The 285,610-nt window shown below is 46.8% G+C and overlaps 4 protein-coding genes, 5 long non-coding RNA genes and 1 pseudogene across 13 annotated transcripts; 5 read left to right on the plus strand and 5 right to left on the minus strand.

Annotated features, from left to right (window-relative positions):
* Nucleotides 1-22,873: 22,873 nt before the first annotated feature.
* Nucleotides 22,874-165,321, plus strand: LOC309347177 (maestro heat-like repeat family member 5; the record flags this gene model as incomplete). The annotated part of the gene is made up of 16 exons (XM_081871515.1): nt 22,874-23,144; nt 157,829-157,896; nt 158,043-158,211; nt 161,450-161,591; nt 161,670-161,788; nt 161,902-162,051; nt 162,465-162,607; nt 162,761-162,875; nt 162,983-163,119; nt 163,305-163,424; nt 163,558-163,672; nt 163,940-164,074; nt 164,243-164,407; nt 164,701-164,859; nt 164,968-165,072; nt 165,190-165,321. The coding sequence occupies exons 1-16, from the start codon at nt 22,890-22,892 to the stop codon at nt 165,319-165,321; spliced, it is 2,229 nt and encodes a 742-aa protein (XP_081727641.1). The 5' UTR covers nt 22,874-22,889.
* PURB (purine rich element binding protein B) lies at nt 45,468-47,016 on the minus strand. The gene has a single exon (XM_081870060.1). It carries the CDS (start codon nt 46,729-46,731, stop codon nt 45,676-45,678), a length of 1,056 nt encoding a protein of 351 aa, XP_081726186.1. The 5' UTR covers nt 46,732-47,016; the 3' UTR covers nt 45,468-45,675.
* On the minus strand, nt 58,082-62,350 carry LOC309346410. Its single transcript, XR_014158623.1, has 3 exons — nt 62,008-62,350; nt 58,471-59,212; nt 58,082-58,357 (listed from the first exon to the last, which is right to left on the minus strand). It is a non-coding gene; the product is annotated as an uncharacterized lncRNA (long non-coding RNA).
* LOC309346371 (neuropeptide Y receptor type 1 pseudogene) lies at nt 77,649-86,860 on the minus strand (annotated as a pseudogene). Its single transcript, XR_014161684.1, has 2 exons — nt 86,528-86,860; nt 77,649-83,154 (listed from the first exon to the last, which is right to left on the minus strand). The product of XR_014161684.1 is annotated as a neuropeptide Y receptor type 1 pseudogene (transcript).
* On the minus strand, nt 111,536-135,774 carry LOC309346380 (E3 ubiquitin-protein ligase MARCHF5-like). Of its 2 annotated transcripts, none has more exons than XM_081870072.1 (6): nt 135,734-135,774; nt 128,491-128,687; nt 121,937-122,067; nt 121,105-121,288; nt 113,710-113,879; nt 111,536-112,031 (listed from the first exon to the last, which is right to left on the minus strand). In XM_081870072.1, exons 1-6 carry the CDS (start codon nt 135,757-135,759, stop codon nt 111,861-111,863), a joined length of 879 nt encoding a protein of 292 aa, XP_081726198.1. In that variant the 5' UTR covers nt 135,760-135,774; the 3' UTR covers nt 111,536-111,860. The 2 variants fall into 2 exon arrangements, with proteins under 2 accessions (XP_081726198.1, XP_081726197.1); XM_081870071.1 differs by lacking the exon at nt 135,734-135,774 and adding an exon at nt 132,085-132,140.
* On the plus strand, nt 135,901-139,755 carry LOC309346404. 2 transcript variants are annotated; one of them, XR_014158614.1, is made up of 3 exons: nt 135,901-137,186; nt 137,527-137,695; nt 138,597-139,755. It is a non-coding gene; the product is annotated as an uncharacterized lncRNA (long non-coding RNA). The 2 variants fall into 2 exon arrangements; XR_014158615.1 differs by having other exon boundaries at nt 137,527-137,610.
* Nucleotides 141,102-143,048, plus strand: LOC309346416. Its single transcript, XR_014158629.1, has 2 exons — nt 141,102-142,078; nt 142,120-143,048. It is a non-coding gene; the product is annotated as an uncharacterized lncRNA (long non-coding RNA).
* A 223-nt stretch (nt 165,322-165,544) lies between the features above and the next one.
* LOC309346648 lies at nt 165,545-166,359 on the plus strand. The gene is made up of 3 exons (XR_014158718.1): nt 165,545-165,596; nt 165,843-166,025; nt 166,115-166,359. It is a non-coding gene; the product is annotated as an uncharacterized lncRNA (long non-coding RNA).
* Nucleotides 166,360-168,575: 2,216 nt separating this feature from the next.
* On the plus strand, nt 168,576-217,188 carry LOC309346354 (maestro heat-like repeat family member 5). Of its 2 annotated transcripts, none has more exons than XM_081870019.1 (19): nt 168,576-168,597; nt 208,584-208,651; nt 208,798-208,966; nt 212,194-212,335; nt 212,414-212,532; nt 212,646-212,795; nt 213,209-213,351; nt 213,505-213,619; nt 213,727-213,863; nt 214,049-214,168; nt 214,302-214,416; nt 214,684-214,818; nt 214,987-215,151; nt 215,445-215,603; nt 215,712-215,816; nt 215,934-216,039; nt 216,278-216,340; nt 216,587-216,769; nt 216,859-217,188. In XM_081870019.1, exons 3-19 carry the CDS (start codon nt 208,877-208,879, stop codon nt 216,891-216,893), a joined length of 2,082 nt encoding a protein of 693 aa, XP_081726145.1. In that variant the 5' UTR covers nt 168,576-168,597; nt 208,584-208,651; nt 208,798-208,876; the 3' UTR covers nt 216,894-217,188. The 2 variants fall into 2 exon arrangements, with proteins under 2 accessions (XP_081726145.1, XP_081726144.1); XM_081870018.1 differs by lacking the exon at nt 168,576-168,597 and adding an exon at nt 202,588-202,608.
* Nucleotides 217,189-229,704: 12,516 nt separating this feature from the next.
* On the minus strand, nt 229,705-231,085 carry LOC309347216. Its single transcript, XR_014158880.1, has 2 exons — nt 230,467-231,085; nt 229,705-230,114 (listed from the first exon to the last, which is right to left on the minus strand). It is a non-coding gene; the product is annotated as an uncharacterized lncRNA (long non-coding RNA).
* Between the last annotated feature and the right edge of the window lie 54,525 nt (nt 231,086-285,610).

Consider the following 285,610-nt stretch of genomic DNA (forward strand, 5'->3'; position numbering starts at 1 on the left):
AATTGGATTATGAATAGGTGAGAATGTAAAGTTATAATGTATTAAGATAAATTATTAGGATAAAAACTAAAATGGAAAGGATTTGCTGAAATTGTTAATTGTACTAGAATACAAAAAAGGGAGGTGTGAGGAGGTCAGGGAAACAAGTAAATGAAAGACAAGACATTGAAAGATGGAAATGTTTTTAATTCTTTTTATTTATTTATTTTTTTCTTCTGTATTTCGTTATTTTTTCTTTTTATTCTTTTTTGCTTTTGTATCTTTGTGATGTTTTTGAAATTCTAATAAATATTATTAAAAAAAAGAAAGAAACTGAGAGCGAAACCAAAGTCACAGGAGATTCTGAAAGAGATAAAGTTGCATCAAGTACAATATACGAAAATGATGAACCAGGAAATAGAATGGAAAATTAAACAGATGAGACAAAAGACATTTGAATCGGCAAATAAATGTGGAAAACTGCTGGCTTGGCAAATGAAAAAAAAGACAGAAACTCAACACTATCACAAATTTGGAAGTAGAAGGAAAAAATATACAGGATCCAGTGGAGATTAGAAAGTGCTTTCAGAGGTACTTTAAACAACTATATACACAGGAAACCCAGAAACAAATGGACATTGATCGTTTTTTGAAAATAAATGGATTACAAAAAATCTCTCAAGAAAATAAACTAATGTTGAATTACAAAATAACGGAGCAAGAGATAGAAGGGGCCATTCAGAATATGCAATTGGGTAAATCTCCAGGACCCGACGGTTTGACTTCAAGATATTATAGATCATTGAAAGAATTGATAATACAGCCATTAAAGGAAGTGTGTAATGAAATATTGGAAGGGAAAAGGGCACCAGAGTCGTGGAAGGAAGCTTATATTACACTTATACCGAAAACAGAGTCTGAGAAGACACAGCTTAAGAATTACCGCCCCATATCTTTGCTTAATGTGGATTATAAAATTTTTGCAGATATTATGGCGAAAAGATTAAAGAAGGTACTAGTAGAAGAAATTCATAAAGATCAAGCGGGCTTTCTCCCGGGCAGACATTTGTCTGACAACACGAGGAACATTGACTTGACTATGCTACCACTCAGTGGATTTGTAACTGGCTGACTGACCGAACCCAAAGGGTGCTCATCAATGGTTCCTCTTCATCCTGGAGAAGAGTGACTAGCGGGGTGCCACAGGGTTCTGTCTTGGGCCCGGTCTTATTCAACATCTTTATCAACGACTTGGATGATGGACTCAAGGGCATCCTGATCAAATTTGCAGATGACACCAAACTGGGAGGGGTGGCTAACACCCCAGAGGACAGGATCACACTTCAAAACGACCTTGACAGATTAGGGACAAAAATGAGGGGCCAAGGAGGGTCATTTGGGGGAGTGAGAAAAGTCCCTATTTTCATCTGAGGAATGTTGGAGGGTCTGTGAATGTCCAAAACATCTGAAGCGCTCAGGTTGGCAAAGGCGGCCTTCCAAGCCCAACTCTTTTCATTTGAACTGCAAGGTTTCTGCGCAAACACTCTCATTTCTAAAAACAAACACAATTTTAAGAAAAAAACGTGAAGTTACATATCAAAAGTTCAATAACTTTTATACTTTAGGATAATAACCTAAAGGTTGTTGGGACAATAATTTAACGCAGTGGCAAAACAGGGGTTTCTAGCAGCAATTGGCGATACTAACATCATGGTGATATTCTACTGCTAATATAGCATCTTTCATGTGATACTGAGAGGGGGAAATCTGCATTAATGTTTAACCTTATGCCTTTGCTTCCAAATGTCAAGAGGTAGGGCAAATGCAATTTTGAATATTCCTGTATGTCCTACCTCAAATTGCAATTAGTATACAAGAAAAAAAAGGGGGGGGGGTGAAATTTTTTATTTCTCCCAATAAGACATACATATCTTGGACTCTATGGGTGGTATCCAATTATGTTTTGCTAACAGTAGACCTATTGAAACTAATGGACTGTGGAGCTGTGTCTCAATGACTCCATTCTGAGTATCAGTTGCATTAGATATAACCCTGTTGTCCTAAAGTGAAATAAAGAGACTCCATTTTTTATGATCACTCAGATTTTAATTTCAACCAGGGCTCAACCCCAGAAACTATTTTCAGTGCTGAGATGCAGACGTTTAATATTTGAATAAATGTAATAAGGTTCCTTCTTTTGGCGTGTGCAAAGGGTCTTTAAACCACAACTAGTTCTTGTACATCTGGGATCCGAGAGAAGGGTATTTAGGCCAGGGGTTCCCAGAATCCCCTCCCCCCACCCTAGAGCACTTGAACATTGCTGAGGATCTTGGCAGACCACTTCATGATTTTTCTGCCTGTTGTAGCAGCAGCTGTAATTCCACAGAATCCAGACTGTAATACAATAAACTACAACATTCTGGAGCTTCCTGCCTTTTGAGAGCAGGCAGGCATCTTCGCTGTTCTCTTTTTGGTACCTGCCTACCCAGATGTGTAGAATGTTGGTGTATGTTTTAAACTGGTTTCAGTTGCTGGTTTTTTTTTCTTTTAAATGTTTTAAAATATTGTTTTTGCTGTTTTTACTGCTAGTTTTATTGTTTTATTCTCTTTGTAAACCACTTTTAAAAAAACAATCAAACAGGGTATACTTTTTATTAAATAAATAAATAAGAAATAAAAGAAGCCACAAGAATACAATTAATAACCAAGATGAATGTTTAATACGCTGGATGTGCCATCTCCCATCTTAAACCACACATCCATGAACATGCCATGGACCACCTGAATGAAGCTTGTGGGCCACTGGTGGTTCGTGGACAACAGTTTGGAAACCCTGGCTATCAGAGGGAACCTTGCCATGAGGTCGGCATGCTGGTGGAGGAGAAAAGATAAGGAGAAGACTGTTACTCCCATTGTCCCTGACCATTGGCCACGCTGGCTGGGATTGATGGGAGTTGGAGTCCATCAGCATTTTGAGGGTCTCAGGCTTCCCCATCCCCAGGCACTTGAAGATGACGTCTTGACTTAGGCATCTTTGCAGCTTTCACTACCAGTCAGCCAGATCCAACTGGTTCCACCCCTTGAGTCAGGGGCCTGACAGCATGTATCCAAAAGTGAATGGGACAGACCTATCCCGTTATTCAGGTTGACCCATGACATTTTGGTGCCCCAGACACTAATCGCCCATCCAAGCAGTATGCCCCAGGAGCCCTCACAGCCATAGAGTTGCATTAAAGGGTTCTCTGTCATCTGGTAAGGGATTATTACCACCCTTGCTTGGAACATGTGTATCTGACACATGGAAACCTGGTTCCTTCATCCTCTTAATGTGCCCTCAAGAACAGTGGGAGATTGGGCAATTGAGCTGGTGCAAGGGAAACTGCTTCTCCCTGCAGCTCCTGGCTCTATTTCTGCCAATCAGGTGTACCAGTCAGGTGTACACAGATCTCCTCACCTTGGTTGCCAGCCCCTGTTGATGTGGCAGCTATAAACAGGCTGCATGGAACCTTGGCGAACAAATGGAGGTGCCTTGGCAACAGGCAATAAAATGAGGTTCTCAAGCAATATTTTGGTCACTTGTGCAGTTGGGTCATCTCAAGCTGTCCTGGAGATCCCATGGCTCAGCAGAGGAGGAACAACACACAGCCGACATCCCAAACCTGCAAGGGAGCAAATGGCTCCAAGCATTAAAGGAGAAGCAAGTGCCTTAGCCCAAGACTGGCCCCTGGGGTACGGAATTGAGCAAACAGTGGTGGAACGAAATGGGATTGAAAATGGGACTAAGGAAGCAGAAAAGGGGGAAGAATCTATAGATAACGCAGCCAGGTGTACCATTCAGGTGTTCCAGGGGAACTTCATGGGATTAGGTGGGCAATGCACAATACGTCCTAGAAAGAATTTGGAATTGTTTCAGAATGAAGAGGACTGTAAAAATTTAGATCACTGGGGTCAATTTAAAGGCCTCCTTACCATGATTCAGAGCAAATGTAACCTTTTGTTTTCATGAGTGGGGTGAGAAGAGGTTCTGGAGCAGAAAAAAGAGCTGGTCCTGAGGAGATCCAGCTGTGGAGGCAGGGCTGGATGAACCATGAAGCAAATTCAGCACCTGCTTAGGGCATCAAGGGAAGGGGGAACCATGGGCATTTTCCACTGCTGGATTTTAAACATTAATGTTTGCATATTGCTCAGATGAGCGTCCGTTTTCTCATCTGAAGTTTATTAAAAATCCCAACTGAACAACTGTGCAACAAAACAGGCTGGATGCATTATCTCTACAGTACTAAGTATAGAAGCAGATGTGTTATCTAAGATTAGTTTTGAGGATCTGATCAAAGAGTTTGCAATTAGAAAAAGTAGGAGAAGATTTTTCAGATATAAATAAAGTGGAAGGATACAAAAATAAAAATTATTTTCCAACTTTCAAAAAATAAAATTGTTTATATTTTGAATTAGAGATATATGGGGCACCCAAATCTTAAATGCTTAGCTCCTCCAAAGGTCTTAATCTGACCCTGTGTGGAGGGGGCCTCTGGGTGAACTCCCATAATGTCACCCACATTCTAAGCTCTCAGCTGTTTAAAACATGTATGTATTGTGGCAGGAGAAACACTGACAAGGACATGAATCTATGTGCACTCTATAGCTTTAAAAATAGGAGTGGGAAGTTTTTCTAAGCCACCTTGGAAGGGCAGCCTTCAGGGCGAAGAGGAGCATGGCAGGAGAGGATGGGAATCGAAGCAAAAGCATGGGGAGCAGAAGAGGCGACTTCTGAGGCCACATTCTGACATCTCTCCATCTAGGCAAGCAGAAAGCATTTTTAAAATTCAAGGACTCATTCTTGCCAGGCAAAAGTGGGTAAGGAGTGGGGGGCGGGTTGCCTGGGGAGCATCTCAAGAGCCTGGTAAAGAGGCCTGGAGGGTGTCCTCCCCATCACTGCCTTAAATGAGACCGTGGCCTACCCAGTAGTCGAGGGGAGAGGAGGGGCAAGGCTGATGGATGATCCAGGGTTTTGACCAGCTGGTATGCAATGCAGGTGGTCAGGCTGGATGAAGAACCAACTGCAACAACTGTCTTCACACTCAATTAGTTCAATACCTTCCAAATACTATTCCATACAACCCCTATAGATGACTAAAGGGCTCTCCAGACATGGTTTCTATTGTGCATTCAGAATGGTCTGGGGGTTTTTTTTTGGGGGGGGGGGTTATACAAGTTCCTGCTTTCAATGCTGCTTGTTCCCGCAGGTATTTTGGGACAGACATGCTGCTTTGTTTTCAGTCTATGCCTGTCCTGTAGCTTCTGGCTGAAATCCTATAATTTTCCACACCACAAATATTCCCAGAGGTGAGTGTTTCCATCCCACTTCTTTTGCACCATAGAACAAGGGTGCCCTTCCAAGCAGAAATAATTTGGTAGCATTACAGAAGCATCAGAGAACAACTAATAGGTGCCTAAAGAAGCCAGGGTGGCTATCTAAAGAACTTTTAACTGAGTTAAGATTAAAAAAGGATGTGTACAAAAAATGGAAAAGGGGGGAAACCACCAAAGAGGAATTCAAACAAATAGCCAGCACGTGTAGACACAAAGTCAGAAAAGCTAAAGCACAGAATGAACTCAGGCTTGCTAGAGAGGTTAAAAGCAACAAAAAAGGCTTTTATGGGTATGTTCGTAGCAAAAGGAAGAACAAAGAAACAGTGGGGTCACTCAGAGGAGAAGATGGTGAAATGCAAACAGGGGATACAGAAAGGGCTGAACTCCTCAATGCCTTCTTTGCCTCAGTCTTCTCCGATAAAGAAAACAATGCCCGACCTGAAGAATTTGGAGCAAATGATTCAGCAGAGGAAACACAGCCCAGAATAACTAAGGAGATAGTACAAGAATACTTGGCTAGCTTAGATGTATTCAAGTCTCCAGGGCCAGATGAACTGCATCCAAGAGTATTAAAAGAATTGGCAGATGTGATCTCAGAACCACTGGCAGTCATCTTTGAGAATTCCTGGAGAACAGGCGAAGTCCCGGCAGACTGGAGGAGGGCAAATGTTGTCCCTATTTTCCAAAAGGGGAAAAGAGAGGACCCAAATAATTACCACCCAGTCAGTCTGACATCAATACCAGGGAAGATTCTGGAGCAGATCATTAAGCAAACAGTCTGTGAGCACCTAGAAAGGAATACTGTGATCACCAATAGTCAGCATGGATTTCTGAAAAATAAGTCATGTCAGACTAACCTGATCTCGTTTTTTGACAGAATTACAAGCCTGGTAGATGAAGGGAACGCAGTGGATGTAGTCTACCTTGATTTCAGCAAGGCATTTGACAAGGTGCCCCATGATATTCTCGTAAAGAAGCTGGTAAAATGCGGACTTGACTATGCTTCCACTCAGTGGATTTGTAACTGGCTGACTGACCGAACCCAAAGGGTGCTCATCAATGGTTTGTGAGAGTTCAGAACTTAACTGGTTAAGTGTTCTGAGATGTGCGTCACTTTCTGACGTCAGCTTGGAAGCTGGGAGGAGTCTGGGAGGAGACGACTTTCTTGTTGTTCTCTCTGTGTGTCTTGAGAGAGACGGACATGTTTTTACCATGACTGCAAGCAGTGATGGACAAATGTTCCAATAAAGAGCTGTAAATAGACGAACCTGTCTGTGTATGCTTGCATGGAGAAAAGGAGAAAAAGACTGTTTTACACCGCTGTATGCTACTCTGCTAAGCCGTGGCTAAAGAGACAGCAGAATTTGTTGCGCAGCTAGAAAGGAAGCGTGCCGGACGCTGCAAATGACTGATTGGGATCGTAAAGCTATCAGAGGTCACGGCTCAACGGTCAAGCTCCAAAGATCGTTATCTCTGACAGGTTATGGAGGTCAGTAAACGCTCGTAAAACAGTCGGCTTTGAGCCACTGGAATGCTTTGAAGTCCGCACGGAAGCTAGCCGGAGGTTGGAAGCTGCATTCCGTGAGTCTAGCTTGATGCCGGAAAGCAGAGGAAGTTTTTGCCTGCTTCAGAGAGGCAAGAGAGCTGCTGAGAGACAGAGCTAAACGCTGGGAGCAGCTGAAATCGTCCTTCCACGGAAGGGAGAGCCGGAGCAGCTGGGCCATTTCTCCATGGACAGGAGCCGGAATCAGCTGGTACTGAGTAAGTACAGCTTGTGGGGCACCTTGGGAGAACGGGAGAAAATGGCAGAGAGCCAGGATATGCCGGTGGAGAAGCTCACTTTAAAAGGTTGGGCAACCTGGAGCAGAAGAGTAAGGGGCTGGTTCCTGGTCCATGGGCTTTGGGAAGGAAGCCAGAGGGAGCCAAAAGCACCACCCCTTAGCTGGGAAGATGGCCAGCAGAAATTGCAACAAGAGCTCGATATGCTCAGAGCATGCATTCATGCATCGCTGAAACCCCATTTGGAGGGTGTACAGTCAGCAAGGGCTGCCTGGGATGTGCTGAAGGGCTTGTGTGAAGCTTCAGCAGAAGGCCAGAGCCCTGGAGACGCTGGACTGGCAGGCCCATTTCCCGATGTATCGGCCTGTAGGAGCGCTGGTGAGCAGATCGGGGGGGCGAAGAGTTCCAAAGGCAAGTTTAAGAAACTTTCCACTGTTGCTGAAGCGGAGAGCAGCTTCAAGGGGGGCAAGGCTGGTGGGAGGCGCCGTTCCAGAAGAAGGAAGGCCAGGCCAGCTGGGAGGAGCCCCGGGCAGTGTTTTTCCACTGGAGTTCAACATCTGCGTCGTAGTTGCCCCCACCGGAGCACACAGCCGAGACAGGATGTTGTGAAGGACACTTCTCATGGGAACCAGGCGGGTTTCCATGGCAACAAGCCTGGCCAGGCAGGCAGGCGTGGGATTGAGTCCAGCCGTCGTGGTAAACAACAGGAAGAGTCTTATCAAGTCACTGCTAGCATGGCTTTGTTTGAAGACAGCTGTGCGGAGCTTAGCTTTGTCATCGACTCTGCAGCTAACCGCAACATGGTTCCAGAGACCCCTGCAGTCGAGATGTGGAATTGCACGGCAGTTCCAAAAGGACAGGGACAAGTTTATAAGTTTGCTAATGCCTATCTTTCTGTTTTGCAGGAAAGGATGGAGTTTTGTATTGTCCCAGAGGTGCATCACTGTTTGTTATCTGTACCTTATTTGTTGAAAAAAGGGTTTCAGGTTTGTTTCCAGGATGATGTCTGCACAATCTCCAAAGGGGAGAGGGTACTTGCCAAGGTTAAGAAGGGGCAGAATGATCTTTTCGTTCTTAAAACGTCTCTTGGGGGTGAGGGGAAGGTTGAGAGAGCACAGGCGCAGCGTGCTACAGTTCCCACTCATGTTCAATGTGCTTGTGCATGGCATCAGAGGACCAATCATAGTTCTCTAGAAGAACTGCAAGTGCTTCCTGAGGTTACCAGAGGGTGTAAAATTAGAGATTGTGGACGTGCCATTAATTGTGACACATGCAAGCAGGCGAAGAAGAAAGGGTGCAGTTACCCAAAGGTAGAACGGGTAACCACTAAACCTTTTCAGCTGGTACACATAGATCTGTTCAATTCTGTCAGGGAACAGAGTCTAGGGGGGGCCAGGTATCTGCTACCGTTTCAGGATGATTTTTCGCAGAGCACCTGGACTCACGGTCTCAAATCCAGGGAGGATGCAGCACAGCTGATCAAGAGCTGGATTGAGGGGGTGGAACTAAGGTTCTCCACCAAGGTGAAAGCAATCGTCAGTGACAGAAATGCTAGGTACACTGGTTCTGCTTTGCAGCAGTTCTTTCACAAGACAGGGATACGTTACACAGTTACTTCACCCAGTAAGAGGGGGGTGGCAGAGCTGAGGAGTGAAGCTCTGGTTAAGGCTGCACAGGTGATGCTGACAGAAGCTAGGTTACCTCCGAAGTTTTGGCTGGAGGCAATCCGTTGTGTGTCTTTCACCTGGAATCGTGTCTACAACTCACTGGTAGGTGACACACCGTACTCTTTGTTGAATGGCAGAAAACCCCAGGTTCACTTTCTGCGCAAGTTTGGATCTCCTGCGGTTGTCCCTGTGCCTAAGGCTTTGCAAGGGCCAGATGGAGCCAAAGTCCAGAAAATGATCTTCTGTGGGTATGAGCCAGACGCTCGTGCATGGAGATTTGCTTACCCGTCAGGTGATCAGAGTAAGGTGCTGATCAGTAAAAACGCTGAGTTCTTTGAGCAGGATGAAAGGCCAAAGATTTCTGCACAGCGTGATGTTCTTTCAGAATGTCTCTCTGATCCAGAGGACAGTTCTGTTGAGGAGGAAGAAGAGGCTGAGTCTGCTGATGACGACCAGGTCACTGACCAAGGTCAGGAGCAGGGTGGGGCGTCTCCACGAGTTGTTAGAAAAGGACAGCCCAAGAGTGAGCCTAGTTCTCCTGTGAGTGTAATGGAGAGGATTCGAAGACGCTTTAAGTCAGAGGGGGAATCCCGTGATGCAGAGGACACACCTGCTGGTGACAGTGAGCCAGAGGAAACACCAGAGTTTGTGCCCAGGCGATCCAGTCACACAACCAAGGGTATTCCACCTGAGAGGTACCAGTCCACAGGTGCGTGGGTAAGTTTCGCACAGTGCGATTCTGAGAGTTGTGAGGTGATTCCACAGATGCCAAACAGGTACGCCAAGGTAGGGCGCAAGGCATTGGGGAAGGGATTGATCTCACAGGGTGTTGCTGAAGATGTTACACAGGTCTTGTCAGAAAGCAACGCAAGGGGGTGTGTGAGAGTTCAGAACTTAACTGGTTAAGTGTTCTGAGATGTGCGTCACTTTCTGACGTCAGCTTGGAAGCTGGGAGGAGTCTGGGAGGAGACTGGACTTTCTTGTTGTTCTCTCTGTGTGTCTTGAGAGAGACGGACATGTTTTTACCATGACTGCAAGCAGTGATGGACAAATGTTCCAATAAAGAGCTGTAAATAGACGAACCTGTCTGTGTATGCTTGCATGGAGAAAAGGAGAAAAAGACTGTTTTACACCGCTGTATGCTACTCTGCTAAGCCGTGGCTAAAGAGACAGCAGAATTTGTTGCGCAGCTAGAAAGGAAGCGTGCCGGACGCTGCAAATGACTGATTGGGATCGTAAAGCTATCAGAGGCCACGGCTCAACGGTCAAGCTCCAAAGATCGTTATCTCTGACATGGTTCCTATTCATCCTGGAGAAGAGTGACTAGTGGGGTGCCACAGGGTTCTGTCTTGGGCCCGGTCTTATTCAACATCTTTATCAACGACTTGGATGATGGACTCAAGGGCATCCTGATCAAATTTGCAGATGACACCAAACTGGGAGGGGTGGCTAACACCCCAGAGGACAGGATCACTTTTCAAAACGACCTTGACAGATTAGAGAACTGGGCCAAAACAAACAAGATGAATTTTAACAGGGAGAAATGTAAAGTATTGCACTTGGGCAAAAAAAATGAGAGGCACAAATACAAGATGGGTGACACCTGGCTTGAGAGCAGTACATGTGAAAAGGATCTAGGAGTCTTGGTTGACCACAAACTTGACATGAGCCAACAGTGTGATGCGGCAGCTAAAAAAGCCAATGCAATTCTGGGCTGCATCAATAGGAGTATTGCATCTAGATCAAGGGAAGTAATAGTACCACTGTATTCTGCTCTGGTCAGACCTCACCTGGAGTACTGTGTCCAGTTCTGGGCACCACAGTTCAAGAAGGACACTGACAAACTGGAACGTGTCCAGAGGAGGGCAACCAAAATGGTCAAAGGCCTGGAAACGATGCCTTATGAGGAACGGCTAAGGGAGCTGGGCATGTTTATTTTTTATTTTTTTAATAAATATTTATTCAGATTTTTTAAAATACAAATGAAAAAACAATAAACAATATAACATATATCATGACATAGTTTCATAACTTCTTTGGACTCCCTCACGTCTCCCGCTCCCACTTTCATCACCGTAAGTTTTTGCCAGCAATTTATCATCTTGTTTACATTCTTGTATTCCACAAATTCAAAAAATAACCTAACACTTCTCCAAAAAGTTATTTTCTTCAATCTCACTTATCTTCCTAATTTCATCTAATTTAGTGGTGCCGAATTATTTATGATCTAGCATCCTTCTTAACATTCACCCAAATTACAGTATTTTTGTAAATAAATCTTAAATTTCTTCCAATCTTCTTCAACCTTCTCCTCTCCCAGGTCTCGGATTCTGCCAGTCATCTCAGCCAATTCCATATAGTCTATCAGTTGCATCTGTCATTCTTCCAGTGTGGGTAGATCTTGGGTTTTCCAATGCTTGGCGACGAGTATCCTTGCTGCCGTTGTTGCATACAGGGAAAAAGTTCTGTCCTTCTTTGTCACCCTCTGGCCGACAATACCCAGGAGGAAGGCCTCTGGTTTCTTGGGGAAGGTATACTTAAATACCTTTTTCAACTCATTATATATCATTTCCCAGAAAGCCTTCACTCTAGGGCACGTCCACCAGAGGTGAAAGAATGTTCCTTCATTTCCTTTACATTTCCAGCATTTGTTATCAGACAAATGGTATATTTTGGCAAGTTTAACTGGGGTCATGTACCATCTATATATCATTTTCATTACATTTTCCTTCAAAGCATTACATGCAGTGAAGTTCAACCCAGTGGTCCACAACCTTTCCCAATCCTCAAACATGATGTTATACCCAATGTCCTGTGCGGGAGCTGGGCATGTTTAGCCTGGAGAAGAGGAGGTTAAGGGATGATATGATAGCCATGTTCAAATATATAAAAGGATGTCACATAGAGGAGGGAGAAAGGTTGTTTTCTGCTGCTCCAGAGAAGCGGACACGGAGCAATGGTTCCAAACTACAAGAAAGAAGATTCCACCTAAACATTAGGAAGAACTTCCTGACAGTGAGAGCTGTTCGACAGTGGAATTTGCTGCCAAGGAGTGTGGTGGAGTCTCCTTCTTTGGAGGTCTTTAAGCAGAGGCTTGACGACCATATGTCAGGAGTGCTCTGATGGTGTTTCCTGCTTGGCAGGGGGTTGGACTCGATGGCCCTTGTGGTCTCTTCCAACTCTATGATTCTATGATTCTATGATTCTATGATTCTAATAAAGCAGAAGGATGTGCAGATGGTCCAATATAAATCCGCCACTAATGCACGATTAGTGCATCAATGACAAGTTGCACAATATATCCCCCCCAAAAAAACGTGCACACATGCCAGGGGGACCCTAACAACCCAATCCTTGTTCAGTTATCGTCCACAATAAAAACTCCTGCTATATGTCATGAGTTTGATTCCCATTAGCCATGTGAGTTGACCACCAGGTGGCAGCCTTTCTCCAAATATGACTCAACTGGGCACAGTATTTGTACTGTTTGTTCCCAAGCTCAGAAATCAACAGGCTGTCTCAAAAGGCTTCCAAAACTTACTTCCTGCCAACAGGCTCAAATCCCCCAGAATGAGCTGAAACCTGGCACCTGGGGCACGTTGGCAGGATACAGGTGGGGTGGGTGGGCTGAGGTGGGTGGGATTCTAGGAAGCTCAGCTATAATGCAGGAGGAGGAGAGCAAGCAAAAGAAGAGAGCGGCCCAGCTCAGAAGAGATTCTGGTTTGCTAGTAACAGGCTGTCAGCAATCCAGCAGTCTTGTTTCCTCCAAATGAAGCGGAAGGGAGTGGAAGGGAGCATACACGGTTCCCCTGCTACCCCAAGGGGTCCCCTCAACCATCCTGTAAGGTGGGACAGGCTAAAAGGAAATTGAGCCTGGCTCAAGGACAGCCAGTGAGCTCAGCATGGCTGAATGAGGACCTCAGCTCTCCCTGCTCCTATTCCAACCCTCTAACCAGTACACCACTCTGGATTTCCACCAGATTATCAGTTTGGAATCCTTGGCCCAGAGCTTCAGCATCATTTGAATTCCTGTTTGGGGAGAGGAATTCCTGCCTAGCCTCCTACTGTACCCCTCCTCTTCCAACTTGTACTCTTGCTTGCATGAGGCTTGCTATTCCCACAAGGAACTGCTGCCTCGCAGTCCAACTTAGCAGTGCACTGAGAAATACTGAAAACTCACACAAGAAGATTGCCAAAAGTCTCCTACGAAGACCATTTACCTGCAGTCACATGTAAGAATTCTCAGAAGGGTCACTTGATGCAACTCCCAGGTTCCGGCAGTAAAGTTTTTCCTGGGGCTTGGCTACTGCAGGCTGCAGTTGAGAATGAGAGCATTGTTTGAATGATCTCCCCATGAATTACACGCCCTGGACATGGTGGTAGTGGGGGTGCTGTCAGGGAGACCTCTTGGCTGAAGTTTTCTCCCTGTACTGCTAGTTTTCTATGGGCAAGGAGTCAGGGATTTTCTGAGAGACAGAGAGAGGGATGAACCTTGCAGCCTGAGCACTAAAGTCCAGGAAAATATCCACCATGTGATAGTGCCAAATGTAGAAATATTCATTTTGAATATTTCCTAGGGCAGAAAATGTATATTTTGCCTCCCAGCCAACCACAAGGTTTATGTGACAAGTGGGCAGTTCCTACTTTCAGGACTGATTCAGGCTGCAGAATTTGTTGCTGTTCACTGATGTTCAATGCCAAGGACACTTCAGTGCACTGTGTGTGCATACACATACCCCGCCCCCAATCCCAGTGTACTGGGTATTGAAATGCATTACGTGAGGCCTATGCTTTTAGTGGCTTTTAGCAGAACTTGAGAGCTTTTAAGTGCCTTTTATCCACTGTCTAATTTGGTTTGGCCCTTCCCCTGCTGTTTTATCTGCTGTTTCTATTTCCTATTTCATGTTATTGTTTTTCTTTTGTTATTACTGCATTTTATTGTGTTTTAATGTTCTGTATTGCAAATTGTATTGGGGCCTTTTCTGGAGCAAAAGGTGTGGGGTGTGTGTGTGTAATTGCTATAAAATGAAGTAAAACTGTGCAAAGTTCCAGTTCTGAAGATCTGCCTACCCCCAGAGAAGGGTCTGAAGATATCACAACCATCCGGTATGTCCAGAAACCTGTCACCTGCACATTAGGCCAGGCTCTGCCCCATTGCTTTCATAGAATTGTGTATTCCCCATTTATTTAAGGCACATTTCCCCCCATCTAAAGAATCATGGGAGCTGTGATTTCTTCAGGGGCTGGGGATTGTAGCTCTGTGAAGTGTAAAGTTCCCAGAAGTCTTTGTGGGCGGGGGGGGGGGGTCCCTTAAACCAAAGCTGTAGCTAGGGGAGGTAGCCAGGTGTTTTGCCCTCGGTGAAGTTGCCCGAGGGGCACCATTGAAGCTCCCCGCCTGTGGGTGGATGGATGCAAATGTTTCTTTGTTTGTTTTTGCCAAACAGCGTCTTTGTCCCGGGTAGTTTCGCCCCAGCTTAAATGTGCATAGTCTGAGTGTGTGAACCATGCTAAAGACAAAGCTATTCCCTGCCAGGCTGTACATATTTGCCTGGATTTGCATAGACAAGATTTGTCTGCAGAATTGGGGGAGGGGATGAGCCGCCCTTGTGGAATTCTGCTGCATTGGATGTCATCCCCAAAGCTCCCTAGATTCGGAACCAGAGAGGGTGGGGAGGGGTCTTACTGGAGATACTCGGCCATTCGTCAAAGTTACAAAACCATCTGGTTGTGCTGCAAGACCTCCTTTGTTTCCACATGTCATGTACAAAGGAACAGGAAGGCGCGCGCACGACAACCGCCACTTGGTGCTGTCCTTTTGAAAAGACCCCCAGGCTCCGCCAGGCGAGCAGAATCAGAGCTTATTGTCTTCCTCCCCCTTCTCCCCCAACCCACCCCCCGTTGATATGCTTGTCCACTGACCAAATTTTGCCCGCTGCTTTTCGGATTTCTTCTATCCGCTATAGCAATGTCGGTGAAGCGCTCTGCATTTTGTGGAGGATAAACTTAAAGATTATCAACATACAAAAGGCGGGTACGGCCTGCTGGAGGAATGCGGGGGGGGGGGCAGCTTTTTGGCCATCCAGGGTTGCATCGGACAGCCTCTCAAATGCAGAGCAGATTTCGCTTGCTAGAATTCCTGGCGGCGGCAGGTGAGTATCTGAAACCCCGTGACGACCCCGGCATTCAGACCTGTATTGATCAAGTCCATTAATCCTCTCTCTCCCCACCCCACCCCCGCGCTCCTTTTGGCGCATTCATTCATGGGGAAGGCTTGGAACAGATGGAAGTGCAGCCGAGGGCATCTGAGGACACAGGCTGGGAAGGGGCGGACAAGGAGCAGGCTGCCTCTGCCGTCTCCATGAAGCAGCGCAGCGCACGGAGGACGAGTGCTGCGCGTGTGCTGAGCATGCTCGATGCGGCGTCGGCTGAAGGACACAGCGGGGCAACGGGGAGCTCTTCTGTCTCCGCTGGCTTCCAGCAAGATGGCAAGCCCTGCAGCAGCAGCCATTTCAGGGAGCAGCGGGCCTGCGCTTTGTTCCACGCAGCGCGGCAGACAGCAGACCAGGCGCCATCTCGGGTTCTGCGAATGCACCAGTCACACGGGGCACAGCTCAGCTCCCTTCATGTCAAGGAGACCCATGCAGGAGAACTCCCCAGAGGATTGTCTCTTGCACAGCTCCCCTTCCTTTCAATGGGGGTTGAGCAGGAGAACTCCCCAGAGGATTGTGCCTGAGGATGGGAGAGAAATTTGGTTCAATTCACAGCTGCAGGAAGGGTGAGTGAGTGGTCTTGTGCTCTGCGCCTGTTTGGCATTCAGCTGGCCACGTGAGAGCAGGATGCTGGGCTAGGTGGGCCACTGGCCTGATCCAGTGGGCTCTTCTGATGCTCTTGTGCAATATGGCAGCTATCCTTGGATGTTTGCACTTCCCCAAATTTAATGCTGCCGTTCCCAAAACAAAACTAGTGTGCAAAAGTGCATATATTAAGGGAACGTGTGCCTTATAAATGTATGAGTGAAGATAAATTACCCAAATACACTCTACTGGGGAAAACTTCCTGCAGCAAATGCTCATATTAGGAGGAATGCGTACCAAAATGATGGTAAATTTTGGGGAGGCCTCTTTGCAGGCAGAGATTCACAATCTGATACAGAAATGTGGCAAACCGCAGTTAAAATTAGAAAAAGTGGGGGAAACAAATCAAATGTGATGAATTTGTCCATCCCTAATTGTGCCCTAACTTATTGAGAGGAAGGTTCTGCCTGGACGCTGAGGTCCAGCGCCGAGGGCCTTCTGGCGGTTCCCTCATTGCGAGAAGTAAAGTTACAGGGAACCAGGCAGAGGGCCTTCTCGGTAGTGGCGCCCGCCCTGTGGAACGCCCTTCCAGCAGATGTCAAAGCGATAAACAACTACCTGACATTCAGAAGACATCTTAAGGCAGCCCTGTTCAGGGAAGTTTTTAACGTGTGATATTTTATTGTATTTTTGCTTTCTATGGAAGCCGCCCAGAGTGGCTGGGGAGGCCCAGCCAGATGGGCGGGGTATAAATAATAAATTATTATTATTATTATCAGCTGGATTGTATCCAACATCAGTCCTACTCAGAGTAGACCCATTGAAATTGAAGGACATGGCTAACTTAGGCCCAATAATTTCAGTGGGGCTACTCTGAGTAAAAGTTAGTTTGACTCCACACCCTACATCTCTTGAGCCGGCACAGATGACAAACACTTATTCTGTCCTGGAGAGCAACAAAAAGCTGCTAGACAAAGACCCAATTCTGACTTGCAATCGTGATCCATAGCAGCTACCAGGACCAGCAATACCAACTCTCTGTGACCTTGAACAGCTGTTGGTGGCAATACTCTCACCGCCTGAGCCCACGAAAGAGCAATTCTCTTCCAAGAAGCACCTCTTTGCACACTCAGGAAAGTGCAAAGGCATGCATCTTTAAGTTGTCATGTGAACTGGAGGTTGCAGCTGTTTAAGAGGAATAGAGAAGTGGGGAGAAGAGAGAGACCAGCAGGTCAGTCTGGATGATGCCCTGGGCCCCTTCCAAGCCTAGTAGAAGAGACTGCTGACCCAGCCAAACCCAATGAGTACCGTTAGCTACAATCTCCAGAGAGGCTGCTCTGTTGCTTAGAGACAAAAGGTGCAGCCTCCCCCACACCTTACCTAGCTGGATGCCACTTCATCCAAAGAATGGAGACGCATAAGGCCCAGAAAAGCACTGGTGGGGGTGGGAATCCACATTCCACACTTATCATTTGCCCTGCACTTTTCTGGTCTGTGTCTGAGCACTTTTTCTTTCTTTTACCCTGCCACTTTCCTCAGGAAAGCCCACTCTTTAATGTTGAATCGGAGCAAATGGCAACTTGGGTTTTTCGTGGATTGCTGTTTGTTCGGATTCAGCAATAAAGAGACGGTTTTCTTGGGGAAAGTGCCAGAGGTTGGGGGGGGAGTGCTTGGACAGGAAGCTTTAAAGTGCAGAGCAAAGGTGTGGAGAAGCCCTGAGTTTTGACTGATGCTGGACTCTGGAGACACAGAGGCCTGCCTTGCTCTGGGCTGGATCCAAGCTGTGACTGCTAGGGCTTTCCCTGGAACCCTAATGAGGAGCAAGATCTGTTGGCATGTTAACACTGTGAGCCTTTGCTCAGGCTGTGTATATGTCTAAATGAAACCAGATATCCGAAAGACACCACAGTCTCCATTGAGCTGCCTTGCAAGGAAACCGATACAATGGTACCTCGAGTTACAAACGCCTCAGGTTACAAACGCTTCAGGTTACAAACTCCGCTAACCTGGAAGAGTTACCTCGAGTTGAGAACTTTGCCACAGGATGAGAACGGAAATTGTGCGCTGGTGGCGCAGCGGCAGCAAGAGGCCCCATTAGCAAAAGCACACCTCTAGTTAAGAACAGTTTCAGGTTAAGAACGGACCTCCAGAACGAATTAAGTTCGTAACTACAGGTACCACTGTACTTGGTAAGTGCAGGCAACCCTGGAGTCTCTTGCTGCTCAGAGATTGGGAGTGTGCCACTGTATGCAGGTGTGTATTTTTCCCTGTATAAGACACCCCCATGTATAAGACGACCCCTATTTTTTGAGCCTAAAATTAAGAAATAAATATTTTAAACACCAAACAGAACAACTTTGATATTTTATTAAATATTCAAAACACCGGTATATTTAGTACCGTATATTTAAACATCAAACAGAACAGCTTTACTGATATATTTAGTATCGTAATTACGGTAGGTAATTTTTTTTATTTTGGGGGGCTAGTCAGCATTATTATAACGTGCCGTATAAAAACTGGAGCAGCGGCAGCTGAGCTGGAATGAGAGCACGTCCCCGATGGCCGGGAACTGGTCAGCGCGGCAACGCAAGAATCATAGCTAAAGAACCCTTTAAGAGGGAATTTGTAGGCTGCAGAAGTCAAATTGCATTTTTCTGCTCCACTCTCAAACATCCAGAGGAGCCAACTGCACTCTGCCCCTTGGGCCTCCCCTCCGGCCGTAGGCGGCTGAGTGGGAGAGGCAGGCAGGCTCCGGGGGCCCCACGGTGCGCCCCGTCCCCAGGAGCGGCTCACTCGGCCCCAGGCGCCCGAGCGGATTCCTCTGCCGCTGGGAGGAGCTGCGCCTGCCGGAGCTGCCTGAGTGAGTGCGCTTGGGGAATAGCCAGGGGGCGGCTGAGGGAACCGGGTGGAAGGGACAATGTCCGGAGTGGGGGCTGCTGGGGGGGGGAGTACCAGACCAGGGTTGGTCGTGAGGCCAATAGTGAGGGGAGGCTGCGGGAAAAGAATATGGATGGTGGCATGTATTTATTTTTATACTTAATTGCAACGTTCCGTGTATAAGATGACCCCCAATTTTAAACTTTAAAAAATTGGGGGGAAATATCGTCTTATACATGGAAAAATATGGTATAAATAAATAAATAAATAAATAAATAAGCAAGCAAGCAAGCAAGACCCAGCAAGCATTCTTGGCCCTAATTCAGTTCCATTATGACTTTCTTCTGTAGCATTGCTTAGCAGGTTCTTTCAGAAGGTACGAAGATAAGAAGAGCCAGGTTGCTGGATCCGACCAAAGGTCCTCCTAGCACAGCATCTCTTCCTCACAGCCTGCGACCAGGTGCCCCACAAGCAGGGCTGAGCGCAGCAGCACCGCACAAACGTCTATTCGCCCCTGGAACCCATAGAGAAGAAGCTTCATGTTGCCCCTTTAACGTGGCATGCAGCTGACCCTCCGTCTCTCTCAAGCCTGTTCTTGATGGAGGTGCTCAGCCTCTCCTCCGTTCCCATTTAGGTCGGATGGCCATCAGTCATGGATGCTTTAGCCGAGATTCCTGCATTGCAAAGAGTTGGACTAGTTGACCCTCGGGGTTCCTTACAACTCTACAGTTCTATGATTCTTTGACCCCCCCCCACTGTTTTTAAGAGCACCACAGAGTTTAACAGAAGTATAGATGCCAGTTTATTAATAATACAACATCAATAATACATGTGAGCTCAACAGAGTTGGCTCAATGTTTCCAGCAACTCACCAGGATTTATCCTCCTGAGACGTGTAGCAAAAATTTCCACAGCTTAGAGAGAACGGAGCCGAGAGGATTTGTAAGATTCACAGGAAGCTCCTTGGTCTCAGGAGCAACTTGCATGACAACCCAGAGAAATGCACCTGGGCTCAGAGACCTGCACTGGGAGCCAGTTTGCCACTGGGCCTTAATAACTTGGGACCAGTTTACCTGTGAGATTGCTTTACCCCATATTTGCCCCCTTGATTGTGTCGACCTGCAGAACTGGCAGCGACGTGTGCCACACAATAATTGTTCCACCTTGGTAAGAAATCAGTCATTTAGTCGGCAGCAACACCCACACTGGATCTCCCTGCCTGTGGACAGCAGGAAGGCACCCTCCTGGCATTCTTTGTGGCCCCTCTGAAAACATTTTTGTTTAGGCAAGACTACACAGACATGAATAATGTTAACGTGTTTTAATTTATCATGTATTTAAATTGTTTTTGAATGTTTTCAATAGTTACTTTAAACTGTTATTACTGATAGCTTTATAGTTTTATTCTTTTTGTAAACTGCTTTGAGAGTGGTTTTTACAACCAAGTGGTATATAAATTTTATGAAATCAACAAAAGAACAATATAAAGTAAATCCCGCCCTTAACATTTGCACCCACACCCTGACTCTCTCCAGTATTCCTCACCATCACCAATTGTTATGGGGCAATTCACATGCCTAAACTGGAGGCGATGAAGACCCGGTTCTTCATTCTTCATTCAAACTCTGCTTAGAGCAAAGCAGGACTGTAATTGCTCCGCCGTGGCACAACATGCTGAAACCATAAAGCAAAGCCAGCCCAGGAGAACAAACAACCCAACATGTTTTAAAGGGGGTGCCAGTGAAGCAGGGGTGGAACTGGAGGTGTGGCCCCAAGATCGCTTCCAAGGCTGGAGATTTTCCTGAAGCACAAACGGAGCAATGGGACCCAAGGATATTTTAGAGGCTTCTTTCCCTTGCTCTTTTGAAATGAAATGGAAGCAGAATTCCACTGCCAATGACTTTTCTGCAAGGCACGAGAAAATCATACAGTGTATGATTTTAGAACCAGAACACTGTTGGCTCCTGCCAAAGTTTTGGCGCTTCATTTGAAAATTGGTGCTTGTCCTGTAACTTCCTGCTGACATCCTGAAACCATTTACCGCTTACACTGCAAATGTTCTAGCAGCAGGGCGGGGGTGCAAAAAAGACCCTTCAAAAGCCAATAATGCGGTCCCATTGGGGAAGCATTGCAGAGCAGCTAATAAAGTGGAGTGATGTGTGAATGATCCAGTATATATCCACCACTAATGCACGATTAGTGCTTCCTTCACATGTTGCACTGCTGCAGAATACACCCAGAAACCCCCCCACCAATCTTGAGGGACCCTGACTCAAAATGTACTGCAGTCCAGCATTCTGTTTCCTACAGTCAGGAGGGAAAGGGTGATTCTCACTGGTAGAGCATCTGCTTTGAACACAAAACACCCTGGGTTCAATCACTGATCTTTCCAGCTAGGATGTGGAACGCCCTCCTCTGCCCAGGACCCTAAGAAATGCTGCCAGTCTCCGCAGACAGCACTGAGCCAGGAGGCCCAACGGCCCGGCTGAAGTAGAAGGTGCCCTCCTGGTTACTTGCAAAGGCAGGGAGCACGTGCTTGTTCCAGAAAGACTCCCGTCTGACCCCCCGCCCCCCCCCCAGCCTCTATCACTCAGCAGCACAGTCCAGGAGTTAGCAAGCTTCTCCTGCTGAGGGCCACATTCCATCAGAACTATTCCTGAGGGCCACATGCCCGCTTCAGAGCGGGTGCTGAGCAGAGCCAAAGAACCCCCCAAACTCTTAAGAGCCTCCTGAGAGAATGAGAGAGAGTTGGCGGGGTGAGTTGAGGATCCGAACTGCCACCGCTCCCTTTGCAACTTGCTCCTTGTTACGTCCTGGCTCACTGTGGCCGCTCGCAGCTGCACCCTCTACGGATCTGTCCATCTTTCCAGACAGAGGCAGTGGAGGGACCCTTTTCAGCGGAGGGCCCTATGGGGGCCATAGGTGGGCGGGGCGGGGTAGAGCCCGGACACCTCCTTCTCTCCAGCCCCCGCCCAGGCAAGCAGAAAGCCGTGTTCAGAGAGCGCAAGAGACTCATCCCAGCCAGGCAAAAACATGCACGGTGTGCGCGTGCGCGTGCGCGTGCTAGCAGGTGAAGGTTGTGACTTGGGAAGTGTCCCAGGGGCCAGAAAGAGAGGGCCGGAGGGCCGGATTAGGGGCTTCCATCCCGGCTTCCTCTTTTCGACGCTTTTTTGGGGGGGCATGCGTGGATGGGGGAGGGAGGTGCCCTTTCTCTCTCCAAAGCCAGAGGGGGAGACGGGGAGCGGGCTGGCGCTACGGCCCGCCATGCCCCGGAAGGACGCCCGGAGGAGCCTCCCGGCCTGTGCGCTCCGCGCTGCGCTCCGCCTGGCGGCGGGTCTTACGTGCGCGCCGAGTGTCCTGGCGCGGCTGCCTGGTGCGCTGCGTCCCGGCGGGGCGGGGAGAGCGGCAGCAGCAGGAGGAGCTGAGCGCAGCACCAAGGCGGAAGGCACGTCCGCAAGCCGGAGCCGAGGAAGCCGGGCGAGTGCGCACGTTGGCCCCCTGGCTCCGCGCTGCCCACACGGACCGGCAGCAGCTCTCCGGGTATCTGGAGATGCCGGCGGGGACTGGACGCGGATAGCTTTTAAAGAAACTTCGACCGTGGGCAGACAGTCTGCCTCGTCTACCTGACAGGGCTGTTTTGAGGGTACAATACATACTTCCTTGAGCCCCTTGAGAGGAAGGCGCAGTGTAAGAGTCACTCCCTGTCATCGCCAACCAAAGGAAGACCAGGTGACCGGCATATGGGATGCAGTGCGCAGTCCCGGCTGCCTCGCCCCAAAAGTATGTTGCAGAGTTGGAAAAGGGCAGGCGAGGCGAGCGAGCGACTCCCCATGTAGAAAGGCGGCAGCATCGGGGGCTTTTCAGCTTAGAGAAAAGGCGAGTAGAGGCGGCAGGATAGAAATTTATGACCAGGTGAAAGTGGAGAGAGAAAGTTCTCTCCCCCCTCCTAACCCTGGAACTTGTGGATAATTATTATTATTATTATTATTATTTATACCCCGCCCTCCCCTGCCAAGGCCGGGCTCAGGGCAGCAATAATAAAAACAAGTTGAATGATTACAACTTAAAAACAAAATTAAAATACAACATTAGAATATTGAAACATTAAAATATTAAAATTTAGCCTCATCACAGGAGGAGAAAGGAAAAAGAAAGAGGGGGAGGGAATCAAATTGGCTCCAAGCCAAAGGCCAGGCGGAACAACTCTGTCTTACAGGCCCTGCGGAAAGAAATCAGATCCTGCAGGGCCCTGGTCTCATGAGGCAGAGCGTTCCACCAGGCCGGAGCCAGTGTTGAGAAGGCCCTGGCTCTGGTTGAGGCTAATCTAACTTCCTTAGGGCCCAGGACCTCTAGGGTGTTGCTATATATGGATGCTAAGGTCCTCCAGGGGCATATCCCGTAGGTACGAGGGTCCTAGGCCATGAAGGGCTTTAAAGGTCAAAAGCAGCACCTTAAATCTGACCCTGTACTCCACCGGGAGCCAGTGCAGCTGGAAAAGCACTGCGTGAATATGCTCCCATGGCAGAGACCCCGTGAGGAGCCTCACTGCAGCATTCTGCACCCGCTGGAGTTTCTGGGACAGCTTCAAGGGCAGCCCCGCGTAGAGCGAATTACAGTAGTCAAGCCTGGAGGTGACCATCGCATGGATCACTGTGGCCAGGATGGGGCGGGAAAGGTAAGGGACCAATTGCTTGATGCGGCGAAGGTGGAAAAATGTCGCCATGGCTGTTGCTGTAACCTGCGCCTCCATGGAGAGGGAGGCGTCAAGGATTACACCCAAACTCTTAACGGAAGGCAATGGCACTAATTGGGCCCCGCGAGAGAAGGGAGTTGGCCCCCCAACCCCATGTCATCCCAATCCAGCCATAGGACCTCTGTCTTTGGAGGATTTAGTTTCAATCGGCTCCCACGAAACCATCCAGCCACAGCTTCCAAGCATCTGGTCAGTGTGTTCGGGGCTGAATCGGTGTGGCCATCCATCAGCAGATAGAGCTGAGTGTCATCAGCATATTGGTGACAGCCCAGCCCAAAGCTCCGGATAATCTGGGCAAGGGACAACCAGGGAAGATTCGGGAGAGATGAGAGAAGTCCATCTGCATCGTCTCACTCGGGAATTGGCTTCCACAAGAGACTCAGGGGTTGCCACCAGCTTGGATGACTTAAAAAGAGGGTTGCAGAAATCCATGGAGGAAAAGGCTGTGGAATCCTGGATGGCTGCCGGCCCCCAGGGCTCGCTTCTGCCTCCTTGGCCAGAGGAGGAAACCGCAGAAAGAGAGAGGACTCTTGGCCTCGGGTCCCGCTGGCAGGATTCTCACAGGCAGCTGGTTGTTGGGAACAGAATGATGCACTCGATGGACCATTGGCCTGATCCAGCCAGGCTCTTCTTACGTTCTTAAGTTATAGGGGGGGGGGGAATCATCCTCCGTCTGAGACCCTGGACAGCTGCTTCCAGGCAGAACTGACAATATTGGGCTAGATCCGGGCGGCCAACACTTTATTGCACAGACTGAGGACTGCCTTCGTCCCGACGGTTGAGTGCCAGCAGTCAGCAGGGCCACCCACACTCTTGCAGGCCCCCCCCCCAGTGCAGGCCTGGCAAGGTAGTTTCCTCGTGGGTTGTGGTCTTGAGTACAAAATAGATCCTGGGGGCCAAAAGCAGAGCGGAGGGCGACCCCCCCTGCTTTGCTTGGGGTGCCTGATTGGCCAGGCGCTGGGATCGAGGGGCCGCTGCATCCATCTCCTGCTGCCCTGCCAGCGCCGAGCCGAGTCGCTTTGTGAGGCTGGGGTCTGATCTGAATGATATTTGAAAGTCCACCCCGAGGTGGGCCCCTTCCGTCTGACCCAGAAGGGTTTAGCCTTAGGTCACATCCGCACCGTACATGCAATGAACATTTATACCACTTTAAGAGCGATGGCTTACTCCCCACCCCACCCCACCCCCAAATCCTGGGGTCTGAGTCTGTAGTTTGGGTCCCCTAATATTCTTCTGGAGTAGTCAGGACTCCTATAGCGCTGCAAGAGTGCTATGTATGTACGGCGTGGAGGATGTGACCTTCGGTTCCCATTCGGATGCTCCGCCCTAGGTACCCAAATGTCTCTGGCCGGCGGCGGCCTCGCTTGTGAAACCTTCCCATCGCACGCCCGTTTCCCATTGATCCGCTATGTTGCAGAGAACAGCCAGCAGAGGCGGCGGCAGCAAAGCAAGCCGGCCTGCCGGGTTCATCTAAGGTAAGGCGAGGGGCGGTCCTGTTGCAAAGGAGGAGCCTGCGAGGCGAGCAAATCTCTCGCAGGCTGGCTGATGAATGTGACCGCGCTGGGTGCGTGTGTGTACTTCTTGGCAGGGAGACACGAGCGGGGAGGGGAGGGGAGAGGACCGCAGTGCGTAACCCCCGGATGGTGGGGTGGGAGGCTGGGGGGAGCTTCCTGCCTGCCTGCGCTGCCCAGCCTCGCCTAGTAACAGTGCCCCCCCGTCGCCCCCTCCCAGGCACTGCCTTGCTCACTCACCTCCCTCCTTCTTCTCCTGTGACAATGCATCAACCTTCCAGCATTTCACAGAGGAAAAGAGAGCCAAGCAGCTCTGCTTGTAACAGAAGGAGATAAGGAGAGGCCAAAGGAACATCTCGTTCAGGGCCTTGTTCTCCCTGAGGCCAACCAGATGCCCCACGTGCGAAGCTGGCAAGCGGGACCAAGAGTGCAAGAGAGCTCCCTTCCCTCGCGAGGGAATCCAGAGGTATCTCTGTAGCCACCGAGAGCGTTATTCACCATCGATTTGCCTAATTCTCTTCTACAGTAAAGCCATCCAAGTTGGTGGTGTTCACTGCTCTCCGTGGGAGCAAATTTCAGAGTTTCAACTATGCACAGGGTGAAGAAGAACTTTCTGGTGGCCTGTCCTGAACTGGCCCCCTGGTCAGTTCTGTGACCGCTGTCCCGGGGCACAATTATTTAGGGTACGCCAAGGTGCACCTGCAGCACAAAACTGGGCACCTTCATCTGCCCCGCCTGCAACAAAACGTCTCTCCCACGTCGGTCTCTACAGCCCCAGCAGGAGCTGCAACCTTCCCACAAAGGCACATTCCTTCATTTCCTCCTGAAACAACAAGACTCTTATGTCCTTACTGAGGTAGAGAGAGAGCGACACCACCTCCCGTTTGTCCTTCCTATAAAGTTTGTCCCCATATACCACCAATTCTCTCCATTCCTCCATGTTTCTGTTATGCCCACTATAGCTATGCTGTCTCTAATCCCAAACACTCTAGACAGGTGCTCAGCTAAAAGTTTATGCTTTGCGTTGAGTACTATATAAAACAAGGTAAAAGCTTGTTAATGTGTTTTTTAAAGTTTTGAAAAAACTTTAGCCCAAGAGGCTAAACTGTCCTGACCCTTTCAAACTCCTGCTTTCTGGCATTTGAGCCGCACACCCTGGTATGATTGGCTGCAGTCACAGCTGGGGAAAGCTAGTCATGCATACCAAGTGAAGGTGCTTTGGCTTACTAAGTCTCAAGCTAACAGGCAAGTTCAGCAGCAGGCAAAGCTGGGCTGACTCTTCTGCCCATTGACCGAATAAACCCCAAGCTTCCACATTAAATAAACCAATAAAAGCCAGCCAGGGTATGGGGTGTTTTCCAGTGTCTTGCTCATTTTGCCACATGTATGACAACTGCCCATAAATTGTGGGCGTGTGCGCGGAACCTCACCCTGATCCAGGAGCCAAGCTAGCTCACCTTTCCCACCCCTTGCAAAAGGTCCTCTCTCTGCCTCTTGTGCGTTCTGTTCACGATGGCTGCATAAAGACAGGGGGATGTAGCCAACCCTAGTCATACTCTGAAACAATGGAATTAATGGACACGACTTAGGGCCATTCATTCCAATGGGGCTGCTGTGAGCCAAAGAATCCTGGTAACTGTTGTTTACCCCTCACAGAGCTACAATCCCCAGCATACCTAACATGCCACAGTTACCAGAATTCTTTGGGTGAAAGCAATGTGTTTTAAATGTATGGTGTGTGCACAGCCTGACTCTGCATGGGAGCTGCAACAAAGTGTTGCAGTATATCATACCAGTTCAGGGCTACAGCTTTGCAGCCATGACCTCTTCTATCCCATTCGGTTCCCATTTCCCCCATTTTCATCCTCCCTCACAATTTAAGAAGGATGTTGACAAGCTTGAAGATGTGCAGAGGAGGAGGACCAAGATGATCAAAGGTCTGGAAACCAAGCCTGAAGAGGAGTGGTTGAAGAAGCCTGGGGAATAGAAGACTGAGAGGAGATATGATGGCCTTCTTCTTCCAAATTTTATTTATACTTTTCAGATATACGTATACATTTCACTGATTGTGCAATAATTTTAACATTTTAAAACTTGACTTCCTTCCCTCTATTTCTGCAGTTCCTTAAATTTATTTTTAATATCTTCTGCATATCCAGATTAACTTACTCATTTATTTATCTTCTTTAAATAGATACACTTATACACCTGCAGGTTATTACAATAATCCTGCCAGTGTTTTTATCTGTTTACAATTTATCTGTAAATATTCAATAAATGTGAGAAGAGAAGACTCCCTGGAAAAGACCCTGATGTTGGGAAAGATGGAGGGCACAAGGAGAAGGGGACAACAGAGGACGAGATGGTTGGACAGTGTTCTCAAAGATACCAGCATGAATTTGACCAAACTGCGGGAGGCAGTGGAAGACAGGAGGGCCTGGTGTGCTCTGGTCTATGGGGTCACAATGAGTCGGACGCGACTAAATGACTAAACAACATTCAATAAACCATTTCTGTTCTTTTATAAAAAGTTTATTATGTTGTTTTCTTATTCTTCCAGGAAGTTCCTCCATTTCTACATATTCCATAAGTCCCCTCCAACTCTACAATTCTATGATTCTATGAAACTTAGCATTCTGTGATCTCTGAATATGCTCAGTCCTCAGTGGGCCATTGGAAGGGGGATGCCTTCTTAGGTTTTTACCCTATATCCCTCCTCCCTGCCTCTTTTTGTATTTTTTGTATTTTTGTAATCTTTGGTTTTCCAGAGCATGATGCTACCCGCCTGCAGTTTCTCTGATGCCCTATTTTGGCTACAATCTGATCAGCACTTACCAGCTAAATTTGCTGTTAGAAGGAATGATATTTTAAAGCTGTCTGGGCAGGAATCTGAATTAGAAATTGTGATACAGTACTGTATCTAGAAAACAGTGGAGCATTTCAGAATATCAGAGTATATTGTAACTCAGGGAATTGAACTTCAAGTCGATGGGCCCCAAGGCAGCCCGGCAGCCCTTTTTCTTTGGCTCTGAAAACTCTCCCTCTGCCACACCCATCACTGGCTCTGATCTGCCCCCCCCCGCCCCCGCTTTTCCCTTTCAAGTCTGATAATGCCTTTGGCCTGTCCGCATGAACAGGGTTGTGTGAGTGGGCTTAGAAGCTAGCCTATGGTACCTACAGGTAGAAACTGTTAGTTGCTCCGCCCACTTTTGCCTCTTGCCCCGCCCCTATCTCTAGAAGCACAGCTGTCAACGTTTCCCCTTTTTAAAAGGGAAATTCCCTTATTCCAAATAGGATTCCTCGCAAGAAAAGGGGAAAGTTGACAGCCATGTCTAGAAGGCTGCCCAGAAGGGAATGTTGCCCTCAGTCTGCAAAAGGCTTCTTGCCCCTGCGGCAAGGGATCTTAGAGCGGCCAAATAAAGGACCTTCAAGGGAAACCTCTGAATCACAATTTATCAGGAAATTCAGTTTTTCACCTGTACTTGACTTTAGATGACATATTTTTACAACGCTACGTATGTTACCTAGCGTACCAATTCCAGGATGTGTGCATGTGTCAGTTTACGTTGATCGCCACTGTCCTCCTTGCATTTCACTTCCCTCTGACCTCACGCCTGGGCAGTTCCTGGCCATGCATAGAAGTGAGCATCGTTGCCGGCTTATGCTGTATCATAAATGTGCTGAAGCCTTCAGTTGTCATAAGACTCTTTGAGGTTATATGGAAAAGGCTGTGATGGTGGGGGAGGCAAGCCCAGCCAGCTGCAGTTTGCAGGGGACCTGAGGATTATGGCTGATGGCGAGTAGGGCTCCCCCACCCCCACCCCACAACAACCCACCAGCATTTAAAACAAAGGATCCTCGAACTCACATCAGATCTGGCCCGGGAGCAGAACAATCGCCCGGATAAACCGGGACACCGCCAGGGGAAGCTTCTTGGAGCAGCTTCCCTTGGCTGACGCAGCCGCGCGGTGCAGCGGGCGCGCCGCCGGCTCCCTTCCAGATATAACCTGCGCGCGCGGCTGCAGCCGACGCAGCGCCGAGCCCGCGGCTTCCCTCGCCCTTTGCGGGCCCGCGGGGCTCCCCTTCCTTGGCTGGAGGCTCGCCTTGGGGCGTCTTTCCCACCCGCCATTCCCAGCCTCTTAGGCGCTGGCTCCTCGGGGCCCCCGCACCAGCCCGTCGAGCCTGGCCGCTCTTCCACCCCAGGATTGCAGGGGCTGGACTGGACTGCCCTCGGAGTCCCTTCTCACGCCACAGTTCTATGGGATCAGCGGATTTAGGGCGCCCAGCTTCGGCACAGGATGCCACCGCTCGCTGAGGCCCCTCCCCGTTGCAGAGGTTCAGCGGAAAGTGCCCCACCTTCGGCGCTGGGGGGCCGGATGAGATGTTGCCGCTCTTCGCTCTGCCCTCTTCCAGCAAGTGGCTCCTTCAGAGCAGAGGCAGGTTGAGGGGAGAGCTGGGGGGGGGGCACGACTCTTATTTAGGATGGAGTGAGAGAAGCAGGGAGAGGGTGAATGTTGGCGTCACTCAGGGCAGTGTTGAAATCTGAGCCCCCAGGGTCTGCCCCTATTCAGAGCCCTGGCCAAGCTTCCCTAACCTGGTGCCCTGCAGCGTTTCTGGATTGCAAGGCCCATCAGTCGAAAAGAAGCGATTTTGGTCCTTACTGTCCAACTGAGTGTCTGGTGAGCTTTGCAGGATGCTGTAGGGGCAGGAGCAGCGGAGTCGCTCATGATTTGGGGCAGGTGGCAGGTGTTAACTACAGCTACAGCCCTGTGGACATGTATGCACTAGTAAATTTCATCAAATCCAGTGGCCATTTGCAGGGCCGGCAAGGTGAGGCAACTGCCTCGGGTGGCAGGATCCACAGGGGTGGCAGATCCCCATGTAGATCTTTACCCACCTCCTTTGTTCTTGATATAGATCTTCACTCACCCCTTTTCTCCTGACCATTAACTTCTGAACAAACAGGCACCAGATTAGGCTGCAGGTGGCAGGAACTGTGTAGTAACCTGGAGCTCTTTGCTCTGTGAAATGTCACTTTTTTGTGAAAAGGGCAATATGGATTTTCTGCCCCCCCCCCCCCCAGTTGCTAAGAGCCAAGGCAAGAAGAAAAGGAAGATACAGGCAGGTAGAAACTAAGGGATAGTGTGGCAATGCTTTTTTGCTGCAATTGGTGAAGCTCAGAAGCTATCGCAGACATTGCTCCTGGGGGAGAGGGAGGGCAGCTGGGAAAGAAGGAGATAGAGTCATAGAATGGTAGAGTTGGAAGGGACCCTGAGGATGATCTAGTCCAACCCCCTGCAATTCAGCTGCCCCATATGAGGATTGAGCCTGCAACCCTGGTATCATCAGCACCATGCTCTAATCGACTGAGCTATCCAGTGGTAGGGAGGAGCTATAGGAGCAGGTGTAGACTCATTTTTCAGTCCAAGGGCCACTATCACTTCTGAGAAACCTTTTGGGGGCCACATGCCAGTGGTGGGCAGGACTAGAGGCAAAAGTGGGAGGAGCTACACATGTGAATTTTACCTTTGTACAGCAGGCTAGTTTCTATGCAAACACATCCATCCTCTATCCAGCAAGCAAAAGGTGTGGTCAAAGTTCAAAGGCCTATTTCAGGCAGGCAAAAGCACATCAAGTCTGGCAAGGGGCTTAGAAGGTTGCACTCAGCCCCCAAGACAGATGTTCCCCACACCTCCTATAGAAGGCAAGTGACCATAAAAAGATAATTTTAAAAAGAAAGTCTAGGGGAATGGTGAGGGCATAGGGAAGGAAGAGAGGTACTGATAAATGTGGATCTGTAGAGATGTTGTTGTTCAGTCGTTTAGTCGTGTCTGACTCTTCGTGACCCCCTGGACCAGAGCACGCTAGGCACTCCTGTCTTCCACTGCCTCCCGCAGTTTGGTCAGACTCATGTTTGTAGCTTCGAGAACACTGTCCCACCATCTCGGCCTCTGTCGTCCCCTTCTCCTTGTGCCCTCCATCTTTCCCAACATCAGGGTCTTTTCCAGGGAGTCTTCTCTTCTCATGAGGTGGCCAAAGTATTGGAGCCTCAGTTTCACGATCTGTCCTTCCAGTGAGCACTCAGGGCTGATTTCCCTAAGAATGGATAGGTTTGTTCTCCTTGCAGTCCATGGGACTCTCAAGAGTCTCCTCCAGCACCAGAATTCAAAAGCATCAATTCTTCAGCGATCAGCCTTCTTTATGGTCCAGCCCTCACTTCCATACATCACTACTGGGAAAACCATAGCTTTAACTATACGGACCTTTGTAGGTAAGGTAATGTCTCTGCTTTTTGCAGAGATGAAGTAGTACTAAAATCCACAAACTGATTTGAAATAAAGCAAATATTTGGGTTTTAGGCCTCCCTTGGACTGATAAGTCATCAGAAATAGCCCAAGTAGAATGTTGGGAATGTAGCTAAAGCTTTTGACTAGGGGAAGCAAGCTAGGGATAGCTGGGGATGAGATGGGGCAGAGAGAGAAGCAGGGAGAAGAGCAAGGCTGCAATAAGCGGATGCTGCAGGCAGATGAGGAGGCAGTGTTGGCAAAACTCCACTGGGGAGCCCTTACTGGAGCTACGTGCAGCACACCCTGTTCAAACCATCCCTAATAGCCTCTTTTACAAGTACTGAAGCGATACAGTCCACCCCACTCCTGTTTTGTAAAGAAATCAATAAGATCCTCTTGCAGCAGGAAACCAAAACTGTCTGAAAAACCTTTGCCTCTGCAATACACCTCTTGGCACCTGGGCAAACCAGACCCCCCCCTACCTGTGCAGGCGGATATGAATAGCAGTAATGCTACACTGGTCAGAACAAACTGCTGCTCAGGAGCAGTGGAGCAAAGCAATTTTACACTCTCGATATCGTGTTCTTAAAGGGAAGCCCTTATTTAGACTGCAAAGCATCTTACTTCCCTTATTTCAAAATGTGGCTAAGGTGCCCCAGCTGTTTGTGGGCCACCCTGCTCATTCTAAGTGCAGCCCTCAGCTTCTGCTCCAAAGTCCAGTCCTGACAGCACCACTGCAAACTGGCCTCTTGCAGCTACTACTGTCACTGCAGACTCTGAAAACAAACCCAAAAATATCAAACCCCATTTCAAATTCCAGTCAAGATTATGCAAATCAATGAACTGTACTATCATGGGTTGAAATGCACAAACATGTACAAGTAGAGAGGCTCCACACTCAACTTGGTATTCTTGCAAGACTTGGAATCTTTATTGGAAAGTAGTACAATGTCAGGAATGGGTAATCAAGTTGTCTGTCTTCCACATGGAACAAAAATATTATAATTTTGCATTAAGGTGATTCTGCATCAAGACCCAAACTGCCAGAGTTGAGCAGTACAGTGGTACCTCTAGTTGCAAACGGGATCCATTCCGGAGGCCCGTTTGCAACATGAACAGAGCGCAACCTGCAGCGGTGCGCCTGCGCACACGCAGGTCGCAATTCGCTGCTTCTGCGCATGCATGTGACGTCATTTGGCACGTCTGCGCATGTGCGAGCGGCGAAACCCAGAAGTAACCCTTTCCAGTACTTCCAGGTCGCCGTGAGATGCAACCTGAAAAAACGTATCATGGAGCAAACGTAACACAAGGTATGATCTGTACTGCATTTAATATCTTGCATGTTTTGTTCTGCAAGTATACTATTTTTAATGAATTATTCTGGCACTGCTATACTGGGAAGCCCAGTGACCGTTGAAGGCCAGCTGAAAGCCACCCCTTTGAACCTGTGGTTGTACCTAGCATTGTCCCCCCACTTAAATAATCCACCATACAAGCTAGAAGCCTGCTCTTAAAAATAGTAGAAAGCAAGATACACCAGAAGCCTAATTTCACTTTGCATTTTTGTGTTCCTTCCTGCAGAATACACTTGCAATGGGATGTAAGTACTGTATAAGGAAATAGGACTGCACGACCAAGCCAGCCACGGCAGATCTGTGAGCAGCACATCACATATTCTATCAAGAGATAACAAAATACTTAATACAAAATATCAAAATACTTAATAAAAAGCATCTGCACTGCTGAAATATTCTATGGTGTTAGCAATACCAGTATTAACAAGGGTGTCCCACATGGCCTTAAAGTGGCACTGTGCCAAGTCAATGGTCCACAAGATCCATGTCTTGATCGTGGATGGAGGACTTGACCTGGCATGTGTAACGGAGACTTGGTTGGATGAGCCTGTTCTTGCCACTGCTTGTCTGCCAGCCTTCTCTTACACACAGCAACCCAGGTCATGTGGGCGGGGAAGGGGGTTACAGTGATGTTTAGAAAGACACTGTTTTCTGAATGCTTGTTGTGGAAGCTGGGCCATAGGGGCAGTACCGGATTCCTTTTGGTGTACCGACCTCCCCGCTGCACCAAGGATTCCCTGCCCGAGCTGCTTCAGGTCGTGGCGGATGTTCTCCTGGAGACACCTAGCTTGGTTGTCCTAGGGGATTTTAACATCCATGCCGACACGACCTTACAAGGGGCCGCTCGGGACTTCGTGGAAAGCATGGCCTCCATGGGGCTGTCCCTGAATAAGCCATGGACATGCCTTAGATCTGGTGTTCACCACTGTGGATGTGAGTGATCTGACACTAAGTTCCAGCATAACAAAAAAAGTACCATTGTCAGTACTTTTTGTCAGCCATGACAATGATATGATAGCCATGTTCAAATATATAAAAGGATGTCACAAAAAGGAGGGAGAAAGGTTGTTTTCTGCTGCTCCAGAGAAGCGGACACGGAGCAATGGATCCAAACTACAAGAAAGAAGATTCCACCTAAACATTAGGAAGAACTTCCTGACAGTAAGAGCTGTTCGACAGTGGAATTTGCTGCCAAGGAGTGTGGTGGAGTCTCCTTCTTTGGAGGTCTTTAACCAGAGGCTTGACAACCATATGTCAGGAGTGCTCTGATGGTGTTTCCTGCTTGGCAGGGGGTTGGACTCGATGGCCCTTGTGGTCTCTTCCAACTCTATGATTCTATGATCATTTCCTGGTGCATCTAGACTTCTCTGCAATCCTTCCCCTCCACAGGGAGGTGGGACCGATTTGGATGGTCCGCCCCACCACTTAATGGATCCAGATGGTTTCCAGAGGGTGGTAGGGGATGTCTTATCCCATGCTGGTGGCCTTTCAGCTGACGCCCTGGTGGCCCACTGGAATGCAGAGTTAACCAGGATTATCCACTGTTTGGCTCCAAAGCACCCTCTCCGATTACAAGGAGCTCAGATGGTTCCCTGGTATTCCCCAGGACAGAGGGTGATGAAACAATCGCTGAGACGGCTAGAGGGGTGGAAAACTTAGTTCAAATCGGACTGAACATGGGTTGGAGCTCAACATCGAGCCTACCAAGTGGTAATGGCAACAGTGAAGATGTTCTTCACCACCTCCATTGCACTTGCAAAAAACAGTTCCAGGAGACTTTTTCAGGTGGTTCATAGTTTAACAGAACCATGTTCACCATCAGGGTTCAGTAAGGACACCAAGATCTCCTACTGTGTTAGCAGGGTCAGGGTGGGAGAGTGCCAGCACTCTGTCCAGCTGCATGGGATCAGTTTCAACCTGTTACTTCCAAGGATGTGGACAGGCTGCTTGGGCAAGTGAAACCAACCACCTGTCTCCTTGATTCTTGCCCATCCTGGCTCATAAAAGCAAGCCAGGCAAGGCTGGGCAATGGGCTCCGTGGGGTGGTGAACGTGAGGGAGTCTTCCCAGACCCACTTAAAGAAACAGTTATTAAATCACTTTTTAAAAAACCATCTTTGGACCCGGACACTAAGGCCAGTTATCGCCCAGTCTCAAATCTTCCATTCCTGCACAAGGTGATTGAGTGGGTGGTTGCGGAACAACTCCAGGCGCACCTGAAGGGTGCTGACTACTTGAACCCCTTCCAGTCAGTTTTCAGGCCCCATCATAGGATTGAAACTGCCATGGCCACACCAGTTGATGATCTCCGGCAGGCTAGGGACAAAGGTGAAAGCTGTTTCCTAGTTCTGCAGTGGCCTTTGATACCATCGACCATGACCTCCTTCTGGACGTCTAGAGGAGCTGGGAGCACCGTTATACAGTGGTTCTGCTCCTTCCTCCTGGGCTCTCACTTGTGGAGTGTCTCAGGGTTCTGTCCTCTTCCCCATACTTTTTAACATTTATATGAAACTGCTGGGAGAGATCATTAGGGGGGGTCCGGGCTAAGCATTCACCAGTATGCAGAGGATACCCAGCTCTACCTCATTTAAACCAGTGAAGGCAGTGAACGTCCTGTGTGGGTATCTGGAGGCGATTGGGAGATGGATGGCAGTCAACAGATTGAGATTGAACCTCAACAAGACAGTACTGTTTCTGGTTCACAGGGGACAGGGAGGTGTGGGGCATTTCCTGGTCCTGAAAGGGGTAACAGTACTCCTGAAGGACCAGGTGCGCAGACTGGGAGTTATTTCGGACTCACAGCTGTCCATGGAGGCACAGGTCAATTCTATGTCCATCTGGTACGCCAGCTGAAACCCTACCTGCTTGTGCCATGTCTCACCAGAGTGGTACATGCCTGGCTATCTCCCACTTAAGACTACTGCAATGCACGCTACATGGGGTTACCTTTGAAGGTGACTCAGAAACTACAACTAAACCAGAATGCGGCAGCTAGACTGGTGACTGGGAGCTGCCATAGGGACCATATTACACTGGTCCTAAAAGATCTAAATTGGCTCCCAGTACGTTTCTAAGCACAATTCAGTGTTGGTGCTGACTGTTTTAAAGCCCTAAATGGCTTTGGCCCTGTATACCTGAAGGAGCGTCTCCACCACCATCATTTAGCCTGAGGTCCAGCTCCGAGGGCCTTCTGGCAGCTCCCTCACTGCAAGAAGTGAGGTTACAGGGAACCAGGCAGAGGGCCTCCTTGGTAGTGGAACCTGTCCTGTGGAACGCCCTCCCATCAGATGTCAAGAAAACAAACTATCTGACTTTTAGAGGACATCTGAAGGCAACCCTGTATTGGGAAGTTTTTTATGTCTAATGTTTTACTGTGTCTGATGTTTTAATTTGCTGGAAGCTGCCCAGAGTGGCTGGGGCAATCCAGTCAGATGGGCAGGGTACAAACTTTCAAATTGCGATTGAGCTAGTTTATAACATTTCTCCCTGAGATTGGTGCCAGATTCTTTCAGAAGCAGCATTCCACATGGCATATTTTGAACAATGCACCTATCTCCATGGTTATTTTAAGAGTTTTAAAAGGTTTTTCTAGTCATTTTGGCCTATAATCATAGATGGTTTACAAAATTAGTTTCAGCCAACAAGTTGGAAACTCCACTTTGCACATTGTGAGAAGCTTGTGCGGATCTCCCAGTTGTAGGCTTTCTTCCCGCAGGAGCTAACTAACAGTTAAGAGGCTACGTACTCCAGAGGGGTGGATTTTTGGGTTTAAATCCAAGCTCAGGGAGAGAATCACAAGCCTCAGTTCTATGGCTCTAAAGTGCTGTGAAACTGTCATCACACACACAACACACTACTCTCTCTTGGGGTGGCCAGATTACGATAATAAAAAGTAACAGCTTCTTTCTTTGGATGAATATTTTAATATTTGTATCATTCTAGTGAACATATGTATATGTTGTATTTTGTTCTTGAAAATTGCTCCAGGGTGCCTCTGGATGTGTGTAGTGATATACAAATAAAATAACCTAGCATTCACAGACAGCAGTTGGCAAAAGATGGTATCCTTATAGGAGTTCAAGCTTCTCCCGGCTCCCTTGCCCTCCCTGCCCCCACTCCAGGAATTCATCTTCAGTCCCTGAGATCCATCAGGATTGATAGAATCTTGCTTCTTGTTTGGTATACTTCCCTACTTGGATATTTCCCACTCATTCAAACAGGCAACGGTTTGCCACAGGCCCACCAACTCATGACAGATCTAACATTGCTCCAGGGTAATAAATGATTTTCAATTGCATCACAAAAAATACACTATTTCCCACTACATAAAAAACCCAGAGACAGAGGTACATGTTCATTCACTTTTCCGCATACTTTTATTTGTTACAAACATACATTTTTTTAAATATAGACTGTAAAACTCCATTTGCAAAAACCTGTTATGGTAAGGAGTGCTCAACTAGCACGAGGAGTTCTTAATGTCGTTTGGACTGGTTTGTTGTTGTTTTGCTAGTCAGCTAGTGGTAAATCCAGGACCTGCCTTTGTTTGACAGCAGCCTGTAGTGTCTGGCTGCATCTGCATTGCTCTTTAAAAGCAGTCCTGCCAGCCCCCCTCCCCAAAAGGGAAATCAGAATCTCAGCTTCAGCCAACAGGCAGCAAGACAAATAGGCAGCTCTTTGCCCTGGGACTGTAAATACTTTCCAGCGCTTTGCTTGATGGGTGAGAAAGGAACATTTCTGAATGGGTGGCTGCACTTTTAAAACATCTCTGTATGCTTGAAACTGCACCACGCAGCTGTTTGTGTTTGTTTTGCCAGTTAAAGTGCATTTAAATTTTTTTATATAAAAAAATAAACAAGAGGAATAAACTTTATTCTTTAATTAAGGTACTTAAAAGTGAACTTTTTGGTCTCTCAGCAGATATTCCTGAAATCAGATCTATTTTACTACAAATTAACGTCTAGCATTTATATAATATATTTATAGAGGGGTGTTTTTTTTAAATATATAGATATATATAGAGAGATAGATATAAAATTAGAGCTACTTTTGCATTTACTATCTAGCAGAGAAACATGTTTTTATAAATACATACACATGTACACAGACATTTCTTTCTATGTATACAATGTACAAACGTGTATATTTACATATGGGCTGATTACATCCATATATGATCAATTATCACTTACACAAGGTTTTCTCAACTTTATACCAAATTAAAATATTTGCTCACTACTGAAATTGTACATTCAGCCCAGCAAAACCTCCACTTCCCAAGGGCAGCGATTCTGCACCACCCTGCCCTTTCTTTATAATCCTGCATATCACTTTTGACAAATCTGCTAGCATCAAATTGAGCAACAGATACTGTAGTATCTGTAGTAAGCAATACCTCTAACTGGAAGAGGCAGCTGACTGCTGCATCCTCTGCTGGAAATGGACTTTGGCGGCTACGCCAGCAAGCACAGCAGCGGGGGCACTATCCATTCATTTCAATGGAAGACCTGTGCTTGCAAAATCCACCTGCAGTGCAAAGGTTAATTCAATGAGGCAAGGAGAAAGAGCAAGAGACTTGGAAACCAGATTATGAGTGTTCGTTCCACCAGCCTTGGCAAAACATGGAAGACTAGCAGCACCAACTGGTAACATAACATGTGGAAAAATAAGCTGCCTACAGTACGGGCTGCAATTGCTCAACATTTGCTTGACCTTCAAACATATCACCTCCTCAGAGAAGCTGCTTCACATAGGGTTTTGCCTGCCTTGAGCATCTGCTGCAACCTGTGCACTGCAGAAGATTCTACGGTATGTTTAAATACGGGCACTGATCAGACCTCTCACCAAGAAAGGTTATGTTCCAAAATGCCCTAACCTTCCTGTGCAGCTGGACATTGAGACAGCGGACAAAGTCTTCTCACTGAGGAACTTGATAGGCTTCTGTGGAACCACAGCATTCTTAGTAGCATGGAAATCACTGAATGCAGCTTCAGCAATCTATACTAACACATTTCCTCTTAATAATAGGCCAGCAAGGATGATGTGAAAGTGCTGGAGGGAAAGGTAGTATGGAGAGCTGCTCAGATTATTACCCAATGTTATTATTGGGCCAATGACCTGCCTTCTCCTAATGGGCCCCTCTCTACAAATGCTGGTAAGGTTAAAATATTCACAGCACATGTAAGCTAGGAGATAACTGGCTAACTTGTTTATCATGGTTCTTTACATTTGAGCATGCCTGAGTCAACAGCTCCAATTCTGAAGAGGGGCAGTGTGAAGAAACAACAAGATTAAGCTATATTCTTGTAAATCCCACATGCATTCAAATATGGGATTTTCTAACCAGATGGGCCTTTCAACACAGAAAAAGCAGGGCAGGAAATTAAACATATTGTCTTGGAAACTTGCCTGGGTTAAAATGGTGCACAGTGACTGCTGTTTTAAATTATGTCCTCTGCAAGTCTTAAAGAGTTTACCTTGGCTACACAAAGCAGTGATAGGCCAGGAGTGGGGGAAGCAGTGATAGGCCAGGAGTGGGGGAAGCAGCAGTAAGCTTTCCTGTACATTTACAATAGCTTTGACAAACTTGTACTTCTTTGCTGTGGGCCGCTTACTTTGTATGTATGTGTATATGTACCTATACACACACACAGCACATTATGAGATTAAGGCTACATAGCAGCTTATTACAAAATGGCTTTGACAAAGCACACTTAACCTTCCCTTCACGGAATTTAAGAGACAAAATTGTGTTGGTATTTCTATATTTCTAGTAGACATTGAAACCTTGAGCTCTCCCCCACTCTTCCCCTTGTCAGATTAAAAAAAAGAGGAGCTGGAGTGAGAAGGCTAGCAAAAAAAATGTCATGGTAACTACTGATTAGAAATCAGTTAGTAAACATCCTGGAACATTCTTCTTTCCTTAGGTGAGCATTTTTGGCAAGTTAATGATTCTCATGCTCAAAAAATTGGGCGATGGTAGAACAGTTATTCTCTAAAGACTCTGGGAACAGTCCCATAGACTTTAGTTGTGCTGCTCTGAAGTCTACAACTTAGTTCTCCTCTGTCAAATCAGATACGAGAAAATTTACACAACTGGCCTTAATTATACTGCTGCAAGTTGAATATGAGAGGCTGGGACCCAAAGAAACACTTTCACTGTGCCCAATGGAATAGTACATAGCCAGTGAAATTTTGGGCTATTCGCATCTGAAGAGATCCCCCATGCTACTAACTGCTTTTGAAGCTCCTCCTTAAGAACCACAAGACCAACCCCACCTCAAGCACACCCAGCTAGCAATTCAGTTCTTTAGATCCCAGCGACTGTGTTATTGCTTACTCCCTACAACTATGCAAAATACCTGTTGTTTGTGTGACTAGACCATAATGTTGGGATTTTATTTTATTAAAAAGGAAAATTTTACTCCACCATATACTCCACCAACCTCATTATATTAAGATGGAGTTAGTCTAACACCGCTGCAGATTAACGGTCATTCTACAGGTAGGAGAGGTAGCAGCTCATGGCCACATTCACAGGTTTGAATGTCTGCTTCCAATATTAAACTTCTCTGGAACCTTACACGAAACAGCTGTTATGCTTCAGCCACGTGCTTTCCTCTCACAATACCTCAATAAAGCAACCTGTCAGTCTTAATTCTTTTTAACTCTTCCTCTGTTGGCTAAAAACTACAAAGTGCAAAAGATGAGGTTCCTGAGAACCTGCAAGAGGGAGGAAGAAATCTTTTTTACTACAACCAGTCTTTCCTTACCTTAGCCAAACTCAATCAACCTAATAAATCAAACCCAAGTATGCAATTTTAAGAAGTAAATGCCACCTGACAATTAAGATGATCTGGCTAATGCTCAAGCACAACAAATTGCTACAGTAATTTTGCTGACACTGAATTACCATAAGCACCATTGCTGGACAAGAGGCAAGCTTTCTAAATACCTCTAGCACACCTGGAATCAGACTATCAAGAACATGGGGGAAGGAAGCTACCATGAAGAGTATGTACATCGCAAATTCATCAGTGAACAAATAATCAAGAAATACATAATAAGAGACCTGCCACTACCAGTTTGGCATTCAGAAAGACTGCAGAAGACTGGTCTGAGTGCAATAGCTCAAAGCATATAGGTCTAAACTGGTTTAATCATCATTCCCTCTCAGTGAGAGTCTACAAATCTCCCAGCACTCTCATCAAACTAATGTTTCTTTGAGGAAAGTCTTTATATTCTTCTGGTATAAAAAGATTCAGATTTGTAGCATAGGTAAGCTCTAAGCTAAGGTGGGTAATATTAAATTGCCTACACAATGTTTCCAGAAATAATTTTGAATAATGCATATTAAAAGTATCAGGGTCCATTAAGTTTTAAATATTTAGCCTCAAGTAGATTGGTAATCCCAATTACACTATCCCTTTAAAAAACTAAATTTGTTTCATAGCAAACATACTTCAATACATTTACCATTTTACCAAAGGAAGCATATCAACAACATGTTTACCAAGAACTACGTAGTATTAGAATAATTTTGAAGCCAAAAAGTGCCACTTTTAAAGGGAAAAACTAAGTTTTCCTCCCTTCCACTAAGTTAAGAGTCAAGGCCACAAGTTTATTTATTTTTAAATAATAACTGAATATCTGCTGAGAGATTAAATTGTGCATCAGATAAAGTACCATAATCTTTCTGTTAAAACATTGAGATATCCATGCATGTTTATGCACTGAACAGTTTTCCACCAAAATCACAAAACTGCTGCCCTCACAAGTGAAAAGTAGCCTGAGTTAGTCACTTTTCCAATGTCCCCTTTAATGACAGGAACAGATCACAAATCATCCTCAGCTATTCCAATACCTGAAGCGTGCAGTCAATGATGGGACCACTCAATATGAGGGCTTATTGTAACCTGCATCTTGTGCCCATTATCCTGAAAATTGTAAGCCAGGGCATGATAAGAATGTGTGTTTTTGGGGAGAGAAACTGAAGCAGAAGCTTGAATCTTAATTTATTTTTAAAAAGATCTGTGGTTGCAGAGCGGATTCCAGGGTAAGCAACAGTGACTGCTTTTTATTTGAGGAAAAAAGAAAAAGCATTCACTGTTAGGTCTGCAACCGCTCTGCAGCAGACAGCTATGGAAAGAAGAACAAGAACCCGTAACTAGATGTGAGCTAAAGATACGGGTGTTTATACCTGTATGCCTCAAATATTTACAATTTTTGGTGCTATACAAGATTTACATTTTGTTTTGTACAGCAGATGCATCACTCCAAGGACAGTAGAAGTCTAGAAATGTTGGATATGCAGAACTCCACAGGGAGGTTTGCCCATTTCCCCCTCACACAGAACCGACATTTTAAAGACAACAGTGTGATCCACAAGCCACATAACTCAACATACCTGAACGTGTGACAGCTAAACTCCAGTAAATTTATGGAATTGAGCTATTTTAAGCACAGATATGCCAGACGGCAGCTTGTAAACTGCACTGAGGTACTGTCAATGTTGCTGCAGAAAAATTCAAAGACACAATTTAACTGCAGCACCAAGAATGGGGAAGCCTTTACCCAAATTGACATTTAAGCACAAGAATATAAACAGGAATAACAAGATCATTCATCTGAGATATAATCCAGGCAGTACATTTTTTCCAACATGGCTGAATATCCCTATCACATGAACAGAAGCTACTCTGAACAGGGACAAGTCTGCCTACTTAGAATTTGCAGGGACCAATTGTTGAGACAAAACTACTAGGCTTAGAGAGCAGTGTGATTTTTCTTTTAAAGGCGCAGTTTGTACAAAGTGCACAAATGTGTGCAAGGGGGGGGTGAGATTTCTAACAGTTATCCCTACACCAAATAGGATTCATCTTTCATTAGAGGCCAATCAATGCTTCCAAGTGACCCTTAAACAATACAATATTTGCAATCTCCACTATTTTAATCACAGAAGTCCCAAATTTTACAACAGGGAGGAGAGGTTCAAAGCTCTACAGATGCCAGGCAAGCCCCCTTCCCTCACTCTCAGAGTCCTATGGATTTTCCTCCGTAAACCCCTGCACCTAACAAGGGCTTGTGCCACCAGACTAATTTTCCTATAGCATGAGGCTTGGCCGTTAACCTGCTATGGTGAGATAACCTCAGTATTACTCAAAACATTTAAAATCTTACCATTTATACTTAAGCTGGACACAAGCATGCCCAGTATTTTCACGGAGACTCTCCTACTGACACACTGCATTGTCACCACCTACATACCTTGGAGGGTCATGTGTCAATCTGTGTACCCAATATACAATGCTTTAACTGGTCTAATGACTACAGAATATTTTTTTCTGGTTGCCAAAACAACACCATATATGGCAGCATTCTTGGCATACAACTGATATATGCTTCTGTCTACTTCCACATACTTCCTAGACAGCTAATTATAGCATATGTAGCCACTGGCCAGGGACAGTCAAACCCTGTCACTACCACGTAATACAAAGGTAAGACTAGTTACTGCAATTCAGCCAAAAAAAAAAAAAAGAAAAAAAAAAATCTCCTGAAAAGGAGAGGTACTGCATTTTAATTGGCTCACAGCAGCTGAGCAACAAAAGGGGAAAAAAAACCCAATTACCACTGAAGCAACAAAACATTGTTGGTCTATACAAGTATTGTACATTGGTTTAAAATGAGTGAAGAGTTACAGCAATATACACCAAGCATCTGCAGCCTCAATTTTCATTGCTGCCTAGAGCTCTAATTAGTTAAGTAGAGTTTTCTGCAATCCTAGAGGGCTGTGGTATCCCAGTTAACCTGCTGAAACTTTTGTTGGTGAAAATTGTTCTCCGGAGCAAAGAACTACATACATTTGAACAAAAATACATAGGTAAATACAGCAGGACATTATTGAAAACAGCTGCCTTGGAGAGTACAAAATACAGTACGAGTATACGGATGTAATTAAAACATCAAGAAATACTATTGCTCCCATTACAATTCAGGAAACAAGTTCTTTGCGACGGAGAAAAATGGAAAGAAAGATTTCTTCAAAAATACAATAAAAATATCTACTGTGGACACTGGGAATAAAGAAATATCTTTGAAAATAAACAATTATATGTGTGGCTGAACATCTTGTGGTAAACTATTCTGACATTATTTGCAGATCTTTATAATAGCTATAGTAAAACCAATTAATTTTTCTAAAGAAAATTCCTGCAAATTTCCCCACTACAGTGACAACCGTGTGAAGAAATGCCTTTTATGTCTCCTTGCTTTCTAATAAATACAAAACAAAGATAGTATAGATAAGAGTAATACCAAAATAAGGTAATAAGGGTATGCAATAAATTAAAAAGGCAGCTCAAATAAAGGACAGGCATGCACAATTAAAAAAGATTGTAGAGGAAGGTTTACCTGCCTCTCTTAAGATGTTGCACAAATAATACCTGAAACTTTGTAGTGAACAGTACACTTCCATTCAATTCAAAGTTGCCAGTATAGAATGTATCTAAAAACACTTTTGGAGGGAATAGGTCTGACTTCATTTGTTTTAAAAAAATATCATTTTAGATTAAGAATCCATTCAAAATATAGATGAGGCAATTATTTGGGTGGAGACACCCAACTTTGTTTGGAAAGGACAGCTGGATAAATTGGCAGTAGCCAGTCTATAATAAAATGTGAAGATGGTAAAACGCTGCTAGGGAACGTTCAGTCACAGATCTTTTGTGGGGTTGTTTCTGCTCCTTTTTAGTGATGGATATCAAGCTCCAACTGGACATGCATTGCTCTGAACAATCCATCCCATCAATTCATTCTTGCCAACTCTGCTGTTAACATAATGTGAGGTACTGAGAAAATGGATAGTTCTCTTTTTGTTTAAAAAAAATCTTGTTAAAAGAATAACTGATGCTGGACTTCTGGACCTGAGGTTCTTGGTGTCTGTGTTCATGTCCACTAGTTTGCACGATGAAAGAAGCCTTCCGTTTTCCTACACGGTTCTTTTCACAGACCTGTAGCCACACAGTTCCTTTGCCAAATTACAATTTCAAGATTTTGCTTTTTAAAAACCCAGCTACAGATTTCACTTCTTTGACCAGATCATCTTTTGAAGTCAGCAGAAAGACAGCTCCAGTTTCCACCTCCTATTAAAGCTATTTGCTTTCACCTTATTTGGAGAGAAGGGGAAGAACTTTAGCGAGCAGCGACCAGTCCACTCTGCATGCCTTGTGCTTTATGCCTGTTTTTCTTTAATCTACCTGTTTGCAACCCCCATTAAAAAAAAAATGAAATACCATTTAAGATCTTTAGAACCTGCCAGCTTTAAAGTAATTCACTTATCAATTCCAGTTCAGGCACCTGGAGCTTAGCAATTTGCACCCCCAAAATAAAACAAACAATTCTGCAAAGGGGGGGGGGGGAGGAAAGACAACAATGGACATTGGTCCAGATACAGGCTCCCCCCACCCAATTATTTTGAGTTGGTTGCTTCTTTCCCCTGCCCACCTGCTATGTCCCCTTCCCCGAGCCATTTAAATCCCCATTTTCTGCTGGTCTAAGTCCATGATTGATCTCTACGACTTTCCCCATCGGGATCTGCACCCCCCTCAAAATAAGCCCCATGCCCCCACTGATTTGGACAGGGGTGGTAGCTTCTCCCCTTCCTTCAAACAATGCTCAGTGGCCTTTTATTCTCCAGAATGCTGGTTTCAAGAGTAGAGGGGCACCATCTCAGAAATGCAAGAGGGAAGGGAAGTGAAAGAGAGAGTCAAGATCCAAGTAACAACTCTCCCTCCCCTCCTCCCAAATAAAGCATCTCAGCCATTGGGTGGAGGAGCAGCCTCGGAAGGCAGGGCAGATTTAGATGGCAGAGACCCCCTTCTCTCCGCCATGGGCGGGCCAAGGTTGAGGTTAGCTGAGGCCACAAAGATTCCTCTCTGCAGGGGAGGCAATGATGTCGGGAAGCCCAACAGATGCTGCATCCCTGGGGAAAATAAAAGGCTCACAGAGCTAGAGATCAGGAGGGCGCTCCAGGGGTGGTGCCGGTCAGGGGTGTAGGCAGGTAATCTCCAAGCTTTCTCTCTCTCTCTCTCTCTCTCCCCCATGACAGAAGAATGCCTGTGAGGTGGGGAGGAAGCTTGGGGCCGGTTTCCCGCCCTGCTCCCCCCCGTCCCCTACTCCATGGCAACCTCCCCGCCGGAGCGGAAGGTGGCTGAGGCGAGGAGAAGGGGGTTGTCAGAAGCGAGGGGGCGACGGGGAGGAGGCGGCGGGGGGGGGGAGGAGGACGGGGGGGGGGGAGAGGCTCAGTCGTCGTCTACATCGTCTCCGTCGGAATCGTCTCCGGCTCCGCTGCCGCTCCCCGGCCCGGCCGGCCCGGCTCGTCGGTCGTACAGCTTGTCCCGCTGGCGCTCCTGGATGTCTCGCATCTCGTCGGCGTAGCGGCAGAAGGCGCCGCCGAACTTGGCCCAGGCCTTGTAGGGCACCGTGATGGCGTTGCGGTAGGAAGGCTTCACCTCGCTGACGCGCAGGAAGACGCCGTACTTGTTGCAGCCCACGTCGAAGAAGAAGCGCTTCGAGTCCACCGTGATGGAGGTGCCTTCGGGGAGCTCGCCGTACAGGCCGCCCCCGGGGCCCCCCCCGCCGGGGCCCCCGCCGCCGCCGCCCAGCTCGTCCTCGTCGGCGCCGTAGTCGTCGATCAGCTTGGCCAGCGCGTCGCGGAACTCGATCAGGCCCTGCGCCGGCAGCGCGATGGTCTGGCCGCTCTGCAGGCCCGGCGGGCCCCCGGGGAAGCCCGGCCCTCCGCCCCCGCCGCCGCCGCCGCCGCCCGGCCCGCGGTTGATGGTCTGGCGGATGCGCAGGAAGCGGCCGCGCTGGTTCTCCTTCAGGTCCAGGTAGTACTTGCGGTTCTCGCGCACCAGGAACTCGCTCTTGAGGGCCCGCCGGGGCCCCGCGCCGCCCCCGCCCCCGCCGTCCTCCCCGCCGCCGGGCGAGGCCTGCGCCAGCTGCTCGGGGCTGCTGGGCCCCAGCTGCGCGTAGTGCTCGATGAAGTCGCCCAGGTAGTCCCGGAACTCGGCGGCCACCGCCATGGAGAGCGTGAGGCGGCTCTTGGAGCCCCCCGCGCCCACCTCCGCGATCTTCAGGAAGCGGCCCTTGGCGTTCTGCTTCACGTCCAGGTAGAAGCGCTTGTTCTGGATGTCCAGGCGCTTCGAGGCCAGCTCCTGCGTCTCCTGCTCCGGGCCGGGGCCGCCCCCGCCCCGGTGTCCCTGGAAGCCGCCGCCGCCTCCTCCGCTGCCGCCGCCGCCTCCGCCGCTGCCGCTCCCGCTGCCCCCTCGCTCGCTCCCGCTGTCGCCATCCGCCATCTTCTCCTTCCTCGGGTTCCTTCTGCCGCCGTCAGGCCCAGCCTGCCTTCCGCCCGTCCGGCTCTCCGCCGCCTTCTCCTCCTCCTCCACACACGCACGCGCGCGCGCACACACACACACACACTCGCGCAGGCGCGCGCCTTCCTCGCCCGCCCGCCCGCCCGCTCTCTGCCTCTCTCTCTCTCTCCCTCTCCCGCTCTCCCTCACACGCACTTCGCTCCCTCAGGCCGCCTCCCCTTCCGCCGCCGCCTCCCGCCCCGCCTGCAGCGCCAATGCCCACTTCCGGGACGCGCGGACGGACGGAGTCCAGGGAGGATCCACAACCGGAAGTCAGCGGCTTTCCACGCTAAGCCCCGCCTCCCCCGAAGAAACCAGCGGGAGGGAGAGAAGGAGCGCGAAGCTTTTTCCGCCGCCTCTGGCGCCTGCGCACTCCCTCTCGCCCGCCCCCCCTCGCAGGCCTAAGAAGCGCAAGACCCCTTTTTTGTGGGGGGGGGGACAGAAAAGGCGGGACTTGCACGTAAGCATGTGCAGAGTTCCCTGCACTCTGGAGTCCGGCTCTCATAAAACATTGGGGGGGGGGCAGTTGAGCCCCAGCCTGCGCAACCCGTCACAAGATGTGGCGCACGCGCACCAGTGGAGCGGCAAAGCCCCTCAAGGGGGGGGGCACCGATGATCCTGCGCTCTGGCACTCGATCCCGGTGTCCCGTTGCGCCAGAAGCGGTTTAGTCCTGCTGGCCAGATGACCCGGAAAGCTGTCTGTGGACAACCGCCGGCTCCCTCAGCCTAGAAAGCGAGATGAGCGCCAGAACCCCAGAGTCGCCTTGGACTGGACTTAACCATCCAGGGGTCCTTTACTTTTACGCTTCAAATATTTTATGGGGGGCAAAGGGACCTGGGCCCCTAGCAGTTGGCTCCTGCGCTCTCAGCTAAATCAGAGAATGGCAGAGTTGGAAGGGACCACCTTTTAAATAAAACACAGAGCCAAGGAAATTCATGCAAGTCCAGCATTCAGGAGGGACCTGGCATTTATTTCAGCTGTACCACCGCTTAGAGGAGCATCAGAACAAAGGTTTTATAGGCACAGCACAAAAAGAGTCATTAGACATCAAACATTCTACATACATGGAAAAAGCTTACAAATCAAGAGAGAGGAAGAGACAGGGCTCCACCCTGGGATCAACTTCCTTGGGGTGTTCCAAAACATGTGGCTTACAACTTATCGGACGGTTGTCAAGGCAACCAGACCTTCAGTGGGGCTGTTGACAGTCCTTTCCCATATCTGGAATCTTTCAAGGAGATGTCCGTGCTAACTCACAACAGACAGAGGAAAAGATCCTGCCATTTGTACCACTTTCAGGGTCAGATAGGAGAGATGGAATGCAGCGTGGGAGGGAGGCAAGAGAGAGTCACAACATGCAGGAATCATTCATGGATGCATGCTAGCCAAAGGCTGAATGCAATTAATACTGGAAATCAAACAAATCTACACCCTGGGTCTCTAATTCTTATATTAGGACCCCCTAGGGTCATCTAGTCCAACCTCTGCAGAAATCTCAGCTAGATCATCCGTTACTGATGGCCATCAAATCTCTGCTTAAAAACAATCAAGAAAGAGTCCACGTCCACCCCAGGGAATCCAATCCTGATGTTTAATTGGAATCTCCTTTCTTCTAACTTGAATCCGTTGGTTCAGGTCCTATTCTCCAGAGGAGGAGAAAACAAACGTGCTCCCTCCTCCATGTGACAGCCCTTGAGCTATTTGAAGATATCAATCATATCTCCTCTCAGTCTCCTCTTTCCCAGGCTAAACATATCCACCTCCTTCAACCGTTCCTCATAAGGCTTGGTTTCCAGACCCTGGATCCTCTTGGTCGCCCTCCTCTGCCCACCTTCCAGCTTGTCAATACTATCCTTCTTAAACTGTGGCACCAAGGACTGGACACAGGACTCCAGGTGTGGTCTGACCAAATGTGCCCAAGGTTGCCACCTGAAGGGTGGTTTATTCCCACCCCTACCCCCCAATACCTTTTAAAAATGCTAGCTATCCTGGGTAGCAAACATTGGCTGGAAGCCAGAGGAAGAGGAAGGAAGAGGGGAAACAGCAGGTACAGTAGTGAAGCCATGGAGCTGTAGAAAGGAGCAGCCAAGAAAAGGGCAGGAGACAGGCTTCATGTGCCACTTAGGAACAGCAGGATCTGTCAGTTATTGGCATAAAAGAAAGGAAATTTGGAGGCTGGAGGTATGTTGACCGGAAAGGCAAGGGTACATAGACACGCCCGCTGCCCAAATGGCCAGATGCAGCCCCTAGCTCCCATTAGCCTTGGTCAGCCTGGCCAGTAGTCAGGATGATGGGAGCTGTATTCCAGCAACTCTAGAGGGGCGCATCCTTACGCTAAGTGATGCATAGAAGGGAAAGCAGCCAGGTGCAGATTCTCCTGTCCGGGCACTGCTGTAATAGTTGGAGGGAACCTACACAGGATGACATTTTCCCTCTGCAGCTCTTACAAGGTCTCTCAAGACCTGGAAAAGCCAAGGAGGCAGCAAACCCAGAAAGGAAGAAATTCAAACCAGTTAGTAGAATCTAACAAGCCAAATAAGGAGGCAAGGTTAAAATGAACCCTGGGCTATTCTTCCATCTCTAGGGCATAAGAGAAACCAGCATGGAGGTCTTGGAACCAGCCAGGTCTTGTGTGTATGTGTGTACAGGCAGGTTTTCATGATGGCTGCATCTGCATCCTTCCCCTATATTGAAGCTTAAGAAGCCATCTTCAGATATTCCCTTTTCCAAGACCTCGATTTTTAGATCTGCAGAATCAATTACTGAATAATATTTTTTCTTTGTGAAAATGAAGACTTGCTGGCAAGGAATTTGTTTCAGTTGTGCTCAGCTCAGAGAGAGGATTTAAGTGCTGGCTGGATAATGTAATTTGTGTTCCCAACACACAGTAAGATCACTTTCCCCAGCTGCCCTGCTTGCAGAGGGCAAAGCAGGTCATCGAGGGCTCTTCATTTGTGCCGCATCCTATTCCCAGCTTTCAAGGGTCGACAGGATTGTGACTAGTACTGTAAAAAGAGAGACATGACCCAGAGTGGCTGCCAATCTCCTTGTCTGGGAATGCTAACAGGTTGCATATCTTTGTTAGTTGAGGTGCTTAACAGGAACTGATATATTAATAATGTCCACGTTATAGGATTCAAAGGTCTTGGGAGACCTCTGCTGGTAAAATCATGAAATGGCAAATTTTTGTTTTTCAGAACCTCTCTGGATGGTCATTTTATTGCACGTTCATTATTATTTCTGCTCATGATGCTATTGGGGTAGTCACGTGACTCTACTTGTTTGTGCCTTCAAAAGTTTTGGGGTTGGTCACACTGCTTCCTTAACAATCAGTGTATATCCTGTATCTTCCTGAGGAAATCCCACAACTTTTTAATACCACAAATGTTTGTTCTCTATACTGTAGTTCCTTATAGTTGTTGCTCTATAGTGTTTCCAGACAGCACTAATTATTGTGTCACTATTATTGTGTCAAGAACACCCTAGTGGTTTATGAGAGGGGCTTCTCAATGAGAAGATCAATAATGGGGGACAATATTTCTTGAAGGAAAGCTTGCCCACCTCTGCATAAGCTCTCTTTCTACTACACGGCTGTGGGAGTGTTTGGTTATGTGCCACAGTGCACATGAACTGAGCTTGTACCGTAAATGATGTCTGAGAATCTTCTGTAAAAGTGGAAGGAGTCCTTGCTGAAAGCTGCAGAGTTTCTAGCAGACAAATTGATGTGAAAAATGGTTCCTAGAAGCTAGACAATTTGTGATAGTACTACAGTTAAGGCAGAAGGGCTGAACTTGGTGTATGGCTCATTCTCTCATCTTGGCTCATGGCTACTGGGGGGACGGGGCTGGCCAATAGTAGCATTAAGCTATGATAATATGCAATTTCCCAGCATTGGCTTTTGGACTACCACCCCTAACTGGGTTGCCAACTTCTTACTGACCTGTGCATTCATTCCATTATATCTAGCCATTCTCTGACACAGGTAAATCCAAGACAGGCTATAAAGAAATAGAGCAGAGGTAGCAGCCACTATTGTGTCCTCTAGGTGTTGAACTGCAGCTCCCATCATTCACAGCCAGCATGACTAATAGTTCAACAGAATTTGGAGGGCACCATGTTGGCTACCCCTGGTATGTATCAACAGCAAAGCAAATATTTGACAGCAGCCAAAGGCTGTAATACTGTAAGAATGTCATCACATAGGCCCCTTTGGAGGATTTGTAGTCCTGCATCATAGCCTTAGATTTGCAATGAAGTTATGGTGGGATGGGGAGCAAAGGTGAACACATGTTGCACAACAGCAGTGGCAGCAACTTGGGAGTGAGAAGGGAGAGAAAGTGGTGGATTAAAACAGTGACAGAAGTTTGAATTAAGCAGACATGGAGAAACACAGAGGGGGAAGGGCATGATTTTAAACAATGGCAAAGCAGATGTGGGAACCTCTGCCCTGTGGGCTGAATGTGGCTCTTGGAACATAGGAAGCCCCCATCCCTTACCCTGTTCTCTGCTCTTCTAGACTGCCTTAGCCTGGCTGCAGTGTTTCCTTGAACTATGACAGGGCTTCTTGCTTGCCTGGATGGTGAAAGGGTTTGTGGAAGTGGAGTAGAAACCTTGGACATTTGCGTGGCTTGAGCATAGAGTACTGATCAAAATTAAGAGTTGCATCTGTTGTTTTGCCCACTTTTGCCCCTAATGCTGACCAATGACCATCATTGGCTCTTGGCAGTCCAGAAAGTTATCATTGAGGAGACATGGCTGAAAAAGGGTTCCTGACTCAATATTAAAGGTACAGGACTTCTTCCCCCTTTTGCATCTGCTTATCCTAGCTGTATCCTACTTTTATGTATTTACTTTGAAATACATTCTGTTGAAATGTATTAAATTCCATTGAAATGAATGAGGATTATCTGGGAGAAATGCATATAGGACTGCAGCCCTAATAACTGCTCTGCTGGATAAATCTTAAATCATGCTAACCCCGAATTCTGTTTCTTCCAACAGCATCCATCCAGGAGCAGAGGATGCAGATGGGGCCTGCTGCCCATGGCTATTAACCCTGATACTGAACTGGAACCTCCCTGTTTAGAGGCATTCTTTCTCCTTGTGCCAAATCCAAGAACAAACAAAGGGTGGCCATCAGAATCATTCCTTGGCAATAAGATCTTACAGGTGCTCAACCAGCCACCATTGCAAACAGAACCAGACAAGATGGATCTTTGATCCAGGAAGGCAATCCTAATATCCTCTGTGCTCTGCATGTTTCAGACCAGGGCTATAATGGAATTATGAAACATCTGCAAATGAAGCTTTTTAAAAAAGGAAATCCTGCTAACAGAAAAAGCATCCCGCATTGTGGACTGCACCTTTCACTCAAATCTTCAAGTGGCAGCAATTGTGGTTGCTCCAGGAATCTGCTCCAGTGAGAGTGTGGATTGCATTGCATTCATTTGGTTATTCTATTGCTGTGATCATAGATGGGTTTTCCTCATTTTAAAAGGCTTGTTTCCCTCTCCTCCTTTATTTAGGTTTATTTTTTAATATTATATTTCCTGCTTGCTCCCTGTCAAACCCTTTCACCTAGTCTCCACTGCAGGCACATAACTCAACCTCCAGCTGCTGCTGTCTGCCTATGCTGGTCTGTAAGTGGATCCTTGTGGCATGAGCTCTTCAGTAGCTAACTGATCCTGGGGGGGGGGGCTGTGCAAAGCAGGGGGGGGGGGGAGCCACATGCCTACAGTTCTAAAGATAACTTCCTCTGGCCAAGAAGTGTGGTGTGGGGAGCTGGCTTCCTGCCTGCCTGGAGATTTAACCCATCAATAGCAGGATCCTACTAGTTCATCCTTTCATCCTGGTTCATGAAAAATTATGGGATTGTGACTTTTCAAAATGCGTACGTAGGAGCATGATGCAGATTTGGTAACTGGATTCAGGGACTGAGTTCTCTCTCTACAAAACTTACCTTTTCCAACCATCCAGAGTCTTAGTTTTACTAAGAGGAGACCCACTGAAATTAATGGATCTAACAGTCATGTTTATTAATTTCAGTGGGTCTGCTTTGAGGAGAAGTTTAAAGTGTGTTTATTGCAATGTGTAATTCAGTCCTGAGAATTGACTGGCCCAAGAATAATTATTCTCCATATTTTACTTCCATCTGTTTGCATTCAGGGCATCTGCTAAAAATTCCACATGACAGTGTTTGTGATACACTGCTTCTAAGGCAACCAGATTCAAAGAGTTAGTCTGAAGTTTCTCATCTTCAATTGCTTTTTAAAATATTATTTCAGCTATTTATTTTCACCAAAGGACCATTGCATGTGCATGCATATTTGGATCAATACCAAGGACCGAATCACACATTTTTCTGTAGCACCTCTCTCCTCACAGAAGATGGACTTAGACGAGGCAAAGTCATTTTAGGACTAGAAGACTCATAGGGTCATAGGGTCCCTCCAACTCTACAGTCATAGAATCATACAACCTCTGGTTGAAAAGCTCCAAGGAAGGAGAGTCCACAACCTCCTGAGGGAGACCATTCCACTGCCCAACAGCTATTACTGTCAGAAAGTTTTTCCTGATGTTTAGACACACTGGCACTCATTTGAAGGCAGGTCCTGGGTGCAGCCTGGCAGAATCTGGAGTTTATTTGAATTTTTCAGATACACTCTTCCCTCCTTCCCCATTTACAGATTATCCAACACACAATATTGTGGATTTATTGTTCAGATCTGTATGGATGGTATTGAACTAACAGCTGTGCCCTATCATTGAAACTTCTCAGGACTCTGTGACATATACAGTAGCTGGTCCTTAGAAATGTATTCCTTCATTTGTTGTTTGGCTCCCCCGCCTGCCCCCTTTGGGGTCAATGCAGCTTCCTGAACTTTTTGTTCACTTCTGATATGAATTTACAGTGGTACCTCGGGTTACATACGCTTCAGGTTACAGACTCTGCTAACCCAGAAATATTACCTCTGGTTAAGAACTTTGCTTCAAGATGAGAACAGAAATCACGCAGCGGCAGTGGGAGGCCCCATTAGCTAAAGTGGTGCTTCAGGTTAAGAACAGTTTCAGGTTAAGAACGGACCTCCAGAACGAATTAAGTACGTAACCAGAGGTACCACTGTACTTGCTGGGAACATTGGAGTGTAAGATATTTTGATGGCAGAGACACATTTCCGTCACCAGGGGTCCCCATTGAATCAGTTTTGGCCATTGTGATAATATCATCCCAAAGGATGGTGCAGCTTGGAAAGCAGTTTGTCTGCCTGCCTGTTCTCTGTAGAGTCAGACGCCTCTCAAGATACCATTGCCAAACGCCCAGGTGGGAGTGGTGGCCTTTGTCAACATTTGGTGTTCACTTTGCCCATTTTTTGGGTGCAATGAGTGCAAACTACATTGATTTGGATGCCTCCGAAGATATTGTCACCTAACTTGGCTCAAGGACTCCCGAGGTGAACGTCAAAAGACCATGTTGAATCAAGTGGCAGACCAAATCAAGCGTATTTAAACATTAGTTCCCACCTCCAAATTGATTGGGGTCCTGGCTTGGAGAAAGAGAGAGTGAGTGTGCTCGCATGCACACACACAAATTGCACTATCCATTTTAAAATCACAATATTTTTTGATGTCTTCTCATTTCTGGATAGTGCTGGGCACTTCCTGCTAGTTATGTATCTTCTTCTTCTTTCTTCTTCTTCTTTGGCAGTTACTTGCAGCCGAGTAAGATTGTCTTCCATAAACACGGTTTTAGCAGTGAGTCCGTAAGTGACTGTGGAGGCCAATTCATGTCCTTCCACAGTGGGGACGTAGGTTTCCGGGCGGAAGTTGATCACGGTGTGGATTTGCCAAGCATGCCTTCCTCTTAGCACGCTAGTTATGTATAAAAGGACTGTGACAGGTGCTCAAGGATTAGGCCTGCGTCTCAGATACAGAATATTGTCCCTCTGCACAAAACCACAATCCTCATGGTCCTTTGTAGGAGCCACAGCACTTAAAACTCAGCTTCAAACAAATTTTCAGACTGTTTTCTCCCTCTGACGTTGGCCTTGGGGGTACTGTTAGAGCCAATTCAAGTACGTTTTGCTACTGTTTCTGTCTCTATTTTACTTTCAGCTTTGCAGAAGGTTTTGAGAAAGAGGCAGCCGTCAGATTTAGGGCCTGCCTTTTGCTGCTTCAGACAAAGAACAAGGCTCCCACCACCAGCGTCATTCCACATGCTGAAACCAACTAGACTGCCAGTTGACTCTTACTTCAACACTGACAACAAAGCACTGGCAACAAAACGGATGGGCGACAAAAGGGTCTATCCCTATTGGTGGCTAAGAAACAAAGCGGGAAGATTTTTGAATCTTATTGTTAGAAAATCAATATACTCTATATGGGAATCTATTGAAAAATAAGACCCTGTGGTGGATATCACCACTAGAAGCGTTCTCAGTTAAAAAATTAAATATGGAAAAAGAATGAGCAACATATAGAGAGTTGCTGGCAGAGGAGGGAAATCAGTTGAAACTGAAGAACTATGAGAATATAAGGCATTTGTTACCTGATTGGCTCCAATATCATCAGCTAAATGACATTTTTAAAATGGATAAAGGAGTGGGATTTAGGAAAGAATCATAGAATCATAGAAGAGTTGGAAGAGACCACAAGGGCCATCGAGTCCAACCCCCTGCCAAGCACTCGCAAGATTACAAAAAGACTTGTTGGAAAATAACAAAAGGGTTCTGTCAAAAATATATAAAATGTTGCTGGAATGGGAGACGAGAGATGAAGTAAAATCTGTAATGATACATTGGGCAAAAGATGTGGGTCATAATATACAACTTGATTCATGGGAAAAGTTGTGGTATGTGGATTTAGGATTTACTGCTTGCTGTTCATTAAAAAAGAATTATATGAAAATGATGTACCAATGGTACTTAACTCCTACAAGACTTGCAAAAATATATAAGAAAATGTCTAATATGTGTTGGAAATGTAAGGATAATGAAGGTACATTTTATCATATGTGGTGGACCTGTAAATTAGCAAAAACCTTCTGGGAAATGATTTATAATGAGTTACAAAAATGTTTAAAATAACTTTTGTTAAAAAAAACCAGAGACTTTTCTATTAGGTATAACAGGAGAAGAATTACCGAAGGAGAAAAAAGTTTATTTATTTATGCGATGACAGCAGCAGGAATGTTGTACAGTATGCTCAGGGATGGAAGGAAGAACGAACCCCATCAAAAGAAGAATGGATATTGAAACTGATGGACTATGCTGAAATGGCAAAGATTAGACACCAAGAAGACGATAAATTTGAAAAAGAGTGGATTAACTTTATAGAATATATGAAGGAGCACTGCAAACCTCTAAAAAAAGTTAGCAGGATTGGAGTAGCACTTGTAATATAATTTGACAAAGGATTTTAAAAAGGAAATTTAATAGTTTGGTTTAAGGTATTTAGATGCAGAAAAGAGAAGAGATAATTATTGGAAACTGGGGAGGAGGGTGGGGGGAAGTCCAGGGGTTGGAAGAACCCCCATAAAGATACTGAGATGGTTTGTGGACTAATGCAAATAATAATGTATGTAAAAACCTTTAAAATAAAATTTATATATATAAAAAGAAACAAACCTGGAAGGGCAAACACTCATCAGCTGCTACTTCTTATAATCACCAGTCTCATTTAGATACCTATTTGGACATAAGGACTGCCTGTATTAATCTATAGTTTTATACTGGAATTGATGGAACATTTTTATTGATAATGTCACCTGCCAGTTTGCTTGGTGTCCCCCCTCTCTTGCATTTGGAAATAAACAATACAAGCAAAATGGAAAGACTGCCAGTGGAATTCCACCTGAGGTCCCAGCAGGCTTGCTTAGGGTCGGCCGTGTGGCACACAGAGCTCTGTCCTCCAGCACCACCACTGCTCCTCGCCTCCATCCAGCGCCTGATGCCTGTGGCAGCCACCAATTCTGCCTAATGGAAGGGCCGACCCAGCTGAGTTTTCTTCCAGAGTGATTTGCTGTTATCAGGGGATCTGTTGCTAAGCAATGCTCTGGGATTTATTTGTTTTTTAACCCACTGCAATTTAAACATACGTTGCAGGAGAGCACCAGTCTTCAGATTTACACTCATTAGTTTATTATCCCCAAATTAGGCTTGTATTTTTCTCATAGCATCTAATATTTCTCTGGTCAGAGGGTCCTTCGAGATGTTGTTTTTATTGCACATTCATCATGATTTGGGCTCATGATGTTTTTCGGGCTGTTACGCATCATCATGCTTTCAATGCCATTTGTGCCTGCAGAATATTTGGGGTTGTCATACTGCTTTGCTTCCCACTAGTGCATGTTCCATAACTTCCTGCTAAAAGCCTGTCACATGTCTGTTTAGGAGAAACCTGGAAACTGGGGGAGTGCAGCGGAATGGAGTATTCTGTGAGACTGCATGGTCTGCTGGCTGACTGGAACTCTGAGCAGGAGGGCTAAACATAGCAACATTTTCTTGCAGCCCCCACTTGTATTACTATAATATGGAATTTAAAAGAGAAATTATGAAAGATTGTTTTTATTAACCAACTAAACTTTTCTTTTTAAAATGTTTGATGGCCCACAGTGGAGAAGAGGATTCATACTCTCTGACCCAGTCCTGAGGTGGGCAGGAGAATTCAAATCTCTCTTGCTCCCACAGAATGTGACATGGAGCTGTGAAGAGCAGGGTGTTTGTGCCACGGTATCTGGTTCCCACAGAGTTGTATTAAGATGCAAGATGGAAACACCACAAAGTTTGCTGACATGAAGGACAGAGAATTTTGAATTTTTTAAGGGTGGCAGAGGGGCAAAGAGGCATAATCCCTGGAAGTATGCATTCTCTGATTCACACTTGGCTGAATACCACCTGTCGCAGATAAGTACTGTACTTTGCAGCCAAGGTCAGGATTACATCAGCATTACAGATGGATTTAAAGGGAAACACAGTTTAAATCTTGCACAGTCACAGCCCAGAAAGGGGAAGCAAGGCTTGGGTTAGGTCACAGTGCCAGTATCCCTCAGCTTGGATAAGGCCTTATCTACACAACACATTCTTTGATTGGGGAGCAGCATGAAGTGAGAACAGGAGGCTTCTGAGGTCCGACACCAAAGGGCTGGCAAGGGAGGTGAGTAAAGGACAACTGGAGCCAATTTTCTCATATCTGGTTCAACCTTCAGCAGTGATGCCCAAACCCTTTCTCCCATGGACCACTCAAAAATTGCTGAGGGTCGTGGTGGACGACTTAATGATTCATCAGCCTACTGTAGCAATGGTAATGCACTGTGTTATATGCTATATGATTTTTGTAATACAATTTGAGTCCCAAGAATTCAGATTGTAATACATGAGGTGCAATGTGTTTTTGACCCTTTTCAGGCCACTTCCTCCTGCCCATCACTTCTGGTCCATCCTGGAGCAGCTGTAGTTGTCGTTGCCACTGCCACCATTCACAACGACAGGCCTGGTTCTTCACAGACATGCTGCAGGCAGACCCCTGGTGGTCCATGGACAGCCGGCTGGGAACCCCTGATCTACAGCATCTCTGAAATGCAAAGAAGAAACAAATGTATCTCTTCAGCGGGTTTGCACATCAGCCTCCCTAATATTTCATACCAGGCCTGGATATTGGCTCTTACTTCCAATAAATGCACATACTTTCCTCAACAGGTTCTTTAAACATATTTCAGTTGAAAGAGGGGAAATAATGATGCACTGTTGCCATAGAGACAGCACTGTTTCTATGACAACCCCCTCTCCAGAGAAGATGCTCTTGTGGGTTCCATGGCAACCATGGGTCACCACCTTCAGGTAAACTGATATTTATACACTCATCCATAGCACAGGTAACACCCACGTCTGGTGGGCTGCATAGAAGCATTGCCATGGATACCCCTTCCGCAAACCATGGCAACATCTATCGCTACTCTCATGTAGAACAATAGAGCTGACTGCTAATCACAGTGACTAAGAAGAGTTGGTGAGATCAGCAAATTCCTCCACATTTCTGCTCTGACTGAGGCTGATTTGTGGTTGCTCCCCCCCCCCCTTTTGGCATGATTCTGACTCTGCTCCTTTGATTCTTTCTCCATTTTCATCTTGCTGCATTTGCAAAGTGGTCAGTGAGCAGCCTATTAAACAGTGCAATCCAAACCCAAGATCCTTTGTGTGGAGACAGTTTGGTGGATCCCATCCGGTGGATCTTGGTTGGATCCTATCTTCTATAAAGAATAATTAAACTGACCTCATTTTATAAGTGCTGAAGACTGGCATGGAAAGCAACATCAGCCCCTGAGGTTGGCAGGCCATGTTATACCTCTGGTTGGGCCCCTATAAATACCAGAGCACCTGTCAGGTCTTGGATTCAGTAAGCAGGCCCTGACAGAGGGCACATCCATACCTTTCTTTTTTTTTTTTTTTTTTTTTTTATTAGAAACATATAAAAAAGCACATACAGAAAAAGAAAAATTACATAATAGAAAAACATAACAGAAAACAATAAGAAAAAAGAAATTATACAGATAAGAAAACTTACACATACAAACAGTTAACTTCCAATTATCTCAGCTTTGGATTATAAATTCTACATATATCTTCTACAGTTATTTCCATTGCGTCTTTACATGTCATAGGAGTTAAGCAACGTCTACTGTTAAATTTTTAATTCCAAAATTGTTCTCAATATAGGTTAAGAATTTAGTCCAATCCTCTTTCTTCTTTACAGGATTATCCCGTCTAATATATTGTGTTAGTCTCGCAAGTTCTTGATATTGAAACAGTTTCACCTGCCACTCTCCAATTGTAGGGACTTCAGATGATTTCCATTTTTTTGCTATTAGAATTCTCGCTGCAGCGGTGGCATATTGGAAGAAGGTCTGGTCCGTCTTTTTTATTTCTTCCCCTATCAACCCTAGGAGGAGCGCCTCAGGTTTTTTGGGGAAGTTATACTTCAAAATTTTCTTTAACTCCTCATAGACCTGTCCCCAGAAACCCTTCACCTCCTCACATGTCCACCAAATGTGGATGAAGGTCCCTACTTTATCTTTACACCTCCAGCAGGTGTTATCTACTGTTCTGTACATTCTACTTAGTTTTGTCGGAGTCAGGTACCAGCGGTACATCATCTTATCTAGATTCTCTCGCAGAGCGGCGCACGCGGTAAATTTCATACCTTTCTTCCATAAATTTTCCCATTTATCATATTCTATCTCATATCCTAAGTCTTTATTCCATTTAATCATCACCTCTTTTACCACCTCCTCCTTATTTTCACTTTCCAGTAGTTGCCTATACATTTTGGAGAGTAGTTTATTATTGCACTCTAGTATCTCCACTTGGAATCTAGATTTATTTTCTCCCATACCTAGTCTCTTATGTTCACGCCATAGTGCATTAATTTGGTGCAGGTGAAACCAATCCTTAATTTTCTCTTTTAATTCGCCAAGCGGTCTTAACTTCCACCCTTCTTCTGACTTAACTAGGATATCCTCGTACGTCCATCTTTTACCTGTCATATTTAATTTCTTTATTTTAATGATGTCCACGGGTGAGAGCCACCAGGGGGTGCTTTGTTCGATCAATTTTTTCTTCTTATTCCAGACTTCTAAGAGTGGTCCTCTTATTATGTGGTTATAAAAGCCTCTATGGACTTTATCCTTCTCCTGCCAAAGATAGGCATGCCACCCGAATCTTAAATCAAATCCTTCCAAATCTAATAGATCAGTATCTTTCAAAGTGGCCCAATCTTTTATCCAGAGTAAACATGCTGCCTCATAATAAAGTCTTAAATTTGGTACTCCGAAACCACCTCTGTCCCTGGAGTCCATCAAGTATTTAAGTCTCACCCTAGGCTTTTTCCCTTGCCAAATGTATTTGGTCAGGATCCTTTGCCAATTTTTAAAGCAGGCAGAACCTTTAATAACTGGTAGGTTCTGGAACAAAAATAACAGTCTCGGGAGTATGCACATCTTTATCGAGGCCATCCTCCCCGTCCAGGATAAATTCAATCTATGCCAGGTGTCTATATCCCTCTTAATTTCTTTCCACAATTTATTATAGTTATCCTCCACCAGGTTAATATTCTTTGGGGATAACCAAACACCCAGATATTTCACTTTATTTACTACTGTAATATGCACCTTTTGTTCCATCTGTAATTTCTCCTGCTCAGTCATGTTCTTTATTAATATTTTAGTTTTTTCTCTATTTAACTTAAATCCAGACAGATTACCAAACTCTTCCAGGAGCTCTACCGCTCTGCTAGTACTTTCAACTGGGTTCTCCAAAGTTAGGACCAGGTCATCGGCATAGGCCTTTAGTTTGTATTCTTTCTCTCCAATTCTTAATCCCCTGATGTTCGAGGTTGCTCTTATTTTATTTGCTACTGTTTCTAATACCATGATAAACAGCAAGGGTGACAAGGGGCAACCCTGTCTTGTGCCTTTTCTAATTGGAAAGTATTTAGTCAAATAATTATTTAAAATCAGCCTAGCCTGTTGTTCTGTGTATATCGCCTTAATACCCTTCAGGTAGGGACCAACTATTCCTACCCTTTCAAGATTTTGTAGCATAAATTCCCAGGAAACACGGTCGAATGCTTTTTCTGCATCGATAAAAATGAGAGCCGCTGGTATGTCTGGTTTTGCCTCCAAGTACTCAATGGAGTCCAAAAGATGTCGGACGTTGTCCCTCAGCTGCCTTCCCGGGAGGAATCCTACTTGGTCTCTATGTATATATCTATTTAAGTGCTTTTTAAGCCTACTTGCCATTATATCTGCGAAGATCTTATAATCACAGTTCAGCAATGAAATTGGTCTGTAATTTTTTATGTCTACTTTTTCATTTTCGGTCTTAGGAATAAGCGTGATATACGCCTCCTTCCAGGAACCTGGAATCCTCCCCCCTTGGAAGATATTATTAATTACCTCCGTTAATATCGGGGCTAATAGATCTATCAGTTTTTTATAATATTTTGCGGGTAGGCCATCCGGTCCGGGGGTCTTTCCGTTCTTCATCCTATTAATGGCATCCCTGACCTCTTTTACTGAGACCTCTTTATTAAGTTGTACACAGTCCTCTTCTATAAAATATTTTCTTACTTCTTGATCCAAGTAGTTCGCTATTTCTATGCTACTCTCTTCCCCTTTTCCGTACAGCTTCTCAAAAAAATTAACAAACCTGCTTTCACATCCATACCTTTCAAGCCCCACGATGCCACGTCAGTCATGGCTTCCCCCAAAGAATTCTATACCCTCCAGGGACCCCGATTTTCCAGGGACGGTCCTGGAATTATGAAAGCCATCCCAGCTTCTGAGTTGATCCCAGATGTCCCTATTTCCCCCACCAGCACTCAGGGAGGAGGAGGAACTGGTGCTTGTCCTGAGCAACAGTGATGATGGCAGTGGCAGCTCTGGGGTCCAGGCAGAAGGCAGGGCCAGCCTGGCTGAGAAGAAAGAGGAGCTTTCTTATATTTCCCCTTTCTAAAATTCCTTTACTGATGTGTGTTTATCGTTTTGTAAATCTACCAAAGAATAGAAAAGAATAGAATAGAATAGAATAGAATAGAATAGAATAGAATAGAATAGAATAAGGATCAAGGGGTTTTATCAGAATGGTGGAGGGTGTTTGTGCTGTGTCCCATTGGTGTTGTGGTGGTGGATATGCTTGGGGGGAAGGGACACAAAAAATGGGGGGTTGAGAAGGGTCAGTTTGGGGGAGTGAGAAATGTCCCTCTTTTCATCTGAGGAATGTCGGGTATAGAATTCTGGGAGCTGAAGTTTGTTAAGGGCGCTGTACAGGATGGCCTGGGAATCCGATTCAGAGGCTGAACCAGAGGAATCCCAGCCTGCACAGGAGTCCCCACCTCCAGGGCCGGCTGAATTGGGGCAGGGCCTTGATTCTGAAGCACTTGCACCTGTGCCGGATCCTCAGGAGCAGGCCCCAGGTGGTTCCACTCTGGCTCCAGAGGTGGTTGAGGACTCAGTGCCTGCAGGTGAGTCTCCCCCTGGGCCCAGTAACCCTTCAGCCTCTCCTGAACTGCAGAGGCTCAGGGCAGAGAGGCGAAGGGAACTGGTTTCTCCCAGGAGGAGTGCTCACCTTAAGGCCAAGAGAGGCGGGTCTCCTAGGGGCCGGGACCACCCCTGGCCTCAGAACAGATAAAGGCCAGTCGGCCCGGTCCCAGGTTGTGGGAGCAACGTCGTTGATGAGCTGTTTTGGCCAGCACCCAGTCCGGTTCCCCCAGAGTTCCTGTCCTTGCCCGGCTGCTCGCTGTGGACCCCGCTTCGCCCGTGGAGGACTGTCTGCCGACCCTCGACTCAGGTCCTGGACCTCGCCCCACGGTAACCTCCCCCCTGGACCAGCACAGGCGCTGTGAGTTGTTAAAAACGCCCCTATTTGCCTTCCAGAGCTACAATTCTCAGAGTTCCCTGGGAAGAAGAATTTATTGTTAAACCGCTCTGGCATTGTAGCTCTCGGAGGGGAATTGGAGACTCCTAACAGCCCTCAGCACCTTTAACTACAATTCCCAGGATTCTTTGGGGGAAGCCTTGATGCTAGCGTCACTCACACCGGCAACTTGAAAGGGGCACAGTCTAGACTCGAGAGAGAGGTCTGCTCCCTCAGAGAGGACAGGGAAGTTACATTTACAGTGGTACCTCAGGTTACATACGCTTCAGGTTACATACACTTCAGGTTACAGACTCTGCTAACCCAGAAATAGTGCTTTAGGTTAAGAACTTTGCTTCAGGATGGGAACAGAAATCGTGTTCCAGCGGCGTGGCAGCAGCAGGAGGCCCCATTAGCTAAAGTGGTGCTTCAGGTTAAGAACAGTTTCAGGTTAAGAACGGACCTCCAGAACGAATTAAGTACTTAACCCGAGGTACCACTGTACAGTATTTCCAAAGAACCTCTTTAGGATCAGCGGGTGAATTAGCATCCTTTCATGGAGCCCTACAGTCCGAGGAAGGCTATAGTCCTGATGACAGGTGTGTGCTAACTTAAGGTAATGGCTGTGGCGTGCAGCTCATGCCTGCTGCCTTCCTTCCACCGAGCCCCATATTATGAATTTCCCCCAAACCCCAGGGCACTATCATAGAGCAGTTGCAATAATCCTACTTATGAGCTACTAGTTTATGGGCCTACGGGGTCTGTAATTGTGGTGTGGAGTAGAGGCCTCATTACTGTAAACATTGCTACAATTTAGTTGATGCTCTTGGCTTTGTTCCTGGGTAGTTATTAAACTAGCAGACAAACTGCTGCTTCCTTGACAGAGTGTTTTAAAAATGGGGTCATGCAATAATAGGCAAGGAGGATGGGCTATGGCTCCCTTTTGCGTAACTCATTTCCATGTCAAAGGTTTGTATTTGGTTCCCTGGATTTGTAAGGAAGAGGAGCAAACCTGTGAGAGGAGTCTCTTCCGATCATTCTGGCAGCAACAACAAAAGCAGCACAATCTGCAGATGTTTTATAAATCATTTTAAAATGACGGCCTAAAGGAGGATGACCAACCTTCTTGAGACAATAAAGGCACATAGGGCAGGGTGTTGAATTTACAAATTCATTTTTCAAATATATTTTTCATTATTATATATATATAATAACATGAGATATGCAACAAAATGTTGCAGTACACCATCATCCGCAAACAGGAGTGTTCCAGCTTTGATGCCTTCCTCAAAGCTAGTTTAACACAGTGATTCCCAAACTCCTGTCACAGACCACTTGAAAATGGCTGAGGCTCTTGGAGGACCACTTAATAATTCACACACACACACCGCATGTAATGTGCCGTGCTGGATGCTGTACGATTTTTTGTTTATTTTTTGTTTATTTCTTATATATTGTATTTTATTGTATTACAAATTGAATTCCATAGAATTCCAATTGTAATGCAGTTCAGTGCAATGCAATGCAATGCAATAGGCAAGAAAAATACAAGAAAAATCAGGTTAAAAACAGTTTCAGGTTAAGAATGGACCTCCAGAACGAAATAAGCTCTTAACCCAAGGTATCATTGCATTGTTGTTTTCTGCTAGCTAACACATGAGTGTTTAACCTTAGATCAAGTGATTAAGGCATTGAATGGCAAGTTGCCATTTTGAAGGGAGTTGCCTTTGGTTCTTTGTTCCCAGGCTCCATGGAATAAGGGCATGTAAATGGCTCTCTGGGAGCTCAACAGCCTGGGGGGCTGGAATGCAGGCAATGAAGCCTCTGTGTGTGTGTGTGTGTGTGAGAGAGAGAGAGAGAGAGAGAGAGAGAGCGAGAGAGAGAGAGAGAGAGCGCAAGAGCGCTATGTTTGTAAGCTCTGATAATAAGTTATTTTATTTCTGAGATGATGCTGAGCCTATGCTTGGATAAGCATATGTTATTTGGATGTATCTTTGATGTTTCTGTTATGTTTTGAAGAAAGTTCTTCAAGTAAAAAGTTGAACAATTGAATGGGTCTGGACAATGCTTCATTTCCAAAAGGAGTCAGTTTTCATGCATCCAGTCTCTTTAAACTGCAATATTAATATCTGCAATAGGAACTTGGCTCACAAAAAGGCTTTATCTAGCTACCGCACCAAATCAGCTAAAGCAACTACAGAATGTACTGTTTTCCTTTCCCCAGGCAGCTGTGCTGAGGAATGTTGACATTCCCAGCTTCCTTCAGCAAGGACACGTTCCAGTGGCTTAGGAGGCAGCTGCATCCCAAGACCTTGAGGGAAGGGGGCACCCTAGAGGAGCAAGATAGAAAGAAAGGGGGGTGATATTTGTGCAGTTTCTGCGGACTGAAAAGTGGTTGAGAATGTGTAGGTCAGCCTGTACAAAGAGTGAGGACCACTTGCAGAGCTGATGAGAGATCTGCTGGCAAGGACTGCAGCTCATGCCTTCCATGAGATGGTCCCAGGTTCAGTCACTGGCATCTCTTGGTAGGGCTGGGAATGTCCCTTGTCTGAAAACCAGGAGACAGTACTGAACTAGATGGACCAGTGTCTTTTTCTCTGGGGGACACAGGGGTACGCATACCCCTAAACATTTGTGAATCTCTGTACTTTTGTCCATTTACTGTATTTATTGCGCCTGATCTGAACTATAAAATGGTGTTTTTCATGAGTCAAAATGAGAGTACCCGTAAACATTTTTTTAGAAAAAAAAGCACTGTGAAGGACCAATGGTCTGACTCAGTAGGAGACAGCTTCCTATGTTCCTAACACCCCCACTCCACAATACCTTTGCCCCCAGATGTCAAATGCATCCATAGGGGCTGATAGGAGTCAGTGTGAGGAATGACGGACAGGCCTAGGCAAGCTGTTTAGCGGAGAGGGAGACAAGGTGAAGTGCCTCCTGCCTCCACTAGGGGCAGTGTGGATTAACGGAGGGGGAGGCACCTCACACAGCGGTTGAGGTCCCCCCCCCTTAAATGTGGCTGCAGCAAGGTTGAACAGAGAGGGGAAAGGAGCGTCACAGAGCCCTTTAGCAACCTGCTCTGTGAAGTGCAGGGGTAGCCATCAATTCCTACGAAAATGGCTGGGCTCTGAGGCTGTTGCTGCGTAACTTCAGCCCCCACTGGGCCACGTCCTCCTGGGCCCAAAGCCAAGCCAGCAGGAGCCCCCTCCCAGCCCACCTGGGGTTCACAGGCAGGCTCTGCAGAGAAGCTCCTCCCCATCCCAGCAGCCCCAAGATTGTCTGCAGTGGGGTTTAATGGAGGGGGGAAGAGGAGCTTCACGCAAGGGTTGAACACGCTGCTCTGGGAAGCCCCTTCTCTCTCTTTTAAATGAGGGAGGGGCTTGGGGCCAGCTTTGGGGGGAAAAGTGGGGGGCAGGAGGTGTCAAGCGGGTTGGCTGGCAAAAGGATAGGCAGGAGTAGCAAGTGGAGTTAGAATATAAATATATTCTAGAATACACAAAAATATAATGTTCTAGTATGGTGTAGTGGTTTGAGTGTCAAGTCTGCTGAGACCCAGGTTTAAGTTCCTGCTGAAAGTGGGTTTGTTGCCCTAGGACAGGGGTCAGCAACCTTTTTCAGCCATGGGCTGGTCCACCGTCCCTCAGACCTTGTGGGGGGCTGGACTATATTTTGGAAAAAAATAATGAACGAATTCCTATGCCCCACAAATAACCCAGAGATGCATTTTAAATAAAAGGACACATTCTACTCATGTAAAAACACGCTGATTCCTGGACCTTCCGTGGGCCGGATTTATAAGGTGATTGGGCCGCATCCGGCCCCCAGGCCTTAGTTTGCCTACCCCTGCCTAGGACAACAGAGCACTTTAACCAACTGCTGACTCTGACGCCCCCTCTGCATCAGAAGGGCTGTGATACTACCATAAACAGTTTGCTAAGGGTGCTTAGAGTTGTTAGGAGACTCCTATTCCCATCTCAGCACTACAATTTTCAGAGTTCCCTGGGAAGAATGATTAATTGTCAAGCCACTCTGGCAATTGTAGCTCTATGGGGAGAACAGGGGTCTCCTGACAACTCTCAGCGCTCTTAAAAACTACAGTTCCCAGGATTCTTTGTGATAAGCCATGGCTGTTTAAAGTGGTGTGATACTGCTTTAGATGTACCGTGCAGATTTCCAGTATGCACCTGAATCCCTCTTCCAAGACTCTGACAGTCTGGAGGTGCCCTGAGATAAAGTAGGAGAAGAAGCACTTTTTTTTAGCACGGCATTAATGCAAATAATTATTATTAACAGGTAAACAAGAGTTTACGACATATCTTATGAGTCTTGGTTGGTCTCTGGCAGCTGCAGAAAGTAGGCCTGGGGCAGAGGTCTGCAACCTTTAAGACAAAAAGAGCCACTTGGACCCGTTTCCAAAGGAAAAAAAAGTGGGAGCCGCAAAACTCGTCGTCATAAAAATAACTTTTTTGTCACTTTTAAAAATTATTTCTTTGTTTGACCCCTCAGAATTACTCCTCCTCATAGAAATAAACGTTAAATTAACAAGTTACCTTTTTGTGTGTGTGTGTGTTCTTCACTCCCCTTCAAAACAGTGACCGGCGTACATGCCCCCTTTCAATGCAGTGACCAGCGTACATGCCCCTTACAATGTAGCGGGCGGGCGGGCGGGAAGGTAACGTCGGGACGGTGCGTGACTAACGCACGCACCGCCCCCATGCGACATCACAGCCAGTACAGCGCCCGCCACAGTGGGGAGTGTCGGGGTGCACAATGCGCCTCCTCCCCTCGCTAGTATCCGCCCCGGAGCCGCGGCAAAGGTGTAAAAGAGCCACATGCGGCTCCGGAGCCGCGGGTTGCAGACCCCTGGCCTGGGGGCTTAGCCTTGTGCCAAAAGCTGAGAATGTCTTTTTGCTTGGAACAACCTTTGCACTTGGCACCTGGGACACCAGTCCTTGAGGAAGCGAAGCCCGGTCTCTCGCTTCCTCACCCCACTGCTGCTTTGCTGCCCTTCCTTCCTGCCTCCCTCAGCCAGCTGCTGTCTTGAGGAACACACATCTATCTTGTAAGGAAAGGAGCTGAGGAGGGTGCGTGAGGGTGTCACAGCTGAGCACAAGAGGAGACCACCTCCAGCGTCAGCAGCAGGCTCTTTACCTCATCAGCTCCAGGATTTGTGGCAGTGGCGGCAAAAACAAAGGCCCCTTCCTTCTCCTAAGCCACCTGCAACCCACATCCTGTCAGCTTCAAGGCCAGGGCAGCTGGCTGGGAGGAAGGACTTACTAGGCCAAAGTCAGGGTGACTCATCCACAGAAGCCAAAGACTTATGCTCCGAGCATGATTTTTCCTATGGCATTGTCTGCCTCTGAGGTTCAGAGACAAAGAAGCATGGTGGCCGTGATTTGGAAAGAAGAAGCTGGATGTGGAACAGGCTATGGAGCCAGGCAGGGAATGAGGAGGAATACTCTCAGTGCTATTTCTCTAGAAAGGAGGGGCTGTAACTCACCATGAATGTCTCCCTTGTTCTCACATAATGACAATGCCGCTGCCCCGACAGGTGTCAGAACTGAGTTCCAGTGAGTTCCAGCGGAAAAAAGCCCTGAATACTCTGATTGTGATCTTGTCACAAAGCAAGCCAGCGCTGCAGCTGGAGAATTTGACACCCCGTGTGGTGCTTTGGAGGTGCAAGCTGATGTGGAGATGGCATCAGATGAGGGAGGGGCGAAAATGAAGCTACTGATCTGGGGTCTGGATCTGATATGGGGCTTCAGGAAATGTTACCTAAGGATCCAGTCCCTGGGGGCATCTTCAAAAGAGATCCAATCGTGTCTGAGCTCCCACCAACCCAAACTTGCAAGTGTGCCATATTTCTTTTCTGCCACACTGCCCAGTGGCAAGAGTGTTCCATTCTTCATTTCTTAACTTTGCGGCATGAGTTTAATAAACAGTTCGTGTGCTGAGTGTTAGCTTGCCTCTGAGGCAAGCTCTGCCAATCTGCCTTTCTAATGATAAAGCCCTCTTGTTTCCAGGGCAAGGAAGAGCTGAGATTTTGATTTCTTGCAGGTGGTCTGTGGGGATTCTGCAGGCCAACTCTGCACATGCACCATAAACCCTCTGGCCAGCCTTCGGTCAGAGCAGACCATGCTATGTTAGATGGAAAAAACAGGTGCCTTATTATTATTTTTACTACTACTATTATTGCTTTTATTATTGCAAATGATTTATTAATCACCTTCTAAACCACCACTTGAAGGCAATTTGCACATCAGAGAATTGAAAACAGTAAAAAACAAAAACAAATCAATTTAAAACCACACTGAAGCCATGACCCATTTATCCACCTGGGAAACCCTGTGGGAACAAAAATGTCTTCAACTCTTTCCAGAAAATGCAGATATAATTATTATTTAGAGTGTTTGTACCTTGCTCTTCAGCCAAAAGGGCTCCCAGAGTGTCTTACACACAATCAGTTAAAACATAGATGGTCTTACAGTAAATAAAAAAAAGAGACACACAAGGGAAAAGGGATAGGGGGAGAAGAGGGAAAATCAAACTCGGGGACCAATTCTTAAGCAGTTGTTCTTTGTAAAGACTGGCTTGTATTGTTCAGGGGGAAGAGGTGCCAGATGGAGCTGGTCTTTTGGACAGAATGGCTGATGCCCCCAATGGCTGAGGGAGAAGAGGCCTGGCTCCCAGCCATGGAATTCCCCTGAAGTATAGCAATAGGAAGGCTGTTCCATAGGCTATACAGAATAACCTGCTCTAAAACTCACTTGATCCTTGGAAATGACCTTATTAGCACTGCCCCAATACTGAACTTGGCTAGCATACAATTTTGTGATGATACTTACTGAGCTAATAAGCCTTTAATCACAAGTTCAATTTCTGGCACCCTCCTTGAAGCTGACAATAATACTGAACGTGCCGGCCAACTGGAATCTTGCTTGATGGGCTGGTAGGATCAAAGGTCTGGCAACTGTTGGAACCCACTGCTCCAGATTGGCTTGGAATAATTCGGAAGTAATCCAGTCTTAGGCAGAGAGGCAACTCACCTTCTCCTGGTCTCTGCTTCTGTCGTTGGAGATCAGGGGTGATCTCAACAGACGGTCCTGTGCTCCCCTCTTCCAAGCCCTCTCTTTGAAGGGGTGTCTGTTCCAAGTGCAGTTTAAAGATAAAGAGGAGGGGGCAAGGGCTTGAAGTTGCTTGCTAAAAGGTTTCAGAATTGGCTGCTCTGTTTCTGTGTAGGTTTTTTTATTGTTTTTCTGCATCGTATTGCACTCTTGCTTCATAATAAATAATAATAAAATAATAAAATGTTATTTATATCCCCCCCTCCCCAGCCGAAGCTGGGCTCAGAGCGGCTAACAACAATAAAATGATACACATTCTAAAATCATTTCATTATAAAATGAATTCAAATCAGATTAATGGCAACCAACTGGGCTAGGGTTCTGTGAGGATTGCCAAAGGAGGGAGTCAGGCTGTGCCTTGGCCAAAGGCCTGGTGGAAGAGCTCTGTCTTGCAGGCCCTGCGGAAGGATGTCAGGTCCCGCAAGGCCCTAGTCTCTTGTGGCAGAGCGTTCCACCAGATCGGGGCCACAGCCGAAAAAGCCCTGGCTCTGGTTGAGGCCAGCCTAACCTCTCTGTGGCCTGGGACCTCCAAGATGTTTTTGTTTGAAGACCGTAAGTTGTTTGAAGACTGTAATATTGTATTATAGCCTTTCCATTTAATTGTTTGTATATGTACATGTTTTATTTGTTGTTTTGTGAACCACCTGGAGTATCTTCAGTATTAAGTGGTATATAAATATATGAAATTAAACAATTAAATAAATAATGGAGGGGCAGGAGGGGAGAAAGGGCCTTTGAGGGAGCAGTAGATGTCTCCTCCTTCTTGTCTGCTCTCCAGCAGCCCCTACGAGCTGCCCGAGGGAGGAAGCCGGCAGCAGCATTTCAAGGCCCTTGTAGCAGCAACAGCAGCAGCAGCCACCACTGCCATCGCTCAGAACAAGCACCGGCTCCTCCTCCTCCCTGAGCTCAGTGGTGGCAGCACTGGTGGGGGAAAGAGGGACATTCCTGGATCAAATCAGAAGCTGGGGTGCTTTTTGTAATCCCAGGACTGTCCCTGGAAAACAGAGGCACTCAGAGGATATGCAGTTGTAGCCCTCTGACTTCTACTCAGAGTAGACCCATTGAAATTAATTGACCTCAGTTTGTTGTTTGTTGTTTAGTCGTTCAGTCGTGTCCGCCTCTTCGTGACCCCCTGGACCAGAGCACGCCAGGCACTCCTGTCTTCCACTGCCTCCCACAGTTTGGTCAGACTCACGTTTGTAGCTTTGAGAACACTGTCCAACCATCTCGACCTCTGTCGTTCCCTTCTCCTTGCACCCTCCATCTTTCCCAGCATCAGGGTCTTTTCCAGGGAGTCTTCTCTTCTCATGAGGTGGCCAAAGTACTGGAGCCTCAGCTTCATGATCTCAGTTCAGAGATGACCTCAGTTAGCCAGTTCTATTAATTTCAGTGGGAGGAATGCAACATTGCACTGAGGCAATTGTTTCACCAGGGCAAGCATTTTGGCTTGCCAGATGGAACAACCCCACTCTGCCATCCCCTGCACTGTTCCGGGGGTTCTTAAACATGGCCCTAGCCCATTCGGGGGGCACATGGTGGGGAGGAGAGGACCAGAGAATCATATAATTGTAGAGTTGGAAGGGACCACGAGAATCATTTAGTCCAACCGCCTGCAATGCAGTAATCTTTTTGCCCTTCAGTACCAGGAAAGAGGTCCAAGGACTGAGCATGGACAGTCCACAGTTGCTCAGTAACTTAGGTCCCATCTCCTCAAATGTCCAGTTTGAGTAGGGTTGCCACTTGTCTCTAGAAAAACGGGATTGTCCCTTTTTTGGACAAAAGAGTCCCCTGTCCCAAGAAGAAACCAAGAATAAAATAAAAGTTACTAATTGATCCTAAAGAAAGAGGAGGCTTCTCCTTGCTTGCTTTGAAGTTATATTATAAAGATTTACTAGATTTGGAAGGTCATGGTAACAGGTTTGGGTGGCACACATATTTATGGTATGATAAAACGAAAGCACATAAAGGATTCCTGAACCACTTGGTAAGAAAATCAATCTACGAGGTATGAGATAGATATAAAAACTTACCAGAACGCAGAACACCATGGTGGCTCTCTCCATTGGAAGCAATTTCAGTTAAAAAATTAAATATGAGAGGGAATTGGACCAGATTTGTTAATAGAGGCAGAAGACCAACTAAAATTGAGGAAATTTGAAGATGTAAGAGCGTTATTAACGGAGTGGTTACAGTATCACCAATTAAATGATGTTTTTAAGGTAGACAAAAAAATGGTTTTGATACAGTGAGATCGAGGTTTGAAATAGATCTGTTTGAAAATAATAGTGTTATAAAAAATGTACAAATTACTTTTGGAACGGTATACAAAAGATGAAGAAGTTAAGGCAGTGAGGATACATTGGGCTAGAGATTTTGGGTATAATATCCAACTTTCATCTTGGGAAAAGTTATGGAAAGAGGAAATAAAATTTACTGCATGCTGTTTGTTGAAAGAAAACTATATGAAAATGATGTATCATTGGTATCTAACACTGAGTAAAATTGCAAAAATGTACAAAACGAGTTCAAATCTGTGTTGGAAATGCAAAGGGAAGGGAGATACTTTTTATCATATGCGGTGGACATGTACACTGGTAAAGGCTTTCTGGGAAATGATATATAATAAATTAAAGAAAATATTTAAAAATACATTTGTTAATAAACCAGAAGACTTTTTGTAGGTATAATAGGTGAAGAGATACCAAGAGAGGACAAAAGACTTTTTATGTATGCAACGACGGCAGGGAGAATGCTACTAGCCCAGAGATGGAAAGAAGGAGAAGTACCAACAAAAGAAGAATGGCAGACGAAACTGATGGAGTAGGCAGAGATGGCGAAACAGACGGGGAAGATCTGAAACCAGGAAGATCAAGTATTTTTTATTTTTTTTAAAAAAAATATTTATTAAGCTTTTACAGAAATAAGAACACATAACAACAACACAGATGAAAAAAAACAAACATAGTCAAAAATACAGAAAAATAAAAAGTACAGAAAAATAAAATTACACCAATCTAAAAAGAAAAATAAAAACTCCAATTTTAAAGTTCATACCTAGTTAACCTTCTTTCTTGACTTCCTCACGCCTCCCTTTTTTGTGTTCCTCTTTACCCAATCAGATACAGCAAATCCTTACCCTCTTTTAGAACTCATTTCTAATTATTAGAATCATTCTATTATGTCTCCGATCTTCCTCCTTGTATTTTAAACACCTTTAACATATTGTTTTACTTTTGACATAATATAACTTTAGTCTTTTACCCTTTACCATTACATTTTTACATACTTTTTCAACCTATATCACTAGTGCCATATTATTGTCATATCCAACATCATTTTAACATTCATAAACTTTGCAGTATTTCTGCAGATAATCTTTGAACTTCTTCCAGTCCTCTTCCACCAATTCTTCTCCCAGGTCTCGGATTCTGCCAGTCATTTCTGCCATCTCCATATAGTCTATTACTTTCATCTGCCATTCTTCCAAGGTGGGCAAATCTTGTGTCTTCCAATACTTTGCGATAAGTATCCTTGCTGCTGTTGTTGCATACATAAAAAACGTTCTATCTTTCTTTAACACCAATTGGCTGACTATGCCCAAGAGAAAGGCCTCTGGTTTCTTAAGGAAGGTATATTTAAATACCTTTTTCAGTTCATTATATATCATCTCCCAGAAAGCCTTAATCTTTGGGCACGTCCACCAGAGGTGAAAGAATGTACCCTCAGTTTCTTTACATTTCCAACATTTGTTATCAGGCAAATGATAAATTTTAGCAAGCTTGACTGGGGTCATGTACCACCTATAAATCATTTTCATAATATTCTCTTTTAGGGCATTACATGCCGTAAATTTCATACCGGTGGTCCACAACTTTTCCCAGTCAGCAAACATAATGTTGTGACCAATGTCCTGTGCCCATTTAACCATAGCTGATTTAACTGTTTCATCCTGTGTATTCCATTTTAACAGCAAGTTATACATTCTTGATAATATCTTAGTTTTGGGTTCTAGTAGTTCTGTTTCCAATTTTGATTTTTCCACCTGGAAGCCAATTTTTTTGTCCGAATTATATGCCTCTCTTATTTGATAATAATGAAGCCAATCTCGCACTTTATCTTTTATTTTCTCAAATCTCTGCAGTTTCAATTTGTCTCCTTCTTGTTCTAATATCTCCCAATATTTCGGCCATTTGGCCTCCATATTGAGTCTTTTCAAAGCCTTTGCTTCCATGGGTGACAACCACCTTGGGGTCTTATTTTCCAGTAAATCTTTGTATCTTATCCAGACATTAAATAATGCTTTCCTGACAATATGGTGTTTGAAAGTTTTGTGCGCTTTAACCTTGTCGGACCACAAATATGCATGCCATCCAAAAGCATTGTTAAAACCTTCCAAATCCAATATGTCAGTGTTCTCAAGAAGCAGCCAGTCTTTCAGCCAGCAAAAGGCAGCTGATTCATAATAAAGTTTAAAGTCTGGCAGGGCAAACCCCCCTCTTTCCTTTGCATCAGTTAATATTTTAAATTTTATTCTAGGCTTTTTGCCCTGCCAGACAAATCTAGAGATATCTCTCTGCCACTTCTTGAAACAATCTATCTTGTCCACAATCTGCAAAGTTTGAAACAAAAATAACATTTTTGGCAATACATTCATCTTTATAACTGCAATTCGACCCAACAAGGAAAGCTTCAATTTAGACCATATTTCTAAGTCTTTTTTTAACTTCTGACCAACATTTCTCATAATTGTCCTTAAATAAATTCAAGTTTTTAGCTATTTCACTTTCTTAACTAGGGTCAAACCAGTCTCATTCTGAAACCTTTCTTTTTCGATCTGTGTTAAATTTTTCTCTAAAACCTTAGTTTTTGACTTGTTCAATTTGAATCCTGCCACATGACCAAATTCTTGAATCAGCTCTAATACCCTTTTCGTACTAGATTCTGGCTCCTGTAATGTCAAAACTAGGTCATCTGCAAAAGCTTTCAATTTATATTGTTTGGCTCCGACCTGAATTCCTTTAATCAGACGGTCCCTTCTAATCATATTCAGTAGCACCTCCAGGACTGAAATAAATAGTAATGGAGAGATAGGGCAACCCTGTTGTGTTCCTTTTTCTATCTTAAATTCTTCAGTCACCACATTGTTAACTATCAATTTGGCTTTTTGTTCTGAATAAATTGCACTTTATTCACCCCCACGGAAAGAGCGATCGACTCACAGCACCGCACCAACCCCGTTTCGCTCCGGAACCCCTTGCGAGGTCCCTTCACCGATTCGGGGGGTGCTAATGGTGCCCGCTGAGTCCCACGGTCGCAGGCTTCTTCTGTCTGCAATTTTTTCACAAGGGTCTCTGCTTCGCCGTAGCGGACGACCCGTTTCCACGGAGCTTCCCCTTCTAGTTCAGAAGGAGACTGCCATTGCCGTTGGTGCCGCCTCCGGAAGTCTCGATCAAGTATTTTTTAAAGACTGGAGTAAATTCTTAATTTATTTAAAAGACCACTGTAAACAGTTACAATCATTGGCAGGGATGTAATGACACTTGTATAGCGGTATAGAAATGAAATAAATAATAATAATAATGTGGAACTGACTGTGGTAACTAGGGATATATAATAGATGGATAATGGTAAAAGATGCAGAAAATTTAATCTTAAATATGGAATCCATGAAGGGAGGGAAGGAGGTCCGAAGGTTCAAAAGAACCTTTTATTTTAATGTTTGAAATGGTTAAAGTTAAAATGTATACAATTGTGTAAAACCAATAAAAATATTATTAATAAAAGAGTCCCCAGTCCCATTTGGATTTCAAACGGGATGCCTGCCTGCCCCCCCCCCCCGTATTTAAACTCCTCCTCCTCAAAACTGCATGGGCAGAGGGTGGCTGGGGGGAGAGTGAGAGTTTGTGCAGGCAGGGCAGAGGGTGGGTCCAGTTTATTGGTTAGTGTTATAAGAAAAAACAGGTCCTTTATCCCTTATGGGGTATCCAAGATCTCATATAGAGTCCTTATGCAAGTTCTCTATTAGTAGGAGAAAATAACAGAGGCCAACCAGAGAATATTGAGAAGCAAAGCAGCTAATAAGTCTGATCTTTATTGAACTGTTGCAACAGAATCCCCCCACTCCCCCCACGCAGGGAGGGAGAAGAACCTAGAACAATGGTGTGCAAGCTCTTATACAGACTTTTGAAATTGCCTCCCCTGTAGCTCAAGACCACCACCCAAAACATAATATATACGTAACAGAAAGAGGGGGTCCCCAGCAGAAATAAATCACAGGGGGAGGTCTGCAGCAGAAAACCTGTCAATGGTCAATCATTGCTATATCTGGGCAGCCTGGTCATTCTTTGTTGTTGTTTAGTCATTTAGTCGTGTCCACCTCTTCGTGACCCCCTGGGCCAGAGCACGCCAGGCACTCCTGTCTTCCACTGCCTCCCGCAGTTTGGTCAGACTCATGCTGGTAGCTTCGAGAACACTGTCCAAGCCAGGTCACAGGCTCACCCTTAAGACAGGATTTGTGAGCAATGGGGAGAACATTTGAGGTTACTGGAAGAGTCAAAATGGCTTCAGGATTGTTCTCCTTTACTATTTCAGACACATGGCTTATATACTTATGTATGTGTTTGCCACGTACATTTTTATGAACGTTTATTTTATATATATAAGACCTTAGAATTCCTATAACAGTTGATGTTGCCCACCACCTCTCTTCTCCTCACTCTCTGTCACTGTCCTTACAACTGCTGTATTATCCTCCCCAATCCCAAGAGAAGCCCTTTCCTCCTTGACACCAGTGGGCATGAGAGGGTGGCAGCTGGCCCAAAATGGCGGCTGCATTACTGTAGGTGCGGCTGACAAGCGACAATAGAAAGAAGGGGGAAGGAGCAACCTCCTTTGCCTCCCTCGCCCTCTCCTTCCTCACCCCCCATTGGTGCATCTCTTCAGCCACCACTGCCGCCGCCAGTCCAGCATGGTGTGGGTCTGCCACCACTTGGACTCCTCCGCCACCCGGACCTGACCTTCCCTCCTCTTTGGTGCTGGAGTCTCTTCTGACACCAGCTTGGGAGAGAGGCTTCAGCTGTGGCTCAAGCCCCCTGTGGGAGCCGTCCCATGTTGACTGCTGGCCCCGGCCCACCTACGTGACGAGGGAGGCAGCAGGCCAAATGCGAGGAACCCCCCTCCACAAAGGGGGGCTGGTGTCATGAGAGTGTGCGTGTGCCCCTCAATCCCCACCCTCCGACCTGTCCCATAAGTTTGAGTGCTCCTTGGCACACCCTGCCCAAGCCCACACACCAAAGGAGAGACACAACGAGGCCAAAGAAAAGACAGTTGGGATTTTGTAACTGCAGCATGTTTTATTCTTTCCTAGCAGGGTTTTTTTTTGGGGGGGGGCATATAATACAACCAGTTTTATGGCACATACCCCCTCCCTGGAATATAATTGGATTACTGTTATTATAGTTCAAGCAAAATAGAAGAAGTCTATTTCACAGACCAAATGAGCCTCTGCACAGTTAAAGGGCACATCTACACTGCAGAGCCAAACTGCTTCAGAAGTCAGAACTTTGCTTCATTGGAGGCTGGGAACTGTAGCTACCAGCACTCTCACAAAACTACAGATCCCAGGATTCTTTGAGGGTGGAGGGAGGATCTTGATGATTAAACTGATATAGAACTATCAGATTTGCTGTGTGGTCTGACAGTTTGCATGGGGATATCTTTTTAACTGACTGTGACATAAATATACTCTCCTAGTTAGTTTCAAGGAGAAAAACACTTGTTGTATAAAAAAGAGGCTAGCAATGTTTTTCTAGCCCTTCTGTTGCAAAGAAAAATGTCCCTTGCTGTCCTGCCTGCTTGCCCTAAAACAACCATCTTGTGGCCAGAGAGCCAAACTCTCACCTAAACATCTTCAGCCAACTATAGTTTCCAAGATTCTTCAGGATGAAGCCAAGACAGTTAAATGGTTTAGAAAGGATATAAAATTGTAGTGTAGCCACTATATTTCTGAGGAATTCTGGGTCAGAAAAAGGCTGGCCTCCACTGCCAGTTAGGGACGGTTTCTACCTCACCCCAGTGATTTTGAACTTGGCATCAAACCTGGAGGAGTTTCAATAAAGAACCTTAACTTTTACCCTGCTTTAGTGAGTCCCTGTTCCTGTCAGTTCCTGCCAGGCTTAGAGGGAGACCACAGATCTCCTCCTTCCCCAGGCTGGTGCCCTCCAGATGTTTCAAGCTGCAACTTCCATCTGCTGTGTTGGCAAAGGGGCAGCTGGGAGTTGAAGTCCAAGACGTCCGCACCAGGTTGTGGAGGGCCAGTCTACATCAGGTTTTTTCTCTCCACATGTTCTGGTTCACTGGAGAAAAGCATATCTGAACATGGGCAAAGTTTTTTCCTGTCCTCAGTAAGCAAGCTTGCTCACAGGCAGCTAACCCAGGAACATGGACGCACACCTTGCTTTTCATGTGCAGCCTCAAGTTTATTTAAAGGACATTGCTCATGTATTAGGTAAAGGAAGTGGCAGGAAAACAGACTTTCTTCTTCTCACAAAGTAGATCCATGCCTATGCAGTTAAATAAAGTACATGTTTCAAAACTGGTTGAAAACACAAGCACTGTTTGCCCGCAAGTTCCTAGATCTAGGAGTCAGCAGACATCACCATATTAAGAGATCAGGCATTAGGATACATTCAGCTGATGTTGAAAGGTTGGAAGAACACAGTTAGCTTAGACAAATAGAATGTTTGCTCTATGCTTGTAAATATCAGAGTGTGTCCAACTAACTTTTGCTCAGAGTGGACCCATTGAAATCAATCTACCTAAGTTAGCCATGACTGTGAATCTCAAAAAATTGACTCTATGGCTAGCATTAGATACGACCTTGTATGTCTTTCCTATGAATGTTATGAAAAAATCCTCTGGCTCGATCTGTGCATCCCAAACATCGCAGCATTTTTGCCAGGGCATGAGACTCAGTTAATAAATGGTCTAGAAATGGACCAGGGTAGGGAGTGAGATAGCTCAAAGCTATCTCCATAAAAGTTAGCCCCAGGAAGTCTAGTGGAATTTTACGTGTGAAAAAAATTGTGAAATGTCTTAGTCACCTTCTGAAGGTTTAGTCTGAGGTCCAGATTTTTATTTTTATTTTTACAACAGTAACATATTTGCTAGCAATAACACTTTCTTTTGCATTATGGATTTTCTGATCAGAGTGAAAACCCAGAAATGTCCCACGTCAAATCAGTCTTCGTTAAAGCCACAAACCAAAATGGAAAAATGTTCTAGACTGCAGTAGTCCATGAAACTTTATGCCATAATAATAATATTTTTTAGCTTTTGAGGTGCCACAAGACACTTCACGGTTTTTACTGATTGAAAACATAATGTTAAGGAAAGCATGGCAGAAAGATCAGTTACAACTAATTTATGAAACAGAACAACAGCGCTCACACTGGTCAGGAATTCTGGGTGATGTTGAAAGAAATGTGAGCCAATGTAGAAGATGATTAAAAAGTGACTCCTCACTAATACAAGGAAATGCCATCTTTACTATTTTCTTTTTAATTCATTGTTACAATCATGCACTCAAACCTAATGGCATTTTTAAACACACACACACACATGCACACTTGTGCCATTTGGTTTTGGCCCAGGTGATGACCTGCTTGCCAAAAGCGTTGTGCCTCCAAATGTTTGGGGCTGAGACTGCCACTATCCTGACTATTGGTCATGCTGCCTGGGAATTATGGGACTCTCTGTTTCTTACAAGATGGCAACTTTTTCTTTATCCTGATGAGGGAAACTGATTACATCCTCATGTGACTGACATTTGCTCAGGCCATCTGATGAAAAGGTCCCTCTGAAGGCCAGCTCCTGTCCATTCCTGATTTAAATATTAAGGCTAAAATGATAATACCGTTCTGAAGAGTCTCCCTGTGTTAGAAAAAAAGGGGACACTAAGCTACACATCACTGTCCTCAGCTGGATTATGCAGTGCCAGCACTCATTGACTCATCCTTTTAATGCAGTGCATTTTGCATCCAGAGAGTTTTAGGAATGAAGTATTTCTCACCCCCTTCTCCCCAGTAAATGTGCAATAAATGAGAATTGCTGATCATATACGGTAGTTCCAATAGGCAAATGAAGGCAGAGCTCTCAAAGCCAAAACCCTTCAAGCTCCAAGTCTTAATACACATTCCAAACTCATAAGTCCTTTATATTAAATGGACTAATTTTCATGGAAATAAAAGGGCAGAACCAATCAGAACAATATATCATCTTTCTCAGTTTCTATTATGGAAACACTTGCTTTATTATTATTCAAAAGAAAGAGAGAAGATCAAACAATGTTTCAATTGATGCAATTATATTGACAGGACATGATAGCAAGTTTTTGAGTGGGGCAAAACATTTCTTCAGGTGGGGAAATGCAGACTAAACCATCCAGGATGGGGAAGAGGAAGGCCCTTAAAGTTTTCTGCCTTGGCCGCTGGGATGACTGGGAGGCTCTCTCAAAATCTTGATGTATTACCCAGACACTTCATACTAAGGATTTCAGCTGAACCAGTTTGGATCTTACCAGTTCTATTTTTTAAAGCTCTTCTTCAACCAGGATAATTCCATTTGCATGGAGATGGAGACTCACTTAGGGCATCGTTTTTCCAGGTTCCTACCTTCAAAAAATGCTTTTCAAGGGACACGTCTAGCGTGGATTCCCAGAGCACTGCATACGTTTCTGGAACACAGGACATCAGCCCATTGGCTCATCCAGCTCTGTGCTGCCTATATTGACTGGCAGTGGTGGGTCTCCATGATGTGAGACAGGAGTCTCCTTCCAGTCCAGCCTGGAGATTGAACCTGGGACCTTCTGCATGCAAAGCAGATGCTCTACCACCGAGCTTCGGTCCTTGTACCAGGGAACACATTTAGTTCATGGAGGACAATGACCAGGCCTGTCAAGCCCAAGTTGGTCCATCTGAATGGAGAATACAACCTAGGACACACCCAATGTTCTCCTGAAGTTCAGTCTAGCACAAAAAACTGCTAGGGTGCTGGGGAAGCTTTCTTTCGGGAAATGTTTCTTTGCCATGATCAATCTTCTCTTTGAAGGACCATTTGTGAAGATCTGCTTCTAAGTTGCCCAATGCTGATGAATGCAACTCTTAACAGAGTTGGATGATTTATTTAGGGGCCCTTGGATCTTCTTGAGAGGCTAACCAGACAGTAAGTTGCTTTGTTATTGTCCCAGGACTCACAGTTTCCATCCGTTTTAGTGGAGTACAACCATATTCTCAAGGAAGTTTTCAAAGCTCCAAATGTTAAGATGGGTTAAGGATCAAAGAGAATAACTGATGAGCAAGCTTGGATTTGAACTCAAGACACACTGTTCCCCAATCCTCTGGGTCATTCCCTCCCCACCTCAGTACATGTTCTTTGTACCCCAGATAATTGCAGATGATCCCTGATACAAGTTTGGTATGAGATGGGTTGGGGGGTGGGGTAACCAGAGAATTGGAAATATGCAGACAGCGGAGATACTTCCAGCTTGGCTCAGCTGAGAAAGGGACTGGTTGCTGTTGGAAGGCACTGCATGGGATCTTGGCAGTCATGCGTGGTTACTGGTGCCAGCCCCGCTATGGAGCGAGGCCTTGGAGATCTCCGTGCTGACTGTGGAAAGGGGGAAGCTTTCATACTTGTCCTTCTCACTGCTGCAGCTGCAGCGATACAGCAATGCCTTGACTTCCTTTTGGAAATTGCTGTTGAGGAAACCATACATGATGGGGTTGATGCAAGTGGAAGCCATGGCCATAAGGTGGCAGAGGGAGAAGATGAAGTTGTGGTAGCACACTGAGATCTTCTCATGGTCCCAGTCATAGAGGGCATTGAAGACAGTGAGTGGAAACCAACAGGCGGCAAAAGCAACGACGATGCAAGCCAACATAATGTTGACCTTCCTGTGGCTAGTGGCCCGGGAGCCATCCTTAGAGCGCTCCACCATGTCCTTGCGACGCTGAAGGCGCAGGAAGATGCGGAAATAGCAGGCCATGATGAGGAGCAGGGGCAGGCAGTATTGGAAAAGCAAGAGGAAGGTGGTGTAAGCTAGGCGATGCTGATCCGATGGCCAGTGCTCAATGCAGGCCACGTGGTTGGCAAACGGGTCAAAGGGAAGGCTTAAGTTTTGAAAGGGCTCATTGGTCAGGATGGTGAAGGAGAGGAAGGGCAGGGAAATGAAGCAGGCCACCACCCAGGTAATGGCCACAGCCAGGTACGCATGGTTAGCTCCTGGCTTCCGCCCAGTCGGATTGATGATGAGCTGATGCCTTTCCAGGGCAATCCATACAAGGGAGAGGATGGAGACAGTGACGGAGATGCACTGGACAAAGGGGCTGGCCTTGCAGAGCACTTCTCCTAAGATCCAGCGGTCCATCAAGGTGTAAATGACCGTGACAGGCATGCAAACAAGTGACATGAGGATGTCAGAGCAGGAGAGGTTGGCGATGAAGATGTTGGTGACGTTTCTCATCTCCTTCTGCTGGATGATGACACACACCAAGCAGAGGTTGCCAATCAACCCCACTGCAATGACTGCGCTGTAAGCTACAATCAGGAAAGTGCCGTTCCCCACAGAGTCACTGCAGGACATGTCATTTTCCTCTAGCAGGCTCAGCTGCTCTGAGAAGTTGAGGTAGAGGAGATTCATCAGCTGGTCCATGGCACGTCCCAACTCTACCTTAGAGATGGAAGGATGGAGAGCTCTCTAGTGCAGGTGGCAAAAAAGGCTGCGGCAGCGGCAGCAGCAGCTGTCCCTCCTCATGAGATGCTGCGCTCACTTGCCCTGTGCCAAGGAAGAAGACATCCAGTCATTAGGAGGCACTTACTTATTGACTACATTTATATATTGCCTTTCTTCCATGGAGCTCAAGGTGGCATATAGAAGTGCCCAGGGGGCTTCTAGGATTGCTTCAGGCATTCTGAGTGGCTTACAACATATCTAAAAACATCCTTAAAAACTTCCCTAAACAGAACTGCCTTCAGATGTCTTCTAAAAGTCAGATAGTTGTTTATTTCCTTGACATCTGAAGGGAGGGTGGGCGCCACTACTGAGAAGGCCCTCTGCCTGGTTCCCTGTAGCTTCACTTCTCGCAGTGAGGAAACCAGCAGAAGACCCTTGGAGGAGGACCTAAGTGTCTGACTGTCCGGGCTGAGTGATGGGAGTGGAGAAGCTCCTTCAGGTATACAGGGCCGAGGCTGTTTAGGGCTTTAAAGATCAGCACCAGCACTTTGAATTGTACTTGGAAACATACTGGGAGCCAGAAGATCCTTTAGGACCAGTTTTTCAGTATATGGTCTGGGCAGTCACTCCCAGACCCAAGTCTTGTTAGCTTCACCAAGTGGTTGGCTGTATCAGGAGTCTTCAGAGCATGCCCTACTGCAGCCTTCCCCAATCTGGCACCTTCCATATGTTCCCATTAATCCCAGCCAACTGATGGGAGTTGTAGTCCAAAACATCTGGAGGGTGCTAGTCTGGATCAGCTGCCCAAGGACTACTCATCTTCTGCCCCACATAGTTTAGTCTTACCTTGGCTTAATGCCCATTGGGAACCCCTTGTGCCCCCTTTAATTCCCCCTCATCCTGGTGACATTCTCCTCCAACTACCACCCCAAATTTTCTCCTCCCTAAATCAGATATTCCCTATGCAATGGATGTTGCTGTGGGTTAAACCACAGAGCCTAGGACTTCATAGAATCATAGAATCATAGAATCATAGAGTTGGAAGAGACCACAAGGGCCATCGAGTCCAACCCCCTGCCAAGCAGGAAACACCATCAGAGCACTCCTGACATATGGTTGTCAAGCCTCTGCTTAAAGACCTCCAAAGAAGGAGACTCCACCACACTCCTTGGCAGCAAATTCCACTGTCGAACTGCTCTTACTGTCAGGAAGTTCTTCCTAATGTTTAAGTGGAATCTTTTTTCTTGTAGTTTGGATCCATTGCTCCGTGTCCGCTTCTCTGGAGCAGCAGAAAACAACCTTTCTCCCTCCTCTATGTGACATCCTTTTATATATTTGAGCATGGCTATCATATCACCCCTTAACCTCCTCTTCTCCAGGCTAAACATGCCCAGCTCCCTTAGCCGTTCCTCATAAGGCATCGTTTCCAGGCCTTTGACCATTTTGGTTGCCCTCCTCTGGACACGTTCCAGTTTGTCAGTGTCCTTCTTGAACTGTGGTGCCCAGAACTGGACACAGTGCTCCAGGTGAGGTCTGACCAGAGCAGAATACAGTGGCACTATTACTTCCCTTGATCTAGATGCTATACTCCTATTGATGCAGCCCAGAATTGCATTGGCTTTTTTAGCTGCCGCGTCACACTGTTGGCTCATGTCAAGTTTGTGGTATGCCGGCTCCCTCGGCCAGTAAAGTGAGATGAGAGTCGGTCACAACTGGACCTAATGGTCAGGGGTCCCTTTACCTTTACCTTTAAGGAATCTCCAGATCTAGGGAGAAGAAAATGTGAGGCTGCAGTAGATGGAGGAAAACACCAAGTGGGCTAAGGAGCCACGGGAAGCATGGGGGGGGGATCACAAGACACACTAAGCTGAGGTATGGATGGGCCACACTCTGCAGTGACCCCACCTTATCCTAGAAGCTTCTATTGGGTAAGAACACGCTCACTGAAAGTATTAAAAATGTGTTATTTGTCTTGAGACAGCCCTCTCCTGTGGTTGCCATTTACTGTGAAGACAGACATGATATCTTAAGAGTGAGTTATCCACCTGCTGTAAAGCAGAGTTCCTATTCATTGCAATGGAGGCAGAGGAAATGAGAACACCCCCCTCCGCCCTTTATCTGCATGGCCTGCTACTCTCTACATTTTTCCAGACAATCCCCGCCCTGTGGTTCAGGAAAGTCATGGCCATCACTTATTGTCTTTTCCTGCCCTCTGTTCCCATCTAGCCCATCAGCTATGATAATGCAGCCTTGCAAATGAAGTCCACAGAAGTTACAAGCCTGCAAAAAAATTGTTCACAAGTCCCTGTCTAGTGATAGTTATTTTTAGCGTCTCTAAGGCCTGCAAAAAGGAAAATGAAATTGAGAGGGAGAAGACAGACTCTTCCAACCTAGAAAAGCATTCTTGCCAGAGGCAATTTTTACTTGCCCCAGGAAAGCAGCTATTTTCAAGCCTACATAGTAACTGCTGAGTATTAGTATCGGTATCAAAGTTTATTTCAGTCACAGACCAGCATAAGATAAAACATATGGATAAACTGAGCACATAAGACTTAAAACAGGTGAGGAGTAACTGCTGAGTAGGATATGGCCAGGCAACTATCACAAGCACCTGTTGGCCAGTGTCAGAGCAGGAAGGCAACTTCCACCATTTATATCTGCAACATCCTCTGAAATGTTTTTAAAAAATTATTTCCGACTTCTTTCAATGTAGAGATCTTGCCTACAATACTGTTTCCAATGCAGGACACCCAGGTAGTCTCTTAAATGTAAAATGGGAGGAAATGCAAGCAAGGCTGCTTCCGCTAGTGTCCACATCAACATCCCATTTCATGGACACTTTGCTTTATTTGTAAAATGTTTGTCAATTGGAGCTTGTGTGCTTAGGTCCTCCCCTTCAGCGCTGCAATGCACAACCTGCCCTCTTTCAGAAAAAGCTGCACAGGGCTGCCCCCCCAGCCCCTCTCATCCTTTCGTTTCGATTCCAAGACCAGCATTTAATGGTAGGAAGGGATAGAGGAATGAAGGCAGAGTACCCTTCCCCTCTTGGAACTTGGTCTGCAGGCTAGCCTTGGAATGCCAGCGCTAGCTGGGGAGCAGGTGCCCCCCCATGCCTCCCACCCGTCCCCAGCCCAGCAGGCCAGCCGCCGACCACTGCCCAGACAGATGCGCACGCGGCCGAGCGGTAGATTGCTGCAGCTTCTGACGGGAGACGCTGTGGTTGTCATCCCTCCACTCTGCCCCAGCTTTGGAGAATTAGCTCTGAGGCTGGTAGAGGCTGGCAAGCCTAGCAGAAAATGCAGCTTGGGACTATTACACAAGTTCTAGTGCTGTTGCTGCTACAGGGTCAGGGGAGTGAGGACGGTACTCCTGGGGCACCCAGCCCAAAGTGCAGCCCCCAGGTCTATGAAGAATACACAAGCAAGCGCGCGTACACACACACACACACACACACACACACACGCCCCTCACTCACCTGATGCTGAACTAGTTCTCGTGTCAGCTCAGCCTCTTCTTAAACCCGGGCAGATCTGCTCTGAAATATGCTGCAACACCCTCCCGGTACACGTGAATGCGTCTCCCAGCTCAGGGGTCCTCCTCTTCTTCTTTTCCCTCCCCCAAATGATGGGCTCCAGGGTTTTTTGGGAGGGGGAAGCAAGGAGACACCCAGAGAAAAGGATGCCTTAAGAAGAACTAGGGAAGCCCCCCCGCCCCCCCCGCCCCATATAAAAAACTCCACCCCTGGGAGGAGCGTGGCTTAGCCCCACCCGGGACTCTGGCTTCCAGGCGGAGAGGGGATGCTTCTTCCACGTGGGTACCACTCCTCTCCCCCGCCTAGCCGCGCGCTCCAGTCTCTCAGTGAGAGAGCACGTAAAGGGGGGAGGGAGGCTGCTGTTGCTGCTGCATGCGGGGGCGGAGGTGCCCCAGATCCAGCTCTGGCAAAGGTCCAGCTCCCTGGCAGGCTGGCAGGCTGGCAGGCAGGCAAGCGAGCGGGGGTTTTACTCAGGCGAGCGTTGATGGGCGGAAGGTAGGGAGGTCAGGCGCTTCTGGGAGATCTCTGGGCGCTGGGAAGTAGATGGGCGAGGATTCCTGGCTCCCAAAACGGTTTTGCAACTGGCGACACCACCGCTAAAATAAAGAAAGCTAAGGTGGGGTGAGCAAGAGTGGATTTTTGTGCAGAAAGACTGCGAGCTCTGCTCATCTCTGGGATTCCAAACAAACCCCTTCTGCGCCAGGTTTCGGTGGGTGGTTTCTAGTAGGAAGGCAGTGAGCCGATCCTGCAAGCCAGAGGTCTTCCCTCTCCTGACAGCCAGGTAGTGGACAGCCATGCCAACTGGTTAGGAGGAAGGGAGGGGCTTGGCTTTAAATCACCCATCAAGGAATGGCTGGGCAAGGCAAACTAGCAGGCACCTGCACTGTCTATGGTGAAGGACAGTCTTCTCCAACCTGGTGCCCTCCAGATGTTTGGCTACAACTCCCATCAACCCCAGCCAGAATGGCTGTAGGATTCCCGGGCTGATCATACTGGCTGGGGCTCAAGGGGCTTGGGATTAAAATCTATTAAATAATAACTCACATCACCACAAAGAAGGCATGAAGGTAAAAGACCCTCCCTGTTCTTTTATCCCAGCACTGCATAGAATATCGGAACAGGTATTAGGGACCTGAGTTCAAATCCTGATGTGGCTCATCTCAAGATGGAGACACAGCATAAGAACATGAGAGGAGGCTGCTGAGGTCCTAAGGAAATTAGATTGGCTTCAACCAGAGCCAGGGCCTTTTCAACTCTGGCTCTGGCCTGGTGGAACGCTCTGTCTCATGAGACCAGGGCCCTGCAGGATCTGATTTCTTTCCGCAGGGCCTGTAAGACAGAGTGGTTCCGCCTGGCCTTTGGCTTGGAGCCAATTTGATTCCCCCCCCCCTCTCTCTCTTTCTTTTCTTTTCCTTCTCCTCCTGCGATGAGGCTACATTTTAATATTTTAATGTTCCATTATTTTAATGTTGTATTTTATTTTTGTTTTTAAGTTGTAATCATTCTTCTTGTTTTTATTATTGTTTGTAAGCCGCTCTGAGCCCGGCCTTGGCTGGGGAGGGCGGGGTATAAATATAAATAAATGAATGAATGAATGAATGAATCAGGCCAGTGGCCCAGTTTCCTTCTCTCATAATGGCCAACCAGATGCCTCTAGGAAGCCTGCAGGCAGGATTTGAGCACAAGAGCACTTTGCCCTCCTGTGGCTGCCAGCAGCTGGGATTCAGAAGCATCACTGTGGAGGCAGAGCAGAGCCCCTGACAGCCCTGCGTCTTCCATGAATTTGTCCAGTCCTAAAGCCATCCAAGCTGATGGGCATTGCTGCCTCCTGTGGGAGCAAGTGCATGAGGAAGTCCTTTCTTTCACTGTCCTGAAGCATTCAGCTTCATTAAATGTCTGCAAGTCGTAGTGTTATGAGAGAGGGAGAAAAACTTTTTTCTATCCACTCTTTCTATGTTATGCATAAACCTCTGGTATGTTCCCTCTTACTCGCCTATTCTCTAAACTAAAGAGTTCTAAATGCTGTAAAAGAATTGAAAGGGAGTTTGAAAGAGGTTTGACTTCCTAGGAGAATCTTCCCAATCCCTGAATACTGTACATGTGTTGGATTGCAACTTGTAGCCCAAAATATCTAGAGGACACTAGAATGGGGGAGGCTGAGACAGACAAGAATTTGCTTCAGAGAGCTTTGAAAGAGGGAGTGAAACTATGATGCCTGCATAATAGACTGCATGGAATTGGCAGAAATGACTGGCAGAATCCGAGACCTGGGAGAAGAAGTGGTGGAAGAGGATTGGAAGAAGTTTAAGAACTATCTGCAGAAACACTATAAAGTGTATGAATGCTAAAATGATGTTGGACATGAAATAATATGGCATCAGTGGTACAGTGTTAAAAAATATGTAAAAAATGTAATAGAAAAAGGGTGGAAAAATAAGGTTATATTATGTCAAAGTAAACAATATGTTAAAAGTGTTTAATTATAAGGAGGAAAGATTGGAGACATAATAGAAGTGATTACAATAACTAGAAATGAGTTTTGAAGAAGGGTAAGGATTTGCTGTATCTGATTGGACAATGAGGAATACAAAAAAGGGAGGCGTGAGGAGGTCAAGAAAGAAAGTTTTGTAAACATGAGTCTGAAAACTGGAGTTTTTGTTTTTAACTTTTTCTTTTCTTTTTACTTTTTTATGGGTGTACTGTTTTTGTTGTTCTGTGTTGTTTTGATGTTTCCTTGTTTTTGGAAAATAAATAAATATATTTTTTTTAAAAAAGAAACTATGATGCCTGCATTCCATCCCGCTACTGCCTCTGGTAAACAGGTTTTGCAGGGGTGGGTTGAACGGTTTCAAAAACCTGCAGAACCTCTTGTACCAAACGGCAGCAATAGAAGCACATCTGCACAGGCTCTCCAGCCCCTTCCTCTCTCTGAGGAGCTGCTTTCTTCTTTCTGTCTAAAGACACTTTGTGGCAGAAACTGAGAACTTTCTGATTCATCACCATTAAGGTTGCTCTTAGTGCAGCTTCAGACATCACAATGCAAAAAACTGTTAGCTTGCCCATTGCTGTGGCACTATGACCGTTCCAATCTCTTTGATGGGTATGCTTGGATGACGATTGTGTTTCCAAGCACCTGTTTGTTGTGTTCACACTTCTACTGCACATTTCAGAAGAATGTACAGTAGTTGAATATGTAAAATATGTAGTTGAATATGTATCTGAAGAAGTGTGCATGCACACGAAAGCTCATACCTAGAACTAACTCAGTTGGTCTTTAAGGTGCTACTGGAAGGAATTTTTTTATTTTGTTTTGACCATGGCAGACCAACACGGCTACCTATCTGTATGTAAAACCATGGTGTGTGTAGCTGCAGTTCCACAGGAGGCCTCTGGGCGGCCTCACCTTCCACCTTCACCAATTCCTGGTGGCACAACAACAGCCAGTTTCCTGGGAAGCTAATGAGATACTTTGGCACCACTGATGCCAATGTTGCCGCTGGGATTCATCAGCACAAATGCTCCTGCTTATCTGGAGGGTCAATCTATATTGATATTCACCTCAGCAAAAGACAGGGCCTGGTGTTGATTTAATTTTCTGAAGCAGTAAGTGCTTTTGCTAGGAGAGAGAGAAAAGCAGCCTTGTGTTCCAGAAGCACGTTTTTCAGGGCTTTCTCCTCTTATCCATGCACCAACCCATCTTCCTTCCTGCCTACTTGCAGTAGTCAGTTGAGTGCATGTATGAATCAGCAAAGTTGAGTTAGGAACAATTTACACCTTACAAACTTGAAGAATTAATTTAAATCAACACTAATCATAGTTTTGAACACCAATCTATGAGACTTCCAGGGGTGCCTGCACTTTCTCAGGATTTAGTTTTCATGGAATAAAGGTTAGTGGGCACTATGGTGTCTTTCAGATCTATGGTTTTCTTTCTGCAGGTCTACAACCTGAGCTTCCCATTAGGGTTCCAGGGAAGGCCTCAGGGGCCACAGCCTGGGTTCCTAGGATGATGTGGCCTCCAGCCTGGAAGCTGGAGGCACAGCAGCATGTTTTTTTTTGGGGGGGGGATTTGATATCCTGCTTTATTACTACCTGAAGGAGTCTCAAAGTGGCTAACATTCTCCTTTCCCTTCCTCCCCCACAACAAACACTCTGTGAAGTGAGTGGGACTGAGAGACTTCAGAAAAGTGTGACTAGTCCAAGGTCACCCAGCAGCTGCATGTAGAGGAGTGGAGATGCGAACCCGGTCCACCAGATTAGGAGTCTACCGCTCTTAACCACTACACCACACTGGCTCTTGCTCCAGTGTCAGCCAAACTCAAACACATAACTTACGCATCTGCAGCTTGCCTTGGCCTCATGTTCTCCATCCCAGGATGATGTGGCCTCTAGCCAGGTAATGTAGGAAAAGGCAACTCATTTGTCTCTATGGCAACAAGATGCAGGTGGTGGGTACCTAGTTGAGTGGCTAAGGTCATGAACTTGACAGAGAAACTGATCAGACAGGTCTCCTTCTATAGAGTCCACCCTCACAGATACAGGATCCTCCGTTGGAGGGGACCCACAGTATCCTCCGGAGCTCCAACGTACCTTAGCCCTGAAACTCAGAGCATAATGATAAAGAGGCAGATGCATCTGGGACTGTGCAAAGTTCTTGTCCCTAGCCATCTGGGATGAGGGGCAGGGGTTTTGGTTCAGGTAGAGGATTGGGACTTCATGGCACATTGGACAATTGGTGCCTCTTTGTTATGGTTTGTTGTTTGTTTGTTTGTTTGTTTGTTTGTTTGTTTGTTTGTTGTTTAAAAAACCAGTTTTCCTATCCCTGGTGCCCTCTAATGGTTTTGAACTACATCTCCCATGCTGGCTGAGGCTGATGGGACTTGTAGCCCAAACATCAGAAAGGCACTAGGATGGGAAAGGCTCTTTCCAACATTCACTGCCAGGCTTTGGGTTCTGCTGGGTTCTGCTGGTGTCTGTGCTAAACTGTGTAGCCACCTGAAGCCAATCAGGGCTCTGGACAGTGTAGGCCGGCATGGCCAGAAAACTCCAGGAACCGCTTGCTGGAAAGTCAAAGCCTCAGAAGCATGAGGTTGATATATCTGCTCAAGAAAGTGGAAGCAAAGGAGTTGCCAGGTCTTGGGGCTTGACCTAGAATGCCAGGGTTTTAGCTTCCAGGAGAAGTAAAGTCCAAGAGAAGGGACCATGCGTCTTGGAGGCGGAAGGCTATTTTCTGCTTGGCTTAAGAGGTTTTGCCGTTTTCTCCATCCCTCATCCTTCACCATGAGACAACTGGTCAACCAGGCTCTTCCCTGGCCACCGTGTCCAGGTCTCATCCATGGAGATGAGCTCACCACACTGAAAGCATGGCTCGTGGTTGACATGAGTGAGGCCTCTATCCACAGGGAACCACTAATTGTCACTGCCCACGCCCAGGGTTCCAGTGATTGACTTTGAGTCTAGAGGGTAGGGCAGTCCATAAGGTATTCTGGGCCTAAGTTATTCAGGGCTTTGTACACAAGTGCAAGAACAATGGACTTGGCCCAGCAGCAGACAGGCAGACAGTGCAGTTGAAAGACGGCCATGTGAGCCTCAGACTGAGAAAACTGGCTTTGCCTAAGCACTGAAGCTCTCAGGGACCAGGGAGTGTAAGTGTGTGTGTGTGGGGGGATAAATGGGGATGGAAGCTCCAGGCACCTGACTGGCATGGAGCCAGTGATGTCAATGGAACTTCCTGCCATTCTGTGAACTAGGGGAAGCCCGGCAGGTGAAGGATGCAGCTTGTCCAGGAAATGCCTTCCCTGCTATAGACCTGGGGGATTTCTGCAGTGGCCAGGGGGGGTGGGGGTGGCAGCATTCAAGGGACCCCCTGGAATGTGGGAGAAAGAGCAAGCAGAATGTTGATAGGAAGCCAAAAGAAGTTCTCATTTATTTATTTTGTTAAAAAAGGAGGAAGTGGCCTCTGCTAGTTTGAGAAGGGAAAGCAGAGGGTTGGAGTATAAGCAAGAACATCTATAGCATAAAGGCGGCTAGGCTTAATTAATAGATGCAGCAAATAAAGCTTTGGCTAAATGTGACCAACTTTGAGGGAAGGCAAATTTTAATAAACTGGACTGAGAGTGGTAAGAGAGGCCTCTGAGGGGCGTGGTGCCTCCTTTTACTCCCCCACCAGCCTGGGCACAGTGGGGGCTGGGGGGTATAAAGGAGGCAATGGCAGCAGTGGAGGGGAGGCTGCAGAGGAGGAGGAGGAGGAGGGGGGGAGGTGGCTTTTCTGTTTTGCCTCAAGCAGCAAAACATCCTGAGCTGGCCCTGCCCTGACCACTGGCTGTATTGGCTGGGGCTGATGAGAGCAGGAGTCCAAGAGGATATGGCAGGACCCAGGTTCTCCATCCCAGATATAGTGGGTGAGCTGCCACTCAGTGGGTGGCAACAGGTCCAGTGCAGTCAGGATGTGATCCAACCCAGACCTTGGAGAGACCTCTTTGGAGCAAGAGGCTTCAGAGAACTTCACTGCAACTGAAGACCTGGAAGAACCTCTATGGGTGCCAAGACAGCCAGGAGAGCCCCACCTCAGGAATGCCTTTGCCCTGTCTCGATCCCAAATTCTCTCCCTTCCCCCCTCTGGGCCTAAGGAGTGAAGGTGACTGGAGCCCAATGAGCTCACAGAAGGCTCTGTCACAGGAGAAAAGGTCTCCATGAGCAGAGGGGAATCTCCAGCTTGTGGTCCAGTCTTGGCCACTAGGCAATTTTCCCCAAACCACACTCTCATGGGTGACATCAGGAGATGGATCAGGTTGAGAAGTTCGAGTCTCTGCTGGCTGCTCATGCCAATTCCCCACAGCCAAAGCAGAAGGATTTTACAGCACACGTTTGATGAGTGTTTTAAATCCTGCTTAGTCCCTTGCAGAGAGCAGGAGTGAACTTTCCACTCACCAAATGATGCGTGGAGACTTCAGTTCTGCTGGTGCTGCTTCAAAGTGCAGTGTGGGGCTGTTTGAAAGCCCTTTTGCAAACAGCCCCACGTTGCTCTTTCAACCTCCAGTTTTTGTAGAGAAATTATTCAGCCAGACCTAGTCCAGACTGTTTCCCTAACTAAGCTAACAGTTAAAACACTTCGCACCTCTCAATTCAACTTATTCTGGGTCCCTCTGCAGCCTTCTCCTCACTCCTTTCTGCCACAGTTTCCCAACTGTGCTCTTCAACACTTTCCCGTGTTCCAGCTCTCTTAAAGTGTTCCAGCCCTTTCTCTTCCTTGCAGCTCTTCAACTTCTCTAATTACCCTATTGCCCAGCTTGACTTTTATACAGCCTTTTCACTCCTCCTCCCAGTGTTTCAGCCAGCTGAGCCCTGGTTATGTTTCTCTTTTATTGCTGGATTCCTAGGCTGAACCTTTTACCCTCCTGTGTATTTTCTACCTTCCTGTGAACTTTTGACCCTCCTGTGCAGAAGAGCCTCATCTAAAACCAAAAGCAGCCTATGGCTTCCAACCCCAAACCAAATACAATAGAGCTGAACGTCATATGTTGCAGTGCGGGGACCAAGAGCTGCTGCACATCCCTGTATGTTCAGAGCACACACAGTAGCCCTGTGAGCTGCGTGGCATGTTGCTCATTTAGGATAAATACGGGCTATATAACAGGGTTGTGTGCCAGAGAGGAAAGTGCTGCTGTGTTGGAATAAAAAATGTTAATGCATCTGCAACATGAAACAATAGAGTATAACTTAATTTCATCCCCAACCATGAGCAAAACAACCAAATACGAGTCAGATTCATTAGGTGGAGACGTCATGAATTGGCTGATTTAGCATGTAAGAGTTTTTCATCCTCTTAATTGAGGGAAATTGGTGTGTTTTCTTCCTTTGATGGAATGAGTCACTCTGGATTTATTTCCTCTTCATTCCTTTATTTGTCTCATTAAAATTATTCATGTAGTTTTCAAAGCACCCTAGCCAGATGGGATCGATGATCTCCACAGCCTTGCCCCCTTCTCTGTTTTGGCTCTGGTTTAATAGGAAGATGTGTTACATACCATACCCTCCAACATTTCTATGATGAAAATAGGGACGTCCTATTCCTCTGTCACCAACATCCTCATCACCACCACCATCATTTTAAAATTTATACCCGGCCCATCTGACGGGGTTGCTCCAGCCACTCTGGGCAGCTTCCAACACACATAAAAATATAATAAAACATTTTTAAAAAACTTTCCCTATGTAGGGCTGCCTTCAGATGTCTTTTAAAAGTTGTGCAGTATCTCCTTGACATTTGATGGGGGGGGGGGTCACAGGGCAGGCACCACTGCTAGCCTGGTCAGTTCTTGTACTTGCCATGGTGGGAGTGCCATCTTGTCTTTTCCCCACAGGTGGCAAAATCTTTTGCTCTGGCTCTGCTCAGTCACCTCCAAAGCTCCTATTCGTTACATGTCTGGTACCCCAAGCTTTGTTCAATGTGCTTTGTTCAATCAGACACCTAGCAAGTGCCAAGTCATTTCTGGTTGCTTTTGGAAACCTGGACTTGCAGGAACATTTTTTTAAGCTGATAGAAATTTCTCTCTCTCTCTCTCTCTCTCTCTCTCTCTCTCTCTCTCTCTCTCACACACACACACACACACACAGAGAGAGAGAGAGAGAGAGAGAGAGAGAGAGCTCAACACAGGAATCTACCTTATGCTCTTATTATCTATCTAGCCCTGTATTTTCTTCACTGACTTCCTGTAAAGGGAAGTTTTTAATGGTTGTTTTATTGTGTTTTTAATATTTTGTTGGGAGCTGCCCAGAGTGAATGGGACAACCTAGTCAAATGGCCAGCATATAAACAATACAATTATTATTATAATTATTATTATGAAGAATAATAAGGGTTTGGCTTCTTCAGTCATGTTTTCTGCTTCCTTGAAGAAGGACTTCTGGCAAGAGATGGGCTGCACCTCACAGCGGCTGGCAAGAATGTGTTTGCTAAGAGTCTCCCAGACCTGATCCAGAGAGCTTTAAACTAGATCTTGAGGGCGGGGGGAGATGACATTACAGATGTGGGGAGGGCCCCACCCCCCACCCACTGGCCAGCTGGCTCTGAGGGTGCACTTCGTGCCCTGTGAGTCCAGCATCGCTTTGCAAGACTCACAAAAACAGGGCTGGACTGGCAGGGGGCTGTGAGCTGTTGCATCCTTCCCAGCTGGGCTCCCGCTGGAGGTTCCCTGAGCCAGTCCAGCACCGCTCTAGTTACTCAGCTCCAAGCAAGTTGGAAACACTGCAGCCACTTCCCTCTTTACCTGCAGAAAGTAAGAATTGCTTCCAGGGGAAAAGGTAGGGAAGTTTTTGTGAACTGGATGAGAATGTGATTCTCCCCCCTTTTTTTAAAAAAAAAGCCTGCTTGATGTGCCACAAACAGCTTACCCTGGTATGGTGGGCGAATAACTTACATGGACCGATTTGCAAGGCTGGTGACTAATTTAATGCACTTCACAAATCAAACACGTTGCTGAAGCTGATGAAAAATTGACACCTTTCATAAATGTTAGATTTGCAAAGTGATAGGAGTGGATATGAGGCTGAACAGGAAGGCCCTGAAATGCAAGTGGCCAGAGAGTCTGTAACACTCCTTGGCCAGTGCCGGTTTTGAACAGCAATATTGCACAGCCAAGTGCTCCTCATGCCAACTGAGAGTTCATGGGGGGGGGGGGGAGTGGGTGTTAGTCCATGAAACCCTCTGCCAGAATGGATCTGCTAGTTTTTAAGGGGTCAGGACACACTTTTGTTATTTCGCTACTACAGACCAACACAGCCCCCCCCCACACCCCCAGAATTCATTAGCATCAGCTATATCTTAGGTGTAGAGATTTATTTATTTTGAGCTTGCCCTGGAAAAAACAAGCTGCAGATAGAAGCCATCTGGCCCCCTGCTTTTTTGCAGATTGCCCATGCTTTTTCAGAACATTCCTGTAGGAGGGCACCTGGGATCCCAGATTTGCAGGGAACTGCATGATTGCCTGCCTGGAGGGCTGGCTGGAGCAACAAGGGAGAGATTGACAGTGGTCCTGGTGTAGCACCCTGCTTGTGGTTAACGCTTAGCTGGAATGAAATATTCAACGCAGCAATAGAGAAATTAAAATAGTAATTTATTTGTCAGACAAATAAATAAGAGGCTCAGTGGTACGTGGTTACCAAGCTCTGGCCTGGCCTCCTGCCATTCTGGCCAGCACTTATATTCCCTTAATCCAGCCCCCTTTGCTCCTCCTGTGGCTGCCTCTGTCCAATCAGCCTGGTTGAAATTCCTATTGGCTGTTTGCTAGAGCCAATCACAAAAGATACACCCACAAAAGATACACCCACTTCCTTGCCCTTATATGGGAGACAAAGAGCTATATATAAATGACAAATAAGTAATAATATATCTTACATGGAATCTTAATTACCAGCTCACCTCTTGCCCTTCTTGCCCTATTGCCTTCTAAAACAGATGTTTAATCTTACATTTTTATGTTCAACAGATGTCAAGGATCTTGAGTTTCACATCAACATTGAAAGATTTCCTTCATTTAATGTTTCTAAACAAAATGCCTGACAACTATATATCAAGACTGCTTAGATGGCGTCTTCTGTCTGGCAGCGGGGGGGCTGGTGGCTGACTTAATTTCAGGATAAATACAACTCTTACAACCATATGAAATAAGAATCTAGCATTCCTTAAATCCTTTGCATAATTACATTTAAGCCAATATATTTAAGCTAATATATTTCATACATTTATCATAGGTAGCCTCTTAAAAGAATAAAGCTTCTCAAAGTGAAAAGGAAGGAACTCAATAAAACACAGCTTTTAAAAGAAGCCTCTTCAGTTTGCACCTTCCCCTTTCCCCCTCCTCTCCAGCCTCAAAATAAAATAGGAAGAAGCTGCTTCTTCTGCCAAGCCAGTTGCCTTTCCAACATTTAACACATTTTAACCTTTTTTAACTCTCTTAGTTTAAGAAACAGCTTTAGAAAAAGACTTCCCCCAAAAATGTTCTCTTTCCAGCTAAATGTTTTTCCTTCCATTTGCTCCTGGCCTTTCAACCTTAGAAAGAAGATCTGGCTCATTTTACTGGGAGGCACATTAGTATTATCTTTCCCCATTCCTAATGGTGTTTTCTCAGCCTTGGGGCAGCATATGTAATTCTCCCTTTTTATGACTTTGAGAATTGTTTTTCTACTATAAATCAATGGGGCCCTTCTTGTCTTAGGAGGAAAAACATCTTGCCAAGGTTCTTTTAGGCAGCTGGTCTTTTGCCTGGCATGAAACATTTGAAAATCCTTTTTTTTAAGCTCATTTTTAAATACAAGCCTTGATTGAAATATATAGAAGCTTTGATAAAAATGCAGGCTTATGATTAGATGCCTCATTCCCCCCTTTCAAGCTCAAGGACCTTCATCCCAAGTGTCCTTGATAGCTTGACCTTCATCATATTCCTGAGGTAAAGCTCTGTATAGGGCCATGATATGAGGTAGAGTTTCATTTGAAACCATCTTGCTAATTGTACTTCTAAAACATGAAATGATACATGGCATCATACATAAAACCAATACTACTACTGTCAAGAAAAACAAGCAAGACAATAGTATCCCTTTGAGTCCTGTGACATTAGGTAACCAATTGGTGAGCCATCCCATATCCCATCCTTCCCATGTTTGTACTGGGACATGTGCTATATTCTCCATCTTTGTGGCCAACACACGGATTGCCTCACCATTATCAGAAATGTTAAAGCAACAGGCATTCCCTGTCAAGTTCAAGACTCCACATAGGCCTCCCTGCCTGGCAAGTACATAATCCATTCCCATTTTCAGCTGCAAAATGGCGGCTCTACTTTCATCCAACTGTTGTGCAATAAGTCTCAAACTCTGGGCCGTTGCATTGGTTACAAGTTCCACTACTGCTTGCAATCGAATTATTCTGTTTAGATTATAAATAGGATCCCGTGCCCCTTGTATGAGCTCACCAGGATTCCAGGAGGCAGGATCATAATAGGCTATAATGCGCTCTGGCGGCCAATCATCAGTACCGCTCCAACTTTGGGTACTTCCTCCTGCTATATGAGAAATATCAGCATTCCTTCGTGTTCGCCTGGCCGAACTAGTGGGCATAATCCACATTGGTGGTAATACCCAACCCAAGAAACAAGTCCCACTCCATTTGGAAGGGAGTTTCTTGTATGCCCATTCTCCACATATCCACCACAACCATCGGGTCTGAGGTTTTTGGTACGGGGAATACAGAAGGCGAAATACCAAAAGGGGTAGAGAGTTCACAGTGCAGTATGTTAGATTGCCTTCTTCTGTCACAGTTATGTTCCACACCACTTTCCATGCATGAATAAAAGGAGGTGCACAGGGCAAGGCATTCCGAGTTCGATAGGTAGTACCGTGTGCCCAGGTATGACTATTCTTCTTATAATCCCAAGTATAGTGACAATGAGAAGAGCCTATCATGGGAGAATCAGCTGCATCTGATGATTTATGTACACAGAATTCCCCTTGTACAGGTATAACTCGTAATGGTTTAGTTGAGTTCCATCCGGGGAAATTCTGTATTTCAGTTTGGTGTGGCATTTCGCTTACCATACCAATAGCATCTAATGGTATCGGTAATAACGGCATACCTCCCTCTGAATCATCTGGCCCAAGAGAGCAAAAAAGGCAATTGGTCCTATTTGCAACATTAGCTACCATTTCAGCTAAACCTACCCACATATTGTGGTCATGGCTGAATCCATATTTAGCCAATTTGGTCAGATTCAAGGACCCTTCCCCTTCCCAAGGGATCAGGATTAATAAAATCATGTTGATGTCTAGTATATGCATTCCTTCCACAAAAGATTACCTTATTGTGATAGCAAATAATTATTAGCCCCAATATAATTCCCCCAGTGACAGAAATGGGGAACCACCAAGACCAAAACATATATCCCGAGGATCCCCAATGAGTAATATCTCTGATAATTGTTCCACAAGGGGGGCAGTCAATCAATTGTATTAGAGAATCTTTCCGTTCACAGTCGCTGGTTCAGACGCTCCTCAAGCTTCAGGCGTGCGCAGGTCAGCCAGCTTCCAGGTTGTGGCTGCAGCAGGCCGGTCGTCAAATGTTGCCCGTGACCTAGCCCGTTCCCGGTAGGGCTAGATACAGGGGTTTTTGGAGAGAGTTAGTTTTAAAGGATTAGAGGGGTCACCTTTGCACGTCCAACTGCCTTCAGACTTCTTCAAACGAGAGTGATGAATCCAGGGGGTCACCTCAGCTACCTTCACCGCTGTTGGAGTAGAGAGCAAGACGGTGTAAGGTCCACGCCACTTAGGTGCAAGTGGATCGCGTTTCCACTCTTTCACCCATACGCTATCGCCAGCCTGGAACTGATGAATCGGCTCGGCAATGCTGCACGGCGTGCGCTCGAGGGCCCACCTGTTAAGAGAAACAAAAACACGGGAGAGAGATTGCACTTGTTCCTGTGTCACATGGTCTCCTATTTGTTTAAGGTCAGCTGGAATATCCTGAACAAAGGAGGGCGGTCTCCCATACAGGAGCTCAAAAGGTGACAACTTAAGTCTTTTTGTGGGTGCACACCGAACACGAAACAGTGTTATGGGTAACACATCTACCCTTCTGAGACTTTAGACATATTAGTGGGCTTCTGGCATGCCCTGCGAATACCTTGCACAAGTGTCTGGCGGTAGGTGGTAAGTCTGGCCAGGTGAATTGCATTGTTTGGATCCCAATTAGGATCTTCCAAGGGAAAGTTATCTTGGAGATGACGGTCAATATTATAAATATTTCCCGCTCTGGCCTGCTCACGCAAATATATCTGTGCCTTTTCAATTATGTCTCTCCTTTCCTCAGTGGTGAACAGAGTATTTAGGAGCTGGCGACAATCTGTCCAAGTAGGGCTATGAGTATTTACTATTGAAGTCACCAAGTCCATCATAGCCTGAGGTTTTTCTGCAAAAGATGGGGTGTGTGTTTTCCAATTCATCAGATCTGTAGTTGTGAATGGAATATATTGCAGGGTCGAAGTTCGAGGTGGCCGTGGTCCGGGTTGCCCATTAACCAGCGCAGGCTCCTCAAGTGCATCAAATACTCTTCTAAGAGGGGCTACTACGTGATCTTTCTCTTCACTTTGCTCTAGGGGCCTCAAATCATAGGGGATGGTATCTGTCGCAAGGCGTTCTTTTAGCAGCTTTATACGCCTGGCTGTATTGCTTGCTGACCGAGCAAGGTCTCCCTGTAACTTCTGTAACATTTCTCTGGGACTTGGATGTACAGGGGTTTGGGGTGGGCAATCAGTTGTTCCACTAAAGGAGACTGTAGATGGAGGTCTATTAGGAGTCACAGGTGGAATAACCACTTCTGCTTGGGCTTTATTATAGAACTCCAATGCCTCCTGAAGATATTTATCATAATCTATCAAGGAATCAAGCTCTGTGACTCCACTCCCATTATTCATTCCAGTTTCTTGCCTTGGGGTTACAACTGGTGGAGTGTTTGGATTAAGCTCCCTTCGATGTGGAGCATAGGGTGGAGGTGGAAGCACCTCTTCCTCTGGCCCCTCAAAAATGGGTTTGAGTTTATTTGGCAAGATTCCTTTCCTAGCTTCGGCTTTTACAGCCAATAATTTGCATCGTTTGACTTTGCATTCCCTTATCCATGGAGGATTTTTATTTAATGTGCTCAGCCAGGAATCTATATATGGAAATTGTTCTGGGCACCCTCCAGTTTCTTTGGCGATATCAGTCCAAAGTTTGCTTACTAAATTTATATCAAAGGTTCCCTGGGATGGCCATCCAGTAATTTGTTTTGGCCATTCTAGTTCACATAACGTTCTCAAGCGCTCTGGCGTCATTTTGACTCCATATGCCCCTGAGAAGGCTTTCTTAAAATTATTTAACATACACTCAAGAGGTGTATTTTCCCCCTTTGAACCCCCAACTCCCATTGTATGGCCCTGTGAAGTATCCACTCTCTCTCTCTCTCTCTCTCTCACACACACACACACACACACACACACACACACAGAGAGAGAGAGAGAGAGAGAGAGAGAGAGCTCAACACAGGAATCTACCTTATGCTCTTATTATCTATCTAGCCCTGTATTTTCTTCACTGACTTCCTGTAAAGGGAAGTTTTTAATGGTTGTTTTATTGTGTTTTTAATATTTTGTTGGGAGCTGCCCAGAGTGAATGGGACAACCTAGTCAAATGGCCAGCATATAAACAATACAATTATTATTATAATTATTATTATGAAGAATAATAAGGGTTTGGCTTCTTCAGTCATGTTTTCTGCTTCCTTGAAGAAGGACTTCTGGCAAGAGATGGGCTGCACCTCACAGCGGCTGGCAAGAATGTGTTTGCTAAGAGTCTCCCAGACCTGATCCAGAGAGCTTTAAACTAGATCTTGAGGGCGGGGGGAGATGACATTACAGATGTGGGGAGGGCCCCACCCCCCACCCACTGGCCAGCTGGCTCTGAGGGTGCACTTCGTGCCCTGTGAGTCCAGCATCGCTTTGCAAGACTCACAAAAACAGGGCTGGACTGGCAGGGGGCTGTGAGCTGTTGCATCCTTCCCAGCTGGGCTCCCGCTGGAGGTTCCCTGAGCCAGTCCAGCACCGCTCTAGTTACTCAGCTCCAAGCAAGTTGGAAACACTGCAGCCACTTCCCTCTTTACCTGCAGAAAGTAAGAATTGCTTCCAGGGGAAAAGGTAGGGAAGTTTTTGTGAACTGGATGAGAATGTGATTCTCCCCCCTTTTTTAAAAAAAAAAGCCTGCTTGATGTGCCACAAACAGCTTACCCTGGTATGGTGGGCGAATAACTTACATGGACCGATTTGCAAGGCTGGTGACTAATTTAATGCACTTCACAAATCAAACACGTTGCTGAAGCTGATGAAAAATTGACACCTTTCATAAATGTTAGATTTGCAAAGTGATAGGAGTGGATATGAGGCTGAACAGGAAGGCCCTGAAATGCAAGTGGCCAGAGAGTCTGTAACACTCCTTGGCCAGTGCCGGTTTTGAACAGCAATATTGCACAGCCAAGTGCTCCTCATGCCAACTGAGAGTTCATGGGGGGGGGGAGTGGGTGTTAGTCCATGAAACCCTCTGCCAGAATGGATCTGCTAGTTTTTAAGGGGTCAGGACACACTTTTGTTATTTCGCTACTACAGACCAACACAGCCCCCCCCCACACCCCCAGAATTCATTAGCATCAGCTATATCTTAGGTGTAGAGATTTATTTATTTTGAGCTTGCCCTGGAAAAAACAAGCTGCAGATAGAAGCCATCTGGCCCCCTGCTTTTTTGCAGATTGCCCATGCTTTTTCAGAACATTCCTGTAGGAGGGCACCTGGGATCCCAGATTTGCAGGGAACTGCATGATTGCCTGCCTGGAGGGCTGGCTGGAGCAACAAGGGAGAGATTGACAGTGGTCCTGGTGTAGCACCCTGCTTGTGGTTAACGCTTAGCTGGAATGAAATATTCAACGCAGCAATAGAGAAATTAAAATAGTAATTTATTTGTCAGACAAATAAATAAGAGGCTCAGTGGTACGTGGTTACCAAGCTCTGGCCTGGCCTCCTGCCATTCTGGCCAGCACTTATATTCCCTTAATCCAGCCCCCTTTGCTCCTCCTGTGGCTGCCTCTGTCCAATCAGCCTGGTTGAAATTCCTATTGGCTGTTTGCTAGAGCCAATCACAAAAGATACACCCACAAAAGATACACCCACTTCCTTGCCCTTATATGGGAGACAAAGAGCTATATATAAATGACAAATAAGTAATAATATATCTTACATGGAATCTTAATTACCAGCTCACCTCTTGCCCTTCTTGCCCTATTGCCTTCTAAAACAGATGTTTAATCTTACATTTTTATGTTCAACAGATGTCAAGGATCTTGAGTTTCACATCAACATTGAAAGATTTCCTTCATTTAATGTTTCTAAACAAAATGCCTGACAACTATATATCAAGACTGCTTAGATGGCGTCTTCTGTCTGGCAGCGGGGGGGCTGGTGGCTGACTTAATTTCAGGATAAATACAACTCTTACAACCATATGAAATAAGAATCTAGCATTCCTTAAATCCTTTGCATAATTACATTTAAGCCAATATATTTAAGCTAATATATTTCATACATTTATCATAGGTAGCCTCTTAAAAGAATAAAGCTTCTCAAAGTGAAAAGGAAGGAACTCAATAAAACACAGCTTTTAAAAGAAGCCTCTTCAGTTTGCACCTTCCCCTTTCCCCCTCCTCTCCAGCCTCAAAATAAAATAGGAAGAAGCTGCTTCTTCTGCCAAGCCAGTTGCCTTTCCAACATTTAACACATTTTAACCTTTTTTAACTCTCTTAGTTTAAGAAACAGCTTTAGAAAAAGACTTCCCCCAAAAATGTTCTCTTTCCAGCTAAATGTTTTTCCTTCCATTTGCTCCTGGCCTTTCAACCTTAGAAAGAAGATCTGGCTCATTTTACTGGGAGGCACATTAGTATTATCTTTCCCCATTCCTAATGGTGTTTTCTCAGCCTTGGGGCAGCATATGTAATTCTCCCTTTTTATGACTTTGAGAATTGTTTTTCTACTATAAATCAATGGGGCCCTTCTTGTCTTAGGAGGAAAAACATCTTGCCAAGGTTCTTTTAGGCAGCTGGTCTTTTGCCTGGCATGAAACATTTGAAAATCCTTTTTTTTAAGCTCATTTTTAAATACAAGCCTTGATTGAAATATATAGAAGCTTTGATAAAAATGCAGGCTTATGATTAGATGCCTCACTGGCACTGTTTGTCTTCTGTCTGTCTGTTTGCTTCCATCCCTGCTCCTTTTTCTCTGGAGCTTCTATCCTTTGTTCATTCAGTTTTTACAGATAATCCTGGCAACCTCACTGACATCCCATTGCATTCAGTGTTTTCCATGTTGTTCCTCTGTCTTTTAAAAAATATAATTTGTGATTATTTATTTATTTTATTGATCTTAAAATGTGGCTGCAGTGGCATCCTGTCCCACATGGACTGGCAAAACGTTGTAGAAGCTTTTGGAAGCTATTGTCCCTTCCTTAATATTGTTGCCTGCCACCCCAGTCGCTGAGTGGTGCCAGAGTTCAGGGGTTCCAGGCACTTCCCCAGAGGCACAGCAGAGGCTGTGGCGTCTTCTTGATATATTTATCATGCATTTATTTACGCAGATATACAACCTGAGCCTGCAATGGAGGGGTTCTCCAGCTCACTTCTTTTCAACTCTACCTTTTTCCTTCTAACTATCTGTGAGTTGAGGGAGGGGCCCCACCCCCACCAATTTGTCATCTCCCACAGAACCCCTTTCCTTTGTTCCCCTTAATGGGCCATCACACAGGCCATCACCTCATCAGGAAGACAGCCTGCCTTATATTTTAACATTTGCTGGTTAGAAGGGTCTTAGCATACATAACAACTCCAGCTCATAACAATATTGTTCCTCTTGCTCTTTTCTTTTCAAATAACTCCTGCCCTTTACTGAGTTCCTTCCTGTCCCCACTTGGATTGCCCCTTAATTACTTCCTGTTGCCCCCAGGAGATAGTTATTAAAATGCTATTTATCTAAAACATTTATTATTATTATTATTATTATTATTATTATTATTATTATTATTATTAGAATTTATATACCACCCTATACTTGGAGGTCTCAGGGCAGTTCACAGAAAATATCACAATGTATAAAATAAAAATAAAAACAATAACCCAATAACCCAATACCCCCCCCCAAAAGAGCCACATTTTAAAAGGGTAAAGGATGTAAATCAGGTCAACCAAAGGCCTGGTTAAAAAGTACATTTTTACCTGGTGCCTAAAGGTGTATAATGAAGGCGCCAGGTGAACTTTCCACCCTTTTAGCCTGGAGACCCCTGCAATTGCAGAATTGCTCTCATAAACGTGAAACTAAACTGAATTACTGAACAATTGGAAAGAGGAAATCAATAACTGAAGCCCTTAATTAACGAACAATTCAGGAATGTCATGGATATGCATATTAATAGGGAGAAAATAATCACGGGGATAGAAGCTGTTTTAAAGGAATGGGGCAGGCAGAAGCTTACTAATTAAAGGGAGAAAGGCGAGGAAAGCATGGACATTTTTTTGAATGACCTTACTGCTGAGTAAGCATTGTAAAAGGTTCCTTCTTATGACCCCAGAAACCAGCACAGACAAGGACACCAAGTGGGAGGCTCAGCATCACCTGAGGGCTGAGGAGCTGGACTAGTTTTCTGCCTCCGAGCCTGATGCTGGTGGCCAGGGACTCCTGAATGGGAAGTTGGTCTGTGGAACCAGAGCTGAGACCCTCACAGACACCTTCCCCTGGACCCAAGGAACTGTGCTGAGGCTGATGGGAATTGTAGTCAAAAACAGCGGGAGGGCGCCAGGTTGGACAAAGCTGTCCTAGGGTGCCTCCTCCAGATTGTTGCTATTTTGTAGCTCTGCATTCCAGAAATTTAGGTTTTTCCAATTATAACAGATTAAAGCTTGCTGTCACCCTGATGCAACAAATGCACTTTATTTATTTTTAAAGGACTTTTTTGCAGTTAGGAAAGTGACAAGGAAATGCACAGAAAGGAGTGGGATGAATAAATTATTAATTGGAAGATGCATAACCTGTTCACAAAAGAACATACTCCAAGCACCATATAGAAGGGTCTGGAAACTTCTGTTTCAGTGTATCTGAAGAAGCGTGCATGCACACGAAAGCTCATACCAAGAACTGACTTAGTTGGTCTTTAAGGTGCTACTGGAAGGAATTTGTTTTGTTTTGACTATGGCAGACCAACACGGCTACCTATCTGTAACTGAATCCAAGCACCATGTAAGCTTTGTGCAAGCAAATCAGGAGGAATTCTGAGTGAATGGGTCATGTGGAGGAATTAGAGCAGGGGTCAGCAAACTTTTTCAGCAGGGGCTGGTCCACTGTCCTTCAGACCTTGGGGGGGCGGACTATATTTTTTTTGGGGGGGGGGATGAATGAATTCCTAAGCCCCACAAATAACCCAGAGATCCATTTTAAATAAAAGGACACATTCTACTCATGTAAAAACATGTTGATTCCCAGACCATCCGTGGGCCGGATTGAGAAGGCAATTGGGCCTGATCCGGCCCCTGGGCCTTAGTTTGCCTACCCTTGAATTAGAGAATTGTAGGGTTGGAAGGGATCGCCTTAGGGTGCCGTCCAACTCTGCAATTCTATAATTCTATGGATGTCAGGTGATCTATTTTTGGATGGGTGACTTTTTATATTGCTCTCCAGAGGACTCCAATGCATCAGGTGTGCTAGCAGAAACTCTATGTGCAACAGATCACACCATCTATAGTGCAGCAAAGCGTCCTACTTATGCATCCTTTGGGGCAACAACAAACATTCTCCAGCAGAACAGGTGTACCACTAAGTGACTTTAACTTAGCACTATATAATCCTGTAATAACCCACCATGAGATGACAGAGTGAAGGGTAGCCTGTAAGTGCAAGCAGGCAGGCAGGTAGGTAGGTAGCTAGGTGGTGGTGGGGAGAGAGATTTGCTGCAACAGAACTGCTCATGTGCATAAGAAATACACAAACTAAACAATTAGAGGCCCAGCAAAGTCTGAAGTAAGTGCTCTCCCCACTCAGCTAGCCACCCACTGTGCCTCTAGATGCCCTGGGCTCCTTCCAAACAGCGAAAATACTCAGAATAGTGACTCACACAGAAACACATAGCAATTCTGACGCTTTCACACTCAAAAGCCTTTTCAGGTGCAAGGGAGAAATGTGTGTCCAGTTCTAATTCAGGGGGGTGGAATAGCATGATTCAAATCCCTGATATTTTGGCAAATTCTGCATTATACAATAGCATAAGTGAAAAATATAGTTCTCCGCACTTGAGGAGCTTACAGTTTTTTAAATAGATCTGCAAAGGGTCCAGAGTAAAGGAGTCTGGCTCTGGTTTATTTGGAACAGCTTCCACCTCCATGTGTGTCTGTCTGTGTGTGTCCCTTCCCAGCTAATGAAAACAAAACAGCTCTTTCCAAGGCGTGTGAAGGCACCTCTCAGATCTCTCCTACTCCAGTGGACCAAGGTGGCATACCGTAATTCACTTTACTGCTCCGCTCTCTTGGCCTCCAAAGGCCAAGTTAAATCAAGAGCAGTCCCTCCCTCCTCTCCCTCCTCTTGCCAATTTTGTGCCTCCCTTGCCAGCGTATCACAGATGCGGGAGGTGGGCATGGCCAGTGACATTTCAGTGCTCAAGGCAGAAAACCCGGAGCATCCCTTCCTATGGGGACAATCCCTCAAGGGCATTCTCCTGTGGCAGCCGCCTTGAAATAAATGGGCAGCAGGGAAGGAAAAGGAACCAAGAAATGATGTTAAAAAAGGATGCTGCGGAGGACTGGGGGTGGGGTGGGGGGTGGGCTGGTGGATACGTGTATGGAATGGTGGGCCCCAGGGTGGGGGAAATGATTCAGTCCTGAGCCAGATCACAGGGACTTGTCACTTAGCAACCATGCGGAACTAGGGTGCCCAATGTGGGTTGCACTGCTGGAAGCATCTAAATCAAGCACGAACGAGGAGATGGAATGGGGGGGGGGGGCTACTGGGGGAGAGGCATTGCAAGCAGGGCCACCCAATCCCCTTAGACCGGGGGTGGGGAAATGTATGTCCTCCAGATATTGTTCAACTCTGGCTCCCATCAGCCCCAGCCAGCATGACCAATGGTCAGGGAAGACGGGAGCTGAATTGAACAACACCCCCCACCCCATAAATGGCTGGTTGCTGTTCCAAGTTTCCTGGTCAGAAGGCAGGTATGAGAGTCGGATGCAGCAGTCAGGCTCCCCTTCACAGAGGGTTTGCCAATGATGAGTTAATGCAGAGGTGAATTTCAACACTTCACGAAAAAAATTAAAGCCCCAAGATTTAAGATAAACCAATAAAGAGTTTTAAAGCAAGTGTAGCAGAGAAAACAGTTGACTGTAAATATCATAAAGCCACCAGAATCCAGGGTTTTCCTAAACGCCAATACACATTTCCTTGGGCAGGGCATTCCAAAATATGAGCCCATCACAAAATATCTGTCTGGAAGAATGCTAGACTCAATGGACCTTAGTTTAATATAGTCAGGCAATCCTTATGAAAATTTTATCCATAATCCTGCCCACCCCCCAAGCTACCAATTCCACTCCACTGGATAAGAAGAACTCTGTGTAGCTCAAAAGCTCTAAAAGCCCTAAACCACAGAGCCTAGGACTTGCCAATCGGAAGGTTGGCGGTTCGAATTCCCGCAACGGGGTGAGCTCCCGTTGCTCAGTCCCTTCTCCTGCCAATCTAGCAGTTCGAAAGCATGTCAAAGTGCAAGTAGATAAATAGGTATCGCTCCGGCGGGAAGGTAAACGGCGTTTCCATGCCTTGCACTGGTTTGCCAGAAGCAGCTTAGTCATGACCCACATTACCCGGAAGCTGTACACCGGCTCCCTCGGCCAGTAAAGCGAGATGAGCGCCGCAACCCCAGAGTTGTCCGCGACTGGACCTAACAGTCAGGGGTCCCTTTACCTTTACTTTACTTGTTCTGTTGCCTGGGTAACATAACTTAATGTGCTTCCAGTTAGGAGCTTAATATGACAAGGGCAACAGGTTTGGTTTTTGGTTTTTGTTTTTATAAAAAAAACCTTATTGGATTTTCAGTGGAAAATGTATATCGGATTAAATGGGGTAGGGGGGATTAGAATGCAGGCTGGCGTTTTGATGCCCACAATACCACGTGGATGCTATGAAAAACCTGTATGCGTGAGGAGCACCAATCCCACAATAAACACCTTTTCGGCAGCACCCTTAAACCCAATTATTTGGAAATGTGGGAGAGAAACCTTAGGTGTCATTCCTTAGACCACCAGTACCACCTTGTGGCCAAGTAGGAATGCACTTTTACTATTTCTTAATTAAAGGGGGGATGAGTTCAGCAGGCAAAAGTTGGAGGTTCTCCCATGACCCTGGGTTCTATGCCTTGGGCTGTTATTCTCAGTGAAGCAGCTTGGCTGTCCATAACCCTCATCATTAATTCAATTATCTTGCTGTCTTATTCATTTAACAAAATTTATATACTGTTTGATTGTAAGAAAACCTCTACCACTGAGCTTCTGCACCACCCTGATAGATGCTTCTTTCTCATCCTGTCCAAACAACCCCCCCCCCCCCCTAATCTTGCATCGTCTTCCCCAACCAGATGTTTTGAATGACATAACATGCTGGCTGGGGCTGATGGGAGCCAGAGACCAAAACATCTGGGAGGCACCAGGTTGCGACTCTTAGCAAGATGAAAAAACTGGCAGTTATTTATATGGCATTTATATCCCACCTTTCCACCCAAGGAGTTCAAGGTGGTGTACGTGGTTCTGTGCCCTCCCTGTTTTATCTTCAAAACAACCCTGCAAGGTTGGCCAGGCTGAGACACCCTGATTGGCTCAAAGACCACCCTCACACCATGCATTCAAAGCGCTATGGTGCCACTTTAAACAGTATTGGCTGCTCCCAAAGAATCCCGCCAACCTGTTAAGGGAGCTGAGAATTGTTAGAAGCCCCTCTCTCCGCCCCCGCCCCCCCTCGCAAATAACAGCCAATCCTTCTTCTCAAGGAATTCTGGGTGGGGAAGACCATAGTGGCTCCTTAATGGTATGCCATAAAAAAAAGCTTTGGGCCTCCTCTGGTCTAGTCCCAAAAACAAAAGGTAGAAGATCTGGCCTTCTGTGACAATTGACTAGACCATCTCTAGCGCTGGAGTTTGTAATGCTGGGCTGCCTGCCTGCTTTCTCCTTGCCCTCTTAATTTGTGAATAGATATCAGCTGATAACGTGGGGTGGGGACCTTTCCCTTCCGTAAACAGCTGGATTCCATGGGGGTGTCGTATGCAGTGCCCAAGCCAGCTGCTGCTATGGGCTGCTGGGGCCACCTTTAGAGAGGGCAAATGGGACCCTGCCCCACCCAAACCAGCCTGCCCTTGCTTAGCCTCCACTTCCTTTTATTACTTGCAGCCTGGGGGGAGTTGCCAGTCAGCTTCCTCCTCCTTAGTCTCTGGACTCGTCCACCCTTGCCCCAGGCCTGGCAAGCAAGAGCCCAAGCCGTTTCCCACTTGCCTCCTGCTTTCTAGGCAGGGCCCTGCCGCTTCCCCCCACGAAACCTGCTATTTTGTGCTTAATCGGAAAAAATGTCGAACTGGAGAAAACGCAACAACGCTTGCTCCAATTCAGCAGTGGGCATTGTCCTTTGAGGATGGGCTGGGCACTGTAACTGCCAACTCCAGGTTCTGTGCATCAATCATTCTAGGCTGAGAGGCAGCACTTGCTAGCACAGGGTCTGATCCTGAAATACTTTTTAGCTTGGCACCAATAAGAACTTGCTTCTCTCCAAGGCCTAGAAGGGCTTGTGCAGGAGGGCCCTTCAGAGCAGATCTGGGGGTGCACAGGGGGAGGAGAGGAAGAGGGAGTCCCCCTGCGCCAGCAGAGCTGCATGTGTGGAGTATTGGACAGACATTCTGGATGACAACTCTCATGAGGGCTGATGGAGCTGGGACTGGGCCAAGTTGGCTGTACTGGGGGTGGGGAGGAGAGAGGATTTCATAATCAGAGAGTTGCATTTCCAAAAAGACCTGAGCTGCACCATCTCTTTGCACCCCTGGCAGGAGAGTGGCTAGCCTTTTCCCCATACCAAGCTGCCTCAGGACGGGGGTCAGGAGAAGCTGCAGCCTTCCAGATGCTGCTGGACCCCTATGTCCCGCTGCCCTGACCCACTGGCTGTGCCAGCTGAGTCCGAGGGGGGTTGTAGCCCTGTAGCACCAGGAGGACACTGGGTTGGGGAAGGCTGGGATAAGAAACAAGCAAACCTCTGCATTGTTCTTCAATAAACCAAGTGAAGCAGCAGTAGCAATTCTCCATGGTCACAAAGAAGACACTTACAGCTTGACTCCTTTATTTAACTCCTGGTTTACAAAGAGATCAGAGAACAGCCCCGTGCAAGGGGAGCAACCCGGCAGAAGAGAGTCAAAGAGCCAGACTGCCGATAAACCACCAGCTTAAGAAGAAGCAGACTTTGCCCAGTCCGGCCTAAATGGAGCACCTCGCCCTCTCCGCAAACCACAGCAGCAAAGCCCAGAGTGCTTCCTCTTGGGAGCGGAGTCGACTGGCCTAAAATCCATCTCAGAGAGGAATCCACTTTCTTTTGAGGAGCTTTGGAGCGGTGTGTGTGTCTCTTGAGCGTGCATGGGTGCCTTCCCTGCCCTAGCTGAGCCCTGCTTCACTGCCGCTGTCCTCATCGAGCTGAGTGGAGTTCCTTTCCATGTCCCCTTTCTCCACAAAGTTGAGGATGCGCCGGTTGGCTTGGATCAGGTACTGCTGCTGGCGAAAGTAGACCTTCAGGGCTCCCTTCAGGGCCACAAAAGCAATGCCCCCCTGGCAGGGAAACAGAGAAAAGGAGGGGTAGGTGAAGTTAAGAGCCTCAAACCACCTCTTTTGCCTTCTGAGCATTGGAGAGGCAGGTCCATGTGAACCACCACTCGGTATGGGAGGGAGGAGAGAGCAGTTCCCTCAAGCCCCTTCCTGAGAGGAGTCTGATTGACAGAGGGAAGCAGCCAGATCATCATTATCGGCTCCAGTCCAGGATTTCCTTTTCCTTTAGAACATTTAGACACGGCTCTTCGGCCAGAAGACTCCAGGGTTAAAGCAATCAGTTAAAACAAAACAGCCCTTTCCCCACAGGCTTACAATCTAAAAGGCACAGCACAAAAGAAAAAAGGGCCAGGGAGGGAAGAAGAAAAAAGAAAACATGGGGGCCAATTCTTAAAGTAAAATTGTGGTTCTTATAATGACCAGCTTGAATGGAAACAGTTCCGAGGTGGAAGGTGCCAGGTGCATCTGGTCTTCCATGCTGAGAGGGTGCAATGAGCCCCCTTGCCCATCTCTGCCATGGAGGCAGCCTACCAGGTGAGAGCCTACCAGGTGGAAGCCTAGGATCAAGCACTTTCAGTGGCGCTGTAGGAAGGAGCCCTCTCTCCCACTGAGGCAGCAGAAGCATCACCTGAGGGGGATACCAGAGGGGACTGGCCTTCTGTAACAGCCAACATGGTGCCCTCCCAGTGCTGCGAGACTCCAGCTCCCACCAGCCCCCAGCCCCATGGCCAGTGGTTGGGGATGACAAGAGCTGGTGTCTCTCCAAAAATATCTGGGGGACGCAAGTTAAGACTCCTGGCTTAAGACAAAAGGGATCTACAGGCTTCCTCCAGGTTCTGCAGTATGGAGGCCTCCCCCTGCCCCCTCAGACTGAAAACAACTGTGCTAACATATGTTTTCAAGCCACCTAAAAAAAGAGGGACGTCCTAAATGATGGAGAGGCAGGATATAAATCCAGAAAGAAAAGTGGAAATGTGGAGCTCCTTCTATCGAGTCAGACCATTATTGTTACTTATTAAATTTATATACCACCCTCCATCCGAAGATCACAGTATAAAAACACATGGATAACATAATAATAAACAAAGCAATAACCCCCCACAGTTTAAAACGCTGTATATCGTTCAATTGGCCAAAGGCCTGGGAGAAGAGGCATGTTCTTGCCTGGTGCCTAAATATATGGAATGAAAGTGCCAGGCAAGCCTCCTTGGCGAGAGCATCCCACAAAGAGGTCCATTGGTCCATCTGGCCCAGCACCTTGGCGGCGGCATGCCTTCCTGATGGACTGAACTGCAACTTTCACCAGCCTCAACCAGCACAGCCATATGGCGCCAGGCTGGTAGGAGTTGTAGTCCAAAACTTCTGGAGGGCACCAGGTTGGAGAAGCTGAGTCTAATCCAATGGGCATCATCTCCAACAAAGGTCCTTCCCAGCCTGGCTGTTTGAGATCCTTTTACCCAGAGGTGCCAGTGCACCAAACCTTCTGCATATGAACTATGTGCTGTGCCAGCTAACCCGAGGGCTGCCCCAGCCTTGCCACCATGGCTAGCAGCATTAGGGTGCTGTGGCAGGGATGCCACGTCGAACCAAGAATGGGAGCGATTCCTTCAAATACTTGAATTCTGACCCAAGTATTGCACCCAGTTGACTCCAGAGTTCCTTCCCCAGTCTCTCCACTCACCAGGATGGTACGCTGGAGGCTGGAGTTCACCCTGCGGAAGGTGACTCTGCCAACTAGGTTGGCAATGGTGGGGAAGACCAGGGCCCCGCACAGCGTGCGCGAGATGGAGAGGTGGTCACTCTGGTAGTGCGACTCGGCGAGAGGGATGTGCGGAACAGGGCGGCTGATCCCTGAGGATGCAAGAGAGATTAGGAAAAACATGGTGAGAGCTAAAAATCTGTTTAATAAAAATAAGAACAGCTGCAGAATAAAAAAATGCAAACATGAATATTTAGCATGATTTGGACAGACAGCAAACTTTGCTTGGTGCAAATTTGTTGCTGTTGTTGATTACTATTATTCTGCACCATGGAGGAACATGCCTTGCCTCTGTCCTTCCTTCCCCTGCATCCTGGCCAAATGCACATGGATTAGAGGGATCAGTTCATGCTGCAGCTCATGGCAACTGCAGTTACTTGTTGTGTGTGCTGCTGTTGCCAAGCAGAATAGTTTTCAGACTGTTACATATTTGCAACTATTTAGAAAAGAGCTGGAACTGGGGCTTTTTCTCTGCCTTTGGGAAGAGGGGGGGGGGGGGATTTTGAAAGTTAAAAAACTGTGAAACTAAGTTGAGAATTACCCCCCCTAGAGGAGACTTTGTTACTTTTTGAAACAATCAAGCTACTAGAAGCTGAGCCACTGGAAATTTCCTATTGAAAACAAACCTCTAGGCGTGAGATTGACCTTGGCTGGGCATGATAGTGGCATGGCAGATGGCAAAGGAAAGATAGAGCTGGTTCAGGAGAAAAACCTCAGATCTGGCAGACAATACAAGACTGACACTTCACATCAAAGAAGGCCTTCATTGTCAGGAGCAGCTGCAGCCCCGCAAACAAAATCAAAAACTATGTCTTCAGAAGATGCTCTGACAAAAGCACTGGGGAAAATAAATGAATCTCTGGAACTTCTTACGAGACAAGAGACTGATGCATCTAAACAAGTTGCAGAAACAAATAAAAAAGTAGCTGAGATCTCAGCAAAACTCGATCTGAACACTTCAAGCATAAAAGAACTGGGAGCACAAGTTAGTGCTAATGCTCAAAATATTGGGAAACTTTTAGAAGAATCAGCTACTACTCGAAAGATTGCGGAGGAGGCAAGGGAGATTGCAACTGCAATGCAAGAGAAAATACCACCGGTTGTTAAGAAACTGGTGGACCATGATTTGTCCTTTGCTTTGATAGATATATGAAGGAAAGAACGGAATTTGAGATTGAGATTCGTACCAGAAAGAGAACAGCATAATTTGGTGGACTTTCTTACAAAGGAATTTTCTGAATTTTGGCAAGAGGGCCTCGAGGAGGACGAATTTAAAATTGCAAGTGCATTTAGACTTGGAATAAGACAAAAAAAAGAATAAGGTAAGAGACTGTTTGATTACTCTGAGATCAAAAGAAGAAAGAGATAAAATCTTAAACCTGCACTACCAAAAAACACTGGAAATTGAAGATTCTTACGTGGAGATTTTTAAAGACATCCCTAAGCCCATTTTGGACGCAAGAGGGGAATACAGAGATCTGGCTACACTATTGAAAAAAAGCAGAATCTTCTTTAGGTGGGAATTTCCCCAAGGCCTATCTTTCAAATACAGAGGAAAGAAAATAAGAATAAAGACACTGAGTGATAAAGACAAATTTTTGAGAGACCACAAAGAAGATCTGTTGAAGGAAGTGGAGGCTGGAGAGGAACCAACACCACCAGGGAAAGGAATATTGGACATAGCAAACTTATCATTTGGATTGCAGCCACCGACAGAAGACGAACAACAATTGGGAGCAGTAGGAGGAGTAAGTAAATAATCCCATCATGGCTCTGCGACTGTTAAGTTGGAACTGCAACGGTTTGAACGTGCCTCGGAAGAGGAAGAACGTTTTTCACATATTAAAGAAACAACAACTGGACTTGATTTGCTTACAAGAGACACATGTGATGAGAGTGCATAGAAGATTACTGATTAACAAAAAACTAGGACAAGAATTTATCTCATCTGACAGAGTGAAAAAAAGAGGAGTTGTTATATATGCAAAAGACAGCCTGATGCCGAAACTGATATTTAAAGATGATCAAGGAAGATATTTGGCAATTGAAATTCAAGTTCAAGGTCAGAAACTTTTGGTTGTAGGAGTTTACGCACCGAATGAAGGCAAATCTGAATTTTTTAAGAAGTTGCATGAGACACTGTTGGATTATTTGGACTTTAATGTAATTTTGATGGGAGATATGAAGCACAAAGACAAGTGATTTCCAAAGATGGAAGACTACCAAAAACCTTTTTTGAAATGACTGATAATATGGACTTGGTTGATATCTGGAGAACAAAAAATCCTCTTGAGAGAGAGGGAACCTTCTTCTCTGAAGCCAAAATGACCTGAACTAGAATTGACCAAATATGGGTTACTAGAGGATTGGCGCCAAAGATAAAAAAAGTGGAAATCTGCCCAAAAACATGCTCCGACCATAATGCCGTGAAGATGGAGATGAACCAAACAACAGCTGGCACCTTCAGATGGAGGATGAATGACACCTTATTCAGAGATAAAGAATTCTGCAAAAAGGCCCAAAAAACATTGAGAGACTATTTTGAGATTAATATGAGGACTAATGTTGAAAAAAGAGTAATCTGGGACGCAAGCAAAGCCGTTATGAGAGGTTTCTTGATACAACAAAATGCAATAAAAAAGAGAAGCAAAAATGCGAAAAAGGACAAAATTTTGGAGAAGATAAAAGAAGGAGAAAAGAAATTAAGATCAAAACCAAAGTCTCAGGAGATCCTGAGAGAAATTAAATTATACCAAATTCAGTATATGGAACTGATGAATCAAGAAATAGAATGGAAAATCAAACAAATGAGACAGAAGACTTTCGAATCAGCAGATAAATGTGGTAAATTTTTGGCTTGGCAATTGAAGAAGAGACAAAAACTAAATACAGTGACAAATTTAGAAGTGGATGGAAAAAACATCTATAATCCAATTGAGATTAGAAGCTGCTTCCAGAGATACTTTAAGCAATTATATGCACAAGGGTCACAAAAAGACTCTGAGATAGAACAATTTTTGGAGAAAAATGGATTGAAGGAAATTTCAAGTGAAGGTAAAATACTTCTGAATCAGAAAATAACTGAACAAGAAATAGAAGGTGCCATCCAAAATATGCAACTGGGCAAATCTCCGGGGCCTGATGGATTGACTTCCAAATACTATAAATCTTTAAAGGAATGGATAATACAACCCTTGAAGGAAGTCTGCAACGAAATTCTTGAGGGGGAAAAAAGCACCTGATACATGGAAAGAGGCCTATATCACGCTTATACCGAAAACAGAGACTGAAAAGACCCAACTTAAGAACTACCGCCCAATTTCCTTACTAAATGTGGATTACAAAATCTTTGCTGACATTTTAGCTAAGAGATTGAAAAAAGTTTTGGTGGGGGAGATTCACAGGGATCAAGCGGGCTTTCTCCCGAGAAGACATCTATCAAATAACGTAAGGAATATAATAGACATTTTGGAAATGTTAGAAGTTAATATAAATACAAAAGCTGTTTTGATATTTGTTGACGCGGAGAAAGCCTTTGACAATATTTCTTGGACCTTTATGAAGAAGAATCTCCAGGGGATGGGGGTAGGTCAAGGGTTTGAAAACGGTATAGGCGCAATGTATTCTGAACAAAAAGCTAAACTTAGAATCATAGAATCATAGAATCATAGAGTTGGAAGAGACCACAAGGGCCATCGAGTCCAACCCCCTGCCAAGCAGGAAACACCATCAGAGCACTCCTGACACATGGTTGTCAAGCCTCTGCTTAAAGACCTCCAAAGAAGGAGACTCCACCACACTCCTTGGCAGCAAATTCCACTGTCGAACAGCTCTTACTGTCAGGAAGTTCTTCCTAATGTTTAGGTGGAATCTTTTTTCTTGTAGTTTGGAACCATTTGTCAGGGAACTGCCATCGGAGAGTCAGGTGGTGGAAGGGCTCACAGAGGCTAAGAGACCCTCGGATGCGGAGGAAGGAACCAGCAGGGGGAGAGGGAGAGTTCCTGCAGAAACTCAATCGGAGGGATGGCTCCAAGATTCTTCCAGTGAGAACAGCGCGGAAGGCTCAGGACCTCCGCTGGGGACGCCTACTCCGCGCAGGAAACTGTCATACCGAGAATCCCGAAGGAGAGTTTCCGTCAAAGAACTCTTATGTTGGCGCAAATTCCGGAAACGCCCACTGACGGATTCTGCCAGCGATTGAGGTAGCCATGCACCCAAGGCTCCGCTGACTGGGAGAGTTTAGAAACTGATTGCATGAGTTTAGAGCTCAACCATTTATGCACAAGCAGCCCCCTTAACCCATAACAGCAATCCGTCAGTCTTCGACGCTGCCTGTGCGAAAGAGAGGCATCATGAGCAACCCAACCGGAGACGGAGGAGCGGGAGGAGCTGGAGCAGGACCAACTCTGGAGGAGAGAAACAGAGCGTTGGAGCACCAGCTGGCACTGCTAACGGCGCGTCTCGAGGAGAGGAGAGCTCAGGATGCACAGGGGAAGCCCACCCCCATCGCAAGGAAGGTACTGGCGTTGGTACAGAAATTCGGGGGTGACCCAAGAAGCTACCAAGCCTTTAAGACAGAAATGCAGTACGCACTGAACCTGCAGTTTGATGACTTTGCCGATGAGGAATCGAGAGTGGCTTTTGTGATTGGGCACCTTGAGGGGGGAGCTAGAGAATGGGTGAGGCCCCTGATGGCATCGAATAATGATGCCTTAAAAGACTTGAGGAAATTCTTTATCACGATGGACTTGATGTTTTCCAGCCAGATTGAACAGGGAGTGGTACGCAGACAGTTAATGGCGTGCAAACAGGGGAATCAGTCCGTCAGAGAGTATTGGACACAGTTTACCATGCTTATACATAAATTGGGGTGGGACCTGTCTTCGGACCCGATACAAATGCTTTAGGTGAATAATAAACTTATAGTGAATAATGTGATTACGGAAGAACTCAAGATAGAAAAAGGGACACGTCAGGGGTGCCCAATTTCCCCACTACTTTTTATTTCGGTCCTGGAGGTTTTGCTGAACATGATAAGAAAGGACCAGCTGGTTAAAGGGGTTCAGGTCGGAGCGAGACAATATAAACTGAGAGCTTTTGCAGATGACTTGGTACTTACATTACAAGAGCCAGAATCTAGTACTAAAAGGGTTTTGGAATTAATTCAAGAATTTGGCCAAGTGGCAGGATTTAAACTGAACAAGTCAAAAACTAAGGTATTAGAGAAAAATTTAACAGTTACTGAGAAAGAGAGGTTTCAGAATGAGACAGGTTTAACTGTGGTTAAGAGTGTAAAATATCTGGGGATCAATATGACAGCTAAAAATATGAACTTATTCAAAGACAATTACGAGAAATGTTGGAAACAAGTGAAAAAAGATTTAGAAATTTGGTCAAATTTGAAGCTTTCCTTGTCTGGTCGAATAGCAGTTATAAAGATGAATGTATTGCCTAGAATGTTGTTTCTGTTCCAAACATTGCAAATCGTGGATAAGATGGAATGTTTCAAGGGTTGGCAGCAAGATATTTCTAAATTTATCTGGCAGGGCAAAAAACCCAGAATAAAATTTAAGATTTTAACTGATGTAAAGGAAAGGGGGGGATTTGCCCTGCCAGATTTGAAACTTTATTACGAATCAGCAGCTCTCTGCTGGTTAAAAGATTGGCTGCTTCTAGAGTGGGTGGCATGCATATCTGTGGTATGACAAGGTTAAAGCTCATAAAGGTTTTAAAAACCATATTGTCAGGAAAGCATTGTATAATGTTTGGATTAAATACAAAGATCTGTTGGAGAACAAAACTCCTAGGTCGCTGTCACCAATGGAGGCAAAAGCAGTGAAAAGGCTTAATATGGAGTCTAAATGGCCGAAATACTGGGAAATTTTGGAACAGGAGGGTAATAAACTGAAATTGCAGAGTTTTGAGAAACTAAAAGATAAAGTGCGAGATTGGCTTCACTACTATCAAATATTGGAGGTCTATAAGTTGGATAGGAAAATTGGCTTTCAGGTGGAAAAATCGAAACTGGAAACAGAATTGTTAGAATCCAAAACTAAGAATTTGTCAAAAACGTATAACTTGCTGCTGAAATGGAATACACAGGATGAAACGGTTAAATCAGCTATGATTAAGTGGGCACAAGATATCGGACATAACATTATGTTTGCTGACTGGGAAAGGTTGTGGACCACCGGTATGAAATTTACGGCGTGTAACGCCTTGAGAGAGAATATTATGAAAATGATGTATAGGTGGTACATGACCCCAGTCAAGCTTGCAAAAATTTACCACTTATCAGATAATAAATGTTGGAAATGTAAAGAAAATGAAGGTACATTCTTTCACCTTTGGTGGACATGCCCGAGGATCAAGGCTTTCTGGGAAATGATATATAATGAAATGAAAAAGGTATTTAAATATACCTTCTTGAAGAAAGCAGAGGCCTTTCTCCTGGGTATGGTTAGCCATGTTAAAGAAAGACAGAACTTTTTTTATGTATGCCACAACAGCAGCAAGGATACTTATTGCAAAGTATTGGAAGACACCAGATCTACCCACTCTGGAAGAATGGCAGATGAAGATGACAGACTACATGGGACTGGCAGAGATGACTGGCAGAATCCGAGACCAGGAGAAAGAGACAGTGGAAGAAGATTGGAAGAAATTTAAAGACTATCTTAATAAATACTATAAAATTAATGAAGGCTAGAATGACATGGGTTTAAAAACTATGTGGTTTTCAGGGGTGTTGATTAAGGAAAAAGATCAGAATTATCAAAAACTATGGGAAACAAGGGAATGGATTTGCTGATTAGATAATGAAATTAGAATACAGAAGGGGGAGGTATGAGGAGGTCGGGGAAGTTAGGTTTAAGAAAATAAGGTTTGAAATTATACTTGTTTTTTGCTTTTTGTTTGTGTATGTTTTTATTGTTGTTTGTGTTTATATGTTTTTATTGGAAACTCTAATAAATATTATTTTTTTTAAAAAAGAGAAATCCATATTATTGTGAATTCCATGAATAGTTCAGCTTTGTCCAACCTGGTGCCCTCCCACTGCTTCTGACTACAATTCCCACCAGCTGGCTGAGGCCAATGGGAATTGTAGTCAAAAACAGTGGGAGGGCAGCGGCACCAAGTTGGACAAAGCTGTCCTAGGGTGCTGCCAATTGCCACTGTTTTGTAGGAGGGATTCATCCGCATACCATAAATTCCAAATGCAGAGCCCAGGGGAAGCCTGCCTCATGCTGGTCTCCTGGCCCATCAACCTCAGGCCCATGCACAGGCCAGGAGGAGTGAGCGGAGGGTGGCACTCACCTGGCACCAAGGCCTGCAGGGCTTGGAGCTTGCTGGAGTGTTTCCGCCACACCCGCAGCACGTAGTCTTCCCAGCGGATCATCTTGCCCAGCACCAGCATGACAGGGATGGTGGGGAGCCCCATGAGCAAGAAGAGGGGGTCTGCCCGCTCCATCACATCCAGGCCCTTTTTATGACCAACAACCTGCCAAAGGAGAAGAGGCTGATCAGCAACGCAGTGGGGCGAGCCGGGTGGCTTCTGCCTTCATCAGCGAGGAGAATAAAACTCCATTCACAGAACCCAAATGGTCAGATTCTTACTGGGTAGCTTCAGATTCCTAGCACAGCGCCGTCTGAAGTACTATGATATCACATTAAACAGTCATTGCTTCCCCCAAAGAATTCTGGAAGTTTTAGTTTGTTAAGGGTGCTGAGAGTTGTTAGGGAGCACACACACACACAATTTCTCTCACAGAGCTCCAAAGTGGACAGAGTTACATGTGAAGAGGAACTGACTGTTTAACCATGCTAGGAATGGCAGCTCTGGGAACAGGGGTCTCCTAACAACTCTTAACAACTGACAGTTCCCAGAATTCTTTGCAGGAAACCATGATTGTTTAAGGTGGTATCATAGTGTGAATGCACCCCCCTTTTTATCCCACTGATTAATCAGTCATAACCTTTGTCAATTCTGATTAAACTGTGCAGCCTCATTAAGCTTTCTTGCATATGATTTTATTTCACAAATTTTCTCCACTGCTCGATTATAATAAAATTTCCAAGTGACTTTCAAAGCTACTGACTGAGCTGAAGGCCATCTGATTCATTCTTTCCCTGCACCCCTTTGCTTTACCTGCATGACAGTGACAGCCCCATACGTCACAGCCGACCAGTAGAGTGTCCCCACGACAATGCCAGCTGCAGCAAAGGGGCTCACTTTGGATAAAATTTGGTCCACTTGTTGCAAGAAATACACCAAGGGTCCTACAAAGGAAGGACAGCAGAAACTCAGTGTTGCAGGCACTCAGCTTGGGCTCTCAACAGCCACCAGGATCATGGCCTAGGCATTCAGGCCCCTTCAGAGGTGTCGCATCCCTCAGCCACTGAGATTCCATTGAAAGAGGGGGGTGGGTGTGAAATCCCAAGACAGAAGGAAAAGGGAACAGGATGGGGTCTATCCGCTTCCTTGGTATTCTGGCCCCTTCGGCTCCTGGCTTCTCAAAGTTCCTGCCAATGAGCCCGAATGAGTTGAGTAACCAACCAAGGGTAAGTGATTGTTTCTTTTTAATTTTTTTCTTAAAATCTAACTTACTTTATTAAAACTAGCTCATAACATATTAGACTACTTTAGGTTTCTGCTATACATTTTAAGCACTATGATACTACTTAAAACGGTCATAGGTAAAGATAAAGGTAAAGGGACCCCTGACCATTAGGTCCAGTCGTGACCAACTCTGGGGTTGCAGCGCTCATTTCACTTTATTGGCCGAGGGAGCCGGCATACAGTCATGTGGCCAGCAGGACTAAGCCGCTTCTGGCGAACCAGAGCAGCGCATGGAAATGCCATTTACCTTCCCGCTGGAGCGGTACCTATTTATCTACTTGCACTTTGATGTGCTTTCAAACTGCTAGGTGGGCAGGAGCAGGGACCGAGCAACGGGAGCTCACCCCGTCGCGGGGATTCGAACCAGCGACCTTCTGATCGGCAAGTCCTAGGCTCTGTGGTTTAACCCACAGCACCACCTGCGTCCCTTAAACAGTCATAGCTTCCCCCAAATAATTTTGGGAGCTGTAGTTTGTTAAGGGTGCTGAGAGTTGTCCTAATCAATCCCTCTTCATTAGGAACTCTGGGAATTGTAGCTCTGTGAGGGGAATAAGAAACACCTAACAACTCTTGGTACCCGTAACTACAGCTCCCAAAATTCTCTGGGGAAAGCCATGACGGTTTAAAGTGGTATCATAGTGCTTTAAATGTATGCTATGGATGAGGCCTCAGTGGAGTAGACATCATCATAAAATGCCTGTCTGTGACGGGGTGTGTGTGTGTGTGTGTGTGTGTGTGTGTGTGTGTGCGCTCCCAATTGTTCCTTTGCAGCCATGGCTTTGCTTTCAGCACTGCTTGAATTTGGCACATCGTGTGGCTTTTGGAAAGGGCTGGATGCACCCATTAGTGATGGGGAGCTCTTGAGTGCACCAGATCCCTTCAGAAAACACGGCAACAGGGAAAGGTGCTAAATTCAAACAGGCCTGAATCTGGCACTTCTTGCAGATGTGCCTTTTGTCAGTTTACATTTCTTAGTACAGAAAGTATTGTGTGTATGATGTGTAGAGATCTTTCCTAAATAATTCAAGAGGGTTCTGGAAGTTTCTCTGTGTGAAAGAAACAAGCAGGAGGTTCATGATGTTTGGGCTATTCCTTCAGGGAAGCTGAGTACAACTGGCCTAAACTGGTTCTGTTATCTTTTCTGTCAAGGTCATGCTGACTATAATAAGAGACCAGAAGGAGTCTGGGCTTCACTTTCTCTTTCTATCACTTTTCCTTCTGCTGTGATGTTCTGTACATAGTGTGCTTAGTGTTAAGGTTTAGACTTATTATAAGTTCTTGTAAGTTTAAGTTAAGTCTGCTGCAACTGGATTTCTTATGGACAGTGTCAATGCTTAATGTATTGGATTTGTGACCATTATGCTCACTTGCCTTCAGTAGCAGCAAAGCTCTGCTGGATGAAATGAAATTGCCTCTGGTCTATTCTTTTGGAATCCTGCAACATGTTAAAGTTTTTACTCTGCTAACCATATCTTAAAGATTCTGCTCTGGATCAATACTGAGTACAATACATGACACCATTACCTGTCCTGCAACTGATGCCACACAATGTGGGTGTGATTTGTGCAAACCAACCAACTGGGTCCATTGGGGAAGTCTGGCAGGGGTCTCATTTGGCCGACCCATTGGCTGTTCCCCACTGCTGGTCTATGGGACCAAGCGAGCTGTTTTATTTCTTGGAAGTGTTGGGATGCAACTCAGCTTGCATTAATGCTGACCACATTTGCATGGGGAGAAAGTAGACCTCCAAGCTTCTTAAACTTTCTCACTGTCCTCTGCACCTGTGCTGGCCTTCCTTCTGAGGTTAGACTGATTCTTAGGGTTGCTGACCTAACTTCAAGCTTCCTCTCCCGCTTCCTTCTGGAGCAGAAAAGGAGAGGGGACAACCTCCTACTGTCTCTCTGCTGCAGAGATCAAGGGGCAAGGACGGCTCCTTTGGATTCACAACTAGCTAGAATAGGAGCTCTTTCCTATCCAATACGTTTCCCCTATAATTCTATACGCTTTCTCATTTTCCACATTTAGAAGTCTCACTCTGATTGCTTTACCAGCCAAGGGTGCTCATATGACAAGTATTCAGTAGTGGCCTGCTTCCAAGCTGTGTGCTAACTCTCCAAAGCAGCCCAACGTTATTAAACTATGACTCTGCTCCTGCATCTTGATCTCGTTTTGGCTTTTAATGACACTGACCATGTTATCCTCCTGGACCGGCTCCAGGGAATTTTGTGCTGCAGTGGTTTTGGTCCCGCCTCCTGGACTGATTCCAGAGAGTGGCGTTAGGGGAATGCTTCTCAGTCCCCTGGTGGCTACGTCACAGGGCACCATCTCATCTCCAGTGCTATTTAATATCTATAGGAAGATGCTGGGAGTGGTCATCAGGAGTTTTGGGATAAGACTGAGGATGCTGAGGATGCTCAGCTCAATTTCTCCATAGCATCTGAACTGGGAGGGGCCAAGCAGTCCCTGGCCTGGACGCAGGGGTGAGATGGAGGAAAAACATGCTGAGCTTGAATCCTGCCAAGACAAAGGCACTGTGGTTGGTTGGTTGGTTGGTTGGTTGGTTGCTGGCACCATATCTGAGAATTGGGGCAGTTCCCTATCCTGGAGGGGCTGCACTTCCTCTGAAGGAGCAGGTTCACAGTCTGGGGGTGCTTCTGGGTCCAGCTTTGTCCCTGGAACCCAAAGTAGCCTCAGGGGCTAGTAGCACCTTTTACCAGCTGCGACAGGTAGGGCAGCTTTGACTGTTCCTGGATCAGGAAGGCTCGGTCAGTCATTCATGCAGTGGTTAATTTAAGGTTGGATTGCCGCCATGCGCTCTGCGTGGGGCTTTTGTTACAGGTGCCGTAGGATGCCTGTTCTGCATTTGTAAGAAACAGATCAGTTAGTGTGGCAGCACCCACAATCTGGAACTCCCTAATAAAATTACTGAAATTGTTATTCTTATTATTTGGAGGGCACCAGGTTGGCAAAGGCCCACCAACATTGTCTGTAAGTTTCCCTTGGGCGGGTGGCTGGCTGTGGTGGGAGATCAGAGTGCTGAAGCACATGGACTTTGGATCTGATCCAGCCAAGCAGCCCTTAGCTCAGGGATGGGGAACCTGGAGCCCTCCAGTCATTGGACCCCCACCTCCAACAGCTCCAGCCCACATGGGGAGCCGGGGGTGCCCTCCTGCTTCATTAACTTTCAGCATTATTCTCTCTCTCATGCTTAAGGCTGGTCTCCAACAAATTTTGCCAATTCCTCCCCAAAAGTAACACGACATTGTTTTTTATTTTCCAGGCAATGATACTACTTAGAAGATAAGTGGCTCGTTTTTGTGTAATGGTGGCTTGTATTCTAATACAATTTTAGAAAAGGTGTGTGTGTGCATTTGCGCAGGGAAGGGGAAGCCACACAGAGCCACACAGAGATGCTGGGACCAGAGAGACCAGGGCTCAGGAGCTGCAACCCTTAACCAGTCCTGCCGCCCTCTCTCAGCCTAACCTACCTCACAGGGTTGTTCTGAGGATAAAATGGAGAGCTCCTTGGAGGAAAGGTGGAATATAAATGTAATGATCAAGAACATGATTTGAAGGAACCACTTCTGCTATGGGTAGGAGAGGGATCTCTCCCATCTGTAAAGAAGACTGTGTGTGCCTAAGTGCGTGGCGAAGCTGCCATTGACCACCACTGCATTGCTGCCTTTTTGACAGCAGCAATCGGCTGCCAGAGGAAGGGTGAGCAAAAAACCAGTCTGCCAGAGTTTTACTCATGCTCCCAGCTTGGACTTGGAAACAGGTGAGACTTCTTTCTCCCAGGACCTCCAAGACCACCCCTACCCAGGAAGTCTGCAGAAGGGGCCTGGATGCTCACCAACCAAAGACCTTCCTTTATTATCTCAAGACAGCTCAAGACAGAGCTGTTCCACCAGGCCTTTGGTCAGGGCGCAGCCCGACTCCCTCCTCTGGCAATCTGCACAGAATTTTGCTTAATGGTTGCCATCAATTTGATTTAATTAATTTTTATAATGAAATGTTTTTAGAATGTTGGTTTATTTGAATGTTGTTAGCCGCCCTGAGCCCAGCTTCGGCTGGGGAGGGCGGGATATAAATAAAAATTTTTATTATTAAGAATAATAATAATAATAAATTTTTATTTATACCCTGCTCTCCCCAGCCAAGACCGGGCTCAGGGCGGCTAACAACCAATAATAAAAACAAGTTGATTAAAATACAATTTAAAAGATTAAGATACAACATTAAAACATTAGGATGCAGCCTCTTCACAGGAGGAGAAAGGAAATAGAAAGAGGGGGAGGGAATCAAACTGATTCTAAGCCAAAGGTCAGGCGGAACAACTCTGTCTTACAGGCCCTGCGGAAAGAAATCAGATCCCGCAGGGCCCTGGTCTCAAGAGACAGAGCGTTCCACCAGGCCGGAGCCAGTGTTGAAAAGGCCCTGGCTCTGGTTGAGGCTAATCTAACTTCCTTAGGGCCTGGGACCACTAGGGTGTTGCTATATATGTACCTTAAGGTCCTCCGTGGGGCATACCAGGAGAGGTGGTCCCGAAGGTACGAGGGTCCTAGGCCATGAAGGGCTTTAAAGGTCAAAACCGCCACCTTAAAGCTGACCCTGTACTCCACCAGGAGCCAGTGCAGCTGAAAAAGCACTGGAAATGCTCCCATGGCAGAGACCCCGTGAGGAGCCTCGCTGCAGCACTCTGCACCCGCTGGAGTTTCTGGGACAGCTTCAAGGGCAGCCCCGCGTAGAGAAAATTACAGTAGTCAAGCCTGGAGGTGACTGTCGCATGGATCACTGTGGTCAGGTCAAGTCAGGAAAGGTAAGGGACCAACTGCTTGATGCGGCGAAGGCGGAAAAATGTCGGCTGTTGCTGTAACCTGCGCCTATTACCCCCAAGATCCCAGGAACACAGGAAATAGCAAGGCCAAGCTGATAGCCAAACTCAGCGGCGTAGCGTGGGTTGTCAGCACCCGGGGCAAGGCAAGTAATTTGTGCCCCCTAACCCAGGGCAAGGCAAGTAATTTGCGCCCCTAACCCCTAACCTGCCACCGCTGCCAGCTTTTTCTTGCTGCTGCCTAGGCTGCTGCCATGGGGCTCTGCTACAGCCTGCGCCCGAGGCTCTTCGGCGACTCCGGAGGCGGCGAGCGCCCCCCCCAGATGTTGCGCCCGGCCCCCCCTACACCCCCCACGCTACGCCACTGGCCAAACTAAATGCCAGAATGTATGTATTTGGCAGTACAACAAGGCCTCCCATCACTGGGCTCAATAACCGGATGTGCACCTTTGGATCAGGACCCTGCTGACACTCCAGGAAGGCTGTAGGAACAGCTACACAACTGCTATGTTGCTGCCTGGCTGTTTTGTTGTTGGCATCCATCTCTCTCAAAAGAAAATGAAATGTGCTTCCAGAGGCAAAGTCAACCATTGTAGCATCACAGCGCCTGCTGTGGCTGAAGACGACAAGACCCCCTCTTGGCCTTGCTGATGTGGCCCAAAGGAAAGCAGATTTGAGACCCATTGGCTCCCCTCACCTGGTTTAGCCAGCCAGTGGAAGCCATTCCTGGGGTGTGGCTGCTGTTGCCTGCTAGGAGCCACAGGTGAGAGCTGATCGCAGGGTGGGGACCAAGGGTGGGCAAACTACCGTATTTTTTGCTCTATAAGACTCACTTTTTCCCTTCTAAAAAGTAAGGGGAAATGTGTGTGTGCGTCTTATGGAGTGAATGCAGGCTGCAGAGCTATCACAGAAGCCAGAGCAGCAAGAGGGATTGTTACTCTCACTGCGCAGCGATCCCTCTTGCTGTTCTGGCCTCTGAGATTCAGAATATTCTTTTTCTTGTTTTCCTCCTCCAAAAACTAGGTGCATCTTGTGGTCTGGTGCGTCTTATAGAGCGAAAAATACAGTACTTCAGAAAGAGTACTGTGTGTCCCCTAGCCCAGTGGAAATCCTTGGCTGGACAGCTCACCTGCTGCTTAAACACACCTTGCCTTGAACCTGGCTTTGCTGGGCAGCTCCACAACTTTGCTAGGGACTCAGTCTAGCCACACCAGGGAATGGGGCTAGCCAGGCCACCCCTACAACTCACCTAGTTTGGGGAAGACAATGCGATACTCCGTTCCACACTGTGGGCAGCTCACACTGCCTGTGCCTTTCTGCTTCTCATCCAGCCACCGCTGGAGGCAGGCCTGGTGGATCCATTTGGTGGAGCCTTTGCAGCGGCAGGGGCAGACCCACTCAGCTGAGCGGTCATCGCTCTCTGTGCCAAAACAGACCCAGCAGTGCCTGGGGGGGGGGAGGAGAGCATAGCTGTCACCTGTTCCACCAGTTTGAAGGTACATAAGAAGCTGGGCAAGGTAAGGTTTTAAACTCCCTAAATCATAAGACTGATATGTGATAGGATTGAGGTAGTATGGAAGGAGGATAAAATTATAAAGGAATTAAATAATTTTAAAAAGTTGAAATCTGTGTTACAAGTAAATGAGAGTTGGAAGATGAAGGTTGTCTTTGCAAGAGTACCATGAGAGCATGTAAGCAAGAGATTGTTATAACTGTTGTAGACACAGAGATAAGAAAGTTGCAATGCCCCATGGTTAAACCAGTAGAAGCCAGTCTTGCCATATATTGACGTAACTGCCGCCATTGCTTGTGTGTAAATCAGTGGCTCTGAAAGGGTGTGGCAGGAGATGGCAAGTGTGGCAGGAAGATTGAAGAACAAAGAAAATTTAAACATTTCAGAATAGTATAGGATACTATTAGAGCAACGTAGTGTGCACACACACACACAGTGGTACACAGTGGGTTACATACGCTTCCAGTTACATCCACTTCAGGTTACAGACTCCGCTAACCCAGAAATAATACCTTGGGTTAAGAACTTTGCTTCAGGATGAGAACAGAAATCGCGTGGCGGCAGCAGGAGGCCCCATTAGCTAAAGTGGTTCTTCAGGTTAAGAACAGTTTCAGGTTAAGAACGGACCTCCAGAACAAATTAAGTACATAACCAGAGGTACCGCTGTAAATGAATATGGGTACAGTGGTGCCTCCCAAGACGAAATTAATCCGTTCCGCGAGTCTCTTCGTCTTGCGGTTTTTTCGTCTTGCGAAGCACGGCTATTAGCGGCTTTAAGAAAAAGGAAACAAACTCACAAGAACTCGCAAGATGTTTCGTCTTGCGAAGCAAGCCCATAGGGAAATTCGTCTTGCGAAGCACCTCAAAAAACGGAAAACTAGCGAGTTTTTCGTCTTGCGAGGCATTCGTCTTGCGGGGCACCACTGTAGATATGAGAGCAAGAGCATCAAACAACTCTCACCTATCATTCAGTTTCTATACATACTTAAGGTACATTTGTAAGAGGCTTGCTTATAATTCTGCTTTGGGAATGATTTGTGCTCTTATGTAGCTGCACTATTTTATAATTTCTGGATCATACAGTATTATAAAGTGGATGTCTTTTTATGTTACAAATCAAGCACTGCCAGGAGTTGCTTTTTTTTGTTTTCCAATATATTTCTTATCAATAAAAGAATTGGTGCAGTGTGAGCATGTTTTTATTCTGAAAGTCTGGCCCAGAGAAAAGAGCTTGAGAACCACTGGAATACAGGGTAGGCCAGGCTGTGTTTTCCAGGCTCAAGACCAGGACAGAGAACCTTCCCCCGACTTTTAGTTCCCTGGGAGACGTGGGTGGGCCGGGACGGGGCTGCCTATCAGTAGTGGACAGGGCCAAAACTCACAAGCACCATCCATACCACCAGCATGGGCACAGACATGCCCTCTCCTTGCACAGCCCACAACCCACATTCTTCCTCCTTGGGTAGCTTGGGGACAGGGCTCAGCCACACACACCCAGTTTCCACTGCAGAGCTGTTTTCCAGGGCTCCGCTGAGCAGCTTGAGAGCAGGACACAGGATGGGGAGCTTTAACCACACTGCTCACCTGATTTGAAGGAAAGGAGAGCATCAAGAAGAAATGGCCGGGGCCTGGGAAGAGGCCTGGGGGTCAGATCAGGAGACGCATTGGGACCCATCCCTGCTCTAAAAGGAAAGCCATGGGAAGACAAAAGGGATTTTCCAGAGTCCAGCAGGTACTTGGGCTGCAGGGTGCTTTTCACATCGTTCAGGAATGTCTCCCTCTGACCACAGCCTGGACAGGAGCCTGTGGTCCCTGTTGATTCCCCAGTGGTTTCCAAGACTATACCATCAGCCACGGTAATCCTTCTGCACTAGTGCTGAAAACAGGCCTGAGACATGCCTGAGGCACAGGTGTAGTGCAGGTCGGCACACCCAGCGTGTCCCAGTTACAGCACACAGAGTTTTAGTGTGTAAAGTGCTTTGATAAGGCTTCTAGTGGCCCTGTAATGTAATACTGCAGATGAAAGCATGAGGCTTGGGAAAGAACAGGAGCAAATATAGGAGTACGCAAGATCTAAATGTGGGACTTCCTGATTTGTGGCTCCTTGTTCTCAGTCACCTTGACATGATAGCTCACAAGACACGTTCCCCACAGCTTGGCCATCAACCCCACGATCCTATGCATTTCTGCTCCGACATACCTGGGATTTCCTCCAGCCCAGGTATGTTTATAGCAGGGATGGGGAAACGGTAGGCCTCAAGATGTTGCTGGACTACAACTCCCATCATCCATGGCAACATCTGTATAATAAAGGGTTACAGCTGAAGGGTTGTATGCAATGCTAGTTCATCTTGGACCCACTGAAATCAGTGGATTCACGGCCATTGGTTGCAATGTGTTTACTCGGAGCAGAACTCACAATGGAGGCAACCCCTATCGATCTGGATTTCTGTTGCTTTTCCTGAGTGAGACTGTGGGACTTCAGACATCTTTTATATAAGAAGAGGTGCTCAACTGACAACATTTTCTGGGATGGGAAGCTTGCTTTAGACTCACCCTGATGTCTTCCCTCAGCACCAGGCAGCTGAAGGGCATTTCATTTCATTTTATTTCACCAATTTAGATTAACATAGGATTGCTTTGATGTGGCTCTTACACCCTACTGTTTAATTACTCTAGTCTTTTATTTATTCTGTTTATTTTCATTTATTTTATTGTAAGCCACATTTGGTATCTATCAGAGGGCAGCATTACCATTTTATTAATATAAATACAGACAATCAAGCCGGTTTTTCTAAATGTGTGGAAAACCGGTAAGAGAGAGGCCTGGGTTCCTAAAAGAGCCTTCCCCAACCTGGCGCCCTCCAGATGTTTTGGACTACAACACTCATGCGGTGGCAGTTGGGAGAGAAACTTGGGAAAGTGCTGTAGAGATGCTCATTCTGTCTTTCTGGACAAAAAAGCGCTGCGAGGCTTTCCAGAGAATTGGGAGTTTAAATTTCAGTTTCAGCCGAGGCAAGAAGGGCGAGCCCTTTCCTTTCCGCCCAAGAAGCGGGGCGGCTGCCGGGGGCCGAAGCCCAGCGAGGGAAGGGGCCCTTGGAGCAGCCGGCTTCCCGGCGGAGGAGGAGAGAGCAAGGCCCCTTTCGGCTCTCGGGAAACGAAACCCGAAGCAGCCGCGGAGCCTCGGGGGGGCTTCGGAAGCGGCAGCCCGGCCAAGATGCCCCCCCCCCCCCGACACCCGCCTGGGCCATCCCGAGAAGGGGCGGAGAAGGGGCGGCCATTGGCACGAGCCCCCCCCCCCCGCGGCCTGGCGCGCCGAGCCCAGCCTACCTCTCCGAGGCTTCCCCGGGGGCCGCCGCCTCTGCCATGGCCCGCCGTCAGCCCGGCTTCCCGCTCCGGCCGGCCTCCGCCTGGGGCCGCGGCTGCGCCGCCAGCAGCTCTTCTCCGCTCGCCAGGAGGAGCTTCGCCTGCCGGAAGGCCGCCTCGCCGCCCGGCCCCGAGACGCGCCCAGGCCGGCTGAAGGCGGCGGGAAGGGAACACGGGGGTCGCGCTGCTCCTTGGAGTTTCTCCGGCCTTGGTCCTCCAGGCGAGGCTGGACTAGCCCAGGCCTCCTCCTGGAAGGCGTACAGCTGGGCCGCGGGGCATAGTACTTCCCCATTTTTCTTTCTTTTTGTTTCGTGCATCCAAAGAGGCTTTCCAGGTCTCCTGGAAAAGGACAGTCCTCTTTGGAAGGGCCGCCAGAGGACAGTCCTCTAGGTCAGTGTTTTTCAACCTTTTTTGGGCAAAGGCACACTTGTTTCATGGAAAAAATCACGAGGCACACCACCATTAGAAAATGTTAAAATATTTAACTCTGTGCCTATATTGACTATATATAAAGTAATTCTCTTGAATAGGAATCAAACAAACACAAAGAAAGTATTTTATAATTACTTTATTATGAAATAGTAAGTAAACAGAAATATGAAAAATTATAAAATACTTTATTTTTAAATCTTTCGAATTTTTCCATTTTTCCCACTAGTGTGCCACGGAACAGTGGTTGAAAAACACTGCTCTAGGTAAAAGCATCCTTCATTTTTCCAGCACATGAAGAGCAGACCTTGCAGCACTCAGCACTCCTGGCCACTCTTCCCCCTCTAGGGAGAGAGCTACAGTGGTGCCTCGCAATACGAAAAGAATCCCTTCCGCGATTCTCTTCATCTAGCGGTTTTTTCGTCTTGCGAAGCAAGCCCATTGACAGCGGATTAGCACTATTAGCAGTCTAGCGGCTTTTAGCGATCAGCTGTTAAGCGGCTTATCAGTGGAACAGCTGATAAGCGGCTTAGGAAAGGGGGAGGAAAAGCGAAAAAACCCCGCAGGAACTCACAAGATTTTTTCGTCTTGCGAAGCAACCCCATAGAGAAATTCGTTTAGCGAAGCGCCTCCAAAACGGAAAACCCTTTCGTCTAGCGGGTTTTCCGTCTTGCGAGGCGTTTGTCTTGCGGGGCACCACTGTATTGTATTTAAGATTACTTTTTTCTAATTCTAATTAAAGGTAAAGGGACCCCTGACCATTAGGTCCAGTCGTGACCGACTCTGGGGTTGCGGCGCTCATCTCGCTTTATTGGCCGAGGGAGCCGGCGTACAGCTTCCGGGTCATGTGGCCAGCAGGACTAAGCCGATTCTGGCGAACCAGAGCAGCGCACGAAAACGCCGTTTACCTTCCCGCCGGAGCGGTACCTATTTATCTTCTTGTACTTTGATGTGCTTTCAAACTGCTAGATTGGCAGGAGCAGGGACTGAGCAACTTTTATGCAAAGCATGCTCTCCCTTTTGGATGTGTAAGTGGGGCACCCTACCTCAAAAGCCCCCTAGAGCAGGCATGGGGAACCTGTTGCCCTCCAGAGGTTACTGATGTTTTAATCTGTTGGACACCACCCAGAGTGGCTGGGACAACCTAGCCAGATGGGTGGCATATAAATAATAATTTAGTGTTAGTATTAGTATTAGTAGTATTGGGCTGCAGCACTCATCTTCCCAGATCATTAGCCACTCTATCTTTGCCCCCAAAAGAGAGCATTCCAGTAAGCTGGGGGTGGCGGCTTTTGGCCCTCCAGATGTTGCTGAACGACTCCTCTAATCAGCTCCAGCATAGCTAACAGCCAGGAAGAAGAGTTTGGATTTGATATCCCATTTTATCACTGCCCTAAGAAGTCTCAAAGCGGCTAACATTCTCCTTCCTCCCCCACAACAAACACTCTGTGAGGGGAGTGGGGCTGAGAGGCTTCAGAGAAGTGTGACTGGCCCAAGGTCACCCAGCAGCTGCATGTGGAGGAGTGGAGATGTAAACCCGGTCCACCAGATTACAACTCTACCTCTCTTAACCACACTGGAAGAATGGGAGTTGTCCTTCAGCAACATCTGGAGGGCCAAAGTTCACTAGAACCTGCAATAAACCTACCTGGGAATCAAATGAACATTGCAACTCTCATTCCAACCTTGCTTCCTTATTCCTTCTATTGACATTTTATTTGGTTGGAGTTTCTTCCTGGCCCCTCCTTTTTTGTGGATACACATAAATTAAATGGCATTGTTGCACATTCAGAATAGAAAGATGAAAGGTCAGCAGGAATCACAAGCTATCTAAATGTAGAGTGCTGAGATCCAGTGCAGAGTATTGCTCTTGGGCTGGAGAGGCCTAGATTTAAATCCTTGCTCCCAAATTCACTGGTGATTTTGCATGGATCACCATCAATCTGCTGAACCCCCTACACAGAGTTGTTGTGAAGGTGGAATGTGGGGAAAGGACATTTAGGCTGCCCTTAACTGTTGGGAGGAGTGCCAGCCTGCAAATGTAGGGAACTCGCTTGCTCCACAGGGCCACCCACCACTGTGGGAAAGATCCCAGGAGAAGACACCCGTGGGCTAGCTCCTCTCCTCTCTCTACCATCAGCTGCCCAGAGGGAAAGCTCCTGATGAGTTTTAGAGTGAAAACAAAATTAAAAAATTCCTTCCAGTAGCACCTTAAAGACCAACTGAGTTAGTTCTAGGTATGAGCTTTCGTGTGCATGCACACTTCTTCAGATACACTTCAGTTTTAGAGTGGATACTGTGAAATGTGGCTATAAAACACACACATTTTAATGTTATTTTTCCATTGCCTGGGAAATATTCATATCCTAAAAGAAGGGATATCAACGACTATACTAGATAAGTATGCTGAATAAAATGGATTCTGGAAGACATGATGGTGATTATTATTTATTATGTTTGTTCACAACTTTTTACAAGACATCTCATAGCAACTTACCGTGAAGGGAGTTTGCCAGGTTTGAAGTGGACTCTGGTCCCCAAAGGCTTATGCCAAAAGAAATTTATTAATAACTGGTCCATACAGAAACGCCGTTTGCCTTCCCACCGCAGTGGTACCTATTTATCTACTTGCGCCAGTGTGCTTTCGAGTGTGCAGGAGCTGGGACAGAGCAACGGGAGCTCACCCTGTCGTGGGGATTCGAACCGCCGACCTTCCGATCGGCAAGCCCAAGAGGCTCGGTTTAGACCACAGCGCCACCCGCGTCCCAGGTGAAGCAGAGGCTGTCCCTGTACTCCTGCTGATCTTTGCAGCGCCAGTGATCAAGGTGGCACTGACTTGTGAGGCCTGGCACAAAGACTGCACTTTATTTACTTGTGATCAGTGAAGAGGCCTCACCAACACTTTGGCGTCACAGGCTGCTAGCATTTTCATCCCCCTGCTCAGTTTTGCCAGGATCCAACTGCCCCCTCGCTCTCCACCCCTCACCCAAAGCTTTACATCTCCTGTTTCCTCCTCCAGTCTCTGGGAGAGGCAGAGAGAAGGCCCCAGGTTCAGTTCCTCCATAGCACCCCCAAGTAAGGATCCCCTCCCCCCAAAAACCAGCCTGAAACCTTGGAGGGGCCACAGCCAGCCAGTGTAGGCCACATTGAGGTGACGGACCCCTGCTCTGTCGCATTCACTCACCACGCCCTGCCAGAGGAGAAGCCCATTTGCTGAGTTGGTGTGCACTTCCAGCTTGATTGTCTCCGGTGAGTCAGCAACCAAGAGAAAAAAAAGAGACCAAGCGATGAGAGACTGTGCACATTTCTGCTGCGTTAGCCAATTTCCCCACAGGAATCTGGTTTGTCACTGGGAGAAGAGAACGCTGGATGAGATGGCCCTTTGGTCCAATCCAGCAGGGCTCTCCTTAGGGACACCCGTTGTAATAGCAGAACCTCCTTGCCCAGGAGCAGTCTACCTCTGAATACCGGGTGATGGCGAACAGCAACTGTAGAGTTGCACTCGTGCCCTGCTTCCAACCCTCCCGCAAGCACAGGACGCTGGATTCGATGGGCCACTGGTCAGATCAAGCTGAAGGCACTTATTACGATATGATACGATAATCTTTGTTGTCATTGTCCCATACAGAACAACCAAATTGAAAAATCTACATAAGACATTCAAAACCCAACAAGCCTGCTATCCCAGCTATCCCAACCTGGCAAGCCTGGTATTTTATAAGACATCTGAAGGCAGCCCTGTTTAGGGAAGTTTTTAATGTTTGATGTTTTATTGTTTTTTTAATAATTTGTTGGGAGCCGCCCAGAGTGGCTGGGGAAACCCAGCCAGATGGGCGGGGTATAAATAAATTAGTAGGAGGAGGAGGAGGCAAGGGACTGGCCCCCATGGGGGTGAGAGCATTCTGTCCCAGCAGGAGGTGGTCCAGATTCCTGCATTGCGGGGGGGGGGGGGTTTGAATTAGATGACTCTTGGGGTCCCTTCCTACTTCACAGTTCTATGAATCTGTGATTATAAGACCCCCTCACTATGCAGTGCAGAGACTTATCATCATCATCATCATCGAATTGTAGAGTTGTAAAGGATCCCAAAGGGTCATCCAGCCTGACCCCCTACAAGACAGGAATCACAGCTCAGGAATCCCCAAAAGATGGCCATCCAACATCAGTTTAAAAACCTCTGATGAAGGAGAGTCCGCCACCTACCAAGGGACTGTTCCACTGTTGAATGGCTCTTATTAAGGCTAACTAAAATCAATCATAAGCTAAAAACACCTGTCAACGTTTTTACACGTCTGGATAAGCAATTGCATTTAAAAAAATGTTTTTAGCAGGCGCCAAATAGAGTACAGTGAAGGCACCCAACTGATGTCAGTACGTAGGGGGTTGCAAAGTGTCGGTGCTGCCACACTCAAAGACGGGATTTCTTACAAAGTAAAATGTGGCACCTGAGAAGCAGTGCCAGTTCCTTAGCAGTTCATGGGCTTCTCTGACCCCCACTGATGCCTAGGGGTGCCATCTCCTAAGGAAAGGAGAAGGTGAGAAACAACGCTCTGGTTTCTGTCACAGGAGGAAGGAGAGAGCGCCAAAGCGAAGGACTTCATCAGCCTCGGGCTGAAGGACGGGCACCTGGTGTTCAGGTGAGGGAAGGCCGCATAAGAGCTCACGCTATTGGTTGCTCTGCATTGCGGCTCCGGGGTGGCCAGTGTGGTGTAGTGGTTAAGAGCGGTAGACTCGTAATCTGGGGAACTGGGTTTGCGTCTCCGCTCCTCCACATGCAGCTGCTGGGTGACCTTGGTCTAGTCACACTTCTCTGAAGTCTCTCAGCCCCACTCACCTCACAGAGTGTTTGTTGTGGGGGACGAAGGGAAAGGAGATTATTAGCCGCTTTGAGACTCCTTAGGGCAGTGATAAAGCGGGATATCAAATCCAAACTCTTCTTCTTCTTCTTCTCTGACACTGACCGTGTGTTTCCTGCAGTTACCAGCTAGGAAGCAGAGAAGTGAACATCCTGTCCGAAGACCCATTTGATGATGGAGAATGGCACACAGTGACAGCCATCTGGTGAGACGAGTGTGGAGAGATGTGGCTTGGGACCCCCCTAGTTTGACAAGCCCAAGCGTTGTCAAGGCCCTGTTTCCTGAACAAGGCGGGTTGAGGAACAATTTGTTTGCTTCTGGGGCTGGGGATGCTGTCCCAGCCCTTGAAGCTGGGCCAGAAACTCCAGTGGGTACAGAATGCCGCGGTGAGGCTCCTTACGGGGCCCTCGCCACGGGATCACATTCATCCAGTGCTTTACCAGCTGCACTGGCTCCCGGTGGAGTACAGGGTCAGGTTTAAGGTGCTGGTTTTGACCTTTAAATCCCTACACGGCCTTGGACCCACATACCTACAGGACCGCCTCTCCTGGTATGTCCCACGGAAGATCTTACGGTCTTCAAATAAAAACATCTTGAAGGTCCCAGGCCACAGAGAGGTTAGGCTGGCCTCAACCAGAGCCAGGGCTTTTTCGGCTGTGGCTCTCATCTGGTGGAACGCTCTGCCACAAGAGACTAGGGCCTTGCGGGACTTAACATCTTTCCGCAGGGCCTGCAAGACAGAGCTGTTCCAGCTGGTCTTTGGTTTGGACTCAGTCTGACCCTTATGTTTCCCTCCCCTTATGGTTTTGATCCATGGGCTATTTTTAAAATGAGGCTGCATTTTAAATTGCATTTTAACCTGTATTTTAAATTCCCCCCCCCCCCCCGCATTATGTTTTTATTGTAATTTTACTGGTGTTAGCCGCCCTGAGCCCGGCTCAGGCCGGGGAGGGTGGGGTATAAATAAATTATTATTATTATTATTATTATTATTATTATTATTATTATTATTATTATTATTTTGATCCACGTGAGGATTCCCCTGTGGAATATCCTTGGACCACATTTCCAATTCTGTTCTCACGGGCAGATGACAAGCACTTCCTTATCCATGCTCATCCTCTCCAATCGAACCAACCTCACTCAAAAACACCTTAGTCCTTCTGACACACTTTCCCATTCCTCCCCCAGGGAAGGGAAAAGAGGCTTCCTTCAAGTTGACGGCGAGGAGATGGTAGCTGGGGAATCTCCTGGCAAGAACGTCATGGTGAATACCAAAGGTCGAATTTATATAGGTAAGCGCCTTCGTCTCAACAAAGCCGGACCACTTTCAGGGCACTTTGGGTGTATGGGCTCATGAGGGATTCACACTTCCCCTTTTCGTTTAGTTTTCGGCAGCCCTCATCAACTGAATAGGTTTTCTTCTTCTTCTTCTGTTATGTTTCACTCGGGGGTACAGCCATGAGGTGGGAACAGGCCAGAGAATCATAGAATTGTAGAGTTGGAAGGGACCACAAGGAACATCTAGTCCAGCGGTTCTCAACCAGTGGGTCCCCAGATGTTGTTGGACTACAACTCCCATGATCCCTGAGCTCTGGCCTTGTTAGCTAGGGGTGATGGGAGTTGTAGTTCAACAACATCTGGGGACCCACAGGTTGAGAAAGGCTGATCTAGTCCAACCCCATACAATGCAGGACCCGTTTGCCTCAATGTAAGACTCGAACTTGTGACTCTCATGCTCTACTGAGTGGTGATGGCCACGGCAGCAGCTTCTGCCAAGATCTTGCCAAGATCTCACAAGATCTTGCTGGAACCCACTGTCGGCACCACCACTTTGCAGGTGATGCCGCAGAACCCAGGTCAGGGCGCCGGCAGTGTGAAAGCACCTTCCAATTTCGCCTAAGGCAACAGAACAGGATGTGTCCTCCATGCAGGAGGGCATTGCTTTTCATGTTTCCTTTCAACGCTGATTGCCACACTGGTTGCTGCCTGACTTCTAGAGCTTTTCCATGCAAATGGTGTAAAATTCACAAGTGCCGCACGACAACTTTGTGGCAACAGCCCTCCTGAATTTGGGAAGGTTGTTCAAAGGACCCTCATCCTCAAAGCTTTACACTTCAGTCTGGACTGTGTCAATGTCTTGTCACTTTCAGAGCACCCTCAGGGCCACCCCTCCCTACAAGATGTTCCTGGGTGGACATTATCAATTGGCTAAGCAATGCTTCTTCAGGAACGCCTCCTACAAATGGTTTATTGAATATTTACAGATAAATCATAAACAGATAAGAACATTGGCGGGATTATTGTAATAACCTGCAGTTTCATAAGAGTATATATTTAAAGAAGATAAATAAATTAAAGTTACTGTCAAATTAAGTTACCGTATAAGCCGCACCCAAATATAAGCCACACCTTTAAACTTTAAACTGTGATCACCAATAGTCAGCATGGATTTCTGAAAAATAAGTCATGTCAGACTAACCTGATCTCGTTTTTTGACAGAATTACAAGCCTGGTAGATGAAGGGAACGCAGTGGATGTAGCCTACCTTGATTTCAGCAAGGCATTTGACAAGGTGCCCCATGATATTCTTGTAAAGAAGCTGGTAAAATGCAGACTTGACAATGCTACCACTCAGTGGATTTGTAACTGGCTGTCTGACCGAACCCAAAGGGTGCTCATCAATGGTTCCTCTTCATCCTGGAGAAGAGTGACTAGTGGGGTGCCACAGAGTTCTGTCTTGGGCCCGGTCTTATTCAACATCTTTATCAACGACTTGGATGATGGACTCAAGGGCATCCTGATCAAATTTGCAGATGACACCAAACTGGGAGGGGTGGCTAACACCCCAGAGGACAGGATCACACTTCAAAACGACCTGGACAGATTAGAGAACTGGGCCAAAACAAACAAGATGAATTTTAATAGGGAAAAATGTAAAGTAGTGCACTTGGGCAAAAAAAATGAGAGGCATAAATACAAGATGGGTGACACCTGGCTTGAGAGCAGTACATGTGAAAAGGATCTAGGAGTCTTGGGTGACCACAAACTTGACATGAGCCAACAGTGTGACGCGGCAGCTAAAAAAGCCAATGCAATTCTGGGCTGCATCAATAGGAGTATTGCATCTAGATCAAGGGAAGTAATAGTGCCACTGTATTCTGCTCTGGTCAGACCTCACCTGGAGTACTGTGTCCAGTTCTGGGCACCACAGTTCAAGAAGGACACTGACAAACTGGAACGTGTCCAGAGGAGGGCAACCAAAATGGTCAAAGGCCTGGAAACGATGCCTTATGAAGAACGGCTAAAGGAGCTGGGCATGTTTAGCCTGGAGAAGAGGAGGTTAAGGGGTGATATGATAGCCATGTTCAAATATATAAAAGGATGTCACATAGAGGAGGGAGAAAGGTTGTTTTCTGCTGCTCCAGAGAAGCGGACACAGAGCAATGGTTCCAAACTACAAGAAAAAAGATTCCACCTAAACATTAGGAAGAACTTCCTGACAGTAAGAGCTGTTTGACAGTGGAATTTGCTGCCAAGGAGTGTGGTGGAGTCTCCTTCTTTGGAGGTCTTTAAGCAGAGGCTTGACAACCATATGTCAGGAGTGCTCTGATGGTGTTTCCTGCTTGGCAGGGGGTTGGACTCGATGGCCCTTGTGGTCTCTTCCAACTCTATGATTCTATGATTCTATGGTGTATGACACGAGAACTCGTGCACATCCTGAATGCTGGAAGATTTGGCCCCTATCTGGACAGGGATAGCCTAACTACTGTTGTCTGTGCTCTGGTAACTTCAAGGTTATATTACTGCAATGTGTTATACGTAGGGCTGCCTCTGAAGATGGTTCGGAAACTTCAGCTGGTGCAGAATTTGGCAGCCGGAGCAAGATGGTTTGAGCATATTACACCAATCCTGGTCCGACTGCGCTGGCTACAAATTAGTTTCCTGGCCCAATTCAAAGTCCTGGTTTTGACCTATAAAGCCTTAAATGGCTCAGGACCACAATACCTCAAGGACCGCCTCTTTCCATATGAACTTACCCGGACCCTAGATCATCTTCTGAGGCCCTTCTTTGTGTGCCTCCTCCTTGAGAGGTCCAGAGGGTGGCAACATGAGAACGGGGCCTTCTCTGCAGTGGCTCCCTGTCTGTGGAATGCTCTCCCCAGGGAAGTTCGCCTGGTGCCTTCATTACACACTTTTAGGTGCCAGGCAAAAACTTTCCTCTTTAACCAGGCCTTTGGTTGATCTGTTTGACATCCTATACCCTTTTAAAATGCAGCTCCTTTGGGGGGGGTGTTATTGGGTTGTTTTTATTTTGATTATATATATTGTGGTTTTTATGTTTATCTTTTCTGTGAACCTCCCTGAGACCTCCGGGTATAGGGTGGTATAATAATAATAATAATAATAATAATAGGAAATACTGCTTTACTTAGTGCATAGTTAAACTATGGAACTCCCTCCCACAGAAGGCAGTGATGGCCACCAGTCTAGAAGGCTTTGAAAGAGGATCAGATCAGGCAAATTCATGGAGGTCAGAGGCGGTGAATGCTTAAGAATTCCAGTTGCTCTTGTGCTCTGGTTGCAGGTTTCCCACAGGCATCTTGGCGGCCACTGTGAGAACAGGATGATGGACTAGATGGGCCATTGGCCTGATCCAGCAGGCTATTCTTGTGTTCTTAAATGCATGGTGTGGATGTGAGCATATCTCAAGGCCTGGTGCCAAATGCCTTAGTTTGAAACCACTGAGGAAAGAAGCAGGCATCTCCTGCCACCTTGTGGGAAATCAGCCAGTATACATCTGCCCAGGAGTCAGCCCAGGAGTCAGCAACCTTTTTCAGCCGTGGGCCAGTCCACCATCCCTCAGACCATGTGGTGGGCCGGACTATATTTGGGGGCGGGGAGGAAGAAGAACGAATTCCTATGCCCCACAAATAATCCAGAGATGCATTTTAAATAAAAGGCAACATTCTACAGTGGTACCTCGGGTTACATACGTTAAGGTTACATATGCTTCAGGTTACAGACTCTGCTAACCCAGAAATATTACCTCGGGTTAAGAAATTGCTTCAGGATGAGAACAGAAATCGTGCGGTGGCAGCGGGAGGCCCCATTAGCTAAAATGGTTAAGAACAGTTTCAGATTAAGAACGGATCTCCAGAACGAATTAAGTTCTTAACCCGAGGTACCACTGTACTCATGTAAAAACACCAGGCAGGCCCCACAAATAACCCAGAGATGCATTTTAAATAAAAGGACACATTCTACTCATGAACAAGGGGCATCTAGTCCAATTGCCTGCAAAACAGGAAGCCAATTCAAGAATCCCTTGCAAATGGCCACCCAACCTCTGTATATAAAAAACCTCCAAAGAAGGAGAGTCCACTGTTACGATATAGAAGCAACGCAGCTGCAAACTGATAGGTTGAAAACATCACATAATGGGAATGGTGGGACTGACTGTGGGAAACAGTGGGACAGTCAGTTCACAGGGCAATGCACCGGAATTTGCTCAGAATGTAATTTGAGACCTTCCTCTTGCGTATGCACAGGAAGTATTTGTCACTTGCTGGAAGGAGTTTGAAGTAAACGGACATGTTTTCTGTAGTGCTGAAAAGTCTAAATAAAAGCATGTAAAATAGACGTTTCTGTCTATCTCCTTTCCCTGCCGGGGAGCAGGAGGGAGGGGGTGTGCATCTCCCACGCTGGGAGGTGTCGCCTATTGAGACCTAGCCTGGATCCTGCGGGAACTGCAGACAGGGAGGTCACCGTAGACCAAGCCGGGAGCCCGGGAGAGTTGCCAGCTTCTCCCAAAGAAGGCGTGATTTACAACATCCACCACCTTCTGAGGGCATCTGAATTGATATCCCATCTTTTACTCCAAGGAGCTCAAGACAACATACATAGTTCTCGCCTTCTCATTTAATCCCCACAACCTGGCCCCAGGTCACCCAGTGAGCTGCATAGCTGAGTAAGGAGGTATTTGAACCCTAGTCTCTCCCAGGATTTCCCCTTCTGAGAAACAGCCCTTCACTTCACTCACAGAAGCTGCTCAGTTCTGCTCCTGATGAGCAGTTGCTGGTGTGGTTTTAAAAAAACACAACTGCAAGCATTCTATGATGTCACAGTAGGGGGCTTGCAGGCGCTGGGCAACTGAAGTTGGCATGAGTGTTACACAAATCTGAAGGTGCACACATAGCAGACACACACCCTAGAGAAAAACCAATCCTTCAACATTCAAAAATTATAAAATATTCCCTGAAAAAAAAGACACTTTCTTTGAGTTCACAGAGCAATCCTGAAGCCATCTTGACCCTCTTAATGACCCCAGGTATTTATTCTGCAGTTGAAGGAAAAACCTTTCCCAATACTTCTTTTCACTTACAAATCCTGCAAAACCTATAAGCCTCTCACATAAATAGGGCTAGATCTGTGACAATGGATTCAAGAACTGAGGTATTTACCATTTCAAGGGAACGGCTCAGACTGGCAGGAAAGGGCAACCAGCAAACATTGTCGGGTATCATGACAAGAGACAAGCCAGGAGACAAGACTGCCTCTTTCTGTGATGTATGTCTGATGCTTGTTGGGTGGGTGGGGGTTTTCAACCAGGGTGCTATGGCACCCTTTGGTGCCTTGAATGATGGTCAAGGGTGCTGGGAGCAACACTGGCCTCTGTCCCTCTTTCTCCCCCCATGCCTTCTTGCATCTCTGCCTCCAAAGGTTTGCACAGCTGTTTGTTCCAGCACCCCTGGCTACAAGCTCCCCAGGCGAATGGTGCCTCTGGAGCTAGCTGGCAAGGGGGTACTTCCCTGTGGGGCAGCATGAGGAGGCACCTCTCTTTAGGGAAGGGGCAGCAACTGCGGCTGTCCAGAGGACTCCTAAGGAGAGACGAGAGGAGAAGAAGGAACATTCCACAAAGGAAGGAGTCAGAAAAAGGACAAGAGGCTGCCAGCTCTGCTGGCAAGGGGTGATGTAGCTGGGCTCCTGAGCCTCATAGAAAGAATGTAGTTGGTCAAGAGCGTGGACTCAAAAAAGTCAAAAACCTCTGGGCTAAGGGAAACCCAGCCAGATTGAAGGGGGGGGGGTATAAAAAATAAATTATTATTATTATCAAGTCTTTCAAAGTTGTTACACACACTTGTCTTGGCTCCTCACCTCCATGCAACATGTAAGGTGAGAAACTCTGTCACAACAGTAAAATTAAGATCTGCCTTGCTTTGACTGGTTCCTGCCACTGCTCATTTTTCTCTGACCCATCATGGATTTAGCCCCAACCCCACGAAACTAGTAAGTGAAGGAGGTGGGTCATGGGAACTGAAGCGTACGCTTTCTGCATACGGCACACCCACTGCCAAGCAGCTCCATCTCATCTGCCCCCAACCCCATACCTAAAATAGACCGGGCTCACTGAGTCCTTCCCAGCAATAGAATTAGCCGTTCTGGAAGATTCCTAAAATGTTATTAATCCAGAGTTCAGAGTTAAGAATTCAAAGGCCCCGAATATAAAATAAACGTTCATAAAAGTACACGGCAAACACATAAGTAAGTACAGGGGAGCAATCCTGTCAGCTTCTTTAGGAGACAACAAGAGTCTGCAGGATACAAATAATAGAAAAAGTATTAAACTCTACATTTCAAAGAATATATATATATATATATCACCCTAGCGTTGCATGGCATTAACATTGTTCTAACCACTAGGCCACACGGCCTCTCCTAGAACCTTGGCACTGAGGCCGGGAATTCCATGATCCCAACTGCTGTTGCCTAGCAACGGAGCTTGTGACCGTTTGAGGTTCCTCAGCATCTCGAGGTTGGAGGAGGTGGCCTAAGGATGGCTTCCCGAAGACTCCTGGAGGTAAGCGTAGGTTGCCATGGCCAGGGGACTTCACTCTGGAACCTACTTGTATGAACTTTATTAGCTCTATGAGCTCTGGCCCAATGGTTGCCAGTGGTTTGATTCGAATTAATTTTATAATGAATGATTTTAGAGTGTTGTGTTGTACTGTTTTATTGTTGTTAGGGAGGGTGGGATATAAATAAATATTATTATTATTATTATTGTTATTATTATGGTCACAGACCAGGATAAAAAAAGAAAGAGCATATAAAGTAGCAGTTAGGATTATTTTTTAAAAAACCGATAATTGTTAGAGCAAATGAGGACCAAGAAACAGGCATAGGATAAAACATCTGAATAAAATACAAGATTAAACACGGATAATGGATGGATAAAAACTGATAATTAAAACAGATAAGAACTAAAAAAAACAAAGACAGTTAAAACAACTGTAAGAGCATAAGAACTTAAAAACTCACAGTTAAAACAACTATAAGAGGCTGCAGAGTAGAAGCCTCTGAAATAGAGGACCCTCACAACATTAGAAACTGCTGCGCAAATATGGTTAAAACAGACAATTGAAACAATGTACAACAATAAATTGAGAAATAATTTGTTGTAGTAAAGGGGCTCCGGCCACTCGCCCCTCCCTCACCTGCCCTTACCCTCCAGCTGGGTCAGGTTTCTGGAACGGAGGCCGGCGGCCATTTGCTTTTTGAGAAAACAAAACGCAACAGAAATGGTAATGCTGCCACCACTCCGTCTCAGGGTACCAGGAGGCACAGTCCAAGGGAGAAGACTATGCTCCTTTGTTACCGGTTGCCCCACTCTGCAAGCTGCTTCCGCAAACTTGCAGGCAGAAATTCATCAGGTATAGCGTAACCAAGTACCGCATTTTTCGCTCTCTAGGAAGCACTTTCCCCCCTCCAAAAATGAAGGGGAAATGTGTGTGCGTCCTATGGAGCGAATGTAGGCTCCTTGGCTTCGCGGCAGCGTGCCTGACCTGGAAGCCGGAGGCCTCCAGCTTTGCTAAAGGGGCGCTGCGCCTTCTCCCTCTCTGTGCAGCGCCTCTCCTGAGAGAGAGAGAAGGCGCAGAGCCCCTTGAGCGACGCACCTGTCCTGGAAGCTGGAGGAGGAACAGAAGGGACTCATTCTGTTCCTCCTCCCGCTTCGCAGCGACGCGCCTGTCCAGCGAAGCCCAAGGAGGAACAGAAGGGTCTCCTTCTGTTCTTTCTCCAGCTTCGCTGAAGGGCGCTGCGCCTTCTCCCTCTCTGCGCAACGCCTCACCTGTGAAGGCGCAGCGCCCCTTCAGCGACGTGCCTGTCCTGGCTTCTGCCTTAGCCCTGCGCAGCCTCTTTGGGCAGGGGGAGCCTTCATCCCGCTGCCCTGAAGAGGCTTGGCGCGGTTATCCCAGAAGCCAGAACAGCCGCACGGTATCCCAGAAGCCAGATCCCTCTTGCTGTTCTGGCTTCTGGGCTTCAGAATAATTTTTTCTTGTTTTCCGCCTCCCAAAACTAGGTGCGCCCTATGGTCCGGTGCGCCCTATGGTGTGAAAAATACGGTAGTCAGGCGTTGGACTTAGATTTCCCCTCAGATTGGCACATAAGACAAAAGAAAGCTTCTTTTTTAAAAATTTATTTTAAAAACACAAAGTTAACAAGCTTAAAAAGCAGGCACATCTTTTGTATCTTGCAGGCAGATAAAATAAAAACATTGTTTAGTATAGCTAACTAAGATACTCACTTCTAAGAACAAAGACAGAGATAGGATAGTTTCAAAGTCCTTCAGTAGATCCACATTACAAAGTCAGCAGGAATCTCCATTACAAGGAGACACAAGATGGCTGCCAGCAAAGGTGGTACACTAACAGCCGGGCGAATCGCAGGTTGCAGAGCGCTCTTTCTCAGCCATTCTTAGGATCTTTATTCCCAGGTAATTAAAAGACTGATAACAACACTAGGTGGGTGTGAATAGCTGGAGCCCCAGGTGTCAAGCCCCTAATCAAACTAGAGAACTTCCTTCCTAAGATAACAATTTACACATTTGGAGACTGTCGGTCTGCAGGGTTAAAGCAACAGACCTCTTTCCCATAACTCCTGTGGCTTTTTGATTACCCACCATACTCCGCTCCTTTCTTGACCAAAGTTTGAAATCCTTAACTTCACTACACCCTCCCCTCTAAGATGAAATTACAGTGTTAAGTCCCTAAATTTCATCAAAACAAAGTATGTACAAACTGATGTCAACATTTCCGGCTTGAGTGGTTAAGCAGCCTTTTAAAGAAAAAAATCACTAGCAACACACTCAAGGTAAAGGTACCCCTGCCCGTACGGGCCAGTTGTGTCTGACTCTAGGGTTGTGCGCCCATCTCACTTAAGAGGCCGGGGGCCAGCGCTGTCCGGAGACACTTCTGGGTCACGTAACCAGTGTGACGAAGCTGCTCTGGCGAGCCAGCGCAGCACACGGAAACGCCGTTTACCTTCCCGCCAGTAAGCGGTCCCTATTTATCTACTTGCTCCCGGGGGTGCTTTCGAACTGCTAGGTTGGCAGGCGCTGGGACCGAGCGACGGGAGTGCACCCCGCCGCGGGGATTCAAACCGCCAACCTTTCGATCGGCAAGTCCTAGGCACTGAAGCTTTTACCCACAGTGCCACCCACGTCCCTATGTGGGATGGTCTAAGTTTCTCCTAATCCTATTTGACTGGCATTGGTTTGCATTTCAAAAGGAGGCTGCTGGTCAGGGGCTAGAATCACCCACAAACTTACTAGGGCTTGTGTTAACAACTCAGTGGCTCCCTTGAATTGGTGTAAGAGCCATTCCAGTACACACTGGATTTCTGCTCCCAGGGATTTGATGTTTCACAAGCCCAATCTGAATCCGAAATCATTCACTTCTCCTTGAGCAAACTGACATTTATACATTTTAACGGTCAGGTTTGCATCTTGCAATCGGGCCAAAGCTCTTTGCACCATGCTTAAGGTGTTCTGGCCATGACTTAGAAAAAATTAACTCAACTTCTTCCAATCCCTCCCATCTCCCTCTGAGCATGGACAAAGGATTTTCTAGGAGCTTGCCCAAACCTGGCTGGTCTGACACAAACTCTGGGCTCCTTGAGTAAATCTCAACCAAAATTCCTAACAGATTTTGAACACAGAGGTGGGGTGGGATGGAATCCCAATCAAACCTGAAAACACTTTTCCTCATAACATAACCACACTGTTTCCTAGGACTAAAGTTCTGTAAAAGACCCACCAAATCCCATTTCTTCTCCACACAAACATTTGCATTACAAAACTTTTTGAAAAACAATAAACATATCGACTGGGTCTTTATAGTCCTTGAGCTGTGGATAGAAAAACTCTTTTTTCAGGCACAAAAGGGGTAAACTCTATTGTGCAAAGAGACTTTTCTGCAGTTTCTAAATGACCTAGGAGAGAGTGACCAAATCTCTGCTTTACTTCAAACGCGGCCAAATCTCCCACCATGGCAGAGGACTCAAAACTCTCCACAGTGGCTTGGCTGGGCTGAGCTGGCCCCCCTTTCTCTTCTTGCCTCTCAGCTTTTGGCTGACAGGACACGCTTGCATCTTTCACAGTCTGCGTCGCTAGGGGGGTCATTGCAAGCTGCTGGAAAGAAACTGTAGATTTCAAAACCCCTTCCCCCAAAGTAAGGTTTGCACAAACTTGGGGTTCAGGGACTGGAACAAAGGGATCCCCCATAAAATCCTGGGAGGGAACTGAATCAACAGTTGCAGATTGGGGAATTAAATTTCCACCACTAGGATTACTCTTCCGAAATCGGACTGGTTCAGCTGGGACAAAACTACGTAAGTCTTTTGGCAGAGTCACAATATCAGAGTCTATGCTTCAAAAGGAAGGCACAACAATTTGATGAAGGTGAACACTGGGAGGTGTGCTAGACGCTGAGGTGGGCCAGTTAACACCAGGGGTGGCATATTAAGCCAAGCCTCTTCCCAACCGATTTCTCAGGAACAGCAGTCACAGCAGTTCCAGTGGTTTGGGGAGTTATAGCATCAGGCGCCCAACCTTCACCCCTCCCATCTGGGATAAGGCTTCCGTCAGTCCTCAAACCTTGAGGTGTTGTTCCCCAGTTTCCCATCCCCTGTACCTGGGTGGGTAAGACCTTGATGGAAAAAGAGTTCACCGCAAGTTGTTGTTGGTAAACCTTAAATCCCAAATCGTTCCCCACCAGGACAGGACTTTTGCACACTTCAGGATCATGTACTATAATTAGGTGGTTTCCATAGTACCCCTTATAGGATACTGGAACAATGGCAGTAGGTTGAAAAATCTCATTCACACCATAGGGGCTAATCTTTAAGGGTTTAGCCTGCATCTGTAGGGGCAAAACCAAATCTCTGGACACACTGGTAATGTCAGACCCAGTGTCTCAGAAAGAGTTCACAGCAATTCCGTTGATCTCAGTGGGGGCTGTAAACTTCAAATTAGCCCACTTCAGATGAGGCACACTTGGACCAGCATCAGTACTCACAGGTCCCACAATAACTGCACTTGAAGTGGCTACAGCTGGTTTGGAAGCTATAGCGTCAGGAGCTGCCCCACCCTTCCCCTCCGGACCGAGCTTTCCTCAGTTCCTGATTTTTGCTGTTCCGCTTCCCAATCTTCCTCGGTCAAGCACAGTCTGGAACTCGGAGACAATTTAGCACGTTCCCCACCTGCTGTAGAGGAGTCTTTTGCAGGAGTAGGGGGACCCCTGCTTTGATTTTTAACGGGAGGACCTCCCGCCAGAAGCTGAAGCTGCCGGTCTGTACCCACCAGCCAGTCCCCTGTTGGCCAGATGAGAACGATTTAGTCTAAAAGATTCTGTGAATTCTGTGGCCTCCTCTAAAGATCGTGGACTTTGGTCAGCAACCAAACTCGCAATTTCTGGAGACAGGTGGTGCATAAGTTGCTCTATTAGCATCAGCTGCCTAAGTTCTTCAAAGCCATACACACTTTCGGCTGAAAGCCAAAGTTCAAAGTTCTGGGCCATTTTCGCAGAATACACAGCAATGCTGTCTGAGGGACCAGACTTATCCCCTTTTTGGAAAGCCCTCCGATAGTTCTCAGGATGAAGTCCATGCCTTTGCATGACTAATTTTTTTAAGCGCTCATAGTCATTGATTTGGGATGAGGGGAGATGGCCCATCAATTCGGCCAGGTCTCCACAAATTAGGGAGCAGAAAAATTGGCATGTACATTTTCAGGGACACCCCCATATCTCGGCAGGTTACTTCAAAAAGAGTCAGATAACTCAGAACATCAGTGGGGGGCCCCCTGATATTTCAGAAATGCCCTCCAGTTAAGGTTGCTCAAAGTTAGCCCCGGAGGAGACTGTCTGCGATTTTCTCCTCGTGGCTCCTCGTGACTAGTCATACCTTGGAACAGGATGTCAAGACGCTCGTCCCTCCGGACGCAGGTGTTCCACCGCCCCGTATCCACGTGAGGGTCTAGGGAGAAATTCCTCCTCCTCTGCTGCTGCGTACTGTCGCACTGCTCCACGAGTTTCCCAAGCTCTTACTGGCGAGTAGACCCATCCTGGGCTGGCTGGGCGAACGCCGTCTCACTGTTTTGCAAATGTCACGCAATGGACGCTCTTGACGGTAGTCTCCCACAGACACTTCTTGCAGCTGCTGCAGCAGATCTTGATACTCATAAGCCATCCGGCTGACTCTCGGCCCCATAAGAATGGACTAGCCCATCTTTGGAAACTTATCACGGCACCGGTATCCACCTTGGCCTGGGTTTTGCACCCATTCAACCGCATCGCCCTCTGAAAACTCCATCTCTTTGGGCTCTGCATAAACAAGATAGTTCCCTCTAGGACGTGTGGAGGCCATCCTAGCTTCCACTTCCTCACGTGGTGACAAGAGTTGGTTAACTGGCAGACTTCTGGGTTGGCGCCATCGACTAATGGCGGATTCCCTCCGAGCTCCGGAGGGAATCGGCTCCGCAGGATCGGGTCTTGTCCGCGGTGGCGACGCGGGGACCCTTAAAAATCACAGGCGTGGATGCCTGTGAACGTGGTGACTCGGCGGGCACCATTTGCGCCCCCCCAAACCGCGAGGGAGCCTTTTTAAAGGCTTCGGAACGGGGACGGGGTGCGGCACGGTGCTGTGAGTAGACTGCTCCTTCTGCGGAGTGAAGCCTCAAGCCATTGTCGGAGAGCGCTGACTTTTTCCTTGGAACAATTGGACTTTAAAGTAACAACCCGTGAGTAATACGGAATTTGGAATTTAAAGGAAAATCTTTCTTGAATTAGGAACGAGCGGGGAAGGGTTAAAAAGGTAGTCCGCCCCCCCCCTCTTTGTAAATAATCTAAAGCAAAGAACCTGCTATCTAAGGTCGAGAGAATCCTTTCTTTCTTTTTTAAAAAGACTCCAACCTTCATGGTTTGGCACTATAAGAAACTTTACTGGAGGATAAAAGATTAATTTTGAGAGCTGAAGTTTCACCCCCCCGGACCCGGGAGCGTCCCGCGAGAGAGCCTGAGAATGAACTATTGAAGAGTTTGACAGCTGTCAAATTGGCTGTCAGCAGGCAGATAGAAGAATTTATTGAAAAATACGGCCTACCAAAAATTTCGGAAAAAAACAGGAGGAGTTTGAATGAGAAAATTACAGACCAAGAAATAGAGAGTGCCATTCAGGATATGCAACTAGGGAAATCACCAGGACCAGATGGACTAACTGCGAAATACTATAAAGCACTGAAGGAATGGCTAGTACAACCATTGAAAGAAGTTTGTAACCAAATCTTGGAGGGGAAAAAGGCTCCCGAATCGTGGAAGGAAGCATTCATCTCACTTATACCGAAGACAGAAACTGAGAAACATCAAGTTAAGAACTACCGCCCTATATCACTTTTGAATGTGGATTATAAAATTTTTGCAGACATTTTAGCAAAAAGATTTTAAAAAGTTTTGTTGGAGGAGATTCACGGGGACCAAACAGGCTTTCTACCAGGTAGACAATTGTCAGACAATGTGAGGAACATTATAGACATTTTGGAACTTCTGGAAACTGACATAAATAGAAAGGCTGTTTTGATTTTTGTGGACGCAGAGAAAGCCTTTGACAACATTTGTTGGAGTTTTATGAAGAGGAATCTCCAAGGGATGGGGGTAGGAAAATTTTTTGAAAATGGTATAGGTGCAATATATTCTGAGCAAAAGGCTAAACTAATTGTAAATGGTATGGTTATGGACGAGATTTCAATAGAGAAAGGGACACGACAGGGATGCCCAATATCCCCCCTATTGTTTATATCGGTACTGGAGGTTTTCCTGAACATGATTAGAAGGGACCAGATGGTTAAAGGAATACAAGTCGGAACTAAACAATATAAGTTAAGAGCATTTGCAGATGATCTAGTTTTGACACTACAACAGCCAGAAGCCAGTACAAAAAGAGTTTTGGAACTAATTGAAATATTTGGTCAAGTAGCAGGTTTTAAATTAAACAAACATAAGACAAAAGTCTTGGAAAAAAATCTAACAATGGGGGAAAAAGATAGTTTTCAAAGAGAAACCGGTTTGGAAATTGCAAAAAGAGTAAAATATCTGGGGGTGAACTTAACATCTAAGAATGTGAACTTATTTAAAGATAATTATGAGAAATGTTGGTTGGAAGTGAAGAAAGATTTCGATATATGGTCTAGGCTGAGACTTTCCTTGTTAGGCCGAATTGCTGTTATCAAGATGAATGTATTGCCGAGATTGTTATTTCTGTTCCAGACATTGCAAATTTTAGACAAGATGGATTGTTTCAAGAAGTGGCAGAAAGATATATCTAAATTTGTCTGGCAGGGCAAAAAACCCAGAATAAAATTTAAGATTCTGACCGATGCAAAGGATAGAGGGGGCTTTGCCCTGCCGGACTTAAAACTTTACTATGAAGCAGCAGCTTTCTGCTGGCTGAAACCATGGCTACTTCTTGAGAATACAGATATTCTGGATCTGGAAGGTTATGATAACTTTGGTTGGCATGCATATCTATGGTATGACAAGGTAAAGGTACATAGAAACTTTAAAAACCATATTGTCAGGAAAGCACTGTATAATGTATGGAATAGATATAAAGATTTGTTAGAGAGTAAAACCCCCAGGTGGTTGTCACCAATGGAAGCCAAGGCGGTAAAAAGACTGAACATGGACTCAGATTGGCCAAAATATTGTGAAATTATAGAATATGATGGTGAAAACCTGAAACTACAGAGTTTTGAGAAATTGAAACCTAAAGTCCGAGACTGGTTACATTATTACCAGATTAATGAAACCTTTAAGCAGGACAGGAAACTAGGATTTCAGAAGGAGAGGTCAAAGTTAGAAACAGAATTGCTAGAACCCAATACTAAGAATTTGTCTAGAATGTATAATTTGCTGCTAAAATGGAACACACAGGATGAAACGGTTAAATCAGCTATGATTAAATGGGCACAAGATGTTGGTCATGATATTATGTTTGCTGACTGGGAGCAGTTATGGACCACAGGTATTAAATTTACGGCATGTAGTGCCTTGAAAGAGAATATAATGAAAATGATCTATAGGTGGTACATGACCCCAGTCAAGCTTGCAAAGATATATCATTTGCCCAATAACAATTGCTGGAAGTGTAATGAATGCGAAGGAACTTTTTATCATCTTTGGTGGACCTGCCCGAAGATTAAGGCCTACTGGGAAATGATCTATAATGAAATTAAGAAAATCCTTAAGTGGACATTTATAAAGAAACCAGAGGCTTTTCTCTTGGGCATGGTGGGCCAAACGGTTCCAAAGAAAGATAGAACATTCTTTATGTACGCAACAACAGCAGCAAGAATTCTTTTGGCGAAGTATTGGAAGACTAAAGAAGTACCTACTCTGGAAGAATGGCAGACCAAGGTGACTGAATTCATGGGACTGGCAGAGATGACCGGCAGAATCCGTGACCAGAAGAGAGAGACAGTGGAAGAAGACTGGAAAAAATTCAAAATCTATCTTAAAAATTGTTGCAAAATTTCGGAATGTTAAGATGTCAAGGGATTGGATATAAAGAATTACAGCTGTAAAAATTGAAATTTAGGGGGGAAAAAAGCTTTAAAGAGAATTAAATATAAAAAGGGATGAAGGATTGCTAAAAAAATTTTAAAATAAGGATGCAGTGAAGGGGAGGTTTGGGGAAGTCGTGTTATGTTTGTTTGTTTTTTGTTTATGTTGTAAAATTAATAAAAATTATTTAAAAAAAAAACAAATTGGCTGTCAGCAGGAAAAAGAGAACTTTGTTTTCATCGCTTCTGCTGGTTATATTTGTTACAAATTTGTTGAAAATAAGGAAGGGCTGATACAAACTAACTTGTCTATTGGACTTAAGCTGAAAGACATTAAGGAACTAAAATCCCCCTAGAGGGGGTTTAGGACATTACAAGAATGGCTGGAGGAGGGAAAATCCAGACTGAATTGGATAGAACATTTGTTCTCTTGGGAAAGTTACAAGGTGAAATTGATGTTTTGGCTACAAGCGTCACAACTTTGGTCTTAGCAGCAAACAACATTGTTGAAGCCGATAAGGACTTGAAGCAGGAAGCTCATACAATTGGGCAAATAGAGAAATTTGAGATTTATGAGAATATGGAGAAGGAGACATATGCTGCCCCTGAAGAAAAGGAAGGAGGAACTGTAATTTCGCAGATGTTAAAGGAGAGTTGTAATTGGTGGCCTGACATGAAGGCAACAAAGGAGAATAAAAACTTGATGTGGAAAGCCTGGCCTGAATTGGAGAGCCTAAAATTGAGAAATCTCCTCATGTGGAGATCTGAAGACCGAAGGATTACAAATTTGATTAAGGTGGAAGTTGGAGCTTTGGGGACATTTGGACTTGAAAGGAGCATGAAACAAGATTTGGAGTACCCCATAGGCTCTATTTTTAAGTATGGAGGGCTGACTGGAAAAAATATGGATCCTGTTGGGCCGAAGCCTCTCCGAGATTTGGGGTTTAACATTAAGGACTATCAAAAAGGCGGGCAGAGAGGAACTGAAAGAGATTTAAGAGCCTCGGACGTGAGATCTCCAGGCTAAATAATATATTGAACTGATGAACACTTACAGATAGGTAGCCGTGTTGGTCTGCCATAGTCAAGACAAAATAAAAAAATTCCTTCCAGTAGCACCTTAGCATGCACACGAAAGCTCATACCTAGAACTAACTTAGTTGGTCTTTAAGGTGCTACTGGAAGGAATTATTTTATTTTGTCTTGATGAACACTTGTCGGGGACTGAAACCGGGAAAGGGGTGGGTGGAGTCTGGGAATCCAAAGGGTATATAACTATAACTTGCTTTGTTGTTATTTTGTTTTGCTATCTGTATGGAATTGGGGAAAGCTGTGGAAGGGAAATTCCGGTCGACTTTAGGGAGAATGTTTAAGAATGAGTAACAATGTATAAGTACCGATGTTTAAATTTGGATAAGTTAAAATTGGTTTTTAAAATGGTTTAAATTAAATGAAAATAAGGTAATAAGGATTTGCTGAATTAATAATTCAAATTGGAATACAAGAAGGGGAGGTGAGAGGAGGTCTGAGAATCAAGTTAAATGAAAATAAGTAATTGAAATTTTATGTGTGTGTTTTTAATTGTTTTTTTAAGTTTTGGATTTTTGTATTTCTGTTGTTTTTTGTTTAAATTTGTTTTTATGTGTTTTTTTGAAAATGCTAATAAATATTCATTAAAAAAAAAAAGAGTTGGTTAACTGGTGCCCCCCTCACTCTCTCCAAGTTGCAGAACTCTTGCCCACCCTTCCGAACAGTTCTTAATTCGCTGGCATCCACCAGCTCTCTCTCCGACTCGGGATCTCCCAAAAACCAGGAGGCGGATTCCGCTCTGGGACTTGGAGGTTGGGGGGCGTTGTCTCCGAAGGAAGGGAGCTGCCTTCTCCACCCGGACCCCATTCGTCCACAGTGCGCAAGGTGTATTCCTAGGAAGCCCCGGCTTCCATAATTCCTGACTATCTCTATCCCAAAAAAATAAAACGCCTGTAGTACACAAAAGAAAAAATTGTGCCAATTGAAAATCAAAGTGCCAATTGAAAATCAAAGTGCCTTTTTGCAGGGAAGTTCCATCCCACCGCTGCCACCATGTAGTAAAGGGGCTCCGGCCACTCGCCCCTCCCTCACCTGCCCTTACCCTCCAGCTGGGTCAGGTTTCTGGAATGGAGGCCGGCGGCCATTTACTTTTTGACAAAACAAAACGCAACAGAAATGGTAATGCTGCCACCACTCCGTCTCAGGGCACCAGGAGGCACAGTCCAAGGGAGAAGACTATGCTCCTTTGTTACCGGTTGCCCCACTCTGCAAGCTGCTTCCGCAAACTTGCAGGCAGAAATTCATCAGGTATAGCGTAACCAAGTGGTCAGGCGTTGGACTGAGATTTCCCCTCAGACTGGCACATAAGACAAAAGAAAGTTTCTTTTTTTAAAATTTATTTTAAAAAACACAAAGTTGACATGCTTAAAAAGCAGGCACATCTTTTGTATCTTGCAGGCAGATAAAATAAAAATATTGTTTAGCATAGCTAACTAAGATACTCACTTCTAAGAACAAAGACAGAGATAGGATAGTTTCAAAGTCCTTCAGTAGATCCGCATTACAAAGTCAGCAGGAATCTCCATTACAAGGAGACACAAGATGGCTGCCAGCAAAGGTGGTACACTAACAGCCGGGCGAATCGCAGGTTGCAGAGCGCTCTTTCTCAGCCATTCTTAGGATCTTTATTCCCAGGTAATTAAAAGACTGATAACAACACTAGGTGGGTGTGAATAGCTGGAGCCCCAGGTGTCAAGCCCCCAAATCAAACTAGAGAACTTCCTTCCTAAGATAACAATTTACACATTTGGAGACTGTCGGTCTGCAGGGTTAAAGCAACAGACCTCTTTCCTGTTACAGATAGGTAGCCGTGTTGGTCTGCCATAGTCAAAACAAAATAAAAAAATTCCTTCCAGTAGCACCTTAAAGACCAACTAAGTTAGTTCTAGGTATGAGCTTTCGTGTGCATGCACACTTCTTCAGATACCTGAAGAAGTATCATACCTAGACCTCATACCTAGACCTCTTTCCCATAACTCTTGTGGTTTTTTGATTACCCACAATTACTCCTTTCTTGACCAAAGTTTGAAATCCTTAACTTCACTACAAATGTACAACAATAAACTATCCCAGGGAGTTGACTCAGAGTCAGGGCTTTTCATGGTGGACTATTTTGAGTTGGGCGATGGTCTGCGCCTACAGATCTGTGCACAGAATCTGGCGACCATCCAGGTCATCTTCTGCTCTTTGCCTAACAGCAAAAGGTCAAATTTTTGCTTTTACGGGAGGTCTGCGAGCCTCACCAGTAGGGGATCCATGATCTTACTACAGTGGTGCCTCGCAAGACAAAAAGAATCCGTTCCGCAAGTCTCTTCGTCTAGCGGTTTTTTCGTCTTGCGAAGCAAGCCCATTGACGGCTTAGCGGATTAGCGCTATTAGTGGTTTAGTCTGATCCATTCTTCACATTCTGACGTTCCTGTTTCTCTTTTCTCATGGACAGGGAATTGATTTTGATGAAGATCAAATATCGGAAATCAGCCTGGAAGATGGGGAGGATCTTCCTCCAAGGTAATCCTGTGCTAATCCCCTCCCCCATAATCAATTCCTTTTAAAAAACAACCCGGTCCATTTCTATGGTGGTGGTGCTTGGGGTCTTTGAAGGACGGGAGGCAATAAACCCTTCTGACAAAAGTGCTACTCCTCTCTCCCCTCAGCATCCCAACCACAGCTTCTCCGGATGCGGCTGATCTTCCTCCTGAAAGCGTCAGCAAGGACCGGCTGAAGAACAGATTTATGGATGTCGTCGCAACGATGAAGAATGGGAAGATCCGAAGGAAGGCGCTCCAAGATCTTTCCGCCCTCCTGAAGAAGATCCAGGAATATGTGAGTTGCGTGACGAGTTCCCGCCTCCCCCACGGAAATAAAGACACAGGACACCAGTATTTTAGGTTAATGGGCAAAATTAGGCCACAACTTTATTGATTACAGGAACTGAGCGGTATTGGCTTAGGCATTGGTCCTATCGACTAACCGGCTTCAGCCCGATTGCTAGAAGACCGGCAAGGGTTAACCACCAGGAGGGGGAGTCCTGCTGATGTACATCAACTAGGAGCTCCCCCGGGGTCACCCCTCGAGGGTGTGCCTTAGGCCCTCACCTCCATAGGCTTCGGACAGGGCAATGCCCCACGGAATCCTTTACCGGACTACGCCCCCCCCACTCATTTGCATAACAATACCCTTACCAATGCCTAACCGCCAATGCTGAGGAAGTTGTGATGATTTGCTACGAGGTAGGCAAAAAACCAAATGGCTGGTGCCAATTTGCCAAGCGGGAAAAATTCCTACCAGGCCCCTTGACGGCGACCAACCAAAGTCCATAGCAATGTCAAAGAGCCAAATCTAAAGGGTGGCAGGGTGGGAAAACCGGAGCTGCTGGGGCACTGGGAGAAAAAGGGAAATCCTTTTTTTTTTCTTCAAAAATTACAGAAAAAAGCAAAAGAGAGAGCAACAACAACAACAAAAAAAACATACATAACAGTACATCAAAAAAGGAAGAAAGAAAGAAAAACCACATAAAAACCAATACACCAATAACAATAAAAAAACCCACACACCCAATATTCCATATCTCCATCCTTCATTTACTTGTTTCATCGACCTCCTTGCACCTCCTTTTTTGTATTCTAGTTTAGTTATTTGTTTCAGCAAATTCTTTCCATCTTTCTCAATTTTTATTAAGTAATTTGTCTTAACAGTTTAACCTATTAGTTAACTCAGCAAATCCTTTCCATCTTTCACTATATTGTGTCATTCAATTTACTTTAATTTATTTTAACCTTATCTTACCTTAAAGCTTAAATACCTTAAAGCTTAAAAATTAATATTTATTTGTGCATAATTCCTTATATCATTTCTACTAAAGCCAAATATTTTCATTCCAACATTTTTCCTAATGCTCATTAATTTTACACTAATTCCCAAAATATTTTTTTTTTTTTTTTAAAGTTTTCTTCCAATCTTCCTCCAGCGTCTCTTCTTCCTGGTCTCGGGTTATGTCAGTCCTTACTGTCCATTCCATCTAGTCCATCAACCTGGTAATCTTATGTCTGAGGCTCTTAAGTCTTTTCCATGTCCCTTCTGCAGATCTTCTTCTTGTTTGTACTTGCACTTTACCTTATCTTTTGTTGATCTCTTTCTTAATTTCTTTCCTTTCTCATTGAGGAGTAGGTCTCGGGGATGTTCCAACTCAAAAATATCTCCGTCTCTCCTCAGCAGATCGGCCCATTCCCCACAGTCCCATTCCCCACAGTCAACAGTGTAGTCCAGAAAATATTTAAAGGCATGTTTCAAAGTCCCTCCAAACTTAAGGGCCCCCACAACTCCAGACCCCCCCTGGCCCACTCCAGATTCAACCTTCAACAACAACGGCTTATGCTCCTGTAGGGCCTTGGGCTTCTCCATTTGTATTACTTGAGGTTCAACAGCAACCTCCTCCATTATCTTCTGCGTTTGCACTTGCTCTATCAAATCAGGTTCTTGAGTTGGCTCCTGGATGGTTTCTGTATAAGTATTCGCTGTTTGTCCAAAATTTTTGACTGCAACAGTCATCAAATCCATCTTCTCATGCATCTGCTCCAACAAAGCGCTTGTCTTGCAAAAAGCAAGCACCAAAACTTCTTCCAAACACATTTTTGTTCAAGGTCACAGTCTGTTCCCAGGATCCTAATCACCACAGCTGTAAAGTCCCCAGATTGACTCCAGCAACAATTTAATAAACTCCCTCTAGAGGAGACAATTTCTATTTGTATCCATCTTTTGAAAGCAGATCCAACAAAATAAAGTTACTTTCATTTTTCAATTTTTTTGTTTCTTTTAAATGCGAAAGGCAACATTGGAGACAATTTGTTTCTCTTTAACTATCTGTCAAAGGATGTTCCTTTCGCAGTCAATGAACTTCACAAAAAATCTCTGTCTCTGACACCCCGTTCCCAGGTTTGAGACAGTGGAAATTTATCTTTCTTTACTCTCTCTCCTGCAGGCTTAAACAGTCAAAATTCCCCCTCTTTACTCTTGCTTCCAAGAGGGGTTTAGATGGTTAAAACAGAAGGAATTTTAAACCTTTATGTACAGCTTTCCAGACTTTAGCTTGCACAATTTTTGCTTCAGGCTATTTACAAAAGCGGAAGGCGGACTTCCTGTTTAGGACCTTCCCGCTTGAGTGCCAAATTAAAATGTTTCTTAGCCCAATTTTCTGTTCTACTCACGGGTACTTGTTTAGAGTCCAATTGTCCACAGGAAAAAGTCAGCGCTCTCTGGCAACGGCTGTGCGGCTTCACTCCGTAAAAATAGCGGTCGATTCAAAACACCGCGCCGCTCACCCCACGTCGCTTCGGATCCCCGAAAAAGGGGTTTCCTTGCGTGTGTGGGGGGGGGGGCGCTCCTGGTGTCAGCCGAATCCCACGTTCCCAGGCTTCCTCCGCCTGGGATTTTTAAAGGGTCTCCGCCTTCGCCGCGGCGGCAAGACCCGATTTTCGCGGAGGGGTTCCTCTGGATCAGAGGAATTCCGCCATTGCCAATGGCGCTAACCCGGAAGTCCGAAAAACGGAAATCCTCAGGCGCGCCGGCCCTAAATAGCGCTGGCCACACCTCCCGGGCCAGCCGATTGGCTGGCAAGGGAGGTGACACGCCCAAGGATTCCCTGCTCTTGCGGGGGCTGCAAGCCAGCCCCCGAGTACGTAGGGGGAGGGTATGAAGCCCACAAGCCCACCTCCTCTCCAGCTCAGAAGTGGCGTTACTGAAGGGAAGCATTGCAACCATGCAGGGCTGTCAAGGCCTTCAGGCTGCTGCTTCTGGGCCCACCCTGCAAGGTGCCCAAGGGACAATCAGGCATCCCAGCACATACTCAATTTGGAGAACAGAGCTGGGCCATAGTGAGTAAAATGGCTGAGAAAAGAAGAAAAAAGCAAACATTAGGAAAAGAGGGGTGGGAAGTCAAAAAGAACTGGATTTTTTTCTGTAGAGGATGCTAAATGTTTTGGAATGTTTGGAAAATTTAATAAAAATGTTATAGGAAAAATGGTGATGGGTTGCTTATCAGTCCCTTCTCTGGGTTTCTTCTCAGCCATCGGTAGCGGTTCCTGCACCCTCCTTTGGCCAACTGGTGGCGATTTCCTGCCTTTGTGCATTGGATCCGGACCCGGAGAGCAGGCAGCGGGCAGCAGAGGCTCTCTGCCATCTTCTGCCCATCCTGCGGCACAACGAAGGTAAGTCTAGAAGAATGTATCCCAGCATGGGGTGGGGGTGAGCAAGACCCAAACTAACCCTTTGGCTTTCCTTTGCAGAGATGCTGCCACGAACATCATGGAACCAAACACTTATCACCAGAGCTGAGAAGGTCCTCAGATCCACCGGAGGACCGGTTCCTGAACTGTTCGTGAATAATTGTTACTCTCTTGCCAGGGTAAGTCGCTGTCTCTCAAGCCACGTGTTCTAGGTTCCGCAGAGGCAGCACCTGGGCTTTCTGCTCCCCAGCCCTGCCCTGTGGGCATCTCTGACCTCCCTCTCTTGCTTCAGGTCTTTGGCGCTTTTCTCCCCGCGGAGCAGCTCTTGGAGGCCATGTGCTTCCTGGCTAGAGACCTGGTTGTCGAGAGCAGCTTCAACCCACTGGATATCTCCCACTTACTGCAAGAATTCATCAAGCAGTTTGGCGGCACAAAAGTGGAGGTAAGGCATCTGCAAAGGTAGGAGAGAAGAAGATTCTCTGCTTTGGTGTAGGGGAGGCCACCTCATGCCATTGGGTGGCCAGGACACATGTTAGTTGAGAGGGGCCTGGCAATGTCAGGACAAGAACCGCAGCCAAGGGTCCTGAGAAACATGGATTCAGGGATGGGGAATCCTCCTCCTTCTGGGAGTAGACTGGCAAGCTTCTTCTCTTGGCCCACAATGGATAGGGGAACTGGCGCCCTGGAGCTGCCTGGGTTCAATACTTCCAAGGACCCTGAGTGGTACCTTGGAAGGAAGATGGCTGTGGTGGCACAGGTCAAGGGTCCCTCTTTCAATGAGGGATGGAGGGATCCACCTGCAGACAGCCCCACTTCCTTGTACTCTCCAAGCAACTCTCTCCTTTTCTCTGACAGGTGAAGGTGCTGCTGGAGGCCTTCTATAAGATCAGCCAGGGGCCTACAGTGCAAGGCAGAAGCATGGCCGTCTTCGCTTTGTCCATCTTGTCGCACCACCACCTGGTGACAGTGGTTGAATATCTCCTCCAGTTTCCTTTCGGGTATGGAGCCCTCCAGGTTCTACTGGGCTAAGGGGGAGGTTGGCAAGCTGCAGGGCTTGCTCAGAAAGCCCTTGCTGCCATTTCCTCTCTCTGGAGCATGGCAGCAAGCAGAAGACTTGAAGCTGACCATTGCTCTTGTTTTTGCATTCACAGAGACTGCGAGAGAGTGTGGAAGGAGGTGTTAGCATCGGCCGACCCACAACAACTGATCGATCTTACGGCCAAGCAGCTTTACGAAAGCCCCTTGGCGGAATCTGCCACCGAAGTGGTAAGGACCACCTGCTTTCTGGCTTCCTTCTTCCTAGGATAATATCTAGGGATTCCTGTATTCTGCAGAAAAGCAGGGAAAGTGACTTGCACCCCTCTCTCTTCCAGCAACATCTCACCAGCCTGTTGCACGCCATCCTCAGGATGGAGGACTACAAGGCAGCTGTGCGCCAGAACTTCCCACAGCTGCTCATCGCTCTCCTGGGGATGGTTATGAACTTCCATTACGACCAGGAATTCCTCGGGTGAGTAGTGTGTTGCAAAGGGACCAATGGAGTCCTTTCCCCTTCAGCCTCGGGGGGTTTCCTGTCCAGCTTGGTTTTGCAAGGGAGGCACTCCTTCAGGCGGCTGCTAGGGAGGAGGGATGGGGAAGGAATTTGAGTGTGTGGCAATGACCCTCCTGGTAAAACTGGCCTTGCTTTTGTTGCAGAGGGGCTAAGGAAGTTCTGCACCTCCTTCTTGGCACCACTGGAGAGCAAGTGGAGGCGGCCATCGTTGACCAACTTTTCTGCCGGGAGACTTTCAGCCAGGGGTTGTCTGCCATGGTGAGGTAAGAGGAAGAACGCGGTGACCTTCCCCAGTGGTCTGGCAAATGGAGCTGAAGGCACGGGATCGGACTGTGCCCCTGTTTGCTTCCTGCGGTGTCTTTGCCTTCCTTACCAAGATCTGTTTCTCCATTTCAGAGCTGTCGGAAAGCGACGCTGGTGGATCCCTCCCATGGTGGAAAGCATCATCGCTGCTCTCGAGGACCAGGAGTTTGCCGGAATGCCACAAGTCGCGGCAGCTATCTACATCGAGGTGAGGGGGACTGACGCGGGAGGAAATGGGTGCAGCAAGGAGGCCCTGGCTTGGTTTCTGCCAAGTGTTGGGCTGCTTTGAGCCTACGGACTGTTGCCTGTTTTAGTGCTCCTCAGAGTAGACCCATTGGATTTGATGTACATGACAAACTTTGGTGCATTCACTTCAGTGGGTTTGCTCTGTGCAGAATTGCAAATGGTGGGTAAAAGGAGAACCTGCCTCAGCCTGTCATCACTGAAGTGTTTCTTTCTCTTTGGGCCTCTTTAGCTGCTCAGCTGCCATCTGGAGGTCTATCCCTGTGAAGATACACTGGAGCAGCTCCTCAACTGGCTGGAACACGACCACCTGCAAGTCCGGAAGCTCAGCGTCAGAGGGATATCCCTGCTTCTGGACTCTGACATGGCAAGTGATGCTCAGAGGGAGGGAGGGAGGGAGGGAGGGAGGGAGGGGGGGTACAGATCTCGATTCTAATCATGGTCCAGCACTCTTTTGCTGGCACAATACTGAAGGGCCTGTGCTAAAAGGTGTGAGGCCTTTCAGACCTTTGAAAAGATTCTCTCTTTTGTGTAGGACCCTTCGCTTCTGCGGCTGTTGCTGCTGGATTCCCTCCCTTCTGCAGAAGCCGATGTCCTCCCAGAGTTGATAGAGCTAGTAGACCAAGCCTACCATTCCAGGGAGCTGGGAGAGGAAGACCTGAAGATGCTGGCAGCAACCTACTGCGGTCTGGCTGCCCATGTGAGTGTTAGGGAAAACATGACATCACACCCGGTGGAGGAGGAATGCTTTGGAAGAGGAAGGGTGGGGTTTAGACTGGCATGCAGCGGAGATGTTCTGGCTTCAGGAGGGTGTTCCTCTGGAGCACCTTCTCTTGGAAGCCTGCCTGGAAAACGCAGGGGGAGAGCCACCCCTGCCCCCAGTCTCCCCCAGGAGGAGGATAGGGGGCTGAGCAGCCTCAAAACACCCCAGTGGGCAGGAGAAAGGAAGGTGATCTGCTGAGAAACACAACCTCTGATATTTTCTGCCTACAGGAGGAAGCCTCCGTCCGGGCATCAGCCATCGAACATCTGGGGCTGCTTCGGGGCTGGGTGAGAGACCAAAGGCTTCCCATAACAACAACAGAAGAGGAAGCCATTCACGAACTGGTTGTGGTCCTCATTCACCTCGAAGACGAGGACGTGGTGGCCAAGGTGAGGGCCAAAGAGGTGGACTTACACAGTAGGAGGGAGGGATTGTTCTCAGGAGCTTACGAGACTATGTACCGCAATTTGTAACCCTCTTCTCTTCTTGTGCTGCAGGCCGCAAGGAGGGCTCTTTCCCATCTAGCCCCACAAGTGAAGTGGTGGGCTTGTTCCAACAAATTTAGCCTCCACTTTGCTCTCCACCAGGCTGCCAAGCATCTGGTAAGGTCCCTCTGCTTTGTTTGCAGCTTTGCCCAGGCATGTCTCTGGGACTGCAAGGCTCCTCTGCCGCACTCTCAAGCCTCTCTGATGCCAATTCTCCTTTGTCTTTGCCCACAGAGCAAGACCTTCAGCAAGGACATCCTTCGGAGTGCTGCCTTGACATGTACGAAGCCGTCCGCCAACAGGCTGCCATCAGTCTCCAGGGTGGCAGCTCTGCTTCTGGGTAAGTCAAGCAATGTTCTTCCCTAGTAGGGATGGACAGAAACATCTTGGTAACGATGGCTGGGAGGATAGACATGTCCCCAGGCCACCTGCTAGGTAGGCCTCCATCTGCGCCCAGATCTTGCTCTGAGTGAGGGTGGAGACCTTTAGAGCATACCTGCCCTCCTACCGAGCTGCCTCTGTCTCCACTTGCTTTGCATCGAGATGACGTCCCTTTTCTTGTCTATTTCTCTCTCTAGGTCACCTGGCTTTCCGGGATGCCAGTTTCATCCACCATCACGACATGGCATCCTATGGAACATGTGAGTGAGACGTACGGAGGGCAGGGAGGGATGCTTCTGCTGAGAAAGGTCTTCAGGGGAAGGCAAATTCTCAGATGTATGTTCAGACAGAGGTGCCACAAGATGAACATGCAAAGAGAATTGGCATGTGACTTCACTGCTCTCTCTCACACACAAACTCCCCTGACGGCTGTTTTCATATTGTTGATGGATGGCTCTTTTCCTGTGTATCTCCGCCTTGCTCAACCTTTCTCCCTTGCCCCTCAGGGCTGGAAGAGATGCAGCAGCACGAGGAAGAAGGGCTCAGGCAGACAGGGAGGAGCTGCCTGAACATCATGCAGCGGGCCTATAAACATCGGAAGAAAGGCAGGGTCCAGCGCTTTTTGAGGAGGCTGCTCCACTGCGTTCACAGGGAACCTTACCCGCAGGACTTCCTGAGCTGCATGCCAGGTGAGTGAGGCATCTGGTGGGCTATTGGGACACCTGGTGGAATGTCTGGATGGGACGTTTCTCAAGGAGCCTCTTTCTCCTCCTGACAGAACATCCGGAGTTGCGCCAGGCCAAGGCAACGTAACATCAGAGTTGTGCTGCAGTGATACCATCTTCTGCTCTCCGCGGGATCCAGTCTGGACCAGCGCCAGGAACATCAGCACCATCAGGATGGCCCAAGAGGAGTGGTGCTGCCCTCACGACCTTCCGTACACAGCGGTAGGAAACCTTTTTGTTGTTGTTGTGTTTCTGGTTGATGTTGTTTTGGATTGTTGATTTTATTGATTTTGAATCTCAGGGTGGCGCAAAATACATAATAAGAATAATCACTGCACAAAATTCATAATAAAAATATCAGAACATAATATAAATTAAAATAATAAAAACATACTAAAAAGAGCCACAAGACTAATGTATGCACACTAATAAACAATACAAGAGTCCTGAAACAACACTCCAGCCCACAAATACAAAATCTAAATCAACATAACACATTTAACAATCATTTAAAACAACCCCACCTTCTTGAAGAAGGCTGATATATTAGATTTAGAAGGTTGGAATACGAGATTTGGATGGTACGCCTACCTAACATACAACAAAGTGGCAGTGCATAAGGACTTTTTAAATCATATAGTCAGAATTTCATGGAGATGATAACGGTAAAAAAGACAAACATGGACACAAATTGGGCAACTTAGCAACAATTAATAAAGGTAGAACAGGACCAATTTAAAATCAAATTGTATGAAGAAATTAAACAGTATTGTAACGGCTAGATTCACTATCACCTAATAGTGCATATATTTAATCAGGATAAGAAAATTAGTTTTGGAGAAAAGAAGTCATTCTTACAAAAGGAATTAGTACAAATTAATAAAAAGACCCTATCTAGGATGTATGATCTACTTTTGGAATGGGAACTCAAGGATGGGATGCTAAAGGACGTTATGATAAAGTGGGCACAGGATTTTGGCCACAACATAATGTTAGCTGTGGAAATTTGACATCAAGTTCACAGCATGCTATACAATAAGGGAGAATCTAATGAAAATGATCTACCGATGGTACTTAACCGCTGCCCCAAGGAATTGGCAAAAATCTATAAGCAAAAAACCAATGTGTGCTGGAGATGTAACACCGAGATAGGAACAATGTACCATATTTGGTGGGCTGTAAGGAGTTAAAAAGCTTTTGGAACAAAGTTCATGAAGAAATCATTAAGATTTTTTAAAAAAAACATTCAATAAGAAATCAGAAGCGTATGTTGCAAACCTATAAGGAATACCTGATACCCATTCAAAATATGCTCAAGAATCAACAGACGCAGCAATGGTTATCATTTATAGGGGCCTGTAATTTTGGCAACTCATCCTCAGTAGCTGAGGTCATGAAACTTCACTCTGCATTTGCCTTCCGGGACTATTTTACAAAAACCTCCTGGCAAGAAGATAGTCAAGAACAAGTCTATTAGCTGCTGCTATCTGGTTCAAATCCTCAATCTCAGACTGCAACCATCGGAGGATATGTGTAGTGGCATTGATGGTTTTCTCCAACCTGCATGTTAGGGCAAATAGTGCTTCACGGTTTTGTTCAGCCACAACTCCTGGATGTATGCCGATGGTGAGGATGCTAACGAAGCCTCCACCAACAGCACCCACAGACCAGGCCAGGAAAATCTCATCACTGCACTGTTCCCCTTGGACTTCTCTCCTCTTTCTGTTTCTAAGAGAGGGTAGAGGAGGAAAAGCCTCCACAGTCACAGGGAAAGTAAAGGCACCTATTCCCACACACTGATAATTACCAGGGTAGTAATTAGTGGCTAGTCCATTATACAAGAACCAAAGATTGGAGTCCTTGATCAGCCAGCCAGAGCAGATGGATCCCTGTCCGGTGAAGTTACTGTATATTGGCGAAAGTATGGATACAGATCTGAGGATGTGGTGTTGCTTTGGTAAGAGGCGTTGAAGGAACCCCACAAGCAAAACTTAGCCGTGCACTGTGTGTAATTTCCCAGCCAACCTTTATGTTGGTGGTGGTGGACATGCGGCCAATCTTTCCATTTGGCGTTCCATGATCCAGAGGCATAACAACAAAAGCACAAGCCCCGGGTGGTTCTGGAGAACCGGAAATATCGGTAGGAGGTATCATTCATTTCAGAAGGAGGTGTCGCGAAAAGGCCACTTTGATTATACAGTAGGCCTGCCAAGACAATGTCAGGGTCCCTGATTAGTCCTGGGATATGTCAGCTACCTTTCTAGGGTGTTCATAATAAAGGGTGACATTTTCGCCATATATTTAAACATCTGCTTAGCATGCTTTACAAAAACATTTTCTTTTGTCATTGGTCTCCTCAAGGTCAAGATGCACATCAGGGTTAACATCAACTTCATCATAATCAAGGAACTCCACGTGTTCAAGGAGCCCAAGGATATCAACAATTCCTCGTGGGTAGTCTTTCCGAAGAAATACTTCCTATATACATAAAAGAAGATAAGGAGAACAGTTATTATTACTGTAAGAAGAACTGGAGGTAACCAAGACCAGAGCATACCTGGAGAGTGAGCCAACCCTCTGTTCAGCCGCACCCAGTAGAGCCTCTTAGTGGTTCCCGGGTTCTGGTTCAACTGGAGTGGTCAATTCACACTGCATACACTCTGCTATTGCTACTCAAAAAGGGTTTGGGGGGGGGAGGAAAGAAGGCTACTGTGACCAGTATGGTGGGAGGAAGTACACCTTGGGGTGGTGGGTGAGAGAACCCGACAACAGTTCTTTTAGGTTCTCCGGGCATTTACCTCCTATGATAGGTTGGTCTTGGCCAAAACCCTTCTAAGGGTATATGGGTATATGGCACAGCTGCCTTGGTAATGCTTGTATCCAAACGGGTATGTACCAATCATGAAAATACAAGGGGATATGACATCCGTAATCCTCCAACAACTCTACCCACTTATCAGTTATGTTCCCTAGCCCATCCACATTCCTTACTACTATCTGTACAGCTGGTCTGTATTTAAATCTGGCACAAATTGAGGGCAGGCTGATAATTCAACTGGTAAAGATCCTCCCATCTGCCGGTGCAGTTCCTCAATCTTCGGGTGTGCGTAGACTCACTGGCTTCCGGTCAGTGAGAACAGACCGGGTGTCTGGGGCTCGTGCCCTAACCCCCTCCCGGTGGGGCTAGGGGCAGGGGTTCCTGGTGATCTTCAACTTCAGAGGGTCCGAAGGATTCTGCTCACAGTTCCAATGACCCTCAGACCGCTTCAGATGAGAATGATCAATCCAGCGGGTCACCTCGGCCACTTTCACCGTAGTAGGCGTTGCAAGCAAGATGGCATATGGACCACACCACTTAGGAGCCAAACATATCTTTTAATTTATAAAATCCCTGATCTTCTAATTTCTTCCACCAACCAGGCTCCCTTTGACCCTCCTACATATATTTTAACGGCATCCACCTTGAGTATGTTGGCATCCATTTTGTATTCCAGTTCTTCCGGATTCCTAACGCAGTTTTCCTTGGTCCTATTGTCTTCTTAAAAGCCGTGTTAATATCTCTGTTAAATAGCCCTTCTCTTCCTATTCCTTCATTTATTTCATTCTCCAGTCTTATCCATTTAATCCCTTCCTTATATCCAATATCTATTAGATTTTTCAATTGGAACGTTTCATAGTAAAATTCTAAGTTCAGTATTCCCCATCCCATTGCTTCTTGAGATGAATAATTTACTATGGCTGGGGTTCTAACTCTTTTACTTCCAAAAATCCATTTTTAAAATACCTTATTCCATGTTTTGAACCATATTTTCCTAATGGGTAGTGTAATTACTTGAAATAAATATAATAATTTCGGTACCAAAAACATTTTAACTGCTCTAACCCTACCTAGAATAGATAAATTCTTATTATTCCACGACTTTATATTCTTCTTGATCTTTCTCCACGCTTCTTTGTAATTTACATCTGGAATCCTAGCACTATTTTTAATAATATTTACCCCAAGTATTCAATTTTTCCCCTATTGATATCCATCTTTGTCATTTTTGCAATTTTCTTCTTCTCCTCTTTATTTACATCCCCAATTAAAATTTCAGACTTCTCCAAATTTACTCCCAAACCCGACTCCTCTTTAAAGTCCTTCAGGATTATCATAAGTTCTCTTACACCCTCTAAGGGGTTTGTAAATAATAATAGGATAGCAGCTGCATACATGTTTAACTTCATGTCTTCCTTTCCTTCCTTATACCCTTTTATCCTTACTGATTTTCGTATTCTGTCTGCCAAGTACTCCATACCCAATGCAAATAGTAGTGGTGAGAGTGAACATCCTTGTTTAACTCCTCTTTGTATATTGAATTGATCTGGAACCCCCTCGTTCACTCTGACCACAGCCATCCCTTCTCTATACAATTCCCGGATTGCTTCGACAGAGTTCTCTCCTAATCCTACCTCCTGCATAATATTCCATAAGAATTTATGTCTAATTGTGTCGAAGGCCTTATACACATCCAATTTCAAGACCACCAATTTTCCTTTTACCCTGCTTGTTAATAAATGTATTTATTAAAACAAAAAAAAATATAAAAAATAAAAAAATAAAAAATAAAAATAAATAAATAAAAAAATAAAAAATAGAAAATAAAATAAATAAAAAAAATAAAAAAATAAAAAATAAAAAATAAAAAAATAAAAAAAATAAAAAAAAATAAAATATATTTATTAAATGTATTTATTAAAACACATTTCTTATATGATGGCCTATGTATCTTCCCTTAACAAATCCATATTGATCTTCCTCTATTATTTTAGGTAGTACCTTTTCCAGTCGCCTTGCCAGGATCTTTGTAAATATCTTATAGTCTTGATTTAATAGGCTAATTGGTCTGTATGACCCCACCTCTGTAAGGTCATTTTGTGGTTTTTCAATTACTACTATTTCCGCTAGTTTCCAAGTATCTGGGGCTTTCCCCCCTTCTAAGATATTATTAAATTCTTTTTTCAGTTCTGAGCCCAGGATATCAATTGTTTCTTTATAAAAGTCTGCCGTAATTCCATCTAATCCTGGGGATTTCTTACTTTTAAATGATTTAACTACATTCTCTATTTCTTCCAGAGAAATTTCCTCCTTCAGTCTTAATCTATCACTTTCTTCAATTTTAAACCCTAAACTTTCCCTACTTATATTTTTATTATCTTCTTTATATAAAGATTGATAGAATTCTGCAAATTCTTTCCTTATTTCTCTAGAGCTTTGTGTAAGTATTTTCCTTCTGGTCTTAATGGCCTTCACCCTCTGTTTATCCCTCCTTTTCTTTAAATAGTTTGCCAGTCTCTTATATGATCCTATTGAGGTCTCTGAAAACCATTTTTGATCATATTATCTCTCTTCCAACTTTATCCAGCTCATCCAATTCCTGTTTTAACTTTCTCAACTGCTCCTGTCTCCTCCTTAGAAATGTAACCTGTTGCAAGATTTCAATCTCTTTAATTTTTTCCTGTCTCCCCGAGTACCAATCCTTCTTAATCACAATCTCTTTCAGGATACAATGTCCTCTTATAACAGCTTTGAAAGCGTCCCATACTACCGGGATCTTGGCTGAAGCATTGTTTTCTTTAAAATACCAACCAATTTGTTTTCTAATATATTCCCTGTCAATCTCTTTTGCCATTATTAGGTTATTGTACCGCCATCTCCTACTTTTTCCATCCTCTTCCAGTCCCAGCTCCACAAATAGTGGAGCATGGTCTGAAATCCATATTCCCATAGTTTTTGCAATTCTAACACTGATTTCATTCCCTTCTTTAATTAGCATGTAGTCAATATAAGAGAAAGTCTTATGTCTGTTGGAGAAGAAGGTAGGTTTGGTATTGGGGTTTCCTCTCTCAAAAACATCCTTTAATCCCCATTTAGATAATCTGAAAGTACTATCGTTCTTTATATTCCAGTTAAAGTCTGCCGTAACGATGACTTCCCCTTCAGTGTAAAGCTGCAGTCTATTCAAGGTTTTCTTTAAAAAAACAAAAAAATCTGTCTTGTGTTAGGGCTGTATATATCAGCTATTGTAAAGATTTTTTGTGACACTTTAATTTTTAAGAATATAAATCTACCATCATTATCTTTTTTCCGGCTCAGAACCTCTGGCCTAAGATTTGCATTACATAGTATAGCGACCCCTCTAGCCTTGCTCGTGGCTTTCGATTCTGCTATTAGGCCCCATTGCTGAGAGCATAACAAAGGTCGGTTGTTTGCTTTGGCTCTATGAGTCTCCTGAAGCCATAGTATATCCACTTTCGTTTTCTTTGCCAGTGTCAGTACCCTGTAGCGTTTGGTGTTTGAGGCCAGCCCGTTAACATTTAAAGATAAAACCTTTAAAGATCTATCCATTATCCCAGCTACTGTTTATTTTTTGAATCCCTCTGTGTACATATATTATATTTTCAATTCTGGCCCATTCAATTCCCCCCTGAGACTCAGTTAGGGATCTCCATGATCCCTGCCTCATGGTATCTTGGAGAACCACACTCCTCTCCCTTCGCTCTTGGAAAGTTTATATCAGAAAAAAGCAGCATATATATATTTACAAAAGACCATTTTAGATGCCTCTAGTATATATTATTTCTTGCTGTTTCCTTCGCCTCTCGACTTCTGTCTTCTTTTATTCTCTTGTCTCTGCACTGGAGATTCTTGAGATTCTTCACTCGACGCTCCCTATTGGTCTACCTGTAATTCTTCCGAACATGAGAGTTCTTGCTCAGTCTGTCCTTGTAGTCCAACTCCTAAATCAGCTAGCATTTTTTTTGCTTCACCAGGGTTCTTAGCAGAATATTTCCTGCTGTCTTTAAAAACCAACAGTGTAGCAGGGTAGGCCCAGGTAAAGAGGATTTTGTGATTGTAGAGAGCTTGTGCAAACCGCTGCATACGTTTCCTGTCTTGAAGCGTTTCCTGAGAAAAGTCTTGTCTCACTATGACCTTTTGCTGTTTAAACGGCAGGTCTGCTTTCTGCTGGAGTGATTTATAAATTTGATCTCTTACCTTCTCTCTTGTGAATGCCATAATTACAACCCTGGGAAGTCCAGAGCCTCCTCGTGATGTGAACACCCGGTGCACTCTCTCAATGTCATTCTGCTCAATTTCAATTCCTTGTTCTTTGAGCCATTGTAACATCTCCTTTTCCAGGTCCGTATTCCCAATATCTTCAGAAATATCAGCGAATTTTAAATTCCTTCTGCACAGTCTATCGTTCATTTGTGAAATCCTTTTTGTCAGAGATTCTATTTTGTTTTACGTTTGCATCAGCTACCTCTTTTGCATACTCTGCTATTTTCATAACTTTTTCTACTGTAGCAGTCATTCTTCTCATCTCTCCTATCAGCGCGAACATTTGCTTCCGAATGCTGAATCATTTCACCCAGCTCCTTCAATGACTTGACCATCTTGTTAAGTCTTTCCCAAATAAATAGATAAACCACCGTTTTAAACACTAACTAACTCACTCCAATCCAGGACTTGGACCTAAGCCCAGTTTTCGGTCAGTTATCTCAGCTATCAGTTTGCAGAGAGTTATTTGTTTTTCAGGCTTTTAATTAGTAAAGTCCCAAGAGTGAGACGGGTGTGCATCTACCCACGCCGACGCATGCGCAGTTCTGCTTGCACCTGGCTTTAGAACTACAACAATTCGTGGTAATTTCAATTCTGCCCCTTTAGGCGTGAAGGCTATTTGAGCTTGAATTTTAGATAGAAAATCATGTCCCAAAAGGGGAATGGGACATTCTGGTACATAAAGAAACTGATGAGTGAGGGTCCTCCCTCCAATCTGGCACTCTTGGGGTTGCAGAAAGGGTTTTATTGCTGGCTCAGACTGGTTTGAACAGGTCTAGGCTGGTTTGAACCAGTCCAAGCTGGGTGGTACAGGTCCAAACCGGTTGGAACTGGTTTAGATGGGTTGGAACCGGTCCAATCCAGTTTGAACCAGCTGAAACCAGTTGGGAAAAGTCCATGCGGGTTCCAACTTGCCCACACCAGTTTGAACTGACTCAGACTGGTTAGAACTGGCTCAGACTGGTTGGAACAGGTCTAGGCTGGTTTGAACCGGTCCAAGTCGGTTGAAACAGGTCCAAGCCGGTTGGAACCGTCTAGGCCAGTTTGAACCGGTCTTGGCCGGTTTGAACAGGTCTAGGCTGGTTTTAAACAGCCCAAGCCAGTTTGAGCAGTTCCAAGTGGGTTGGAACTGGCCCAGACAGGTTGGAGCAGGTCCAGACCAGTTGGAGCAGGTGCAGGTCATTTGAAACTGAATTTGACCAGTTCAAACCAGCCTAGACCAGTTCAAACCGGCTTGGACCAACACAAATCGGCTTGTACTGTTTCAAACCAGTCTAGACCTCTTCCAACCAGTCTGAGCTAGTTCCAACCAGTCTGGGAAAGTTGGAACACGCCTGGACCTTTTCCAACTGGTTTCGGCTGGTTCCAACTGGCTTGGGATGGATCCAACTGGTATGAAATGATTCCAACAGGTCTGGGCTGGTTCCAAGCGACATAGACCTGTTCCAACCAGCCTGGACCTGTTGTAACCAGCTTGGGCCAGTTTCAAATGATCTGCACCTGCTCCAACTGGCCTGGACCTGCTCCAACCTGTCTGGGCCAGTTCCAACCCACTTGTAACTGTTCAAACCGGCCTAGACCAGTACAAACCTGACTTGACCGGTTCAAACCGGCTTGGACCGGCACAAACCGGCCTAGACCGGTTCATACTGACCTAGACTGGTTCAAACCAGCCTCGACCTGTTCCAACCAGTCTGGGCCTGTTCCAACTGGCCTAGGCAAGTTGGAACCCACCTGGACATTTTCCAACTGCTTGCTTGAAAGCCCGGAAGGGTTAACACCAGCAGGGGGAGCCCTGCTGATGCACATCAACTGGAACCAATTCATACCTGTTGGGTCCGGTCCACGCCGGTTGGAACCAGCCCAACACAGTTGCAAAAGGTCCAGGCGGGTTCCAACTTGCACAGACCACTTGGAACTGGCCCAGACTGGTTGGAACAGGTTTAGGCTGGTTTGAACCAGTCCAAGTCGGCTGAAACAGGTCCAAGCTGGTTGGAACCAGTCTAGGCCAGTTTGAACCGGTCTAGGCCGGTTTCTGCGGGTCCAAGCCAGTTTGAACTGGTCGAGGCAGTTTTGTACTGGTCTAAGCCGGTTTGAACAGTTCCAAGCGGGTTGGAACTGGCCCAGACAGGTTGGATCAGGTCCAGGCCAGTTGGAGCAGGTGCAGGTCATTTGAAACTGGCCCAAGCTGGTTACGACAGGTCCAGGCTGGTTGGAACAGGTCTATGTTTCTTGGAAGCAGCCCAGACCAGTTGGAATCATTTCATACCAGTTGGATCCAGCCCAAGCCAGTTGGAACCACCCAAAACCAGTTGGAAAAGGTGCAGGTGGGCTCCAACTTGCCCAGACCAGTTTGAACTGGCCCAGACTGGTTGGAACAAGCTCAGACTGGTTGGAACAGGTCTAGACTGGTTTGAACGAGTCCAAGCTGATTTGTGCTTGTCCAAGCCGGTTTGAACAGGTCTAGGCTGGTTTGAACCGCTCAAATTCAGATTCAAATGACCTGCACCTGCTCCAACTGGCCTGGATCCGCTCCAACCTGTCTGGGCCAGTTCCAACCCACTTGGAACTGCTCAAACTGGCTTGGACCATTTCAAACCAGCCTAGACCGTTTCAAACTGGCCTAGACTGGTTCCAACCGGCTTGGACCTGTTTCAACCGCCTTGGACCGGTTCAAACCAGCCTAGACCAGTTCTAAGCAGTCTGAGCCACTTCCAACCAGTCTGGGCCAGTTCAAACTGGTGTGGGCAAGTTGGATCCCACCTGGACATTTCCCAATTGGTTTCAGCTGGTTTAAACCGGCTTGGACCTGTTCCACCCGGCTTGGACCGGTTCAAACCAGCCTAGACCTGTTCAAACCAGTCTGAGCCAGTTCCAAGCAGTCTGCGCCAATTCAAACCGGCCTTGGGAAGTTAGAATCCGCCCGGACTTTTTCAAACTGCTTTGGGCTGGTTCCTACTGGCTTGGGCTGGATCCAACCAGTATGAAGGGGTCCCAGCAGGTCTGGGCTACTTCCAAGTGACACAGAGCTGTTCCAACCGGCCTAGACCTCTTCAAACCGGCTCAGACCGGCAGAAACCAGCCTGGACCAGTTCAAACCGGCCTAGACCAGCTCAAACCGGCTTGGACCGGCACCAACTGGCCTAGTCTGGTTCAAACAGGCGTAGAACAGTTCCAACCGGCTTGGACCGGTTCAAACCAGCCTAGTCCAAGCTAGTCCAAACCAGCTTGGACTGGCACAAACCTGCCTAAACCGGTTCATACTGGCCTAGACTGGTTCCAACTGCCTTGGAAATGTTTCAAATGACTTGGACCAGTTCAAACCAGCGTAGACCTGTTCCAAGCAGTCTGAGCCAGTTCCAACCAGTCTGGGCCAGTTCAAACTGGTCTGGGCAAGTTGGAACCTGCATGGACTTTTCCCAACTGGTTTCCAACCGGTCTGAACCGGTTCCAACAGAATTGATGGTAACAGGGCGCCGGGGCACTGAATGTGGACCTTTCACTACCGCATTTCCAAATCAGGCGACTGCATTTTGATCGGGAACAAAGGGAAGCGAATCTCTGAGAATCTGGTAAGTAGCACTTCACAAGGGACATAGCGATGCGGGGGGCGTGTTCAACGGCTTGTAATTCAAGCACTCCACTAGACTGTAGGATAGCAAATTTCAAAAGGGCTTTCTCAGGGGACTATGGTGTCAAACTGACCCCAGAGACTTTGAGAACGCATTGTGAGCTGAATTGGCCAAGCCAGGTTGCGTGGCGAGTTCCCGCCTCCCACCAGTAGGAATAAAGACACATGACACCGTTATTTTAAGGTTAATGGGCTAAAATTGCCCGCAACTTTATTGGTTACAGGTGATGAGCAGTAATGGCTTAAGCATTCGTCTTATCCGACTATCTGGCTTCGGCCTGCTTGCTTGAAGACCCGGAAGGGTTAACACCAGCAGGGGGAGCCCTGCTGATGCACATCAACTAAGCACTCCCCCGGGGTCACCACTCGGGGGCGTGCCTTGGGCCCTGGCCTCCATAGGCTTCGGACAGGGCCACGCCCCCCGGAATCCTTTACCGGCTGAGACTGGCAAAAACCAGCCTAGACCGATTCGAACCAGCTTGGACCGGCACAAATCGGCATTGACCGGTTCAAATCAGCCTAGACCTGTTGCAAGCAGTCTGAGCTACTTCCAAATTCTAACCAGCTTGGGCAAGTTTCAAATGACCTGCACCTGCTCCAACTGGCATGGAGCTGCTTGAAGCTGTCTGGAACTGTTCAAACTGGTTTGGGCTGGCTCAAACCAGCCTAGACCTGTTCAAAGCGGCTTGGACCGGCATAAACTGGCATAGACTGGTTCAAACTGGCTTGGACCAGTACAAACCGCCTTGGACCTGCACAAACTGGCCTAGACCGGTTCAAACCGGTTTGGACTGGCACAAACCAACCTCAACCAGTTCAAGCCAGCCTCGGCCGGTTCAAACCCACTTGGACAAGCACAAAGTGGCCTAGACCAGTTCAAAGTTGCCTAGACATGCTCAAACCAGCCTAGACCGGTTCAAACCGGTTTGGACCTGCCAAACTGGCTTAAACCAGCACAAACCGCCCTAGATTGGTTGAAACAGGCCTAGACTGGTTCAAACCAGCTTCGACTGGCACAAAACAGCCTTGACCAGTTCATACGGCTTTGACCGGTTCAGACCAGCCTAGACCTGTTGCAACCAGTATGAGCTATTTCCAACCAGTCTAGGCCAGTTTAAACTGGTCTGGGCAAGTTGGAACCAGCCTGGACCTTTTCCAACTGGTTTGGGCTGGTTCCAACCGGCTTGGGCGGGACCCAACTTGTATGAACTGGTTCCGACTGGTCTGGACTGGTTCAAAGCCACATAGTCCTCTTTGAAACGGCCTGGACCTTTTCTAACCAGCTTGGGCCAGTTTCAAATGACCTGCACCTGCTCCAACTGGCCTGGACCTGATCTAACCAGTCTGGGCCATTTCCAACCCACTTGGAACTGCTCAAACTGGCTTAGGCCGGTTCAAACTGGCCTAGACCAGTTCAATCCAGCTTGCACCAGCTTGGACTGGTTCCAATCGGTCTCAACAGCTTCCATCCGGCCTAGACCTGTTCTAACCAGCTTGGGCCAGTTTCAAATGACCTGCACCTGCTCCAACTGGCCTGGACCTGATCCAACCTGTCTGGGCCATTTCCAACCCACTTGGAACTGCTCAAACTGGCTTAGGCCGGTTCAAACCGGCCTAGACCAGTTCAAACCAGCTTGCACCAGCTTGGACTGGTTCCAATCGGTCTCAACAGCTTCCAACCGGCCTAGACCTGTTCTAACCAGCTTGGGCCAGCTTCAAATGACCTGCACCTGCTCCAACTGGCCTGGATCTGCTCCAACCTGTCTGGGCCATTTCCAACCCACTTGGAACTGCTCAAACTGGCTTGGGCCATTTCAAACCGGCCTATACCAGTTGAAACTGGCCAAGACAGGTTCAAACCGGCCTCAATCGGTTTAAACTGGTTTGGACTGGTTCAAGCTGGTCTCAACAGGTTTGAACCGGCTTGGACCGGTTCCAACCAGCCTGGACCTGTTCTAAAAATCTTGGGCCAGTTTCAAATGACCCGCACCTGCTCCAACTAGCCTGGACCTGCTCGAAGCTGTCTGGAACTGTTCAAACAGGCTTGGTCTGGGACAAGCTAGCCTGTTCAAACCAGCTTGGACCAGCACAAACTGGCCTACACCGGTTCAAACCGGCCTAGACATGTTCAAACCAGTCTGAGCCAGTTCCAAGCAGTCTGGGCCAAAGCAAACCAGTCTGAACAGGTTCCAACCGGCTTGGACCGGTTCAAACCAACCTAGATCGGTTCCAACCAGTTTGGACCAGTTCAAACTGGTCTGGGCAAGTTGGTACCCATTGGGAACTTTGCCAACTGGTTTGTGCTGGTTCCAACCAGCTTGGACTGGATCCAACTTGTATGAACTTGTTCCAACTGGGCTGGGCTGGTTCCAAGCGGCATAGACCTGTTCCAACTGTCCTGGACATTGTGAGCTGAATTGGCCAAGCCAGGTTGCGTGGCGAGTTCCCGCCTCCCACCAGTAGGAATAAAGACACATGACACCATTATTTCAAGGTTAATGGGCTAAAATTGGCCGCAACTTTATTGGTTACAGGTGATGAGCAGTATTGGCTTAGGCATTCGTCTTATCCGACTATCTGGCTTCGGCCTGCTTGCTTGAAGACCCGGAAGGGTTAACACCAGCAGGGGGAGCCCTGCTGATGCACAACAACTAGGCACTCCCCCGGGGTCAACCCCTCGGGGGCGTGCCTTGGGCCCTGGCCTCCATAGGCTTCGGACAGGGCCACGCCCCCCGGAATCCTTTACCGGCTGAGACTGGCAAAAACCAGCCTAGACCGATTCGAACCAGCTTGGACCGGCACAAATTGGCATTGACCGGTTCAAATCAGCCTAGACCTGTTGCAACCAGTCTGAGCTACTTCCAAATTCTAACCAGCTTGGGCAAGTTTCAAATGACCTGCACCTGCTCCAACTGGCGTGGAGCTGCTTGAAGCTGTCTGGAACTGTTCAAACTGGTTTGGGCTGGCTCAAACCAGCCTAGACCTGTTCAAAGCGGCTTGGACCGGCACAAACTGGCCTAGACCGGTTCAAACCCGTTTGGACTGGCACAAACCAACCTTGATCAGTTCAAGCCAGCCTTGGCCGGTTCAAACCCACTTGGACAAGCACAAAGCGGCCTAGACCAGTTTAAAGTGGCCTAGACATGCTTAAACCGGCCTAGACCAGTTCAAACTGGTTTGGACCCGCCAAACTGGCTTAAACCAGCAGAAACCACCCTAGATCAGTTGAAACAGGCCTAGACCAGTTCAAACCAGTTTCGACTGGCACAAACCAGCCTTGACTAGTTCATACGGCTTCGACCGGTTCAAACCAGCCTAGACCTGTTGCAACCAGTATGTGCTGAATCCGGGGGGAAGGTTACCGTTGGCGTAGTCAAAGTCCGGTCCTGGGTCACTAGCCTGGAATCAGTCCACAAGGAGCCGGGCGAGGTCCGAAGCAGGAAGCCGGGCGGGGACAGGAGCACTGGGGAGTCAGGTCTGGGTCCGGGCTGGAACAGGTACTCAACAACGACGTTGCTCCCACAACCTGGGACCGAGCCGACTGGCCTTTATCTGTTCTGAGGCCAGGGGCGGTCCCGGCCCCTAGGAGACCCGCCTCTCTTGGCCTTAAGGTGAGCACTCCTCCTGGGAGAAACCAGTTCCCTTCGCCTCTCTGCCCTGAGCCTCTGCAGTTCAGGAGAGGCTAAAGGGTTACTGGGCCCAGGAGGAGACTCACCTGCAGGCACTGAGTCCTCAACCACCTCTGGAGCCAAAGTGGAACCACCTGGTGCCTGCTCCTGAGGATCCGGCACAGGTGCAAGTGCTTCAGAATCAAGGCCCTGCCCCAATTCAGCCGGCCCTGGAGGCGGGGACTCCTGTGTTGGCTGGGATTCCTCTGGTTCAGCCTCTGAATCGGAATCCCAGACCATCACACAGTATGAGCTATTTCCAACCAGTCTAGGCCAGTTTAAACTGGTCTGGGCAAGTTGGAACCAGCCTGGACCTTTTCCAACTGGTTTGGGCTGGTTCCAACCGGCTTGGGCGGGACCCAACTTGTATGAACTGGTTCCGACTGGTCTGGACTGGTTCCAAGCCACATAGTCCTCTTTGAACCGGCCTGGACCTTTTCTAACCAGCTTGGGCCAGTTTCAAATGACCTGCACCTGCTCCAACTGGCCTGGACCTGATCCGACCTGTCTGGGCCATTTCCAACCCACTTGGAACTGCTCAAACTGGCTTAGGCCGGTTCAAACTGGCTTGGACCAGCACAAACCGCCCTAGACCGGTTCAAACCGGCCTAGACCAGTTCAAACCAGCTTGCACCAGCTTGGACTGGTTCCAATTGGTCTCAACAGCTTCCAACCGGCCTAGACCTGTTCTAACCAGCTTGGGCCAGATTCAAATGACCTGCACCTGCTCCAACTGGCCTGGATCTGCTCCAACCTGTCTGGGCCAGTTCCAACCCACTTGGAACTGCTCAAACTGGCTTGGGCCATTTCAAACCGGCCTATACCAGTTGAAACTGGCCAAGACAGGTTCAAACCGGCCTCAATCGGTTTAAACCGGTTTGGACTGGTTCAAGCTGGTCTCAACAGGTTTGAACTGCCTTGAACCGGTTCCAACCAGCCTGGACCTGTTCTAAAAATCTTGGGCCAGGTTCAAATGACCTGCACCTGCTCCAACTAGCCTGGACCTGCTCAAAGCTGTCTGGAACTGTTCAAACAGGCTTGGTCCGGGACAAACTAGCCTGTTCAAACCAGCTTGGACCAGCACAAACTGGCCTACACCGGTTCAAACCGGCCTAGACATGTTCAAACCAGTCTGAGCCAGTTCCAAGCAGTCTGGGCCAAAGCAAACCAGTCCGAACAGGTTCGAACCGGGCTGGACCGGTTCAAACCAACCTAGATCGGTTCCAACCAGTCTGGACCAGTTCAAACTGGTCTGATTAAGTTGGTACCCACCGGGAATTTTTACAACTGGTTTGTGCTGGTTCCAACCAGCATGGACTGGATCCAACTGGTATGAACTTGTTCCAACTGGGCTGGGCTGGTTCCAAGCGACATAGACCTGTTCCAACCGGCCTGGACCCAATCTAACCAGCTTGGGCCAGTTTCAAATGACATCCACCTGTTTCAACCGGTTCAAACCAGCCTAGACCTGTTCCAAGCAGTCTGAGCCAGTTCCAACCAGTCTGGGCAAGTTGGAACCCACATGGACTTTTCCCAACTGGTTTCAGCTGGTTGAAACCAGTCTGAACCGGTTTCAACAGAATTGATGGTAACAGGGCGCCAGGGCACTGAATATGGACCTTTCAGTACCGCATTTCCAAATCAGGCAATTGCATTTTGATCGGGAACAAAGGGAAGCGAATCTCTGAGAATCTGGTGAGTAGCACTTCACAAGGGACATAGCGATGTGAGGGGCGTGTTCAACGGCTTGTAATTCAAGCATTCCACTAGGCTGTATGATAGCAAATTTCAAAAGGGCTTTCTCAGGGGACTGTGGTGTCAAACTGACCCCAGAGACTTTGAGAACGCATTGTGAGCTGAAATGGCCAAGCCAGGTTGCATGGCGAGTTCCCGCCCCCCACCAGTAGGAATAAAGACACATGACACCGTTATTTTAAGGTTAATGGGCTAAAATTGCCCACAACTTTATTGGTTACAGGTGATGAGCAGTATTGGCTTAGGCATTCGTCTTATCCGACTATCTGGCTTCGGCCTGCTTGCTTGAAGACCCGGAAGGGTTAACACCAGCAGGGGGAGCCCTGCTGATGCACATCAACTAAGCACTCCCCCGGGGTCACCACTCGGGGGCGTGCCTTGGGCCCTGGCCTCCATAGGCTTCGGACAGGGCCACGCCCCCGGAATCCTTTACTGGCTGAGACCAGCAAAAACCAGCCTAGACCGATTCGAACCTGCTTGGACCGGCACAAATCGGCATTGACCGGTTCAAATCAGCCTAGACCTGTTGCAACCAGTCTGAGCTACTTCCAAATTCTAACCAGCTTGGGCAAGTTTCAAATGACCTGCATCTGCTCCAACTGGCGTGGAGCTGCTCGAAGCTGTCTGGAACTGTTCAAACTGGTTTGGGCTGGCTCAAACCAACCTGGACCTGTTCAAAGCGGCTTGGGCCGGCATAAACTGGCATAGACCGGTTCAAACTGGCTTGGACCAGCACAAACCGCCTTGGACCTGCACAAACTGGCCTAGAACGGTTCAAACCGGCTTGGAGTGGCACAAACCAACCTCAACCAGTTGAAGCCAGCCTCGGCCAGTTCAAACCCACTTAGACAAGCACAAAGCGGCCTAGACCAGTTCAAAGTGGCCTAGATATGCTCAAACGGGTCTAGACCGGTTCAAACCAGTTTGGACCTGCCAAACTGGCTTAAACCAGCAGAAACCGCCCTAGATCGCTTGAAACAGGCCTAGACCAGTTCAAACCAGTTTCGACTGGTTCAAACCAGCCTAGACCCTTTGCAACCAGTATGAGGTATTTCCAACCAGTCTAGGCCAGTTTAAACTGGTCTGGGCAAGCTGGAACCAGCCTGGACCTTTTCCAACTGGTTTGGGCTGGTTCCAACCGGCTTGGGCGGTACCCAACTTGTATGAACTGGTTCCGACTGGTCTGGACTGGTTCCAAGCGACATAGTCCTCTTTGAACCGGCCTGGACCGTTTCTAACCAGCTTGGGCCAGATTCAAATGACCTGCACCTGCTCCAACTGGCCTGGACCTGATCCAACCTGTCTGGGCCATTTCCAACCCACTTGGAACTGCTCAAACTGGCTTAGGCCGGTTCAAACTGGCTTGGACCAGCACAAACCGCCCTAGACCGGTTCAAACCGGCCTAGACCAGTTCAAACCAGCTTGCACCAGCTTGGACTGGTTCCAATTGGTCTCAACAGCTTCCAACCGGCCTAGACCTGTTCTAACCAGCTTGGGCCAGTTTCAAATGACCTGCACCTGCTCCAACTGGCCTGGATCTGCTCCAACCTGTCTGGGCCAGTTCCAACCCACTTGGAACTGCTCAAACTGGCTTGGGCCATTTCAAACCGGCCTATACCAGTTGAAACTGGCCAAGACAGGTTCAAACCGGCCTCAATCGGTTTAAACTGGTTTGAACTGGTTCAAGCTGGTCTCAACAGGTTTGAACCGGCTTGGACCGGTTCCAACCATCCTGGACCTGTTCTAAAAATCTTGGGCCAGTTTCAAATGACCCGCACCTGCTTCAACTAGCCTGGACCTGCTCGAAGCTGTCTGGAACTGTTCAAACAGGCTTGGTCCGGGACAAACTAGCCTGTTCAAACCAGCTTGGATTAGCACAAACTGGCCTAGACCGGTTCAAACAGGCCTGGACATGTTCAAACAAGTCTGAGCCAGTTCCAAGCAGTCTGGGCCAAAGCAAACCAGTCTGAACAGGTTCCAACCGGCTTGGACCCGCTCAAACCAACCTAGATCAACTAGGTGTCAGTATATGGAAACATCACCGCTGTAGACAGCCAGATTGTTGACACCACATGATGCGCTTATCTGTGGGAAAGAAGATTTTCCCAGGACGTTCACAGGCTGGATAAGTCTTTGTGAAGAGTGTAACTTGAAACCTTCTGTGTGCACATGTTCAGGAAGTTTGTCAGACTTGCTGGAAGAACTGAACTGAAAGGACGTGTTTTTCTCTAGTGCTGTAATGTCAGAAATAAACATCATGTAAATAGATTTCTGACTTATTTTCTTTCCCCTGCGGAAGCAGGAGGGAGGGGTTGTGTATTTTGCCCATGCTTGGGAAAATGTCGCCTATCAAAATCTCCCTGGTCTGTCTGGAGGTTACCGGTAAGCAAGCTCCGAGGACAGTGAGAGGGGCCAGCCTCTATGGAGGGGGCTTGCAAACCAACAATTGGTAGCAGAGCCCGATGGTTGCAACAACAAGACGGCTGAGCACCATGTTGGAGATGTTTTTTTGCTGATAAGCAGCAATCCACGGACCTCTGCAATGCTGATTTATGGCTGGATGGTGAACGCGAATTGAAAAGTCTTTGGTTCCCTGAGGAAAAAAGGCTCCTGTTTTGGATAAAACATAGCGGAGAGGCCGCATACTTCGCATTCCAGAGCTGATAAGAAGTTCCGTTGCTATGCGACAAGTTGTGAGTACTTTTTGAGCTAAATTTATGAACTGGTTAGTTTAAAAAGCATAGAGAGAAAAGAAGCTTCAAAAACGAAAGCAAGGCTGGGTGTTTTTCAGCGACGCTTGTTGTAAACAAACTGTTGGAAAGGGGACTTTCCAAGAAGAGCGCAGCTTGCTGATTGCTGTTGGATTGCAGCGAAGGCTTATTGGTTACAGATTCTCTGTGGAAGGGAAATTTCCAGGCAGCTGGGCTGACTGCCAAGTGCAAGCAGCTTGTAAACAGACTATTGGATTTCCCAGTTTGTAGCTGAAGCTGCAGCTTGGGATTAAAGATGGCTCTGTTCTCGCAGAAACTGAATAGCCAAAACTGGCTAGAATGGTAATTTGCAATGGAATTTTTGCTGGTGGGAGAGCAATTATGGGACTTAGTACAAACTCCACAACCTGTTGCTGTACAAGCACAGGGGAAGAAGGCTGCACTTCAAAGTGAATTGAAGCAGCGTGTCCTGAGAATTTTGGCGGAAAATGTGGACGCTTATCTTGAGCCAGTCCTAAAGGGTGCAGAAGAACCAAGGGTCGCTTGGGAGTCACTCCGCAAAGCTTGTGAAGCTGGGGTGGGAAGCAAGGACCGAGAGTTGGTTGCACCAAAGGGGGAGAGCCAAGATGAAGCTAGCCAAATTTTTGAGAGCTCATCGAAAGCTGGGAGGAGCTTTGAGCCACAACAAGGAAGTGAAGGGACTCTTGCTGCTGTTGCTGATGATGATCCTAGCACTGCTGCAATGGCTGTTGCTGATGGGGGGAGTGAAGCTCAGAAATCAAGCACCCCCACTAATATTGCTACAGAGGAGAAAGCTGTAGCTCAGAATGCTGTTCGTCAGGAGACACCACATCAGGAGAAAGGAGCTAGAGGGAGCTCTGTAAAGCCTCAGACTTCAAGCAAAGGTCGTACCCAGTCCCAGGCAAAACCAGATATGGCTTTGATGTCACTAAAAGCCACATCATCCGTGGAGAACTCGTTCATTGTAGACACAGGATGCACGCAACACATGGCGTCACGCCGGGAACTGTTTTCTACGTTCGAGAAGCAACGCTTCACTGTGAAACTGGCCAATGGTCAGGAAATGGAAGCAACCGGGATCGGAACTGTGTATCTAGAAAGCCTGAACTTGACAATAAACAATGTTTATTTTGTTCCAGGTTTAAAGTACAATCTGTTGAGTGTATCTCAGATCACTAAGAAGAAACTGGTGTTGTCATAGGATGAGGAAAGCTGCAAAATCTACAAAGATGGAGAGCTGTATCTTTCTGCCAGAGAGAAAGATGGACTGTATCTGTTGACATTTGATGAAAGTGATTATAAAATGTGCACAGCATGTGAATCTAAAATGCTTTCTCTTGCAGGTATCTCGAAAGAAGACACGAGAGGAAAGGCAACAAAGATTAACAGTGTTTTTCAGCGAGTGTATGCTGATGTAATTGGTCCTTTAGCACCTTCTAGAGGCAATGCAAAATACTATCTTGTATTTGTTGATCATTTTTCTCAATATGTATGGATTTACATATTGAGATCTCCCAGAGAAACCTTAGAAAGGTTTAAGGAGTTTTGTGATAAGGTTAAGAATATTCATGATGCTAATATTGATTTTCTTTTCACAGATGAGAAGCCAATTTTTCTTTCACAGGATTTTCAGGATTTCCTGGAGAAGCAAGGGATAGAGCACAAGGTTGCTGTCTCAGAGGCTGCATGGAACAAAACTGTTTGTGTAAAAGTGAACAAGGAGTTGCAGAATGGCATGAAGGCACAATTGCTGAGTTCACACTTGCCACATGAGTATTGGGCTGAATCTTTATCTTATTTTTGTTACACGTGGGTGAGAAAGGTTTCGAAAGGTATGGAATGTTCTCCTTTTGAGAGGCTGTTCCATAGAAAACCTTCTGTCTCGCATTTTAAGGTTTTTGGATCTCAAATCAGGACGGAAACTCCAGATGGGGTGAAGAATGCCAGAGGCATTTTTGTGGGTTATGAAAAGGGTCTCTACAGAGTAATTTTGTCTGAATCTGGTCAGGTGATTCTCACAAAATTTCTAGAGAGTGCTCCTGGACAGGAGAGAGTAATTTTTCACACATATCCCACTGCTGATGATTCAGATGATGAATTTGATTATTCTGATTATAGTGATACTCAAAGTGACACAGAAAGCTCAGAGAGTTCTGTTGACACAGTCATTGAGAAAGGTTCACACACAAAAGCTAGATCTTCACAGGTTAAGGATGAACCACTGTTTACTATTGGAACTGGTTCTTCGAAAAGTCCTGAGACTGAACCAGTCAGCAAAGAGGATCAGCACCTCATACGCAGGTCTGAGAGAATCACAAAGGGCGTACCACCCAAGAGGTATTCTCAAGAGTTTGCTAGTTCAGCTGTTGCATGTGTTACTATTGTTGACAACTCAAGACAGGTTGAAGCTGTGTCTAAGTCAGAGACAAAGACACAACAGGGAGTTGCTAAGCATAATACAACATTCCCTAGTCAAGGTAATGCAGAAGCACTCATTCCTTGGAAAACTGACAACCAGAGAGTTACATTGGTGAAACCAGTGGCGGGTAGTTCCAAGGGTGGAACTGAAACAACAGGGGATTGTTACATGTATAACAACTGTTTGTTTTCTTCTCTGGATCAAGCTTTGTCCGCAGCTAATGATGATTCATATGGGGGAGGATGTCAGTATATGGAAACATCACCGCTGCAGACAGCCAGATTGTTGACACCACATGATGCGCTTATCTGTGGGAAAGAAGAATTTCCCAGGATGTTCACAGGCTGGATAAGTCTTTGTGAAGAGTGTAACTTGAAACCTTCTGTGTGCACATGTTCAGGAAGTTTGTCAGACTTGCTGGAAGAACTGAACTGAAAGGACGTGTTTTTCTCTAGTGCTGTAATGTCAGAAATAAACATCATGTGAATAGATTTCTGACTTATTTTCTTTCCCCTGCGGAAGCAGGAGGGAGGGGTTGTGCATTCTGCCCATGCTTGGGAAAATGTCGCCTATCAAAATCTCCCTGGTCTGTCTGGATATCAGCCAGAGGAGGTTACCGGTAAGCAAGATCCGAGGACAGTGAGAGGGGCCAGCCTCTATGGAGGGGGCTTGCAAACCAACACTAGGCACTCCCCCGGGGTCACCACTCGGAGGCGTGCCTTGGGCCCTGGCCTCCATAGGCTTCCAATGGGGCCAAGCCCCCCCAGAATCCTTTACCAAACAACCCTTCAATATCTGGCGGAGGTGATGGCGCTCCCTCCCCATACATCTACATAACAATACCCATACCAATGCCTAACCACCACTGCAGCAAAGCTCACCGCCAATACCCTCAGACCTGCAACCAGTCCCTAATCCCCACAGATATGTCAGCCAACCAAACATTGTTTTCCTCATTGGAAAGATGCACGCCATCCTCGCAGTAGAGGGTCACCTTACTGAACTGGATTTTGGGGTGGTCAATGTCCCTCCCCCCCCCCAGCGCTGCCACTCTACGCGCCACTGAGCGTTCCAGGATCTTTCTGGATTTGTTCATAGCAATAGGGCATCAGCAGTCCCTCCAAGTGTGCCTTTCCAACAGTGATGACCAAATTATGACTAAATTTGGGAAAGAAATCCTCAGATCATCAAAATCATCGAAAATGTTCCACATTAAGTTCACGCTCTTCCAGTAGGCCAAATCATTTTCACCCAGCTGAATGACAAGGGCATCCGATGGGCCTTTCACAGTGGCTCTAGCTTTTACTGCTGGCAGAAATTCCCCCCAACACATTCCATGGCGAGTGATCCAGGAGATTTCAACATTTTTTGGCAGATCCAACCCGCACCCCTGGCCACGGCTGACAGCACAGTTTCTGGCCCAGTGGACGATACTATGGCCTATGATCCAAATGCGCACAACCACGTCACCTAAAAGGAAAAGAGCATAACCAGGAGGGGTCAGGGGTGATGAAAACAGTCATAAAGGCCTCCAAATGTACCCTTTAAAAGCATCTGACTTCCATCGACCCAGATCCTTTATCCTTTCAGCTGGTAGGCCTAAGTGTACCGCTTTAGTGGCTGCCCTGATCCGAAATGAGTGGGCCACAAATGGTCAGGGGTCCCTTTAACTTTACTATCTTAACTTTAGTTTCTTTACCAGCCTATACCTTCCTAATATCTTCTGACTGATTATCTCAACTGTTTGACTGACTCCTCTTAACAAATTCTCTCCCTCTCTCACACCAGACTAGCCCAACCCACAGACTTATGTTCTCTGTCTCTTATAACTCCAGACTGTCTTCTCAACAACTCTAACTCTAACTCTCTCAAAAAACCTCTGCGGAAAAGGCGTTCCACAAAGTTTCATGGAAATTTCTAAAAGTATTATTAGACCAGATGGACATGGGAGACCAAATTACAAGAGGGTTAAAAGCAATTTATGAACAACAAGAAGCAAATATAATAATAAATAATGACATGACTGATTCTTTTAAAATACAGAAGGGCACCAGACAAGGGTGCCCACTTTCACCATTATTATTCATTTTGGTTTTGGAAATACTAAATCAAGAAATCAGACTGGATCAAGTAATAAATGGAATATCCCTAGGGGAGAAAATATACAAAATAAGGGCATTTGCAGATGATGTAGTGTTAATGGTGGAAAATCCAAAGGAAAGCATAGCAAAGGCTCTAGAAAAGATGGAAAACTTTGGAAGGGTTTCAGGTTTTGCTTTGAATAAAGAAAAAACGAAACTAATGGTAAAGAACATGGGAGACCAAGAGAAAAAGGAACTGGTAGAAAAATTTGGGTTACAAATTGTTAAAAAGTGAAATATTTAGGAATCCAAATAACAATGAAAAATATAAATTTGTTTGAAGATAATTATAAATAAAAATGGGAAGAAACAAAAAGAGAAATGGAAATTTGGACAAGATTGAATTTAACACTCTGGGGTAGAATTTTGGCTATTAAAATGAATATTTTACCAAAACTCTTGTTCCTTTTTCAAATAATTCCCATACAGTGGTGCCTCGCAAGACGAAATTAATCCGTTCCGTGAGGCTCTTCGTATAGCGGTTTTTTCGTCTTGCGAAGCAAGCCCATTGACAGCTTAGTGGATTAGTGCTATTAGCGGTTTAGCGGCTTTTAGCAGATCAGCTGATAAGCGGCTTATCAGCGGATCAGCTGATAAGCGGCTTAGGAAAAGGGGGGGAGGGGAAAAAACCCACAGGAACTCGCAAGACATTTCGTCTTGCGAAGCAAGCCCATAGGGAAATTCGTTTTGCGAAGCGCCTCCAAAACGGAAAACCCTTTCATCTAGCGGGTTTTCCGTCTTGCGAGGCGTTCGTCTTGCGGGGCACCACTGTAATAGGTAAAGATGATTGTTTAATAAAATAGAAAATGGACCTAACAAAGTTTATATGGCAAGGCAAAAAGCCATGGATCAAACGTAAATTATTAACCGACATAAAAGAACGGGGAGGCTTTGGACTCCCAGACCTGAGACTATATTACGATGCAGCATGCTTTAGTTGGATCAGAGACTGGATTAAGTTAGATAATAGTGACATTTTAGACTTGGAGGGATGGAACAACAGATACGGTTGGCATGCCTATCTAATTTACAGCAAAGTGGCAGTACATTAAGAATTTCTCAGTCATGTAATTAGAAATGCATTATACAAGGTCTGGGTGAGACATAGAAGGTTGTTAGAACCGAAAACCCCATGGTGGGTCTCCCCGTTAGAAGTAATATCGGTTAAAAAGAAAAATATGATAGGAAGAATGGCAACCCACCAGCAGCTCCTAAAGGAGGAACAGCGCCAATTAAAACTAAGACCATATGAAGAGGTGACCCAATATTGGACCACATGGTTACAATATCACCAAATTGCCCAAATATTCAATCAGGATAAAGCAATAGGATTTGAAAAAGAAGAATCAAAATTTCGAAAAGTATTATTCCAAAACTCAAAAAAGAATATATCCAAAATGTATAATTTATTATTAGAATGGGAATGAAAGGATGAAGAAGTAAAAGAAGTTATGACTAAATGGGCATGTGATATATGTAATTCGGCTGGACCAATGGGAGAAATTATGGAAATATGATATTAAATTCACGGCATGTTACACAATCAGAGAAAATTTCATGAAAATGGTGTACCAATGGTACTTAACTACGGGCAAAATTGGCTAAAATTTACAAATTAAAATCAAATACCGTATTTTTCGCTCTATAGGACGCACCGGACAATAGGACGCACCTTCTTTTAGAGGGGGTAGAACAAGAAAAAAAATTCTCTGCCTCTCTGCCCAGCGCCCCTTCAGCAAAGTGGCAGGAGGCGCTGTGCAGAGAGGGGGAGAATTTCCCCCCTCTTGTTTTCCCCCTATAAAACAAGGTGCCGTTTAAGGTGCGTTCAGTCACCTTCATGCGGCTACCTTGGAAGCCTGGAGAGCGAGAGGGTCGCTCTCCAGGCTTCAGGTTCCTTTCGACCTGCTCTTTGGGGCTGGCAGGGGGAAGCCCACCACCAGCCCCAAAGAGCAGGTCGGGGAGCAGCGGAAAGGCGCAGCGGAGAGGCTGCTGCCATAGCCTCACATCACCTCTCTAGCCAGGAGAGGGTCGCGGGGCTATGGCTTCTTCGCTCCATAGGACGCACACACATTTCCCCTTCATTTCATTTCCCAGTAAGCTTTAACCTTACTACAAGGCCACCACATATGATAAAAAGAACCTTCTCTCTCTTTACATTTCCAACACATGTTTGATTTAGATTTATACATTTTTGCCAAAACAAAACAAATTCCTTCCAGTAGCACCTTAAAGACCAACTAAGTCAGTTCTTGGTATGAGCTTTCGTGTGCATACACACTTCTTCAGATACACACTGAATTACATGAATTCAGATACACACCGAATTACATATATCACATGCCCATGTAATTCAGTGTGTATCTGAAGAAGTGTGCATGCACACGAAAGCTCATACCAAGAACTGACTTAGTTGGTCTTTAAGGTGCTACTGGAAGGAATTTGTTTTGTTTTGACTATGGCAGACCAACACGGCTACCTATCTGTAACATTTTTGCCAGTTTACTTGGTGTTAGATACCAATGATATATCATTTTCATTTAATTTTCTCTTAAACCGTGTTGTTGTTTAGTTGTTTAGTCGTGTCCGACTCTTCGTGAACCCATGAGCTAGAACACGCCAGGCACTCCTGTCTTCCACTGCCTCCCGCAGTTTGGCCTAACTCATGCTGGTAGCTTCGAGAACACTGTCCAACCATCTTGTCCTCTGTCGTCCCCTTCTCCTTGTGCCCTCCATCTTTCCCAACATCAGGGTCTTTTCCAGGGAGTCTTCTCTTCTCATGAGGTGGCCAAATTCTTGGAGCCTCAGCTTCAGGATCTGTCCTTCCAGTGAGCACTCAGAGCTGATTTCCTTAAGAATCTTCTTGCAGTCCATGGGACTCTCAAGAGTCTCCTCCGGCACCATAATTCAAAAGCATCAATTCTTCGGCGAACAGCCTACTTTATGGTCCAGCTCTCACTTCCATATATCACTACTGGGAAAACCATAGCTTTAACTATACGGACCTTTGTTGGCAAGGTGATGTCTCTGCTTTTTAGGATGCCGTCTAGGTTTGTCATTGCTTTTCTCCCAAGAAGCAGGCATCTTTTAATTTCATGACTGCTGTCACCATCATAAACCATAACATGCTGTAAATTTTATATCTGTATTCCACAATCGCTCCCATGCTTCCATGTCTATATTATGACCGATATCTATTGCCCAGTGTGAATGACGATGCACTCCTAAGGCTTTCCCCCAACATCTTTGGATGACCCCCCCCCCCGATCAACCTCCCTCAGAGACAGGAGCTTTCACTTATTCATAGCAGAGAGTGCCTTCTCTGAGCCACTACTTTAAAGGGAGCCTTGTGCTCAGCTGTCTGTCCCCAAACTGCTGTGGAAATGTATTATTCAGTCACTCTGTCTGTTTGTCTGTGCAGAGGACTCCTCGCAAGCTTGTTCTGAAATATTCCTTCTTCAGACACCCTGTTTCAGCTTCCTGCAGTTTTGTTGGTAGCACTGACAAAAGGAGTCATCTTGTTTCATGCAGCCCAAACTCTGAGCAGTGAGAGGTTTCAGGCTATGCATAGGGTGCTGGTCCTTTGGAACAAAGCTCACTGTGGGCTCTTTAGGATATATGGTTTTGTTTTCTCACAGAAATACAGTCTGAGCAGAGGATGTGAAATATGCTCAGAGTCGAGAGTGGATTTCATGCTCTTTATTCAGCTCATAGTGGTGAGGAAGAATGGAATTTCCCCCAGAATGTCTGCCTTATGTACATTATTTACACAATGGGCCCCACGTGATTGGCTAATTCCAGGATTCTCCTGTAGGCCAATCAGGTTGCAGATTCCCTTCCACCTGGAGCTGGATTGGGTGGCTCCTGTGGACCAATCAGACTGCTGCATTCTGGATCCTATTGTTCTAGGACCAATCAAACTGCTGCATTCTTAATCCTATTGTTCTAGGACCAATCAGACTGCTGCCTTTTGGATCCTATTCAACTCAGTACATAACAGGATGGAAGGGCTCACAGCAGTAACATTCCAGCAGATCTTGCTTGCCCAGTATAGGTTCCTAGGAGGACTCCAAAACCATGGCTTTGGGTCCAGCACAGAGCAGGAAAAGACTCTGTGTCTCTTCCCAGCTAAGACCTCCAGACTCTGGCAAAAGGCTGTTCTTCTTGTTCTTCTTTACACCTCTAGGATGATGCAGAATTTGGCAAAGGGAGGAGATGGGCAAGGCCCACCCGGTGGTTTGTATGGCAACAGCACACCTGTTCTTTGCCAACTCCCTGTGGGTCCAAATGTGGGTGCTTGCAGGCCCAGCTATAACAATATTTTCACTATCTTTCAGACAGACAGAGGTGTGGGCTGCCTTCTTCAGAAAAGAATACATATGACAGACCCCTCTGCCCAGAGAGATGCATTGATAAAATGGGGACAATTTGATCCCCCGTACTGGCGTCATCTGGGGGAGGGCTGGGGGCCTGGGTCCCCACAAAATTTCCCCTGTGGGTGCTCGGCCATCCCGTTGCACATGGACACAGGATCCCAAATGTGGCTGCATCATGTAATCTACCCTGAGCTGCTGGGTGAATAGCCACCTTATCCAGGAGACGAATACATATTAGGGTTGGCAGCCCCACCTTTCTGGAAGGGTGGTGTTATAAGAGAAGAAAAACCTGCTCCTTTCCCCCTTATGGGGTATCCAAGAGCCCATATAGAGTCCTTTTGTAGGTTCCCTATTGGTAGGAGAAAATAACAGAGGCCAACCAGAGAATATTGAGAAGCAAAGCAGCTAGTAAGCCTGATCTTTATTAAACTGTTGCAACAGGGTCCCCCGCTCACTCCACGCAGGGAGGGAGGAGAGGAACCCAGAACATTGGTGTGCAAGCTCTTATATAGACTTTTGAAAACCCTGTAGTGCCATGCGAGTGGCTTGCCGATCAGAAGGTCAGCTGTTCGAATCTCTGCGACGGGGTGACCTGCCGTTGCTCAGTCCCTGCTCCTGTCCACCTAGCAGTTCGAAAGCACGTCCAAGTGCAAGTAGATAAATAGGTACTGCTCTGGCGGGAAGGTAAATGGCATTTCCGTGCACTGCTCTGGTTTGCCAGAAGTGGCTTAGTTGTGCTGGCCACATGACCCGGAACCTGTACGCCAGCTCCCTCGGCCAGTAAAGCGAGATGAGCGCTGCAACCCCAGAGTCGTTCGTGACTGGACCTAACGGTCAGGGGTCCCATTGCCTTTACCCTGTAGCTCAAGACCACCCCCCAAAACATCATACATACATCACGAAAGAGGTGGTCCGCAGCAGAAATTTGAGTGTGTTGCTTCTCTCCTCTCTGCCAGGATACCTGATAATGCCTTATCTGATAGCCTTTTCTGAGTAGCCTGGCCATTCCTTTGAGATAGTAAATATTTAGTTTCTGAATCTCTTATGCATATTGATAGTGTGCTCAGCTTAGCAGATACTTGCCAGACTGTATTTACAGGGAGGTGTAAGCCCCTACAGTCCAAAGACAATTGGAAAGCTTTTCCCATTTCCTTCCTCCTTGCAGAGAAATATTTGAGGTCAATTTGGGAGAGACAAAATGGCTTCAGGATTGCTCTCCTGTACTGTTTCAGACACTATACTTAACGTCCTTAGGAGGACAACCAAATTTAAGCACAAATTCGACCCACAGCTGTGAGGCATTCGCGAGTTTTTTTGCGGAGAAAGTCCTGTTGCTCCGCCGTGACCTCCCTGCCAATTTAGATACAGTGACTGAACTGGAGGCTCCTCGACTGACTTCAGGTCCAGTGTTGGACCATTTCGATCGGATACTCCCTACTGATGTGGATAGATTCCTCCAAGTTGGTAGGCCCACCACCTGTCTCCTCAATCCGTGCCCGTCTTGGCTGATTAGGGAGTGTCCAGATGTTGTGCGGACCCCCCTGGTTGAAATTATCAATTTGTCCCTTGACACGGGGACATTCCCAGGGCAACTGAAGGAAGCAGTGGTGTGTCCACTCTTAAAAAAAACTTCATTAGATCCCTTAGACCTATCCAATTACCGCCCAGTTTCAAATCTTCCCTACCTGGGTAAGGTAATTGAGAGAGCGGTTGCTGAACAGCTTGGTAGGTTTCTGGAGGAAACATCGGCATTAGATCCATTTCAGTCCGGTTTCCGTCCTGGTTTTGGGACGGAGACGGCTCTGGTTGCCTTAACAGATGATCTCCGTAGACAACTGGATCGAGGCGGGTCAGGACTGCTGATCCTTTTAGATTTGTCAGCAGCCTTTGACATGGTCGATCATGATCTTCTGGACCACCGCCTCGCAGACGTGGGGATACAGGGCATAGCCCGTAACTGGTTGTGCTCTTTTATCTCTGGTCGGGGACAGAGGGTGGCACTAGGGAGGGAAATGTCGTCACGCCACTCCTTGGTGCAATTCCAGGGCGCAATTCTCTCCCCGATGCTTTTTAACATCTTTATGCGCCCCCTTGCCCAGATTATCCGGAGCTTTGGGCTGGGCTGTCACCAATATGCTGATGACACTCAGCTCTATCTGCTGATGGATGGCTACACCGACTCGACCCCGAACACACTGACCAGATGCTTGGAAGCTGTGGCTGGATGGTTTCGTGGGAGCCGATTGAAACTAAATCCTTCGAAGCCAGAGGTCCTATGGCTAGGTCGGGATGGCATGGGGATGAGGGACCAACTCCCTTCTCTTTCGGGGGCCCAATTAGTGCCATTGCCTTCCGTTAAGAGTTTGGGTGTAATCCTTGACGCCTCCCTTTCCATGGAGGTGCAGGTTACAGCAACAGCCAAGGCGACATTTTTCCACCTTCGCCGCATCAAGCAGTTGGTTCCTTACCTTTCCCGCCCTGACTTGGCCACAGTGATCCATGCGACGGTCATCTCCAGGCTTGACTCCTGTAATTCGCTCTACGCGGGGCTGCCCTTGAAGCTGTCCCAGAAACTCCAGCGGGTGCGGAATGCTGCAGCGAGGCTCCTCACGGGGTCTCTGCCATGGGAGCATATTCACCCAGTGCTTTTCCAGCTGCACTGGCTCCCGGTGGAGTACAGGGTCAGATTTAAGGTGCTGCTTTTGACCTTTAAAGCCCTTCACGGCCTAGGACCCTCGTACCTACGGGACCGCCTCTCCTGGTATGCCCCACGGAGAGCCTCAAGGTCCATAAATAACAACACCCTAGTGGTCCCGGGCCCTAAGGAAGTTAGATTGGCTTCGACCAGAGCCAGGGCCTTTTCAACTCTGGCTCCTGCCGGGTGGAACGCTCTGCCTCATGAGACCAGGGCCCTGCAGGATCTGATTTCTTTCCGCAGGGCCTGTAAGACAGAGTTGTTCCGCCTGGCCTTTGGCTTGGAGCCAATTTGATTCCCTCCCTCTCTCTCTCTCTTTTTTTCTTTTTCCTTCTTTTCCTTCTCCTCCTGCGATGGGCTACATTTTAATATTTTAATGTTCCATTATTTTAATGTTGTATTTTATTTTTGTTTTAAGTTTGTAATCATTCATCTTGTTTTTATTATTGCTTGTAAGCCGCTCTGAGCCTGGCCTTGGCTGGGGAGGGCGGGGTATAAATAAATTATTATTATTATTATTATTATTATTATTATTATTATTATTCTATGATGTCACAGTAGGGGGCTTGCAGGCGCTGGGCAACCGAAGTTGGCATGAGTGTTACACAAATCTTAAAGTGCACACATAGCAGGCACGCACCCTAGAAAAAAAACAATCCTATATTCCCTGGAAAAAAAGACACTTTGAGTTCACAGAGCAATCCTGAAGCCCTCTTAACGACCCCAGATATTTACTCTGCAGTTGAAGGAAAAACCTTTCCCAATAGTTCTTTTCACTTACAAATCCTTCAAAAGCTATAAACATCTCACATAAATAGGGGTAGATCTGTGACAATGGGTTCAAGAACTGAGGTATTTACCATTTCAAGGGAAAGGCTCAGACTGGTCAGGAAAGGGTAACCAGCAAACTGTCAGGTATCATGACAAGAGACAAGCCAGGAGACAAGACTGCCTCTTTCTGTGATGCATGTCTGATGCTTGTTGGGTGGGCAGTGGTTTTCAAGCAGGGTGCTGTGGCACCCTTTGGTGCCTTGAATGGTCAAGGGTGCTTGGTCAAGGGTGCTGGGAGCAATACTGGCCTCTGTCCCTCTTTCTCCCCCCATGCCTTCTTGCATCTCTGCCTCCAAAGGTTTGCACAGCTGTTTGTTCCAGCACCCCTGGCTACAAGCTCCCCAGGCGAACGGTGCCTCTGGAGCTGGCAAGGGGGTACTTCCCAGGCCCCTGTGGGGCAGCATGAGGAGGCACCTCTCTTTAGGGAAGGGGCGGCAGCTGTGGCTGTCCAGAGGACTCCTAAGGAGAGGAGAAGAGGGGACACTCCACAAGGGAAGGAGTCAGAAAAAGGACAAGAGGCTGCCAGCTCTGCTGGCAAGGGGTGGCATAGCTGGGCTCCTGAGCCTCATAGAAAGAATGTAGTTGGTCAAGGGAGCCGTGGACTCAAAAAAGTCAAAAACCTCTGGGGCTAAGGGAAACCCAGCCAGATTGAAGGGGGGGGGGTTATAAAAAAATAAATAATTATTATTATCAAGTCTTTCAAAGTTGTTACACACACTTGTCTTGGCTCCTCACCTCCATGCAACATGTAAGGTGAGAAACTCTGTCACAACAGTAAAATTAAGATCTGCCTTGCTTTGACTGGTTCCTGCCACTGCTCATTTTTCTCTGACCCATCATGGATTTAGCCCCAACCCCAAGAAACTAGTAAGTGAAGGAGGTGGGTCATGGGAACTGAAGCGTACGCTTTCTGCATACGGCACACCCACTGCCAAGCAGCTCCATCTCATCTGCCCCCAACCCCATACCTAAAATAGACCGGGCTCACTGAGTCCTTCCCAGCAATAGAATTAGCCGTTCTGGAAGATTCCTAAAATGTTATTAATCCAGAGTTCAGAGTTAAGAATTCAAAGGCCCCGAATATAAAATAAACGTTCATAAAAGTACACGGCAAACACATAAGTAAGTACAGGGGAGCAATCCTGTCAGCTTCTTTAGGAGACAACAAGAGCCTGCAAAGCAGGCTACAAATAATAGAAAAAGTATTAAACTCTACATTTCAAAGAATATATATATATATATATCACCCTAGCGTTGCATGGCATTAACATTGTTCTAACCACTAGGCCACACGGCCTCTCCTAGAACCTTGGCACTGAGGCCGGGAATTCCATGATCCCAACTGCCGTTGCCTAGCAACGGAGCTTGTGCCATTTGAGGTTCCTCAGCATCTCGAGGTTGGAGGAGGTGGCCTAAGGATGGCTTCCCGAAGACTCCTGGAGGTAAGCGTAGGTTGCCATGGCCAGGGGACTTCACTCTGGAACCTACTTGTATGAACTTTATTAGCTCTATGAGCTCTGGCCCAATGGTTGCCAGTGGTTTGATTCGAATTAATTTTATAATGAATGATTTTAGAGCGTTGTGTTGTACTGTTTTATTGTTGTTAGGGAGGGTGGGATAGAAATAAAAATTATTATTATTATTATTGTTATTATTATGGTCACAGACCAGGATAAAAAAAGAAAGAGCATATAAATAAAGTAGCAGTTAGGATTATTTTTTTAAAAACCGATAATTGTTAGAGCAAATGAGGACCAAGAAACAGGCATAGGATAAAACATCTGAATAAAATACAAGATTAAACACGGATAATGGATGGATAAAAACTGATAATTAAAACAGATAAGAACTAAAAAAAACAAAGACAGTTAAAACAACTGTAAGAGCATAAGAACTTAAAAACTCACAGTTAAAACAACTATAAGAGGCTGCAGAGTAGAAGCCTCTGAAATAGAGGACCCTCACAACATTAGAAACTGCTGCGCAAATATGGTTAAAACAGACAATTGAAACAATGTACAACAACAAATTGAGAAATAATTTGTTGTAGTAAAGGGGCTCCGGCCACTCGCCCCTCCCTCACCTGCCCTTACCCTCCAGCTGGGTCAGGTTTCTGGAACGGAGGCCGGCGGCCATTTACTTTTTGAGAAAACAAAACGCAACAGAAATGGTAATGCTGCCACCACTCCGTCTCAGGGCACCAGGAGGCACAGTCCAAGGGAGAAGACTATGCTCCTTTGTTACCGGTTGCCCCACTCTGCAAGCTGCTTCCGCAAACTTGCAGGCAGAAATTCATCAGGTATAGCGTAACCAAGTACCGTATTTTTCGCTCTCTAGGAAGCACTTTCCCCCCTCCAAAAATGAAGGGGAAATGTGTGTGCGTCCTATGGAGCGAATGTAGGCTCCTTGGCTTCGCGGCGGCGTGCCTGACCTGGAAGCCGGAGGCCTCCAGCTTTGCTAAAGGGGCGCTGCGCCTTCTCCCTCTCTGCGCAGCGCCTCTCCTGAGAGAGAGAGAAGGCGCAGAGCCCCTTGAGCGACGCACCTGTCCTGGAAGCCGGAGGAGGAACAGCAGGGACTCATTCTGTTCTTTCTCCAGCTTCGCTGAAGGGCGCTGCGCCTTCTCCCTCCTGGCTTCTGCCTTAGCCCTGCGCAGCCTCTCCCGGTTAGGGGGAGCCTTCATCCCGCTGCCCTGCAGAGGCTTGGCGCGGTTATCCCAGAAGCCAGGACAGCCGCACGGTATCCCAGAAGCCAGATCCCTCTTGCTGTTCTGGCTTCTGGGCTTCAGAATAATTTTTTCTTGTTTTCCGCCTCCCAAAACTAGGTGCGCCCTATGGTCCGGTGCGCCCTATGGTGTGAAAAATACGGTAGTCAGGCGTTGGACTTAGATTTCCCCTCAGATTGGCACATAAGACAAAAGAAAGCTTCTTTTTTAAAAATTTATTTTAAAAACACAAAGTTAACATGCTTAAAAAGCAGGCACATCTTTTGTATCTTGCAGGCAGATAAAATAAAAACATTGTTTAGCATAGCTAACTAAGATACTCACTTCTAAGAACAAAGACAGAGATAGGATAGTTTCAAAGTCCTTCAGTAGATCCGCATTACAAAGTCAGCAGGAATCTCCATTACAAGGAGACACAAGATGGCTGCCAGCAAAGGTGGTACACTAACAGCCGGGCGAATCGCAGGTTGCAGAGCGCTCTTTCTCAGCCATTCTTAGGATCTTTATTCCCAGGTTATTAAAAGACTGATAACAACACTAGGTGGGTGTGAATAGCTGGAGCCCCAGGTGTCAAGCCCCCAAATCAAACTAGAGAACTTCCTTCCTAAGATAACAATTTACACATTTGGAGACTGTGGTCTGCAGGGTTAAAGCAACAGACCTCTTCCCCATAACTCCTGTGGCTTTTTGATTACCCACCATACTCCGCTCCTTTCTTGACCAAAGTTTGAAATCCTTAACTTCACTACACCCTCCCCTCTAAGATGAAATTACAGTGTTAAGTCCCTAAATTTCATCAAAACAAAGTATGTACAAACTGATGTCAACATTTCCGGCTTGAGTGGTTAAGCAGCCTTTTAAAGAAAAAAATCACTAGCAACACACTCAAGGTAAAGGTACCCCTGCCCGTACGGGCCAGTTGTGTCTGACTCTAGGGTTGTGCGCCCATCTCACTTAAGAGGCCGGGGGCCAGCGCTGTCCGGAGACACTTCTGGGTCACGTAACCAGTGTGACGAAGCTGCTCTGGCGAGCCAGCGCAGCACACGGAAACGCCGTTTACCTTCCCGCCAGTAAGCGGTCCCTATTTATCTACTTGCTCCCGGGGGTGCTTTCGAACTGCTAGGTTGGCAGGCGCTGGGACCGAGCGACGGGAGTGCACCCCGCCGCGGGGATTCAAACCGCCAACCTTTCGATCGGCAAGTCCTAGGCACTGAAGCTTTTACCCACAGTGCCACCCACGTCCCTATGTGGGATGGTCTAAGTTTCTCCTAATCCTATTTGACTGGCATTGGTTTGCATTTCAAAAGGAGGCTGCTGGTCAGGGGCTAGAATCACCCACAAACTTACTAGGGCTTGTGTTAACAACTCAGTGGCTCCCTTGAATTGGTGTAAGAGCCATTCCAGTACACACTGGATTTCTGCTCCCAGGGATTTGATGTTTCACAAGCCCAATCTGAATCCGAAATCATTCACTTCTCCTTGAGCAAACTGACATTTATACATTTTAACGGTCAGGTTTGCATCTTGCAATCGGGCCAAAGCTCTTTGCACCATGCTTAAGGTGTTCTGGCCATGACTTAGAAAAAATTAACTCAACTTCTTCCAATCCCTCCCATCTCCCTCTGAGCATGGACAAAGGATTTTCTAGGAGCTTGCCCAAACCTGGCTGGTCTGACACAAACTCTGGGCTCCTTGAGTAAATCTCAACCAAAATTCCTAACAGATTTTGAACACAGAGGTGGGGTGGGATGGAATCCCAATCAAACCTGAAAACACTTTTCCTCATAACATAACCACACTGTTTCCTAGGACTAAAGTTCTGTAAAAGACCCACCAAATCCCATTTCTTCTCCACACAAACATTTGCATTACAAAACTTTTTGAAAAACAATAAACATATCGACTGGGTCTTTATAGTCCTTGAGCTGTGGATAGAAAAACTCTTTTTCAGGCACAAAAGGGGTAAACTCTATTGTGCAAAGAGACTTTTCTGCAGTTTCTAAATGACCTAGGAGAGAGTGACCAAATCTCTGCTTTACTTCAAACGCGGCCAAATCTCCCACCATGGCAGAGGACTCAAAACTCTCCACAGTGGCTTGGCTGGGCTGAGCTGGCCCCCCTTTCTCTTCTTGCCTCTCAGCTTTTGGCTGACAGGACACGCTTGCATCTTTCACAGTCTGCGTCGCTAGGGGGGTCATTGCAAGCTGCTGGAAAGAAACTGTAGATTTCAAAACCCCTTCCCCCAAAGTAAGGTTTGCACAAACTTGGGGTTCAGGGACTGGAACAAAGGGATCCCCCATAAAATCCTGGGAGGGAACTGAATCAACAGTTGCAGATTGGGGAATTAAATTTCCACCACTAGGATTACTCTTCCGAAATCGGACTGGTTCAGCTGGGACAAAACTACGTAAGTCTTTTGGCAGAGTCACAATATCAGAGTCTATGCTTCAAAAGGAAGGCACAACAATTCGATGAAGGTGAACACTGGGAGGTGTGCTAGACGCTGAGGTGGGCCAGTTAACACCAGGGGTGGCATATTAAGCCAAGCCTCTTCCCAACCGATTTCTCAGGAACAGCAGTCACAGCAGTTCCAGTGGTTTGGGGAGTTATAGCATCAGGCGCCCAACCTTCACCCCTCCCATCTGGGATAAGGCTTCCGTCAGTCCTCAAACCTTGAGGTGTTGTTCCCCAGTTTCCCATCCCCTGTACCTGGGTGGGTAAGACCTTGATGGAAAAAGAGTTCACCGCAAGTTGTTGTTGGTAAACCTTAAATCCCAAATCGTTCCCCACCAGGACAGGACTTTTGCACACTTCAGGATCATGTACTATAATTAGGTGGTTTCCATAGTACCCCTTATACGATACTGGAACAATGGCAGTAGGTTGAAAAATCTCATTCACACCATAGGGGCTAATCTTTAAGGGTTTAGCCTGCATCTGTAGGGGCAAAACCAAATCTCTGGACACACTGGTAATGTCAGACCCAGTGTCTCAGAAAGAGTTCACAGCAATTCCGTTGATCTCAATGGGGGCTGTAAACTTCAAATTAGCCCACTTCAGATGAGGCACACTTGGACCAGCATCAGTACTCACAGGTCCCACAATAACTGCACTTGAAGTGGCTACAGCTGGTTTGGAAGCTATAGCGTCAGGAGCTGCCCCACCCTTCCCCTCCGGACCGAGCTTTCCTCAGTTCCTGATTTTTGCTGTTCCGCTTCCCAATCTTCCTCGGTCAAGCACAGTCTGGAACTCGGAGACAATTTAGCACGTTCCCCACCTGCTGTAGAGGAGTCTTTTGCAGGAGTAGGGGGACCCCTGCTTTGATTTTTAACGGGAGGACCTCCCGCCAGAAGCTGAAGCTGCCGGTCTGTACCCACTAGCCAGTCCCCTGTTGGCCAGATAAGAACGATTTAGTCTAAAAGATTCTGTGAATTCTGTGGCCTCCTCTAAAGATCGTGGACTTTGGTCAGCAACCAAACTCGCAATTTCTGGAGACAGGTGGTGCATAAGTTGCTCTATTAGCATCAGCTGCCTAAGTTCTTCAAAGCCATACACACTTTCGGCTGAAAGCCAAAGTTCAAAGTTCTGGGCCATTTTCGCAGAATACACAGCAATGCTGTCTGAGGGACCAGACTTATCCCCTTTTTGGAAAGCCCTCCGATAGTTCTCAGGATGAAGTCCATGCCTTTGCATGACTAATTTTTTTAAGCGCTCATAGTCATTGATTTGGGATGAGGGGAGATGGCCCATCAATTCGGCCAGGTCTCCACAAATTAGGGAGCAGAAAAATTGGCATGTACATTTTCAGGGACACCCCCATATCTCGGCAGGTTACTTCAAAAAGAGTCAGATAACTCAGAACATCAGTGGGGGGCCCCCTGATATTTCAGAAATGCCCTCCAGTTAAGGTTGCTCAAAGTTAGCCCCGGAGGAGACTGTCTGCGATTTTCTCCTCGTGGCTCCTCGTGACTAGTCATACCTTGGAACAGGATGTCAAGACGCTCGTCCCTCCGGACGCAGGTGTTCCACCGCCCCGTATCCACGTGAGGGTCTAGGGAGAAATTCCTCCTCCTCTGCTGCTGCGTACTGTCGCACTGCTCCACGAGTTTCCCAAGCTCTTACTGGCGAGTAGACCCATCCTGGGCTGGCTGGGCGAACGCCGTCTCACTGTTTTGCAAATGTCACGCAATGGACGCTCTTGACGGTAGTCTCCCACAGACACTTCTTGCAGCTGCTGCAGCAGATCTTGATACTCATAAGCCATCCGGCTGACTCTCGGCCCCATAAGAATGGACTAGCCCATCTTTGGAAACTTATCACGGCACCGGTATCCACCTTGGCCTGGGTTTTGCACCCATTCAACCGCATCGCCCTCTGAAAACTCCATCTCTTTGGGCTCTGCATAAACAAGATAGTTCCCTCTAGGACGTGTGGAGGCCATCCTAGCTTCCACTTCCTCACGTGGTGACAAGAGTTGGTTAACTGGCAGACTTCTGGGTTGGCGCCATCGACTAATGGCGGATTCCCTCCGAGCTCCGGAGGGAATCGGCTCCACAGGATCGGGTCTTGTCCGCGGTGGCGACGCGGGGACCCTTAAAAATCACAGGCGTGGATGCCTGTGAACGTGGTGACTCGGCGGGCACCATTTGCGCCCCCCCAAACCGCGAGGGAGCCTTTTTAAAGGCTTCGGAACGGGGACGGGGTGCGGCGCGGTGCTGTGAGTAGACTGCTCCTTCTGCGGAGTGAAGCCTCAAGCCATTGTCGGAGAGCGCTGACTTTTTCCTTGGAACAATTGGACTTTAAAGTAACAACCCGTGAGTAATACGGAATTTGGAATTTAAAGGAAAATCTTTCTTGAATTAGGAACGAGCGGGGAAGGGTTAAAAAGGAAGTCCGCCCCCCCTCTTTGTAAATAATCTAAAGCAAAGAACCTGCTATCTAAGATCGAGAGAATCCTTTCTTTCTTTTTTAAAAAGACTCCAACCTTCATGGTTTGGCACTATAAGAAACTTTACTGGAGGATAAAAGATTAATTTTGAGAGCTGAAGTTTCACCCCCCCGGACCCGGGAGCGTCCCGCGAGAGAGCCTGAGAATGAACTATTGAAGAGTTTGACAGCTGTCAAATTGGCTGTCAGCAGGAAAAAGAGAACTTTGTTTTCATCGCTTCTGCTGGTTATATTTGTTACAAATTTGTTGAAAATAAGGAAGGGCTGATACAAACTAACTTGTCTATTGGACTTAAGCTGAAAGACATTAAGGAACTAAAATCCCCCTAGAGCAGGTTTAGGACATTACAAGAATGGCTGGAGGAGGGAAAATCCAGACTGAATTGGATAGAACATTTGTTCTCTTGGGAAAGTTACAAGGTGAAATTGATGTTTTGGCTACAAGCGTCACAACTTTGGTCTTAGCAGCAAACAACATTGTTGAAGCCGATAAGGACTTGAAGCAGGAAGCTCATACAATTGGGCAAATAGAGAAATTTGAGATTTATGAGAATATGGAGAAGGAGACATATGCTGCCCCTGAAGAAAAGGAAGGAGGAACTGTAATTTCGCAGATGTTAAAGGAGAGTTGTAATTGGTGGCCTGACATGAAGGCAACAATGGAGAATAAAAACTTGATGTGGAAAGCCTGGCCTGAATTGGAGAGCCTAAAATTGAGAGATCTCCTCATGTGGAGATCTGAAGACCGAAGGATTACAAATTTGATTAAGGTGGAAGTTGGAGCTTTGGGGACATTTGGACTTGAAAGGAGCATGAAACAAGATTTGGAGTACCCCATAGGCTCTATTTTTAAGTATGGAGGGCTGACTGGAAAAAATATGGATCCTGTTGGGCCGAAGCCTCTCCGAGATTTGGGGTTTAACATTAAGGACTATCAAAAAGGCCGGCAGAGAGGAACTGAAAGAGATTTAAGAGCCTCGGACGTGAGATCTCCAGGCTAAATAATATATTGAACTGATGAACACTTACAGATAGGTAGCCGTGTTGGTCTGCCATAGTCAAGACAAAATAAAAAAATTCCTTCCAGTAGCACCTTAGCATGCACACGAAAGCTCATACCTAGAACTAACTTAGTTGGTCTTTAAGGTGCTACTGGAAGGAATTTTTTTATTTTGTCTTGATGAACACTTGTTGGGGACTGAAACCGGGAAAGGGGTGGGTGGAGTCTGGGAATCCAAAGGGTATATAACTATAACTTGCTTTGTTGTTATTTTGTTTTGCTATCTGTATGGAATTGGGGAAAGCTGTGGAAGGGAAATTCCGGTCGACTTTAGGGAGAATGTTTAAGAATGAGTAACAATGTATAAGTACCGATGTTTAAATTTGGATAAGTTAAAATTGGTTTTTAAAATGGTTTAAATTAAATGAAAATAAGGTAATAAGGATTTGCTGAATTAATAATTCAAATTGGAATACAAGAAGGGGAGGTGAGAGGAGGTCTGAGAATCAAGTTAAATGAAAATAAGTAATTGAAATTTTATGTGTGTGTTTTTAATTGTTTTTTTAAGTTTTGGATTTTTGTATTTCTGTTGTTTTTTGTTTAAATTTGTTTTTATGTGTTTTTTTGAAAATGCTAATAAATATTCATTAAAAAAAAAGAGTTGGTTAACTGGTGCCCCCCTCACTCTCTCCAAGTTGCAGAACTCTTGCCCACCCTTCCGAACAGTTCTTAATTCGCTGGCATCCACCAGCTCTCTCTCCGACTCGGGATCTCCCAAAAACCAGGAGGCGGATTCCGCTCTGGGACTTGGAGGTTGGGGGGCGTTGTCTCTGAAGGAAGGGAGCTGCCTTCTCCACCCGGACCCCATTCGTCCACAGTACGCAAGGTGTATTCCTAGGAAGCCCCGGCTTCCATAATTCCTGACTATCTCTATCCAAAAAAAATAAAACGCCTGTAGTACACAAAAGAAAAAATTGTGCCAATTGAAAATCAAAGTGCCAATTTAAAATCAAAGTGCCTTTTTGCAGGGAAGTTCCATCCCACCGCTGCCACCGTGTAGTAAAGGGGCTCCGGCCACTCGCCCCTCCCTCACCTGCCCTTGCCCTCCAGCTGGGTCAGGTTTCTGGAATGGAGGCCGGCGGCCATTTACTTTTTGACAAAACAAAACGCAACAGAAATGGTAATGCTGCCACCACTCCGTCTCAGGGCACCAGGAGGCACAGTCCAAGGGAGAAGACTATGCTCCTTTGTTACCGGTTGCCCCACTCTGCAAGCTGCTTCCGCAAACTTGCAGGCAGAAATTCATCAGGTATAGCGTAACCAAGTGGTCAGGCGTTGGACTGAGATTTCCCCTCAGACTGGCACATAAGACAAAAGAAAGTTTCTTTTTTTAAAATTTATTTTAAAAAACACAAAGTTGACATGCTTAAAAAGCAGGCACATCTTTTGTATCTTGCAGGCAGATAAAATAAAAACATTGTTTAGCATAGCTAACTAAGATACTCACTTCTAAGAACAAAGACAGAGATAGGATAGTTTCAAAGTCCTTCAGTAGATCCGCATTACAAAGTCAGCAGGAATCTCCATTACAAAGAGACACAAGATGGCTGCCAGCAAAGGTGGTACGCTAACAGCCGGGCGAATCGCAGGTTGCAGAGCGCTCTTTCTCAGCCATTCTTAGGATCTTTATTCCCAGGTAATTAAAAAACTGATAACAACACTAGGTGGGTGTGAATAGCTGGAGCCCCAGGTGTCAAGCCCCCAAATCAAACTAGAGAACTTCCTTCCTAAGATAACAATTTACACATTTGGAGACTGTCGGTTTGCAGGGTTAAAGCAACAGACCTCTTTCCCATTACTAGCCATGTTGGTCTGCCATAGTCAAAACAAAATAAAAAAATTCCTTCCAGTAGCACCTTAAAGACCAACTAAGTTAGTTCTAGGTATGAGCTTTCGTGTGCATGCACACTTCTTCAGATACCTGAAGAAGTATCATACCTAGACCTCATACCTAGACCTCTTTCCCATAACTCTTGTGGTTTTTTGATTACCCACAATACTCTGCTCCTTTCTTGACCAAAGTTTGAAATCCTTAACTTCACTACAAATGTACAACAATAAACTATCCCAGGGAGTTGACTCAGAGTCAGGGCTTTTCATGGTGGACTATTTTGAGTTGGGCGATGGTCTGCGCCTACAGATCTGTGCACAGAATCTGGCGACCATCCAGGTCATCTTCTGCTCTTTGCCTAACAGCAAAAGGTCAAATTTTTGCTTTTACGGGAGGTCTGCGAGCCTCACCAGTAGGGGATCCATGATCTTACTACAGTGGTGCCTCGCAAGACAAAAAGAATCCGTTCCGCGAGTCTCTTCGTCTAGCGGTTTTTTCGTCTTGCGAAGCAAGCCCATTGACGGCTTAGCGGATTAGCGCTATTAGTGGTTTAGTCTGATCCATTCTTCACATTCTGACGTTCCTGTTTCTCTTTTCTCTTTTCTCATGGACAGGGAATTGATTTTGATGAAGATCAAATATCGGAAATCAGCCTGGAAGATGGGGAGGATCTTCCTCCAAGGTAATCCTGTGCTAATCCCCTCCCCCATAATCAATTCCTTTTAAAAAACAACCCGGTCCATTTCTATGGTGGTGGTGCTTGGGGTCTTTGAAGGACGGGAGGCAATAAACCCTTCTGACAAAAGTGCTACTCCTCTCTCCCCTCAGCATCCCAACCACAGCTTCTCCGGATGCGGCTGATCTTCCTCCTGAAAGCGTCAGCAAGGACCGGCTGAAGAACAGATTTATGGATGTCGTCGCAACGATGAAGAATGGGAAGATCCGAAGGAAGGCGCTCCAAGATCTTTCCGCCCTCCTGAAGAAGATCCAGGAATATGTGAGTTGCGTGACGAGTTCCCGCCTCCCCCACGGAAATAAAGACACAGGACACCAGTATTTTAGGTTAATGGGCAAAATTAGGCCACAACTTTATTGATTACAGGAACTGAGCGGTATTGGCTTAGGCATTGGTCCTATCGACTAACCGGCTTCAGCCCGATTGCTAGAAGACCGGCAAGGGTTAACCACCAGGAGGGGGAGTCCTGCTGATGTACATCAACTAGGAGCTCCCCCGGGGTCACCCCTCGAGGGTGTGCCTTAGGCCCTCACCTCCATAGGCTTCGGACAGGGCAATGCCCCACGGAATCCTTTACCGGACTACGCCCCCCCCACTCATTTGCATAACAATACCCTTACCAATGCCTAACCGCCAATGCTGAGGAAGTTGTGATGATTTGCTACGAGGTAGGCAAAAAACCAAATGGCTGGTGCCAATTTGCCAAGCGGGAAAAATTCCTACCAGGCCCCTTGACGGCGACCAACCAAAGTCCATAGCAATGTCAAAGAGCCAAATCTAAAGGGTGGCAGGGTGGGAAAACCGGAGCTGCTGGGGCACTGGGAGAAAAAGGGAAATCCTTTTTTTTTTCTTCAAAAATTACAGAAAAAAGCAAAAGAGAGAGCAACAACAACAAAAAAAACATACATAACAGTACATCAAAAAAGGAAGAAAGAAAGAAAAACCACATAAAAACCAATACACCAATAACAATAAAAAAACCCACACACCCAATATTCCATATCTCCATCCTTCATTTACTTGTTTCATCGACCTCCTTGCACCTCCTTTTTTGTATTCTAGTTTAGTTATTTGTTTCAGCAAATTCTTTCCATCTTTCTCAATTTTTATTAAGTAATTTGTCTTAACAGTCTAACCTATTAGTTAACTCAGCAAATCCTTTCCATCTTTCACTATATTGTGTCATTCAATTTACTTTAATTTATTTTAACCTTATCTTACCATAAAATACCTTAAAGCTTAAAAATTAATATTTATTTGTGCATAATTCCTTATATCATTTCTACTAAAGCCAAATATTTTCATTCCAACATTTTTCCTAATGCTCATTAATTTTACACTAATTCCCAAAATATTTTTTTTTTTTTTAAAGTTTTCTTCCAATCTTCCTCCAGCGTCTCTTCTTCCTGGTCTCGGGTTATGTCAGTCCTTACTGTCCATTCCATCTAGTCCATCAACCTGGTAATCTTATGTCTGAGGCTCTTAAGTCTTTTCCATGTCCCTTCTGCAGATCTTCTTCTTGTTTGTACTTGCACTTTACCTTATCTTTTGTTGATCTCTTTCTTAATTTCTTTCCTTTCTCATTGAGGAGTAGGTCTCGGGGATGTTCCAACTCAAAAATATCTCCGTCTCTCCTCAGCAGATCGGCCCATTCCCCACAGTCCCATTCCCCACAGTCAACAGTGTAGTCCAGAAAATATTTAAAGGCATGTTTCAAAGTCCCTCCAAACTTAAGGGCCCCCACAACTCCAGACCCCCCCTGGCCCACTCCAGATTCAACCTTCAACAACAACGGCTTATGCTCCTGTAGGGCCTTGGGCTTCTCCATTTGTATTACTTGAGGTTCAACAGCAACCTCCTCCATTATCTTCTGCGTTTGCACTTGCTCTATCAAAACAGGTTCTTGAGTTGGCTCCTGGATGGTTTCTGTATAAGTATTCGCTGTTTGTCCAAAATTTTTGACTGCAACAGTCATCAAATCCATCTTCTCATGCATCTGCTCCAACAAAGCGCTTGTCTTGCAAAAAACAAGCACCAAAACTTCTTCCAAACACATTTTTGTTCAAGGTCACAGTCTGTTCCCAGGATCCTAATCACCACAGCTGTAAAGTCCCCAGATCGACTCCAGCAACAATTTAATAAACTCCCTCTAGAGGAGACAATTTCTATTTGTATCCATCTTTTGAAAGCAGATCCAACAAAATAAAGTTACTTTCATTTTTCAATTTTTTTGTTTCTTTTAAATGCAAAAGGCAACATTGGAGACAATTTGTTTCTCTTTAACTATCTGTCAAAGGATGTTCCTTTCGCAGTCAATGAACTTCACAAAAAATCTCTGTCTCTGACACCCCGTTCCCAGGTTTGAGACAGTGGAAATTTATCTTTCTTTACTCTCTCTCCTGCAGGCTTAAACAGTCAAAATTCCCCCTCTTTACTCTTGCTTCCAAGAGGGGTTTAGATGGTTAAAACAGAAGGAATTTTAAACCTTTATGTACAGCTTTCCAGACTTTAGCTTGCACAATTTTTGCTTCAGGCTATTTACAAAAGCGGAAGGCGGACTTCCTGTTTAGGACCTTCCCGCTTGAGTGCCAAATTAAAATGTTTCTTAGCCCAATTTTCTGTTCTACTCACGGGTACTTGTTTAGAGTCCAATTGTCCACAGGAAAAAGTCAGCGCTCTCTGGCAACGGCTGTGCGGCTTCACTCCGTAAAAATAGCGGTCGATTCAAAACACCGCGCCGCTCACCCCACGTCGCTTCGGATCCCCGAAAAAGGGGTTTCCTTGCGTGTGTGTGTGGGGGGGCGCTCCTGGTGTCAGCCGAATCCCACGTTCCCAGGCTTCCTCCGCCTGGGATTTTTAAAGGGTCTCCGCCTTCGCCGCGGCGGCAAGACCCGATTTTCGCGGAGGGGTTCCTCTGGATCAGAGGAATTCCGCCATTGCCAATGGCGCTAACCCGGAAGTCCGAAAAACGGAAATCCTCAGGCGCGCCGGCCCTAAATAGCGCTGGCCACACCTCCCGGGCCAGCCGATTGGCTGGCAAGGGAGGTGACACGCCCAAGGATTCCCTGCTCTTGCGGGGGCTGCAAGCCAGCCCCCGAGTACGTAGGGGGAGGGCATGAAGCCCACAAGCCCACCTCCTCTCCAGCTCAGAAGTGGCGTTACTGAAGGGAAGCATTGCAACCATGCAGGGCTGTCAAGGCCTTCAGGCTGCTGCTTCTGGGCCCACCCTGCAAGGTGCCCAAGGGACAATCAGGCATCCCAGCACATACTCAATTTGGAGAACAGAGCTGGGCCATAGTGAGTAAAATGGCTGAGAAAAGAAGAAAAAAGCAAACATTAGGAAAAGAGGGGTGGGAAGTCAAAAAGAACTGGATTTTTTTCTGTAGAGGATGCTAAATGTTTTGGAATGTTTGGAAGATTTAATAAAAATGTTATAGGAAAAATGGTGATGGGTTGCTTATCAGTCCCTTCTCTGGGTTTCTTCTCAGCCATCGGTAGCGGTTCCTGCACCCTCCTTTGGCCAACTGGTGGCGATTTCCTGCCTTTGTGCATTGGATCCGGACCCGGAGAGCAGGCAGCGGGCAGCAGAGGCTCTCTGCCATCTTCTGCCCATCCTGCGGCACAACGAAGGTAAGTCTAGAAGAATGTATCCCAGCATGGGGTGGGGGTGAGCAAGACCCAAACTAACCCTTTGGCTTTCCTTTGCAGAGATGCTGCCACGAACATCATGGAACCAAACACTTATCACCAGAGCTGAGAAGGTCCTCAGATCCACCGGAGGACCGGTTCCTGAACTGTTCGTGAATAATTGTTACTCTCTTGCCAGGGTAAGTCGCTGTCTCTCAAGCCACGTGTTCTAGGTTCCGCAGAGGCAGCACCTGGGCTTTCTGCTCCCCAGCCCTGCCCTGTGGGCATCTCTGACCTCCCTCTCTTGCTTCAGGTCTTTGGCGCTTTTCTCCCCGCGGAGCAGCTCTTGGAGGCCATGTGCTTCCTGGCCAGAGACCTGGTTGTCGAGAGCAGCTTCAACCCACTGGATATCTCCCACTTACTGCAAGAATTCATCAAGCAGTTTGGCGGCACAAAAGTGGAGGTAAGGCATCTGCAAAGGTAGGAGAGAAGAAGATTCTCTGCTTTGGTGTAGGGGAGGCCACCTCATGCCATTGGGTGGCCAGGACACATGTTAGTTGAGAGGGGCCTGGCAATGTCAGGACAAGAACCGCAGCCAAGGGTCCTGAGAAACATGGATTCAGGGATGGGGAATCCTCCTCCTTCTGGGAGTAGACTGGCAAGCTTCTTCTCTTGGCCCACAATGGATAGGGGAACTGGCGCCCTGGAGCTGCCTGGGTTCAATACTTCCAAGGACCCTGAGTGGTACCTTGGAAGGAAGATGGCTGTGGTGGCACAGGTCAAGGGTCCCTCTTTCAATGAGGGATGGAGGGATCCACCTGCAGACAGCCCCACTTCCTTGTACTCTCCAAGCAACTCTCTCCTTTTCTCTGACAGGTGAAGGTGCTGCTGGAGGCCTTCTATAAGATCAGCCAGGGGCCTACAGTGCAAGGCAGAAGCATGGCCGTCTTCGCTTTGTCCATCTTGTCGCACCACCACCTGGCGACAGTGGTTGAATATCTCCTCCAGTTTCCTTTCGGGTATGGAGCCCTCCAGGTTCTACTGGGCTAAGGGGGAGGTTGGCAAGCTGCAGGGCTTGCTCAGAAAGCCCTTGCTGCCATTTCCTCTCTCTGGAGCATGGCAGCAAGCAGAAGACTTGAAGCTGACCATTGCTCTTGTTTTTGCATTCACAGAGACTGCGAGAGAGTGTGGAAGGAGGTGTTAGCATCGGCCGACCCACAACAACTGATCCATCTTACGGCCAAGCAGCTTTACGAAAGCCCCTTGGCGGAATCTGCCACCAAAGTGGTAAGGACCACCTGCTTTCTGGCTTCCTTCTTCCTAGGATAATATCTAGGGATTCCTGTATTCTGCAGAAAAGCAGGGAAAGTGACTTGCACCCCTCTCTCTTCCAGCAACATCTCACCAGCCTGTTGCACGCCATCCTCAGGATGGAGGACTACAAGGCAGCTGTGCGCCAGAACTTCCCACAGCTGCTCATCGCTCTCCTGGGGATGGTTATGAACTTCCATTACGACCAGGAATTCCTCGGGTGAGTAGTGTGTTGCAAAGGGACCAATGGAGTCCTTTCCCCTTCAGCCTCGGGGGGTTTCCTGTCCAGCTTGGTTTTGCAAGGGAGGCACTCCTTCAGGCGGCTGCTAGGGAGGAGGGATGGGGAAGGAATTTGAGTGTGTGGCAATGACCCTCCTGGTAAAACTGGCCTTGCTTTTGTTGCAGAGGGGCTAAGGAAGTTCTGCACCTCCTTCTTGGCACCACTGGAGAGCAAGTGGAGGCGGCCATCGTTGACCAACTTTTCTGCCGGGAGACTTTCAGCCAGGGGTTGTCTGCCATGGTGAGGTAAGAGGAAGAACGCGGTGACCTTCCCCAGTGGTCTGGCAAATGGAGCTGAAGGCACGGGATCGGACTGTGCCCCTGTTTGCTTCCTGCGGTGTCTTTGCCTTCCTTACCAAGATCTGTTTCTCCATTTCAGAGCTGTCGGAAAGCGACGCTGGTGGATCCCTCCCATGGTGGAAAGCATCATCGCTGCTCTCGAGGACCAGGAGTTTGCCGGAATGCCACAAGTCGCGGCAGCTATCTACATCGAGGTGAGGGGGACTGACGCGGGAGGAAATGGGTGCAGCAAGGAGGCCCTGGCTTGGTTTCTGCCAAGTGTTGGGCTGCTTTGAGCCTACGGACTGTTGCCTGTTTTAGTGCTCCTCAGAGTAGACCCATTGGATTTGATGTACATGACAAACTTTGGTGCATTCACTTCAGTGGGTTTGCTCTGTGCAGAATTGCAAATGGTGGGTAAAAGGAGAACCTGCCTCAGCCTGTCATCACTGAAGTGTTTCTTTCTCTTTGGGCCTCTTTAGCTGCTCAGCTGCCATCTGGAGGTCTATCCCTGTGAAGATACACTGGAGCAGCTCCTCAACTGGCTGGAACACGACCACCTGCAAGTCCGGAAGCTCAGCGTCAGAGGGATATCCCTGCTTCTGGACTCTGACATGGCAAGTGATGCTCAGAGGGAGGGAGGGAGGGAGGGAGGGAGGGAGGGGGGGTACAGATCTCGATTCTAATCATGGTCCAGCACTCTTTTGCTGGCACAATACTGAAGGGCCTGTGCTAAAAGGTGTGAGGCCTTTCAGACCTTTGAAAAGATTCTCTCTTTTGTGTAGGACCCTTCGCTTCTGCGGCTGTTGCTGCTGGATTCCCTCCCTTCTGCAGAAGCCGATGTCCTCCCAGAGTTGATAGAGCTAGTAGACCAAGCCTACCATTCCAGGGAGCTGGGAGAGGAAGACCTGAAGATGCTGGCAGCAACCTACTGCGGTCTGGCTGCCCATGTGAGTGTTAGGGAAAACATGACATCACACCCGGTGGAGGAGGAATGCTTTGGAAGAGGAAGGGTGGGGTTTAGACTGGCATGCAGCGGAGATGTTCTGGCTTCAGGAGGGTGTTCCTCTGGAGCACCTTCTCTTGGAAGCCTGCCTGGAAAACGCAGGGGGAGAGCCACCCCTGCCCCCAGTCTCCCCCAGGAGGAGGATAGGGGGCTGAGCAGCCTCAAAACACCCCAGTGGGCAGGAGAAAGGAAGGTGATCTGCTGAGAAACACAACCTCTGATATTTTCTGCCTACAGGAGGAAGCCTCCGTCCGGGCATCAGCCATCGAACATCTGGGGCTGCTTCGGGGCTGGGTGAGAGACCAAAGGCTTCCCATAACAACAACAGAAGAGGAAGCCATTCACGAACTGGTTGTGGTCCTCATTCACCTCGAAGACGAGGACGTGGTGGCCAAGGTGAGGGCCAAAGAGGTGGACTTACACAGTAGGAGGGAGGGATTGTTCTCAGGAGCTTACGAGACTATGTACCGCAATTTGTAACCCTCTTCTCTTCTTGTGCTGCAGGCCGCAAGGAGGGCTCTTTCCCATCTAGCCCCACAAGTCAAGTGGTGGGCTCGTTCCAACAAATTTAGCCTCCACTTTGCTCTCCACCAGGCTGCCAAGCATCTGGTAAGGTCCCTCTGCTTTGTTTGCAGCTTTGCCCAGGCATGTCTCTGGGACTGCAAGGCTCCTCTGCCGCACTCTCAAGCCTCTCTGATGCCAATTCTCCTTTGTCTTTGCCCACAGAGCAAGACCTTCAGCAAGGACATCCTTCGGAGTGCTGCCTTGACATGTACGAAGCCGTCCGCCAACAGGCTGCCATCAGTCTCCAGGGTGGCAGCTCTGCTTCTGGGTAAGTCAAGCAATGTTCTTCCCTAGTAGGGATGGACAGAAACATCTTGGTAACGATGGCTGGGAGGATGGACATGTCCCCAGGCCACCTGCTAGGTAGGCCTCCATCTGCACCCAGATCTTGCTCTGAGTGAGGGTGGAGACCTCTAGAGCATACCTGCCCTCCTACCGAGCTGCCTCTGTCTCCACTTGCTTTGCATCGAGATGACGTCCCTTTTCTTGTCTATTTCTCTCTCTAGGTCACCTGGCTTTCCGGGATGCCAGTTTCATCCACCATCACGACATGGCATCCTATGGAACATGTGAGTGAGACGTACGGAGGGCAGGGAGGGATGCTTCTGCTGAGAAAGGTCTTCAGGGGAAGGCAAATTCTCAGATGTATGTTCAGACAGAGGTGCCACAAGATGAACATGCAGAGAGAATTGGCATGTGACTTCACTGCTCTCTCTCACACATAAACTCCCCTGACGGCTGTTTTCATATTGTTGATGGATGGCTCTTTTCCTGTGTATCTCCGCCTTGCTCAACCTTTCTCCCTTGCCCCTCAGGGCTGGAAGAGATGCAGCAGCACGAGGAAGAAGGGCTCAGGCAGACAGGGAGGAGCTGCCTGAACATCATGCAGCGGGCCTATAAACATCGGAAGAAAGGCAGGGTCCAGCGCTTTTTGAGGAGGCTGCTCCACTGCGTTCACAGGGAACCTTACCCGCAGGACTTCCTGAGCTGCATGCCAGGTGAGTGAGGCATCTGGTGGGCTATTGGGACACCTGGTGGAATGTCTGGATGGGACGTTTCTCAAGGAGCCTCTTTCTCCTCCTGACAGAACATCCGGAGTTGCGCCAGGCCAAGGCAACGTAACATCAGAGTTGTGCTGCAGTGATACCATCTTCTGCTCTCCGCGGGATCCAGTCTGGACCAGCGCCAGGAACATCAGCACCATCAGGATGGCCCAAGAGGAGTGGTGCTGCCCTCACGACCTTCCGTACACAGCGGTAGGAAACCTTTTTGTTGTTGTTGTGTTTCTGGTTGATGTTGTTTTGGATTGTTGATTTTTTTGATTTTGAATCTCAGGGTGGTTCACAACACCAAGTATACGAAGCACAAAATACATAATAAGAATAATCACTGCACAAAATTCATAATAAAAATATCAGAACATAATATAAATTAAAATAATAAAAACATACTAAAAAGAGCCACAAGACTAATGTATGCACACTAATAAACAATACAAGAGTCCTGAAACAACACTCCAGCCCACAAATACAAAATCTAAATCAACATAACACATTTAACAATCATTTAAAACAACCCCACCTTCTTGAAGAAGGCTGATATATTAGATTTAGAAGGTTGGAATACGAGGTTTGGATGGTACGCCTACCTAACATACAACAAAGTGGCAGTGCATAAGGACTTTTTAAATCATATAGTCAGAATTTCATTATACAAGGTCTGGGATAAGTACCACAGACTATTAGAGCCCAAAATATCCTGGTGGGTATCCCCAGTGGAGATGATAACGGTAAAAAAGACAAACATGGACACAAATTGGGCAACTTAGCAACAATTAATAAACGTAGAACAGGACCAATTTAAAATCAAATTGTATGAAGAAATTAAACAGTATTGTAACGGCTAGATTCACTATCACCTAATAGTGCATATATTTAATCAGGATAAGAAAATTAGTTTTGGAGAAAAGAAGTCATTCTTACAAAAGGAATTAGTACAAATTAATAAAAAGACCCTATCTAGGATGTATGATCTACTTTTGGAATGGGAACTCAAGGATGAGATCTAAAGGACGTTATGATAAAGTGGGCGCAGGATTTTGGCCACAACATAATGTTAGCTGTGGAAATTTGACATCAAGTTCACAGCATGCTATACAATAAGGGAGAATCTAATGAAAATGATCTACCGATGGTACTTAACCGCTGCCCCAAGGAATTGGCAAAAATCTATAAGCAAAAAACCAATGTGTGCTGGAGATGTAACACCGAGATAGGAACAATGTACCATATTTGGTGGGCTGTAAGGAGATAAAAAGCTTTTGCAACAAAGTTCATGAAGAAATCATTAAGATTTTTTAAAAAAACATTCAATAAGAAATCACAAGCGTATGTTGCAAACCTATAAGGAATACCTGATACCCATTCAAAATATGCTCAAGAATCAACAGACGCAGCAATGGTTATCATTTATAGGGGCCTGTAATTTTGGCAACTCATCCTCAGTAGCTGAGGTCATGAAACTTCACTCTGCATTTGCCTTCCGGGACTATTTTACAAAAACCTCCTGGCAAGAAGATAGTCAAGAACAAGTCTATTAGCTGCTGCTATCTGGTTCAAATCCTCAATCTCAGACTGCAACCATCGGAGGATATGTGTAGTGGCATTGATGGTTTTCTCCAACCTGCATGTTAGGGCAAATAGTGCTTCACGGTTTTGTTCAGCCACAACTCCTGGATGTATGCCGATGGTGAGGATGCTAACGAAGCCTCCACCAACAGCACCCACAGACCAGGCCAGGAAAATCTCATCACTGCACTGTTCCCCTTGGACTTCTCTCCTCTTTCTGTTTCTAAGAGAGGGTAGAGGAGGAAAAGCCTCCACAGTCACAGGGAAAGTAAAGGCACCTATTCCCACACACTGATAATTACCAGGGTAGTAATTAGTGGCTAGTCCATTATACAAGAACCAAAGATTGGAGTCCTTGATCAGCCAGCCAGAGCAGATGGATCCCTGTCCGGTGAAGTTACTGTATATTGGCGAAAGTATGGATACAGATCTGAGGATGTGGTGTTGCTTTGGTAAGAGGCATTGAAGGAACCCCACAAGCAAAACTTAGCCGTGCACTGTGTGTAATTTCCCAGCCAACCTTTATGTTGGTGGTGGTGGACATGCGGCCAATCTTTCCATTTGGCGTTCCATGATCCAGAGGCATAACAACAAAAGCACAAGCCCCGGGTGGTTCTGGAGAACCGGAAATATCGGTAGGAGGTATCATTCATTTCAGAAGGAGGTGTCGCGAAAAGGCCACTTTGATTATACAGTAGGCCTGCCAAGACAATGTCAGGGTCCCTGATTAGTCCTGGGATATGTCAGCTACCTTTCTAGGGTGTTCATAATAAAGGGTGACATTTTCGCCATATATTTAAACATCTGCTTAGCATGCTTTACAAAAACATTTTCTTTTGTCATTGGTCTCCTCAAGGTCAAGATGCACATCAGGGTTAACATCAACTTCATCATAATCAAGGAACTCCACGTGTTCAAGGAGCCCAAGGATATCAACAATTCCTCGTGGGTAGTCTTTCCGAAGAAATACTTCCTATATACATAAAAGAAGATAAGGAGAACAGTTATTATTACTGTAAGAAGAACTGGAGGTAACCAAGACCAGAGCATACCTGGAGAGTGAGCCAACCCTCCATTCAGCCGCACCCAGTAGAGCCTCTTAGTGGTTCCCGGGTTCTGGTTCAACTGGAGTGGTCAATTCACACTGCATACACTCTGCTATTGCTACTCAAAAAGGGTTTGGGGGGGGGAGGAAAGAAGGCTACTGTGACCAGTATGGTGGGAGGAAGTACACCTTGGGGTGGTGGGTGAGAGAACCCGACAACAGTTCTTTTAGGTTCTCCGGGCATTTACCTCCTATGATAGGTTGGTCTTGGCCAAAACCCTTCTAAGGGTATATGGGTACATGGCACAGCTGCCTTGGTAATGCTTGTATCCAAACGGGTATGTACCAATCATGAAAATACAAGGGGATATGACATCCGTAATCCTCCAACAACTCTACCCACTTATCAGTTATGTTCCCTAGCCCATCCACATTCCTTACTACTATCTGTACAGCTGGTCTGTATTTAAATCTGGCACAAATTGAGGGCTGGCTGATAATTCAACTGGTAAAGATCCTCCCATCTGCCGGTGCAGTTCCTCAATCTTCGGGTGTGCGTAGACTCACTGGCTTCCGGTGCAGTGAGAACAGACCGGGTGTCTGGGGCTCGTGCCCTAACCCCCTCCCGGTGGGGCTAGGGGCAGGGGTTCCTGGTGATCTTCAACTTCAGAGGGTCCGAAGGATTCTGCTCACAGTTCCAATGACCCTCAGACCACTTCAGATGAGAATGATCAATCCAGCGGGTCACCTCGGCCACTTTCACCGTGGTAGGCGTTGCAAGCAAGATGGCATATGGACCACACCACTTAGGAGCCAAACATATCTTTTAATTTATAAAATCCCTGATCTTCTAATTTCTTCCACCAACCAGGCTCCCTTTGACCCTCCTACATATATTTTAACGGCATCCACCTTGAGTATGTTGGCATCCATTTTGTATTCCAGTTCTTCCGGATTCCTAACGCAGTTTTCCTTGGTCCTATTGTCTTCTTAAAAGCCGTGTTAATATCTCTGTTAAATAGCCCTTCTCTTCCTATTCCTTCATTTATTTCATTCTCCAGTCTTATCCATTTAATCCCTTCCTTATATCCAATATCTATTCGATTTTTCAATTGGAACGTTTCATAGTAAAATTCTAAGTTCAGTATTCCCCATCCCATTGCTTCTTGAGATGAATAATTTACTATGGCTGGGGTTCTAACTCTTTTACTTCCAAAAATCCATTTTTAAAATACCTTATTCCATGTTTTGAACCATATTTTCCTAATGGGTAGTGTAATTACTTGAAATAAATATAATAATTTCGGTACCAAAAACATTTTAACTGCTCCAACCCTACCTAGAATAGATAAATTCTTATTATTCCACGACTTTATATTCTTCTTGATCTTTCTCCACGCTTCTTTGTAATTTACATCTGGAATCCTAGCACTATTTTTAATAATATTTACCCCAAGTATTCAATTTTTTCCCTATTGATATCCATCTTTGTCATTTTTGCAATTTTCTTCTTCTCCTCTTTATTTACATCCCCAATTAAAATTTCAGACTTCTCCAAATTTACTCCCAAACCCGACTCCTCTTTAAAGTCCTTCAGGATTATCATAAGTTCTCTTACACCCTCTAAGGGGTTTGTAAATAATAATAGGATAGCAGCTGCATACATGTTTAACTTCATGTCTTCCTTTCCTTCCTTATACCCTTTTATCCTTACTGATTTTCGTATTCTGTCTGCCAAGTACTCCATACCCAATGCAAATAGTAGTGGTGAGAGTGAACATCCTTGTTTAACTCCTCTTTGTATATTGAATTGATCTGGAACCCCCTCGTTCACTCTGACCACAGCCTTCCCTTCTCTATACAATTCCCGGATTGCTTCAACAGAGTTCTCTCCTAATCCTACCTCCTGCATAATATTCCATAAGAATTTATGTCTAATTGTGTCGAAGGCCTTATACACATCCAATTTCAAGACCACCAATTTTCCTTTTACCCTGCTTGTTAATAAATGTATTTATTAAAACAAAAAAAATATAAAAAATAAAAAAATAAAAAATAAAAAAATAAAAAATAAAAAAATAAAAAAATAAAAAAAATAAAAAATAAAATAAAAAATAAAAAATAATAAAAAAATAAAAAATATAAAATATATTTATTAAATGTATTTATTAAAACACATTTCTTATATGATGGCCTATGTATCTTCCCTTAACAAATCCATATTGATCTTCCTCTATTATTTTAGGTAGTACTTTTTCCAGTCGCCTTGCCAGGATCTTTGTAAATATCTTATAGTCTTGATTTAATAGGCTAATTGGTCTGTATGACCCCACCTCTGTAAGGTCATTTTGTGGTTTTTCAATTACTACTATTTCCGCTAGTTTCCAAGTATCGGGGGCTTTCCCCCCTTCTAAGATATTATTAAATTCTTTTTTCAGTTCTGAGCCCAGGATATCAATTGTTTCTTTATAAAAGTCTGCCGTAATTCCATCTAATCCTGGGGATTTCTTACTTTTAAATGATTTAACTACATTCTCTATTTCTTCCAGAGAAATTTCCTCCTTCAGTCTTAATCTATCACTTTCTTCAATTTTAAACCCTAAACTTTCCCTACTTATATTTTTATTATCTTCTTTATATAAAGATTGATAGAATTCTGCAAATTCTTTCCTTATTTCTCTAGAGCTTTGTGTAAGTATTTTCCTTCTGGTCTTAATGGCCTTCACCCTCTGTTTATCCCTCCTTTTCTTTAAATAGTTTGCCAGTCTCTTATATGATCCTATTGAGGTCTCTGAAAACCATTTTTGATCATATTATCTCTCTTCCAACTTTATCCAGCTCATCCAATTCCTGTTTTAACTTTCTCAACTGCTCCTGTCTCCTCCTTAGAAATGTAACCTGTTGCAAGATTTCAATCTCTTTAATTTTTTCCTGTCTCCCCGAGTACCAATCCTTCTTAATCACAATCTCTTTCAGGATACAATGTCCTCTTATAACAGCTTTGAAAGCGTCCCATACTACCGGGATCTTGGCTGAAGCATTGTTTTCTTTAAAATACCAACCAATTTGTTTTCTAATATATTCCCTGTCAATCTCTTTTGCCATTATTAGGTTATTGTACCGCCATCTCCTACTTTTTCCATCCTCTTCCAGTCCCAGCTCCACAAATAGTGGAGCATGGTCTGAAATCCATATTCCCATAGTTTTTGCAATTCTAACACTGATTTCATTCCCTTCTTTAATTAGCATGTAGTCAATATAAGAGAAAGTCTTATATCTGTTGGAGAAGAAGGTAGGTTTGGTATTGGGGTTTCCTCTCTCAAAAACATCCTTTAATCCCCATTTAGATAATCTGAAAGTACTATCGTTCTTTATATTCCAGTTAAAGTCTGCCGTAACGATGACTTCCCCTTCAGTGTAAAGCTGCAGTCTATTCAAGGTTTTCTTTAAAAAAACAAAAAAATCTGTCTTGTGTTAGGGCTGTATATATCAGCTATTGTAAAGATTTTTTGTGACACTTTAATTTTTAAGAATATAAATCTACCATCATTATCTTTTTTCCGGCTCAGAACCTCTGGCCTAAGATTTGCATTACATAGTATAGCGACCCCTCTAGCCTTGCTCGTGGCTTTCGATTCTGCTATTAGGCCCCATTGCTGAGAGCATAACAAAGGTCGGTTGTTTGCTTTGGCTCTATGAGTCTCCTGAAGCCATAGTATATCCACTTCCGTTTTCTTTGCCAGTGTCAGTACCCTGTAGCGTTTGGTGTTTGAGGCCAGCCCGTTAACATTTAAAGATAAAACCTTTAAAGATCTATCCATTATCCCAGCTACTGTTTATTTTTTGAATCCCTCTGTGTACATATATTATATTTTCAATTCTGGCCCATTCAATTCCCCCCTGAGACTCAGTTAGGGATCTCCATGATCCCTGCCTCATGGTATCTTGGAGAACCACACTCCTCTCCCTTCGCTCTTGGAAAGTTTATATCAGAAAAAAGCAGCATATATATATTTACAAAAGACCATTTTAGATGCCTCTAGTATATATTATTTCTTGCTGTTTCCTTCGCCTCTCGACTTCTGTCTTCTTTTATTCTCTTGTCTCTGCACTGGAGATTCTTGAGATTCTTCACTCGACGCTCCCTATTGGTCTACCTGTAATTCTTCCGAACATGAGAGTTCTTGCTCAGTCTGTCCTTGTAGTCCAACTCCTAAATCAGCTAGCATTTTTTTTGCTTCACCAGGGTTCTTAGCAGAATATTTCCTGCTGTCTTTAAAAACCAACAGTGTAGCAGGGTAGGCCCAGGTAAAGAGGATTTTGTGATTGTAGAGAGCTTGTGCAAACCGCTGCATACGTTTCCTGTCTTGAAGCGTTTCCTGAGAAAAGTCTTGTCTCACTATGACCTTTTGCTGTTTAAACGGCAGGTCTGCTTTCTGCCGGAGTGATTTATAAATTTGATCTCTTACCTTCTCTCTTGTGAATGCCATAATTACAACCCTGGGAAGTCCAGAGCCTCCTCGTGATGTGAACACCCGGTGCACTCTCTCAATGTCATTCTGCTCAATTTCAATTCCTTGTTCTTTGAGCCATTGTAACATCTCCTTTTCCAGGTCCGTATTCCCAATATCTTCAGAAATATCAGCGAATTTTAAATTCCTTCTGCACAGTCTATCGTTCATTTGTGAAATCCTTTTTGTCAGAGATTCTATTTTGTTTTACGTTTGCATCAGCTACCTCTTTTGCATACTCTGCTATTTTCATAACTTTTTCTACTGTAGCAGTCATTCTTCTCATCTCTCCTATCAGCGCGAACATTTGCTTCCGAATGCTGAATCATTTCACCCAGCTCCTTCAATGACTTGACCATCTTGTTAAGTCTTTCCCAAATAAATAGATAAACCACCGTTTTAAACACTAACTAACTCACCCCAATCCAGGACTTGGACCTAAGCCCAGTTTTCGGTCAGTTATCTCAGCTATCAGTTTGCAGAGAGTTATTTGTTTTTCAGGCTTTTAATTAGTAAAGTCCCAAGAGCGAGACGGGTGTACCTACGCTGACGCATGTGCAGTTCTGCTTGCACCTGGCTTTAGAGGTAATACAATTGGTGGTAATTTCAATTCTGCCCCTTTAGGTGTGAAGGCTATTTGAGCTTGAATTTTAGATGGAAAATCACGTCTCAAAAGGGGAATGGGACAATCTGGTACATAAAGAAACTGATGAGTGAGGGTCCTCCCTCCAATCTGGCACTCTTGGGATTGCAGAAAGGGTTTTATTGCTGGCTCAGACTGGTTTGAACAGGTCTAGGCTGGTTTGAACCAGTCCAAGCTGGGTGGTACAGGTCCAAACCAGTTGGAACTGGTTTAGACGGGTTGGAACCGGTCCAATCCAGTTTGAACCAGCTGAAACCAGTTGGGAAAAGTCCATGCGGGTTCCAACTTGCCCACACCAGTTTGAACTGGCCCAGACTGGTTAGAACTGGCTCAGACTGGTTGGAACAGGTCTAGGCTGTTTTGAACTGGTCCAAACAGGTCCAAGCTGGTTGGAACCGTCTAGGCCAGTTTGAACCGGTCTTGGCCGGTTTGAACAGGTCTAGGCTGGTTTTAAACAGCCCAAGCCAGTTTGAGCAGTTCCAAGTGGGTTGGAACTGGCCCAGACAGGTTGGAGCAGGTCCAGACCAGTTGGAGCAGGTGCAGGTCATTTGAAACTGAATTTGACCAGTTCAAACCAGCCTAGACCAGTTCAAACTGGCTTCTACCAGCACAAATCAGCTTGTACTGTTTCAAACCAGTCTAGACCTCTTCCAGCCAGTCTGAGCTAGTTCCAACCAGTCTGGGAAAGTTGGAACATGCCTGGACCTTTTCCAACTGGTTTCGGCTGGTTCCAACTGGCTTGGGCTGGATCCAACTGGTATGAAATGATTCCAACAGGTCTGGGCTGGTTCCAAGTGACATAGACCTGTTCCAACCAGCCTGGACCTGTTGTAACAAGCTTGGGCCAGTTTCAAATGATCTGCACCTGCTCCAACTAGCCTGGACCTGCTCCAACCTGTCTGGGCCAGTTCCAACACACTTGTAACTGTTCAAACCGGCCTAGACTGGTACAAACCTGACTTGACTGGTTCAAACCGACTTGGACCAGCACAAACCGGCCTAGACCGGTTCATACTGACCTAGACTGGTTTCAACCGACTTGGACCGGTTCAAACCAGCCTAGACCTGTTCCAACCAGTCTGGGCCTGTTCCAATTGGCCTGGGCAAGTTGGAACCCACCTGGACATTTTCCAACTGCTTGCTTGAAAGCCCGGAAGGGTTAACACCAGCAGGGGGAGCCCTGCTGATGCACATCAACTGGAACCAATTCATACCTGTTGGGTCCGGTCCACGCCGGTTGGAACCAGCCAAAGCAGTTGCAAAAGGTCCAGGCGGGTTCCAACTTGCACAGACTACTTGGAATTGGCCCAGACTGGTTGGAACAGGTCTAGGCTGGTTTGAACCAATCTAAGTCGGCTGAAACAGGTCCAAGCTGGTTGGAACCAGTCTAGGCCAGTTTGAACCGGTCTAGGCCGGTTTCTGCGGGTCCAAGCCGGTTTGAACTGGTCGAGGCAGTTTTGTACTGGTCTAAGCCGGTTTGAACAGTTCCAAGTGGGTTGGAACTGGCCCAGACAGGTTGGAGCAGGTCCAGGCCAGTTGGAGGTCCATTGGCCTGGATTTGCTCCAACCTGTCTGGGTCAGTTCCAACCCACTTGGAACTGCTCAAACTGGCTTGGGCCATTTCAAACCAGCCTAGACCGTTTCAAACTGGCCTAGACTGGTTCCAAGCGGCTTGGACCTGTTTCAACCGACTTGGACCGGTTCAAACCAGCCTAGACCAGTTCTAAGCAGTCTGAGCCACTTCCAACCAGTCTGGGCCAGTTCAAACTGGTGTGGGCAAGTTGGATCCCGCCTGGACATTTCCCAATTGGTTCCAGCTGGTTCAAACCGGATTGGACCTGTTCCACCCGGCTTGGACCGGTTCAAACCAGCCTAGACCTGTTCAAACCAGTCTGAGCCAGTTCCCAGCAGTCTGGGCCAATTCAAACCGGCCTTGGGAACTTAGAATCCGCCCTGGACTTTTTCAAACTGCTGGTTCCTACTGGCTTGGGCTGGATCCAACCAGTATGAAGGGGTCCCAGCAAGTCTGGGCTGCTTCCAAGTGACACAGAGCTGTTCCAACCGGCCTGGACCTCTTCAAACCGGCTCAGACTGGCAGAAACCAGCCTGGACTAGTTCAAACCGGCCTAGACCAGCTCAAACCGGCTTGGACCAGCACCAGCTGGCCTAGTCTGGTTCAAACTGACCTAGACCAGTTTCAACCGGCTTGGACCGGTTCAAACCAGCCTAGTCCAAGCTAGTCCAAACCAGCTTGGACTGGCACAAACCTGCCTAGACCGGTTCATACTGGCCTAGACCTGTACCAAGCAGTCTGAGCCAGTTCCAAGCAGTCTGGGCCAGTTCAAACTGGTCTGGGCAAGTTGGAACCCGCATGGACTTTTCCCAACTGGTTTCCAACCTGTCTGAACCGGTTCCAACAGAATTGATGGTAACAGGGCGCCGGGGCACTGAATGTGGACCTTTCAGTACCACATTTCCAAATCAGGCGACTGCATTTTGATCGGGAACAAAGGGAAGCGAATCTCTGAGAATCTGGTGAGTAGCACTTCACAAGGGACATAGCGATGTGGGGGGCGTGTTCAACGGCTTGTAATTCAAGCATTCCACTAGGCTGTATGATAGCAAATTTCAAAAGGGTTTTCTCAGGGGACTATGGTGTCAAACTGACCCCAGAGACTTTGAGAACGCATTGTGAGCTGAATTGGCCAAGCCAGGTTGCGTGGCGAGTTCCCGCCTCCCACCAGTAGGAATAAAGACACATGACACCGTTATTTTAAGGTTAATGGGCTAAAATTGCCCTCAACTTTATTAGTTACAGGTGATGAGCAGTATTGGCTCAGGCATTCATCTTATCCGACTATCTGGCTTCGGCCTGCTTGCTTGAAGACCCGGAAGGGTTAACACCAGCAGGGGGAGCCCTGCTGATGCACATCAACTAGGCACTCCCCCGGGGTCACCACTCGGGGGCGTGCCTTGGGCCCCGGCCTCCATAGGCTTCGGACAGGGCCACCCCCCCCCCGGAATCCTTTACCGGCTGAGACCAGTAAAAACCAGCCTAGACCGATTCGAACCAGCTTGGACCGGCACAAATCGGCATTGACCTGTTGCAACCAGTCTGAGTTACTTCCAAATTCTAACCAGCTTGGGCAAGTTTCAAATGACCTGCACCTGCTCCAACTGGCCTGGAGCTGCTCGAAGCTGTCTGGAACAGTTCAAACTGGTTTGGGCTGGCTCAAACCAGCCTAGACCTGTTCAAAGCGGCTTGGACAGTCATAAACTGGCATAGACTGATTCAAACTGGCTTGGACCAGCACAAACCACCTTGGACCTGCACAAACTGGCCTAGACCGGTTCAAACCAGCTTCGACTGGCACAAAACAGCCTTGACCAGTTCATACAGCTTCGACCGGTTCAAACGATCCTAGACCTGTTGCAACCAGCATGAAGTATTTCCAACCAGTCTAGGCCAGTTTAAACTGGTCTGGGCAAGTTGGAACCAGCCTGGACCTTTTCCAACTGGTTTGGGCTGGTTCCAACCGGCTTGGGCGGGACCCAACTTGTATGAACTGGTTCTGACTGGTCTGGACTGGTTCCAAGCGACTTAGTCCTCTTTGAACTGGCCTAGACCTGTTCTAACCAGCTTGGGCCAGCTTCAAATGGACCTGCACCTGCTCCAACTGGCCTGGATCTGCTCCAAACTGTCTGGGCCAGTTCCAACCCACTTGGAACTGCTCAAACTGGCTTGGGCCATTTCAAACCGGCCTATACCAGTTGAAACTGGCCAAGACAGGTTCAAACCGGCCTCAATCGGTTTAAACCGGTTTGGACTGGTTCAAGCTGGTCTCAACAGCTTCGAACCAGCTTGGACCGGTTCCAACCAGCCTGGACCTGTTCTAAAAATCTTGGGCCAGTTTCAAATGACCCGCACCTGCTCCAACTAGCCTGGACCTGCTGGAAGCTGTCTGGAACTCTTCAAACAGGCTTGGTCCGGGACAAACTAGCCTGTTCAAACCAGCTTGGACCAGCACAAACTGGCCTACACCGGTTCAAACCGGCCTAGACATGTTCAAACCAGTCTGAGCCAGTTCCAAGCAGTCTGGGCCAAAGCAAACCAGCCTGAACAGGTTCCAACCGGCTTGGACCGGTTCAAACCAACCTAGATCAACTAGGCACTCCCCCGGGGTCACCGCTCGGAGGCGTGCCTTGGGCCCTGGCCTCCATAGGCTTCCAATGGGGCCAAGCCCCCCCGGAATCCTTTACCAAACTACCCTTCAATATCTGGGGGAGGTGATGGCGCTCCCCCCCCATACATCTACATAACAATACCCATACCAATGCCTAACCACCAGTGCAGCAAAGCTCACCGCCAATACCCTCAGACCTGCAACCAATCCCTAATCCCCACAGATATGTCAGCCAACCAAACATCGTTTCCTACATTGGAAATATGCGAATTCCCGCCTCCCACCAGTAGGAATAAAGACACATGACACCGTTATTTTAAGGTTAATGGGCTAAAATTGGCCACAACTTTATTGGCCCTATCCGACTATCTGGCTTCGGCCTGCTTGCTTGAAGACCCGGAAGGGTTAACACCAATGTCGAGTTGCAGCTCGGCATCCAAGGAAAAATCAGTCTCACACCATAATAGGTTCCGAAATATGGCTGCCCCTAGGGCTCATGCAGCACAGCTTTTATTGTGTGAAATCAGAAAGATACAAAATACAAGCCAAGCAATTTGTTCTAGCAAGCAGATAAGGACCTTCGCACTAGACCATGCGAGCATCAGGCCATGCCACGTTAGCCAATCATATAGGACAGCACGAGCTGTTCACGCGCTGTTCATGCTCCAAGGATGCTTCTAGCTATGAAATCACCCTGTAACAATAAGAACTTTGCTCATGCTCTCATGTACAAGCAATCATTTTCCCACATATCCCCTTTTTTTGTTTATATTATTAGAGGAAAAGAGGGACCATTAGTCCAAATCGTACACTTCATTGCCTAAGCGTCTACACTTTGCAACATAAATTCCTCTTGTAACCCCTGTGGTGGGCCGTGGTCGGTACCACCATGCAGTGCATTGGGAAATCAAAGAGGGTATGCATTGAATGCAACAACACACCATAATGAAGCCAGCAATACATGCAATTACAATCAATAATATTTTTCTTAACCATAATCCATTAGGTAACCAAGAAGACAACCATTCCCATGGATCAAAACCTTCAGGTGGATTCAAAGGATTATGGGCTATCATTTGTTCCATATGATCAATAGTAGCAGAGATATTGGTCGATTGATCAGTTATATACATGCAGCAATGAGAATGAATTAAGGCACAAATTCCACCTTTAGAAGCAAGGATCACATCTAAAGCATAATGATGTTGAAGAACTACATTTCTTATTTCTGATATTTCTTTGTTAATCATTTTTAAAGCCAAAATGGTGGAATTAAACAAATTTTCTGTCCAGTTTGCCAATTTATGCAAATCACGGTAATTCATGGCTGCACCTAAAGAAGGCAGAAGGGACCTAGAGATGGCTGTCCCTGTATATTGAGAAATAGGTGATAGTACTTCCCTTCTGTTACGCAAACGGACCGCTGGGAGCTTATCTATTTTATATACCAAGGGTACTACTATACCTAACGTGCAGGTACCAGAAAAGGCAGAGGGGATTTCTTTGTAGGCACGTGTGCCACAAAATAACCATAAATCAGATTGAAGCAAACATGTAGTTCTGCTGCTCTTTCTCATCCAGTTGAACCAAACATAAAAGTCACTACACGCAGCTTGTTGTTCATAGGTCATGTAAGTTGTGACATTATTAATTAAAACCTTTGGTCTGCCACTCATGGTTGTAACATTAAGAAAACAAGAAGATCCATTAATGTATTCATGTGTCCAATTACAATATGGATAATGACCTAAAAATTTTTTGCTATTATGATTGAAACGAAAACAATAAGGAGCTAATTCTACAAGCGATAGAAATACAGGAGGTAAACTTATGCGATTGTCCTTCATATTATTGCTAATCTTATATGAAGCATTTATAGGAATACCATGTAATAGAATGCCAGATCTTTTTGATTGAGGAGGGATATGCATACACATCCAACAATCAGAAAGGTTAAGCATAGAAGCAAAATGATTAATGTCTCTAACGTAAGTATTGTTAGTCCAAATCTGATGATAAAGTTCAGGCCTCCTGGCCTTCTGCAAAAAAGCAGCACGACGAAAGCGGCGTTTTACAAAGTTCACGGAGAGGCTCCATCCGTGTGAAGTGGAATTGTGGGGCCACTCAGGACGATGTCATATTGGTTGCTCGGGGGGGCAATAAGGGTGAGAATGGTAAATTATTCCAATAGCTGTTTCCGAGCAACCTGCGTGATATTTCGTGGCTCGATTATTGGCATGTAAAAACCACAAACCAGGAGAAGCCACACAGCCATTCCTGCAGATACAGGAGCCCATTTGTTGTAAATAGAAAGATTGCAACAAGGCAGAGAACAGAGCCCATTGTCTTCTCAGGCCCTGCTAAAGAACCACATTGCAACTTGCTTTCTGTCCGGGAACCATGCCAAAGCACAAGAATGAAACAACTGGAACACACTGAAACCTCCTCACCCCCTGTCCTGCCAAGAGTCCACAATAGTTCCAAGACAGCTTTCTGTACATGCTCAGGGGAACACACCATGGGGCAGGACTCCTGAGGGAGGAGAAAAGAAGAAGAGATCTGGGGGGTAAAATCCAAGCGATGCCGGTCCGGCGAGGGCATCCTTCAAAGCCAGGCTCAGTTCCCAAACAAGAAGCAGCAAAACTGTCATGATATTTGGTGGTTGAAACGGTGGCTTCCCAGGGGGAAGGGGGGCCAACGCGATAGGGTTGAAGATGGCCTTTCAACGTGCCAGGAAACACTGGAACCGCTGTGGAAGGTGACGTTATCCAGGACACATCAATATGGCGATGTCTCCAACTGCAATGCGGGTTGAGGTCAGGTGAGAGGTCATCACCGGCAAACAGCGTAAAATACGGTTTCAAGGTGCTGGTGTCTCCTTGGGCGAAGACGTAGTGAAGTTCAGCAGGCGTAAAATCCTTTCTGCCAAATACCCAGGGTGGCCAGTGTGAGATCTAAGATGTGCTTCATAAAATTGACAAGTCCTGGCCTGTATCAAAGATGGGGCACTTTGTGCTGGGGTGACATTGTTGTGCGATAGATCTGCACTGCACATGAAAATGACCCACTTCGCCACATCCAAAACAGGTTTTATCCTTGGCAGAATTCTGAGACACGGTGGTGGACAAAGCCGTGGCTAGCAGGCAATCAGTCCCCACCGATTGGCAGGCTCTAAGCATATCTGCAATGGCTATATTGGGAGTTGTCATCAAAGGGCGTAGTGCTTGCTTACAGTCCTCATTCGCATTATCAAACGCAAGCTGGCGGACAATCACTTCTTGGGCTGCTACGTCCTGAACTTGCCGTTTAAGGGTGTTATACAAGCGATCGACAAATTGTCCAGAAGGCTCTGTAGGATCCTGTCTGACGCTGCCCCAACGGCCATCGCGCTCAGTTTTGTCATCAGGGACAGAAGCCAAGGCCTCCTGAGCAGCAGCCGTAGTGGCCTCCCAATATTGAGGATCGAGAGTTAGCTGTTGGGCAACAGTAAGAAAATTGCCTCCTCCCGTTAATCCATCGAGGACATCAGCTTGGGTTAACATGACGGGGGGTGGCGGCGGTGCGGCACCAGCAGCGGCAGCAGCCAAAGCAGCCTGATGATTAGCCAATGCAACATTATTAAGATTATTCCGAATCCCATCTGCACGACGTTGGCAGGCCCAGTGCCAAGCTTGTATAAACAAAATCATTTGATGAGGCTGCATTACAGTGCGGGCCAACAGCTTAACATCCTCTGGTATCAAATTTTGTTGAAAAATAGTGCCAAACAAGCCCAGGGTGTAAGGAGATTGCAAGCCATTGTTCTGGACAGAGGAATACAGTTCTTTTATGAATCTCAAATCAAACTGTTCGTGTCGGGCTGGGCCTCCCCCTGGCGCGGCAGGAGCAATCACAGGAAAGAGATTAGGAGTTGTACAATCAAAACCCAACAATGGGGCAGCGGCGCGGAGAGATTCTTGGAGAGGAGTAGTAGAAGCAGTGCCAAATGCCTTGGGCGGAGGAGGTGGAAGAGCGGGGGGTGCTGCAGAATTTGAAGAATGCAGGGGAGTGACAGGAGGAGCCGAAGGGAAAATGTCCGGTGGTTTAGGAGGTAGGTTTGAGGCAGGCAAAGCGGGAGCTGGGAGGGCGGGCGAAGAAGCTGTTGCGGCAGCCAGAAGAATGTTTGAAGGAGTTAAGCACGACATAGCTTTGTAGACGTTACCCCAGGCATGCAAAACTTTGACATCAATCTGAGGATGATTTTGAAAGAAGTGTCCAATTTTTTTCCAATCGTCTAAATCATAATTTCCGTCCTGGGGGAACCAGGGACAGTGAGTGTCCAGGGCTTTTATAAGGGACTTAAGGTCAGCTTTCTGAACAGCAAGGTTGTTACTGGCCAAAAGGAATTTAAGGTCTTTAAAAAAATTTTTCTGTGGTGCAGAGAGAGACTTTCCCATGATTGCAAGAGTTGCAAAAGAGCAGGGAGCACTTACCGGAGGGATCCTTAGGAGGATGAGGGAGGCGCCTTTTGCCCTGTCCGGGCGGAGATAAGTGCTGATAAGTCCGTAACGTAGTCCAGAATCACATTCACACGGGAGCTCTCACCGGGGATCCACTACGTGGATGAACGACGCGTCTGCAGCCCTGCCGGGCGAGGTGAGGCTGAACGTTGTAAAACAGCATGAAGTCCGAAAGAAATCACACGGGAGCACTCACCAGGGATCCACTACGTGGATGAACGACGTGTTGGTGAGTGCTGAATAAAACAACGTGAAGTCCGAAGGCAGTCACACGGGGCACCAATTGTCGAGTTGCAGCTCGGCATCCAAGGAAAAATCAGTCTCACACCATAATAGGTTCCGAAATATGGCTGCCCCTAGGGCTCATGCAGCACAGCTTTTATTGTGTGAAATCAGAAAGATACAAAATACAAGCCAAGCAATTTGTTCTAGCAAGCAGATAAGGACCTTCGCACTAGACCATGCGAGCATCAGGCCATGCCACGTTAGCCAATCATATAGGACAGCACGAGCTGTTCACGCGCTGTTCATGCTCCAAGGATGCTTCTAGCTATGAAATCACCCTGTAACAATAAGAACTTTGCTCATGCTCTCATGTACAAGCAATCATTTTCCCACACACCAACAAGGCCTTGAATCGGCCTTGGACCGGTTCAAACCAACCTAGATTGGTTCCAACCAGTCTGGACCAGTTCAAACTGGTCTGGGCAAGTTGGTACCCATTGGGAACTTTTCCAACTGGTTTGTGCTGGTTCCAACCAGCTTGGACTGGATCCAACTGGTATGAACTTGTTCCAACTGGGCTGGGCTGGTTCCAAGCGACATAGACCTGTTCCAACCGGCCTGGACCCAATCTAACCAGCTTGGGCCAGTTTCAAATGACATCCACCTGTTTCAACCGGTTCAAACCAGCCTAGACCTGTTCCAAGCAGTCTGAGCCAGTTCCAACCAGTCTGGGCAAGTTGGAACCCACATGGACTTTTCCCAACTGGTTTCAGCTGGTTCAAACCAGTCTGAACCGGTTCCAACAGAATTGATGGTAACAGGGCGCCGGGGCACTGAATGTGGACCTTTCAGTACCGCATTTCCAAATCAGGCAATTGCATTTTGATCGGGAACAAAGGGAAGCGAATCTCTGAGAATCTGGTGAGTAGCACTTCACAAGGGACATAGCGATGTGGGGGGCGTGTTCAACGGCTTGTAATTCAAGCACTCCACTAGGCTGTATGATAGCAAATTTCAAAAGGGATTTTCTCAGGGGACTATGGTGTCAAACTGACCCCAGAGACTTTGAGAACGCATTGTGAGCTGAATTGGCCAAGCCAGGTTGCATGGCGAGTTCCCGCCCCCCACCAGTAGGAATAAAGACACATGACACCGTTATTTTAAGGTTAATGGGCTAAAATTGCCCACAACTTTATTGGTTACAGGTGATGAGCAGTATTGGCTTAGGCATTCATCTTATCCGACTATCTGGCTTCGGCCTGCTTGCTTGAAGACCCGGAAGGGTTAACACCAGCAGGGGGAGCCCTGCTGATGCACATCAACTAGGCACTCCATCGGGGTCACCACTCGGGGGCGTGCCTTGGGCCCTGGCCTCCATAGGCTTCGGACAGGGCCACGTCCCCCGGAATCCTTTACCGGCTGAGACCAGCAAAAACCAGCCTAGACCGATTCAAACCAGCTTGGACCGGCACAAATCGGCATTGACCGGTTCAAATCAGCCTAGACCTGTTGCAACCAGTCTGAGCTACTTCCAAATTCTAACCAGCTTGGGCAAGTTTCAAATGACCTGCATCTGCTCCAACTGGCGTGGAGCTGCTCGAAGCTGTCTGGAACTGTTCAAACTGGTTTGGGCTGGCTCAAACCAACCTGGACCTGTTCAAAGCGGCTTGGGCCGGCATAAACTGGCATAGACCGGTTCAAACTGGCTTGGACCAGCACAAACCGCCTTGGACCTGCACAAACTGGCCTAGACCGGTTCAAACCGGCTTGGAGTGGCACAAACCAACCTCAACCAGTTCAAGCCAGCCTTGGCCGGTTCAAACCCACTTAGACAAGCACAAAGCGGCCTAGACCAGTTCAAAGTGGCCTAGACATGCTCAAACGGGTCTAGACCGGTTCAAACCAGTTTGGACCTGCCAAACTGGCTTAAACCAGCACAAACCACCCTAGATCGGTTGAAACAGGCCTAGACTAGTTCAAACCAGTTTCGACTGGTTCAAACCAGCCTAGACCCTTTGCAACCAGTATGAGGTATTTCCAACCAGTCTAGGCCAGTTTAAACTGGTCTGGGCAAGTTGGAACCAGCCTGGACCTTTTCCAACTGGTTTGGGCTGGTTCCAACCGGCTTGGGCGGGACCCAACTTGTATGAACTGGTTCCGACTGGTCTGGACTGGTTCCAAGCGACATAGTCCTCTTTGAAACTGGGCCAGATTCAAATGACCTGCACCTGCTCCAACTGGCCTGGACCTGATCCAACCTGTCTGGGCCATTTCCAACCCACTTGGAACTGCTCAAACTGGCTTAGGCCGGTTCAAACTGGCTTGGACCAGCACAAACCGCCCTAGACCGGTTCAAACCGGCCTAGACCAGTTCAAACCAGATTGGACCAGCTTGGACTGGGTCCAATCGGTCTCAACAGCTTCCAACCGGCCTAGACCTGTTCTAACCAGCTTGGGCCAGTTTCAAATGACCTGCACCTGCTCCAACTGGCCTGGATCTTCTCCAACCTGTCTGAGCCGGTTCCAACCCACTTGGAACTGCTCAAACTGGCTTGGGCCATTTCAAACCGGCCTATACCAGTTGAAACTGGCCAAGACAGGTTCAAACCGGCCTCAATCGGTTTAAACCGGTTTGAACTGGTTCAAGCTGGTCTCAACAGGTTTGAACCGGCTTGGACCAGTTCCAACCAGCCTGGAACTGTTCTAAAAATCTTGGGCCAGTTTCAAATGACCCGCACCTGCTTCAACTAGCCTGGACCTGCTCGAAGCTGTCTGGAACTGTTCAAACAGGCTTGGTCCGGGACAAACTAGCCTGTTCAAACCAGCTTGGACTAGCACAAACTGGCCTACACCGGTTCAAACAGGCCTAGACATGTTCAAACAAGTCTGAGCCAGTTCCAAGCAGTCTGGGCCAAAGCAAACCAGTCTGAACAGGTTCCAACCGGCTTGGACCCGTTCAAACCAACCTAGATCAACTAGGTGTCAGTATATGGAAACATCACCGCTGTAGACAGCCAGATTGTTGACACCACATGATGCGCTTATCTGTGGGAAAGAAGATTTTCCCAGGACGTTCACAGGCTGGATAAGTCTTTGTGAAGAGTGTAACTTGAAACCTTCTGTGTGCACATGTTCAGGAAGTTTGTCAGACTTGCTGGAAGAACTGAACGGAAAGGACGTGTTTTTCTCTAGTGCTGTAATGTCAGAAATAAACATCATGTAAATAGATTTCTGACTTATTTTCTTTCCCCTGCGGAAGCAGGAGGGAGGGGTTGTGCATTTTGCCCATGCTTGGGAAAATGTCGCCTATCAAAATCTCCCTGGTCTGTCTGGAGGTTACCGGTAAGCAAGCTCCGAGGACAGTGAGAGGGGCCAGCCTCTATGGAGGGGGCTTGCAAACCAACAATTGGTAGCAGAGCCCGATGGTTGCAACAACAAGACGGCTGAGCACCATGTTGGAGATGTTTTTTTGCTGATAAGCAGCAATCCACGGACCTCTGCAATGCTGATTTATGGCTGGATGGTGAACGCGAATTGAAAAGTCTTCGGTTCCCTGAGAAAAAAAGGCTCCTGTTTTGGATAAAACACAGCGGAGAGGCCGCATACTTCGCATTCCAGAGCTGATAAGAAGTTCCGTTGCTATGCGACAAGTTGTGAGTACTTTTTGAGCTAAATTTATGAACTGGTTAGTTTAAAAAGCATAGAGAGAAAAGAAGCTTCAAAAACGAAAGCAAGGCTGGGTGTTTTTCAGCGACGCTTGTTGTAAACAAACTGTTGGAAAGGGGACTTTCCAAGAAGAGCGCAGCTTGCTGATTGCTGTTGGATTGCAGCGAAGGCTTATTGGTTACAGATTCTCTGTGGAAGGGAAATTTCCAGGCAGCTGGGCTGACTGCCAAGTGCAAGCAGCTTGTAAACAGACTATTGGATTTCCCAGTTTGTAGCTGAAGCTGCAGCTTGGGATTAAAGATGGCTCTGTTCTCGCAGAAACTGAATAGCCAAAACTGGCTAGAATGGTAATTTGCAATGGAATTTTTGCTGGTGGGAGAGCAATTATGGGACTTAGTACAAACTCCACAACCTGTTGCTGTACAAGCACAGGGGAAGAAGGCTGCACTTCAAAGTGAATTGAAGCAGCGTGTCCTGAGAATTTTGGCGGAAAATGTGGACGCTTATCTTGAGCCAGTCCTAAAGGGTGCAGAAGAACCAAGGGTCGCTTGGGAGTCACTCCGCAAAGCTTGTGAAGCTGGGGTGGGAAGCAAGGACCGAGAGTTGGTTGCACCAAAGGGGGAGAGCCAAGATGAAGCTAGCCAAATTTTTGAGAGCTCATCGAAAGCTGGGAGGAGCTTTGAGCCACAACAAGGAAGTGAAGGGACTCTTGCTGCTGTTGCTGATGATGATCCTAGCACTGCTGCAATGGCTGTTGCTGATGGGGGGAGTGAAGCTCAGAAATCAAGCACCCCCACTAATATTGCTACAGAGGAGAAAGCTGTAGCTCAGAATGCTGTTCGTCAGGAGACACCACATCAGGAGAAAGGAGCTAGAGGGAGCTCTGTAAAGCCTCAGACTTCAAGCAAAGGTCGTACCCAGTCCCAGGCAAAACCAGATATGGCTTTGATGTCACTAAAAGCCACATCATCCGTGGAGAACTCGTTCATTGTAGACACAGGATGCACGCAACACATGGCGTCACGCCGGGAACTGTTTTCTACGTTCGAGAAGCAACGCTTCACTGTGAAACTGGCCAATGGTCAGGAAATGGAAGCAACCGGGATTGGAACTGTGTATCTAGAAAGCCTGAACTTGACAATAAACAATGTTTATTTTGTTCCAGGTTTAAAGTACAATCTGTTGAGTGTATCTCAGATCACTAAGAAGAAACTGGTGTTGTCATAGGATGAGGAAAGCTGCAAAATCTACAAAGATGGAGAGCTGTATCTTTCTGCCAGAGAGAAAGATGGACTGTATCTGTTGACATTTGATGAAAGTGATTATAAAATGTGCACAGCATGTGAATCTAAAATGCTTTCTCTTGCAGGTATCTCGAAAGAAGACACGAGAGGAAAGGCAACAAAGATTAACAGTGTTTTTCAGCGAGTGTATGCTGATGTAATTGGTCCTTTAGCACCTTCTAGAGGCAATGCAAAATACTATCTTGTATTTGTTGATCATTTTTCTCAATATGTATGGATTTACATATTGAGATCTCCCAGAGAAACCTTAGAAAGGTTTAAGGAGTTTTGTGATAAGGTTAAGAATATTCATGATGCTAATATTGATTTTCTTTTCACAGATGAGAAGCCAATTTTTCTTTCACAGGATTTTCAGGATTTCCTGGAGAAGCAAGGGATAGAGCACAAGGTTGCTGTCTCAGAGGCTGCATGGAACAAAACTGTTTGTGTAAAAGTGAACAAGGAGTTGCAGAATGGCATGAAGGCACAATTGCTGAGTTCACACTTGCCACATGAGTATTGGGCTGAATCTTTATCTTATTTTTGTTACATGTGGGTGAGAAAGGTTTCGAAAGGTATGGAATGTTATCCTTTTGAGAGGCTGTTCCATAGAAAACCTTCTGTCTCGCATTTTAAGGTTTTTGGATCTCAAATCAGGACGGAAACTCCAGAAGGGGTGAAGAATGCCAGAGGCATTTTTGTGGGTTATGAAAAGGGTCTCTACAGAGTAATTTTGTCTGAATCTGGTCAGGTGATTCTCACAAAATTTCTAGAGAGTGCTCCTGGACAGGAGAGAGTAATTTTTCACACATATCCCACTGCTGATTATTCAGATGATGAATTTGATTATTCTGATTATAGTGATACTGAAAGTGACACAGAAAGCTCAGAGAGTTCTGTTGACACAGTCATTGAGAAAGGTTCACACACAAAAGCTAGATTAAGGATGAACCACTGTTTACTATTGGAACTGAGAGCCAGTGTGGTGTAGTGGTTAAGAGCGGTAGCCTCGTAATCTGGGGAACCGGGTTCGCGTCTCCGCTCCTCCACATGCAGCTGCTGGGTGACCTTGGGCTAGTCACACTTCTTTGAAGTCTCTCAGCCCCACTCACCTCACAGAGTGTTTGTTGTGGGGGAGGAAGGGAAAGGAGAATGTTAGCCGCTTTGAGACTCCTGAAGGGGAGTGAAAGGCGGGATATCAAATCCAAACTCTTCTTCTTCTTCTTCGAAAAGTCCTGAGACTGAACCAGTCAGCAAAGAGGATCAGCACCTCATACGCAGGTCTGAGAGAATCACAAAGGGCGTACCACCCAAGAGGTATTCTCAAGAGTTTGCTAGTTCAGCTGTTGCATGTGTTACTATTGTTGACAACTCAAGACAGGTTGAAGCTGTGTCTAAGTCAGAGACAAAGACACAACAGGGAGTTGTTAAGCATAATACAACATTCCCTAGTCAAGGTAATGCAGAAGCACTCATTCCTTGGAAAACTGACAACCAGAGAGTTACATTGGTGAAACCAGTGGCGGGTAGTTCCAAGGGTGGAACTGAAACAACAGGGGATTGTTACATGTATAACAACTGTTTGTTTTCTTCTCTGGATCAAGCTTTGTCCGCAGCTAATGATGATTCATATGGGGGAGGATGTCAGTATATGGAAACATCACCGCTGCAGACAGCCAGATTGTTGACACCACATGATGCGCTTATCTGTGGGAAAGAAGAATTTCCCAGGATGTTCACAGGCTGGATAAGTCTTTGTGAAGAGTGTAACTTGAAACCTTCTGTGTGCACATGTTCAGGAAGTTTGTCAGACTTGCTGGAAGAACTGAACTGAAAGGACGTGTTTTTCTCTAGTGCTGTAATGTCAGAAATAAACATCATGTGAATAGATTTCTGACTTATTTTCTTTCCCCTGCGGAAGCAGGAGGGAGGGGTTGTGCATTCTGCCCATGCTTGGGAAAATGTCGCCTATCAAAATCTCCCTGGTCTGTCTGGATATCAGCCAGAGGAGGTTACCGGTAAGCAAGATCCGAGGACAGTGAGAGGGGCCAGCCTCTATGGAGGGGGCTTGCAAACCAACACTAGGCACTCCCCCGGGGTCACCACTCGGAGGCGTGCCTTGGGCCCTGGCCTCCATAGGCTTCCAATGGGGCCAAGCCCCCCCAGAATCCTTTACCAAACAACCCTTCAATATCTGGCGGAGGTGATGGCGCTCCCTCCCCATACATCTACATAACAATACCCATACCAATGCCTAACCACCACTGCAGCAAAGCTCACCGCCAATACCCTCAGACCTGCAACCAGTCCCTAATCCCCACAGATATGTCAGCCAACCAAACATTGTTTTCCTCATTGGAAAGATGCACGCCATCCTCGCAGTAGAGGGTCACCTTACTGAACTGGATTTTGGGGTGGTCAATGTCCCTCCCCCCCCCCAGCGCTGCCACTCTACGCGCCACTGAGCGTTCCAGGATCTTTCTGGATTTGTTCATAGCAATAGGGCATCAGCAGTCCCTCCAAGTGTGCCTTTCCAACAGTGATGACCAAATTATGACTAAATTTGGGAAAGAAATCCTCAGATCATCAAAATCATCGAAAATGTTCCACATTAAGTTCACGCTCTTCCAGTAGGCCAAATCATTTTCACCCAGCTGAATGACAAGGGCATCCGATGGGCCTTTCACAGTGGCTCTAGCTTTTACTGCTGGCAGAAATTCCCCCCAACACATTCCATGGCGAGTGATCCAGGAGATTTCAACATTTTTTGGCAGATCCAACCCGCACCCCTGGCCACGGCTGACAGCACAGTTTCTGGCCCAGTGGACGATACTATGGCCTATGATCCAAATGCGCACAACCACGTCACCTAAAAGGAAAAGAGCATAACCAGGAGGGGTCAGGGGTGATGAAAACAGTCATAAAGGCCTCCAAATGTACCCTTTAAAAGCATCTGACTTCCATCGACCCAGATCCTTTATCCTTTCAGCTGGTAGGCCTAAGTGTACCGCTTTAGTGGCTGCCCTGATCCGAAATGAGTGGGCCACAAATGGTCAGGGGTCCCTTTAACTTTACTATCTTAACTTTAGTTTCTTTACCAGCCTATACCTTCCTACTATCTTCTGACTGATTATCTCAACTGTTTGACTGACTCCTCTTAACAAATTCTCTCCCTCTCTCACACCAGACTAGCCCAACCCACAGACTTATGTTCTCTGTCTCTTATAACTCCAGACTGTCTTCTCAACAACTCTAACTCTAACTCTCTCAAAAAACCTCTGCGGAAAAGGCGTTCCACAAAGTTTCATGGAAATTTCTAAAAGTATTATTAGACCAGATGGACATGGGAGACCAAATTACAAGAGGGTTAAAAGCAATTTATGAACAACAAGAAGCAAATATAATAATAAATAATGACATGACTGATTCTTTTAAAATACAGAAGGGCACCAGACAAGGGTGCCCACTTTCACCATTATTATTCATTTTGGTTTTGGAAATACTAAATCAAGAAATCAGACTGGATCAAGAAATAAATGGAATATCCCTAGGGGAGAAAATATACAAAATAAGGGCATTTGCAGATGATGTAGTGTTAATGGTGGAAAATCCAAAGGAAAGCATAGCAAAGGCTCTAGAAAAGATGGAAAACTTTGGAAGGGTTTCAGGTTTTGCTTTGAATAAAGAAAAAACGAAACTAATGGTAAAGAACATGGGAGACCAAGAGAAAAAGGAACTGGTAGAAAAATTTGGGTTACAAATTGTTAAAAAGTGAAATATTTAGGAATCCAAATAACAATGAAAAATATAAATTTGTTTGAAGATAATTATAAATAAAAATGGGAAGAAACAAAAAGAGAAATGGAAATTTGGACAAGATTGAATTTAACACTCTGGGGTAGAATTTTGGCTATTAAAATGAATATTTTACAAAACTCTTGTTCCTTTTTCAAATAATTCCCATACAGTGGTGCCTCGCAAGACGAAATTAATCCGTTCCGTGAGGCTCTTCGTATAGCGGTTTTTTCGTCTTGCGAAGCAAGCCCATTGACAGCTTAGTGGATTAGTGCTATTAGCGGTTTAGCGGCTTTTAGCAGATCCGCTGATAAGCGGCTTATCAGCGGATCAGCTGATAAGCGGCTTAGGAAAAGGGGGGGAGGGGAAAAAACCCACAGGAACTCGCAAGACATTTCGTCTTGCGAAGCAAGCCCATAGGGAAATTCGTTTTGCGAAGCGCCTCCAAAACGGAAAACCCTTTCATCTAGCGGGTTTTCCGTCTTGCGAGGCGTTCGTCTTGCGGGGCACCACTGTAATAGGTAAAGATGATTGTTTAATAAAATAGAAAATGGACCTAACAAAGTTTATATGGCAAGGCAAAAAGCCATGGATCAAACGTAAATTATTAACCGACATAAAAGAACGGGGAGGCTTTGGACTCCCAGACCTGAGACTATATTACGATGCAGCATGCTTTAGTTGGATCAGAGACTGGATTAAGTTAGATAATAGTGACATTTTAGACTTGGAGGGATGGAACAACAGATACGGTTGGCATGCCTATCTAATTTACAGCAAAGTGGCAGTACATTAAGAATTTCTCAGTCATGTAATTAGAAATGCATTATACAAGGTCTGGGTGAGACATAGAAGGTTGTTAGGACCGAAAACCCCATGGTGGGTCTCCCCGTTAGAAGTAATATCGGTTAAAAAGAAAAATATGATAGGAAGAATGGCAACCCACCAGCAGCTCCTAAAGGAGGAACAGCGCCAATTAAAACTAAGACCATATGAAGAGGTGACCCAATATTGGACCACATGGTTACAATATCACCAAATTGCCCAAATATTCAATCAGGATAAAGCAATAGGATTTGAAAAAGAAGAATCAAAATTTTGAAAAGTATTATTCCAAAACTCAAAAAAGAATATATCCAAAATGTATAATTTATTATTAGAATGGGAATGAAAGGATGAAGAAGTAAAAGAAGTTATGACTAAATGGGCATGTGATATATGTAATTCGGCTGGACCAATGGGAGAAATTATGGAAATATGATATTAAATTCACGGCATGTTACACAATCAGAGAAAATTTCATGAAAATGGTGTACCAATGGTACTTAACTACGGGCAAAATTGGCTAAAATTTACAAATTAAAATCAAATACCGTATTTTTCGCTCTATAGGACGCACCGGACAATAGGACGCACCTTCTTTTAGAGGGGGTAGAACAAGAAAAAAAATTCTCTGCCTCTCTGCCCAGCGCCCCTTCAGCAAAGTGGCAGGAGGCGCTGTGCAGAGAGGGGGAGAATTTCCCCCCTCTTGTTTTCCCCCTATAAAACAAGGTGCCGTTTAAGGTGCGTTCAGTCACCTTCATGCGGCTACCTTGGAAGCCTGGAGAGCGAGAGGGTCGCTCTCCAGGCTTCAGGTTCCTTTCGACCTGCTCTTTGGGGCTGGCAGGGGGAAGCCCACCACCAGCCCCAAAGAGCAGGTCGGGGAGCAGCGGAAAGGCGCAGCGGAGAGGCTGCTGCCATAGCCTCACATCACCTCTCTAGCCAGGAGAGGGTCGCGGGGCTATGGCTTCTTCGCTCCATAGGACGCACACACATTTCCCCTTCATTTCATTTCCCAGTAAGCTTTAACCTTACTACAAGGCCACCACATATGATAAAAAGAACCTTCTCTCTCTTTACATTTCCAACACATGTTTGATTTAGATTTATACATTTTTGCCAAAACAAAACAAATTCCTTCCAGTAGCACCTTAAAGACCAACTAAGTCAGTTCTTGGTATGAGCTTTCGTGTGCATGCACACTTCTTCAGATACACACTTCTTCAGATACACACTGAATTACATGAATTCAGATACACACCGAATTACATATATCACATGCCCATGTAATTCAGTGTGTATCTGAAGAAGTGTGCATGCACACGAAAGCTCATACCAAGAACTGACTTAGTTGGTCTTTAAGGTGCTACTGGAAGGAATTTGTTTTGTTTTGACTATGGCAGACCAACACGGCTACCTATCTGTAACATTTTTGCCAGTTTACTTGGTGTTAGATACCAATGATATATCATTTTCATTTAATTTTCTCTTAAACCGTGTTGTTGTTTAGTTGTTTAGTCGTGTCCGACTCTTCGTGAACCCATGAGCTAGAACACGCCAGGCACTCCTGTCTTCCACTGCCTCCCGCAGTTTGGCCTAACTCATGCTGGTAGCTTCGAGAACACTGTCCAACCATCTTGTCCTCTGTCGTCCCCTTCTCCTTGTGCCCTCCATCTTTCCCAACATCAGGGTCTTTTCCAGGGAGTCTTCTCTTCTCATGAGGTGGCCAAATTCTTGGAGCCTCAGCTTCAGGATCTGTCCTTCCAGTGAGCACTCAGAGCTGATTTCCTTAAGAATCTTCTTGCAGTCCATGGGACTCTCAAGAGTCTCCTCCGGCACCATAATTCAAAAGCATCAATTCTTCGGCGAACAGCCTACTTTATGGTCCAGCTCTCACTTCCATATATCACTACTGGGAAAACCATAGCTTTAACTATACGGACCTTTGTTGGCAAGGTGATGTCTCTGCTTTTTAGGATGCCGTCTAGGTTTGTCATTGCTTTTCTCCCAAGAAGCAGGCATCTTTTAATTTCATGACTGCTGTCACCATCATAAACCATAACATGCTGTAAATTTTATATCTGTATTCCACAATCGCTCCCATGCTTCCATGTCTATATTATGACCGATATCTATTGCCCAGTGTGAATGACGATGCACTCCTAAGGCTTTCCCCCAACATCTTTGGATGAACCCCCCCCCCCCCCCGATCAACCTCCCTCAGAGACAGGAGCTTTCACTTATTCATAGCAGAGAGTGCCTTCTCTGAGCCACTACTTTAAAGGGAGCCTTGTGCTCAGCTGTCTGTCCCCAAACTGCTGTGGAAATGTATTATTCAGTCACTCTGTCTGTTTGTCTGTGCAGAGGACTCCTCGCAAGCTTGTTCTGAAATATTCCTTCTTCAGACACCCTGTTTCAGCTTCCTGCAGTTTTGTTGGTAGCACTGACAAAAGGAGTCATCTTGTTTCATGCAGCCCAAACTCTGAGCAGTGAGAGGTTTCAGGCTATGCATAGGGTGCTGGTCCTTTGGAACGAAGCTCACTGTGGGCTCTTTAGGATATATGGTTTTGTTTTCTCACAGAAATACAGTCTGAGCAGAGGATGTGAAATATGCTCAGAGTCGAGAGTGGATTTCATGCTCTTTATTCAGCTCATAGTGGTGAGGAAGAATGGAATTTCCCCCAGAATGTCTGCCTTATGTACATTATTTACACAATGGGCCCCACGTGATTGGCTAATTCCAGGATTCTCCTGTAGGCCAATCAGGTTGCAGATTCCCTTCCACCTGGAGCTGGATTGGGTGGCTCCTGTGGACCAATCAGACTGCTGCATTCTGGATCCTATTGTTCTAGGACCAATCAAACTGCTGCATTCTTAATCCTATTGTTCTAGGACCAATCAGACTGCTGCCTTTTGGATCCTATTCAACTCAGTACATAACAGGATGGAAGTGCTCACAGCAGTAACATTCCAGCAGATCTTGCTTGCCCAGTATAGGTTCCTAGGAGGACTCCAAAACCATGGCTTTGGGTCCAGCACAGAGCAGGAAAAGACTCTGTGTCTCTTCCCAGCTAAGACCTCCAGACTCTGGCAAAAGGCTGTTCTTCTTGTTCTTCTTTACACCTCTAGGATGATGCAGAATTTGGCAAAGGGAGGAGATGGGCAAGGCCCACCCGGTGGTTTGTATGGCAACAGCACACCTGTTCTTTGCCAACTCCCTGTGGGTCCAAATGTGGGTGCTTGCAGGCCCAGCTATAACAATATTTTCACTATCTTTCAGACAGACAGAGGTGTGGGCTGCCTTCTTCAGAAAAGAATACATATGACAGACCCCTCTGCCCAGAGAGATGCATTGATAAAATGGGGACAATTTGATCCCCCGTACTGGCGTCATCTGGGGGAGGGCTGGGGGCCTGGGTCCCCACAAAATTTCCCCTGTGGGTGCTCGGCCATCCCGTTGCACATGGACACAGGATCCCAAATGTGGCTGCATCATGTAATCTACCCTGAGCTGCTGGGTGAATAGCCACCTTATCCAGGAGACGAATACATATTAGGGTTGGCAGCCCCACCTTTCTGGAAGGGTGGTGTTATAAGAGAAGAAAAACCTGCTCCTTTCCCCCTTATGGGGTATCCAAGAGCCCATATAGAGTCCTTTTGTAGGTTCCCTATTGGTAGGAGAAAATAACAGAGGCCAACCATATATATACCAGCATATATCCCACTCAGGAAACGGGCTCCCACAATATCAAGGACTGTTAAAATCTGGCCTGAAGGTGCTATCCATCAGCTGCAGGACTGTTTTGAGAGAACCAATTGGGACATTTTCGATCGTTCAGACCTGGAGGAGCACACGGCGGCAGTTCTGTGCTATATCAATCACTGCACAGACACTGTCACAGTAAATAAATCCATCCGGTTTTACCCCAATCAGAAACCCTGGATGAATAGAGAGGTCCAGTGCCTGTTGCGGGAAAGGAACAGGGCTTTTAGGTCGGGCGAGGTGCAGCTTTACAGTGTGGCAAGAGCAAACTTGAAGAGGGGTATTCGACGGGCAAAACTGGTCTATAAGCAGAGGATTGAGGATAATTTAAGGAGTAACAACACAAGACAGATGTGGCAGGGGATTCAGCATATTACCAACTACAAACCTAACCTTGGTGCTGTCGACGGTGACCCTTTGCTGGCGGAGGAGCTTAACTTCTTCTTTGCTCGCTTCGAGAAGGAGCCACCTGAGACGCCGGTATTACAGCCACCAGCCCATAGGGGCCCCTCATTCACTGTAGAGGAGCATGAGGTGAGACAGGTATTGAGGATGGTGAATCCGAGGAAGGCTGCTGGACCTGATGGCATCACGGGAAAGGTGTTGAAGGGCTGTGCGGATCAGCTGGCGAGGGTCTTTACTAAGATCTTCAACAAGTCCTTACACCAGTCTATTGTCCCACCCTGCCTGAAGTCGTCAACTATTGTTCCTCTGCCTAAAAAATCCACAATCAGTAGTCTGAACGACTACAGACCAGTTGCACTGACTCCAATCATCATGAAGTGTTTTGAGAAACTGGTGCGCCGTCACATTATTTCCTGTCTTCCATCAACTTTTGACAACTACCAGTTTGCATACAGGGCAAATAGATCCACGGAAGACGCTATCACTACCACTCTCCATGCTGCTCTGTTCCATCTGGAGCAGCCGGGGAGTTATGTGAGGCTGCTGTTTGTGGATTTTAGCTCTGCTTTTAACACTATCCTCCCCCATAGACTGGTGTCCAAGCTAGAGGCGATTGGACTCTCCAACTCCACCTGTCTCTGGGTTTTGGACTTTTTGTCAGAACGTTCTCAGAGGGTTAGAGTAGGGTCACATATGTCCACAGCCCTTAGCCTTAACACCGGCTCACCACAGGGTTGTGTGTTGAGTCCCCTGCTCTATACTCTCTATACGTATGATTGTACAGCCATTTATTCCAGCAACAAAATCATCAAGTTTGCTGATGACACTACGGTGGTGGGGCTCATTTCAGGAGGGGATGAGTCCGCCTATCGGGACGAGGTGGAGCGGCTTTGTGCTTGGTGTGGAGAGAACAATCTGGCTCTTAATACGGCTAAGACCAAGGAATTGGTGGTGGATTACAGGAAAAAAAAGGCGGACATTCAGCCCTTGTATATCAACGGGGAACGGGTGGAGAGGGTGGCGGAATTCAGGTTTTTGGGAGTGACTATCGATCAGGGCATGACTTGGAGCGCAAATACCACTGCTCTGGTGAAGAAGGCCCAGCAGAGAATTTATTTCCTCAGACTTTTAAAGAAGAACAATCTGAGTGAGAGACTGCTGGTGTCCTTCTACCGAGGCTCCATAGAGAGCATTCTCACATACTGTATTTGTGCCTGGTTCTCCAGCTGTACAGCTAGGAAGAGGAAGGTGCTCCAGAAGGTCATAACCACAGCCCAAAGGATTATTGGTCATCCCCTCCCATCTTTGGAAGAACTGTACGGTTCCCGTTGTCTTAGGAAAGCAAACAATATCCTGCAGGATGCATCTCACCCGGGACACAGTCTGTTTGTACTACTGCCTTCTGGCAGGAGATACAGAAACATCAAGTCAAGGACAAATAGACTGAAAAATAGTTTCTATCCAAGAGCTGTGGCCTTCTTAAATGCAGTAACTCAATAGTGTGACCTGGGAGTTTGATGGGTGTGGGTGTGGGTGTGGCTGGAATGTGGTTTGTTTGGTTGTTGTTGTTGTTTTGCTTTTGTTGTTTTTAAGGGATGGCATCCAATTTCGTTGCACTTGTGCAATGTTGCACTTGTGTAATGACAATAAAGAATCTATCTATCTATCTATCTAACCAGAGAATATTGAGAAGCAAAGCAGCTAGTAAGCCTGATCTTTATTAAACTGTTGCAACAGGGTCCCCCGCTCACTCCACGCAGGGAGGGAGGAGAGGAACCCAGAACATTGGTGTGCAAGCTCTTATATAGACTTTTGAAAACCCTGTAGTGCCATGCGAGTGGCTTGCCGATCAGAAGGTCAGCTGTTCGAATCTCTGCGACGGGGTGACCTGCCGTTGCTCAGTCCCTGCTCCTGTCCACCTAGCAGTTCGAAAGCACGTCCAAGTGCAAGTAGATAAATAGGTACTGCTCTGGCGGGAAGGTAAATGGCATTTCCGTGCACTGCTCTGGTTTGCCAGAAGTGGCTTAGTTGTGCTGGCCACATGACCCGGAACCTGTACGCCAGCTCCCTCGGCCAGTAAAGCGAGATGAGCGCTGCAACCCCAGAGTCGTTCGTGACTGGACCTAACGGTCAGGGGTCCCATTGCCTTTACCCTGTAGCTCAAGACCACCCCCCAAAACATCATACATACATCACGAAAGAGGTGGTCCGCAGCAGAAATTTGAGTGTGTTGCTTCTCTCTTCTCTGCCAGGATACCTGATAATGCCTTATCTGATTGCCTTTTCTGAGTAGCCTGGCCATTCCTTTGAGATAGTAAATATTTAGTTTCTGAATCTCTTATGCATATTGATAGTGTGCTCAGCTTAGCAGATACTTGCCAGACTGTATTTACAGGGAGGTGTAAGCCCCTACAGTCCAAAGACAATTGGAAAGCTTTTCCCATTTCCTTCCTCCTTGCAGAGAAATATTTGAGGTCAATTTGGGAGAGACAAAATGGCTTCAGGATTGCTCTCCTGTACTGTTTCAGACACTATACTTAACGTCCTTAGGAGGACAACCAAATTTAAGCACAAATTCGACCCACAGCTGTGAGGCATTCGTGAGTTTTTTTGCGGAGAAAGTCCTGTTGCTCCGCCGTGACCTCCCTGCCAATTTAGATACAGTGACTGAACTGGAGGCCCCTCGACTGACTTCAGGTCCAGTGTTGGACCATTTCGATCGGATACTCCCTACTGATGTGTGGATAGATTCCTCCAAGTTGGTAGGCCCACCACCTGTCTCCTCAATCCGTGCCCGTCTTGGCTGATTAGGGAGTGTCCAGATGTTGTGCGGACCCCCCTGGTTGAAATTATCAATTTGTCCCTTGACACGGGGACATTCCCAGGGGAACTGAAGGAAGCAGTGGTGTGTCCACTCTTAAAAAAAACTTCATTAGATCCCTTAGACCTATCCAATTACCGCCCAGTTTCAAATCTTCCATACCTGGGTAAGGTAACTGAGAGAGCGGTTGCTGAACAGCTTGGTAGGTTTCTGGAGGAAACATCGGCATTAGATCCATTTCAGTCCGGTTTCCGTCCTGGTTTTGGGACGGAGACGGCTCTGGTTGCCTTAACAGATGATCTCCGTAGACAACTGGATCGAGGCGGGTCAGGACTGCTGATCCTTTTAGATTTGTCAGCAGCCTTTGACATGGTCGATCATGATCTTCTGGACCACCGCCTCGCAGACGTGGGGATACAGGGCATAGCCCGTAACTGGTTGTGCTCTTTTATCTCTGGTCGGGGACAGAGGGTGGCACTAGGGAGGGAAATGTCGTCACGCCACTCCTTGGTGTGTGGAGTGCCGCAGGGCGCAATTCTCTCCCCGATGCTTTTTAACATCTTTATGCGCCCCCTTGCCCAGATTATCCGGAGCTTTGGGCTGGGCTGTCACCAATATGCTGATGACACTCAGCTCTATCTGCTGATGGATGGCCACACCGACTCGACCCCGAACACACTGACCAGATGCTTGGAAGCTGTGGCTGGATGGTTTCGTGGGAGCCGATTGAAACTAAATCCTTCGAAGCCAGAGGTCCTATGGCTAGGTCGGGATGGCATGGGGATGAGGGACCAACTCCCTTCTCTTGTGGGGGCCCAATTAGTGCCATTGCCTTCCGTTAAGAGTTTGGGTGTAATCCTTGACGCCTCCCTTTCCATGAAGGTGCAGGTTACAGCAACAGCCAAGGCGACATTTTTCCACCTTCGCCGCATCAAGCAGTTGGTTCCTTACCTTTCCCGCCCTGACTTACATTCCCATCACATATGATAAAATGTTCCTTCTTTTTCTTTACATTTCCAACATTTATTGCTTACCTTATACATTTTAGCCAATTTAACGGGTGTAATATACCATGTATACATCATTTTCATCACATTTTATTTTAAAGCATTGCATGCAGTAAATTTTAAACCTTCCTTCCATAATTTTCCCCAATCATTCAGCTGAATATTATACCCAAAATCTTTAGCCCAGTGAATCATAACCAACTTTACCTCCTCATCCTTCAAATGCCATTCAAGCAGCAATTTATACATTTTAGACAAAATTTTATATATGTTACTTAATATCTCGGCTTCAAACTTTGATTTATTTTCATCAAATCCTTTTTCTTTAAAATCCTGTTTAAACATTTAATTAACCTGACGATAGTTTAGCCAATCATTTACATATTCTTTAACTTCCTCATATGGTTTCATCTTCCATTTACTTCCTTCTTTTTGTATTAATCTCCCGTAAGTTATCCAATTTCCACGCATATTGATCTTTTTCACACTCATTGCTTCTAATGGGGATAACCAATGTGGTATTTTTTGTTCTAATAGATTTTTATATCTATCCCATATTTCTATTAGAGATCTTTGAAATATGTGGTTTCCAAATCCTTTATGGACTTTTGCTTTGTTATGCCATAAATATGCGTGCCAACCCAATCTATTATCATAGCCTTCTAAATCTAACAGATCTGTATTTTCTAATACCATCCATTCCTTTAACCAACAGAGACAAGATGCTTCATAATACAATTTCAAATCTGGCAGGGCGAAGCCTCTTCTTTCTTTAACATCTGTTAATAACTTATATTGTATTCTCGGCTTCTTTCCCTGCCAGATATATCTTGAAATTGTTTTTTGCCATTCTTTAAAAATTGTTGCCCCCTTGATTATTGGAATTGACTGAAACAAAAATAACATATTTGGTAGCACATTCATTTTAATAGCAGAAATCCTTCCCCAAAATGACAATTTCATCCTTCCCCATATTTCCAAGTCTCTTTTAATTCCATTCCACACCGGTGTATAATTATTTTGGAAGAGATCAATATTTTTAGGAGTTAACCAAATTCCTAAATATTAAACTTTTTTTACTGCTTCTATACCAATTTGTTGCTGCAACACTTCCACCAGGTCCTGTTTCATATTTTTAACTATCATTTTAGTTTTCTTTTTGTTCAATTTAAAACCTGCCACTTGCCCAAACAGTTTTATCTCCTCTAATACTTCTTTAGCACTTGTAACGGGATCTTCTATTCTTAGTACCAAGTCATCGGCAAAGGCTTTCACTTTATACTCGTTCCGACCGACTAAAATTCCCTTTATTATTTCATTTCTTCTTATTGTCCTTAGAAAGACTTCCAGTACCAATATGAATAATAGTGGTGATAATGGACACCCTTGTCTTGTACCTTTCGTAATACCAATACTTTCTGTTACTATATTGTTCACAATCAATTTTGCTCTTCGTTCTGAATATATAGTTTTTATTCCTTTTAAGAAGAATTCACCAGTATCCATTAATTCCAAATTCTTTAACATAAATTCCCAAGATATATTATCAAAGGCCTTTTCTGCATCAAGAAAATTTAACATCGCTTGCTTTTCATTTCTGGCAGTCAGATATTCAGTTATATTAACTATATTTCTTATGTTGTCTTTCATCTATCTGCCAGGTAAAAAGCCTGCTTGGTCCTTATGAATTATCTTATTCAATATCTTTTTCAATCTGTTTGCCAATATACTTGCGAATAACTTATAATCATTATTTAACAGCGAAATCGGTCTGTAATTCTTTACTTCCATTAAATCCGAATCTTGTTTTGGTATTAATGTAATATATGCATCTTTCCATGTTTCTGGTAATTCTCCTTTTCTTAATATATTGTTCATAACTTCTTTCAATGGTACAAGTAGGGTATGTTTCATTTCTTTGTAATATTTTGCTGTAAATCCATCCGGTTCTGCTGTCTTTCCACTTTTCAATTCTTTTATAGCAGCCTTAATTTCCTCTATTTCAATTGGGTCATTTCTTTTCCTTCCACTGTGATCTTATTAATTGTACTCTGTTCTTTCCTTTTAATTGTACTCTATTCTTTCCAAGGGCATCCGGTGGGCCTTTAACGGTGGCTCTATCTTTTACTGCTGGCAGAATTCCGCCCAACGCATTCCACGGCAAGTGATCCAGGAGTGTCAGGGAACTGCCATCAGAGCTGGAGGCGGAGGGAAGGCTCCAGAGGGATGCCGGAGAGGGTCCCAGTAGGGAAAGAGGCAGCCCATCTGCTGGGGAAGGAAATCAGCGTAACACCAGTGGAGAAGGGGGGCAGAGAGGGGATTTGGAGAGGAGGCTCCAAGACTCTTCACCAGAAACCAGCAGGGAGAGCACGGGTACTCCGCTGCCCACTCCCTCCCTGCGCAGAAGACTTCCGCGCAGGGAGAGTAGGAGGAGACTTGGCGTCAAAGAACTTCTTTGCTGGAAGAGATTCAAAAAATGCCCACTGACGGATTCTGCCAGCGACTGAGACAGCCACGAAGTGAAGGGCTGTCCAGACAGAAAGGGTTCAACCAGACAACCAAGGCAAGAGTGGCGGCAACTTACACATAAGCAACCCCTAGAACCATTGCAGCAATCCGTCAGTCCCCGAAGTTGCTTGTGCAGAGCTCCAGAGAGGCAGCACAATGAGCCAACCCAGGGAAACCGGAGAGACAGAGCAAGCAGCTGGAGTGCAAAATCTGGTAGAGAGGAACGAGATTTGGAACAGCATGTGGCTCTCCTGACGGCGCGGCTAGATGAAAGACGAACTCTGGATGTACAGGTCAGACCCACCCCCATCGCAAGGAAGGTACCGGGGCTAGTACACAAGTTTGGGGGAAAGCCCCAAGACTACAATGCGTTCCAAACGGAAATAGAGTACGCTTTGGAACTGCAGCATAATGACTTTGCTGATGATGGGGAGAGGGTAGCCTACATCGTGGGGCATCTGGAGGATGGGGCACGTGAATGGATCAGGACCCTAATGGCCACGCAAAATGCTGCCTTGAAGGACCTTAGGAAATTTTTTCACGCGATGAATGCGATGTATTCCAGTGAAGTGGAGCAAAGTGTGACGTGTTGGGAACTGATGGGGTGCAAGCAGGAGAACCAGTCAGTTAGAGACTACTGGTTGCGCTTTGCGATGTTGATCCACTGGCTTGGGTGGGATTTGGACTCTGAACCTATTCAAATGTTGTTTGAGGAGGGGTTGTCCCCAACGGTGAAGGACGAGCTGTCCCGCGCGCCCCGTCCACAGTCGATGGATCAGCTGACCAAGGCTGTGCTTGCGATTGGAGTGCGCCAGGAAGCGCAGGCTCAGGAGAAACGTGAAGTGAGAGGGGAATGTTGCCATGACTACCGCATTCCTGAAATACCGAGACAGTCTTCCCAGGTGGCTGAGCCAATGGAAATAGATGGCGCGCAAGAGAGAGAGAGGTTTCGAATCTCAGTGAAGGTCGCAAGAGGGAGGGAAAGGATTGGAAAACCACCAAGAAGTGTTTCCTCTGCCAACGGCTAGGACATTTTGCCAGGGTCTGCCCTCAAAGGAAGGCCTGGCAAGGGATGGTGGGAGCTGCTGGCTGTGAGGAGAAGGGGGAGGAAGTGCAGGCGCAGGGAAATGACAACGCTTGGCTGCCAACCAGCAGGGGCAGCAGCCAGGCCAGCAGCCAATAGAAGTGCCCGAGCCTGACCCTCCCAAAGCAGCTATAGCCATAGAAGTGGTGCTAGAACTCCCGAATGGGCACCCAGTCAAGGTTAAGGGACTGCTGGATTCAGGCAGCTCCTGCAATTTTTTCAGCAGGGACTTCGCTCTGGAGCATCAACTCCACCTGCTGCCCCTGGATTATCCCTTGCAAGTGACCACTATCGATGGCAGGGAACTTCTGGGGGGGGGGGGAGTGACACACCAGACCCCACCAATGAGAATGAGGGTTTCCAGGCACGCGGAGACCATTGCCTTTCACGTGGCCACACTGGCAAGGCCCCCGATAATACTGGGGATGAGCTGGCTGGCACTGCATGATCCTGTAGTGTCATGGTATCAGCAGTCAGTCATCTTTGGGTCTGCTTAAGGCTTGGAACACTGTCTGGGGGGGGGGAGAACCCAAGGATGACAGTGGCCAGGGTGGCTGGGCTGGCTGTGGAACCAAAAGGGGAGGTGCCACCACAATATGCTGACCTGAAGGAAGTCTTCAGCGAGAAGGAGGCGGATAGACTACCCCCCCATAGGCCCTTTGACTGCCAAATCAACTTACTCCCAGGGGCTCAGCTGCCGGTGGGTAAGCTGTATGCCATGTCTGACCGGTAGATGCAAGAGTTGCAACAATTTATTGACAAGAACCTGAAGAGGGGGTTCATAAGAGAATCAAAGGCGGTGGGGGGCAGTCCGGTGTTCTTTGTGGACAAAAAAGACACAAATCAGCCCAGACTTGTAGTGGATTACCGGGCCGTCAACCTGGTGTCCGAACCCGTGACCTTCCCAATGCCCAGAATTGACGACATTTTAACATGGGTGAGGCAGGGGAAATTTTTTACCAAACTGGACCTCAGAGGAGCGTACAATTTGATTAGGATGAGGGAGGGGGACGAATGGAAAACCACCATGTTCACCCCCCTGGGGGCTTTTGAATACTTGGTCATGCCATTTGGATTACAATCGGGCTCCGCCTGCTTTCAAGCTTTCATGCACCACGTGTTGGGGTCCCTGCTGTACAAGAACTGCGTAGCCTTTTTGGACGACGTCTTAATCTATTCGGACAATGAGAAGCAACATGTCAAAGACGTCAGGGAAGTGTCACAGAGACTGCAGAAGCACCAGTTGTGGGTCAAGCTGGAAAAATGTCAATTTCACGCCAGAGAGGTCGAGTTTCTGGGGTACAAGTTGTCAGACAAGGGCCTAGCTATGGACCCAATCAAGGTGCAGGCAGTGCTGGAATGGAAGGCCCCCAAAACCCAGAAGGATGTGCAGAGGTTCCTAGGGTTCAGCAACTTCTACAAGAAGTTCATCAAGAACTTCGCCCACTTGACAGCGCCTATCACAGATTGCCTCAGTAGCAAAAAGAAGTTCGCCTGGACAGAAAGTGCCCAGCAATCCTTTGAAAGGCTGAAGAAGGCGTTCGCTTCGGAAGAGCAGCTCCTGCACGTTGATCTGGAGAAGCCCATGAGGCTGGAGACCGACGCGTCAGACCAGGCCATTGGAGCGGTGCTTTTGCAGACAGGGGCCAAGAAGAGCTGGAAGCCATGTGCCTTTTTCTCGAGGAAGCTGAGCAAGTCAGAGCAAAACTATACGGTGTATGACCGCGAACTGCTTGCGATCTATGCGGCGTTTCGTCGATGGAGGCATCTGTTAATAGGGGCGCAGCACAAGATCCAGGTTTGTACAGATCACAAGAACTTGGAATACTGGAGGACCGCTCGAGTACTCAACCAGAGACAGATTTGATGGGCACAGCAGTTCTCCAAGTTTTCCTTCGAGATCTGATACGTGCCGGGAGAGGAAAACGTAAGAGCAGATGCGCTCTCCCAGAAGCCAGAGTACATGGAAGCAGAGGGACCACTGGAGATCCGACACGTGTTCCCCGAGAACCGATGGGTGTGTGGGGGAGCGTTGGTTGGGAAACAAGAACTGGCCGGCCTTACTAGAAACGACGAGTTCGCTCAAACTAAAATCAGGGAACTCCGGGACGGAAGGGAAAACCATGGAGGGTTTGAGGAAAAGGAAGGGTTACTGTACTATAAGGGGGCGCTGTATGTACTGGGGGAGACCTTGAGGGGGAAGGTACTCAAACAACTCCACGACAACCCAACAGCTGGGCACTTTGGACAGCACAAAACCATGCTGCTTGTCACCAGGCAGTTCTGGTGGCCAAGGGTGAGGGAAGATGTACGGGAATATGTACGGGGGTGCGACCAATGCCAGAGGGCAAAGGGGGAGAGGGCGGCCCCCGCAGGGTTGCTGGAACCCTTACCCATGCCGGGAAGACCCTGGGAGGTGGTGTCCATTGATTTTATGACAGATTTGCCCAAGTCAAAGGCGAGGACAGCAGTCATGGTAGTAGTCGATCTACTGACGAAGATGTGCCATTTCATAGCTTGCTCACATGCGGTGACGGCAGAAGAGACAGCCAGGTTGTTTGTGGATCACATCTTCCGGCTGCATGGGGATCCTTCGAGGGTCATCTCAGATCGCGGGAAACAATTTACTTCCCAGTTCTGGAGGAAGCTCATGAGCTTGCTGCAGGTCGAGGTGGGCTTCTCGACGGCGAGACACCCGGAAACCAACGGGCAAGCAGAAAGAGCGAACAGCATACTCCAGCAATACCTGTGCTGCTACGTCGGCGAGAGACAGAACGATTGGGTAGAGAAACTCGCGCTGGCGGAATTTGCGTACAATAACGCTGAACATGTGTCCACGGGAATGAGCCCGTTCATGGCCAATTATGGGTGTCACCCCAGAGCCTTCCCGGGGAGGGGGGAGGAAGGGTGGAGTGTACCTGCAGTGGAGCAGTTTGTGGAAGAAATGGAGGCCTTGCACCAGCAACTCAAGATGAACTTGGAGCAGGCCAAGGAAGTTTACAAGAGGCAGGCAGACAAGCACCATCGGGAGGGGGAGGCCATACGGGTGGGAGACCAAGTGTGGTTGTCAACCCAAGGGTTACCCCTAAAGGGAGGGTGCAAGAAGTTGCAGCCAAGGCGGCTGGGACCTTTTGAGGTAACACAGCAGGTGAATCCTGTGGCATTTAAGCTCAAATTGCCTGAAAGCATGAAGCTACATCCAGTGTTCCATAGGTCCCTACTCTCACCGTACAGGGAGGGGCGGGAATTTCCGGGGCGGGAGGGAGGAGTCACCACCCACCCGCGGGTAGAGGAGAGGGAACACCACAACCAAGCCACGGAAATACTCGATTCCAGGTGGCGAGGGCGCCAAGTGGAGTACTTGGTAGCTTGGGAGGGAGAACCCAGGTCAGAGAACACGTGGGTTCCCGCTGAGGCTATCGATGACGGGTATTTGGTGGAAGAGTTCTACACCCTGTTCCCGGATAAACCAAAACCACTAGCGAGATTCTGGGAGGAAGAATTTGGAACCACAGACGACGAAGAGGACTTTGTGGGTTTTCATGCCTCAGAAGAGGAGGAAGGGGAGGTGTCAGAGGGAGAAGAATCAGACTGGGAGGCCCGCCCCGCGGGAAGAGATCAGAGCGGGTGGGAAGCGGGTTTTGAATCCTCCGAGGAGGGCAACAGCTCTTTCCATGGATTCCCCGCCTCGTCGGCTGAGGAAAGGGAGGAAGTTGGATCAGAAGGTCAGGCCGGGGGTGGAGGGGGTCCTGGGGGGGGAGGTGGATGTCAGGGAACTGCCATCCGAGCTGGAGGCGGAGGGAAGGCTCCAGAGGGATGCCGGAGAGGATTCCAGTAGGGAGAGAGGCAGCCCATCTGCTGGGGAAGGAAATCAGCGTAACACCAGTGGAGAAAGGGGCAGGGAGGGGATTTGGAGAGGAGGCTCCAAGACTCTTCGCCAGAAGCCAGCGGGGAGAGCACGGGTACTCCGCTGCCCACTCCCTCCCTGTGCAGAAGACTTCCGTGCAGGCAGAGTAGGAGGAGACTTGGCGTCAAATAACTTCTTTGCTGGAAGAGATTCAAAAAACGCCCACTGACGGATTCTGCCAGCGACTGAGACAACCACGAAGTGAAGGGCTGTCCAGACAGAAAGGGTTCAACTAGACAACCAAACCAAGAGTGGCGGCAACTTACGCACGAGCAACCCCTAGAACCATTACAAGGAGATTTCAACATTTTTTGGCAGATCTAACCTGCACCCCTGGCCATGGCTGACAGCACGGTTTCTGGCCCAGTGGACGTTACTATGGCCTATGAGCCAAACGCGCACAACCACATCACCTAAAAGGAAAAGAGCATAATAAGGAGGGTCAGGGCTGATGAAAATAGTCATAAAGGCCTCCGAATATACCCTTTAAAAGCATCTGACTTCCATGGACCCAGATCCTTTATCCTTTCAGCCGGTAAGCCTAAATGTACCGCTGTAGTGGCTGCCCCGATCCGAAATGAGTGGGCCACAAATTCAGCTGGGGGAAAACCACAAGCAGCAGTTGCTTTAGGCATAACGCGTGTAAACTGATGTCTTGTAAGGCGGGAGCCATCTGCATGTATGAAAAATGGTTCAGGGGTATTTGGTCTCAAATATATAAATCGTCTTGCGTCCTTTACTGGGCATGGCCCTTTGTTTTGAGTTGCTATAAGTTGAATTAGGGCCCCTTTACCTAGCTGATCAGTTTTTGAGCTCCAGATATGGGGAACTAGATGTGAGCGAGATAATGTCACATTCTTTAAGAGGATCCCACGTGCAACAGAATCTGGCTGGTCGTCACAAAGCACCTCGCCTATGCACAAGGTGCCGAAAAAGGTGATGGAGTAAGCCGCTGAAAATAGACATGCTTCATACTTTGACCAACAAATGGCCCTTAGTTTTTTGTGGATTTGACATAGGATGTCGAAGGTTATGGGTCTTCTACCATTGGTGCTGGGAAGCTGAAGCCTGCGCCAGCCCTCCAGCACCTTCCGCACCAGAAAATCAGCACAAGGGTCTACCGAGTACATGGCCTTACAAAAGAAGGAGATCGCTGCAGACTGTATGTTAAGTGTCTTTGCTGTGAGGCCCAACCCTTGTAAATGCACCAGGTATTTTAGCACCTCTGCCTTCGTAGGGGGGGTGTCACGCCTATCATTCTCTACGCCCAAAAATCTGACCAAGCCTCTTTATATGATCTAAGTGTTGACGGGGCAACAGATGCTAATACTCTCTTCAGGACTTCTTGCTCCCAAGGCTCCCAAGGTGCTCCGGAAATGGTTGTGGCAATTGCTGTGCTCCTGGTGCTAACGAGAAGAAGCGATCCATCTGGAAATGAGATAGAGCATCCGCGATGTCGTTATTAACTTAGCCAAGAAATAAATGTTTAGTTTTAGGCACAAAAGGACAAAGGATCTCAGCAGGGCTGCCACCCTCGGGAAATGTGATGACTGTTTTGACAGGACTGAGACAACTGCCTGGTTGTCTGTCCAGAAGCCTACCCGGTGATCTTTGAACTCCTCCACCCACAAGTGTACCGCGACCACAATCGGAAAAAATTCTAGGAAGGTGAGGTCACGCATTAGAGGCTTACCTGCCAGGTCGAAGGTCAAGGTTGCGCACACCACTGTCCCTTAAAATAGACGCCAAACCCTAAGGAACCCACCGTATCAGACTGTACCTGAAAGTCAGCCTGAAGCAACAGATTGTCTTGCCACGAGAATAAAGTCATCAAGATAATGTCCCACCCCATTGGAACCGGTTTAAAGTGAAGAGCCCAGTCCAGCCCAGAATATGTGCCATTCACTACTACTGACCTGCTAAACAGGAAAACCCATACCCTGCCTTTTTCTGAAAAGTCTCAAGCTATGCAGGACCTAATGGCCTCAGTCACAGTAACCCATCTAGCCATGTGGCAAGATTGCAGGCATCTTTTAATGACCCTCTTCACCACTGAGGAAAGGAGAATAGATGCCACCGCAGAGCGAAACCAAAGGGGTAGGTGCCACCAGCAGAGCCAAACCCTGATGGATGGGTCTGTACTCGGTACCCCCTTGCAGTTTCAAACCGGCTTGGACTGGCACCAACCGGCCTCAACCGGTTCAAACGGGCTTAGATCTGCTCAAACTGGCTTGGGCCGTTTCAAACTGGCTTGGGCCTTTTCAAACTGTCCTAGACCTGTTCAAACCAGCCTAGACCTGTTGCAACCAGTCTCAGCCAGTTCCAACCCGTCTAGGACAGTTCAAACTGGTGTGGGCAAGTTGGAACCCGCCTGGACTTTTCCAACAGGTTTGGGCTGGTTCCAACCGGCTTTGACAGGACCCAACCTGTATAAACTGGTTCCGACTGATCTGGGCTGGTTCCAAGTGACATAGTCCTGTTTGAACCGGCCTGGACCTGTTCTAACCAGCTTGGGCCAGTTTCAACCCACTTGGAACTGTTTAAACTGGCTTGGGCCATTTCAAACCAGCCTAGACCAGTTGAAACTGGCCAAGACTGGTTCAAACTGGCCTCGACCAGTTCAAACTGGCTTGGACCGGTTCAAACAGGCCTAGATAGAGTCCAACCAGCTTGGACCTGTTTCAACCAACTTGGACCGGTTGGAACCAGCCTAGACCAGTTCCAACCAGTCTGAGCCTGTTCCAACCAGTCTGGCCCAGTTCAAACTGGTCTGGGCATGTTGAAACCTGCATGGACTTTTCTCCAATTAGTTTGAGCTGGTTCAAACCAGCTTGGACCGGTTCCAACCAACTTGTACCGGATACAACTGGTATGAACTGGTTCCAACAGGTTTGGGCTGGTTCCAAGTGACATAAACCTGTTCCAAGCAACCTGGACCTGTTCCAACTAGTCTGAGCTACTTCCAATGAGTCTGGGGCAGTTCAAACGTTGGACCGGCACATACTGGCCTCAACAGGTTCAAACTGGCTTGGAGCAGCACAAACCGGCCTAGTCCTGTTCAAACCAGCTTGGACCAGTACAAACCGGCCTGGACCAGTTCAAATAGGCCTAGACCTATTCAAACTGGCTTGGACCGGCACAAACTGGCCTAGACCGGTTCATGCCAGCCTAGACCTTTTCAAACAGGCTTGGACCGGTTCCACCAGGACTGAACAGGATCCAACTGGCTTGAACCTGTTCCAACCTGCTTGGACTGGTTCAAAGCAGTCTAGACCTGTTCCTGTGTAAGCTAGTTCCAACCGGTTTGGGCTAGTTCAAACTAGTCTGGGCAAGTTGGAACATGCCTGGACCTTTTCTAACTAGTTTCGGCTGGTTCCTACTGGCTGGGACCGGATCCAGCTGGTATGAACTGGTTTCAACAGGTCTGGGCTGCTTCCAGGTGACACAGAACTGGTCCAAGCAGCCTCAAACTGTTCAAACTGGCTTGGGCGGGCACAAACCGGCCTAGACTTGTTCAAATCGGCTTGGACCGGTTCAAACCGGTCTGAACAGGTTCCAAGCGGCTTGGACTGGTTCCAACTGACCTGGACCTGTTCCAACCAGCTTGGGCAAATTTCAAATTACCTGGACTTCCGGGTTAGCGCCATCGGCAATGGTGGAATTCCTCTGATCCAGAGGAACCTGCTCCTCGAAAATCGGGTCTTGCTGCCGCGGCAAAGGCAGAGACCCTCTAAAAATCCCAGGCAGAGGAAGCCTGGGAACGTGGGATTCAGCTGACACCAGGAGCAAGGAAACCCCTTTTCGGGAATCCGAAGCAATGTGGGGAGAGTGGCGCGGTGTTTTGAATCGACCGCTATTTTTACGGAGTGAAGCCGCACAGCCGTTGCCGGAGAGCGCTGACTTTTTCCTGTGGACAATTGGACTCTAAACAAGTACCCGTGAGTAGAACAGAAAATTGGGCTAAGAAACATTTTAATTTGGCACTCAAGCGGGAAGGTCCTAAACAGGAAGTCCGCCTTCTGCTTTTGTAAATAGCCTGAAGCAAAAATGGTGCAAGCTAAAGTCTGGAAAGTTGTACATAAAGGTTTAAAATTCCTCCTGTTTTAACCATCTAAACCCCTCTTGGAAGCAAGAGTAAAGAGGGGAAAATTTGACTGTTTAAGCCTGCAGGAGAGAGAGTAAAGAAAGATAAATTTCCACCGTCTCAAACCTGGGAACGGGGTGTCAGAGACAGAGATTTTTGGTGAAGTTCATTGACTGTGAAAGGAACATCCTTTGACAGATAGTTAAAGAAGAGAAACAAATTGTCTCCAATGTTGCCTTTTGCATTTAAAAGAAACAAAAAATTCAAAAAATGAAAGAGATGGATACAAAAGATGGATACAAATAGAAATTGTCTCCTCTAGAGGGAGCTTGTTAAATTGTTGCTGGAGTCGATCTGGGGACTTGACAGCTGTGGTGATTAGGATCCTGGGAACAGACTGTGACCTTGAACAAAAATGTGTTTGGAAGAAGTTTTGGTGCTTGCTTTTTGCAAGACAAGCGCTTTGTTGGAGCAGATGCATGAGAAGATGGATTTGATGACTGTTGCAGTCAAAAATTTTGGACAAACAGCGAATACTTATACAGAAACTATCCAGGAGCCAACTCAAGAACCTGTTTTGATAGAGCAAGTGCAAACGCAGAAGATAATGGAGGAGGTTGCTGTTGAACCTCAAGTAATACAAATGGAGAAGCCCAAGGCCCTACAGGAGCATAAGCCGTTGTTGTTGAAGGTTGAATCTGGAGTGGGCCAGGGGGGGTCTGGAGTTGTGGGGGCCCTTAAGTTTGGAGGGACTTTGAAACATGCCTTTAAATATTTTCTGGACTACACTGTTGACTGTGGGGAATGGGACTGTGGGGAATGGGCTGATCTGCTGAGGAGAGACAGAGATATTTTCGAGTTGGAACATCCCCGAGACCTACTCCTCAATGAGAAAGGAAAGAAATTAAGAAAGAGATCAACAAAAGATAAGGTAAAGTGCAAGTACAAACAAGAAGAAGATCTGCAGAAGGGACATGGAAAAGACTTAAGAGCCTCGGACATAAGATTACCAGGTTCATGGACTAGATGGAACGGACAGTAAGGACTGACATAACCCGAGACCAGGAAGAAGAGACGCTGGAGGAAGATTGGAAGAAAATTTTTAAAAAAAATTATTTTGAGAATTAGTGTAAAATTAATGAGCATTAGGAAAAATGTTGGAATGAAAATATTTGGCTTTAGTAGAAATGATATAAGGAATTATGTACAAATAAATATTAAGTTTTAAGCTTTAAGGTATTTTATGGTAAGATAAGGTTAAAATAAATTAAGGTAAATTGAATGACAGAATATAGTGAAAGATGGAAAGGATTTGCTGAGTTAACTAATAGGTTAGACTGTTAAGACAAATTACTCAATAAAAATTGAGAAAGATGGAAAGAATTTGCTGAAACAAATAACTAAACTAGAATACAAAAAGGGAGGTGTGAGGAGGTCGATGAAACAAGTAAATGAAGGATGGAGATATGGAATATTGGATGTGTGTGTTTTTTTATTGTTATTGGTGTATTGGTTTTTATGTGTCTGTTTTTTTCTCTCCCCCCCCCCCTTTTTGATGTACTATTATGTATGTTTTGTTAATTTTTTGTTGTTCTCTCCTTTGCTTTTTTCTGTAATTTTTGAAACTTCTAATAAATATCATTTAAAAAACAAAAAAACAAAAAACAAATTTCAAATGACTTGCACCTGCTCCAACTGGCCTGGGCCAGTTCCAACCCACTTGGAACAGTTCATACTGGCTTCGGCTGGTTCAAACTGGCCTAGACTGGTTGAAACTGGCCAAGACTGGTTCAAACCAGCCCCGACCGGTTCAAACAGGCCTAGACCAGTTGAAACCAGATTGGACCAGCACAAATTGGCTTTTACTGGTTCAAACCAGCCTAGACCTGTTTCCAGCAGTCTGAGGTAATTCAAACCAGTCTGGGCCAGTTCAAACTAGTCTGGACAAGTTAGAACCTGCCTGGACTTTTTCCAACTGGTTTGAGCTGGTTGAAACCAGCTTGGACTGCCTTTAGAGGTTGTATTAACCAATCCTTCAGCTTCTTGTAGTAACTGGCGGTCAAGCCGTCTGGTCCTGGTGATTTTCCCAGTTGCATATTCTGGATGGCACCCTCTATCTCTTGTTCTGTTATTTTCTCATTCAAGATCCTTTTATTCTGTTCTGAAATTTTTGGTAATCCGTAGTTTCTAAGGAATTCTTCAATTTCCTGTTCATTTACTGGCCCTTGTGCATATAATTTCCTAAAAAAGCTTTGAAAACAATTACTTATCTCATTGGGTTTGTGGATGGTCTTTCCCTCCATCTCTAAGCTGGTCACTGTATTCAGTTTCTGCCTCTTTTTTAATTGCCATGACAAAAGTTTCCCACATTTATCTGCAGATTCAAATGTTTTTTGTCTCATTTGCTTTATCTTCCATTCTATTTCTTGATTCATCAATTCCATGTATTGCGTCTGATAATACTTTATCTCTCTCAAGATCTCTTGGGACTTTGGTTTGGACCTCAATTTCTTTTCTCCTTCTCTCATTTTTCCTAGAATTTTTTCTTTCCTCTCATTTCGTCTTTTCCTTTTTATAGAGTTCTGTTGAATTAGGAAACCTCGCATGACAGCTTTGCTAGCGTCCCAAATTGTTCTTTTCTCCACGTCTGTTCTCAAATTTATCTCAAAATAATCTTTCAATGTTTTTTGGGCCTTTTTATAAATCTCTTCATCTTTAAATAGGGTGTCATTCATTCTCCATCTGAAGGATCCAGTTGTTGTTAATTTTATCTCCATCTTTACAGCGTTATGGTCGGAGCAGGTTTTTGGACAGATTTCTATCTTTTTGGTTCTTGGTGCCAGGCTGCTAGTAATCCAAATTTGGTCAATTCTTGTCCATGTCATTTTTGCTTCAGAAAAGAAGGTTCCCTCTCTTTCAAGAGGGTTCCTTATTCTCCAGATATCAATCAAGTCCATAGTTTCAGTCATTTCAAAAAAAGTCTTTGGTAGTCTCCCCTCCTTTGAAATCACTTGTCTTTGTGCTTTATCCATATTTGTGGAGACGACTCCATTCATATCTCCCATCAATACGATTTTATAATCCAGAAAGTCCATTAAGGTCTCATGCAACTTCTTAAAAAATTCAGCCTTCCCTTCATTTGGTGCATAAACTCCGACTATCAAAATTTTTTCTCCTTGGATTTGTATTTCAATTGCCAGGTATCTTCCTTGTTCATCTTTAAATATCATTTTTGGAGCCAATTTTTCTTTTGCATAGATCACCACTCCTCTTTTCTTCACTTTATCTGATGAGATAAATTCCTGTCCCAGTCTCTTATTTATCAATAATTTCCTGTGTGTCCTGACAATATGGGTTTCTTGCAAGCATATTAAGTCTAACTGCTCTCTCTTCAGAATATGAAAGACTTGGCGTCTTTTTCGGGGAAGGTTCAAACCGTTACAGTTCCAGCTAAGAAGTTGCAGAGACATTTTGTTACTAAGTACCTGTTCCTCCAACTGCTCCAAGTTTCTGTTCTTCTTCTGATGGTGGTAACAAAAGTCCAAATGACAGGTTAGCAATATCAGTTGGTTCTTCCTCGTCTACAGTTCCTTTCTGCAAGTCTTCCCGGTGTCTCCCCAAAAACTGTTCTTTATCTTGGATTGTTCTTATTTTGATCTTCTTTCCTTTGAAGTTAAAGGACAAACCCTGTGGAAATTCCCATCTAAAAGGAATGGCGTTTTTCTTGAGCAGATCAACCAATTCTTTAAAGAGGGTTCTCACCTCCAAAATGTATTTAGGGATATCTTTAAAAATCTGTACCTGAGAATTTTGGATCACCAAGGCTTTTTGGTAATGTAGATTCAATATTTTATCTCTCTGTTCCTTGGATCCCAATGTGATTAAACAGTCCCTTGGTTTCTTTGTCTGCCTCCTACCTAGCCGAAAGGCTGTTGTTATTTCGATCTCAACTCCTTCTCCTTCTCCCCATTCCTCATGACAAAATTCTGCAAAGTTGTTTTTAAGGAATCCCACAAGGTTGTCGCCCTCACTCTCAGGGACCAATCTAAGTTTTAAATTCTTCTCCTTTCTCTGTAGTTCCCATAAAGAGAGGGTTGCATCATGTTCATTTACTTTTTTTTTCGATCGGCTCAAATCTTCCCCTTGTTTCCTCTGCAGTTTTTTTGCACTTTCAGCAATCCTTCTTGTTTCAGAACTTTCTTGAATTAATTTATTTATAGAATCTGTGTTAGATGATACGCTTGCCGTGTTCAAGTCCAATCTTGCTGTCAATTCTGTCAATTTTTTAGAATTTTCTGTGGACTGCTTTGTCAGTTCTATAGATTGCTTGGTCAGAGCTTCCAAAGATTGATTTATTTTGACCAGTGCCTGAGTCATAGATTCCATAGAAGCTGTTACTGTCTTTTCCTGTGCAGCTGGTGTTATATCTGGTATTGAGCTCCTTTTCTTCTGTGCTTGTGCTTGCGCTTGTTTTGATTTATGTCTAGTTACTATCTCATCCACAGGGCCACTCATGGCCTCAAGGTCGTTCTCACAGAGTAGGCTTGCAAGTGGAAAATCCCACTGTTTCTTTTTTCAATGTACAAAGTTTCTCTTTAAACCCTCTAGAGGGAGCTTTCAATTGTGTCCAAAGGGAAATGAGTAACAAAGAAGCAAGGGAAACATAGAGCAATGAGCCAAAAGTTCAAGAGTTGATACTGTAAATCCACAAATGTTTCAGTTTAACCATAAGTTCAACAGCTTTATTAAAGTCCAAAAGTCCAACAGCTAAGTTTCCAAAAAAAACCTTACTTTGTATCCAATTTAAACTGACAGTTCTCCTTTCCCGGTGCCTTGCTCAGGCAGCTCGATCTGGGGGAGTTTGGCAGTGAAAAGTCTTTTTTTACGATTATTTCCGCGCAGGAACAATATCCAATTTTATCTTCCCCCCTTCTCCTGCCAATTGGGGGGAATATTAAGTCCAATGTCAGGTTTGACAGTTTGCGAAAGGTTTTTCCTTCAAATACAGCTTGCTATTTTCGTTGCTTCGCTAATCATGCAGTTCGGGGGGGCAGACTTCCTTGTTTAATGCCTTCCCCGTTTTCAGCCAATTTTCAAATTTAATGTCCCGTTCAGTCCCTCAATCTTACTCACGGGTATTGCAGTCAAATCTTTATTTCAGGAAGGAATCGGCGCTCTCCGTTCATGGCGACGCGGCTTCACTCCACAAGCTGGGTAGCGACTCTCAGCACCGCGCTCTCCCTGATGCCGCTCCGGAGCCTTTAAAAAGGCTCCTTTACAGTATCGAGGGGCGCAAAAGGTGCCCGCCGAGTCTCCTTGTTTACAGGCTTCCGCGCCTGTAATTTTAGGGGTCCCCCGCTCGCCGTAGCAGGTCGGACCCGAACTTGCGGAGCAGTCCTGCCTCGGAGCTCGAGGCTAGAACCGCCATTAAACGATGGCGCCGACCGGAAGTTTGCAATGAAATTATGGAGGGGAAAAAGGCACCTGAATCGTGGAAAGAAGCTTTCATCTCACTTATACCGAAATCAGAGACTGAAAAAAAACAGGTTAAAAACTACCGCCCTATATCTTTACTCAATGTGGATTATAAAATTTTTGCAGACATTTTGGCAAAAAGATTGAAGCGAGTGTTACTAGGGGAGATTCATAAGGACCAAACTGGCTTTCTCCCAGGGAGACATATGTCAGACAATGTGAGGAACATTATCGATATTTTGGAGCTGTTAGAAGTTGACATTAATAGAAAGGCTGTTTTGATTTTTGTGGATGCGGAGAAAGCCTTTGACAACATTTGTTGGAGCTTTATGAAAAAGAATCTCCAAGGGATGGGGGTAGGCCAAGGTTTTGAAAACGGTATAGGTGCAATATATTCGGAACAAAAAGCAAAGTTAATTGTAAATAATGTGGTAACGGAAGAAATACCTATAGAAAAAGGTACACGACAGGGTTGCCCAATATCTCCTCTACTTTTTATATCAGTCCTGGAGGTTTTGTTAAATATGATTAGAAAGGACCAGTTGGTTAAAGGAGTTCAGGTCGGAGCTAGACATTATAAACTAAGAACATTTGCAGATGACCTAGTTTTGACTTTACAACAGCCAGACATTAGTACCAAAAGAGTGTTGGAATTAATTGAAATATTTGGTCAAGTAGCAGGATTTAAATTGAATAAACAGAAAACAAAGGTTTTGGAGAAAAATTTAACAATGGAAGAAAGAGAGAGGTTTCAGAGTGAAACAGGTTTGGAAATAATGAAAAAAGTGAAATACCTGGGGGTAAATTTAACATCTAAGAATCTGAATTTATTTAAAGACAATTATGAAAAATGTTGGTCAGAAGTAAAGAAAGATTTAGAAACATGGTCAAGGTTGAAATTGTCCTTGTTAGGTCGAATTGCTACTATTAAGATGAATGTATTGCCTAGAATGCTTTTTTTGTTTCAGAGCTTACAAATTCTGGACAAGATGGATTGTTTCAAGAGGTGGCAGAAAGATATATCAAAATTTGTCTGGCAGGGCAAAAAGGCCAGAATTAAGTTTAAGATTTTAACTGATGCAAAGGATAGAGGGGGATTTGCCCTGCCGGACTTAAGATTATACTACGAAGCAGCAGCTTTCTGCTGGCTGAAAGACTGGCTACTTCTTGAGAACACAGACATCTTAGATTTGGAAGGATATGATAATTGTTTTGGTTGGCATGCATACTTATGGTATAACAAGGCAATGGTGTACAAAGGTTTTAAAAATCATACTGTTAGAAAAGCATTATATAATGTTTGGAGCAGATACAAAGATCTACTGGAAACTAAAACTCCCAGGTGGTTGTCACCAATGGAAGCCAAGGGGGTGAAAAAACTTAATATGGATTCTAAATGGCCAAAATATTGTGAAATCTTAGAATATGAAGGTGAAAGGGTAAAGCTTCAGAGTTATGAAAAACTAAAGTCCAAAGTTCGAGATTGGCTGCATTACTATCAGATAAATGAGACTTTTAAAGAGGACAGGAAAATAGGATTTCAGAAGGAGAGGTCAAAGTTAGAAACGGAACTGTTAGAACCCAATACTAAGAATCTGTCAAGAATGTATAATTTGCTGCTTAAATGGAATACACAGGAGGAAATGGTGAAATCAGCTATGATTAAATGGGCACAGGATATCGGTCATGACATTATGTTTGCTGACTGGGAACAGTTGTGGACCACTGGTGTTAAGTTTACGGCATGTAATGCCTTAAAAGAAAATATAATGAAAATGATTTACAGGTGGTACATGACCCCAGTCAAGCTTGCAAAAATTTACCATTTGCCCAATAATAAATGTTGGAAATGTAATGAGAATGAAGGTACCTTTTATCACCTATGGTAGACCTGCCCGAGGGTGAAAGCATTCTGGGAAATGATCTATAATGAAATTAAGAAAGTCCTTAAATGGACATTTACTAAGAAACCAGAGGCTTTTCTCCTGGGCATGGTTGGCCAATTGGTGCCAAAGAAGGATAGGACTTTCTTTATGTATGCTACTACTGCAGCAAGAATTCTTCTGGCAAAGTATTGGAAGATGCAAGAACTACCTACTCTTGAAGAATGGCAGACAAAGGTGATTGACTACATGGGACTGGCAGAGATGACCGGCAGAATTCGTGACCAGGGGAAAGAGGCAGTGGAAGAAGACTGGAAGAAATTTAAAATATATCTTAAAAACTGTTGTAAAATTGAGGAGTGTTAAGATGTCAAAGGGTAAGAAGCAGAGAACTACAGCTGTAATTAACAAATTTATGGGAATTTAATGAAGGGAACTAAATGGATAAATTGACTAAAGGGTTGCTAAAAAATTTTAAAATAAGGATGCAGCGAAAGGGAGGTAAGGGGAAGTCGATTGAAAGAAGTTACAAGAAAATAAGATTATGAATTTATTTATGTTTGAGTTGTTTATGTTTGTTTGTATTTTGTGATGTTTTTGTTTTTTAATTATGTGTTTTAAAAATTGAATAAAAATTATTATAAAAAAAAAAAGAAACCAGCTTGGACTGGCTCAAACCGGCCTAGTCCTATTCAAACTGGTTTGGAAAGGTTCCCACCAGTCTGAACAGCTTTCAACCGGCCTTGACCGGTTCAAACCAACCTAGACTGGTTCCAACCAGTCTAGACCAGTTCAAACTGGTCTGGGCAATCTGCCAGGAGCTTTTCCAACTGGTTTGTGCTGGTTCCAACTGGCTTGGACCGGATCCAGCTGGTATGAACTTGTTCCAACTGGTCTGGGCTGGTTCCAAGCGACATAAACCTGTTCCAACCAGCCTGGACCTTTTCTAACCAGCTTGGGTCAGTTTCAAATGACCTGCACCTGCTCCAACTGGCCCGGACCTGCTTCAACCTGTCTGGGCCAGTTGCAACCCACTTGGAACTGTTCAAACTGGCTTAGGCCGGTTCAAACTAGCTTGGACCAGCACAAACTGGCTTCGACCAGCACAAACCACCCTAGATAGGTTCACACCAGCCTAGACTGGTTGAAACCAGCTTGGACTGGTTCAAACCAGCCTAGACATGTTGAAACCGGCTGGGAATGGTTCCAACGGGTCTCAACAGGTTCCAACTGGCCAGGACCTGTTCTAACCAGTTTGGGCCAGTTTCAAATGACCTGCACCTGCTCCAACTGGCCTGGACCTGCTCCAACCTGTCTGGGCCAGTTCCAACCCACCTGGAACTGCTCAAACTGGCTTGGGCCATTTCAAACCAGTCTAAAGCGGTTGAAACCAGCCTAGACTGGTTCAAACTGGCCTCGATTGGTTCAAAACAGCTTGGACTGGTTGAAACCACTCTCAACAGTTTTGAACCAGCTTGGACCAGTTCCAACCAGCCTGGACCTGTTCTAAACAGCTTGGGCCAGTTTCAGATGACCTGCACCTACTCCAACTGGCCTGGACCTGTCTAGAACTGTTCAAACAGGCTTGGTCCGGTTCAAACCAGCCTAGACATGTTCAAACTGGCTTGAACCAGTTCCAACTGGTCTCAAAAGGTTCCAAACAGCTTGAACTAGTTCAAACCGGCCTCAACCGGTTCAAACTGGTTTGGACCAGAACAAACTGGTCTGGGTAAGTTGGAACCCACCTGGACTTTTCCCAACTGGTTTCAGCTGGTTCAAACCAGCCTATATCTGTTCAAACCAGTCTGAGCCAGTTCCATTACAGAACTGTATGGCGCCACAACCCCATAGTCTCCTTTGACTGGACTTAACCATCCAGGGGTCCTTTGCCTTTTTTTTTTTATCTGCTTGATCTGCAACGTGGCAGAGAGAGAGGTTTGCAGCATTGGGGAGGGAAGGCTATCTTTTTAGTCTGGATGTCTATAACATCCAGACTAAAAAGATTTGACGGAAGTAGCCCGCCTGCTGCTTTGACGGCATGCAAGTTGCTGTGAGACCCCGCAGGCTCCTCTGCTGTTGCCTGCGCATGATGTGCTTCTTTTGAGGAAGGCTGCTTTCGCCCAGCACCAGCATGTCTCATGCACACACCCTGCCCCATTGCATGGATGTTGTTGCTGTTCACCTCTGCCGCTTCTCCCCAGCTTTCCAGGCATGCTGTGTTCAGCTGTCTGCTTTGCACCACCACCCGGCCCCCAGTGTGGCTTGTGCTCCTCTTTTTCTCTCTCTCTTCCCAGGCAACCAGGGAGGTGGGCCTTGAGCCGCATGCTGCTAACGAGGTATTTACTGTGGCATGGCAAAGGGAAGGCCAAAATGCACGACTAGAGGGGGTCAGAGAGAATGGAGCACGGGGGGGGGGCTGAGTAACCCAAGCGCAGATGTGCTGGTTGAATGGAAGAATTCATTGCTGCGATGCTGGGCAGGCCTGTAAAAGCGCCAGGTAAAGCTCCACCACTGATCAGAATTAGCTTGGCAAAGGTGTTGCCAAGAGCGCCTCCCCTACTCGCGGGGAAACCCCTTTTTGGGGCTCCAGAGCGAAGTGGAGTGAGCAGCGCGGTGCAGCGAATCGACTGCTACTTTCACGGAGGGAAGCTGCACAGCCATCGCCAGAGAGCGCTGACTTTTTCCTGTTGACATTCGGACTCTAAACAAGTACCCGTGAGTAAAAACAGAAAATTGGATCAAGAAATTCTTGAATTAGGCACTGAAGCGGGAAGGTTTAAACTGGAAGTCCGCCTTCCGCTTTTTGTAAATAGACTAAAGCAAAAACTTTACAATCTAAGAGCCTGGAAAGTTGTTTTAAAGATTGGATTTTCCTGCTTTTACAACCAATAAAACCCCCTTGGAAAGCAGGAGAAAAGGGGGGGGGGAATTTGACTGTTTAAGCCTGCAGGAGAGAGAGCAAAGGAATATAAGTTTCCATCGTCTCAAGCCTGGGAACAGGGTGTCAGGACAGAAACTGTTGGAGATGTTCATCGATTGAAAGTGGAGTACTTTGACAGACGGTTAAAAAAAAAAAAAAAGAGAAACAAATTAACTTCAATGCTGCTTTCTGCTTTTTTAAAGAAACAAAGTATTTGAAAACTGAAAGTAATTTTCTTTTACAAATAGAAATTATGTCCCCTAGAGGGAGCTTGTCAGTTTGTTGCTGCAGTTTATTTGGAGACGTTGCAGCTGCGAGATTGAGATCGTGGGACCAGTCTTTTGACCTTGAATAGAAATGCGTTGGGAGGAAGTTTTGGTCTCTGCCCTTGACAAAACAAATGCTTTGCTGGAGCAGTTGCATGAGAGGATGAATTTGATGAATGAGAAGTTGGACTTGATGACTGCCGTAGCCAGTGAATATGAATTAACAGGAAATAAGGATAAAGAAACTATACAGCGACCAATTCAGGAAACTGGTTTGATTGGGCAAGTGCAAGGGCAGAGGAAGATGGAAGAGGTTGTGATAGCATCCCAAGCAAAGCAAATGGAGAGATCCAAAGTCCTGCAGGAGCAAAAGTTGTTGCATTGGAAGATTGAACTTGGAGTGTACCTGGAAGTGTTTGGAGTTAAGGAAGCTCTTAAATCTGGTGGGACTATGAAACATGTTGACATTTACTTTTTGGACAACCACTTTTTGGATTACAAAGATGATGACAGGGAGTGGGACTGGGGGGAATGGGCTGGCTTGATGAAGGAAAATGGAGCTTATTACCGGTTGGAATCCCCCGGAGACCCACTCCCCAAGGAGAAAGGGAAGAAATTAAGAAAGAAACCAACAAAAGACAAGGAAGAGTGCAACTACAAACAAGAACAAGAAAATCTGCAGAAGGGGCATAGAAGAGACTTAAGGGCCTCGGATATAAGATCACCAGATTGATGGACTGGATGGAATGTATAGAAAGGACTGACATAACCCGAAACCAGGAAGAAGGGACGTTGGATAACAACTAGGGAAAATTTTCTTTTTTTTATTTTTGGTGTCAGGGGTTCAGGGAGAGAGACGCAGATGAGGGAGGAGACAGAGAGTGAGGGGGAAGGATTCCAGAGTGACGAGGAAGAGGATGACAATGACCCAAGATTGTCCATGAGTCCGTCCAGTGAATCGGAGGACTCCCAAAAGGGAGCCCCTCTGGTCAAGCCAAGGGGAGCTAGAGGGGGAAGCAGTCAGGAGCAGGGAAACGAAGGGGGAACCCCCAGTGGGAGTTGGAGAGCGAGACCGGCTGCTCCGCTGGAACGGAGTGAGGGGGGAGGAGTGACCAGTGTGTCAGAAGGAGCAGAACAGGAAGCAGAGAGGGGAAGGAGATCAGGGCAAAACGTCCTGCTGGAAGGGGAGGAAAGTAGTATCGAGGGCAGTGTAACTGTCGAAGGGAAGGTCAGGAGCAACGTACGCGCGCCAAGTTCAAAATGGGAGGCGCGCGGAAATGAAGAGAGTCCTGGGGAGGAGCCTGGTCCCAAAGCCCGAAGGAGGGGGGAGGAGGCGGCAGAGGATTCAGCCTCTGGAGAGTCCCGAAGGGAGAGAACACAGGGGGGCAGAAAGACCCTGCGGAAAAGGAAAGAGAGAAAGAGGTGGACCAGTACAAGCCTCTTAAACTGGTGTAGAGGCGGTACTGACTCAGAGGGGACTTCAGCGGTCTAAGCGTAAAAGACGTAGAGTCACGGAGCTCGGATGTAAAGCTAATAATGTTCTTCAATAAAAGCTTTTGTACATAAGCTGGAGTGGACTTTGGTCTCTTGTGAGCTGGGACCACGGGTGACTCTGACAGCAAGTCCCCTCTCTAAGAACGCAAAAAATTTTTTTGCAAAGCTCACGAACGGTAGCAGCCATGAGTGCGGAGGAGCAACTAGCAACGCTGCGCAACGCAGTTACAGAACTCACCGCTGCAGTCATTGCATCTCAGAAGAAGAGTGATGAAGCGGAGAAGCGCTGCCAGGACCTGCAAATAAGGTGGGAGTGTGCAAGCAAGGAGGGGTTCCCAGGGTCCAGATCAGAGGGAATTGGACTTGGAAGGCGGGGGGGCAGTCTAGTCACCCACTTCGATGGGAACCTAAAGCACTACCCAAGTTTCAGAGCAGACGTCTTGTATGCACTGCATTTGCTTCGTAATGACTTTAAAGATGAAGAGGAGAAAGTGGGGTTTATTGTGTCTCATTTGCATGGGGAGGCAAGAGCTTGGTTGCGCAATTTGTGGCGCGAAGACGGCCCTGCCCGCCGCGATTCTGATGAATTTATTAAAGCGATGGACACTTGTTTCCAGTCAACCGTGGATCTTGATCTTGCACGCAGGGAAATGCACGGGTTGCGGCAAGGCAGAGCCACTGTGCGTCAGTATCATTCGCGATTTTTCGCCTTACTGACTGTCTTAGGCTGGGAGAAGGACTGCAAACCAGTGAGAGATTTGTTCTGGGAGGGTCTCAGCGGCCCCATAAAAGATGAACTTGCCAGGGGAGACAGACCTCAGACCCTGGAGGACGTCGTGCAGAGGGCTCTTGCAATAGGGGTACGGCACGAAGAACGTCCTTGGCACAATGAGGAGGGACGCCAGGCGCGTGCACCGGCAAGGACGCCTCCTTTTCTCCCCAGAGACTTCAGCCAGGCACATCCCTCGCCTCTGGCGCGGCAGGGGGAGGAACCGATGGAAATTGGTGGTGCTAAGGCTCAAGCAACAGCCAGAGTCCCAGCATCCGGTGCAGTAAAGGCGAAGCCTCCTAGAGGGAACAGGAAATGTTACATCTGTGACAGTGCACAACACATGGCGAAAGAGTGCCCCCAGAGGCCCCAGAAGCACACTGCAGCCTTAGCAACAGTGGCAGCAGAAGTGATGCAAGAGGAGCAGCCTCAGGGAAACGACAGTGCCTGGCTGGAAGCAGAGCTGCTGGGGCTCAGCCAGGCGAATCTGTAGAGCAGTCCCCAGTGCCTTTGCAACGTACAGACCCTTTACCACCCAAGCCAACGGTGCAGCTCACTGCAACACTCCAGTTGCCGAACGGAACCACCCTGGAAGTCCCCATCACGATCGATTCTGGGAGCAACGCGGACTTTGTGGGGGTGCATTTCGTCAAGCAGCATCGCATAGCGCTTCTGCCCGCGACAACGCCTCTAAACGTAGTCACGGTTGATGGCAGGAAATTGCTGGGAGGACAAGTTGTGCAACAGACGCCTCCCATGGAGATGCGGATTGGACATCATAGAGAAGTCATCAGCTTCAATGTCACCCGCCTGTCGGACACGCCTATAGTACTAGGCATGAGTTGGCTGGAGAGACACAGTCCTGCGATAGCGTGGTACCAACGGCAGATCACCTTTTGCTCGTCGTACTGTGCTCAACATTGTATCCAGTCCAGCCAGGAGGAAGGGGCGGAGCAGCAGCTGCAACTTGGCATGGCGCAGGCAGTTCCTCGCAAGTACGAGAGTTTCCTGGAGGTTTTCTGCGAGAAGGAAGCTGCCCGGCTGCCGCCCCACAGACCTTACGATTGCGCGATGGACCTGTTGCCGGGGGCGCAGCTGCCGACTGCGAAGCTGTATTCCATGTCTGAGGACGAGATGCAAGAACTCAGGGAGTTCATAGAGCATAATTTGAAGCGTGGATTCATCCGGGAGTCCAAAGCAGTGGGGGGCAGTCCTGTGTTTTTTGTAAAGAAGAAAGACACGCCCCAGAAAAGACTCATTGTGGATTTCAGGGCCATAAATTCCATGACCAAGCCCAAGGCCTTCCCCATGCCCAAGATTGATGACCTCCTAGCGACCGTGCGGAAGGGGAAGATCTTCACCAAGTTGGATCTGCGTGGAGCGTATAATCTCATCCGTATCCGGGAGGGCGATGAGTGGAAGACAGCCATGTTCACGCCTCTGGGCACGTATGAATACAGAGTTATGCCGTTTGGTCTCCAAAATGGATCTCACGTCTTCCAAGCCTTTATGCATCACGTGCTGGCGGGGCTCCTCTACAAGAAGTGTGTGTGTTTCCTCGACGACATCCTGATCTTTTCGGAATCGCAGGAGGCTCATGAAAGAGACGTGAAGGAGGTCCTGCAGAGACTGCGAGAACACAGGCTCTACGCCAAGTTGGAGAAATGCCAGTTTGATGTGACGGAGGTGGATTTCCTCGGCTACAAGCTGTCTGACAAGGGGCTGGCCATGGACAGCGTCAAGGTCCGCGCCGTGTTAGACTGGAAGAGCCCACGCAATCGGAAGGAGGTCCAGAGATTTGTCGGGTTCGCCAATTTCTACCGCAAATTCATCAGGGGTTTTGCAAAGGAGACAGCAGCAATCACGGACACCCTCAGTTCCAAAAAGAAGAAGTTCGCTTGGACGGAACAGGCGGAGCGCTCTTTTAGGAAGCTTAAAAGCCTCTTCGCTTCCGAGGAGCAGCTGATGCACGTGAATCCGGGCAGACCCATGCGAGTAGAGACCGACGCCTCAGACAGAGCGGTGGGAGCCGTGCTCCTGCAAGAAGATTCCCAAGGAAATTGGAGACCCTGTGCCTTTTACTCCCGAAAGCTCAGTGTGCTGGTCCCAGGGGGGATGAGGTACTATTACCGTAGGCCAAGATCAACAGGGAGCCGGACGGGGTAGCAGGAATGATGGTAGGGCAGAAGCAGGAAGCCAGGCGAGGAACCGGAACACTGGTAGGGTAGAAGCAGGAGTCCAGGCGGGGAACAGGAACACTGGTAAGGCAGAAGCAGGAAGCCAGGCGGGGAACAGGAACACTGGTAAGGCAGAAGCAGGAGTCCAGGCGGGGAACAGGAACACTGGTAAGGCAGAAGCAGGAAGCCGGGCGAGGAACAGGCACACTGGGAGTGCCGAACAAGGACTGGGTAAAGCAGATACTTCACAACGACGTTGCTCCCGCAACCTGGGACCGGGCTGCCTGACCTTTATCTTCTTCTAAGGCCGGGGGCGGTCCCGGCCCCCAGAAGCCCCGCCTCTCTTGGCCTTAAGGCGAGCACTCCTCCTGGGAGACACCAGTTCCCTTCGCCTCTCTGCCCTAAGCCTCTGCAGATCAGGAGAGGCCGAAGGGTTACTGGGCCCCGGGGGAGGCTCACCTGTAGCCACTGAGTCTTCCAGCACCTCTGGGGCCTGAATGATTTCACCTGGTGCCTGCTCTTGAGTTTCCTCAGCAACTAGGCCTTGCCCCAGTTCAGCCGGCCCTGGAGGCGGGGACTCCTGCGCCGGCTGGGATTCCTCCGGATCACTCTCAGACTCGGAATCCCAGGCCATCACACCATCCCCCCTCCCAGGCCCCCCCCTCACTTGAGGGCCCGGACCCGGCTTGCTGGGATACGCTGCATGAAACTCCCGGATGCAGGCAGGTGCGTGGACGTTGACCGCTGGTTCCCAGGAACGGTCCTCTGGCCCATACCCCTTCCAGTCAATGAGATACTGCAGCCTTCCCCTGCGGTATCGGGAGTCCAGAATGCGTTCCACCTCGTACTCAGGCTCTCCCTGCACCAAGACTGGCTGCGGTCGGGGACGGTCCGGGTGGAACTCGTCGGGTGGGGCCACCGGACTCAGAAGGGACCTGTGGAATACCGGGTGAACCTTCAGGTTTGCTGGCAACCGGAGACGGAATGCCACAGGCGAGACCTGGTCCACGATAGGGAACGGGCCGGTGAACCGGGCGTCCAGCTTCCGTGAAGGTCGAGAAGGGTGGAGGTGGCGAGTGGAAAGCCATACCAAGTCACCGACGTGAAGTTCCAGCCCCACCTGGCGGTGGCGGTCGGCCTGGACCTTGTACGCCTCCTTGGCCTGGTGCAGCTGCTCCATCAACAGCTGTTGCTGGGACTGGAGCTCCTGAAGCCACTCTGTCACCGCAGGGACCGTAGATGCCGGCAGCACATCCGGAAACAACCGTGGATGAAGGCCATAACTGGCTTGGAACGGGGTCTGCTGGGTGGACGCATTCACCGCGTTGTTATAAGCGAACTCCGCCAATGCTAGGTGGTCGACCCAGTCGTCCTGCTGGTAGCTGCAGTAACACCGGAGGTACTGTTCCAGTACCGCGTTCGCCCGTTCCGTCTGGCCATCAGTCTGTGGGTGGTAAGCAGATGAGAGACAGACCTCTGTTCCGAGGGCCTGGTGCAAAGCACGCCAAAACCGGGACGTGAACTGAACGCCGCGGTCGGATACTACACGCTCAGGTAGGCCATGCAGGCGGAAGACATGCTGAAGGTACAGCTGCGCGGTTTCCTTAGCTGAGGGTATGGATGGGCAGGGGGCACAGTGCACCATCTTCGTGAAGTGGTCGGAGAAAACTAGAAGGCAGGTGCAGCCACGAGACGGGGGTAACTCCACTACAAAGTCTAGAGAAACTGTGTGCCAAGGACGTGGTGGAACCGGCAACGGCTGAAGGAGGCCGGGGGGTCGCCCGGTAGGCCCCTTGGCCCGCCTGCAGACGTCACAACCAGCGACGTAGCGAGCCACGTCAGCCTTTAAACGGGGCCACCAAAACTCACGGCTTACCAGATGGGTGGTCCGATACCGCCCAAAGTGCCCCGCCGCTGGAGCGTCATGGGTCATCCGGAGAACCTCAGCCCGCAGCGGCCCTGGTGGGATGTACAGGCGCCCGTAGTGCAGCAGAAGACCCTGATGCGAGACCAGCCCTGGATACTGAGGGCATGATCCTTCGGCCAGTTCCCGGAGTCGTTCCTGGGCCCAAGCGTCGACCCGCTGCTGTTCCCGCACCCGAGCCTGCAGTGGCTCGACCTCCTGGGTGGCCAGGAACGCAGCTGGTGGTAGGATCGTGGTGGGTGCTGCTTGCTGAACCGTGTCTGCGTTGTCTTCAGGTTTCCGGGACAGGGCATCCGCCTTCTGGTTTTGGGAGCTAGGGATGTAGCGGATCCGGAACTGGAACCGGGAAAAGAACAACGCCCACCGGATCTGCCTTTGGTTCAGCTTGCGGGTGGTCTGGAGGTATTCCAGGTTCCGGTGGTCGGTTCTCACCTCCACCGGGTGTCTTGCTCCTTCAAGATGGTGGCGCCAAACCTCAAAGGCCACCTTGATGGCCAGCAGTTCCCGCTCCCACACGGTATAGTTACGCTCCGCTGGAAGGAGCTGGCGGGAATAGAAGGCGCAGGGTAAGAGTGGCGCTTCCGGTCCGTGCTGCTGAGACAAGACGGCACCGAGAGCCGTACTGGAGGCGTCAGTCTCTACCACAAAGGGTCGAGAAGGATCCGGATGTTGCAAGATTGGCGCTCTCTGGAAACAGGCCTTCAACCCTTGAAATGCCTCCTCCGCCTCCTTGTCCCAGGAAAACGGCGTCTTGGGGCGCAGAAGCCGGGTCAACGGGGTGGTGCGGTGAGCATAATCCGCAATGAAGGTCCGGTAATAGTTGGCGAACCCCAGGAAACGCTGTAGGTCCTTGCGGTTCCGAGGTGCCGCCCATTCTCGAACCGCTGCCACCTTCCCAGGATCCATTTGCACCCCACCTGGTGAGAGTCGATGACCCAGGAAGTCCACTGACTGCTGATGGAACTCGCACTTGCTGAGCTTTGCATACAGACGATGCTCGCGCAAGCGCTGCAGCACGGTCCGGACATGGCCCTCGTGGCACGCCGGGTCACGGGAGTAAACCAGAATGTCATCCAAGTACACCACCACGTACTTGTCTAGCAAGTCCTGGAACACGTGGTTGATGTACCGTTGGAACACAGCAGGCGCGTTGCACAAACCAAAGGGCATAACCAGGTATTCAAACTGTCCGTACCGGGTCCCGAATGCTGTCTTCCACTCATCCCCGGCGCGGATCCGAATCAAATTGTAGGCTCCCCGGAGGTCTAGCTTGGTGAACACCTGCGCCCCTTGCACCCGCTCCAGTAACTCCGAAATAAGGGGCAAGGGGTACCGGTCCGGGATGGTAATTTTGTTCAGGGCCCGGTAATCATGGCAAAGGCGGAGCTCCCCACATTTCTTTTTAACAAAGAGCACTGGTGCAGCAGTGGGCGAGGTAGAGGGTCTAATGAACCCACGCTCCAGGTTCTTGCGCAAGAAGTCCTGCAAAGCCTCGCGCTCTGGCTCTGTTAACGAGTATAAGCGACTCACCGGTAGAGGCGCTCCGGGCTGGAGGTCTATGCCGCAGTCAAAGGACCGATGCGGCGGCAGCTGGTCTGCCCCCCATTCCTCGAACACGTCGTGATAGTCCCGGTACTCAGCGGGGAGCGTCGCAGCCGCCTCCTCAGTGGGCGCAGCTGCTAGCATCTCAGTCTCAGCAGGAGAATTGGGGTCTGGGAAGTGTACAGTCCGTTTGACCCAGTCAATCTGCACATTGTGAGCCTCTAGCCAGTCCATCCCAAGCACCAGGGGGAACCGGGGCATGGAAGCAATATCCAGAGATCGTATCTCACGGTGCTGCTGGAGGCACAGGACCAGGGGCTGGGTCTCTTGAGTGACGGCGCCCGAACGCAGTGGCCGTCCGTCGATTGCCTCCACCTGTACCGGTTCTGGCTTGTTCCGAAGTGGCACCCGATGCTGGGCAGCAAAAGCAGCGTCCATATAAGAGCGGGTTGCCCCTGAATCCACCAGAGCATGGGTAAGAATCCATGGCCCTCCTGGAGGGTATAGATGTACCGGAACCATAAGGTGTTGTAATTCAATTGGTGCGGCCCCATTCTGTGCTGTTTGGGACCCCCGGTAGCTAGGGCCATCAGCTACTGGGGTTGGCGGTTTCCCTGCGGCTGGCGTTTTATTTGGACAAGACCGAGCGAAGTGTCCACTTCCGCCACAGTAAAGACAGAGATTTCCCTCCCGACGCCGCGCCTTCTCTGCAGGGGAAAGGCGTGGCCGCACTGCCCCGAGCTGCATAGGCTCCTCCGTTAAATCAGTTGTGACCGTGGGGCTGCTGGAAAAAGCTGGTGCAGTGAACTGGAAGTGTCGACGACCCCGGGCCTGACGACGATCCTCCAACTGATCGTCTATTTGTAGACACCGTTGAATGAGAGTGTCTAGCGTGGTGGGGCGTTCCATTGTGGCCAACTGGTCCAGTACCTCGTCTGAAAGCCCCTCGAGATACTGGTCCTGCAGTGCCGAATCATTCCAGGTCAAGTCCTGTGCCAGCAGCCGAAACTCCGTGGTATATGCGGCCACCGTGGACTTGCCCTGTTTCAAACGCCGAATCGCCCGGTTGGCTTGACTCCCTTTCTGGGGATTGCCGAACGCGGCTTCCAAATGATTGCAAAACCCCGTATAGTCTGCCAGCAAGGGGGAGTCTTGCCTGAGTAGCGGCAACGCCCACTTGGCCGCCTGGTCCTTTAACAAACTAATCAAAAAGTGCACCTTGGTGCAGTCGTCAGGAAAGTTCCGGGCTCGCCCCTGAATATACAGCTTGGCCTGGGCCAGGAACATGGGAAAGCTGGCCGGGGCTCCATCAAATTTCTCAGGCAAAGCCACTGGGTACTTGCCAGGAGCCGGGGCGTCGGCCCCAGGAGCCGGTAGGGCCTCCAAGCGTTGCTGAAGTGCCACAACCGCGTCACTGAGCTGCTGTACGGTGTGAGTCAAGGTCTGGTTCCTCTGGGCCAAATCCACCAGTGCAGCCGCCTGGTCAGCCATGGCCTCTGGCTCTTCCCGAACGCACCCCTACGAAGGGGGAGTGCGGGTATGGCGGGAGCAAACTGTGCTGGTCCCAGGGGGGATGAGGTACTATTACCGTAGGCCAAGATCAACAGGGAGCCGGACGGGGTAGCAGGAACGATGGTAGGGCAGAAGCAGGAAGCCAGGCGAGGAACCGGAACACTGGTAGGGTAGAAGCAGGAGTCCAGGCGGGGAACAGGAACACTGGTAAGGCAGAAGCAGGAAGCCAGGCGGGGAACAGGAACACTGGTAAGGCAGAAGCAGGAGTCCAGGCGGGGAACAGGAACACTGGTAAGGCAGAAGCAGGAAGCCGGGCGAGGAACAGGCACACTGGGAGTGCCGAACAAGGACTGGGTAAAGCAGATACTTCACAACGACGTTGCTCCCGCAACCTGGGACCGGGCTGCCTGACCTTTATCTTCTTCTAAGGCCGGGGGCGGTCCCGGCCCCCAGAAGCCCCGCCTCTCTTGGCCTTAAGGCGAGCACTCCTCCTGGGAGACACCAGTTCCCTTCGCCTCTCTGCCCTAAGCCTCTGCAGATCAGGAGAGGCCGAAGGGTTACTGGGCCCCGGGGGAGGCTCACCTGTAGCCACTGAGTCTTCCAGCACCTCTGGGGCCTGAATGATTTCACCTGGTGCCTGCTCTTGAGTTTCCTCAGCAACTAGGCCTTGCCCCAGTTCAGCCGGCCCTGGAGGCGGGGACTCCTGCGCCGGCTGGGATTCCTCCGGATCACTCTCAGACTCGGAATCCCAGGCCATCACACTCAGCAAGGCGGAGCAAAACTACACCATATGGGACAGAGAGCTGTTGGCCATCCACGCTGCCTTCAAAGCGTGGCGACACTTCCTCATAGGTGCCAAGCACACAGTGCAGGTCCGCACAGATCACAAGAACTTAGAGTATTGGCGCACGGCGAAGCTCCAGAGCCAAAGACACATGCGCTGGGCTGAATTCTTCGCGGATTTCGACTTCAGGATAGAATACATCCCGGGAGAATCCAACGTTATAGCCGACGCGCTCTCCAGGAAACCGCAATATCTCGAGGAAGCAGCGCCAGTGGCAGCCAAGCACATTTTCGCACCGCAGGCGTGGACGTGCGCTACCATCGCAGTCGACCTGGACGCGGTGCGACGTGCGTTGCAAGTAGATCGATTTGCACAATCCAAGATGGAGGCGCTGCGCAGGGGTTCGCAGAGAGAAGATGAGTTCCAATTACGCGACGGGCTGTTGACTCACAAAGGTGCCCTCTACGTACCGGGCGAAGAGCTCCGCGCGAGGGTTCTGCAGCAGTTGCACGACGCCCCCAGTGCGGGACACTTCGGCAAGGAGAAGACAATAGAACTGGTGGCCAGGGACTTTTGGTGGCCCCAGATGCGGGGAGAGATAGCGGATTACGTCGCCAGGTGTGACACTTGTCAGAGGTCCAAGCCAGTGCACCAGAAGCCAGCGGGGTTACTGGAACCGCTGGAGACGCCACAGCAACCATGGGAGAGGGTGGCGCTGGACTTCGTCACTGACCTGCCCAGCTCCAGAGGCAAGACGGCGGTGCTGGTGGTGGTGGACCTGTTCACCAAGATGGCGCACTTCATTCCTTGCGCGAAGGTGGCGACGGCGGAACAGACCGCCAAACTCTTCGTCGATCACGTGTTCAAGGTGCATGGGCTGCCACAATCCATCCTGTCCAACAGGGGGCGCCAATTTGTTTCTACTTTTTGGCGGAAGCTTCTAGGTATCCTGCACGTCAAGATCAACCTAACGTCGGCAAGGCATCCGCAGACCATCGGCCAAGCAGAGAGAGTCAACGCGATCATGCAGCAGTACCTGAGATGTTACGCCAATCAGCGCCCGGCGGCGTGGGTGGACTACCTGCCGATGGCGGAGTTTGCCTACAACAACACGAAGCACGCGTCGACGGGGGTGACGCCGTTCTTCGCGAACAATGGTCGTCATCCCAGAACCTTCCCGGGGTTCGTAACACCGGGAGAGGGGGTGACGCAAGAAGCCGACCAGTTCGCAGCAGAACTGCAAGAGGTGCACGAGGAGCTGCGGAGACATTTGGAGCTAGCCAAACAAGCATATAAGGTGCAGGCAGACAAAATTAAGAAAATCCTTAAGTGGACATTTGTAAGAAACCGGAGGCTTTTCTCCTGGGCATGGTCGGCCAATTGGTACCAAAGAAAGATAGGACCTTTTTTATGTATGCAACAACAGCAGCAAGAATCCTTTTGGCGAAGTATTGGAAGACTAAAGAATTACCTACTCTGGAAGAATGGCAGACCAAGGTGACTGAATTTATGGGACTGGCAGAGATGACCGGCAGAATTCGTGACCAGAGGAAAGAGACAGTGGAGGAGGACTGGAAAAAATTTAAAATCTATCTTAAAAATTGTTGTAAAATTTCGGAATGTTAAGATGTCAAGGGATTGGATACAAAGAATTACAGCTATAAATTGAAATTTATAAAATAGAATTTATTTTTTTTTTTGAGAGAGAGAATTAAATATAAAAATGGGATGAAGAATTGCTAAAAATTTTAAAATATGGATGCAGTGAAGGGGAGGTTTGGGGAAGTCGTGTTATGTTTATTTGTTTTTTGTTTATGTTGTAAAATCAATAAAAATTATTTAAAAAAAAAAAAAAAAAAACAGGAGAGTGGGAGAGGACATCCAGGTGGGGGACTGGGTATGGTTAGCGGCCCAAGCGATGCCAGCCAGGTCGTTGGCTAAGAAGAAGCTGGGACACAGGCAGCTAGGGCCATACCAGGTGGAGGCTAGGATTAACCCTGTAGCTTTTCGACTGGCCCTCCCCGAAGGTTCCAGAGTGCACCCGGTCTTTCATAGGTCGGTGCTCACTCCCTACAAGACCCGGCACAGGTTTCAGGAGTCTGAAACAGTACTGCACGCACGCACTCAGTCACCCGAGAGGGAGGGGGAGCCCAGGGCCGAACCACTCAACGAGGTCACTGAGATCCTGGACTCGAGATGGGGGGTAGAGGGAGTAGA

This window comes from Podarcis erhardii, assembly GCF_964252035.2.
Source record: "Podarcis erhardii genome assembly, chromosome: 7".
NCBI lineage: Eukaryota > Metazoa > Chordata > Lepidosauria > Squamata > Lacertidae > Podarcis > Podarcis erhardii.

Excerpts from the sequence above, each read along its gene's own strand:
- LOC309346380 (XM_081870071.1), bottom strand. The coding sequence starts at position 132,122 with ATGGCAGAGGCGGCGGCCCCCGGGGAAGCCTCGGAGAG. Across the intron at positions 122,068-128,490 it reads CATTGTCTTCCCCAAACTAG|GACCCTTGGTGTATTTCTTG; the intron begins GTGAGTTGTAGG and ends CTTCCTTTGTAG. Across the intron at positions 113,880-121,104 it reads CCTGCAGGCCTTGGTGCCAG|GGATCAGCCGCCCTGTTCCG; the intron begins GTGAGTGCCACC and ends TTGCATCCTCAG.
- PURB (XM_081870060.1), bottom strand. The coding sequence starts at position 46,731 with ATGGCGGATGGCGACAGCGGGAGCGAGCGAGGGGGCAGCGGGAGCGGC.
- LOC309346354 (XM_081870018.1), top strand. Across the intron at positions 214,169-214,301 it reads GGGTTGTCTGCCATGGTGAG|AGCTGTCGGAAAGCGACGCT; the intron begins GTAAGAGGAAGA and ends TCTCCATTTCAG. Across the intron at positions 216,040-216,277 it reads GGTGGCAGCTCTGCTTCTGG|GTCACCTGGCTTTCCGGGAT; the intron begins GTAAGTCAAGCA and ends TTCTCTCTCTAG.